This window comes from Lepidochelys kempii, chromosome 11 (genome assembly GCF_965140265.1).
Source record: "Lepidochelys kempii isolate rLepKem1 chromosome 11, rLepKem1.hap2, whole genome shotgun sequence".
NCBI lineage: Eukaryota > Metazoa > Chordata > Testudines > Cheloniidae > Lepidochelys > Lepidochelys kempii.
In genome coordinates, this window is record NC_133266.1 from 3892603 (window position 1) to 4180960 (window position 288358).

Here is a 288358-nt window from a genome sequence, read left to right on the forward strand (position 1 = left end):
CCTTCTCTGCAACAATTCCCAGTTCTCACCCCCAGGTCCTGTTCAGCCCTCTAGGCTGATCAGTTAATGCTCACATTACAGCATTGTCACTAGGCTTCAGGGCTGATACTCCAATCAGATTAATACAAGGCAAGGAAGTTTACTCCTCTGACGAAACGTTCCAGGCTCTCTGCAGACTCAGGCAGACATCAAGATAATCTGAATGTCAATTGAGTGTAATCTGATATCTCAGTAGCCATGAGGCTAGCAACTTACTGTCATTAAAAATGAAAGCTTAGATTCTACACCAACTGAATATGTCATGTGGGTCATATTACACTATGCATGCTGTGTCTGGCCTATGGGCCATATGTTGGATACCTCTATAGGTGTCTAGACTACACTCTTTACCTGGCATGAGGGTCTATAGGGAGAGGTATGGCCATGTGGGGAGCTCTTCCATCTGAATCACTACTGTGTGAACGCCCCACTTAGCACTAGAGGTGCTATCCTTTGGATGAGATATACAACCTAGGCTCCTAGGCACCGCGAACCTCAAGTAGTCAGTGAAGGATCCCACGGGGCTTTCCACAAGCAGTTCAAAGGACCTACTTTGTAAGGTAGGGCTGTTACTCCTCATGTCCCGGACAATCTCCTGTTCGCATAATCTCTCTCTACCTCCCTCCATCTCCCCTCCCTCCCCCCCCCGAAAAAATTATTTTTCACTTTCTCTCCTAACAAGCGTTGCATGGCCTTGCTGGTGTGCGTTGGTTACCGTCTTCGTCCGTAGAAACAGCAGTACTTCCACTGTAGGACCCATGCCAGTATACGCAGGATGGGCCTGGGTGGAAGGTGTCACTCTGTGACGTGCCATTCATTAGTCCTGTCAGTCACAAGATTAATTTGCAGCCGTTTTATGAATTTCAAAATAATGTTCACCACCAGCCATAATAATCCAATCAACATTCCAGACAGTTTTCCAGTCACTGCTGATGAAAGCAGCCTGTCCCCGCTCGTGGTGAAAACACAATGAGGTGCGATTCCTCCCTCCAACTCACCCTCGGCTTGTTCACAAATTAGGCAACAACTGCTGGCTGACCCAGGGGTCTCACTGCAGATTGAACCACTGCCAGAACATCCACGCTGGAGACCAGTCTCAAGGCCTCCTTCCCTGAGCTGGAAGGATGGCTGTACTCCATCTGAGACTGAAATAACCCGGACGGATTTGGGAGGCAGCATGGTGCAGTCTCTCTCAGCCAGTAGGGTGGATTGATCCAAACCAGTGCCCATGGAGGAGTCAGTGAAGGAGATAAACAAGGGAGATCCTTGAAGCCCCCCAGCACTGAAGAAAAGGAAACATTTGCACCGCATGCCCAGTTTGTCGTCCTTAATCACCGGAGCTGTTCCAGGCTGATGCTGTTATGTTGGTTGTCTCAATACAGTGCTGGCCTGCTGTCTAAGGGCCAGCCAGTCTGCACCGCTGCAGCCCCTGCTTACCAGCTCATCTTCCAGTGAGAAAAAAACCTTGTCTTATGGCAATGGTTGCGGATTGTACTCCAAATCCTCTCACTCTCTGCTCCACCTAGTGGCCCTGGCCCAAAATGAATCAAGGTTCCAAACCTCCCCTGATCTGAGGGAAACCTGGATCCAGACTTTGTAGCTTGGGCCCGTCTGTGAAAAGAGAGAGCCAAATCTGCGTGTGTGGCCAAATTCTGCTCTCAGAGCTGTGCAAGCAGCTTCCATCGACTTCAGCCAGCGTCACAGACATGGGCTCTGAGGGCGGAACTGGGCAGCATCCCTTCAGCCACACCTCCGAGAGTTAACACCTTGTGAGTTAACACCTGGCCTTTGAAACGATGAGTGGAACCAAGTGAATAAGTCCCAAACCACGGGGAAAAGAATGTCTAGCTATGGCAAAGAATGATGCTAGGTTGGTAACTCCTATTAGGCTGTGTCTATACTATGATCCAAGTGATGATATACCTGAGCTAGCTTTCCATGAGGATATACCTGCGTTAGCCCGTGTCACCTCATCTACACTGCCATTTTAAAAAAAGGCTAGAGCAGGTATCCCAAGCTGCCATCACAGCTTGGACTGTAATGTAGAGATACCCTTAGATGCAAAGGGGATAGTCCAAGGTGCCCTTCACTGTATGTGACACTCCATAAACACCAGCCGGATGGCATTCCCTAGCTGAAGGGTGAGTTGTTGCCTTTTGTAGGTCATCTTGATAACCTGCCCAACATGAGGAAGTGACAAAGATAGATCTCTCAGCTTAAAAAACCCCTCGCTCTTTATCTGCACTAAGTGCTGATATTTTGCCTTTACTGATGTAATCAAACTGCAATTCAACAGCTTGTGGAAAAGCCTAAAATAAAATCTCCCTTTATCTGGAAATCAGCTCCTAAAAAACTGTTGGATCAGGGATAGCTGAAGGGGAGAAGAGCAGGGTGTGTATCAAACATACCAGTGCAATAGCTGGGGGCCTAAACTTTGTGACCCCCAATAGCAAGCTATTCTTCCCACAGGCGCCAGCCACTAGGGGGAGACATGATCTCTCTCTCTCTCTCTCTCTCATGCATATACCTGAGGACCCGGATCCCGAAGTCCGTGGATGTCAAGAGAAAGACTTTTTATTTACTTCAGTGGGCTTCGGATCAGGCCCTGTGCCAGCATATTACATAATCTCACTGCTGGACAAGCTGGGCCCCGGAGTCCTAGGGCCACTGCAGTTCAGGTTGGTGACAGGGTGTACCTGGCCCTGCAAGGTCCTCTGCTGGAGGCCCTGTGGTCCTATCACACCCAGCCCCAGAAAGAAGCAGTGAAGGTGATGCCCAGAGAGGCCGCATGGAAACAGCCAATCAGAGCCCAGCAGGCTCAGATAAAAGGCCCTGCAAAGGCTGAGCAGGTCATGTCCTGGCTGGGCCTAGGGAGTTCCTCTTTGGCCAGAGGAGCTTAATGGGCTGCATTTGCTAAACGTGGGAGCAAGAGGCCCTGAGAACTGTAACCCTGAAGTAAAGAGACCAGGCGGGAAGAGGCCCAGGGGATGCAGCAGTAACTAATTAAAGGGAGCAATGTCCAGTTTGCAAATTAATTTCAGTTCTGCAGGTTTTTTTGTTGAAGTCTGTTTTTGAAGTTTTTTTGGCCTGAAGAAAGACTGGGAGTGGCTGGGTCACTACAAAAAGTAATTTTCCCTCTGTTGATACTCACGCTTTCTTATCAACTGTTGAGAATAGGCCACTTCCACCTTGACTGAATTGGCCTTGTTAGCACTGATCCCCCAACTTGGTAAGGCAACTCCCATCTTTTCATGTGCTGTAATATATATATTGCTTACTGTATTTTTCACTCCACGCATCTGATGAAGTGGGTTTTAGCCCATAAAAGCTTATGCCCAAATAAATATGTTAGTCTCTAAGGTGCCACAAGGACTTCTCGTTCTTTCTGTTTCTAAGAGTTACACTCATCCAGTCAGGAAGTAAAACCCTACCAAAGAGATGGGAAAACTGAGTCCAAGAGATGACATGAAGGCCCCTGCCAACAATCAACAAGCAAGATGGTAGCAGAGTGCCTTTTGTATCCAGTCAAAACAGCTCAACTTTTGAATGTTGAATACACATATGAACTGCTCCCAAATGAAGCTAGAGACCTGTAATTATTTATTGTAATTCTTGGTGAGCAATTGAATAGTGAATCATTTTGACAAATTCAGAATCTGCTCGCAGCAAATTACACAACAGCAAAGTGGCAAAAGTGGTCAAATTATGAATTATTTCTCCTGATCTAATATTCAGTATAAAAAACTCAACTTTAATTATGGAGCCATGACCAGTGCCTCCTAATATATGACACTACACCTTTTGGATGTAAAAGGATGCTCAGAAATCTGGTCGTGTTTTGGATACCACTAAAAATAACATTGAACTGAAAGCCATGGTGTCCCTGTAATGTTTGTATAGGGGCTAAATTGTTCTGTACACACAGGATCTTGTTTAGATTGTCTGCTGCCATCCTCAAGAGAAGAGATTGTTGTAAAAGGGGATTGCTCCAAACTGTTCCTTCGCCTCTTAGCTTCATGTCATGGTGAGTAATGACTTTGCTCCTACATCATGGCAATGTTATGACAGAAAGCTAAGCCCAGCTGACCTCAGATTAATCCTCTGTCCTCCAAGCTTTGTTTCTAGCTTTATCTGGGATGTGTGTAGCATTAGACTATTTCTGAGTGTATTTCAGCTGTAAGCCAAAATGTGCTTTATATTGACACTGCATTTTGTTGATTCTTGTCATCCAAAACAATTCCTGGGGGTGAGGGAGAGCCTCAGGTGGAAGATCCCCATGCTGAGTTGAGTTGCCCTCCACAGCAAGCCTAAAACAATCAGCAAAATGCCACTGCTACACTAATTGCAATTGCTGAAGCTTGTGCAGCTGTGTTAGTGCATTGCACTTACACTGGAGACAGAGAGGCCAGACAATTGCAAGGAGCAGGAACAAAGCTGGAAGGAAATCTAAGGGAAAAAAGGAGGTCAGAAGACCTGGCCATTTGTCAAGGAGACAGTATTAAAGGCACAACTGCAAACTGTCCCGAGGCAAAGAAAAGTTAGAAAGACTAGTAAGAGGTCAATGTGGCTCCATCAGGAGCTCTTTAATGGCCTGAAAATCAAAAACAAATCCTACAAAAAGTGGAAACATGGACAAATTGCGACGGAGGACTACAAAAGAATAGGTCAAGCATGTAGGGACAAAATGAGAAAGGTTAAGGCACAAAATGAGTTACACATAGCAATAGACATAAAAGGCCATCAGAAGAGGTTCTTTAAATATGTATACAAGAGAAAGATTAAGGAAAGTGTAGGTCCTCTACTTAATGGGGAAGGAGAGCTAATAACTGATGACATACATCCAGAAGGCTGAAGTGTTCAATACCTATGTTGTTTCAGTCATTACTAAAAAGATTAATGGTGTCAAGACATTCAACACAATTAATATTAACAACAAGGGGGAGGAATACAAGCCAAAATAGGGAAAGAACTGGTTAAAGAATAGTTAGGTAAGTTAGGGTATGTCTATACTACCCGCCGGATTGGCAGGCAGCGATCGATTCAGTGGGGGTCGATTTATCGCGTCTAGTCTAGACGCGATAAACCGACCCCTGAGCACTCTCCCGTCAACTCCTGTACTCCACCACCGCAAGAGGTGCAGGTGGAGTTGGCGGGGGAGTGGCAGCAGTCAACTCACAGCAGTGAAGACACCGCGGTGAGTAGATCTAAATACATCAACTTCAGCTATGGTATTCACATAGCTGAAGTTGCATAACTTAGATCGATTCCCCCCTCTCCCAGTGTAGACCAGGCCTTAGATGTATTCAAGCTGCTAGGGCCTGATTAAATTCATCCTAGGGTACTTAAGGAACTAGCTGAAGCAATCCTGGAACCATTAGCAATTATCTTCAAGAACTCCTCGAGAATGAGTGAGGTCCAGAGGATTGAAAAAAGACAATCATATTACCTATCCTTAAAAAGGGGAACAAAGAGGACCTGGAGAATTATAGACTTGTCAGCCGAACTTTGATATCTGGAAAGATACTGGAACAAATCATTAAACAATCAATTTATAAGCACCTGGTTGATAATAGTGTTATAGAGAGTAGCTAGCATGGATATATCAAGAACAAATCATGCAAACCATCTAATGTCCTTCTTTGACAGGGTTACTGGCCTAGTGGGTAGGAAGAAAGGAGCTGCTGTGATATATCTGAATATTAGTAGGTTTTTGACAGTCCCACATGGCATTCTCATAAGCAAACCAGGGAAATGTGGTCTAAATTACATTACTATAAGGTGGATGCACAACTGATTGAAAGTCTGTACTCCAAGTGTAGTTATCAGTGCTGTCAAACTGGGAGGGCATATCTGGTGGGGCCCCACAGGGGTTAGACCTGGGTCTAGTACTAGTCAATATTTTCATTAGTGACTTGGATAATAGTGTGGAGAGTATGCTCATAAAATATGCAGACGACATCAAGCTGGGAGGAGTTACATGGACTTTGCAGGACAGGATTAGAATTTAAAATGACCTTGACATACCGGAGAATTGGTCTGAATTCAACAAGATGAAATTAAATAAAGACAAGTGCAAAATCCTTCACTTAGAAGGAAAAATGAAATGCATAACTGTAAAATGGGGAATAACTGGGTCGGTGTGAGTCCTGCTGAAAATGATCTGGGAGTTATAGTGGATAACAAATTGAATATGAGTCAGTAATATGATACAGTTGCAAATATGATACAGTTGCAAAAAAATATCATTCTAGCATATATTAACTGGAGTGTTGTAAGTAAGACACAGGAAGTAGTTGTCCCACTCTGCGTGGCAATGCTGAGGCCTCGGATGGAGCAATGTGTCCAGTGTTGGGCACCACACCTTAAAAAAGACTTGGAGAAGTCCCGAGGAGAGCAACAAAAATGATAAGGGATTTAGAAAACATGACCTATGAGTAGCAGTTAAAAGAAATCGACATGTTTAGTCTAGAGATCGCTGAGGGAAGACATAAGTTTTCAAATATGTAAAAGATTGTTATAAAGAGGACGGTGTCAGTTGTTTTCTATGTCCACCAACGGAAGGGCAAGAAGGAATCGAGTTAATCTGCAGCCAGGGAAACTTAGGTTAGATATGAGGAAAAATTTGCTAACTGTAAAATTAGCTAAGCACTGGAACAGGTTACCTAGGGGGCTGTGGAATCCCCCATCACACAAGAAGGGGTTACACAGAGTTTAAGTGTTTAGGTATATGTAAACCTGCTTCAGGGGGGCTGGATTACATGACCTGTTGAGCTCCCTTTCAGTCCTAAATTTCTATGGTTCTATGGCCTCTTGTTTGCGAGAATAGGGGAATTTTGTGCTCCTACCTCGGCTGTGCCTGTTCTTCCATTAAATGCTGGTTTCCATCTGTGGGGTGGTTCTCAAGTTTGCGTCTTCCACCAGGAATTAAATACCCTCAAAAGAAATGTTAACTTCAGTGGTGAATAGTTTGATCCAACTTTCCCAAGCAAACCATCTAACTTTCCCAGATGTTTTTGTGATCCGCTTGAAGAATCAAGAGTAGCCAATGTCCGGAAAGTCTCCCAACATCACAGTAACGTGGTTTCAGCAACTGGTGACATTCCAGAGCGTGGGTGTCCAACGTCTTCCCTGTATCTAAGCAGAAAAGCAAAGAGAAGCAGCCAGCAAGATAATCAGCGCAGCATCTTGGGAAGATAGAAATAATTATTTAAACCTGACTTGGATTACTCATTGGAGTGCATCTAATGAACAAATTCCATTTATTTCTGTAACTATTGTGCAACAACCAGTGGGCGTTAAATGGAGCTCATCTGCCTAGGATTTCAATGGCATATTTTTGCCAAGATGCCTTTCTCTTTCCTACAATGCCCAATGCCAATGAGCACAGAGTACAGCTGGTTGCAACATTTTTGACAACATGTATTTTTCTTGAAATATTCTGTTTAATTGAAGCTGAAACATCTTTGCGGCGACACATCAATTTCAAAGACGTTTGCGCCGAGCAGGCTTCTGAGATTCAGCGCTCTCTGGGCACTTCTGATGACACAGACAGACAGACAGTAGAATCGAAATCCTGAACTTTCCAAGCAGAAAACGGACGTTTTGTCACAAGTCCATTTCACAAAAACATTCAGCAGGCTGATTTACATTCTCTTGTTGATTGAAACAAATTTCGAAACCTCAAAAGCTGTCGCAAAACCGAAGTCTTGCTCCATAATTTCCCCCCTAACTCTTACATAATGCACTTTATCAGTAGATCTCACAGCGCTTTACAGGGGAGGTCAGTATGATTATCCACATTTTACTAATGGGGAAACTGAGTCACAGGGCAATGGCATGACTTGCAAAAGGCCCCCCCCCCCACATACAGACACACACACTGGGATTTTAGGGGGTGAATTACCACCTTTCTAGGAAGACTAGGTAAAAAGCAGGGCTCTTCTCTGTTAGCACATCCTGTACCAGATGGGAAATTCAGGCCCCCTGTGAAAATTAGTACAGGTCCAGGTTGAATTCTCTTTGCATGTGCTCTCTTCAGCTGTGTGTGTAAATGTTAAGACTCTGACTCCAGTGTTTGTGCCCTGCTGTAGGAAAGTTGCACTCAGTTCCCAGATGCCACCTTCATTCTGCAGGTCACTGGGATGGGAATGTTGCAGGCATTGACCCCGTTGCCTGATAAATATGTGTTTACATTGCACCTCTCACTGGACTTGTGTGAGCACATTACTGAAATTAAAGTGGAGAACTGTTGCTAGCTTTTGGGCAAATCCCACTAACATCATCCCATGGATAAGCACCTGCCCCAACTGAGACAATCTCTTGTCTCTGGTTTTTGTCCCACCCTCGTTGCTGTGCTAGCTGAGTGAACAAAGGGTGGCTAATCAGGGCCCCAGAAATTGGCAAACTCAGGTTCTAATGGGTCACACGAGAGAGAGAGAAGGAGCGCAGGCATGAGTAACATTTTTGGATCAAGGGCATCCACTGAAAATGCCCTGTCACCCACCTCCAAGATCCCAACAGGGGACAGAGCATAGCCACTGGCATGGAACTTGGATGGAGGGCCACAGCTTACAGGAGGAAAGTGGTTTACCCAGTTTGCAGTACATTAAGTGGAGAGCAAAAGCATTCTGGAGGATCACGCCTTCAGCTTAAGGAGAGAAACAGTGTGTGAGTTAGCCAGGCCCTAGGACATTCACAGCTGTGGGAATGTTTGTGGCCCAAGAACCCCTTAAAGCCACTTGACCAGGGGTTTACAGGAATGTCCTGATTCTGGTATGTACATTCTGGTGCACCAAAGAATGTTTTGCAAGGGCTTAAATGAAAGCCAGTGTCCACTGTTGTTGTGAAATGTACGTGCAGATACTACGTAAGCAGTTATGTGTAGATATTGAAACTATGTTCTCATATCACGGTATGAGTCACCAGCAGAGGAGAAAAAACAGGTCTTCTGTTAAAGAAGAGATGTTTTTTCACCTCCCTCAAGGTGTAAATTAAGCATTGTAAACTAACACAATGGATGGCCATGTACATGCAAAGTCAATAGAGAGGCAGGAAGCAACACACAGGAAAAACAAGCCCTGGTGCCTTGCCTGTCTGTGAGTACAGACTATGAGCTTTTTCGGGGCATGGGAAGTATAAGGGAAAGAAGACACCCCTTCATCCTGCACCTAAGAATTGAAAAGGCAGTGTGTTAACATTCATGAACATGGGATCTCAGCCAGCCTTGACTGAAAAACTGCAGAAGACTTGAGTGAGAAAGAACACCTTTAGACAGGCTGAGCTAAGTAGTTAAGTGTAGTCTCTAGAAAGCGTGTTATGATTTTATATGTAACCATTTGTTTCCAATGTTCTTGCTCATGATCTCTTGAATCTTTGATGATAAACGTATTCTGGTTTTCACTATAAATACATCTCAGTGCTGTGATATGAAGCATGGTGCTGATTCTGAGCTGAATCATACAAACTGGTGTGTATTCTGTTTCTTTGGGGACAGCAAACCAGGTATTTCTGAGAGAGTTTAGTGGATAAGGGGCCGAATCCCATTGGGGGAACACTTCAAAGGGACTCAGGGACTGGGGCAAAATAAGGGCTAGCATATCCCAGAGGAGAGCGCTAACAGGCTGGTGGTGTTAGGGATCTTACACCCAATTAAACATAAGCTGGAGACTGTGGGTAACAAGGTGACTCTCAGTCCTGGGTATCCCAAGAACATTCACAGTGATAATACCCACAGTCGATTGCACTTGAAGCAGAACAGAAAGCCATTGCAGAGTACAACCACTACAATGCTCAGGTCTTCCCTTTCTGCTTCAGAGGCAGAGATAGCGGGAGTCTGCACTAGTTGAAGCTTTTAAGTGATCCTCAACGGTGGACTGAAGTGGAGGGACGTTGCAATAGTCCATCTTGGAGGTGACCTGTCAGACGAGAAAGGTCATAATCTGAGGGACAGCTATTGCCCTCTCTGGGAATCCAGGAGCAGCGATGGACCCAAAAAGTCCCTGATATTTTGAACATCTGAGGAAAATGGTGACCAAAGGCATCCCCAACAGCAGGGAACACCCACAATAGCCATCGTTTTCTTCAGATGTTTCCCCCGTACACCAGTGTCGCCTCCACCTAGGTGGACTGAGTGGAACCCAGCGTTCACTGTCACTTTTACTCCTTGAGTGCTAACTATTGCTAAGAGATGTTTACCATTGTGGGACCTTGTCATGTAAGCCTCAGGTGCACCACTGAGCTTGATGGGAGTTCTATGAGCAGAGGGATTTGATGGGCTTTGCACGTTTTTTCCCTTGGAGCCTGACCATCCACTTCCTCTCCATTTTTGAGGCTGAGTCTATAAATAGAAAGCCAATCAGGTTTCCAGACTGACGGTGTTGCTGCTTTCAAGGAAGGGTGGGAGAATGTTTGGGGTGGGTGGGAATGTATCTTGATAGAAAAGACCAGATGGCACACACACACACCCCAGCACAATACAATGGGAGCTGTGATGAGGCTGAAAAAGTCAGCACAGGAGACATAAATTAAAGCTTTGAAGCCAAGGTTGTAGAAAGTCCTTCTTAATGCTGGATAATTTATTGCTGTGAATACCTCCACCCCACTCCTCAGAGCCCAGCTGAGTCCCACTTTGCTCCTTCAGCACTTGGGTAGCTTATTTATATTTAGTGAGATGTATCCTGGGAATTAAACGTTCTGTCTTCTCACCCCAGCTGTGCCAGAGGCTTCCTGTCGGTAACCTGGGGCAAGGCCAGTTCCACATTGTTGGGGATAATAATACCAGCCTACCTCACAGGGTATTGTAAAGATAAGCCGGTTAATATTTGTGAGGCAATGCTGAGAATCATAGAAAAGCCTATAAATAAACAGTAAGTGCACTCCCTCTGTTACCTTGAGCATGTTACCTGTTTTATCACTGTGGCTCAGTTTCCCATCTGTGAAATGGGTGTTATAATCATATTTATCCCTGGAGCTTGTGAAGCATAATTTGGGAATGTCTGTACAATTCTTTGCGATACTTCCATGGGGGAAACTATTATTATTATTCACTATTCATCCTGAAGAATACCGAAATAGCTCTCACACTTCTGCCATTCACAAAGATCACTTTGCCCACCACTGAAATGCAGCCACCTCTTACATGGAAAAAAAGCAGCTGTTTTATAGACATCCTGCAATAATAAACAACAGTTCGGGACAGGATGCAGGCAGGCACTCTAAATGCAGCTGAGACTACTGAAGAGATTTAGATAATCAGAATATGATTACCCTAGGTGGACACAATATAACACCTTATTTGTGCAAAAAAGTGACCCGGGAGTTTTAATGAAAACCGAAGGTGGTCAAGCTCATCGTGCTTTTTATGACTTCTCTGAAAGTCAGGCCCGACCACCTCACTGGAGCACTGAATTAGAACCAAATTAGAAGGAAGACCACCACCCACTACTTTGGTTTTCTTTAAAAGGCTCAAGTCCTGACATAGAATCAGAGAATCTCAGGGTTGGAAGGGACCTCAGGAGGTCATCGAGTCCAACCCCTGCTCGTGCATGGAGCCTGTGGGATCTGACAGGTTTACAGCACAAAGTGGTGTTGCTCCAGGCTATAGAATTAAGCCGCAGAGTTAAGCACCCTGTTCTTTAACCCATTTCTTAATCCATTTACTTAAACTGGAGAGCCGGTTTAAAGCCCCAGTGACAAAGGCAACCGCCCTTCAGAGTTTTCCTTCTGAGCTCCGAGCTCTGACCTCTCCTAACGTTCTGGCTGCCTTCAAAAGCGCAGCAGCATAAAAACACAGTTTGTGACAAAGCATCTGGAAGGATTAAGACCTTCTAGGATGGAACATGCTGCTTTCAAGAGCCACTCTCCCCTCTAAGGTCGGTTGCCAGAAAGATGTTTGCACAGAGAGCTGCTAGCCAGCCTCCGGGCTATGTCTACACTATGAGCACTACAGAAGCACAGCCCCTGTAATGTTAGAAGCTTCCTCCATCAAATGAAGGGACTTCTTGCATCAGCTTAGCCGCGTCTACACCCGGGTCTAGGTCTGCTGAACTTTGGAGCTCTGGGCTGTGCATTTTTCACACCCCTGAGTGACACAGCTAGATCAATCTAAATGTTTCGTGTAGACTAGGCCTAAGAGGAGAAGTGGTGAGGAGGACATACTATTGGAAGGTGGGAGAACTTTAAAAAGAAAAGAACCAGAGAACTAGGAAGTAACAGAACTGAACAATGCAGAAAATGAAGTGTTGTGCAAAAGAGGTTCTTGCTGGGATCCAGACGGGCTGGGAATGGAGCCCGGGAGGCAGCAAAGCATGGTTGGGGGCTAGACTTCTGTCATGCTTGGAGCACGGCATTCTAGGTGACAGGCACCGTCCAAAGAGAGAAAGCCCGGTCCTCCTCAGCGTATTTAATCTGATCACACTGCAGTTATCAAGTATGGGAGGAAGGGGGAAAGAAATCAGCAGCAATGGTTTAAGGAAAGCTCCAGTGTTTGTTATTTTAACAGTCTGCCTGTTTCTTTCCTCCTTGGGAAACTGTTACCTGATCCCTTCCACCTTTTTTTACATCTGCAATCTGGGATGATTTAATCCCTGCTTGGTTTTCTCCTCGCTCTGTCTGGGTTGTCTCAGTGATGTAAGTGGTAACCAATCGCCCAGCACATGGAGCCAGTCTGTCGTCATATTTCCTTATTCATTCAGGCAGGCATCTTAGAAAGGCCGGAAAATATTACCAGAGCCCGAGAGACTTGATCTTCAGTATAAGGAACCAGTCTTTCAGCCTTTGAGGCAACGTGAGTCTGGGACATGAACTGTCACTGGGCATGAAAACAGGCCCTTCCGCTGAGGAACAAACAGTTACCAGACACCCTACTGATTTCTTGATTTGTTTGTGAGGAGATTTGTGGGGGGACTGTTTGTTTTTGAGAGAAGAATTTTCATTGCAAACTAATTTTGAATGGAGAAGCAGCTTCCAGCAATAGTTTCTTCCCACTCAGCGCCCCCCTAAAGGCCATGTTGTGTTGCTTTCTTACACAAGCGGTGGTGGTAGGAGCCTCAACTGCTGCTGCCCCACGATGGCCTAGTATGCCACCTGTCTGCCATTCACAACTAAGTTCAGAAGAAGGCAAAGGGGTGGAAGCCTCACACTTCTGCTGGGGCCAGTAAGTCTTGTATGGGCTGCTCAGGTGGAGGTGGTGGGGCAGGGCAAGAGGCCTACCCAGTAGATTAGCTGAAAGTCCTTGGGCCAGTACCAGTTCCCCCAGTTTGTGATTAGCAGCTCTAAGGCAGCGTAGACCCCAGGGTGGCTAAATGATATCCACAGGGGACGAGACACCACCCACAAAAGTTTGGAGGGTGTGAACCCAAAGGAGGGAGAAGAATTGTGTAGGGGATGCAAGGGGTAGAATGTGGAGCATTGGGAAGTTTCAGTTGACCATTAGGAAAATCTTCCTTATGCTGAGATTTATTCAGCTGTGGAAAGAGTCTCCCGTAGGAAGTGGTGGAAACACCTTCACTTCTGCATTTTCAAAGTGCATTGGACAAAGCGCAAGAGCAGCTACCATATGCAACTGTCCGCCGTTGGCCTCTGGGAACAGACTGGTTGTGGCCTAGCAGGTGGTCTCTGTTTCTTATTCCTATGATTATTATTAGTACGTCCCTCTCCAAAGCACCCATCGCTATAGCATCTGGTCATTCTTTACAAACCGCTCTGACACTGAAGGAATATACACACTAAGAGCCTTGACCTCGATGATCTAGCTTCGAGCAGCCGCAGGGCGATCCTTCCTGGTCGTTAAGGTGACTCTGCCTGAAGAAACGGATCTTACATCATGTTTAGATGGTTGCAAGACTTGGTGCTCAGCCAGATCTCTGGCAGAAACAAGTTCCACAGCTGAGGGACCTTCACTGAGCGAGCACCAACCAAGCAAGATCAGAGAATCCTAGAAACACAAGACTGGAACAGACCTTGATAGGTCATCTAGGCCAGCCCCCTGCACAGAGGCAGGACTAAGTATTATCTAGACCAGCCCTGACAGGTGTTTGTTTAATGTGTTCTTAAAAACCTCCAGTCATGTAGATTCCACAACCTCACCAAGTAATTTACTCCAGTGCTTATCTACCCTTACAGTTAGGACGTTTTCCCTAACGTCTCCCTAAATCTCATTTCCTGCAATTTAAGCCCATTATTTCTTGTGCTGTCCTCTGTGGATAAAGAGAACAATTTATCACCCTCCTCTTTATAACAACCTTTTATGTACTTGCAGACCATTATCATGTCCCCCCTCAATACTCTCTTCTTCAGAGTAAACAAAACCAGTTTTCAACCTTTCCTCGTAGGTCATGTTTTCTAGACTTTTAATCATTTTTGTTGCTCTCCTCTGAACTTTCTCCAACTTGTCCACACCTTTCCCTACAGCCTGGTGCCCAGAACTGAATACAATACTCTAGTATTATCCATGCTGTGTAGAAGAATTACTTCTCATGTCCTGCTTGCAATGCTACTACTAATATATCCCAGAATGATGTTTGCTTTTTTTTTTTGTGCAACAGGATTAAATTGTTTACTCATCTTTAGAGTAGCAGCCGTGTTAGTCTGTATCTGCAAAAAGAAAAGGAGGACTTGTGGCACCTTAGAGACTAACAAATTTATTTGAGCAGAAGCTTTTGTGAGCTCTCACGAAAGCTTATGCTCAAATAAATTTGTTGGTTTCTAAGGTGCCACAAGTCCTCCTTTTCTTTTTACTCATCTTTGGTTTGTGATCCTCTCTAACATCTAGATCCTTTTCTCCAGTACTCCTTCCTAGGCAGTCATTTCCCATTTTGTATTTGTGCAACTGATTATTCGTTCTGAAGTGTAGTACTTGGCATTGGTCCTTATTGAATTGATCTTATTTATTTCATGTCATTTCTCCAGTATGTCAGGATCATCTTGAATTCTAATCCTGTCGTCCAAAGTGCTTGCAACCCTTCCCAGCGTGGTATCGTCCACAAACTTTGAAACTGTGTTCTCTATGCCATTATCCAAATCATTTATGAAGATATTGAATAGAACTGGACCCAGGACAGATCCCTTAGGGGCCCCAAACGATACTTTCAGTACTCTCTGACTATGCTTTTCCAATCAGTTGTGCACCCACCTTATAATAGGTTAATCTAGGCTATATTTCTTTAGTTTGCTTATGAGAATGGCATGTGAGACAGTATCAAAAGCCTTGCTAAAGTTGAGATGTGCTCTAGGCTCGATCAGTATACAAGCTGGATAAGTTCTAGCTGTCACAGCAGGTTACTTGTTCCTGGTGAGCCACATTCATCTTTGGTGGAACTCCATTATCTTTGGTGACATTATACCAGTGGTGATTTGGTGCCATGTGGCCATCTGCTGAGAATAAGCAAATGTCTTCACGCCCTGGTGTTTCTAGGGTGCATATCACTGTTGTATCTGGGCACTGCCTGGCAGGTGCTTTCATTCAAGCACCAGTCTTGCAATCGTTCCACAAGCAATTGACTTCAGTTGGAGTTCTGCGCAGAGGAGGATTGTAGGATAGGGGTATAATAATAATTAAAGGTATATTTGGCTACATTTATCTTTTTGGGGGGATAAATGGGCCCTTTATGCCACCACTTGTCCAAAATAATAATTAGAAATAGGCCTGAGGCTGATCCAGGCTTCCCCAAAGCTTTGGGTTGCTCAGGACAAGGATGTTGGTAGAGGCCCTTCTGTAACAACGACTACTAATTACAAGTAGACCTGCTTGTTTGTTTCACCTCTCTCCCTTGAAAGAAAGGCAAGGCAAGCACTATGTATTTGGGCTGAAGGCAAGTCTGGTACAATAGACGCCAGCCCAGGCAGAATGAAATGAAACCATGCAGGTGTCATTGTAAACGGTTTTAGAAAATAGAATCTGTTGTGAAAAATTTCCAGCTTTGCAAGCTCTGACACTGCTGTGTTCATTCACTGGTTCCCACGCATACTCGGAACAGAGATAAGCAAGCCAAGAAGAGATCGCTTACTAGTCGGCCCTCCCCTCTTCACCCCTTTCAGCACGTTAGCTGACGTAGCTGACTTGCCTCTTTTGTTTGTCTGCTGGTTGGCTAATTCGCCTATGGAAAATGGGACAGATCAGATGCTGGTCAATGGAAACCTGAAACTGAGCATAAGCACAGGCTGGGAATCATATCTCCTTGCCACTTACAGAGACAAAAGCCGAGTCCTTCCCTCTCTATCGCCCCTGGCTGGGCGACAGTTTGCAAGATTAACCGTGAACAATCAGCAACTTAGGGGTAGCTGGTTCGTAGGGTGCTGGGGGCTCTGTGTTCAGTGTTCTCCGAGCCTTCAGGAGTGTCTCAAGAGCTGTGCAAGTCAATTCCTCTCCCCGTCCAAGCCACCCCAGCTACATTCTCTCCCCTCCCCTCCTCTGCCCACTCTCCTCCCATTTAACATGAATGTAGTAATTAGTCTAATGTAGCTCCTTGTGGCTTCTCTGCTTCTTACAGCTTAGGCACCCGGACAGTGCTCAACAAGAAATGCCACCTGGCCCTCGCTCACTGCAGTGAGAGTGCTTCCACGCTCTGCCCTAGGAGCCTACTCCACTGGTCTGATCACTCCTACCGTCTCGATCTCTTCGGCTGGCAAAAAAAAATCTGTCGTCTGCACAGTGCTACAACAAGTGCTAATTGTTAGTGCTGCTTTTGTTGTGGTCCTACGGCAGGTCACCAGCATTTCAGCCTAGGAAGGTGGTGGGCCCTGTGTCTATACTTGCGGGTGGGAAAATGCAGTGGCTGGCATATTTTTTTATGCCAGGACTGCTATTGAGCTTGCCACCAGAGGCCAGGTTCCCCCTAAGCCCTGTCCCCTAGAGAGCAGCCTGGCTAGATCCCCAAACCCAACAGAGTTGGCAGCTGTTTGGCAGCTTCAGAAGTGGATCCAATCTGGTATGAGTTTGCTACACTTCCATTTGTGTCTCCATCTTCCAAACAAATAACTGAGTCCAGAAGTCCAAGCTGTGTTTTGCAATGAAAATGCTTCAACGTCTGGGAATTAGTTCTGCCGAAGGGAAGATATGGAGCATTGTTAACTGTTTAAAGGGTCACGAGAGACTTCTGAAAAGAGAGACACTTTCAAGTTTGATGGGCCAAACAAGTGCCATATGGACATTGATCCTGATGACACTGAAAAAGCCTTGAGAGATCTGTCTGTCCATCTAGGTTCTTATTCCCTGCTCAGACCACAGTACCTGGTTTGAAGTCCAGCAGCAATGAAAACTGAGCAGCATTCAAGCAAGACAAGATCTCTTAGTGACATACACAGAAATCACTCTGTGTGTGGAGGGTCGTTTCCGAACAAGGTCAGGCAAATGGGTTTGGCTCAAATAAAAAGCGATCCAAACCTTCACCTAAAACCAGCACTGAATATTTGGCAGGGGCATAGGTTCTTCATTTTCAGCTCTGCAAGTCCACATGGAGGGAGAAGTGGGAGAGGATCCCTAATATAATTATATTTTGCCTTCCTTGAGCACTTTCCAGGATCCCAAGGCATTTTACAATCTTCTATCCAAGTCGTATGACCCCCAATGAACTAGGGGTCACCAAATGAAATTATCAGGAAGCAGGTTTAAAACAAACAAAAGGAAGTATTTTTTCACACAATGCACAGTCAACCTGTGGAACTCCTTGCCAGAGGATGTTGTGAAGGCCAAGACTATAACAGGGTTCAAAAAAGAACTAGATAAATTCATGGAGAATAGGTCCATCAATGGCTATCAGCCAAGATGGGCAGGGATGGTGTCCCAAGTCTCTGTGTGCCAGAAGCTGGGAATGGGCGACAGGTGATGGATCACTTGATGATTACCTGTTCTATTCATTCTCTCTGAAGCAGCTGGCATTGGCCACTGACAGAAGACAGGATACTGGGCTAGATGGACCTTTGGTCTGACCCAGTATGGCCATTCTTACGTTCACTGCCATAACAGCTGAGCTCCAAACATTATTGAATTGGAGTTTCACAGCCTCACCCTTAAACGGCAAATAGTATTGTCCCAGTTTTACAGATGGAGAATTTTGAATCACAGAGAGGGTAAGTAGCTTGCCCAAGTTCACATAAGGAATTGGTGACAAAGCCAGAAATGGAATCAAAAGAGTCCTGGTTCTGTTTTCTGCTTTATTCACCCTATTCCCCCCCCCAACCCCCCCATCTTTTGCCCTTATGGAATAGTTCTCTATAGAATTTAATAAAAAATAATAACTTTTCTATGGACTTTTTGGATATTCCTATGGAATTTAATGGTTATTTCCCTGTTATAGAATGTTATAGGTTGATTTTTTTTTTTAAAAAACCCTATGCTCTGTTAAATTCTACGTGTTTTAAGTGTGATTTCCATAGAACCTGCTTTCCACGCCTATTAATTGCTTCTTACATTTAAAGTTTAGAGGTGCCTATCCAAACCCATCAAACCTTCTGAGATCTGCCTATCAGTTTAGCACGTGTACCTTCAAACCACAGTTTGCCCAAATACAGAAGGAGGAAAGATCAGTAGCATTTTTATTTTCCCTGCCAAACTGTGTTTTACTTAAACTTTCCAGCGGCGCTGGCTGAGGTCAAGTGACTTGCTGAAGGCCACTTGCCAAGTCAGGTGTTCCAAGAACTCACCATCCGGCCGGGTGCTTATCCAACAAGACCACGTGACCCCCATAAGTCAAGCCCTGCCTTCGTTGCATGCATCTTTTCCTCTCTGAATTGAAGGTGTAGGGTTTTTTCTTGGTAATGGATAACAACATTTCCCAACTTCTAGAAAGCAGCATGGGAATAGCTGGAGTGGAGAAGATCAATGGTCCACTGAGCCTGTTATCTTGCACGCCTCTGGTGAGTGGCTGATGCCAGATGCCTCAGAAGAAGGCATAGCCCTATCATGTCATACCACCCCTTAGAGCCACACAGGAAACAAATAGTTGTTCATTACTAAAGCATGATCCCAGCTGGAGCCCAAGGATTGAGATATGTTCTTATGTTTATTGTTATGTGGCAATATACGTGCTTCTCATTCAAAATACTCTGCTCTCCTGCAGCCTTCTCTCTGTGCATTCAGGGTCCCACCACCGTTGGCCTAACAGCCCTCTTCTCTGCAGCTCTTGACCTCTGGGGCAGCTCCATCTATTATCAAATTTCATCTGACAACTGCTATTAATTATTTGTTTAATGGTGACACTCAACGGCCCCCATGCTGATCAGGACTCCAATATGCTAGGTATACAAACACATCAGTACACACTCTCTGCCCCCAGAGAGCCTACCGTCTAATTAGAAACAGCAATACAGAAAGTGACAGAAGTAAATGATAGGAGAGAGAACAAGGGGAACTAAAAAGTCACACCATCAGGTAGGTAACAGTGGTGCAAACTAATGGCACCAAACCATCAGCAAGGTTGTTGTTTTGTTGGTTTTTTTAAATCACCTTTGCTCGGCTTGTTCTCATCCATCCTTCCACAAACACAAGACGACACTATACCATTCTGTTTTGTTGTGAGCACGTTCTTTCCATTTCTGGCCAAAGAGTTTTGCCATGGGATCAGCCCAGAGTGTTTACGGTCTTCCCAGCAGTCACTTGTGGTCTCTGGGGATCCAGTCACTGATGCTGGTTGTCCACCTATTGTCTTACCTGCGGACTACGTGACCCGACATCTCTGCTTTGTGTCGTACATCGCCTGCACTACATCAGTCACCTCTGTACTCCTTCTGAACTCATTTGGTGTGTGATCACAGAGCGATATCTTGCACATTCGCCTTTCCGTTGCTCTCTGGGTGACAGTGAATTTTTCTTCATCTGCTTTCATTGCTGACCAGCTTTCCACTCCATATATCATTGTATTAAATAAATACATAAAATTAGCTCTCCCTGAGTGGATCATCACCTACCCAACATTGGTTAGATGATTTCTTGTAGAGATTACAGCAGGGAGTTGGTCCTTGAGGAAGGAATTGCATGAGGAAAGGCTGGTGCCCACGACAGCTGGACCCCTTCCTGGTGACTGTCCAAATTTTACATTGCATACTGTGCTCCTTTTATCATGTGGGCATGGACTGAATCCCAGTGGCCATGCCACTATATAAGGACATGTTGTCTCTGAACAGACTCCATCCAGTAGAGTTTGTAAATGTTACTTTTATTGTACAAAACTCTGGTGCTGGACACCTTTGTGTTGTGATTGCCTCCACATTTATTGCAAACAAACTGGGGTTCTTGCCTTTTTTATTCTTGTTGTCTTCCCTAATATGTATTTTAATTGAATGTACTTCAGTTCTTTCATGGCATGCTAATGCTTTCATTTGGGAAGCACGTTTTTTAACAGCCCCACAACTGATCACCGTTCTATGCAAAGCCAAGTCTATTGTTTGGGATAACCTTGCTTTGACCTGCTTATCAGACATGATGTATAAATTGGTGTCTAACAAAAATAATTTGGTCTCTACTAACAGTTCACATTAGTTAGCCTTATTTCATACAATTGTAATGTAGCTGTCAATACTGTAGAGGGTACGCCCATTCATGGCTATTAGCCAGGATGGGCAGGGATGCAACCCCATGATGTGAGTGTCCCTAGCTTCTGTTTGCCAGAAGCTGAGGGTGGATGACAGGAGATGAATCACTCGATGATCACCTGTTCTGTTCTTTCCCTCTGAAGCACCTGGCTTTGGGCACTGTCAGACAGGATACTGGGCTGGGTGGACCATTGGTCTGACCCAATATGGCCATTCTTATGACACACCTGGCAGCTGGCTTCTTGTAAAGAAAATGTGCTTTCCTTAGGGACATTCTTCCATGGATCCCAGTATTATTGAAATTTTGGAATGACTTTGACTCGTGCTTTGCAGGGCCTTTCATGCTCCCACTGGAATGTACTGCAGATCGCTAATGCCTCGGAGCCTACACCTTGTATCCATATTGAGGATTTCACCCTCTTCTGTAAAGTGACCCACCAAACTCATTTCATATCAGCTACTAAATGGAACCTATCATGACAACTGTTATTTCCACCAGCCTGGGCTGTATTCAATCAAGCATCCTAAAGAGGAAATTCTCTGGAGCTTACTTACAATCAGTCAAGCCATCCATTCCCTCTTGGAGAGGACTTTCATACCTTCTTCCTTACTGCATACTGAGCTAGAGACACTCAATCACATCGTCCTTTAGCTGTGAAACACCCACACAATTCTGAACACAGATGGGCCTAAGCTGTAAAGTTCAGCCCTAGATCGGGGTCTGAACCGGCCAAAGTTCTGGAGTGTTTTCATGTGGGGCGTTTGGTTTGAGTTGGCCCTTTACAGAGCAACCGGCTTGTCAAGAGTCATAGAATCATAGAATCATAGAATATCAGGGTTGGAAGGGACCCCAGAAGGTCATCTAGTCCAACCCCCTGCTCAAAGCAGGACCAATTCCCAGTTAAATCATCCCAGCCAGGGCTTTGTCAAGCCTGACCTTAAAAACCTCTAAGGAAGGAGATTCTACCACCTCCCTAGGTAACGCATTCCAGTGTTTCACCACCCTCTTAGTGAAAAAGTTTTTCCTAATATCCAATCTAAACCTCCCCCACTGCAACTTGAGACCATTACTCCTCGTTCTGTCATCTGCTACCATTGACAACAGTCTAGAGCCATCCTCTTTGGAACCCCCTTTCAGGTAGTTGAAAGCAGCTATCAAATCCCCCCTCATTCTTCTCTTCTGCAGGCTAAACAATCCCAGCTCCCTCAGCCTCTCCTCATAACTCATGTGTTCCAGTCCCCTAATCATTTTTGTTGCCCTTCGCTGGACTCTCTCCAATTTATCCACATCCTTCTTGAAGTGTGGGGCCCAAAACTGGACACAGTACTCCAGATGAGGCCTCACCAATGTCGAATAGAGGGGAACGATCACGTCCCTCGATCTGCTCACTATGCCCCTACTTATACATCCCAAAATGCCATTGGCCTTCTTGGCAACAAGGGCACACTGCTGACTCATATCCAGCTTCTCGTCCACTGTCACCCCTAGGTCCTTTTCTGCAGAACTGCTGCCTAGCCATTCGGTCCCTAGTCTGTAGCTGTGCATTGGGTTCTTCCGTCCTAAGTGCAGGACCCTGCACTTATCCTTATTGAACCTCATCAGATTCCTTTTGGCCCAATCTTCCAATTGGTCTAGGTCCTTCTGTATCCTATCCCTCCCCTCCAGCGTATCTACCACTCCTCCCAGTTTAGTATCATCCGCAAATTTGCTGAGAGTGCAATCCACACCATCCTCCAGATCATTTATGAAGATATTGAATAAAACCGGCCCCAGGACCGACCCTTGGGGCACTCCACTTGATACCGGCTGCCAACTAGACATGGAGCCATTGATCACTACCCGTTGAGCCCGACAATTTAGCCAGCTTTCTACCCACCTTATAGTGCATTCATCCAGCCCATACTTCCTTAACTTGCTGACAAGAATACTATGGGAGACCGTGTCAAAAGCTTTGCTAAAGTCAAGAAACAATACATCCACTGCTTTCCCTTCATCCACAGAACCAGTAATCTCATCATAAAAGGCGATTAGATTAGTCAGGCATGACCTTCCCTTGGTGAATCCATGCTGGCTGTTCCTGATCACTTTCCTCTCATGCAAGTGCTTCAGGATTGATTCTTTGAGGACCTGCTCCATGATTTTTCCAGGGACTGAGGTGAGGCTGACTGGCCTGTAGTTCCCAGGATCTTCCTTCTTCCCTTTTTTAAAGATTGGCACTACATTAGCCTTTTTCCAGTCATCCGGGACTTCCCCGGTTCGCCACGAGTTTTCAAAGATAATGGCCAGTGGCTCTGCAATCACAGCCGCCAATTCCTTCAGCACTCTCGGATGCAACTCGTCCGGCCCCATGGACTTGTGCACGTCCAGCTTTTCTAAATAGTCCCTAACCGCCTCTATCTCCACAGAGGGCTGGCCATCTCTTCCGCATTTTGTGATGCCCAGCGCAGCAGTCTGGGAGCTGACATTGGACTCCCTCACACTTCAGAGAGTTCTGAGGTTCTAGTTTGGGCCTGTGATGTATTCAACACGGTCCCCGCAGTGATTTAAGGAGACCCTGTGTGATGACACGAGGGAGCCAGAGAGAACCACAGGGTCAGTCTGTGACTATCAGTCTCTGTTCCCTGGATATTCATCACAGCTGAGACTTGTGTCTTCTCTACTGCTAGGGGACATTACAGGAACCACGACTAATTACGATAAGTTGGGATTTTCTGTTTGAAAGCCAAGCAGTTAAAGGCCTTAGTAACCTCGCCCTGCTTGACAGTAAAAATGTCTATCGGATCAGTAAAAACTGGTTGCCATGACACCAGAAACCATGTTTCTTTGGCTGAACTGTGCCAAAATTTCAAACAGATGTGGCACCATAAACAGAGGTCCCCTTGGGAGCCCGCCAGGAGGGCCGGAAAATGCCACAGCAGCCAAGTGCGTTCAGAGCCCGCTCGCAGCCAGCGTAAAAATCATGCCCTGTGTGCACGCTCGCCAGCCCTGTCTCACAGCTGAGGCCGGAGGAGCTGAGCAAACAGCCCTGTTGGAGAAGTCTGAAAGAAAACTGCTGAGTCGGGCTTTCTCCTCAAATAGCACCTGCCTTTTTTCATCCGCCTGCTTCTTTCTTTCTTGTTTCTCCCTCCCCCTAACACTCCCCAAGGGCTGAGCTTATGGCTTTTCCTTTTGGAAGGGCAAACTCCCGGCTTTTCTGGAGTTTGTTCTTGGCCTGAGCCCTTCATGAGAAGACCCTCTGCCAAGAGGGCTACTGCCACCTTCATTTCCACCCTGGAAGCGGGAAGAGAGCCTTCTGCATCGGTGACCCTTTCCCCTCTCTGCTGGTGACACAGCAGGGGTGCTTCCAGCAACTGCAAACTGGTAAATGGTTGAGCAAGATGGTGGCTTTAAGCCACCGCCTGCATTGCAGGGGCAACCAAACCATTGTGTCTGAGGAAAGCACAGGGACGCTGCCACAGGACGGATGTGCCAGAAGGCTTCCCCAAGTTGTACCCTTTCTCCCACCATGGCTGGTATTGTCCAGGTGACAGCTGGAAACGCACTGACTATGTCTCCTCCCTCCCTTGGGCCACCTCTTGCAGCTGCTTTGTTGGGCGGGGCAAGGAGGACTCTGGCTCAATGTCTCTAGGATAATCGGGAGCCCTCAGAGAGGGCTGGCCCCGTTCTGCTGTTAGACTTGCACAGGGGCTAGGCAAGTGCTGGGCCCAGCACAGGGCAGTGCAAGAGAAGGAAGGATGTTTCTGGCCCTAATCATTTGCGTTCCCACGCCAAGCTAGGCTCGATCCTCAAAGCCAAGCCCCTGCCTGGATCCCACGAGATGGGGAGGGGATGGATCAAACCCAGAACAAAAAGACAGTGCCTGCCCTGAGGAGCTGACAGCCAGACAGGAGACAATGGGCAGGGAAGCACAAGGAAACAATGAGACAATATTGGTCAGCGTGAGAGGCTGCAGTTTTCGCACACCAGCTGTCAAACCATCGTCAGGTGTTGGGTTTTTTTGTAGGCCTCACAGCAAAGGAGAGCATTGAGGAGGGTTTCGAAGGAGGATAACAAGGGAGCTTTGCAGATGTTTGTTGGGGGGGGGCTCCTCCCAAGCGTATGGGGGGGTGGCAGCACGGGAGAAAGCATGAAGGGGCTTGTTTGGGAAATTTAACCAATGAGCTGCTGTCGCTGCTGAAGCACAGGCAGGAGCTGACCTGGTTCCAGTTCAGCAGCAGCTCTAGGTGGGGAAAATCCCAGGTGATTGTATTTCTGCCACCTGCGGACCAAAAAGGAGGTTTCTGAGTCATCAGACTCAAACCTAGGCCTGATCCGGATGGGAATGCTGCCCCCTGCGCCCACCCAGCTGATCTCAGGCACCGGAGCTAGGGAGAGGGCACGGGGTGTTAATAAAAGGGCCCACAAAGAGCAAACAGAGTTGACCCCAGGACATTAACATTGTGCCCAGGGCATGGGCAGCCAAACCCCAGCCTCTGTGGCATGACAACTGCTCATGGTCAGCAGGTGACTTAGCATTGAATGTGGTTCAGGCTCATCTCTCTGGCTATCAGGCAGAGCGAGGTAGGAGGGTCTCTCGTTTTTTCTTGCCTTTTTATAAATTAAACTTTTGCCTGCCTGGCAGGGTTTCAACAAGCAGAATGAGTAGAAGGAAAGGCCTTTGAATGGTTGCACAATATTATTCCTCCCCCCACCCTCCAAGTTGCTTAAAAAAGCTTTCCCAGCACTGGAGTTTAAATCTTGCAGGGAGGAGAGGTGGGGTTTGGCATGCTCTGTCTGATCTAATCTAACAATCGAATGTGTCTGTCACTGTGATATATAGGCACTGGGTATCCTAAACCAAAGCCCATTTTGATGGTCCTGAGCAGGGTGGGTGTGATTTCCCCTCTTTCCGCTTATCCTGCACTAGCTCGGGTAGGGCTGTTGTCCATGCTGGGGCTCACCTTTTCTTTCCTTTTGATCCCAGCTGGAGGGCATGACCGCCTTTATTCTCTTGCTAGGCTCAAGTCCTGGAGGATTTATAGTTCAATGGATTAAGGTCATGCTGCATCTGACTCAAACTAAGAGAGACCTCCCATCCCATCGGCCCATTGCTGTCACCAAGATGCCACCAAGAGTCGGGTGAGGAGAGGAAGGGGGACTAAAGGAGGGGTCGATGACAGACGCTGGGGCGTGCAGAGCTGTCAGGAGGATGCACATGTCGGAAAAAGCTGTTTGAACCAAACCAGAAGTCCAGTCAGTCACCAGTGATTAAAGATTGGCATGAGCTGCAGCGTTCAGATTCGGAGCTGGATCTGAATGCTCCCGAAGACACTTCCTTTCCTCCCCGCCCGCCTGAGCACATATGTATTTCCATGCCCAAACGCCTAGCTGTGATGGGCCAGGTCACATTCTGAGTGGTTCCCACCCCCAGGAAGCCTTTCAGAAATCATGTTTTTCTTCCTTTGAGATCAAGAGATTAGGAAGCAAAGAAAGAGCCAATTCCATTAAAATCTTATAATTCTCCACATCCCTCTTGTTTTTTCATTGCAGCCGCCAGGCTCTCACAATTTTGCTCAGACTGAGAAAAGCCACTGCACCAGCAGAGATAGGAGAGTGGGAGCAACCAGGCTGCAGTATGCGGGCTGGTTTTTCTTTTTCCTCTCCTGGTTCATCTAGATCTCTTAGAATCCCTCATTTTCTCCTTCTTTAACCTCGTCACCCTCCAGGCAGTTCACTGCATGCATCTACCATATCTAGCCTCTGGCTTTAGAGGGCTCGATAGGAGTCCATTCAGAACATGTCAACACTGCTCCCCAACCAGCCAGAGAAAGTAGCAAGAGGCTTTTCCACAGTTCCCCATGCTGTCATAGGCCGGTGGAGTGAAAGATCAGACCTGGGTAGCTGACCCAAGTGTCCTGCACTCTCGCTATACCCCTGCATTGCATGGCACATACACACGTAGCCCTACTGATCATTTTTGGGAACTAATGACCCTGCCAAGCACCTAAGAACATGGTGATCTCATATATGTACCCTGCCCCTATGCAGTTACCCAAGAGAACAGATTGACCTTCAGAATAGCAAATTGGCAGATACTCCAGGTTAAAAGTGGAAGAGGGAATCTGAGAGAGAGCAGAGTAAGGCATCCAAACTAGGAGTGGCCTAGATGCACTAGAGAATGATTGCATTCTATATGCAAGCCCACCACAGATCATCCACTCTCGTATCCTGCCTCCAGAAGTACCCTCTATGTGATGCTTCAGAAAGCAAGATACCATCCTAATACAAAAGTTGTACAATGCTATCAATGCTATCCATGGTGATGATTAGCCCATGCCCCTGACCATGAGGATTGAGAGTCCCTGTAATTACTGCTACTATCTAGTGTCACTGTAGATTATAGCCATAGTCCTACACATATCTAATCCCTTTTCTGAAGTTTTTTTCAATATTAACCTGCAGCAGTGAGTTCCCCAGGTTGATTATAAATGGGAAGAAAACCTATTTCCTCTCCTGTTGCCGTCCACCCCCATTCCTATGATGGAGGATGTGCCTTCATTGGACCACTAGTTATTTTAGAGATCTGTGTTATAGCTCTGCCTGTTGTTTCTCTCCTTCTGTGGAAGCTCTTGCTTGCAGGTGCCCGTTTCATTGTCAGCCTGGTCGAGGTGGTTGAGGGCCATCCTTTGTTCTCCTGTTCATTTGGTCGGTTGGTTTTTGACCAATAACATCAGCTGATCCAAGCCAGGGCATCATATTGCTGCCGTTTAGAAAGTTTGGTGACTGCTGGTCTGCTCTCAGCTGTTGGCAAAGCAGAGTTTTCTGCCTGTAGCTCTCTCTCTTTACTTCCGCCTCAGTTTCTACTGTCTTTGTCTGTGCCTCAGTTAGTCTCCCTAGGTCTCTCTCTGTGCCGCTGCCTGTGTATTTCTCTCTCTGTCTCGGTCTCTCTCACTAAGCTGGATTTTTGCTAGACACGAGAGACCTTGTCAAAATACTCTCATAAAATACGATAGCTGCTTTACAAAGTGCACGAACATGAACGAGTCAAAAGCCATAAACATGTCCCCAGCTGACATGGCTCTGCTCTGAGAGAGGTTTCTGTGAATAGATGGGATGTGAGGGAGTGGATGGAGGGGCACTGTACCAAATTCCTTTACACGGCCCCCAACTTCAAGGGGAATCGTAAAACAAGCAGCTCAGGGGGGACTCCTACATAGGTAGCACCTGTCTGCAGTAACCAGGAAACCACCCCCGTTGGGCTGTCCCAGCTCAGGTCTCTTCCATTGCTTCCTTTCTAGTCTGGGCTGTGCACCTAGTGCAGATCATTTCACTGCTGTCAACCATGCCCTGTTCCAGTATTGTTTTATGGGACAGGAGACTAATAGGTTCTTAAAAGTTCCCACCAGTCTTCATGGATTTCTCTGCATGTGTATCTCATTTTGATCCCAAAGTCGTTTTCTTTTATTTAAAAGAAAATTGTTGTTTATTATTATTTATTTGTCTTTTATCTCTTTGTGGCTGTGGTCAGTCAATTGTTTCACTGGAATCGGAGGCATCCCGAAGAGAATGATCTGGTGAGTGTTAAACCCGCTACAGGCCTGTGAGAAACATGGGGACAGGCAGCTGGGGCACAGACAATGTTGAGAAATAGCGGAGGGATGCTGTCTCCTCATCTGGAAATGCAACCGAGAAGGGCTTTAAAATCACAGAAATATGAGCACATCCCTAATTCCCAACCCCCAGTCATTCTCCCACGAAAGACCCAGCAGCCTCCGCTCACATCTCAGCAAACGTTTAACAGCAGAGGCAGAGCTGGAATGAAGGCTGCTATTACCAAGACTTCATTAGTTTTACAAATATGCACTCATCACTGTTCACTGGAGTACGATCGTCACGGAAACTAACAATGGGGCCAGAGTGAAACATCAGATCCAGCGCTACGTGGATTTAGCGGGAGTTCAAATCTGGATCCCATGGGCTATGAGAAGTGGAGCTAGGACGCCAACTTTGGGAACGCTGGCGTTCAGATTTGAACCCAGGTCCGACCCAGCTGACTCTGGCATATCCCTAATTATAGAACCATAGGGCTGGAAGGGACCGCAAGGTTCATCTAGTCTCACCCCCTGACACGATGCAGGATTTGTTATGTCTAAACCTTCCAAGACAGACGGATCCAGCCTCCTTTGGAAAGCCTCCAGTGAAGGAGCTTCCACTACCTTGCTGAGCAGTCTGTTCCTTTTCACCTAAAGTTTACTTGTCTACATAAGTGCATGTCATGCCTTTGGTGATGTAGGATCTATTGATTGTTTCAGAGCATTTGTTCACTTACCTACTCGTTTCCCAAGTTCCTTATTCTACAATGGGTCTTCCAGATATTGGTATGGTCTGACGGTAATTTCTCCCTTTGTGATCAAGGATCTTCATGCAAAGTTCTCCCAATATGTAACCATGGTGATCCATGGAAAGGTTCATTCTGAATTTTATGCCGATCAAATGGGTCAGGTGGGACTGGAGACAAAAGTCCTCTCTTTATACCTACAACCAAGACAGAAAGGTATGCTTTTCCCTCTCTCACCCCCATAATTCTCCAACGTTCATCAGTTTTTGTTTTTCTGGAAAGACCAACTCTGTGGGTGATGGGGAGATGACTTTCCATGATCCATTTAGTCCTTGTCTGCTCTACTCAAGCTGGCCAGTTTCTGCTGCCCCCGAGGTCTATATCACAACCACCTCCACGTCCACTGTTGGCACTAAGACCTGATCATTCCTGCTTTCAGATGCTACTAGATATGGGCTTGACTCCAACCATTGACCTAAAGGTGAAAGCCTGTGTTTTCTGTTCTTGGTCCCCTCAGATATCTATTCCTCATGACATATTCCCATTGAGCACAAGAGAAACAATTGAAGAGTCAGTCCCCAAGGACTAGGGGATGTGCAGGGACTTGGCATTTATTTCCAGGATTTATGCACATCTCCACCAACCAAACATATACTGAGAATAACTACTCCAGTTGTGGATCATTTCTGAGGTGAAAGCTCTGGAAAACAATTGGGACATCTCTAAGCACCAAAAATATCAAAGTCACCAAAATTGCTGCAGTCAGGCCAAATAATCCACACAAGATGTTTGCAGCTGGTGTTCATTCTTCAAGGAACCAAGAAAAATACCCATGTTGTAAGCACCAGGAAATGTAACAAAAGGACATTTATAAGGTTATTACTGGAACTTTGAGCCAGGAAAGTTGGCATTAACTGCTTGTGCTATATCAGTCCTAGAGAACTTAGGTCTCTGTGGCATGCAGTCCTCTACTTTTCACCCACAGAAAAATCACTTTAACAGAAATTGTCACCAACAAAAATGCTCATTGTTCATAGAATCATAGAAATGTAAGGCTGGAAGGGACCTTAAGAAATCATCAGGTCCAGTCCCCTACACCAAGGCAGGACCAAGTAAACTTCGACCATCCCTGACAGGTGTTTGTCCAACCTGTACTTAAAAACCTCCAATGATTGGGGATTCCACAACCTCCCTTGACATCTATTCCAGACCTTCACTATCCTTATAGTTAGAAAGTATTTCCCAATATCTAACCTAGATTTCTTCTGCTGCAGATTAAGCCGATTGCTTCTTGTCCTACCTTCAGTGGACATGAAGAACAACTGATCACAGTCTTCTTTATAACAGTCCTTAACATGGTTGAAGATTGTTATCAGGTGTCCCTCGGTGTTTATTTCTCAAGACTAAATGCATCAGGGTTTTTTAACCTGTCCTCATTGGTCAGTTTTACTATACCATTTTTCATGTTTGTTGCTCTCCTCTCGACTTTCTCCAAGTTGTCCACATCTTTTCCTAAAGTGTGAGGCCTCAGCAGAGCCAACTAGAATGAGACAATTACCTCCCCTGTCTTACATACAACACCCCTGTTAATACACCCTGGAATGATATTAGCCTTTTTTGCAACTGCATCACATTGGTGACTCATATTCAATTTGTGATCCTGTATAACCTCCGGATCTTTTTCAACGGTACTAACACCTAGCCAGCTATTCCCCTTTTTGTAGTTGCGCGTTTCATTTTTCTTTACTTAGTGAAGTACTTTGCACTTCTCTTTACTGAATTTGAGCTTGTTGATTTCATACCAATTCTCCAATTTGTCAGGATCATTTTGAATTCTAGTCCGGTCCTCCAAAGTGCTTACAAACCCTCCCATCTTGGTGTTATCCATAAATTTTATAAGCATTGTGACAGGGTCAGGCCAGATGGCTATAGGAGAGTAATAGAAGGTAGATATATTAGCCCCAGGCTAAGTAGATCCCTTTTCCCTGGGTAAGGTAACAGGGAAGGTTCCAGAACAATCAGGAACTTTCTGAAGACAATTAAGACAGACAGGCTGATTGGCTGCAGGTGTTCTAATCAAGAATAGTATAGAATCAATTAAGGCAGGCTAATCAGGGCACGTGGCTTTAAAAAGGAGCTCACTTCAATTTGTGGTGAGTGTGAGGAGCTGGGAGTAAGAGGCGCTAGGAGCTGAGAGTGAGAATGCAGACTGTTGGAGGACTGAGGTGTACAAGCATTATCAGACACCAGGAGGAAGGTCCTGTGGTGACAATAAAGAAGGTGTTGGGAGGAGGCCATGGGGAAGTAGCCCAGGGAGTTGTAGCTGTCACACAGCTGTTCCAGGAGGCACTCTAGACAGCTGCAGTCCACAGGGCCCTGGGCTGGAACCCGGAGTAGAGGGCAGGCCCAGGTTCCCCCCAAATCCTCCCAACTCCTGGTCAGACACAGGAGGAGTCGGCCTGGACTGTGGGTTCAGAAAAACGGCCAAGCTGAGGGCTGCCGTGAAGCTCCAAGGCGAGCAAATCCACCAATAAGAACAAGACCCACCAAGGCAGAGCAGGAACTTTGTCACAGCATTCTCTGCACTCCATTATTCAAGTCATTAATGAAATTATTGAATAGTACCAGACCTGCAGGACCCCACTAAATACATCCTCTCAGTTTGTCAGCAAACTATCGATAACTACTCTGAGTACAGTCTTTCAACCAGTTGTCCACGCACCTTGCAATAATTTCACCTAGACCACATAAAGGGGAGGAATAGCTCGGTGGTTTGAGTATTGGCCTGCTAAACCCAGGGTTGTGAGTTCAATCCCTGAAGGGACCATTTAGGGATCTGGGTAAAAAACTGGTGATTGGTCCTGCTTTGAGCAGGGGGTTGGACTAGATGACCTCCTGAGGTCCCTTCCAACCCTGATAGTCTATGATTCTATGAACATTTCCCTGATTTGCTTATGAGAATATCATGTGAGGTTGTATCAAAAGTCTTACTAAAATGAAGATATATCACATCTACTGCTTTCCCACAATCCACTAGGCCAGTAACTCTGTCAAAGAAGGCAATTAGGTTGGTTTGGGTACGATTTGTTCTTGATAAATCTATGCAGGCTCCTCATTATGACTATTATCCTCCAAGTGCTTACAGACTCATTGTTTAATAATTTGTTCCAGTATCTTTCTAGATATCAAAGTTCAGCTGACTGGTCTATAATTCCCTGGGTCCTCTTTGCTCCCCTTTTTAAAGATCAGTACCATGTTTGCACTTCTCCAGTCCTCTGGACCTCACCCGTCCTCCAGGAGTTCTCAAAGATAATTGCTAATGGTTCCAAGATTGCTTCAGCAAGTTCTTTCAAGTCATTAAAGAGCTCCTGATGGAGCCATTTTGGCCTCTTACTATTCTTTCCCTCTTTCTTTCACATCGGTGTAGTTTTCAGTTCTGCAATTAACATTGGCAGCACCACAAACTATCATTGCATGGTGATGCTGCACCTCAGCTTGGTTATATCTTGCTTCCCCACAGGGTGGTGTTCAGGCCGGCATCCCCATGCAAGAACCTCCCCACTACAGCCCTTCCACTTGACAGCCCTGTTTGTCTCCTTCCCATCGCTGCCAATCATTTGACATATGTAAGAAACATCTGCTTCAGAACAACAACTAAATAAAGAACAGAAAAGCAAACTGGGAGGTCCCCATTGTACGGAGGGAGGGTTAAGATAAGACTGGCCCCACATACCAAAGGTGACCTTGCATCTCCGGAAGGGACTCTGAAACTTTGGAAACCCACCAACTCTGGAAAATGTGCAAGCAAGACATGGCCCCAACCCCAAACTTTATCCCTCTGCCTCCCCGCACCCTGAAAACACAAGCAAGTTTGGGACTCCTTCCCCCTCCTCCCAGGAGTTACACTTGTGGGGAGAGCATTTAGCTTTATACTGTCACCCTTGTATGTGAGGAGTTCAGCAATGGGCTAACACTGGTGCACTGTAGCTTTTCAGAGAGGTCAGGAAAGACAGACAGGTGGAAACCCTAAGAGATGGAAGCAAAGCTGATTTACACGTAGCTGAAACGAAGCTGCAGCCCCCCCCCCCCCTCCGCCAAGTCATATTGATGTAGTGGCAACACAAATAGAGACGGGCAGAACAGCTTGTGCAAATATAAACATTGGCACATGTGACCGGGTTCACTAAGTTCATGCAAACACACACAAAAACCACAGGAGGCAAGTGCAAAGCCCATGTCAGGCTTAGGAGTCCAGTTAAATAAAGCAATTTTAAAAAAGCCCCTTCAGTGTGGCTTCAGGCAGAACTTCCTAGATCACTTTAATTCAGGGCAGTTTTAATAGGCCACATGCTCCTGTCAGTGTGTTCAGAAGACAGTGTTAATGCTTAGATACATAACTCTTATCATCAGTAATCTCTAGTTCCTGTCTGGGCTGTACGTTAGGAGGCTGGTAGTTCATGGAATCATAGATGTTAGATATGGGAAAGGCATATAATATCATCCAGTCCCTTTCCCTGCTGGTGCAGAAGGATTGTTCCCTACAGTACAGGGGTGCTTGGTGGAAAGCGGGGTCAGTGGATTGGCATGTCTCCTCCAGGTCAGCAGGGAATGAAAGCGGTTACCCCGTTAGAATGGCCTGACCTGACATGAAGCAGTAGGTCTCTGAGAGGACAAGAATTGGATGGCAAAAACACAATTCCTGCTGACTGGCATCTTGGCAGAGAGAGGCCATAGAAACTAAACTCTGCTCTCAACCCTCGTGGCGGTTGGTTCCTCCAGGTCCCACCTGAGTCCTGCTGGCAGAAGGAAGAGGAGGGAAGCTAGCCCCGCTGCTGCCCGTGCAGTATCCATTCCAGGGATGCCAAAACAGCGTCTTTCATCAGCACCAAATTGCTGAAATCACTGGCTTCTTGGTTAACTTGTTTTCCAACATGTTACATTTTCATTTCTTGCAAGAGCAACCTCAGTCTTCCCCCTTCGCAGATCTACTCTTTCCATCCCTTGCTCTTCACCTGTCCTCTGCGTCTCTGCTGTCACCTTTGGACAGGTCTGAGCCACCTCTCCGTGCCAGAGATTGGGAAGGTCTCTGTTAGGTGACTGCTGCCATCTGCAAAACCTTCACAGGTTCAAAGCAAAAGCTAAGTTCTAAACAAGCAATGCTGTGCCGTCCCCTGTGGGGATGGCACAATCGCCTGCAACCAGAGCTACTACTGGCTAGAGCACAGGTCTGGAAGCCAGGATGATCCCATCCAAGCCCAGCCGCTGACTCAAAGTCCAGAACTACCTACCCCCATCTCCACAAAAGCTCCTGTTTCTTGGCATGTCTTTCATGCTCCCCCTAACAGATTTTATGCTATATGCCCATGAGGAAGCCCTACTTTGTTCTTGGTGTTGTACTCTTAGGGAGCAGCAGAAATACAGATCTCTGGTGTCTCCTGTGTTCCCCAAAGCAATATGTCCACAGTACTTGGGGTTAGATACACACGGCTGATTTGTCTGTCCTGTGCCAACCACATCGGTCTAGGCTGGGATCTGTCATGTGACAATCTGTCATGTGTAATAATGAACCCCACTCAAGCAGTTGTACCTTTGTAGAACCCCAGGATTGCAATCTATTACTGACTTTGCAATGCTGACATCTTAGGGCATCTGTCCTTTCCCTTGAGTGTCTCAGGGTGTGAATCTACGTCACACCTGCTTGCTGTTCAGTAATCTCCTGTGTGGACATTGTTACAGCACACTGAAAGTCCTGAAAGTCCGGCATACTGTGCTTTCACATAACTGGCATTCTTGTGGGCAGTCCCATCTGGGATGAACCAAATGAGCCTGCAAATATATTTAGAAAGCAGTGAAGTGTTTATGGATTTCAACTGGAAACTAGCCTCCATCACCCACTTCAAACAAGAACCTTCACACTTACTTTCTCCCATCCTGCCCCTCATGCTTGGGAGGAGCTACTCATAAACATCTGCAAAGCTACCTCAGTATCCCCTGTGTCATGATGCCTACAAAAAACTTCTGTTGTGGTCTGCAGTGTTGGTGTAGCTGTGTTGTTCCCAGGATATTAGAAAGACACAATGCAGGAGGCGATATCTTTGATCGGACCAACTCCTGTTGGTGAGCGAGACAAGCTTCCGAGCTTACACAGAGCTCTTCTTCGGGTACTCAGAGTACCACAGCTAAATAGAAGGCAGAACAGATTATTTAGCATAAGCCGTTCACACACATTGTAAGAGACCCTGCAAGGTGAGGTGGCCAGGTAATGCTTCTGCAGTCACAGGACCAAAAAAGGAGGGGTTAGTGAGTTACAGAGTGTTGCAATAAGCCATAAATCCAGTGTCTTTCTTAACTGCATGATTTTTAGCAAAGTTATGAATTTAAGCTCCTAGGCTCATCTTTTGAAGGTGTCATGCAGGTTTCCTTTGGGGGTGAGGACTGAGGGGGCCAGACATTGAGTGATGACTTTGTGAAAAGTGTTCACCCATTGGTGTTTTAGGGTTCTATCATTTTTCTGCGTGAGTCCAGTCGAAAGAATGATTATTGTCTGGTTTCACCCACATCATTGCTAGCAGGGCATTTAGTGCACTGGATGAGGCACATGTAGGACCCATGCATCCTGAAAGGTGTGTTGTGGGTGGGGGGGTTGATCATCGTAGTAGGTGGAGGTACATCTGCGGGTTTTGCATCTGTTGTTCTGGCAGGGTCTGGTGCCATTTGAGTTGGTGTGTCCTGGTCTGTGGGAAGCTTCCTTCTGACAATGAGTGCCTCCTCTTCTGGCCTTCAAACAAACCTCTCAACCTCCCCAAGCTCTCCACCTGTTGCCTTGTGTCTTACATTACTCAGACTGTGAACTCATAGAATCATAGAATATCAGGGTTGGAGGGACCCCAGAAGGTCATCTAGTCCAACCCCCTGCTCGAAGCAGGACCAAAACTCTTTGGGGAAGGGACTGTCTTTTTTGTTCTGTGTTTGCACAGTGCATGTTACAGTGGGGTTCTGGTCCGTAACTGGGACACCTAGGCATGACGATCATAGAATCATAGAATCATAGAATATCAGGGTTGGAAGGGACCCCAGAAGGTCATCTAGTCCAACCCCCTGCTCAAAGCAGGACCAATTCCCAGTTAAATCATCCCAGCCAGGGCTTTGTCAAGCCTGACCTTAAAAACCTCTAAGGAAGGAGATTCTACCACCTCCCTAGGCAATGCATTCCAGTGTTTCACCACCCTCCTAGTGAAAAAGTTTTTCCTAATATCCAATCTAAACCTCCCCCACTGCAACTTGAGACCATTACTCCTCGTTCTGTCATCTGCTACCATTGACAACAGTCTAGAGCCATCCTCTTTGGAACCCCCTTTCAGGTAGTTGAAAGCAGCTATCAAATCCCCCCTCATTCTTCTCTTCTGCAGGCTAAACAATCCCAGCTCCCTCAGCCTCTCCTCATAACTCATGTGTTCCAGTCCCCTAATCATTTTTGTTGCCCTTCGCTGGACTCTCTCCAATTTATCCAGGACCCTGCACTTATCCTTATTGAATCTCATCAGATTTCTTTTGGCCCAATCCTCCAATTTGTCTAGGTCCTTCTGTATCCTATCCCTCCCCTCCAGCGTATCTACCACTCCTCCCAGTTTAGTATCATCCGCAAATTTGCTGAGAGTGCAATCCACACCCTCCTCCAGATCATTTATGAAGATATTGAACAAAACCGGCCCCAGGACGATAATACAAATAACAGATAACAACAATAAATAATGTTGCCTCTGCCATCTTAAACATTCCCTAAGCAGCAAGGTGAGTTTCCATGAGCCAAGAATAGAATGAACATGGCTTCTGAGCAACGCTTTCTCTCCTCTAAGCCATGCTTGCAGAGCAGGGTTCGAGAGGAGACGTGCACATTGCCATTGCTACGGCCTGTGGGGCTTTGCAGATAAAGAGAGGATGTCTGTCTTCAAGTGCCTGTGTGCCACTGGTACTAAAAGCACGTTAGTAAAGTGTCAGGTTTCAGAGTAACAGCTGTGTTAGTCTGTATTCGCAAAAAGAAAAGGAGGACTTGTGGCACCTTAGAGACTAACCAATTTATTTGAGCATGAGCTTTCGTGAGCTACAGCTCACTTCATCAGATGCATGCCGTGGAAACTGCAGCAGACTTTATATATACACAGAGAATATGAAAAAATACCTCCTCCCACCCCACTGTCCTGCTGGTAATAGCTTATCTAAAGTGATCATCAGGTGGGCCATTTCCAGCACAAATCCAGGTTTTCTCACCCTCCACCCCCCCACACACAAATTCACTCTCCTGCTGGTGATAGCCCATCCAAAGTGACAACTCTTTACACAATGTGCATGATAATAAAGTTGGGCCATTTCCTGCACAAATCCAGGTTCTCTCACCCCCTCACCCCCCTCCCAAAAACCACACACACAAACTCACTATCCTGCTGGTAATAGCTCATCCAAAGTGACCATTCTCCCTACAATGTGCATAATTAAGGTGGGCCATTTCCAGCACAAATCCAGGTTTTCTCACATCCCCCCACCCCCATACACACACAAACTCACTCTCCTGCTGGTAATAGCTCATCCAAACTGACCACTCTCCAAGTTTAAATCCAAGTTAAACCAGAACATCTGGGGGGGGGGGGTAGGAAAAAACAAGAGGAAATAGGCTACCTTGCATAATGACTTAGCCACTCCCAGTCTCTATTTAAGCCTAAATTAATAGTATCCAATTTGCAAATGAATTCCAATTCAACAGTTTCTCGCTGGAGTCTGGATTTGAAGTTTTTTTGTTTTAAGATAGCGACCTTCATGTCTGTGATTGCGTGACCAGAGAGATTGAAGTGTTCTCCGACTGGTTTATGTATGTTATAATTCTTGACATCTGATTTGTGTCCATTTATTCTTTTACGTAGAGACTGTCCAGTTTGACCAATGTACATGGCAGAGGGGCATTGCTGGCACATGATGGCATATATCACATTGGTGGATGTGCAGGTATACGACCTGGATTTGTGCAGGAAATGGCCCAACTTTATTATCATGCACATTGTGTAAAGAGTTGTCACTTTGGATGGGCTATCACCAGCAGGAGAGTGAATTTGTGGGGGGGGTGGAGGGTGAGAAAACCTGGATTTGTGCTGGAAATGGCCCACCTGATGATCACTTTAGATAAGCTATTACCAGCTGGACAATGGGGTGGGAGGAGGTATTTTTTCATATTCTCTGTGTATATATAAAGTCTGCTGCAGTTTCCACGGCATGCATCTGATGAAGTGAGCTGTAGCTCACGAAAGCTCATGCTCAAAAAAATTGGTTAGTCTCTAAGGTGCCACAAGTACTCCTTTTCTTTTAGTAAAGTGTGTAGGGGTGAAATCTGAGAGGGGAACGTTGAGAGTATTTCAGAGGCATCCTCACGTTGTATCAGTTCTGGCCAGTTTTGCCTAGGTTTAGTGGCCGAAACGGCACTATAGATAACAACAACAAAAACCCTGAGAAGTGCATAATATAACTGAGCAGGGCAGAGGGAGGACTATAGCAGGGTGTTTACGGCTGCTTGCAATTTCATGAGCTGTTGTAAACACTCCTGCCACTTAAAGATCATTAAACATATTCAGCCAATTGACCCTATACTGACAGGGTCAGTGTTTTTTGATGGAAAATGAAAATGTCTGTAAAAGCCCATGGCGGGGAGTCATGGATCAGTTTCCATCATAAAAACCGATAGAGTTTAATGAGCACTTGCTTTATGAGCATAGTTGTTGGCAAAAGGACATGTCATCATGCTGTAACCTTCCAACTCTTTCCCTCTAGGGTGCATCAAAGGCGGCTGGATGCTTTACTTATTACAAAGACAGGTGCCGCAGACAGCAATGAAGAGAAATAAAAAAAAAAAAGAACCTTCCAGCCAAGAACGGAAAGAAGAGAGAAAAAAAGAGACTAAAAATGAAAGATGCAATTTGGCTGACTTGTGCGTCAATTACGCACCAGATTGTCCGGATGGTGCAGAGTAAGTGCTGACGATATTCCAGATTGGGGAGAGGGGATTCAACGCTAGCCCAAACCAGTGTTGAAATCCACTGTGAAAAGAACAAAATTCACTTTGTTTTTCTCTTTCCCCTTTTGCCAGTAAAAATCTGCTCTTCTGATGACAAAGCTGACCACACCGTGCATTAAGAATTTCCCTTGCGTACAGACTTTTGGAGAAGTTCTCAGTTTTTGGCCAGGCCAGCTGAAAACTGATTTTAATTAAATTATAAGGCTGAGGGAGTAGTAAAATGTGTCTTTTTAATTAGTTTATCAGTTTGGGAGCAAAAGACATGGGCAAAAGAATTTAATGATGTCACATCTGTGAGGTTCGGACAGTTTTATTTACATTCCCCACTTTTGCAGTGTTTTCCCTTCCACCCTTGTAGCTTTTTTCCCCTGCCCATCCCTGTTTCTTCTCGCTTCGTGCCAAGTCAGTTGCGTACCTGGGATCAACCTTCCCTTAAGTTCGGGAAGCAGAAGTATGAGTCATTGTGAGATGTTCCTTCAGAGGCTGAGAAGGGATCTCTTCTGGGACTACATATGGGGGATTCATAAACACAGATATACCCAGCCCCCGTTGCTGGAGTGGCTGTTTTTCTGCTGGAAAGCTGAAATCTTCCCTAGGCAACATGATGAGTTTCCATATACTAAGGGATGCTTATGGTCCTTATAAAAATGCATATGTTTGCAGACACAATAAAAATGAAAAGGCCATTTCTTTTCTCTCTCTCTCGTGTTGTGGATGGTTGAAAAAAGTTCAGGCTGCATTGGGATGCTCTTTGGGTATTAACAGGCTTTGCCAGTTGGACGTGCATGAGTTCTGAATAATGCTTGTTGTCTTAAGTCATATAGTCTGATTGAATTTAAAACGTTCTGCGTCAATATCTTCTGTTACGGACAATACCTCATCCCAGCTCCTCGGAGACACCATAACTTAATCTGCCTGAGTCAGAGCGCAGTGTTCCTGAAAGACTTGTATATATCCCTATAAAAACTGAGCAATGAAAAAAGCTGCCACTCCCCACCAGCCTCACTCCTACCCCAGGCAGGACTGAAAGAAGATCTAGGGAGGGAAAAACACCAAAGTGAAGGACATCTTCTGCCTCTCTGTTCTGGGGGTAGAAGCAAATGTGCAGCAAGAATCCTCTTCGCACTGGGATCCCAACTGAAAGCCCAAGACATCCTTTTCTGACAGAGGCGAAAACCCCAAAGAGATTCCTTCATCAGACCTCACCTCTGTAGGGTCTGATCTCAGAAACCAACCAGGATTAGACAGACCAAGAAATGATGCAGTTGATAGAATAGACTTTTCTCTCTTATCTACTGTTCCATCAATGCCCTGGTGAAGTGATAGGGAGTGCTATGCTACAGCAGATGCCATTTGAAGGTGAGATATTAAACTGACATCATGTCCACTTGAGATCACGAAAGATCCCCTGCTACATTTGCAGATACAGTATTCTTCTTTTCCCGCCCTAAACGGTTGTGTAGCTTTACTCTGATTCACATTCTGCTGCAGAGGTGGCGACATTTGTTGTTCAATGTGTACGTAAAGCAGGAGAGGAGTTTGTGAGAAGTCTTGGACTAAGTGAAAGCTGACCTGATTAAGACAGATGTGAGGCTTGCTGGGAATGGGAAACTGTTACAGGGAGAGTCAGAGGTGCTGTCCTGCACCATTTATTAAATCTTATGCCAAACTAGTTTGTAGCCTCAAGGTCTTTGTGGCCAACAACAGCTTCATAACTGTATCAAGAAAATAGTAGAGAACTGGACTGAAAACAGTATAAAGGCTTTGTGTAAACTTGTGTTACTCCCTTTCCTGGAATACTGTGCAAAGTCACCAGTTCTCAAAGAACAGTGCAGAAATAGAAAAGATCCAGAGAGGAGACATGGAAAGGTTGCCATATAGGAGAGATTGAAAAGATGAGGACTATAATTTAGACAGTTGACAAACAAGATACCAACAAAAAAATATAGAACAATGAAGTTTAGAAATGGTGATTTGGGAGCTTCCTATACACTTTCACATAATCTAAGGAATCTAGGGGATTGCTGTCCCCCTTTCATCCAGATGTTTAAGCACGTGCCTAATTTTAACAATATGCTTAGTTCCATCAAAGTCTCATGGGACTATCCAGGTGCTTTTAAATTAGGCACTTGGTTCAGAACCTTACCGAATCAGCCTTAAACGGACTGATAGTCTATACACTGGGATGCCCCGTTAAATGTGGGTCAGTGGGAAGGGCTTGAGACATAGAGTGGATTCTGTTTCCAGATTGATTGATGACTCATATGCTACCTTAATTCGTTGAGCCTTAGTTTCCTTATGTCAGATTCTAATCTTACTTCACTAGAGTTAAAATCATAGAATAGAATCATAGAAGATCAGGGTTGGAAGAGACCTCAGGAGGTCATCTAGTCCAATCCCCTGCTCAAAGCAGGACCAATCCCCAACTAAATCATCCCAGCCAGGGCTTTGTCAAGCCGGGCCTTAAAAACCTCTAAGGATGGAGATTCCACCACCTCCCTAGGGAACCCATTCCAGTGCTTCACCACCCTTCTAGTGAAATGTAGGTGTCAACTTAAAAACATCTAACACAGAGTTCCTGCAAATCAGTTTCTCCTTTTGATATTTGCCACGTGCAATGCCCCCCATGCTAAAAATAGCAAAGGGTGCAGGGGAATACTCTGCTTTAGGAGCTGGGAATTCTGTCACTTGAAGTATGGCTGAGAGGCCTTGGGATCTTACCCAGTTTCCACAGCATTTTCATTGAATTGATTTTCACACGTAGAGAATGACCTTGATGTTTTCCCAAACCTGGTTAAAGAGAAAAAGACACGTAGCTCATAAGGCCAGAAGAGACTATTGTGATCCTCTATCCCAGTGGTACTCGGACTGAGGCTCGGGAGCCACAAGTGGCTCTTCCATGTGTCTCCTGCGTCTCTTTGCATCACATGATATTAAAACTCAGTGTGATTTAATTATTAACCAATCTAAATTATTAACCCATCAGGAGGCTTTTACTATGTTATTAACCAATTGTAGTTAATAAAATAATAATTTTAGTCAGTCATTTTGCTGTGAGAATAATATATATAAATATTTCCCCAACATACTCAATATATAATACTATAGTAAATGAAACAATAAATTCACACTCCTGTGGCTCTTTTGAGTAATGTTGATCACTAATTTGGCTCCTGAACCACTGAGGTCTTAGTGACACTGGTCTAGTCTGACCTGCTTAACACAGACCATGGGACTTCCCTGAATTTTAAAAGACAGGTGCTTGATCCTATATCTTGCTGTGTTTGCAGAACATAAAGATGGGCAGGACCCCACTACATACATTAATTTATGGCACATCCAAACATTATTATTATTTATTTGTATTATCGTAGTGTCAAGGAGATCCAGTCCTGGACCAGGACCACACCATGCTAGGTGCTGTCCAAACACAGAAGAAAAGGACAGTTCCTGCTCCAAAGTCTTGCCAGTGTGCTGCGTCACATCTGCCACTGTCACTTCCCTTCAGAGATTGTTCCCCAGACGAAGAGCTCTCACTGTCAGCAAACTTTTAAGCCTAAATTTTCCCTTTCTTAAACTGGTTCCACTCCTCCTCACTATACCCACTTTTATTAGGCCAAATAAATTCTCAGTATTTACCCCTTTGAAATATTAGCAGATTTGTTATTCCTCCATAGTTGTCACATAGCCACACTACAGGTACTCAGATGTTACAGTTATGGACACCAATGTCAGAACCTGGATAAAGAGATACATAATTAGTTCTTTAAAACTTTCCTTGTAAATCAATTTCTTCAACCCTCTGATCGTTTTTATTCCTCTTCCCTAAACTCCTTTGTCAATATCTCAAGGACAAGGAGATGCCTAGAAATGAACATGTTGAAACACAAAGACCAAGATTTTCAAAGGAGGTAGACCAGTCTTGGAAGCTTTGATTGTTGAGCAGGCAGTGTGAGACATTCTAAAGGGGTCTAATTTGCAGAGGGCAGGTGCTTGGCGCTTTCTGAAGTTCAGGGCCCTTTTCAACCTTTGCCTCAGGTTGGACACCCCAAAATGGAAGGACCCACAATCACAAGAAAATCTTAGCCATAAAGCGTTGGCAGGTAGCATATCTAGCTGGAAAAAATCCCAAACAACCTATTATAACAATACATGGCACTAATACATCTATATAATTACTTTAATCCTTGGATCTCGGAGCACTTTACAAACATTGATTAATTAAGCCTCATACAACTTTGTAGGTATTATTATACGCTTTTTATAGAAGGGGCAATTGAGGCACAGAAGATACAATATTCAAAGGCCCATGATCACACAGTGAACCAGTGGCCATGCTGGTAATAGAATGCAGAAGTCTTGACTCCCAGTCAGACTACCTTCTTCTATAAGCTATTCTATAATGCTATTTTTGTGATAATGAACTGGCTTTATGTTTATTTGCTGAACATGCAAGGTACAGCCAAGATATAACGTGCTGCAGAATGTCCCAGGTGTGCCCGAGTATAACGCGGCCACTGAGTTGCCAAACATTCCAGCTTTGTCTCAAAGTTCCAATTTCAATACGGCATTAAGGAAGAAAGGTAGCACGGCAGAGCAGAGAAAGAGTTAAAGCCCGGTGCCTCTACCATATCCCCCAGTAGCATCGTCCCTCTTCACAGGATTAATACTCCGCCTGTGATCTGTACTAGACACGTATGGGAGACATGATAGCGATCAACTGACGTACTTTTCCAAAGTTGCAAATGAACGGGGAGCGATTGTCCTTAATAATTCTCCACACACAGCCTTAGGAGGGAAGCTGCAGTAGATCAAGGATGTAGACAGCTGAACATGTAAGAACATGATGCCTGGGTTGTGATTCTTCTCCTGTTGTGCATTAGTGGGTATGTTCTTTGGCCTCTTTAAAAAGAAAGGGTGTGAATAGCTTAGATACTTGAAAGTGGTTGTTTTTTGCAGTATCTCTCTGTGCAACAGACATGTTGACTAAGCCATGTGCTGAGTCACAGAGAAATGAATTAAAACCAATAGGAAACCTATTGTCTTCCTCCGTGACTGGAATCCACAGAGTACAGACCAGCAGAGGGAGTGTGTCACGCTGACAATGTTGACAAAGGTCTCCAGAAAGGATCTCGCGGACCTTTTTACATAACTGCTGCATCGTAAGCTCTAACCATTCCATTCGTAGCACACCAACAACAAACCCTTAAGGGTGTAGGGCTTGTTCCTCTGGGCTGCTCAGCACCTTCAATTGCCATTTAAATCATGAGAGTAGAGGGACCTCAGCACCTTCCAGGTTCAGGCTCTTTGGTTGCTGGAAGGAATATTCCACTTTGCATCCTGAAACCAGAGACAACCACGGAAGCTCCTGTCCTGGAACTGCATTGGAACTGGGCTGCTGTAAGATCTGCCTCGTCCATTTTTGATCATGGAGCCACTATCCATCAACAGGCTGGCAGGCATAGCTTTTCTTTTTCTGAGTTCTGCCCCGTGCTGGCAGATGTTCGCAAAGGGGTGGAGGGAGGTGTTACGTTGCACTCTATATGATTTTATAAAAATATGCTAATTAGTGTGCATATAATGTAACTGATATATGCTTCATGCAAAAGGTCTCTTGTAAGGTATCATTACAAAGCTCATAATCTACTGAGTGTGGTCATCCTATTTGTATGTATGTATCATTCTTGAATCTGAAACTAGAAATATGAAATATAACTCTGAGGACCTATTGTAATTATGCAAAGTGTGGGCCATTAATGGTGGTTTGGAATCTTGATGGCTCCCATTAACCAGGACAATTGTCTGTAGGTGGCTGCTGCCTGTAAAAACTGAGTCATGCATGGACATGTGACTTGTCCATGTGACTCCAAAACTCCATTTTGTAGCTGGATTCTACACAGGGGGAGGGAGGGGTGTCCACCCACAAGAGAAAGTCTATTTAAGCCCATGGGAGACCACTCTATTTTGTCTTCAGCTGGCACAAGAGATAGCCTCTCCACCCCCAAGGATACCTGAAAGAAACTGGAACAAAGGACAGTAACTACAGGGGGTGTGAGTGATTGCTGGACCCAGACTAGAAGGAGACTAGTCTGTAAAAGGAAGCTTACTGTAATTCCTCTGGGGGTGAGATTTTTATCTGTATTCAGTTTTATTACTGTACTAGACTTAGACTTGCGTGTTTTATTTTATTTTGCTTGGTAATTCACTTTGTTCTGTCTGTTACTACTTGGAACCACTTAAGTCCTACTTTCTGTATTTAATAAAATCACTTTTTATTTATTAATTAACCCAGAGTATGTATTAATACCTGGGGGGGGGCAAACAGGTGTGCATATCTCTCTAGCAGTGTTACAGAGGGCGAACAATTTATTACTTTACCCTGTATAAGCTTTATACAGGGTAAAACGGATTTATTTGGGGTTTGGACCCCATTGGGAGTTGGGCATCTGAGTGTTAAAGACAGGAACACTTCTTAAGCTGCTTTCAATTTAAGCCTACAGCTGTTAGGGATGTGGTTCAGACCTGGGTCTGGGTTTGCAGCAGGCTAGCAGGTCTGGCTCAAACCAGGCAGGGCACTGAAGTCCCAAGCTGGGAGGGCAGGGAAAGCAGGGGCAGAAGTAGCCATGGCACATCGGTTGGCAGTTCCCAAGGGGGTTTCTGTGATCCAACCCGTCACAGTAGGGTGTGGGACATCTTGTCCATTTTTGCTTTTGCCAGCATTCCTTTGGGTTGCAAGTTTGACAGATTGGCAGGAGAAGGAGATTTTTATCAAGTATGTAGCTGGAAGGATTCGTCAGGTGTTTTTAAAAAAAACAAAATGAAAGTTTCCAAAGAGTCACCAAGAAAAAGTCGGTGCAAGCAATTCAGGAGTTTTAGTGTGTGGTACCGTTATACAAAGCGTGTTGCAAAAATTACATGTTTCAAAATGTCCTTCAGCAACTCTGGTAGCCTTGTTTAGTTAAAAAAGTGGCCTCTGTGTTACTGGTAGCTTAATGAACATACTACAAGAGATGGATAAGAGGGAACTGAATGGGTCAGGTGATTCTCATAGCAAGGCTTTCTAGGTTGCCAGTTAGGAAGGAGTTGGACGAGTGTGCACATCCCAAAATATGCATCACCAGTCTCAGCAGATTATTATTATGGCACTACCCAAAGGCCCCAACTGGGCTCATGGCTAGACAAACACAACAGAAAGAACTAGAACTAAGTAAGCAATGGAAACCAAAATTCCCCTTCTACCCCTCTAGCGCAGAGGCATGCTAGCTGGGTGGTCTGAAGGACATCTGACTTGCCAAAGTGTGCACTGCACCTCTTTGATGGACAGAGAACTTCAGTCTCTAGGGCTTCTCAGTCCAGCACCTTTCATAAGCACTCAAAAAAACAAACAAGAAAACTGCAGAGCCAATCCCCAGCTCAGAGGACAGTCTGGGTGCCCCAGTCTTTGCTGAACATTGGATTTAGCCAGTGGCTTCTGGCAAGTGGAAACACACCCTGAGGGCTGTCCCTGGACTGTACGTCTCCCTCTTTGAATTTAGCGTGATGCCTTTTGGTCTCTGCAATTCCCTCAGCTCCTTTCAAAGATGAATGGATTTGATTTTGGCAGATATTCCGTAGGCCACATGTTTGGTTTATCTGGATGATGTGTTTGTTTTGGAGAGGACTTTCCACGAACACTGAAATTGCCCGGAGGATGTGTTTAACTGGCTGCAGCAGTCTGGCTTGAATACTTAAAGCCATCCAACTGGGACTTTTTGAGGTCCCAGGTGCAGTACTTTGGCCATATTATTTCTTCAGAAGGGTGTGCCCACCGATCCAGCCAGAGCAGATACCATTAACACATGGCCCACCCCGCAAATGGCAACAAAAGGGAGGAGTTTTCTGGGCCATACACCAGGAATCTGATTCCATTGCTGCATTTATTTACCATCTGGCAAAACAAAAGTATTGGGTGGGGGATGAACATGGGGTGGAGGATGACGTGCACAAGTCCATGGGGCCGGATTTAATGCATCCAAGGGTGCTGAGGGAGTTGGCTGATGTGATTTCAGAGCCGTTGGCCATTATCTTTGAAAATTCATGGCGATTGGGGGAGGTCCCAGACGATTGGAAAAAGGCAAATATAGTGCCCATCATTAAAAAAGGGAAGAAAAAGAACCCGGGGAACTACAGACTGGTCAGCCTCACCTCAGTCCCCAGAAAAATCATGGAGCAGGTTCTCAAGGAATCCATTTTGAAGCAGTTGGAGGAGAGGAAGGTGATCAGGAACAGTCAACATGGATTCACCAAGGGCAAGTCTAGTCTAGTCAATGTCAATGTCAATGTCTAGTTGGCAGCCGGTGTCAAGTGGAGTGCCCCAGGGGTCGGTCCTGGGGCCGGTTTTGTTCAATATCTTCATAAATGATCTGGAGGATGGTGTGGATTGCACTCTCAGCAAATTTGCGGATGATACTAAACTAGGAGGAGTGGTAGATACGCTGGAGGGCAGGGATAGGATACAGAGGGACCTAGACAAATTGGAGGATTGGGCCAAAAGAAATCTGATGAGGTTCAATAAGGATAAGTGCAGGGTCCTGCACTTAGGACGGAAGAACCCAATGCACAGCTACAGACTAAGGACCGAATGGCTAGGCAGCAGTTCTGCGGAAAAGGACCTAGGGGTGACAGTGGATGAGAAGCTGGATATGAGTCAGCAGTGTGCCCTTGTTGCCAAGAAGGACAATGGCATTTTGAGATGTATAAGTAGGGGCAAAGCGAGCAGATCGAGGGACGTGATCGTTCCCCTCTATTCGACATTGGTGAGGCCTCATCTGGAGTACTGTGTCCAGTTTTGGGCCCCACACTACAAGAAGGATGTGGATAAATTGGAGAGAGTCCAGTGAAGGGCAACAAAAATGATTAGGGGTCTGGAACACATGACTTATGAGAAGAGGCTGAGGGAACTGGGATTGTTTAGTCTGCAGAAGAGAAGAATGAGGGGGGATTTGATAGCTGCTTTCAACTACCTGAAAGGTGGTTCCAGAGAGGATGGTTCTAGACTATTCTCAGTGGTAGAAGAGGACAGGACAAGGAGTAATGGTCTCAAGTTGCAGTGGGGGAGGTTTAGGTTGGATATTAGGAAAAACTTCTTCACTAGGAGGGTGGTGAAACACTGGAATGCATTCCCTAGGGAGGTGGTAGAATCTCCTTCCTTAGAAGTTTTTAAGGTCAAGCTTGCCAAAGCCCTGGCTGGCATGATTTAGTTGGGGATTGGTCCTGCTTTGAGCAGGGGGTTGGACTAGATGACCTCCTGAGGTCCCGTCCAACCCTGATATTCTATGATTCTAAGTCATGCCTGACCAACCTGATTGCCTTCTATGATGAGATAACTGGCCCTGTGGATATGGGGAAAGTGGTGGACATGATATATCTTGACTTTAGCAAAGCTTTTCAATTGGTCTCCTACAGTATTCTTGCCAGCAAGTTAAAAAAGAATGGATTGGATGAATGGACCATAAGGTGGATAGAAAGCTGGCTAGATTGTCAGGCTCAACGGGTAGTGATCAATGGCTTGATGTCTAGCTGGCACCTAGTATCAAGCGGAGTGCCCCATGGGTCACTCCTGAAGCCGGTTTTGTTCAACATCTTTATCAGTGATCTGGATGATGGGATTAATTGCACCCTCAGCAAGTTCGCAGATGATGCTAAACTGGGGGGAGAGGTAGATACACTGGAGGGTAGGGATAGGGTCCAGAGTGACCTAGAGAAATTGGAGGATTGGGCAAAAAGAAATCTGATGAGGTTCAACAAAGATAAGTGCAGAGTCCTGCACTTAGGACGGAAGAATCCCATGCACCGCTACAGACGAATGGGACCGAATGGCCAAGCAGCAGTTCTACAGAAAAGGACCTGGGGATTACAGTGGACGAGAAGCTGGATATGAGTCAGCAGTGTGCCCTCGTTGCCAAGAAGGCCAACGGCATGTTGGGCTTTATTAGTAGGAGCACTGCCAGCAGATTGAGGGAAGTGATTATTCCCCTCTATTCGGCACTGGTGAGGCCACACCTGGAGTATTGCGTCCAGTTTTGGTCCCTCCACTACAGAAGGGATGTGGACAAATTGGAGAGAGCCCAGCGGAGGGCAACGAAAATGATTAGGGGACTGAGGCACATGACTTATGAGGAGAGGTTGAGGGAACTGGGCTTATTTAGTCTGCAGAAGAGAAGAGTGAAGGGGGGGTTGATAGCAGCCTTCAACGACCTGAATGGGGGTTCCAAAGAGGATGGAGCTCAGCTATTCTCAGTCGTAGCAGATGACAGAGCCAGGAGCAAAGGTCTCAAGTTGCAGTGGGGGAGGTCTAGGTTGGATATTAGGAAAAACTATTTCACAAGGAAGGTGGTGAAGCACTGGAATGGGTTACCTAGGGAGGTGGTGGAATCTCCATCCTAAGAGGTTTTTAAGGCCCGGCTTGACAAAGCCCTGGCTGGGATGATTTAGTTGGTGTTGGTCCTGCTTTGAGCAGGGGGTTGGACTAGATGACCTCCTGAGGTCCCTTCCAACCCTAATATTCTATGATTTTATGATTCTATGACTAGAATGGACAATGGCTAGTCAGCAAAATTTTGCTGCTCTTAATAACCTGTCTCACAATTCCTAAGCCCTCCAAAGTGCTTAGGCATCTGGTAGTACTAACTAATATCTTCTCTTCAAATAGTTTCTTTCCTCCTGAACACCTTGCAAAGTGGCATACAATTATACCTAGAGGTTAATTTAAATGCGGCCACCTCTGAGGTGACATTCGTAGCTGGTAAACATCACACAAGAATACCTCACATGAAGTGAAATGCAAAAAATACATCCCACATCCAATTGAATCTATGGAATAAATTTATGGTAGGCAGGATGGTGATATCTTAATTGGAATTTGGCCAGAGGTCTAAGACTCACGCCCCTGCTCTGGCAAAATGACCATTACCCCAAACCTCTGATCAAGGCATCTTAATAACCATGAGTGGTTAGGACCTTCATTTGGAATTTCTGAAATTCAGTATCTCCAGCTATAGTGTTCCTTGTTACAGTGCTGGGTCTTTGGTACAATACTGACTCAGATTTCCCCATTTCACATGTAACAATGTCATTTATAATCTCCTAGTTTTTTCCAAAATTTGGGAGTGTTTGTAGTCTAGTTATTTGACTAGCGTCCCTTAGAGCCAAAGTCTCCTGTGTGGCATTGTTACAATGCCATTGATTAATGTCTGTAAACTGCACTGAGACCCTCAGGGGGATGGAGGTGTTATTATTAATTATTACATCATGTCAAAATAAGTGGATGAAGGGAAAGTAGTTGTAGCAGGTTCTGATTATAATAAAGCATATGATGCTGTGTCTCATATGAAAATTCATAGATTCCAAGGCCAGAAGGTACCATTGTAATCATTTACTTCAGGGGTCGGCAACCTTCGGCATGTGGCCCATCAGGGTAATCCGTTGGTGGGCCACGAGACATTTTGTTTACATTGACTGTCTGCAGGCACATCCCCTCACAGCTCCCATTGGCCAGGAACGGTGAACTGCGGCCACTGGAAGCTGCGGGAAGTGGCACGGGCTGCAGGGATATGCTGGCCACTACTTTCCGCAGCTCCCTTTGGCCGGGAACAGCAAACCACAGCCACTAAGAGCTTGGAGGGGCCATGCCTGCGGACGGTCAACATAATCAAAATGTCTCGCAGCCCGCCAACAGATTACCCTGATGGGCCGCGTGCCAAAGGTTGCTGACCCCGATTTAGTTCTATATAACACAGGCCAGAGAACTATCCCCAAATAATTCCTAGAGCTGATCTTTTAGAAAAACATCCAATCTTGATTTAAAAATTGTCAGTGATGGAGAATCCACCACCACCCTTAGTAAATTCTTCGATTATTAATTACCCTACCTGTTAAAAATTATGCCTTATTTCCAGTCTGGATTTGTCTAGCTTCACTTTCCAGCCATTGGATCATGTCATATCTTTCTCTGCCACATTGAAGAGACCATTATTAAATATTTTCCCCATGTAGATACTTATAGATTATAATCAAGTTACCCCTTAACCTTCTCTTGGTTAAGCTAAATAGATTGAGCTCCTGGAGTCTGTCACTATAAGACAGGTTTTCTAATCCTTTAATCATTCTCATGGCTTTTCTCTGAACCCTCTTCAGTTTATCAACGTCCGGTTTGAATTGTGGGCACCAGAACTGGACACAGGATTCCAGCAGTGGTTACACCAGTGCCAAATACAGACGTAAAATAACCTCGCTGCTCCTACTCGAGATTCCCCTGTTTATGCCTCCCAGCATGCCATTCGCTTGTTTGGACGCACAGTCACCCTGGGAGCTCATGTTCAGCTGATTATCCACCACAACCCCTGAATCTTTTTCAGAGTCACTGCTTCCCAGAATAGAGTCCCCATGGTGGAAGTGTGGCCTGCATCCTTTGTTCCTAGATACATACATTTACGATTTAGCTGTATTGTAATGCATATTGTGTGCTTGCTCCCAGTTTACCAGATTGATTCAATTCCGTTTGGAGATGTATTGACAAGGACTGATAACTGACGGAATGATTGTAAACAGACTATAGTACAATGGTTATGTATTCATCTGTTACTTCTTCCCATTGCCCAGCTTGAGAAAGGCACATCACACACTAAGGTAGGGTCTTCTTCTGGCCCCTGACTGACAATCAATCATTCAATGCATGTCCTTGATCGCAAAACTGAATGACCCAAAACTCTGCCTACGCCATATGACGGGGGATACACACTCAGGACGCTGTCAAAGAGAAATGGAAATGTAGCCATATTGCACTGCACAGACTAACTCTCAATGAAAGGCCACTGCCCTTCCCTTCATGAGTCAGCAGTGTGCCCTTGTTGCCAAGAAGGACAATGGCATTTTGAGATGTATAAGTAGGGGCACAGCGAGCAGATCGAGGGACATGATCGTTCCCCTCTATTCGACATTGGTGAGGCCTCATCTGGAGTACTTCACTAGGAGGGTGGTGAAACACTGGAATGCATTCCCTAGGGAGGTGGTAGAATCTCCTTCCTTAGAGGTTTTTAAGGTCAGGCTTGACAAAGCCCTGGCTGGGATGATTTAACTGGGAATTGGTCCTGCTTCAAGCAGGGGGTTGGACTAGATACCTCCTGAGGTCCCTCCCAACCCTGATATTTTATGATTCTATGAATCAATGCCTGTCCCAGGGCAGCACTGGCCCTTTATGAAGGCAGAGGCCAGGGCTCATGTGACTGGTCAGCTGACCTTCACTTCGGCTTAAAAGAGGGCCCAAGAGGGAGGAGATTGGCAGGTGCTGTCTGAAACCAGGAGAGGCAGAGACCTGGAGAGTCAGACTCTGAGAGAGCGAGAGAGGCAGGGGGGAGCTGGCAGGTGTTGCTTGGGCATGAGCTGAGTTTGGAAGGAGTTCGGAAGTAAATGTGAGTTGCCAGTGAGGAGCTAGGAGGAAAGTTATGGGGGCAGTTCTCTGACCTGTGTCATACAGGACGTCAGACTAGATGATCAAAATGAGCCCTTCCGGCCTTGGAATCTATGAATAAACAGCAGCTGGGGAGACTGGTCTGATGAATGGAAGGCTTGGGCAGCAACCTCTGGGAAAAGTGGAAGATCCTGCTTGGTCAGGGGAAGCTAAGCCCGGAAGCAAGAGGTTGGATCCTGGTGGGACCTGCCCTGAGCAGCTGTAGACTCATAGGCAGGGAGGCCGGGGGAGTGGACCACTCTAAGGGCTCCTGCAAGAATGCTCCCCACTTGGGAGCTGAGATAAGAGTCAGGAGGGTCCTGGCCAGTGATGAGCTGCCAAAATCTTAACAACTTGTTCCCTATTAAGAGTTCTGATGTAAGGGATGTGCCACAGTATGGCGCAGGGCTGGCTGGAAACAGGGCGCAGGGCTGGCTGGAGACGGGCTGGCTGCGGGCAGGGCAGGGGGTGCGGCAGGGGCTGGAGACCGGGCAAGAGGTGCGGGGGGTGGCTGGAGACGGGCTGGCTGGGGGCAGGGCAGGGGGTGCGTGCAGCAAGGGCTGGCAGGGGTGGCTGTAGATGGGCTGGCTGAGGGCAGGGTGTGCGGGGGTGGCTGGAGACGGGCTGGCTGCAGGCAGGGTAGGGGGTGCATGTGGCAGAGGCTGGCTGCAGGCAGGGTAGGGGGTGCATGTGGCAGAGGCTGGCTGCAGGCAGGGTAGGGGGTGCGGCAGGGGCTGGAGACGGGGCAAGAGGTGCGAGGGTGGCTGGTGACGGGCTGGCTGCGGGCAGGGCAGGGGGTGCGGCAGGGGCTGGAGACCGGGCAAGAGGTGCGGGGGGTGGCTGGAGACGGGCTGGCTGGGGGCAGGGCAGGGGGGTGCGTGCAGCAAGGGCTGGCAGGGGTGGCTGTAGATGGGCAGGGTGTGCGGGGGTGGCTGGAGACAGGCTGGCTGCAGGCAGGGTAGGGGGTGCATGTGGCAGAGGCTGGCTGCAGGCAGGGCAGGGTAGGGGGTACGCCAGGGGCTGGAGACGGGGCAAGAGGTGCGGGGGTGGCTGGTGACGGGCTGGCTGCGGGCAGGGCAGGGGGTGCGGCAGGGGCTGGAGACCAGGCAAGAGGTGCGGGGGGTGGCTGGAGACAGGCTGGCTGGGGGCAGGGCAGGGGGTGCGTGTGGCAAGGGCTGGCAGGGGTGGCTGTAGATGGGCTGGCTGAGGGCAGGGTGTGCGGGGGTGGCTGGAGACAGGCTGGCTGCAGGCAGGGTAGGAGGTGCGTGTGGCAGAGGCTGGCTGCAGGCGGGGCAGGGGGTGTGGCAGGGGCTGGAGACGGGGCAAGGAGTGCGGGGGTGGCTGGAGGCAGGGCAGGGGGTGGCTGGAGACGGGCTGGCTGCAGGCAGGGCAGGGGATGCATGCGGCAAGGGCTGGCAGGGGGTGCAGGGGTGGCTGGAGAGGGGCTGGCTGCGGGCAGGGTGTGCGAGGGTGGCTGGAGGCAGGGCAGGGGGTGGCTGGAGACGGGGGCTGGACGCAGGGCAGGGAGGTGTGGGGGGTGGCTGGAGGCAGGGGCTGGCTGTGGGCAGGGTGGTGGGTGTTCACAGGGAGAGCAGCAGGATGCAGCCCGAGCAGAGCAGCCGGGGACCCACCAGGCAGCAGCAGGAGCCCCAGGGCCAGGCGGCAGCCCACATGGCTCCCGCACCGCAGCGCCCGGAGGAGGAATTACATCACTGCCCGGCCGGAGCCCATCAAAGCATCAGCGCCCCCTGCAGGGAAGCAGGTTAACAACCGCTTCTAAAACTGGTTCAAAATTTAACAACCGGTTTGCGCAAACTGGTGCGAACCAGCTCCAGCTCACCACTGGTCCTAGCCATTCACAGGTGGAAGATGTGGAGAGTGAGGCCTGGAATGGGGGGGGGGGGAATGGAAATGGAAACCCAGTGCTACTGGGGGTCCTGGAGGGGTTGTCCCTAAAGTAGAGAAGGGAAATGCTGTTGTCGTTGCATTTATTGTGGAAACAGGAAAATGGTTTTATTACAAGGTTTTGGGGAAGTTACTGCAATGGTGGGTGTGAATAAATTATGCTTAGAGATGTGACATTAAGAGACTATCTTCCTTTCATGGGCAGACAAAGGGGGACACTGAGGCAGGTGTCCCTGTCATGCCGCAGCCTGCTGCCAGGGACACCCTGGATGAAGGTTGCTTTTTTCACAACTCCTTAAAAATGTATTGAATTACTCAGTAAGGTGTGATCTAGAACAAGTTCTGCAGCAGTGCAGGTACTAAAGAGCCTATGGCGTTCCGCCAATGCAAATTATATTATTTATTGTGTATTATTGGTTGAGCATCGATCATGTGCTTGGTGCACAGAATGTGCAGAGCAAACAGTCCCGCTCCAAAGGTACCTCCCATCTCAATGGGCAGATAACAAGAATCAGAACTGGATGTGGAGAGACGACGGTCTCTGTCCTACTGCACACACCAGTGTAAATCAGGAGTCACTCCCCTGAACTCAGTGGAGTTACACCGAGAAGAACTGGATCCAATGCATATATGGTGTCAGTGACAATATGCATTGTTGGGGTGGGGGTTAAGGTTTGTGAGCTCTGCAAAAGAAGTTAGGTCGATAGGAGGGATTTAAACAAGGAGAGAGTGAGGACACTGGGATTGGGAAGTCAAGCCGGGCCACAGAGGACAGCATGGAAGAAGGAATGGAGATGAGGATGGGAAAAGAAAGATATAAAGGAAGCAGTGAAGCAAATCTGGTTGCTGGAGAGGTATGGGTTAGGAGGGATGATAGAGCAGAGATATAGACAGGAATGGAGCTGTGTAGGACCCTGAAGAAGTGAATGAGAAGAAACCAGTGGAGCTAGTCAAAATGGAGAGTGACTTGGCCCAAGTAGCAGATGAGGAGGTGGATTTTAGCCACTTCAGTCAAGATCAGTGCTTCATTGGTGCTGGGGCTCATCCCCAGCACCTCTTTCATTACAAATTAGGCACTGGTCCAGATAGACTGGAGCAGAATGAGATGGGAATGGAAGGTAGTTGTGGCAGTACCTAACGAAAGACAGGATGGAGTCTTGAGATGTTATGGAGGAACAATTGGCAGGGTTTAATGATGGGCCTCTATTTTTGGGGTGAAGAGGGAGAGGAGTCCAAAATGCCACTGAGGCTACAAGTCTGGCTGAGTGGGATGAGTGGGCTACTGTCTAACACAATAGAGAAAGGCGAAAGGGAGGAGGACGACCTCAGAGGAAAGATGACAAGCTCAGGTTTTGCCAGGTTTCACCAGGCATGTAGATCCTCCACTTAATCAAGGAACTACATCTCAAAAATTCCTCAGCCTGGCAGGAAAGAAGTTGCTGGGGATATCCTTTAACAGAGTATGGATCATAGAATATCAGGGTTGAAAGGGACCTCAGGAGGTCATCTAGTCCAACCCCCTGCTCAAAGCAGGACCAATCCCCAATTTTTGCCCTGATCCCTAAATGGCCCCCTCAAGGATTGAACTCACAACCCTGGGTTTAGCAGGCCAATGCTCAAACCACTGAGCTATCCCTCCCCCCGATCACCACCCTGAAAGTAATCTCTGTGGCTGGATTAAGAGTCTGGCTCCTGGGAAGTCTAAGATGGCTGTGGTGCTGCTTTCCTTATCCTCCCGGGCCACTCACAGAGAAACCAAACCCCTGCCGGAGGCAGCCACCACCCCGTAACCATACAGAAGTCACTGCTGTACAAAGACTGCTGTCTGTTCTCGCTGGGACATCCCCTTACAGCTACGTGTCGAAACAATGACCTCCTGTGCCACGAACTCGGTGCATGTGGCCCAGTGGTGATCATTCCGAGCACAGCGGTTGCTTGCAGAGGAAAGTAATTGTCTAATTGCAATAGCCTGCACTAGCATGTCTGACCTCGGCAGAGGGGAAACTCATGCCAATCAGGAGCGAGTGCATTTAGTGTCTTCCGCTGATCCTGTAAATATCTCGGTGGGAGAGCATCCTGCGCATTTTCTCCATAGATATTTTTTTTGTCATTATCAAGGAGCAACATAACAGGGAAAAAATGACGGTAACCCAGTGTAGACTGAGGTCTGATGAGTCCTCTTATTCAAACACAGAGCAACACAGCTGATCAGACTCAAGCTTCTAAATTGCTTCTCCTTGCCTCATTCCCGCCATATGCATTAACAGCTAGAGGTGTCTAATGTTGCCTCTAAGAGGTCCGCAAAGGTTTCCTTGGAGGGAAAAAGTGAAAAAGGAGAAGAGTAAATAAGACTGAGGCCAAGACCCTTAGTTGGTGTAAACTGAAGTCGCACTGTTGACTTCAGTGGAGTTATGCCTGTTTGCCGCAGCTGGGAAGCTGGTCCTTAGTATTATACTTATTAGCTCATTAATCCTCACAACTCCCAGTGCAGTAGGGGGAGAGTTAATTCTCCCCATTTTACAGATGGGGTCACCAAGGTCAAGAGGCTCATGTGACTTGCCCAAGAACAGAGATGAGATTAGAACTCTGGCATTTCCCAGCCACACCTCTTTCTTTCTTCTGTTCCAGGGGACAGAAAACCGTGCTGCAGGTAAGAAATGTCCCTTATTTGGTGCCTAATGTTCTCTAATTCCCTACTGATGGCATCAAGAGGCTGCTTTCAAGCAGTAAACATGCAAATGACCAGATACTGATTTTCTATTCTGAAGAAAACACAGTGGGCTGATGTCCCTTAAAAGCAAGCTTTGCCGTAGATTTTTTTTTTTTAGACAGTTGATATTTATTTCCTTGACAGGTGGTCGCCCTAATCTAGAGTGAAGACTCCTAATGAGATTTCCAATGCCCTTTTCTGCAGGTAGACCAACTGAATATCCTCTCTGGCACTTTGGAGCAACCATTGCAGACGACTCATCCCAATTCCCACACAAAGACCTCCCGGGACAGCACGCTTTGGGAGGAGTCAGTTCACTGAGTTCAACATGTTCAATCCAAGCTGCTTGTTCTTTACCTTAAAAATGAGTCTTCGTGCACTAATACCAGACCCCTCCCCCAGGATATACAACAGTGGGCTGCTGGTGACCCTGGGGAAAGCTGTCAAAGCTACAGAACTGCACTGGCAGAAAGTTTGGCAGATGTCTCCTGTCAGGCCTGATGTTCTGCCATTCCCACTGTCTTTCAGTGAAAAGCTAGAGGCCTGCACTGTGTGTGGTGTAATGTACCAGCTAATGGGTGTATTTGCCATGTGTTTTACCAGCATAGCACAACCATTTGTGGTTGTGTGGCCCTCTAGCCAAAGACAAAATGATAAAAGCCTTAGCACTTGCAGCAGCTAGCAGTGAATGTACTTTAGCTCATATGTTTTGGGTTGCTAATCCTAACTAATTCCTCCCATGGAGAGTAGGACTCTGCCGCCTGTGTCCATTTGTAGCCACAGATTTGTTGCGTTGTCTCTCTGTGCAGCTGTAACTTTGGCACTAAACTGCACAGAAAACAGGGCTTACAAACACCCAACTTTCCATCACTGCTCAGAGAGAGGAAGAGAGGTTGGGATGTTATTTTATTTTTTTGGATGATATAAAGTGAGTGGTGGAGGGAGAGGAAAGGCTACTGGCTTGATGTCAGGTCTCAGAAGAAAGTATAATGCAAAGTCCGTATAAAGTTTCCTTTTAAAATAAATATATATGTAACGGGTTCTGTCACAGAGCCCCTCTTGGGACTGTCACCTGATGTGCTCAAATTACCTCTGAGCCCATTTTCCCTGCCAGCCTGGGACTTCCAGAACCCTGTTTTGTTGAGCCAGACATGCTAGCCTGCTGCAACATAGACCCAGGGTCTGGACCATGCCCCCAGAGCTGCCGGCTTTAAGTGAAAACAGCTCAGCAGGTTACCTGCCTCCAGCACCCTGACATCCAGCCCCCCAATGGGATCCAAACCCCAAATAAATCCGTTTTACTCTGTATAAAGCTTATACAGAGTAAATTCACAAATTGTCCGCCCTCTATAACACTGATAGAGAGATATGTACAGCTGTTTGATCCCCCAGGTATTAATCACTTACTCTGGGTTTACTAATAAACAAAGGTAAAGTTATTAAGTGTAAAAAGTGGAATTTAAGTGGTTTCAAGTAATAACAGCCAGAACAAAGTAAGTCACCAAGCAAGATAAAACAAAACACGCAAGTCTAAGCCTAATACATTAAGAAACTGATTACAGGTAATATCTCACCCTCAGAGATGTTCCAATAAGCTTCTTTCACAGACTAGACTCCTTCTTAGTCTGGGCCCAATCCTTTCCCCTGGTACAGTCCTTGTTAGCTCCAGCAGACATCTTAGGTGGTAAGCAGGGGTTTTCTCATGGCTGGGACCCATTTGTCCTGCTCCACCCCCTTTTATAGCTTTGGAACAAGGCAGGAATCTTTTGTCTTTCTGAGTCCCCACTCTTCCTTCTAAATGGAAAAGAACCAGATTGAAGATGGATTCCAGTATCAGGTGACCTGATCACATGTCCTGTGAGACCCCAGCCTCCATTCTTCCCCGGTTGGTCCACTCGTACCCAGGAAGGTTTAAAAGTTAACAGAGCCATTGACAGGTCATTGACTCTGAAGCACCCTTAATGGCTTCCACTTAATATGTTCACATCAGTAATACGAGTTTATATCTTATTCTCCTAACTCCGGACCTGGAAATAACACATGCAAACAAATCGGATGAACACACTCAGTAGATTATAAGCTTTGTAACGATACCTTACAAGAGGCCTTTTGCATAAAGCATATTCCAGTTACATCATATTCATAAGCATATTTTCATAAAGCATATGGAGTACACCATCACAATATATCTTTGTTCTCTGACCAGAAAAGGCCCTAAAAACCTGTTCCTGCAAAGCTCAGGCAGATTTCACAGCCAAAGCAAGGTCATTCGGAGACCGCTGCCAGGTCAAGCTTTTTACTTTGAACATTTTCACTATTTAAACTAGCCCTCGCTTCAACTATGAGACGCAAAGAAGAGAGAGAGAGGTTTGGGAGAGGGGAGGGGCATTCCCTCTTTTTGGTAATTTGTTTACCCAGGAAAACTCAGCTTCTGGGGTTTTGGTAAGGATCCTATTTCTTTCCCCAAATCTCCAGCTCTGCAGATCTCAGGTGAGTCAAGTGACTTGTCCAAGATCCTAGAATGAGTCGGCTCTGGAGAGATTAGAACCAGGATCCTCTTGTCTGCTCGTTCTTTGTACTCACCCTGGCTAAACTGCACAGTGTCCTCTCATTTTAAAATACATTTCAACCCACGGCTCAAGACCCAGGTGAAACAGAATAGTTTCCAGGCTAAAACTTTGGTGGAGCTTTAAGATGGACGTGGTCAAAATGCAACTTACAATAGTTCTTATTGGATTTTTTTTTTAATTTCTTCTCACTGTTGTTCATAACAGCCACCTGGGACTCACGAGACTGAAATCTATTTAATTACCAAAGTTGTCATCTCCATTGTGTGTACACAGCTAGTTTGTTGTTATTACAAGGATGCTTGTGAGAAGTGGGTCCTGTGCATTGGTTGTCATTTTAGGGATGCTCATGGCTGCACTGGGGGGAGGAGTTACTCCACGCAGGCAATGGAAGGGTTAAGGTAGACCCGAGAGGTCGGTTATGTTACTTGGCTGCTGTTACCTGGAGGGTGGGCCAGACTTAATTAAAAATGAAGCCCAGCAGGGGAAGGGAAATGCACATTAGAAGGCTTCTAGAGAAAGGGAGCGCACATTAGAAGGCTGCTGGGAACAGAGAGTGGAGACACTAGGAACAAGAGTTGGCCCTTGTGGGTGGAGAAGTCTGGCAGGGGGCCAGGGGAAACACAGAGCAACCACTGGGGGTGGAACAGGTGCTGGTGGTGAACCCTGGTAGAGGGGCAGGATCTGGCTGTACAGGGAGAGAGCTCTGGGAGAGATGGAAAGTCAAACCCAACAAAAGCAGAAGGTTGTTGAAGTCTATAGATTTGGTATAGGATTTCTGATTCCAGGGCAGGCCCTGAGAGAAGGGTGGACATAGACAGGCTATGGGAGGGGTCTGCTGGCGGGCTAGGGTAGGAAGAAGTCCAGGAAGGCAGCAGCGAGGGGTCTGAAGGAGCAGCGCTTGGCAGTTGGTTATAGCATCTGTCAGGGTACATCCGCCCAAACCTGAACTCTGGGGTACAGATGTGGGGACCCACATGAAGGACCCCCTAAGCTTATCTTCTACCAGCTTAGGGTAAAAGTCTTCCAAGGCACAGTCTTCTGCCTTGGACAGATATTCCTGCCACCACTAAGAGGTTTTCACAAATATTCAGGGAAGGGTCACTTGGAATCCCTATCCCCCCAAAATATCCCCCCAAACCTCTTCACCCCCTTTCCTGGGGAGGCTTGAGAATAAATTACCAACCGGTTGCCTTAGCAATGTGAGCACAGACCAACCCCTTGTCTAAGGACTTTGGAATCAAAAGGTTCTTTAAAAGAAAAGTAAATTTTATTTAAAAAGAAAGAAACACGTCTGAGAACTCAGGCTTTAGGGATTAAACACCAAAAATAACTTTATTGGGGTTCAGCTTAAAGCTTACAAGCAAAACAAAAGCACCTGGGGTTAGCACAGAGGAATCCACAAACCAAAACAACCAAAAGAGTTCCTAATCGCATCTGTCTGAACTTTTCCTGTGCTACTTACAAATCTGGGGTTCCAAATGAGGAGTTTCTAGGTATGATGCTGATGATTTCCCAAACCTGGCTTAAAGTTTTCAGCTTGTTGCTGCCTTTCCCTCTCTCCAGCCCGAGAGAGAAAGCGAAAAAAAAACCCCACACCTGGCAGTTTTTCCGATTTGAAAGGGTACAGCCTTCCTATTGGTTCCCTGGGCAGGTGCCTGTCTGGATACAGCCTGCAATACTTACTGATTTGTTCATCCTTCCAAATGGTTCAACGGCTGTTTCATAGACCGACTTCTCAGCCGACGTTACGCTCAGGTGTTTCCGCTGAGTCATCCTCAAGTAGTCACTATTCAGTATTTGCTATGTGAGCTGTCATCACTCACCTGAGTTCCTGGCTCCTGCTTCTGCCTCCAACTGGGTGACCCGACCTTTCTAGAATGATCTCCACCTCCCCTCTAAATTAATTCCATGCAGTGATTATATCACTCTCGCTTCTGGGCATGAGATTCCTTCCACAAACAACACCCCCACTCGCACGGTTTTTCAGGAGAAGGAAATACAAATGGCTGTGAACATGATCAAAGCAAGATTCTGTTTAGAAACTGCTTTACATGTTTGCAAAATATTTTTCTCACTATCTAGAGACATAGATTTTAAGGCCATAAGGTACCACTGTGATCACCTAGTCTGAGCTCCTGCATAACACAGACCACAGGATTTATCTATATTAATTCCTGCTTCAGGTCCAATAGCTATGCTTGTACTAAACCATATCTATCAGAAAAACAACCACTCTGTCCAGGTATGTATTTTGGTTTATTTTGGTAGGGTCGCTCATGAGCACTGGGCTGCGTGCACTGGTCGGTTGTTGCAAAGTTATTCATGGATGGTGAGGTCTTTGCAGTCATTTATTAGAAGTTTCAGAGTAGCAGCCGTGTTAGTCTGTATTCGCAAAAAGAAAAGGAGGACTTGTGGCACCTTAGAGACTAACCAATTTATTTGAGCATAAGCTTTCGTGAGCTAGTGAGCTGTAGCTCACGAAAGCTTATGCTCAAATAAATTGGTTAGTCTCTAAGGTGCCACAAGTACTCCTTTTCTTTTTATTTATTAGAAGGTTGCTCATGAATGCGGGTCTGAACAGAATGAATTATTATTGTAGGGTTTCTTATTAGCACTAAGTAGCTCTTTCTAGTTAGACACTGTAGCATTGTTTGTAAATGGTGGGTTTTGTGTGCTGACTCGTACAGGATATTCATGGGCACTCGGATACATACATAATGGTTTGTTGTTGGACTGGAGTTTGCTGAGCTGTTAATATTTATGTGTGTGTTTGGGTGGGTGGATTTAGTTTATTGAGAAAAAAAGAGAATGAAGCTTTTGGTTTGGGGGGCAAAATATCACACACAAAAGAAAGAGACCAACCATGCAAATGCTTCTGTTAGAGCAAACAAGAAGGAGATCCCATTTTGGTTCTCACCAACCTTTTAAATAATAAACCAAAGGAAGCAAAATGATCAGCAGGGCTGTTCTCGCCAGAGTCCAAGGAGCCACGTTCTGTAAAACAGCAGAAGCCTGTTAAAGAAATAATCTCAGTGTCCTGACCTCTTATCCTTTCACGGGAGTTGTTTTGGAGAACTCTGCCATATCATAGAATCATAGAATATCAGGGTTGGAAGGGACCCCAGAAGGTCATCTAGTCCAACCCCCTGCTTGAAGCAGGACCAATTCCCAGTTAAATCATCCCAGCCAGGGCTTTGTCAAGCCTGACCTTAAAAACCTCTAAGGAAAGAGATTCTACCACCTCCCTAGGTAACGCATTCCAGTGTTTCACCACCCTCATAGTGAAAAAGTTTTTCCTAATATCCAATCTAAACCTCCCCCACTGCAACTTGAGACCATTACTCCTTGTTCTGTCATCTGCTACCATTGAGAACAGTCTAGAGCCATCCTCTTTGGAACCCCCTTTCAGGTAGTTGAAAGCAGCTATCAAATCCCTCCTCATTCTTCTCTTCTGCAGGCTAAACAATCCCAGCTCCCTCAGCCTCTCCTCATAAGTCATGTGTTCTAGACCCCTAATCAATATGACCCAGTGTAACCCACACACTTCCTGAGTGTGTGTGTGTGTGCGGGGAGAGAGAGAGAGGCCGATAACCGGGGTCTGTCGGTGTTACAAGTAGGGGCTCATCCGAGATTTCAACTGGGAAGTCTAGCCTCTGTTTGCCAGAAGCTGGGAATGAGCGACAGGGGATGGATGATCACTTGAGGGGGGAAGGGATAGTTCATTGGTTTGAGCATTGGCCTGCTAAACCCAGGGTTGTGAGTTCAATCCTTGAGGGGGCCATTTAGGGATCTGGGGCAAAAATTGGGGATTGGTCCTTCTTTGAGCAGGGGGTGGGACTAGATGACCTCCTAAGGTCCCTTCCAACCCTGATATTCTATGATTACCTGTTCTGTTCATTCCCTCTGAAGCACCTGGCACTGGCGACTGTCAGAAGACAGGAGACTGGGCTAGATAGACCCTAGGTCTGACCCAGTAGGGCCATTCTTATATCTCTGAAGCTTGAGACGTTCTTCCTCAGCTAGGGGACGTATGTAACCCATATAGCTTCTGGATGTGGTGTTCTGTCCCATCTAGCGGCACTAAGACCACTTAGAGAGAGAGAGAGAGATTAATGAGTTTGCTCTACAGCCTTAGCTAGCAGCCAGTTGGCTTTTATCTCATCTGGGAGAGGCTCATGCACTGAGGTCCCAGGTTTGATCCTGCCCGCCAACGACTGGGATCTGTCTGTGTTACACTGGTATTCTGGAAATGTCTTCGTCAAACAGATCTAAGGCCCGCTCTCAGTTCCACTGATACAATCCCATTGACTTCAGTGGAACTGCACTCACAGAACTAAGAGTAGAGTGTGAACCCCTTCCTCTCACATCTGGTCCCACTTCTATTGTATTTCACGTCGTGGTGCACATTGGAATTTTATTCTTTTAATAGTTTGTGCCGTTATGTGGAGTTTCTTTAGAAGGGGTCAGGCCTCTGGGGAATCAGTATGTGTGAGCTGTTTGATCTCTTAACTCGTCTATTTCCTTAAATGAGGTTCTCAGTTAGCCTCAGTGTGCTCATGGAAATTGCTCCTGCTGGAGGAGAAAGAAGCTATGAATTTTAACTCTGCAGCCGGATGTGCGGTGAATATCTTAAACCACATAAAGTTTTTGTCTCTGTCACCAGCAGAAGTTGGTCCAATAAAATATATTACCTCATACACCTTGTGTTTCTAAACCACGTGCAGGCAGCCTCGGGAATATAGCTAATGAGTCATGAGTCACCAAAACCACAGCCCAGCTACCCCCGGGGCTAACGAAGAAATCTTTCTTACTACAGCCGATCGGGGATTTTTCAACCAAACGTTATTCCATCAAAAATGCTGATTTGTCGAAACTGAATCTTTTTACAGGAAAGGGTCGTTTGGGTGACTTTCCCATTTTGAAAAAGTTTTGGGGAAAAAGATCAAAATTGTTGAAGCAAAGTTCCATTTCTCCGTTCAAAGTGTCTTTACATTTCAAAATGTAATTGACAGTATTTTTTAATTTTAAGAGGTCACAAACAAAACATTTCAAAATTATCTAAACAAAATGTTTTGACTGACCTCAGCTGCATTATTTTTAGGATTTTTGATTTGGAAAATATTTTGAGATTTTGACTTTTTGTCCCAGTTCTTCAGGACTGGAAAACGTTTTGCAATCTTGAAAATTTTCCCACGATAGAAAACGCATTCCCCTGCCTGCTTTATTTCTGAGTCTCCTACTAGAGGGAACTAATATTTCCACGAGCAAGTCTAAGACATTTTACTCAGCAGAGGCACGCATTCCCCTGAAGCACTGGAGGAACTCAGGGATCATCTAGATGACTGGATGAGCAGATGAAGCATGTAGACATATTGGTATGTGATTTAATTAATCTGAGAGGAAGGATCCTAGCTCAGGAGCATGTGATGAAAGAAATGATCGCCATCCAGCGACACTGCCCAAGGAAAGAAAATGGGTGAGATAGGGAAGAAAACACTGAAACCTTCGCTCAGTGCACACCTTCAGTAAAATAAGGCAAACAAGGCACCAGGTTGTGTTGGAAGAGGGGCTGAATTCAGAACAAAAGATGAGATGTTGTGACTTTACAGTACAAGGCACTTGTTGGGCACTGTCTGGACTTCTGGGTGCAGTCCCACAAGAAGGACGTTTCTGATTTGGAAAAGGTTCCCTGGAGAGCAAAATACACAATACCAGGTCTGAAGAATCTATGTTCTGTGATGTTCAGAAGGTTTTGCTCATTGTTCGAAAAGATGAGACTTGTCGAGACTTTTCAGATTAAGGCAAGAAATGGAATAAGTGAACAGAAGTGTTGTTATCATTGAACGTGCCACAAACTAAGGGACATCGTTTAAAAACTGAGATGCTAGCAGTAAATGGAAACTGCGGGCAGACCTATATCATAGAGAGTACAGACAGGAACCTGTTACCTTGGAAGCCAGTTGAAACAGAATATAAATTAGATCAGGATGGCTTGAGGGATTTCTGTAGAAGGAGGAGTGAAGGGGGGCTGGTGAAAAATCAGGAAGGGGGAATTAAAATGAACCATAGAAATGAAGGCAGATTGGGGTGTATGAACGTGCTCTTTGCCTAAAATTGCGTACGGCCTTATGATCAGCAAGAAAGCTTCATTCTCAATTATATAAATTACAGGAAAGCAGCATAGTCCTGAAGATCTCCTGGGGTACTTGCTCAGTCTGCAATGTTCCCAAAGTGCAGTTTCACTACAGAGTAGGGCCCAGCTTTCTCCTTCCACAAGCCATTTTGAAAGAAAAAGATCATCTCATGAACATGCTTCCCCTCCCAGCACTGAAATCTTGCACTGCCTGGTTCTCAGTGTATTTCATTCTAAGGATTCCTGGTGACCGGGGGTCAGTGTATGAGAACCATTGCTCTAGAGAAGCTCTCTTGAAATCCCTTTCCTGGAGAAGGGTTTAATGTCGTAAACCCTAGTCATCCCTTCTCTTCTCTGATCAAATCAGTCAAAGAGAAACCTCCAGAGACACAGACCTCCCTTACCAGTTGAGCAAACTCACAGTTAATTTTTCCCCAAATGCTGTGAATCACAAATCTGGGATGGCCACCTGCCCTGATCTTCTTGGGGTGAGACTCACTTTTCATGGGTAGATTGTGAATGCTGCAAGGCTATTTTGCTGGGCATAAAAACAAATACATGGTTAATTTAGTTCGTCTAGGGAGGAAAACACCTCTGCTTTCTTCCCAGCATTGTAATGTTGCATCGTATTGGGATGCTCATGCAATATCTTTATGTTGTGGCATCACTTTTGTTATGTGCTGCGGGAGAAATCTCCACAGTAGCAGGCTTCATAAAAGTTTTGTGTCAACAGAAGTGAGAACTCCATTTTTGTCAAACCTTTTGGGGTCCCTTAGTAATAACAATACAATAATAACTCTGGCAGAGCAGTTTTCTTGAGTAGCTGTTAAAGTGCTTTACAAAGGAAGTCAATATCATTATCCCTGTTTTACAGATGGGGAAACTGAGGCACAGAGAGGGGACATGACTTGCCCAAGGTCACCTAGCAGGCACGTGGGGGAACCTGTTAAAGAACCTAGGGCTCCAGAGTTCCAGTCCAGTGCACTAGCCTCTAAGCAACACTGCCTCCTTGGGAAATGCACCCTTTGTGAACCGTCCCCTGAAAATACCGTCACAGCCTGTACTGAAGTGCTCTCAGTCTCTCTGGCATCCTGCAGGACCAGCTTGGTGGGAAGGTAAAGAATCCTGAATTAATTTCAGCTGTTGGTATATTGCATCCCTACATGCACAGTGCCATGAGGATGCAAAGCTGCCCTGCACTGGCCCAGCTCAGGGACACAACATCGCAAGAATTGCAGTGGTCTCTTGATGCAACTGCACAAAGCTGACGGCCTTGCCTGAAAGCACCATGTGCTCCCTTCACCCCACCGGTGGCTTCAGCAAAGTCAGTACTGTTAACACCAGGCATCAACTTGTCCCACTCCCTCACCATGAGTTTCTCTCTCAGGGCCCATCATGGCTCTGAAAGCAAAGGAGAAAAGTTGAGAGAGAGCAAAGCGCCTGCCCCCAGGTTGTGAAACTTTTCTCATGGGCCTAGGGAAAAAAACAAACAAAAAACCATGGCTTGGACCCAATTCGGGCCTTTGATGTGCGCTCTGAGTCTTGGAAGCTTAGAGACGATTGTATGTTTAATGCCCCACTGTTTCGGTGCTTGGAACAGGCTCCTTCTTCCCTCCCTGCCTCTTGGATTGCCTTTCAGTTCATTACTTCTCCGGGGAGGGGGCGCGTATTTGGTTTTATTTTATTTTATCAAATGAAGCAATGAGATATTTTAGGGGCCAATCTCAATTTTTTTCCAGACTGGTGCACTCCGGGGCTTGCTTGGATCAGGGTCTCTATAGTCTCAGTGCTGCGGAAGCTGCAAGGCATTAGCTGGTGCCCCGATGAACAATGCAACCCACCACAGTGTGCTGTTGGAGCACTCCTCCTACACACCACCGTACATGGCTTCAGAGAGGGACCAGGCTCAAGCTAAGGAGAGAAGGGAGACTTCACAGCAAGAGCAGGCAAGTCCCTGGGGAGGAAGCGGAGAATTCTGTGTACATGGGGTAGCACAGGTGAAACAATGACTTATTCAGCTCCACGAATGAGTCCTGCCTCCTGCTCCCCCCCCCCCCACACACACACACACATTTTGCACACTTACTGTACCTGGAGAAAGGGCCAAATTCTGTCCTGACTTAACACCCCCATGAAATTGTCATTGAAGTCAGTGGGATTGTACAGGGTGTAAAACAGGGGTTTGATGCAGGTCACTCCTCTGACCCTACTCGCACCCTCCCACGCACACACCTACCTCATCTCATCCCAACGGTTGAGTCCCCTGAGCTTGCCCAGTCTGGAGATCATGGTTTCCCCTGAACCCTGCCCACCCTTCCAGACATCATTCCTGTCATTTCAATCATGTCCCTTTGCTCACCTGAATGTCAAATCCACAGACTCCTTGAGAAGCGCAAGACCTCGGACATATCTATTAACTTGCAAAAGGATCCAGCTGTGGCAGAAGTTATGGCCGGATGGCAGAGACCTTGTGGTAGGCTTAGAGTAAAGAAAAATTGTGACTGTAAAAGGTTTTGCAACAGGTTGATAAGACAAGTTTCTGACTCCTTATTTAATCTTCCCAAGGCCCATATGAACCCACAATGCAACACAGGGTCAAACCGAGCAAGCACAGCATAAAAATCAAACGTTGAACCTGCCATAGGGTCACACAAATCCTCCCTCACTAAGACCCTGGCTGTGTTGCAACTTTTAACTGAGTTTGTAACCAGTTAGCAAGACACTGATAGGCTCTAAAGTTGGCTTGTGCCTACATACAATGCAGTTAATACTCACCATGGCAGCCAGCTATGTCATGCCTAACACCAGCCTGGGCGTGTGAAGAACCTGAGAGCTATTTGCATTATTTTCGTTAATATTATGTGTGCCTCTGTTTATTTGTTGTTATGCTGTTTGCTACCTGGTTGCAAAGGGTTAACTCCTGCAGGAGCTCACCTCACAACCACAGGAAGGCAGACGATGGCTTTAGATATCCCAGTCACCAGTACAAAACTGACAACGCATGTGTCAACGCCTTCGAAATGTTGCTTCTGACCATGCTGGGCCCAAAGCCCCTGGCTTGGGACAGGGGAGGAGGCCTTCAGAAGGGAAACATGAAACAAAGAACCCTAAAGGAGATAAAAACCTGGGTCTTGAACCCGGGCAGAGAGAGTAGGTTGTCAGGGACCTGCTCAAGGAGGAGAGAAGACTATGCACAGAGACAGACTCTGAAAACTGGATCTTAAATAGCTGTCCCTGCCTAGGCTTTGAGGGAAATGCTAAATGTTCAGTAGGATGTATGCATGTAGGCGATTTATTGTTTGACACCTTTTCTCTGAATGACATGTTCCTATGGTTAAATAAACACTACTTTGTTTGGAAGAAGCCATTCAGAGTCACCGTATCACGGGCTGGTCACTGCTTCCACACAGAATCCGTGCAGATGGCCAAACACCATCAGGCGTGAGGAGCAATCACAGTCGAAACACTGGGGTGCTGCAGGCCCAGTCTAACAGTAGGGTGAATTGTGGGATTCCACCAAGGTAGAAATGAAAGCATGGGGCTTGTCACCTGAAACGATGCACTTGAGAGAAATCTGAGAGGGGTCAAAGGGAAAGCTAGCCCAGTAACTATGACAGAGTGTTTTCCTGTCACCCATTCAGCACTCTGTTTTTTTGTTGTTGTTCATAGAATCATAGAATATCAGGGTAGGAAGGGACCTCAGGAGGTCATCTAGTCCAACCCCCTGCTCAAAGCAGGACCAATCCCCAATTTTTGCCCCAGATCCCTAAATGGCCCCCTCAAGGATTGAACTCACAGCCCTGGGTTTAGCAGGCCAATGCTCAAACCACTGTTTTTTTGTAGCGTGGGAAATCTTCCCGCCTATGCCTGTGGAACGTTTTTGGCCTGTCCTCGTTCCATCCAGCTCCCTGGACACCCCAGAATACATTGCTGGTGCTCTTTTTGAATATTCTCCAGGCACTGTATTCCCTTGCTGAAGCACTATAGGATAGCAGCCCAGAATGCAGTGTGACAAATACCATCAAGCAGTGTGGAAGATGCAGACACGCACAAGTGGTCATGTTAGGGGTGGACCGCTGCTACATGGGTACATCTAAATAGCATTTGCTTTAACCCAGTCAGGTGAGGGTGTCATGAACAGGTTAATGAAATGTGGCACCATGTATAGCGGACAAGGAAAAGAAAATGCATAGTTTAGAGTATATAGCTAGGGCCTATCTGTACTTCCTAGTCATGATGCATATTAGGTGATAACATTCTCCCGCCCCGGGACATCTGCATTATTGATTCCAGGGAGGCTGCAGAAGCAGATGGAGAAATGGTAGCAACCCCTCCCAAGTGTAGTGTCAACTGTGTGTTCTGAGATTTTAATCTTTGAAACAAAGGAAAAGCAGAGCTACAAAAGGCAGATTTCTAGGCATGGGTGAACCCTCCAAATTGTCAACCTCCCAGCTGGCTGGAAAACTGTGACTATTATAAATTTAATTCATAGTAATCTTGGAAAATTATAACTTTTTTTTTTGGTTTAGCTTTTTTGGCAACCAAGAAAGGTAACTCAGTGAAAACGCTGGCCAGAAATCCAGCAGAGCTTGAAATGCTTCAAATGAGGAGGGGGAAAGAAGGGGCGTGGGGTAATTGCTTAACAACGGCTCTTGGAAAAATACCATAGTCATATTTTCATTACTCGGGAGAGGAAGGAAACAAGAAAGAAAATAAGTGGCAGGATTGTCGTTAGAAAATAATTGTGATGAATGTTAGAGATGTGGGGCGTGGAGGTTTCTGGGAAATAGCTAAAGGGCCCGCACCCAGCCTGTGTTAGTAGGGACTGAAAGTTGCTCCATATCCCATTTGGAATGAGTTGGTAGGTCTCAATCTAGTTCCAAGTGGGCATGTGTCCACATCACAGAAGCCAGCATTAAGGTTGGTGCTAACTGGACCCGTGATGACAGTCTCAGCAGACCGGCCAGGATCTGAATGGGCCATGAGGACTAACTAATGGGCCACCGTTCTTTCTCTTTGTTGGTAAACGTAGGTGGACATTCCATGCCCACTGCCAATGTTGTACTTGAGAGACAAGATGGGTGAGGTAATATTTTTTATTGGACCAACGTCTGTTGGTAAAAGAAACGAGCTTTTGAAATTACACAAGGCTCTTCTTCAGGACGTGAAGCTCTGTGTAGCTCAAAACCCTTGTCTCTTTCACCAACAGACGTTGGTCCAATAAAAGATATTACCACACCCACATTGTCTTGCTAATATCTTGGGACCAACACGGTGAAGGCATTCTGTACTTGTACAAAGGACTTTTCCCTTTCGGGCTTTCAAGCCATGTCATTCACCATGGCAACATTCATTTCTAATCACAAAGTGCTCTACAAATAATTAAGCCTCACAGCTGCTTTTTGAGGTGGGGAAACATTATTCCCACTTTAGAGACAGGGAAACTGAGGGTCACAAAGTGGATCCATGACACAGGCTGGAACAGAACCCTGCTTTCCTGATTTCCACTCATGTGCTTTAACCACTAGACAGCACTCCTCCTCTTTTACACTTACTAAAGGAAGGATTAAGAGATGCTATGAAGCAGCACTTAGATCCTATAGAAAACTCTAAGGGAAAGTGATTAAATAGAGCAATAGATAAGAAAGAAAGGAAATAAGCATATTTGCTTGCAGGACAAAATTGTAACCTAACTTAATGTTTCTCCTAATGGACATTTTTATTTTAAAAAGTCAAATCCACTGTCACGCTGTTGCAGAATATTTCAAAGCAGATTGACCACTGGTTACCATGGACCCACAGTATTTAGGAACCGGTGCTACACAGCCAGGCAGGTGGCTATCAAAGGAAGCATAAATTAACTAGCAAAACCTGGCCCCAGAATTATGCTGACATCTCTGAGAACTTCAGCAGCCATGCTAAAAAATTGACTGGCTCGATTTCAAGCACGGTTGCTCTTCTGCAGTCACATACCGCAATGGACATGTCTCCTACTCAGTGCAACCTCCTTATTCATGCCTCTCCTCAGTGCACACAGAAACCCACGCACCTTTCTTCTGTAGGGAGATCTCTATTCTCAGTGACCTGAAGTACTGCTCCGATACGCTCCGGAGAGTGGAGGCCGGCGGTGGGGTTGACACTTCAAAGTTGTGCCCAGCCAGGTCTTTGACATGACCAATGGGAATGCTCTCCGCACCCCACTCACACAAAGCCAGTCCACCCCAACCATGCTACAAGCAACAAGGAAGTAAAGCAGGCAAAGCCATGTCAGCTGATACGCCACGATAACCCAAGATGGCAGAGGAAGGATCCATGTTTGTTAAATGGTAAATGACCAAATCAGTAAGGGAAGAGAAATTATTTTCAAACTTCTCAGGGGTTATGAAATGACATTGCACAACAGTCTGGCATATGGGATGGTATATGAAATTCATGGCCAGAATCAGCAAATGGACATAAAAAGGAGCCATCACTTAGAGAGAGAGCTGGATGCTTATTAGTGAGACAAGGGAGACTCAGTACGGTGCAGGTGTATTCCCTGGATTCAGGAGATCAGCACTCTTCTTCTCTCTTGACTCCTAATGTGCCCTCTCTTGCTTACATTACTACGACACATCTCAGAATCTGTAAAAATGTATAGGAATGGTAAGGAAAACCCAGAAGGTGCCAAGATCCTTTAAGGAAGCTTGCTTATCCAGAAGCTGCTCTCTGATTCCATCTACTGTAACTATCCGGCGTATTTCTGGTGCACCCATCGCCATGGTATCTAGAAGCTGCAAAGGCACCATGCTTTGTAACAGTTGGCACGACAAACCCTCTGTATTTCATTGCTCCACAAGGTAAATAATTGCATAACACCTATAGAATGCAGCAGGCTGGGGCATCTGTTCAAGTTTCCCAGAGACAGCTTGAATTTATACTCCTTTTATTTATACTCTTTGCTGGATGTTGATGATGTTTCTCTTTGTTTTTATTAAACGCAGGTGTTTTCTACACTTCAGCTGGGAGCACTTTCACTTTGCAGCCAACTCCAGCCTTGCGTTTGTGTCTTGGTCACCTTTTGAATGTGATACTGAGAGAGCAACCGATCTTTTTTTTTTTTCTTTTTGCTGCCTCAGCAGATGCTTGCACCCCCACCTTTTCACCATTAAACTTCAGGAGAGAGACAGTCCGTGCCTCTGGCTGGGGCCAAAGAGGCATTGTTTGAATCTAAAACGAACCGCAGTGAGAAGCTGGCCTGCAGGGAGGGAGGGAGAGGGAGAAGAGAGAGAATATTAAAAAAAAAAAATTTAAATTCCCTGAGCACACTGTTTGAGGCACTCCGAGCACTTTCGAAGACGTTCGTTAGTTAAGCCTCACGGCTCCCTATGATGTAGGTCAGTTTCGTTAGCCCTGTTTTGCCGATAAGGAAACTGATACCCGGAGCAGTGAGATGACATGGCCAAAGTTGTACAGCGAGTTCTGGGAAGAGCAGGTAACCCGTGGTCTTGTTCTCCACCACGTGACTCCCACTCGGGTCTGATGGGGTGTTGCCTCATGTCCTACCAAGAGAGAATTGGCTCCTGCTTCTCAGTCCCATGCACTAAGCAAAGGAAAGAAAATCTCTATAGCCCTTTAATTATGAAATAACTGTCTGTCAATCCAAGAAACTTGGGCCAAGTTCTCTGGTCACCAATCAACTTAGATTGTGGAATGTTGCCCCTTAGCGGTTTCTGCCCATGGAATTTAAGCACCCTTGTTAGACTTAAATTTGGGCAAGATTTTCAAGTGACTAGTGATTTTGGATGCCTCTGTTTTTTGGGGTGCCCCATTAGAGACTGCTTACATGGGCCTGATTTTCAGAGGCTGGGTACTTGGCATTTTCTGAAAATCATTCCTTTTTACTAAAACCGAGGCACCCATAACCGCCAGGCACTTGAAAATCTGAGCCAAAGATCTTACATAATACAAAACTCAGGCAGCGTAGCGCCTCCAACGACTAATGCCTTGAGCTGGTGTGGTTTAAAATTAATACTCCCAAGAATCATGTTAGGAACCAAAACACTGATGCTGTCTTCACTTAAAGCACTGAGTATTTAGGTTTTTTAGTGAGAGAGAAAACTTCTTGCAAAGAGATCATTTCATTCATCATTGCCCAAACTGTGTGTGAAAGGATGTCCCTGGAGGTAAACATCCAATGTATCCACTATGCCACCTAGTCCTCACAACCGCTATAACACTCACCACTCCAAGAATGCTCTGCCATTGTGTTTTGTGTATTGGTATATAGCTGGTTTTAAAGTTGCTCCGTGCACAGAACTGCAGTGGTTTCTTACATTATTGTTATGATTACAAATCAGAATGCTGTTTAAAGGGACACTGTCGAGAGAAAAATAACGTATTTGGAAAGAAAAAAAAAAGAATGTTTTACACAAGATACAAAAAATACCTTACAGTCAATTGGAAAATAACTTGGAAATCAAAATCCCCTTTTGTTGCCTGTTTATTTTTTGCACTTCTCTCTGACTTCACTTGTTATTGGTCAGTTTTCTGTCTCTGGTTCTTGTGCCCTAGCATCATGCTCTTGAACCCTGTGAAGAGATGCTCAGATTCCAACATAGCTGTTGTCACTGGCTTTTCTTTAATTGCATGAGAACATGTCTTTTCATGTTTATAAAACTGTATTCTCCTTCACAAAGCCTACATTTTGGGCTGAAACTAATTTGACAGTGTTCCCTGAGGAAAAAAAAAAACAAAACATCCATATTTGTGAGTCACCTCTGAACTTGCTGGATATTCCAAGTGGCACCAAAATACACTGATGAGGCCAGACTAAAGCATACGCTCCATCTCTTTTATCACATCCTTGAAAGCCAGGGCTTTTACACATTACAGAGAGGATTATAATGAAGTGTAACATAGCTGAAAAGTAAAGAACAGTAACCATTTTCCAAAGAGATCTTTTGTAGCAAAGAGCCATGTATAAAATGTGCAGTGTATAGAATTAAAGTATATTAGAAGAGGCTAACAGAAACATGGATGCTTTCTGTTCACTCCCCAAATAAGAAACAGGTTTATATAAATTTCAAATATTCTCCTGCTACCCCCTTGCAATGTACAGGAATGGAGAGATATGATCTTTGCTAGTCACAGGTTCTCTTATGCTGCTAACTGGCTGGTTTCTTTTTTTCCATTCTTTTAAAGTGAAATGGTTTCTTTCTGGCTGGTGAAAGATGCCCGACTGACAGCCTTGGAGAGGAGTTCAGACTCCATTCACTGGCAACTCTGTCAAGACTACAGACAAGGGGACTGTTTAATACCCACTCTTGCACTGTAGCATACAGGACAGAGGCTGCTCTTATCATTTTGAAGAGTCCTCAGTCGAGAGGCTACAGACAGGATCAGCTTATGGCTAAAAGTTTAAGGCCTATTGGCTTAAGACTTCAGACTGCCTCTTGCCATGGTCTTGTGGTTAGAGGACACAGCTGAGAATAAGGAGAGTGTGCTAGGTCTTGGAGGGGGGGCACAGCATACAACTTGCAGCCCAGTAGGAAGGAATGTAGGGTATCTTTAAGACAGCTTTGCTCTCGCCCCTGATCCCCCAGTGTAACTTAGCTCTAGGGAACTGTCTAAATTAGGGCAGCCTCCCCAGCCTCTCCACAGTACTGTTGGGAACCTCCACCCTCATACACACCACCCACTCTCAGTCCGGCTCCGGCCCCCTGTGGCCAGGCTTGCGGAAGCGTCCTCTGAAGGCAGGCCTTACACCTGTCTTCCACAGTGCTCGCATCAAGGGAGTCCTCCCATGAGTGGAACTGGGGCTTTATTCATCACACTGGCCATTTTTATACATTGTGCAGGGGCTGGAGTGGGGTGAAATCTCACTCCTGTATTGTATGGCTGTTTCTGCCCATGTCTTGCTGTCTACAAGCCATTTAACTTCTCTATGCCTCGGTTTCCCTGGCTTTAACCATGAGGGGGGAGGAATGATCAACCACCTTAATCACTCCTGCAAAGTACTTGAAGATCTTCAGGTGCCAAGTGCTATATAATCACACAGCATTGCTGTTATGACATGCAAAACACCCCTTAAAATCAATGGGAGAGTATCATGAAAATCAACGGCAGAATATTTGCAGTGTTGGTGTAGACTCGTTGGTCCTAGGACATTACAGAGACAAGGTGGATGAGCTGACCAGAAGGAGAGCTCTGTGTAGCTAAAAAAGCTTGTCCCTTTCACCAGCAGAAGTTGGTCCAATAAAAGAAATTACCTCCCCCACCTTTCAGAGTAACAGCCGTGTTAGTCTGTATTCGCAAAAAGAAAAGGAGTACTTGTGGCACCTTAGAGACTAACCAATTTATTTGAGCATAAGCTTTCGTGAGCTACAGCTCACTTCATCGGCTCCCCCACCTTGTCCATCTAAAAGCAGGATATGACTAATATTCCATAAAAACTATCAGTGTCCAATGTAGAATTTATATTTAAATATGTCGTCTTAACCCTATCTATCTATCTATCTATCTATCAGCTACCAAAGGGACAGCCACTTGGAAATAACTAAGTGTGATCTAAACAGATAGTTTACAAGAAAACCTATGAAAACCCTCCTTGTAGAAAAACAATCATCAACATTGTAAACTTTGGCATCATTGTTCAGAAAAAAAAAAGGGAATCTCACATTTAGTACAAAATCCATGTATATGGTGAAAACATGAGCAATGCATTAAAACAATGAACCCCAGAGATGACTAAGGCAGGCTTAAGGCTAGGCAATGTTGGCAGAAAAAGAGTTAACCTTTTTAAGCAGCAGACCCAATGTCTTATCATAGATAAGGGTGCATTCTAGTGGCAAAATCCATGCAATGCAGGCAGTCACATTCTTCGTGAGCTGAGAAGCAACCTAAGAAATATGGAACTAGGAGGGGCAAGGGGGGGCTCTGATATTTAATTTAAATCTCATGAAGAAATGGTCGATCCCTTTCTATTTCTTCCTTTGCCTGAAGGCAGCATCACTTAGTTGACTTAGAGAACACACAGCCAAGCCCCCCAAACCTGCTTTTTGTTGCCACTGTTGCTCAAGGTGTACTGTGTCTGCTAACAGCGGTTCTGGAGTGTCAGGGGATCGGGTGACGTATTTATTAGTGGAGATTTAGTGCTACAAAAGTTAATCTTTACAAATAATTAATAAGCATGAAGGACTTTGTTGTATGCTAGTGTGAAGGGATGTGGCCTGACCATTTGTGTTTAGGAATGCTGTGTCCCTACCAGAAGTCTGGCTCTTTTCAATGAGGGGGTGGGCCGGGGAATTTATGGGGTAGAACAGGATTGAGATAAAATATACAAATTGTGCTTCGCGTGGCAAAATTCCCCTTGCTTTCTGGCATCCTGCAAGGCACAGCTCACTTTTCCAGAGAGGAATCTAACACAGTTCTTGCAGTTGGCCTATCCCTGCCTTATGTCATGCTCATCCTTCAGTTTTATTAACTCTGTGTGTTTTCCGTGCAAGGAACTTGTGTCAGCGGCACAGGTGTGCATGCAAAGGAGAACGTATTTTTATCAGGCGTACAGCTGTGTACTGCACCAATGCAGAGTTAGGAATGTTCTCTGCTCATTCTGTAGCTACAGTCCTGAATAAGTGACTGCGTTAACACGTGGTACATACATGTCATACTTACAACTGATGGGTTCCTATGCACATTATCTCCCCCATTTAGGGCCTAATCCGGGGGGGAGGGGGGTGTTCATGACGTCTGAGTGCTAAGTACTATGCCTGATAGCCAATGTTTGCACGATTGGGCCCTGCGTGATTTAAAAAGTCATTAGAACTTCAGTGGGAAATCAAAACGACAGAGCACTCTGCGATATCTCACAGACAGACATGCCAAACCCGCGAAAAAAACACAGAAATTGGGCTTGGTTTTGGCTTAATTGGCTTGTGAGTTGCTTGTTGGCTAGTTTTTGTAGCTTGTTTGGCTTGTAGCTTGTTGCTTCTTTTTTGTGATCGGCTCCCAGCAAGGGGGGAGGCAAGTGGGGATAAGGTGGGGGAAGAGAGTCAGGGGTGCACAGCGGACCCACCACAGTCCCAGGCTGCATGCCGGGGGGATCTAGTCACATAGAGCGTTGGGGTTCTTGTTCTGAAATGGGATTAGCTAGATTTTTGGCTCATTGTGAAAGTCGGGGTGCTTATTTACCACATGAAAGTTGGCAACTGTGCTCACAGAGCTTCCCAGACAAATCCTCTCTGTGTCTCTCTCTCAAGCCTAGCCAGGGCTGCCCTCCTAACTGTCCAGTGTTATTGGGAAAATCGGAGCAATTTGTTTTCAAGACCCTCCCTTCTTCCCCACCCCCCAATCATATATTATCCTTGATCGTTGCCCGGGGTTTGAAACCTAGAAGTCAAAAGCTGCAGCTCCCACCCCCACTCACTCTGAGTGTGCACTGACATTGCTGCAGTTCTGGCACCCCTCCAAGCTGAGGTGTCATTGGGATCTCAAATTGCAGCTAAGGGCTGGCAGGCAGCCAGGGCAGTCTATTTAAAAGACAAGCCTGCTCGGCAGTATTCAGTCTCTTTAGAAACTTCTCCGGGGGGAAAGTGTGGAGAGATCTACAAAGTGGAATTTTTTTCCTCCTTTCCCCCCCCCCTTCAATTTTCTTTTTCTTTTTTTAACTCTTCTCCTGCAGCCTTTGCACACACACACACACAAATCCAAACTTTTGCAGAAAACTTTTCTTGACAGCGCTGGAAGAGGAGGGGGGAGGCAAAGCGACCCAATCAAAACACAATGTGCTTTCAACCAGCCTCTCCAGCCGCCTAGCACTCCCTGCTCTGCTGGGTTTCCTGATTCTTTGCAGCCCTCCTGCCAGGAGCCCCTTCCGCAAATAACTTTGCTCCCCACTTGCCCTCCTCGCCAAGCGTTGGAAACCTGCTGGGGGCAGGGCGGGGGTGGGATATTTGCTGCCGGTTTAGGGAGCCTTCACAACCCAGCTCTTTGCTGGCTTGTGATTTATTTAACACCCCCCCTCCCACCCCCTCAACCTGTTGCAGCCAGGCTGTGCACGCTGGTTATTTTGAGGCCAAAATCATCATCACCATCATCATCATCATTCCCGGGACTTTTTTTGGAATTTAGAGGGGGGGATTTTTTTTTCCCCCTCTCCCACCCCTCCCCCTCTTTAAAAGCCAGCTTTGCATCCTCGCTCCGGCCTGGAAGATGCTCCTGCCCCTCTGCCTGCTGCTGGGCACGTGCCTCGGCTGCTCCCGGGGCCTGGGCTCCTTCGTGCACTGCGAGCCGTGCGACGAGAAAGCCCTGTCCATGTGCCCGCCCAGCCCGGCGGGCTGCGAGCTCGTGAAGGAGCCGGGCTGCGGCTGCTGCCTGACCTGCGCCCTGGCCGAGGGGCAGCCCTGCGGGGTGTACACCGAGCGCTGCGCCCAGGGGCTGCGCTGCCTGCCCCGCCAGGGCGAGGAGAAGCCGCTGCACGCCCTGCTCCACGGCCGGGGCCTCTGCCGCAACGAGAAGAGCTACCGGGAGCAAGCCAAGCTGGGTGAGTGGCTGCGGCGGGCCCCCCCCCCCCCAGTCCTGCTGCAGCCCCTGCGGGGGGGCATTGCACCGTAGGGCATTGCACCTTCCCCCCCCCCGGGTCACCCCCGCCCCCCATGGCATTGCACCTTCCCCCCCCCCGGGTCACCCCCGCCCCCCATGGCATTGCACCTTCCCCCCCCGGCTCACCCCCGCCCCCCATGGCATTGCACCTTCCCCCCCCGGCTCACCCCCGCCCCCCATGGCATTGCACCTTTCCCCCTTTGCTTGCCCCACGGCTCACCCCCCTATGGCATTGCACCTTTCCCCCTTTGCTTGCCCCCCGGCTCACCCCCCTATGGCATTGCACCTCCCCCCCCGGCTCACCCCCCACCCCCCATGGCATTGCACCTTTCCCCCTTTGCTTGCCCCCCGGCTCACCCCCCTATGGCATTGCACCTCCCCCCCCGGCTCACCCCCGCCCCCCATGGCATTGCACCTTTCCCCCTTTGCTTGCCCCCCGGCTCACCCCCGCCCCATGGCATTGCACCTTTCCCCCTTTGCTTCCCCCCCGGTTCACCCCCCCATGGCATTGCACCTTCCACCCCGGCTCACCCCCGCCCCATAGCATTGCACCTTTCCCCCTTTGCTTGCCCCCCGGCTCACCCCCGCCCCCCATGGCATTGCACCTTTCCCCCTTTGCTTGCCCCCCGCTCACCCCCCTATGGCATTGCACCTCCCCCCCTGGCTCACCCCCACCCCCCATGGCATTGCACCTTTCCCCCTTTGCTTGCCCCCCGGCTCACCCCCCTATGGCATTGCACCTCCCCTCCTGGCTCACCCCCACCCCCCATGGCATTGCACCTTTCCCCCTTTGCTTGCCCCCCGGCTCACCCCCCTATGGCATTGCACCTCCCCCCCCCCCGGCTCACCCCCGCCCCCCATGGCATTGCACCTTTCCCCCTTTGCTTGCCCCCCGGCTCACCCCCTATGGCATTGCACCTTCCCCTCCCCGGCTCACCCCCGCCCCCCATGGCATTGCACCTTTCCCCCTTTGCTTGCCCCCCGGCTCACCCCCCTATGGCATTGCACCTCCCCCCCCGGCTCACCCCCACCCCCCATGGCATTGCACCTTTCCCCCTTTGCTTGCCCCCCGGCTCACCCCCCTATGGCATTGCACCTCCCCCCCCGGCTCACCCCCACCCCCCATGGCATTGCACCTTTCCCCCTTTGCTTGCCCCCCGGCTCACCCCCGCCCCATGGCATTGCACCTTTCCCCCTTTGCTTCCCCCCCGGTTCACCCCCCCATGGCATTGCACCTTCCACCCCGGCTCACCCCCGCCCCATGGCATTGCACCTTTCCCCCTTTGCTTCCCCCCCGGCTCACCCCCGCCCCCCATGGCATTGCACCTTTCCCCCTTTGCTTGCCCCCCGGCTCACCCCCGCCCCCCATGGCATTGCACCTTTCCCCCTTTGCTTGCCCCCCGGCTCACCCCCGCCCCCCATGGCATTGCACCTTTCCCCCTTTGCTTGCCCCCCGGCTCACCCCCGCCCCCCATGGCATTGCACCTTTCCCCCTTTGCTTGCCCCCTGGCTCACCCCCGCCCCCCATGGCATTGCACCTTTCCCCCTTTGCTTGCCCCCCGGCTCACCCCCGCCCCATGGCATTGCACCTTTCCCCCTTTGCTTCCTGCCCTGGCTCACCCCCACCCCCCATGGCATTGCACCTTTCCCTCGTTGCTTCCTCTCCACCCCCCGGCTCCAGCCGGGCTCACCTCCCCACCCCTTAGGGCATTGCACCTTTCCCACTGCTCCCGCCGCACTCACGCTCCCTCCTCCTGCAGCCCTTGCTGTATCCCCCCACCCCCTTATGGCATTGCATCTTCCCCCCCTTGACTCCCCCTGCTCCAGCCGCACTCACACCCCCTCCTGTGCTCCCCTGCTGCAGCCTCTGCCGTGTCTCTCCCCCCATGGCATTACACCTTTCCCCCTGGCCTCCCCCCAGCTCCAGCCGGGCTCACACCCCTCCTGCTGCAGCCTCTGCCGTGTCGTCCCCCCTCCCCCATGGCATTGCACCTTTCCCCCTTCGCTTCCCCCTTCTGCTCCAGCCAGGCTCAGTCCCCCCCCTTAGGGCATTGCATCTTTCCCCCTGCCCCAGCCGGGCTCACACCCCCTCCTGTGCTCCCCTGCTGTGTCCCGTCCCCCTTTAGGACATTGCACCTTTCCCACTGCTCTCGCCGCACTCACGCTCCCTCCTCCTGCAGCCCTTGCTGTATCCCCCCACCCCCTTATGGCATTGCATCTTCCCCCCCTTGACTCCCCCTGCTCCAGCCGCACTCACACCCCCTCCTGTGCTCCCCTGCTGCAGCCTCTGCTGTGTCCCGCCCCCCCATAGCATGACACCTTTCCCCCGGCCTCCCCCCCAGCTCCAGCCGGGCTCACACCCCTCCTGCTGCAGCCTCTGCCGTGTCCCCCACTCCCCCATGGCATTGCACCTTTCCCCCTACTCTCCCACCCCCCGCTCCAGCTGCGCTCACACACACCCTTCTCCGTGCTCCCCTGCTGTAGGGCGTCGCCTCCCCAGCCCCCTGCAACATCTCCCCTTCCTCCCCCCCACGAGGGATCCTCCCTTATCCCCTCTCTGTTCCTCTCCTCCTGCTCATCTTGCTGCACCCTCTTCCCCTCCTATTGTACCCCCTACCCAGCTTGTCTTCTCCCCCAGGGAATCCTGCCGTCGGCCCCTCTCCCCTGACCTTCCACCTCAACCCATCCCCTGAAAGCTGCTGGTTCCCTGGCCCCTCCGTCCATCCTCCCCGAGCCCTCTGCTCCTGCGCCCTTCTCCCCTTTTCGTATCTACCTACCTCCCTAACCCCTCTCCCTTGGCTTGGCAGCTAACTTGCGCTTTGGAAGTGAAGCAATACAAGCCAGAGCCTTCCATGCCAAATCCCCACCCATCCAACCCTTCAGTTCAGCCCCCAACGCCCCCGCAACACATACCCCTCCGCCCCCGCCACTTCAAGACCAGCTTTTCCAGCTTGGCTACTGGAGGTCTTTGCTGGGCAAGGAGCGGGAGCAGGTGCATCGGGGAAAGGAAAACCCAGATGCAAAATGAATGCAAAAAAAAAAATTAAAAGAAAGCCAAGGTGGTTTCGCCTTTGTACACTGCAGTTTGCAAAGACAAAAAGGGAGCTACATTTCCTTTCATTATCTCCAACTTTGGGATCCTCTTTAGAGTGACCACCTGGCCCTTAGTTCATTGATTTCTCCCTTAGGGTGACAACCCATCCCTTGTTTTAAGATGTATTGAAATGTATCAAAACTGATCATGAGAACCGTTTTAAAGGTGACACTGGAGCTTATGATAATTACACTGTATATCTGAGGGCAGTCGCAATGTACACCTGATAGAAAAAATACATGATATGCTAAGGGGAACGCTATTTCCCTAAAATGTCCCTTTACATAAAGCATTGTCCCTTACTGTTCGTAGGGTTTTCCCTTATTTCCATTATCCCTGTCTAAGATCCAGTAGGATCCTGTTGTTCTGTTTGTCCCGTTTGTTCACCTTCAACCACCAAAGGGAAGGGGAGGGTGGGAGGAGACCCTTATAAAAACCCCAAACTTCGTATGCAAAAGAAAAAAAAATCCTTTTTTTTTTTTTTTTTTTGCCAAGCCGCTCTTGCATCCGTGCATCGGCGATTTGCTCCTTATCCCTTCTAACGCCCAATAAATCTTGCCACTTTTATTATTTTTCTCCCCTTCTGCTGCTGCAAGCGTGTGCTGCTTTTTATTTGTCTTCCTTCATAGCAAAGCCAAATATATGTATTGGCAAAAAAAAAAAAACAGTCAGGCTCTCTTTGGAGCAGTTTAAAGGCACAGGCCACTTTCTGGATCATGCAGAAATGTGGATTGGGTCTGTTAAAGTGGAAGATGGTAAAAGAAGAGCTGATTTCCTGTCTTGGAACCCAATAAACTGAGTAATAATCCGGTAACACTGAAACCACGTGAAATGTCCCCGTGCGCCACGCATGTCACCCATAGCATTATTTACTCTGTGTGTGTGTACGCCCAGCGCAAGAGGCAGGTGGTGTGGTCAGGGCAACAAGTAATGTGGCTAAAATGCAACAGACAACGCGCTGAGCTCGGCTCCCTACCTGCAGTTCAGTGTAACAACAGTGCCCCTTGCAGACAGATGGCACCAGCCACACTTCAGCTTTCCACTTATTTCTCAGAGAGGCTGATTATTCTCTTTCTCTCTCCACCCTTCCCAAGGAATCCAGTCCTATAGCAGGTGCATAGATATGAAGAAGCACTTGGCCAGGCTTCCTTTAATCGGCTTGGTTTTTCGTCCTGTAAGGCACTTTCTGGCTCAGTCAGGAATCCAGCGGATGAATGGGGTGAGAGAGGTTGGGTTGAGGAGTTGTTTTACTGGTCCCCTACTGGCCTTCCACTCAAATCTTGCAGGTGGGCCCATCGGGAGCTCTGTTGGTTTCTCAGATTAAGTGAACAATTCTGAACGTCTGAACTGAAATTTAGAATAAAACAACCTTCTTGAGCCAAGAAATGTCTGGATTGTATTGGAAGGGAGCAGCAGAGTTAGCTTTAGACTTGCGAGGTTGTAAAAATCAGGAATTTCTGAGGACAAGGAGAAACAAAACAAAACAAAAAACTCCTCGTGGCTTTTGAGTGGTAGAGGGTGAGAACAGCGAAGTATATTTTCATAGGCATGTTACTAAGCAACTGGGGAGGAAAGAAAATGAAGTTTGACTTGAACTTGCTGGCCTCTGCCAGCTTGGCCAGAAATCCAGGGACAATATGTCAGGGAAGCTGGCCTGGGTTACAGTCTCTGGATGTCCAAACTTGGCCCTGAGCTGAGAACTGCTGCGAAAGAATCAACCGTGTATAACTAAGTGACAGTCGAGAGGGATGGATTCAGCTGCATATTTATTTATTCATGTTCTTGCAGCAGGTCTGTTTAAATCCACTTCTCAGAAATATTTTTTTCCTCGTTGTTATGGTGGATAGACAGCTAATGCGGTGCAGATTGTAGCATAGGACTGGAAGGCAAGGGACCTGGAGTTCTAATGCCAGGTCAGCTATAGACCCGCTGTTCTACTAGGGGGGTAGGTTCACTGGCTCTCTCTGTGCCTCAGTTTCTCCAACTGTAAATTGGGAATACTGATATTGAGAAATTAATCTACCTATGTACAGGCTACATTCATTAATGTTTATAGAGAACTCTTAAGTGTCTTGAATGAAAACCGCCACGAATTGCAAAGGAATATTATGGTGTTCGTTATTAATATTACTAGTGCTTAGATACCCGTGTGATGAGTACCCGGTAAAAATACTCTGTTATCAGCGGGATCGTGTCCTTACCTTCAAAGCTGTAACTTACCCCAGTGAAATTTACAGGCCTGTAAAAACACAAGCAGCATCATTTGTGTAGCTCGGTTTTTAAAATGTGCCTGCTCTTTCCGTTTTTCTTTCACGGTTTGCCACATCACACCACCGCCTGTTGACCTCAGAGACAGAGAGGTCGGAGACAAGAACCAGAGTGGAGTTTACTGGCCAAATACAAGTCTACTGACTTGAAAAAGTTCATGGAAAAACAAATGTGGCCAAAAATTTCTCTCTCTCATTCCTTCTTTCTTTCAAGAAAGAAAAAATAATCTCTGGCAAGTTTCCTTATGAAACTCTGAGCCAATGATAACTGTAGCTGCGAGGGAGAAATTCAGAGCTAGCTTTAAGAAAATGCTTATTGCTGTGTCAGCTTAAACAAGACAGGAGAAGCAGTGGGTGTACCTAAATTCCCTGCAGCTAGTACCAGGTTTAATTCTTTATCATTCCCTTGACAGATTTTCCTCTCCCTCTTCCATGCTCTCAGTTTAAGTGTGCTTTACCATGCGGCTGGGTTTAACAGACACACAACAGCTGTAAATGAGTGACTGGGATATAAGATGGGCAGGTGTGCCTCTATAGACTGGAGAGCTGGGGTGAACTGGGGTTAGATCTAAGGGTCAGGGTTAGGGCAAGGGTCATGGGAGCAGGGAACTATGTACACACTACAGTTACGAACATGTGCTGTCCAGGGGAAAACCGGCATAGTGATCTGTGCTGAGTGGTGAGTTCTTTGTGTGAAGCTGAGACCATTAAAACCCTTGAGATCTGAAAGCTAAAGCTAGTAGCAACAGGCTCTCGGAGCAGAAACAGGAAAAACTCCATTTTTCTTTTTGAGCTAAAGTTTAAAAAAATGGTGAAATCCATCAGGTGCAAGCAAGAAAGTTGGTTTTTGTGGTATGGATCAAACAGGAAGGGCTGGGGGCCTCTTGACGGGCAGATTCTGCCACAGCTTTGTTTTTAGAGCAGGAACAAGTTTGAGGAGTTGATCCAAAATAAATGTCTGCCTAATCCCACCAGTGAAAAGATGCGTGGCTGTGTGTGTATTATATAGGGCCAAATTCTGATCTGTCTTGCACCACCGTTAATCTGGTATAACTCCACTGACGGCAATGGAGTTACTCCAGATTTATGCGACTGTAACTGAGAGCAGAATCTGACCCTATAAAAGTGAGCCTAAGCAAGTTTGAGGGAATCTAGAGGAAAGTCAAGGGCCCTGGTCATGCAAAGACTTAAGCACACGCAGACTTTAACCACATGCGTAGTCTTACTGTCATGTCAATCACGTGAATAAAGTCAGTTATATGCTTTAAGTGTTTGTAGGATCAAGGCACAAGAAAACATACATGGGGACCGGAAGAAGGGGGAATAGACACTGTTGTAGGTTCTTTGCTGACTTAGGATAGGCTCCCTTCTGAACCTTTCCTAAGTATATTGTAGATTTAGTTTAGCTATAGATATACATCCCCTGTCTGCACTGATAAAGAGAAAAGAAGCCCCAAGATGGCCTAATCTGCTCCATGGAAGCCAGGCATCTGTCTCACAATACTCAGCATTCTGGTTTCTCCTTATGAATGTTTTGCCTGACGGCAGCGACAGGGTGTATTTGTGGGGCTTCCCATTTTCCTCGAGGGTCTCTGTCAGGGGCAGAAGAGCAGGTGAAGAGGCCCATTCTGGGGCGGCAGTTCCTATGTTCTTAAGTAGGATTTCCAAGGCTCCCTGTTCTGTTAAGGAGTAAAGAGGAAGAAAGGAGTCACAAGAGCCTGACGGTCGTTTCTGCTTTTGCTGAGCAGGACAACTGGTGAGCTGCAGTGCCTCGTTGCCTGAGGGTACCAACCTGCACAGCACAGCCGATAAAAATGCCAGATTCGGCCCTCGCTTACCAAACACCTTACACCCCTGTTGAAGTCAACAGGCAGCTACAGAGGTGTAAAGGAAGCCAGAATTCACCCAGAATGCTCACATACGTATGTGTCTACCTATATCTTATTAGATTATTACATACGTAAAATGTGTGTTGACATGCCCCCACGTATGTATAGCTACTCAGATATGTATGGGACTATATAATATACTGTAATATACACTCACTCATATATGCAATAAGAGGTAAATAGAGAAGCACTGTGTGCATTACTATTAACATTTAATACGTGTACTTAGGGTAGCCCCCGGAAGCCCCTGTTGAGTTGGGGCCCTGTTGTGCTAGACGCCAGGTGCTGTGCAAATGCATAGGAAGAAGCACTCCCAGCCCAAAGTGCTTCCAGTCTAGTTCAAGGCAAGACACAAGGGAGGGCAACGAGCAACAGAAGGGCAGGGGGAGAGGGGCTAAAGGCGGCAACAGCAGCAAAGACCTTGTGGTGATGTCCTCAAGCTGTGTGCACAACTGGATGGAGCTGAAATCATGTCAGATTTTTTCCTTAGCTAAATAAATAGCACTGATCCCCTGTTGGCCTCTCTCGCTAGCCGCTGCGAGGTTGGAGGTCTGACAGGAAGGGGGTAGGCCGAGGAGAGGGATTCGTGGAAATGAGTGCAGGTGTCTCTCCGGGGAAGTTGTTCCGCCCAGAAGGGGTGGCAGGCAGAAAACATGGAGACAGCTGTGGTGAGGGAATCTCGACCTCAGTCGGGGAGCTGAGGGGGCCGGGTGCTGCAGCAAGAGACAAGTGTGGGGAAGGAAGGGAAGGGAAGGCTGTCGGGCTAGGAAGTGAAGCCACGGAGCTTGAACTCAGCATGGGGAAGCCAGCTGAGGGATTTCACGACTGGAGCAGATGCATTTGTGTACGGGCCAGAGGGCAGCAATGGGGGTGCTGAGGAGGAGGATGTCAGCATCGCGGCAGGAAATGCTGAGGGCCGGGATGGGGCTTTTAGCCGTGAGAACAGGGAGCTTAGAGATGCTGAGGAGGAAGAAGCGAAGGTGGCCCGGAGGAACCAATTATACATTTGCCAGCCAGAATAATCTGCGGCTGGATACGCAGTAATAATCTGCAAGGGAACGTAATGCAGGTAAAAGATGTCACCGAGAGACTGAAATTGTCTCTTTAGCCTCGGGTCAGGTCCTGTGCGGGCAGCAACAAAGCAGGCATCCGCTGCCCCCTCAGCTACGGAGACCATGTCTAGCTAGGAGACGGGGAGGGTCTAATCCCAGGCCTCTGAGCTCGAGTGCCAGCAAGGGGGGGCAGCTGATGTCAATACCGGTCCTTTGAGACCACCAAGCTCATTGAACATTGGCCAGGAGATGGAAAGGATTTTCAGTCTCTCTCATCATGGCCTTCCTTCCCTCCAGCGACATGGAGGTGAAGTGCACCGAGGCTTGGAACCATCCGGGGCCGTAGACCTTCAGCAGGCATCAGTGGCCAGGGCAAATCTCAGCCAATGTTACTTTTTAGGTGGCTCTTCAATGCTAGTGATCTAAGGGGGCGCTGGTGTTTATTTCAGTTCAGCCGCTTGTAATTTGTTCCTGCAGGTGCAGGATAATATGCTCGCTGAAATCCAGGGCCCTCTAGAGTTCTGCATGGTCAAATTCACCTGTAGAGAGACTGATCTTTCAGAAAATGTCTCTGAGTTCGTTGTTGCTTTATGTTTTCATCAGTGCCTGCTACAGACTAGTTCCGCCGGTTATGCAGTCACCAGCTTCCTGCTGAGACAGCTCTACAGACTCAAGCTGAAGCAAATAGTGAACTTTGAACCTCAGCTGCACGTATTGCAAGAATCTGGCCGTCAGGTGACAGATGCTGCCCGTGACGGGTTAAGTTCACTGCTTGGCCTCCAAAATTTGCATAGGTAGAATTTGCAGGCCTACCTGTTTGTTCGTGCAAATCCCTGCTCTGTGCACACAGACACAGAGGTCGGCAATTTATTAAATTGAGCCTGGGTGTGTTCCTGAAAGATCTGCCCAAGGAATTAGTCTGAGAAAGTTCTCTGGGCTGTGTTATGCAGCAGGTCAGTTCTGGTCTTCGAATTAGGGGCTCTGGAACAATTTGTATAGCGCAGGTGCAGAGAGCCATTGAACCAAACTGTAAATCCTGTATATAATGGAAACTGCTTCAAGCCGGGGGGGGCGGGAGCTCCCCTAGTTCCAGCACCTATGCTTGGAATCTATGAATCTATATGCAAACAGGCACAGCCATAACATTTTTAAAGGTAGGGGCCCTCTTGGAAAATAGAGCCCTTTAATGGCTGGATGCCAGTAGATAACGTTCAAAACTTAATTCCCTTCCTTTGGTGCCCCCTCTAGGTGACTCCTGGGGAAGTCAGTGGGAATTCCACATGCAGAGGGCTTAAAGGATCAACCCTATTTGCAAACAATACTCTAATAGTGATACTTAGCTTTTCCCTAACACTTTTGTGCTTCCAAGGATTTCAACTGGCCGTTCAAACATTAATTAAGGCTTACAACACCCGGTGAGGGGTGAAACTTCTATCCCAAGAGAACTGTGCACTGTGTGATTGCTTTAGCTTTGCTGATGGGGATGACCAGTCTGGGTGGTGTTTAAGGTGGAGAAGGCCAGTCTGATAGGTATTTAATGCAGTAATTGCTGAGCTAGTATCCTAGATTGAGCTTACAGGGCACTTTTTGGTCAAATTTGGTCCAAAAAATTAATTTTATAAAACCAGCACAAATGTTTCCTTTTGTTTTTTATCATTTGTTTGTTTAATTCAAGTGGAATCTGTTTTTTTTTTTAAACAATCCTTCTGCTCACTCTTAATAACCCAAACACCAGGGCCTTGCCTTGCCTTAGGACATGAGAACCAGACAGTGAAACTGAAAATGTCTAGAAGCAAAAGTGAAACTGACTAGTTGGTTTTCTTGTTTACTTTTTGCATTTTGTGGGGCTTAAAAAATGAATCTTAGTGAAAAAAATTTTGTTTTACATTTTCTAAAAATGGTTTTAACAAATTTAGGTGTTGCTGGTAAAATCTGTTGTTGTCGTATGATTTTCAATCTCCTTTAGAGACAGTGCACATGGATAAGCTCTTTGTACACAATTGTGTAGCACAGATGCAATCATACAAACTGGTTCGTGGCCTCTAAGGTCATAGAAAGAGGCACAGTTTGAACATAAAACACTTTGTTAATTCCAAGAATTTATGCAGATTTTTCTGGAGGAGCAGTATAGAAAAAAAAATGTCCTTTCCAATCATTCTGTTGGATAATTTTATGACCAATGAGGGCCTGGTAATAATATATTTCCGTTCTCAGGCTTCAGGGTATAAGATGCTCTCCTCTGGACACCAAGAAAGAGTTCTGTTTCTTACTATACAGCCTGGTACAGACAGCTAAGTGCATTGTGGATTGTTGGGGTGCTGGGGTTTAGGGGGGACAGGGGTTGCATTGCTGCAAAGTATCAGACATGAGTCGCTACTGGAGGCAGGCAGCTGACCTGATGGACCAAAAATTTCAGCTAGTATTACTTCTCCTTTGTTCTAATTGGCCAAACAATGTGTCTTGTTACACAGCGGTAGCCTAGTGAGACATTTTCCTACCTGGTGTAACAGATGACTGCGTGTGCTTAAGGCAAATTATGGCCCTTTCTGCGTGGGTTCACTAGCCAGGAGCCCATAGCAGTACTTTATGGATTGGCCAGTGCCCGGCATAGTAAGGGGAATGCATTTTGCCACAGCATGGGAGCCACTCGCAATCTTTGATCTCCCAGGGAAGTCTCCATCCCTGGCAGTTTTTAATCAAGGTTGGCTGTTTTTCTAGAAGACCTGCTCTAGTTCAAACAGGAGGTATTTTGGGGAAGTCCTATGGCCTGTGCTATGCAGGAGGTCAGACTAGATGGTCACAGTGGTCCCATCTGGTTTTAGACTCTATCTCTGTATTCATCCTCACAACACCCCTGGAAGGGAGGCCCGTGCTGTTGTCACGGGGGAACGGAAGGATGGAGAGGGTAAGTGACATGCCAAGGTCACACAGGGAGTCTTTGTCAGAGGAAGGGATTGAATCCATGTCTCTTACATTTTGGGGGGTTGTAGCACAGAGAGGGAAAGTGCTAGGAAGGTTTGGGGGTGCAGGTTCAAATCCAGCTTGGGAAGCAGGGGTTTCAGTCTGCCATGCAGGAAGGGGGGAAGCATCAAGCTGGGAGAGGAATTGCCTAGTTTGGCAGCCAGGAGCATAGTGAGTAGTGAAAGGATTAAATTGGCTGATCGATTTCCTGCTGATGAGATCTATTAGAGAGTAGAATAGTTTCTCAAAGGAAGTGGCAGAAAACCGATTGCTTGCAACGTTTAATGCTGAGCCGCACACTGTGTTGTAGGAAACAATCTCACGCTAGTGCAGAGACAGGATCAGATGGTCCAACAGATCTTTTCCACCCGACTCCAGGGACATCCTTAAGAATCAGGCTGGAGTCATAGATCATCAGGGTGGGAAGGGACCTCAGAAGGTCATCTAGTCCAACCCCCTGCTCAAAGCAAGGCCAATCCCCAATTTTTGCCCCAGATCCCTAAATGGCCCCCTCAAGGATTGACCTCACAACCCTGGGTTTAGCAGACTAATGCTCAAACCACTGAGCTATCCCTCCCTGTCCTAGCGTTGAGTGGTTTAGATGTGTGATTTAGATGCTGAAGGCACAAGTCACTAGGTTAAGTTTCCTGTTGGGTTTTACTTTGTCTCTTCCAGCGCATGCAACCGCGTGTTTCTTCTGCGGGTTGATAATGATTTTGCTCTCTCTTCTGTTTTCCCTTTTTCTTGATAGTGCTGGCGAAAGGTGACAGATTGACAGTGCGAAAGACTGAAATCCTCCCTGTATTTGTCCCCAAACCAGCACAAGAGGGGAGGGATAGCTCAGCGGTTTGAGCTTTGGCCTGCTAAACCCAGGGTTGTGAGTTCAATCCTTGAGGGGGCCATTTAGGGATCTGGGGCAAGAATTGGGGATTGGTCCTGCTTTGAGCCGGGGGTTGGACTAGATGACCTCCTGAGGTCCCTTCCAACCCTGATATTCTATGATTCTATGAAGACTCCTCCACGCAGTCCCCTCCTAACCCACCTCACCCCTTTAGGGATGACACAAGAGTTCAGTCTCCATGGCCCATTGAGTGCTTGGCTTCTCTGCTTAGGCTGGCTACAAGGGCCCCAATGTATTAGAAATGGTGGATTTTGTGATGTAGAGACCTGTCCACCAGGAACAGGCCGGTGATTCCCCACCCACCCCCTCCTCCACCTCCCCTGCTCATTTCTACTAGGCCACTAAACAGCTGTCAGATTATAACAGCTTTCACTCACTACTTGCCTGCCTTGAAGTCAAACCAGTGTCCTGGTGGTGAAAGGCTCCCTATCCTGTTACCAATCCCCAGAGCTTTTTCTAGACCAGGGGTTCTCAAACTTCATTGCTCCACGACCCCCTTCCAACAACAAAAATTTCTACGCGCCCTCAGGATGCGGGGACCGAAGCCTGAACCCGTTCGAGCCCTGCCACCCCCAGTCGGGGGACCCAAAGTCAAAGCCCCAGGGCTTCAGCCCCGGGGGGGGGGGCGGGGCGGGGCTGCAATCTGAGCCCCATCGCCCAGAACTGAAGCCGAAGCCTGAGTCCTGCTGCCCAGGGCTGGGGCTTCAGCCCCGGCCCCCGGCAAGTCTAACGCCAGCCCTGGTGACCCCATTAAAACCATTTGAGAACCACTGTTCCAGAGTTTTGTGGCTACCTCTCATGCTGCTGTCTTTAAAAGGGAGCTTGGCATCTGTAATGGGGCAGATCCCCTCCTCTAGAGTCCCCTGCTCTAACCACTTGGAAAATAAGAAAGATCTCCCCTTTATCTGAACATTGCCCTGAAGCAAAAACACTCCCCTATTCTACAACAATAGCCAAAATTACTCTAATCTCACCCCTGGAATCTCCTCACTCCTGAATACTATTGTATTTACCAGACCTTTACCAGAAAATACCATTGTATTTTCCCCTTAGCTTCCAGGCCTGTCCTTGTTATGCTCCGTCAGGCCTGGCTAGGTTTTGTTTAGTTAACTCTGATTTATGTTCTAACAGTGCTGTCATTTCGGCAGAACATACATGCACGTTTTTTGCAGGCTGCAGCAAACTGAGCCGGGTTCCAGCTGAGCTTTAGGGAAGGCTCCTGCTAGCCAGAGAGAGCAAAGTTACTAACTGTCCCAAATTGACAGCTCCTCCCTGTGCCTCTCCTGTTGAGTCATCTGACACCAGGGCCTGAGGAATGATTTCTGACCCTTGCTGTGTGATATTCGTTAGGGTCCTGTTCCAACCTGCCGTACCTCCTTCATAGCAATGCAGCTGAGATTTCTTAGGGGAGCTCATTTCCGCTTTGGGGTTGTCTCCTGGGGCCAGACCTCTGGCAGCTCAGGGCCTGGAGTGCCAGGACATCCTCAGGGAAGAGAGTCTCATGTTCCCATTTGTCACATAAAGTTTTGCAACATTTTTGTTACCAGTAAACACGGCCGTGACGAGATGTTGGCACCTCTGATTCCGGCCTTCTGGCGCCCCGTTAGCACCAAGCAATTCATGGGGCTGTTTACAAATCATTTTCTAGAAGGGTGTTTCTCTCTCTTTCCCCATCTCCCTCCTTGCTGCTTGGAATTCCTTGGGGGATGGGTAAGGGAAGGACTTGTTACTTTCTCCACCTGTGGTCTATGTCTGGTGGAAGGGGGTGCAGAGAGTTTTAACCATTGTAACCTCTGATCATGGCAACAAAAATACGGGTCCTGACAATATTGAATTGAACTGCCTCTCTATTCTCCCTTTGTTCATCCCTCTGCATCTTCTGTAGTTCCAGAGGTCATGGAGAAATCCCCACCATCTGGAGAAATGCTAATCTCTCCATCATCAAGACTGAAGCTACTGCAGCTTCCCATTGTAAGCCTGATTTTGAAACAGCTCCTCCCCCCACAGCCCACTGTAGCCTCACCAAATCCAATCCAACCCACCTGCCGTTCCCTTGTGTGGTCTGGTGCCTGAGTCAAATTGCTTTTAGAAACCCATGCGAATGAACCAAGGCAATTCAGAGAGAGGATTATTTGCATTAGAGGCCAGATCCTCAGCCAGTGTAAATCCGCACAGTGTGACTGAAGTCAATGGACCTTCATCACATTACAGCAGAGGGAATTCTTGCCCTCGGAGTTTTCATTCCTTGGAAAGTTTCCTAATTGTTTTATTTGTTTGATATTTGTGGCTCACCCTAGCTCAAAAATGGCTTGCACTAGGGACGCCACATGGGTTTTTATTTTGTTGGCCTCACTGAGGACTAGCACCTGTGACAGTTTTAGGAGCATTCTGTGGCCAATACTGCAAACACTTACTCATGAAGTCAGTGGGACTGTTTGAGTAAGTGCACGGATTTTTCACCTGCATAAGCATTTGTGGGACTTCTAAGTTATTACAGGCAGTTTAAGTAGTTGTGTGATTAAATAAAGGGAATTACAGCACTCTCTACCACTGCATCCCTATGCCTCCTATAGCAAAAGTATATTGCAGGGACTGTTTTACCTCTCCCGGTGACGGAAACACTTCAGCATCACAGACAGATCATGCTAAGCTAGCGATCTGACCCTCTGCCCACACCGATCATTTAGACCTGCATTTTTCAGCCTGCACAAGTGCAGGCCTGAAGTCGTTCCCCTGGGTGCGCTTTTCCCAGGCACTAAACTAAGCTTTTTTCTTCTCCAGCTCAGACCAGGTGCAACAAGGTCATTGGGTTAACGCACTCCCAGGCCTGCATTTCAAATCAGTGCCACTTGTTTTAGAACTGCCCAGGTGGTGTAAAACACCTTCCTGTTCCTTGTCCCAAATAGTCACTCCCTACAGGCAAGCAGCAGCTGACTCAGCAGAGTCTTCTCCTGCATGTTGGTGCAGAGGAGACGCGGATCCGGTGAGAAGGCCCCAGTGCGCCACTGGCCCAAATAGCTCCTCGGGAAGGGGAAGGGGAAGCCTTTTGAGTCACCGCTTCATCCAGCTAGACTTGACAGATGGCTCAGCCTGGTTTTCCCCAACTGGGTGCAGTGTGCTAGAATGTTGGTGCCCAATTCTCAGCTTGTGGGCTCATCGGACTGAGAGATGGAGAAGAGCTAGTAGATCCTCCAGCCTTTCTCCAAACCATCGCAGGGTCATTCCCTACAGTACCTGCTCCAGTGCGTGACTCTAGTCTAGTTTTAATAGTCCGAAATGATGACTTGGGAGACGAGGTCACACATCACACTGTCCGAGAAGTATCTGTGATATCTAGCCTAAATATTACCTCTTCATCACACCTAGTTAGACCCCCGAGAGCCACCTGAAATCATCCTTCAGCTGTTTACGCTGTGGATATTTGTAGGCTGCTACGGTGTGTACTGTTGATTCACCGCTTGGCTAAAGTAGGCAAAACGTTGGCCCATAGTTCAATGAGTCATAGAATATCAGGGTTGGAAGGGACCTCGAGAGGTCACCTAGTCCAACCCCCTGCTCAAAGCAGGACCAATCCCCAACTAAATCAGTCCAATAGTTCAGTCCTTCCAGTCCCCTGACCACTTTTGCTGCTCTTCTCTGAGCATCGCCCTGTTGAGCGATATCCTTCTCTTAAGGGGATGCGCCAAACAAAGCAAAACATCGCCGGGGGAAGGGACCGTCGTCTTCCTGCTCCAGGATGCGCAGCCTAAAATTGAATTAGCCTTTTCTGCAGCCACATGTCACGTTGCAAACTTGCATCGGATGTGTGCACCGTTCGCACCCTGGGCCACATTCAGCATCACTGTTTCTCAGCTTGCTCCCTCCCAGCAGGGACTTATGTTTCAGACTGTATTCCCTAGGTGGCTTTGCGTCAGTAGTTCCAGCTGAATCTGCCCGTTTCTAATCCGTTCCCCCCCACACACCCCTTTTGGGGGGGATTCTGTCTGCATCGCTGCGTGCGACTCCTCCCAATTTAGTCTCATCTGCAAACGAACATCACCCATGTGCTCTACACGCAGTGCGGCAGATCCTGCCCCGACCCTTGGCTGTCCCCCCAAGTGCCCCCTACAGCCCAGAACTCTGCCACTAATTTTTACCAAGCCCAAAGCGCGTGGCAGCTGATCACGTCCGACTCGAGCCATCACTCTTGCTTAGAAGGACGAGGTCCCTGAAAGCTGGCTTGAGCTCAGGCCCTGGCCACTTCCACGCCTGCTTGTGCCAAAGGATGCTGAAGCTGAGCTCAGTGTGCCTGGCTGGAGATCTGTGGGGGGGTACTGGGGAACTGAGATCACCAGCTGACCTCAGCGGGGCGTTGGATCTGAGCGGGAACCCTAAGGCGCGAGGCCTCATGCTGACCAGCCTCCCTGTCTGCCACCTGCCTGCCTCTCTCCTGCAGCTCCCTGATGAACGGGGTCATTTGTTCACACAACTGCTGGCATTAGAGGGCCTGTCCCTCCTGCCAGGGTTTTCCTAAGCAGCCCGTTATTGTTGAGGCGTTATTATCTGGGTGTAAAAGTTCCCTCTCTCGAACCAGATTCCAGCAGGCTCTGTGCAGTCCCTCACGCCCTTCGCTTTCACAGCAAAAGGGAAAACCCTGCCAGGCGGTTGGATCAATATGTAACCCGCACGCCTCCTGGGTGTGGTGTTCTGTCCCCTCTGGGGGCACCGAGACCACTTAGAGATTAATGAGTCTGCTACAGCCTCTGCTAAGGGCCATGTGGCTTTTAGCTCATGTAGTAGAGGTCCATGCGTTTAGCTCCAGAGGTCACAGGTTTGATCCCGCCTGCCGCCGACTGGAGTCTGTCAGTGTTATACTGAGATAGGGCCCCGTGCCCCTGTACCTCAAACACAGGGTCAGTTCCTGCAGCTGGGTTAGACCAAATGGCTCAGGGATGTGGTGATGGGCTGCAGAGCCTTCCTCTCCCCCTCCCCCCCCCCCCCCTGCCAATCATGAGCATGGGTTCAAATCCGGCCTGGGTTGGAAGCGACAGAAAGTTTGTCAGCTGTGACAGGTAGCTATTAAAGTCACAGCTGCATTGCTCTGGGTGGGGGTGAATGGGCAGGGCTGTTTACCACCATCCACTGCAGCTAAGCCATGTACCCGGCCAAGCAGGACCCACAAAAGTAGTAAATACAGAGGAGGGTGGGAGCCCCTCCTCCCCCAGGGAAGGGTCAGCAGAGGTCCCAATACACTGGATGAGACACAGCCAATAGTCATTGTTAGTGGGGGAGACAGGAGGGCTGAAGTCAGGGCAGGATCGAAGCAAACCCGGTCTCGGCAGTTAGTCTATCTCCTGTCTGGGCTGTGCTCCGTGGAAGAGTGCGCACCTCAAACACAGGCCAGCAGGGGGGAGCGAGAGGCCACCGTGGGGCTGCCTGAGGGGAGACTGTGCAGCTGCCCTGCGCTTGGGAGTTACTAGTACAGAGGAGCCCAGGAGGGCTGGAATCTGAAGGGGTTTGGGTTCAAGGCCAGGTTTGGCCCGTGTATAATGACAGGAAATTGTTTACATGCCGCCGTAAGGCGTACGTCGATCCTGGGTGCTGGGCACAGGACGGGATCCCTGCCCCCAGGTGCTTGCAGAGTAAGGGGACGATCCTGCACGCTGCTGAGCTCCCTTCACTCTGACTGAGTCCCGGGTGCGCTCAGTGCCTCGCCGGGTCAGCACCAAACAGCCCAGACACACGCCCCAATTGCACGGGCCACCCTGGTGGGCCCAGCAGGTGGAGTGCAAGAAGGAGCTGGCCCTAGGCGGATCTGGGGGAAACGGTCCTGGGTCTGGAGGCACTGCAGAATCAAAGCCTCCGCTTTGGTCGCTAGCCCAGTCCAGCTGGGTGCTGCCCACCCTCCAGCCCCACTGAATTCACTGGCGCGGGGGGTGGGTCACAGCACTCAGGATCAGACCCCACGTGCTTGAGGGGCCTCCCTCCCGGTCCCCTATTGTGTGTAGAAAAATCCCAGCTCCCCTGCCTCTTTATTCCATGATTCCAGGGTGACATGAACTGTGAGCCCGGCATAGCCAGTGCCTCTATTTTGTCCCCCATGAGAAGGGTCGCAAAACACGACAGAGCCTGGAAAACATTGTGGTTTTGTGAGCACTGCCTCCGGCAGTTCTGGGGAATCGGTCCCAGCTGGGCAGCTCCTGCCACTGCCGGTACTGTAGCCTCGCTGTCTCGAGCAAGGGTCCCGTCCCACGAGTTGGGAACGCTTAGACGCTTTGAAGGGGCGGCAGGGAATGGTGCTGGAAACCAGTAGGTGGCGCTCATCCCTTTGAGTCAGTCCTGGACCAATGCAGTTACAATAAACTGCGTGTTCCTGCCTTAAAATTCCTACATCGGTTTCAGCTTGATACATGAGTCTACTTCATTGCCAGCCCTAAAATGTAATGTCTGATTGCTGTGTGCTGGTAAACAGCTGCCACATTCCACGCCAGAGGTGGCTGCCTTTCAGTGCTGGGTAACGTGATCCTTACCTTTTTCCCTGCCTGACCAGCTGGTTGGGAGGCTGAATCAAGTAAACCAGTCTGTCCTCCTCCAGCACCTTTCACCTGAGAAGCTCAAAGGATTCCTTATTCTTATTAGTTAGTACTTACTAGAGGATTGCACGTGTTACTGTTTACGCAAGCTGAACTGTGTCTTATCCAACTTTTTAGGTGCAAAGGGCTTGTTGAGTTTTCCAAAACACCATAAACAGTGAGTTTCTATGGCTCGACAACAATGCAGTCGCATGTTATAGCCCCTATTTCCTGGCCTCCAGCCAGCAGAAAGCAAGAGACCGTCAGAGAAGTTAAAGAACTGCCTCGTGATCAGGAATAAACTCACGATGGCCAGTGCAGGGAGACCATCAGAAGCTAGTACACTCCAGTAGGGGCCTGATGCACATCCCAAAAATCAGCATCGCTGTAGTTGCCCAGAAGCAATGAAAAGAGAGCTTTGCCCTGTGCTTAGGAAGATGCATGTGTAGTGGTAGGTGCTAGAGGGCAGCAGATCTTGTTAGGGTTGCTGTAACTTTCACTTGCATGATTTGTTTCTCCCCAGAAACTGGGTTTGATTCTTAGCTACTCCAAGGCTCCTTTACATTGGTCGTGTGGAGGGGGGGAAAGGCCCCCCCGAGAAACTCCCTTATGAAGAGATCCCACCCAACACCATGTTCTATTCCCAGCACTGCCTCCGGCCCTACTCGGTGATTTTGGGCAAGTCACTTCCCGTCCCATGCCTCAGTTTCCCCATCTGGAAAATGGGGACAATGATGCTGACCTCCTTTGTAAAGTGCTTTGAGACCTACTGATGCAAAGCACTATAGGAGAGCTAGGGATTATTACTGTTGTTAAACTGGTCCTGCTCTCAGCCCACTGCATAGGGGGCAGGCTGGCGTACGGCTGGCGCATGGTTATTCTCTGCTTACCAGGGCCCATGGGAGATTAAGGGAAGCAGAGCACAGTTTAGAGCAGCCCTGAGGCTGTTCTAACTTGTGTCAGTCACCACACAGCCCCAGAATTCAAGCTGCACAAAGGTTGCTTAAAGCAACTTTTGCCCCCCACCTTTCCTGCCCCAAGGAGTAACTAAGACTGGGGCCCACTGAGTGCATTAGGGGCCCAGTGGAGATGGGGCATAGTAGGTGATGCCCTGCTCAAACTCCACCCACCATCCCAAGCTCCACCCACATTTCAGAAGAGTTGGCTCTCTCCGCAGTAGTCCACAATGTTTGTGAATAATTAAGCTGCCACCCTGCACTGGCAACCTCTCAAGGAGCCCCAACGAGGAGCGAAGAGGCCAGTCCTTGCCCCCAGCAGCGACTTCCTCCCCTGGGTCCCGACGGCTCTCTCGAAGGGTAAAACGGTGGAAAGGGTTAGCGGTTCCTGCTTCTGCGAAAAGCAATCCGACTGTAACTGCTTAGAGGTTCGCCCGGGCTGCTGCACTGCGAGTGGGGCGGATCCTGATGGAGTAGGAGGCAAACTTCAGTCTCCTTCCTGAGCCACTAGGGCCCTGCATGCCCAGCTGCAGACGCTGACCCGGGAGGTTCCCCCCCGCCCCCATCTGTATTCTGCAAACCCCCTGGGTCTTGTTCAGCCCCAGCAGCCCTGACCTGGCCTGTCTGGGGGTTAACGGAGCAGGTTTGGGGGGCGGAGGCTTTCGGCAGGCGTTAATGTGTCGCTGACGTGGGCGTCTTACCCGATTGCAAAGCCCGGCTCAGGTTCTCTCAGCCAGAGCGAGGAGGGGGATTGGGTGACAGTGAGAGGCTGTATCGGTGACGCGGCCTGGGCCGGGAGTGTGCACGCCGCCGGATACAAGTTGCTCCCTAATGTTCCAGCCAAGGAATACATGATCCCTGGCAGGATCCCACCGAGCTGCTGTTTGGGGAGGAGAGGAGAGGGGGGTCTGGCAGCTATCCTTGCCACCCTCCCCCAACCCTGGGCACCGCTTGGCCCTTCCTTCCCAACTGGGACGCCAGCCTCATGAGTAACTCTAGGAAAGCAGGAGCAAGGGAACCATGGTTGGATTTCTGGAGCTGGGGAGCCCCCTGCCGTAGGCCCTGAGAGGTGGATCAGTGGATTGAAAACACAACCAGCTCTCCCCATCCAGCCCCCTCCCTCTCCCTCTGGCAGACAAGGACTCAGCTAAAGTGAGACCTGGTGTCTTTTGTAAAAGCTTCGTCAGCTGGGCTGTGGTTTTGCACAAACTAAACCATGTCCGGTTTTCCCCTGATCCCTCATTTCACATGGTGGGAAGATGCGGGGATAGGAAGGCGAGGCCGATGGAGGAGTAGGCTGTCGTCACTGTGACCACTTCAGACCCAGATTCGGGTGCAGTGGAGATCAGAAGACACGCCAGGGTGTTGATCGGAGCAAGATAATGCTCTGGCGAATACGGAATAACAACTCTAGGGGTAGCGGGAGCTAGACAGGTGTAAATCAGTTTGGGAAATACCAGCCCCCTAGCCACGCACCCCTCAAATCCATTCACTTTACAGGGCGTCTGCTCACACATTTTCTGTCTCTCCTACCTCCCGAAAGGGATCGGAACTGGGCCATCCACTCGCTACTCATGATTCTGGCTCGCAGATAAATTCCAGGTTTGCAAAATTACAAATGACAGCAAGCGGGAACAAAGAGCTCTGTTTGCATCCTTATTATATGCCTTCTCCCTGGCCATACCTGTGCCGCTGGTGGCCCCTTCAGAAAAGAGGAACTGCTGCATTCAAGCTGGACCAGGCCATTTTCTTGAGTGCCCAGCAGACCCCCAAAAAACAAAATACACACAACAGAGTTTGAGAAGATCCAGGACCCAGGCTCCCAGTTCATGATAATCTCTGTAGCCGACACTGTACAGACAATAGGGGAGGCTGGCCTGCGTGCTGGGCTGCACATCCTGGTTTGTTATTGTAGGGTTGCACAGGAATGCCAGGCTGCATGCTCTCGTTTGCTATTGCAGGGTCGCACAGGAATGCCAGGCTGCATACCCTTGTTTGTTATTGTAGGGTTACACAAGAGCAGTGGGCTGCACATCCTGGTTTGTTATTGTAGGGTTATTTATTAGGGTTATATGTTTTTAAAGGAAAAATTCAATCTAAACTATTCATTCTAAAACCAGCCGCAGACCAGGAGAGATGTTAGTGCTCAGCTGGCTCTTCCGCCCGTAGAGCTTGTCCCCTTACTGTTAGAGCTGAGGATTCAGTGGGCATGGGATCTTGGCACTCTCTCATTATTCCAGCAGGAGCTGAGCACCAGTGCCTGGGCCCAATGTCCAAACCAAGTTTTTAAAGCTGACGATGCTGGAAGAGCAAGAACAGAGACGGCAATAATGCTCTTCAGCCAGGGGCATTGTGGGGGTTTCCTTCTGTCCTCTGGAGTATCAGGGCTTGGGCACTGCCGGAGATAGGATGCTGCACCAAGTGGATCTGGCATTGTACCGCCTCGCTTCTTACCTGCCTTCCAAGGCTGATGTTCTGTGGTCTATGGGCCCGATCCAGCGCCTAATGCAGTCAGTGGGGGTGGCGTGAGGTTGAAGACGGGAGAGTTATGCTGGGGTACATGCTGCTTTTCTGCCCGGCTTTTCAGTTGGCCTGGCGAGGGGTTCACTTTATATAAAAGGGGCATCACTCATTTATGCCCAGGGTGTAGGTTTGGTTAATACAGCTTGGCAGAATAGGGGATTCATTTCAACGATCTGGTGAATGAGAAGATTTCAGGGTAAAACCGCGCCACTTCCAAACACCAACGCCTTGCATAGTGACTGGTGGCTGCTGGCTGGTCATTGTAACTGACAAGACACACACCATGCGACTGACCGGCTCCTGATTCCCAACTGGTTCATTCTTCCAGGCCTGATCTTTTCCTGTTTTATTTAATGAATACATTTGTTTCCTCCAGCAAACAAAGAAAGCCCTAAAACACACATCGTCAGCACCTGAGAAAACCCGAGTGCACAGATAAGCCTGGGTCCTCATGAGATGAGAGAAAGGGAGAATGGCTCAGTGGTTAGGGTGCAAATCTGGGACTTGGAAGACTTTGCATCAATCCCCTGTTCTGCCAGAGACTTCCTGTCTGAGCATGGGTAGATTTCTGTGCCTCAGTTCCCCCATCTGTACAATGGGCGTAACAGCACTGTCCTGCCTCCCGGGTGTTGTGAGAATAAATACTTTAAAGGTTGTGAGGATGTGAGGTACATCAGGCTCTGTTGAACCCAGTGGGTTTGAGTAAGATCCTGAGAGGCTGTAGTAGGATTTGTTCAGCAGTGATCAGGTTCACTGCATGGCTTTGGATAATACACGTGAGTAGCTGCTAGGCTGGGACACTTGACTTTGGCAAGTAGCGTATTTGGGTTTTCTCAGGGCTGGGAGAGGAAAAGTTCGACTTGGCGTTGATTGAAATTGTGAATTGGGGTTGGGTGCGGGGGGCTGGACTGACAGCTGTAGGGACCACAGGGCCTGAGCTTCCACCCTCCAGCACACCAATTCTGAGACCCTCCTGCCCTTATGAAACCCCCTGTGATGATTTTGCAGTGTTTTGCCTGGTGTTAAGTGGGAACTAAAGGCATGTGCTGCCACCTGCTGATCCACAGGTGAAATGCTTTCTTTCTGTAAGTGCAAGTACCCAGGGGCAGCGATTGCAGGACTGTTATTTAGCTGTCTGGCTTGACACATTCCTGGGGGCCTGTGAATGACACTCTAAAAGATAATATAACAACTTCCATTACATTCTGCCTCCTGTAAAACTTCCCCTCCTATCCTACATGCCGTTGCAGTGTTCCCCTGTGCTGTTAAACACAATGTTCCACCCCAGAGATGGCTGCATTAGGTCCTGGTGAAAATCCCTTGTTGGCCTTTTCCTAGCCTACACCTGGGCTAGGTCAGAAAATAATTTTCTTTACATTGATGGATGTCTCTGCTTGTCACAGAATCGTCTTCTGTGGGGCTGGTGTCCCATCTCCCCCAAGATCATCTGCAGGCTTATTCCTTGCCCGAGGATCATCCTTTGCACATGTTGGGTTCATTGTGACCAAATTCGAATCAGGTGCTCTCATGATGGCGTGGGGGGGGATAAGTAGGTGGATGTATTTGTATTCCTGATTCCGTTCCACTCTTCCCCCTGTTCTCCTCCTCCCCAGTGTTGTGCATTTGCCATCTCTTTCTGTTGCTTCTGCCAGAGGGGGCCCCTACAATAGAAGAGGCCTGGTAGGAATATGACCCAGGGCTCCACTGTCTCTGGAGGGGAAAGCTATATTCACATCTAGAACCGAAAATAACCCTCTTTCACGCCAGTGGCTGTATTAAAGGTCACAAGTCAGCTAAGTATAGGCTGTCACCGGCTCACTCCTATATATAAGCACTCAGGAGCCCTGCTGACATCCCAGCTGTTAAAATCATATTGGCTGGGAGCAAAGTGTTCAAAAGGTCTCCCAGCATATATGGGGGTAACTACAATGGATGAAACAGCAGATGACTTAGGCACAGACACACACACAGAGCTTGAGGCTGATCATACCAATAATAACTCATCCAGAAGGATCCCCCCAGCACTGCAGAGACTAGATACATACTGTACAGGGATGACTTAGCCACCACAAACATGCATTCCCCTCCTGGTGGACTGGGACACCCATTCTTGCAATGAGACACAGCAATGTGACACACGAGGTTTTAATGTGGACCCTGCGTTCAGCTACCGAAAAGGAACCTTGCAGCTCTGCCAAAGCTCCCAAATCCTGATGCAAAGCATCTCCTGCTATTCCCCTCCTGAGCCCTGTATATCCCTGCCAGCTGCCCCCAGACATGACCTGCAGGGACATGGTCTCTCTCAAGCTAAGCCTGCCAAACCCTGAGGTGATTTTGCCCTGGGGGCAAATGAAAACCAGCAGGAGAGAAGCAGGCCACCCCACCGCCATCTCCTCCGCAGTGGGATTGGCCCTCTGAGCCCCACACCCCAAAGAGACGACGGTTTTTCCACCCAGCCTGAGCCGATTGAGGTGCTGTGCAGAAACCGTTCGTGGCATGGCGTTGCCCTACAGACACCCGGTCTCGTGCGCGTCCCAGCGTCGATCTGGGCGTGTGTGTGACCAAGTGTGCGCATTCAGTAACATACCTGCGCCTCTCTTGGCTCGATGTAACGATACACAGTGGTCTGTGTCTGTGGGGGCCACTCCTTGGCCCAGTGCGACTTAGTCTTGTGAGAGTCGCAGAGGGGTGCCCTCGTGGGGAATGGCACTGGAAGGAAAGGTCTCTCCTTTATGGGGAGATGCTGCCCAAGGCACTGCGATGCTTGGCATGGCTCTCATTAGGTTATTCAGCCCTCCCTCCCTCCCTCCATGCCTGCTGGAGAGGTGCCAGGCAGTCAGAAAGAGGCGTACATAGGGCTGGCCCCGCAGGTTACACGGGTTGCTCACGGAGAAGTCACTCTGCTTTGTCCCTTCCTCCTCCAGAGCGGGAATCCCGCGAGCACGAGGAGCCGACCACCTCGGAGATGGCGGAGGAGACCTACTCGCCCAAGGTGTACCGGCCCAAGCATGGACGCCTCTCCGAGCTCAAGGCCGAGGCCCTGAAGAAGGATCGCAGGAAGAAGCTGACCTTGTCCAAGTTCGTCGGCGGGGCGGAGAACACGGCGCATCCCCGGGTCGCCGTCCCCGAGCTGAGGCAGGAGTTTGAGCTGGTGAGTGCTGGGTTCCCCTCGCCTGCCCCTTTTCTCCTGCCTGCCCCCTAGTGCCCCCAGCAGCAGGTGCTGAGAGAAATGGGCATGGTTGCCCGGGGGGGCCATATTGCCACGCAGGAGATGAGGCTTTGCCCTGCTCTCTCCTGGCCCCGCGCTGGGGAAATCCATCCCTTCCAGGAGCCCAGCGGGTCACTGACTTGTGGGGCGTGTGGGATTCCCGGCTCTCGGTTGGTGATGGGGCCAGGGCTTGCTGGGCACCACCTCCTCGCGGCGCCTCTCGCTGATCCTCTCGCTCCTCTGGCAGGGCCCTTGCCGCAGGCAGATGGAGGCTTCGCTGCAGGAGATCAAAACCAGCGAACGAATGACTCCCCGAGCCGTTCACCTTCCCAACTGCGACCGGAAGGGATTCTACAAGAGGAAACAGGTGAGCTCCCCCACGGGAAACCAGCATGGCCCCTCCCCACGGCAAGGGTCTGATTCTGTCAGGGCCGCTCTCCCCCGTAGCTCTGTGTTGAACCAATATGGTGCAAGGGGACGTTAATGATGACCCCTAGCTCTTACACAGCACTTCCCGTCCTTAACTCTCAAAGCGCTTCACCAAGCATCGCGCCTCGGTTTCCCCATCTGTAAAACGAGGGTAGAGCATTGACGCGACCTGCCCACGCTCACCGACAGAGCCAGGAACAGAAACTGACCTAGAGCCCCGGTAGCCGCTAGGCAACACTGCTGTCAGGCCACTGGGGCTGCCCTCTTTCAGCTGAGATGTAAAACTGCGACCAGAAGTGGCACGAGTCAGGGCGTGGGTTCCAGGGCTCACCAGTCGTGTGCGCAAACCGTGCCGTCGGTTCGCCGGTTCTCTCCCACAGTGCTCTGCCCTAGACATGCCCTGCAGGGTTCCTCTGGTCGTCTTAGTGGCGGGCAGTCTTATTACCCACCCTCCTGGGGGGTCGACCAAGTCAAGTGGCATGAGGCACCCCATGCAGCAGCTAGCAGGAAGCTGCATCTTCCCTGAATCATTTATGAGCAGAAGCACCCGGAGGCCCTGGCCTTGGGAATCGGGGGCCTGGGGTCCACTGTGCTAGGCATGCTGCACACCGGGAGCAAGAGACAGAGCTCATGGTCCACCTGGAGAAGCCGGGCATAGGGTGGGAGAAAGGGAGGATTACTGACCCCATTTCACAGAGTGGGAACTGAGGCCCAGAAGGTTGAGCTGACTTGCCCAAGGTCGCACGGAGCCAGGAACTGAGCCCGGTTCTCTCCTGAGTCCTGCACAGCACCTGAGCCCTGGGGCTAGCCTTTGGCGAGGTCGAGGGCTGGTGCCAGGTTGCGCCCCATTAGACCTGGCGGCCGCGTCTCGTCCCCGGCTCGGAGCCACGCGGCACTGCGACCTGGGCTCTGCTCCAGGCACCGTTACTTCCCCGTGACGCGCCCGCCGCTGAGCTCCCTTTGCGTCTCTCCTCGCTTCCCCAGTGCAAGCCGTCCCGGGGGCGGAAGCGCGGGCTATGCTGGTGTGTGGACAAGTACGGACTGAAGCTGCCGGGGACCAATTACGTGGCCGGCGACCTGCAATGTCACAGCTTCGACAGCGGCGTCACCGAGTGAAGGGCCTGCCCCGTCCCCTGCCCCCCGCCCCCACGCCTCCCCACGCCCCGGGACTCCGAACCCTTTCATCTCATTTCGAAAAACGGAAGAAACTGAGGACCTCGGAATCTGCAGCCCGTCCTCGCCTGCTCGGCGACGGCGACTAAAGGAGAAGAGGGAAGCAGAAGTCAAACCGGCGCCGCCTTCCCAGTACAGACCCCCCCCCAAGATGCCCCCAAACTGCTCTCGACTCCCCATGCAGGGACGCAGCCAGCGCCAACGTAGGAATCGACTTGGGGGCTTTTCTATTGTGGGTTTGGTTTGGTTTGTTGATATGGGAGGGGGGGTGTCTTTTTTTGTTTGTTTTGGTTTTTAGACTAGCCAGCAACTTTCTAAACGGTCTCCAGCGAAACCAGACAAAGCCCTGCGACGGGGTACACGTCCACCGCTCAGCCCTTGCGTTTGAGTGGCTTGCTTGGCTCTGCCAGAGCTAACAATGCCCCCCACTGGCACCAAAAGTCCTTTGATTGATATCTCTGTGGAGATAGGGCACAGCTTTCTGGGCAATCGGCGTCTAGAACATTGTTGTAAATGGGATTGCATTTTGTTAGGAAATGAGGCCGGGGATGCCAGCTCCTGCCAGCAAAAAATGGTTATGGTTCCTTTAAAAAAAACCCCCAAACTAGCCAAAAGATAACCAATCACCTTTCAGTTCCATCGGGGATCGTTGTCCCTGAGCAGCGTCAGGAATCTGATTTCCTGTCGCGTGAGATTATTTTAAATGTTGTTGGCCATCGGTGTGTGGCAATTTATGTTCTGTACGGCAGACAGGATATTGGGCTAGATGGACCTTTGGTCTGACCCAGTCTGGCCGCTCTTGTGTCCTGTAGACATTAACGGGCCTTTTCCCATGCTTAAAATCCTGCACTAGGTCAAGTGTTTGGAAAATCAGCGCCCAAATTCAGGCAGAAGGACCCCCCCCCCCCCCCACACACACACACAATCCTGCAAACAATTTAGCATGTGTATAACTTTACTCACGGGTGCAGTCCCACAGACAGCTTTGCTTAAATGGCTGTGGGATCGGGCTCCAAAATCTTTACCACCCTCTGCCATGATGGGAAAACGAATGATATTGTCCTTGCCCATCATAAGAATCGTTTGCCCGGGGGGTGTGCGCAAACCTCTCTCTTCTTCTGTTGCAATGGTAAATTACAAATGTCAAGTCTCTCCCCCTGCAATGAGCTCCATAGACACTTAGGCCTGGCAGAGCTTATTGTGTTATCGGTGCCCTAATTTGGCCAGGGCCGTTTGGCCAGCTTGTCGGCTGTTGTGACTGATACACGGAAGCCACTGATCTGACCAACTCAAGCGGCATCTTCAGGTGTGGCCAGATCGCTGCAGCCTTTGGACTTGTGTATTTTTTAACTCTTGGGACCGTTTTTTCCCCCCCTACTTTCACCACGACAAGGGTCTTTGTTAAGGTCGCTTCCGACGAGACTCCGCAGCAAAGAGGACGGGGCGTTCGGCTGACTCCCTGCTTTGGCCAGCTAACGGCGCTCAAGCTGTTGCTGTCCATTGCTTTGTCGCTGAGTGCGCGGACGCGCCCACCGAAAGAACTAGCCCCCACCCGCATCCTGGCAGAGGCTCCGACTGGCGCAGCTCGTTGCAAGCACGCCCAGGCAGCGTGCTAATTAGAGACACGAAGAGCGTGCCGGTTTCTTCCCCGTACCAGCCAGGACGGGCCCTGCTGCGGGCTGATCCTCAGGAAAGCCGGAGCGACACCCGCGACACACTAGTGCAGATCAAAGGGAACCAAGGAATCTCCCCAAGCTAGACCGGCTACTGCATGACCGGGACTTGTGGGGTTTCTTCCTCGACCTTCCCAGAGGAGCATGGGTCTGGCATTGCGGGGGCTGGGCAGTGCCTCCCTCCCCCGCCGGGCTTTGGGCAGCCAGTGGGGGGAGTGGTCGCCCCGCTGGTTTTGCTGAGCGGAGCAGGGGGTTTTGCCCCGTGGGAGATGGGTAGGGAGTCTGTGTGTGCCAGCAGCCCCTGTCGGTGCTATGACGCTGTCCTCCCAATACCGGAGCGTGCTGTGCTCACGGAGCCTGATTCTCCGTTCCCCAGGCCCCTGCTCAGGGCAGAGGGCGTCTTGTAGTCTAGGGCTGGGCAGCCCCCAGCATCAGTAGGGCAGCCTCAGGGCTGCTCTGGCTTGCGCTCTGGCCACCCTTCCTCCCACGGCCAGCCGGAGACGCAGCACCTAGCGTTGTGCAGAGGGGCCGCAGTGTAACCGGGAACCAGGCCCTGGAGAGGGAAGCGGAGACCTAGGCTCGGAGAAGGGCAGTGATTTGAGAGGGGAAGCTGCCCCAAATGCCCTTCTCCCATCACCAGGTGGCGCCATTTCCCAGGGCAAGGCTGGCCGTGCAGGTCCCTGGGCCTCGCCATATGCGATGTGTCCCCGGTCCACGGACCCCGCCCCGCCCACACACAAACACCCAGCCCGGGCTTTGGTGCAGGGAGGTGCAGAAAGCTCGCGACACTTTTCCCTCGCCCCGCTCGCGTCTTCCAGGCTGCCAGCCAAATGCGTGTGGGGGACGCAGGGTCACCCCCAGGTACTCAGTGGAGTTACAGGAGGCATTTATTCTATGCATGTCCACAGATAGCACATCCATTGGGACCTGGCCCCCCCCCCCCCCCGCCCACTCTAACCCCGTGAACCATGAAAAATGGGCCACCCTGCCGCCCTGGGCATCTCTCCAACTTGTCCTGGAAGCTCTGGGCTACTTGAAGGGAGAGGTGAGCACACGCTGCTGCGGCCGGGGAGCCCGCACAGTTCAAAGGCGTTTGACGTTGGTGGGCTGGGTCAGTCCACCGGAAATGGAAAGAAGAGGGGACGTTTGCCAAAGTCACAGCTATATCCTGGTCCGGCTCTGCTCCCCGCTCCCAGGGGACAGACCCGGGGTGATCCCACCTGGCTTCGGAGGTCACTGGGTGCATTATAGGGGAGCCACAGCCTTGAAGATCGGGGTAGGTGGCAGAGAAGAGAGCACGGGGGCCATGTACACCCCAAAGGGGGACGGACTGCGCTAGCAAAGCTCTCGCCTGGGGAGGCAGTGCCCCCATCCGCCTGGCTTGGCCAGTCCCTGTGCCGCGCTCCCTCCCCAAGTGACCCCGAGTCCTGATTCTTTTAGGCCAGTACCCATTGTCTTCCCTTCTCGTGCTTTTTCGCCCTTGCTTGTTCATTTGTTTTGCTTTTGCTTTAGTCCCCGAAACTTGAAAGCTGCGAAAGCCTGGCTGGGCAGGTGATGTGCCCCGGGGCCGGGCTGGGGTCTCACCGTGTCTGCACTCAGCTAGGGATGGCAACTACTGGCTGGGGGGGGAAGGGTCACTTCCAAGCTGTGTCTTATAGCTTGCACCCTGAGCCCTTTTATTGAAAAGTTGATGGGGCAAAGATGAGTCTAAATTTGCCTCTCGGCTACCCCAGGGTCAAGCCCCAAGCCATTGCAGTCAGGAGCACGGCTCCCATTGCTTTTACTGGGGGGAGAACTTAGTCCTCGCTTCTCTGCTCTCAGAGGTTTTTATGGGGGGGAGTGGGAGAGAAAAGGACTGTCTCTGTGGCTCCAGTGGGATCCCCCCGCACGGTACACACCAGGGCCGGGGGGAGAGGGGGGCACTAGACAAATGCTGGGCCTGGGTCAGCAGCCTAGAAAAAGCCCTGACTCTCCACGTTAAAGAGCTGAGCGTCGCCCCCATCTCACTGGCTGCTGCCCCAACCCCAAATGACGCCCCCCCCCCCTTTGTACTGGGTGGCCAACGCAGTTCTGCCGGGAGGAACAACCCTGTGCCCCCGTGGGCCTGTTTCCCCCAGCCTGAGTGGCTCTAGAGGTTGGCGCTAGCTGATGGTGCTACAGCCGGCCGAAAGCTAATGCTCTTCTGCCTCAGTTTCCCCCCCTGCTGAAGTGATCTCCTGTGTGCCTGTGAGCTCAGCCCAGGGGGGAGGCACAGCCAGCCGTGGCCCCGTGTTACGGCTGCCAGTGGGATCCCCCCCCCCTTGAAGCATTAAAGCCGCCCATCGGCCTGCCGTCACTCATGGAAGGCCTGGAAAGGGGACGGCGGCTGGTGCAGATTCAGGCTGTCCCAAGGCCTTCTGCTTCCTGGGACCCCAGCAAGCACGCAGTGATTGGGGTGCGGGGCTGTGCATTCCCCCCCTCCCCCCCTGTGGATCAGCATAGGGGTCCCTTGCCTGACAACGAGAGACTGAGTGGGCCAACCCAGGGAAAGGGAACCCAGTGGAGACACAGCCCCTTAGGTGCCTCGCCCACACAGAGCTGTGGGTCTCTGCCGTCATTGCTCCCTCCATGGTCCCCTTCGGAGGAGCCCGGGGCTGAGCCCGGAGAGAAGCGGATGCCTGGCTGCACAGAAGGGCTGTCAATACTCCCTAGGGCCGTGACTGTTTGAAAACTGCACTAAGATTCGCTAAGCAGGATTGAGCCATGTCCCGGGAAGTGGCTCACCAGGACTATGTGACCCTCCCACCTTGCCCCAGGCCAGGAGTTTGTTTTGGGGGAGTGGTTTGGGTTTTTTTAATGGTGGATCGAGCAAACCCAGACGGGAAGACTCCCTCCAATAACGGCTTAATCCCCGGGGAGGTGCCGGTGATCTCTGAGGCACATTTCACCTCTCGGTGTCCTTCTCACCTGAGTCTGTGGCAATGAAACAAGCGGGGCGGGGGGGGCAAAGGAGGATCTAATGGGGTTCAGATTGAAAGCAAGGCCAGGGCGTGGTGGTGAGCAAATAGCTCCTCTCCGGCGGGGTTATTCCGTGTCTGTGCTGCGGCAGGCAGTCTTATTTTAAAACCACTAGTACAAGAGCATTTTGCACTATTTCTCCACTCTCTTCTCTCGCACGGTTGTTTTTTTCCCGAACGGAGTGTGTCGATTTCAACAAGCAACAGTTCACCTTGAGTCCAGCCCTCCCCGGATGAGCCCCTTGGCTTCTAGTCCAGTGCACGGCACTGCCTTTTGCCCCCGCCCCGCCGGCCTCGGTGCGGCCTGTCCACAGTGCAGTTATCGACCATTGTACTACCGCCGTTAACACCCCAGATTCCGAGATCCCTGCCTGGTTTTTAATCTTTAAGCAATACTCACTACACATTTTACGGTAGCTTTTTATAGCTTTACATACATACAGTAGCTCTGTTTTGTTTTGTTGTTTGTTTTTTTTTGTTTTTTTCCGTGTGTGTGTTATTGTTTTTCCAGTAAAGAAGAAATATACATAATCGTACTGGTGGGGAAAAAAGAAAAAAAAAGCAGTTTGTGAAAAACTGACAACGGATGAGGAGCTTAATGCTCTGTTTTGTACTTTTAAAAACAAATCTCACGTTTTATTAAAAAGTGAAGATTGCTGTATGCTATTTATTCAACTTATAATTTATGTTACTCTTTGATCTTTGTCTTTTCTCATGGCAAAGCATTTATTTAATAAAGTTATGCATTCAGTTAGCGCGGGTCTACGCCCTGGTGGATGTCTGCATGTGAGGGGGGGGCTGAGCATGAACAGAGCTCGCGACAATGTTTTGGAAGCAGCGTCACTATGGTAAAGGATGAGAGGCGCTTATAAAGCTTCATGCTTCCAGTTTTAGCCATTCTAACTATTTAAGGGGTTAGGCCAGGCCCTTCCTTCCATAGTTGCAGGGTTTTCTGTGTCTTGCTCTGAAGCTTTTGTTAGTGGCTTCTGTCAAAGATAGGACACGGGGCACCTCGAGTCTGCTCCATGCTGGCAATTCCTATGACACCGCTGGACGTTGCTAAAAGCTCTCACAAGGCTGATTCCTGGTTAGTTTGGATACCCCACATGTGACCAGTGCACGATTCCTGACTCTCCCACCGGCTTGCTGGGTGCCTCCCACAGGCCAAAATGTTCCAACTTAGGGTCCTCATGGGAGGCATCCAAGTGGAAAGCCGGCCGCTGCCTAACTTTAAGCAGCCAATTTGACCTTTGGTGGCTCTGTGCCCTGCCTTCCCCATTTGTAAAGTAGGCAGGAAATATTGACCTTCCATCATGGAGGGGTGGGGAGGGGCTTTGCATTCATGGCTGTGCCACGTTGGGCCTTTAGGCAGCTCCTCGTAACAATCTCTGCTCATCCTGATAAGGCCCCCTGAGCCTTTATGTCTCCACAGCCCTTCACAAACTGCAAGGACCAAATCCTCTGGCGAGGACGGGCAGAATCACACGCCCCAGTTTACCAAAGGAGAAACTCAGGCACAGCGTGGCTAATGGAGCTAGCCAAAGTCTGTGTTAGGGCTTAGATCCCAGGAGTTCTGGGCCTGTGGCCGAGTCCAAGGGAACTGAGGGGAGTGCAGGATTGTACTCCGCTCCAGTGCTTGGGCCAGGCCAGTTTTAACGTACTCCAGTGATGAGGCTGAGAGGAGAGACACCTTATCCTAACAGGATGAAAAACATGGCATCAGATCAGGCCAGTGTCACCGAAGGTCAATGTGTCTGGCCACACACGGAAGGGACTAAAGTCCTTGTGCACTGCCGCCAGACCGCTTAGATAAGGCACAGCCTTGCCTCACCGAGTTAGGCAGAGTTTTGTGAGGTCCCACACACACCCCGCAGCCCCAGCCCGATGCCCTGACTATATGTGCAGGCTAAAGGACCAGCCCCTCCTCCCATGGTTTGCAGCTGCAGCCCGGCTCAGGGAGGACACCCAAGCAAGAGCATATTCTAAAGATCCAAAAGGGTGAGTCCTTACTGAAAGTGCCATTTAAAACAGACTACGTCACACTGCACACATGCAGGGAATAATCATGCCTTTCCAAGGACGCGGTTGCTGTGACAGTCTGGTCTTTACACAGCTTTTGGGGGTGGTGTGGGCTGCAAACCATATTTATGGCCCGCCGGCTGGATTGCCCGTGGGGGGGGTCAAACCGCACCACCTGTTCGTGCTGTGTGCTCGCTGAAAGGGCGTCGCCGCAGCGGCCGCAGAATGCAGCCCTTCCAGCAGCCACGCGTGGCCAGACAAGAACAAGACATGGCCAGACGCAAAGAAGAAACAGCAGCCCGAGTTGTTCGTTTCCCCTCCGCGATGGGGATGGGAGGCTGCAGTACTGAATCTCTGCCACCGGGGGGTGGTGGTGTGGCGCTGTAACTCGGCCGCACGCCCAGGCCCGTGGGCACTAGTCCCAAGGCCCATGGACACTAGTCCCAAGGTAGCATTGCACAGCAGCGAGCAGGCCCACCGGGCGCCCCTGCAGCAGGATGTATGCCCCCCCCCCCCCCCGGGGCAGGGTGGTGCCCCCTTGGTGCAGCAGGATGGAGGGGAGCAGGGTGCAGCCGGCAACTGGCTTTGTCTCTCCCTCTCCCTTGGGCTTCAGGGATGAGGCCAGCTCTCGGGGCTGACCCGTCAAGCACATGCCCCTTGGCCATTGGCTTGCTCCTCATCAGCCCTCCAGCACAGGGTGGTCTCGCTCACTCCCGTGTGGCGCTGGCCCTGGTCTGTGGCTCAGCAGACTCGCTGGGCCAGGCTCCTTTCGCCGGTATTGCTTTTCTCCTTAAAAGAAGTCGTGTGACAACCCAATTTCCAGCCCCTCTCCTCCCTTCCCCTGTCCACCACACCTGGGCAGAGGGGTGCTGAACCCACCTGCACAAAGCAAAGGCGGGCCGGTAAGGTTTATAGGTGCTGAAGGGTGACAATGACCCGTACGGCCACGCTTCATACAGCCCTGACTAGCCGGCTCTGGCTTTTTGGGTCCTTAAAGCCATCAGGGACCCACCCAGGTCTCGTCCCACCACTGACCCTGCAGATGTCGCCAGCCCATTCCCCCCGCAGCTGCCTGATGACCCCCAGCCACACACACCTCTCCTTTGTTTAGGGGGCCTCCATAACACAGGCAGCCCAGAGTGGAGCCAATGTGCAATGGCCCAGACAGGGAGCGGGGCGGCTGTGCCCCGCAGCATCCCACCACGGCCCTTGGCAACCAGAGCCAGCTGGGCTATTAGCACATTAGGGACTGATGCAGCCGCAGAGGTCAAAGAAAGGCTGGGGCTGATGCTCAGAGCGAGCTTCGTTCCTTTTTCCTCAGGTCTGGGAGGGCTCGTGTTTTCCATGCCCTCCTCCCTCCCTTGGTTATTGGGCCAGGCTGTATTTCCATTTGTAAATGCCCTATAGAGAGCTGATACATGTGTGCATGGGGGGGGGGGGGGAGTGTGTACATGCACGTGTGTGTGCGTACGTTTATGTGTGCAGTGTCACCAGGCCTGAGCAGTCAAAACTCATGCGTCAGGACTCCCCCAAATCATGAGATTTTTTCACTCTCACTGCTCTTTGACACTTCCTCATTCCTTAACACCTTGTGGGGAAGCCACTGCCCCCATCCCTGTGGTGGGGGTGAGGGGTGGCTGCCCTGCCAGCCATTGCTATACCCATCCCTAGCAACTGCCCCACTCTCTCCATGTTTCCCACAGTCTCCTGCCCCCTACATTCCCTGCTCATTGCCCCTCCTCGGATCGGTGCCAGGAGTCGAATTCTGGCTGGACTCCCTGGCTCTTCGCTGTACAGGAACAGGCCCCCCGGGTGCCAGGGCCCAGCATGGTTTGGCCTGGCCACACATTTCAAAGGCGTTGGGACCCACCAGCCGGAGCGATGCTCGGGCCCACGCCGGTAGCTGCTATACGGATTTAGTGCGGGACCCCTGCTTAAAAGTGGTCAGGCCACAGCCCCCTGCCTGGCTATGTGGCCTAGGGACCTTTGCACAAGGGGCATTCATCCCCCACACCCCACTAATTGGTGCCACTGGCTCCATCTCTGCCTCCCCCCACCGTCCCCTGCACCCCCTCAGTCGGCCTGCTTCCTGTCCCCCACATTCCCTGACACCTTCCCTGTCCTGCTCCCAAGCTCCCACCCCCAAACCTGCTGGCCCACAGGCTCATTCCTGGCCTCTTTACATTCCCCTGGCCTCTGCCTGCCCCTCACGGGGAGCCGCTATTATTTTCCTTCAGGGCAGGCCAGCTTCAGCCCCCTGGAAAACAAGGGGAGGCAGTGGCCATCTTTGCTCAAGGCAGGCTGGCTGGCACTTGCAAATATATGGGACCCATTACTGAAGTAGCTGAGCACGCACCACCTTTATGCATTTAGCGTCCCACCACCCCGGTGAGCGACAGGCTGGCTCGTAGCCCCATTTCACAGATGGCACACTGAGGCACAGAGAGACTATGTCTTGCCAGGATGTGTGCGACAGAACAGGGATTGAACCCATGCCTGGCGCCCTAGCCACTGACCCGCTCTGCTGAAGTCCAGAAGACAATGAGGAACAAAACGATAGGTTAAGCCCCGTCTATGCCGTGGGTGATCCCACCAAACGGAATGAGAAATTACCAGTGGCTGACAGCCCTGCGCAGGCACCAGCCATATACTGGCAGGGCTGAGGCTGATTTGCAAAAATCTGTACTCGGGCATCACTGAATAAGTAACATCTCCGGTGAGTGTACGCCACCCACTGGATTGTGGCCTCACTCCATCAGGGTTCAGAGAGTATCTCTGACCCAAGCATTAAGGCAGAGTCCTGTTGCAACGCCCTTTATCTGAGTCTGCTCCCACTCCCTCTGACGTCAGTGGGACAGCTCCCAGAATCAGCCTTTAAGAGTCACATATTATTGACCAAACCCCACCTTCCCCACGTTGTCAAACGTTGCCTGAGCTGGAAACGAGTGGGTCACCTACACTCACCTGCTTTGCCAACCACCGTAAATTTGGGAGTGGGGATAAACTGTCTTTGACCCTCTTCTAGCGCATATCCCAGCCTCGCCTGGAACACACTGTGAAACCTCAGTCAGCACACAGAATCATAGGGCTGGAAGGGATCTCACTAGGTCATCTAGTCCAGTCCCCTGCACGCAAGGCGGGACTAAGTAGTGTAATAACTAGTTGGTTCCTGACATGGCATGGTACCATCTGGCAAAATCCCTGTTAAACCGGGACTATTTGTTATTTCAGATTGCCAGTGTCTGCTTTGTTCTACAAACTCTCCAGTACAATGCATTGGTTCAGGGCAGTTTGTTCTCAGCCTGCGGCCCGTGGGCCTCTTGCAGCCCAATCAGCACGCAGCTGCGACCCATGTGACATCCTCAGGGCCATGCATGTAGTATTGGATGCGGCCCACATAACACATTGTGGGCTGCCTGTGCGGCCCACAATGGTAAATAGGTTGAGAACCACTGGTTTAGGGTCTGCATCACAGACCCTGCAATTGGCCAGCCACAATGAGGCTACCAATCTGCTCCTTACTTAGCTGTGCCGGAGCTACTGTGCTCATTAGAGGCTTGTTCTAAAGGGCCAAAGTTTGATCCCCGCTGATGACTCTGGTGTGGGCCTGGATAGTCATGGTGTCTTATGTAAGCAGAACTGGGGTGCTCGGCAAATAATATGTAGTGGCCCTGATCCTGAGGCGCTGAACACCCAAAACTCCCTTGGACATCAAAGACAATTAATAACCAAAGAGATGGTTTCAGGGGCAAAAGAGTCTCTCTTTTAAGCGGGATTGCTCCTTTAAAGCAGCAGAGGACAGGGCAGCTTCCATTTCTAATGATATGGGAGACGCTTAGGCCTCCATGAATGGCAGCGGATAGCCCACTGATGTTCAACAGGAGGCTGGCACATAGCAACCCCTGGGAGCACGGGGCCTTCACGGAGCAAACGAACTTTAGGCTGGTATCACTATTATTTGTTCAGCATCTTGGTTGTCACATTCCGCATCGTTCATTAGAAAACAGGCCAGCACTGTGACGGACAGCCAATATCCTGTAATACGCAGCGGCATTGTAGTCGTGTTATCCTGGATATTGGAGAGACAAGGTGGGTGAGGTAATATCCTTTATTGGACCAACTTTTGCTGGTAAGAGAGACAAGCTTTTGAGCTCACACAGAGCTCTTCTTCAGGCCTGTAATATCCTTGGGGAATGAAGATCAACTTTACTGGGAATTAAGCTAAACCTTATTGAATTAGGGTTAATACCTTTGGGGGTTTTTTGCATTAAAATTGCAATTGGATGTGTGTTATTGGGGTCATGTACGTACTTCCTCTAGTAGGGAGGGAGAATGCTCATATAGTTCTTCCGTTACCAACCCTTTGAACCCAACCCCCTCGAGAGGTGGACACGCTAGTTCAAACTGGATTCACCAGGGACCAATAGACAAAGAAAGGGCTTTTGGGCAAATAGCCTGGTTTTAAACTAGCTCAGGGTCTTCTTCCCGATCCAACAATTGGACAAGAACCATGAGCCATGGAGCGCTCCTCCAACTATTAGGGTAGGGTTGGAAAGACTGGACCTACTGAGCCCCCATAAGACTGGGGCTTGCTCTGAGCTGAAGCTGTGATAGAATCAGAGAAGTGCAGGACTGGAAGGGACCTCGAGAAGTCTTCTAGTCCAGTCCCCTGCTGAACATATAACCACAAGGAATCTCCCCCGGGGTAGGGGTCTGAAGGACTGCTCCTGCCAGAATCCATGCCAGGGTTGGGGTTAACTCTGGTTAGCTCATTAGCATGTGTGTAAGTTCTTTTATTGTTTTAAGATGTTTCCTCTCTAATGCTTTTCCCATAAGAATAAAGTAGGCTTGCATAGGAAGTGCTGTGTGGGAACCAATAACCGTAGCAATCACACTTGTTAACCAGCTCTGAAGAGAAAGCAAACAGGTGTCCTTGGGCATTTGGGCTTTGCTAGGAATAACACAACGAAGGCAGGGAACTGTGCAGACAGGCAATGCTGGGGAGCTGGAAGCATGAATGGGTGTTCGTGCTGGGCCACTGAGGGGAAATACAGGTGGTTGTCCTTAGCTGTGACCAAGACAATCTCAGCTTCTGCCCTGTTCTCTTCCTTCCCCAGCCTCCTCTATTTTTCCTGTATTTCTTTCTTCCTTCCTTTGGGTCTGTATTTCCGTCCCTGCAACTCCCATCCCTCCTAGCCTTCACACCTCCTTTCCTCCCCAGTCTGTCTGCTACAATGATCACTGAACAAATGCTGCCATTTAAAATTCCACCCGCCCACTTCGGAGTTAACCTCTCAGTGAAAGCTGGGGTGGCAGGAGGGCTCACACTGCTCAGAGCTATCGTTTCAGGCCCTCAACAGCCTCCCTGCTTTGGGTTATACGTGGCTCATACATGGAAGATCTTCTTTGCAACTAGGCGGGCCAAAGACTTATCTTTATTCAAAATGAGAGCATAACTGGTATAAGCCATGAGCACTGAATAAATGCAGTGGGCAGGCTGGCTAACGTATCGCTCTGTTCTCACCCTATACAAATGGGACCAATAATAATAATAAATGGCCACTGTCTCCTTGCTGCCCGTTGCCTCGTGTTTACGGGCCAGCATTTGTGTGTGATGCACCAGGCACACACATGTGATCTATGAACGGATGGGGAAAAAAAGATGACACTTTTCTGGCATCCCATTTAATTTATTCCAACTTTACGCAGTTCAGCTTTTCCAAAAGAGAAAGAAAAAAGCATCATGATTTCTAAACAAACCAAAAGGTACAAACTGCAGACGAGACCAGATGCTCCCGAGGTTTATGTGAAAAGCAGAACCACCTCCCCTTTGATGTTAACAGAAATCAGGTAGCACCGATTTTTACAATGACTAGGTTTTGCGCGAGTGCGCACACGCACCCACACACACACACCCACACAACATACACAAGAGATGACTCCTACCCCACCCTTTTTAATCTCCTTCACACTTCATCTCACAGATGGGTGAGCTGGGGGTTTAATTTCAGAGAGCAGCGCCCATGCTGTTTCCATGTGACATTTTGATCCCTTCCAGAATTTTTTTTCTGTTCATATTAACAACGCTAAACCTGGGTGTGATTTCGCCCTCCCCCTTGATGCTTCTTTTGTCCGTTACAGCTCAGCATCTGCATTTAAGAAGAGTCTGCAGTTGTTATTGGTAACTAAGATCATCTTTGTGTGTGTGTGTGTTCAAGTGCAGGTGATATTTACCAACTGAAGGCACTGGTAACTAACTACAAACTAGATCACAAGAAAGTACATTAAATGGAGCAGCAAATATTCACAGAGCAAAAGAACAAATGTTAAGCCTGGTCTCACTTCCTACCCCAGGATGGTGTTCTTGGATTTACCAAGTACGGTTTCAGTTCAACTACTATACAGCAAGGAAGTGGACAGAAAGCCTAAGCCCAGAGGTGTGTTACATGGTTCGGCACAGTGAAGGTCAGTTCACACGCCCTCCTTTCATTTCAGCTGGTCACAATTTTGTGCAGCTTTAACCCCTCTCCCACTTCTATGGGCAGCACATGATGCACACAAGATAACGCAGCAGCTCCTCAAAATGACTCAGATGCATCAGTGGATGGTGGCTCTTTTACGCCTTAGGCTGCTTCCCCATTGAGCTGCTCCACGTTTCCCCATGAGCAGACATTCTGCCACCTGAAAGCTCTTCCAAAGCACTTGTCCATCTTCAGCATGCCTGTCCGGCAGAGCCATTGTTGGCTCCAAACTCCCCATGGGCAGTCCACGTGCTTTGCCCTATCTTTTAAATCCCATTCCTTTCCTTTCAACTAATCACCACCTTAGAAATGAACCAACTTCCACATGCAAGCTGCTGTACAAGTTACTCAGAGGAGTTCGACACAAGGAAGCGGTGGAGATGTCTGATCTTCCTCTTTGAATATATTTTTTTTTAAATCCAACGATTACTCTAAGTGTAAGGACCTAGTAATTGTCCTGCAAATGTCACAGGTATGAAAAGAAAATCTCATGGCTTATTCTCAGCTTGTGTGTGTTTCATACAGAAACAAATCAATGTGTAAAGTAACGGTAGAGAGACATCATCTGTTCCTGGGAACTGATCTTCCAGTACAACATCACCAACAGTTCCTGGAATTGTGTTTATTAAATCTATGAGAGAGACAGAGAGAGAGACAGACACAGAGTGTGAGCGTGTGCGTGCGCACGCAGGGAAGGGAGTGTGGCGGGGCTTTCCAAAGCACTCTCTATATACTGCACTTTACTTACAAAAGGTGTGTGCTGAATGGCTGATGCCCCCGGCAACATATGAGGGACGTTGGCAGCCACTTGGAAGTGTGGGTTTTAGATGGGTTTTTGCTATTTAGAAAAAGAGGGGGAGAGAGACAGACACTCCCTGGATTGTTACCCTAAATCTGCAAGAGCCCTCCTCTCTCTGCAATTTAATTCTTGCTCCTTCAATTAAAAAAATGTAGGGCCCGATCCTGTGAAATACTGAGCACCTGCAATTAAATTAAATTGCAGGTGGTCAGCGTCTCTCAGGATCAGGCCCTTAATTACCACCTTATCAGCAAGGCTCCTATTGCCCAGGAGATTGCGGGACTGGATTGTTAAGATTTAGGTTATAGAGATACTGAGAACTATCCACTCTCAGGGAAGTCTATGAGAACTGAAAGTGCTCAGCATCTCTGGGGAGGTGGCCTCAAGTGCAATGCATGGGGCTGGCTGTACAGTCTCAATTCCTTTCTCTCTCCATTGCCTCCCTGGAGGAGGGGGATGGGAGCTGCACACTGGCGTGATCCAGCTGGGAATTCCCCTCCTTTCCTACCCCACCACCACAACCCGCTTCATGACAAACCGAAAGAGCAGCTTGGCAATAGGGACAGGTTGACAGGACTTGAGCAGGAGGTGATGCGTATTATTTACATTCTTTGGTCTTGGGGGGGCAAAGATTTTCATTCATCTTGTTTTGAGCATTATCACTTAGGCTCTTTGGAGACACCCGGGGGGCTCAGGACTCTACATTCAACAGGGCTGCTTGGTTTTCACCTGGGCCTCCCGCGTAAGCTGTGTTTTCCTTGCACTATGCTATCGCTTTGCAGTGGTGGGGCTAAGTGGGCCGAGGGGGACTCTGGAAGCACGTGGATGCTTAGTACGCTGCCATAGGGCAGAGCTGACAGAAGACAAAGCTTTGTCTCTCATTGACTTTACACGAAAGACCAAAGAAAAGCAATTTCTGCTCCTTCCCCCCTTGCAAACCACCCTGCACCCCGGTCCTTCCCCAGCAGGCTGAAGGCAAGAGAAGAGGGCCACAGGCAAAACACAAAGCCAGTCTTTTCCAGGACATAAATAGACTTGCTGAAACCCATGTAAAATCCAGCACCGGGGCCAGGCTGAGCTGTCTCCAGTGAGCAGGAACACATCCATCTACTGCGTGCGCAGGGCATGTGCTCCCTGCTCCTCCTGTTCATGGGCCGTGTAGAAGAGGTGGCACTCAGGGTCTCCGCGGATGGTAGGCGCTCCCTGGATCACTTTCCCAGTGATGGGATTCACACACCAGCACTCTCCTCGCTGACCATTCACAGACATCTTGCACTGGGGAGAGGGGGGGGAAGAGGGGCGAGATGGACATGGTTACCGGGTGGAAAAGACACTGAACAGCAAATAGCTTCAGAGCCCACATGTCGGAGAACTGGCCTCCAGCTGAAGAATGAAATCAGAAGCCTGGTAAGAAACGGATACAGACTCCTTCGCTTCTTACACTAATAATAATTAACACTGAGGTTTGCAGCCTGGATCCCGACTCCTCCCAGTGAGGAGAAGCTTGGAACCAATCTGACACGTTGACCCATGACCGAGCTGCTACAGGGCCATGCTTGGAGCCTGGGGTGTGCTTGGAGAGGGGAGTGTTTTGTTCAGGCCCATCTCTGTCTTTACTATAATATCTTTCCTTCTGAAAGAGCCCAAGATGCTTTGGGCCTGAACACACACACACATACTGCAACGCAACCACCTCGGGGGTGGAGAACGGCAGCCATAACACTGCACACTGGTGAATAAGCACCGGCCAAGGGCACCAAGCAAACCCTGCTCTTACTAAAAGGAGCATGAGATCTTTAGCGTCTACACAGAGCAGACAGGGCAAAACATCCCTGTCTGGATCCTTTCTCAGTGTGAGCCACTGCCACCCACATCCCCCTGAGACTTCTGGAGGGCCAAGCAGTAGGGTGACACCCTGCAAAGGGACACTCCCTCTCCTGGTTGCAACAGCTTAGTGCCAATTCTCCTGCAGCAGCGAGTAGCACCCTGTGGGGCCCAATGCCCTTAGCAGCTGCACTAGGCCTCATGGGGAGCTTACAGCCCCAGCGTCTTAGTGCAGAAGAGGGAATATTTCTCTGCTCCTGCAACTCTCTGGCTCCCTGCCCCTGCCTGGAGAGGGCCCTGGGCAGCAGGCCCAGGCCCAGGCCCTGCCCTGCATGGCAGCACCCCCGCAGCACGAGGCGCCTATGGTGACCGGCGCTGTCAATATATACGGCAGAGGTTCAGTCAGAAAGACTTGGAGCCTGTGTACACTTTAAAGTTGAACCGGAGCCACTTTCTGCAGCTGGACTGAGGGACAAAGCACGAGCCATTCAGGAAAACAAAGGGAGTCCCTCATGCGAGACCCCTTCCAGGCACCCCGGTCCTGAGTGCTGGGACACAGGAGGGACTGGAACTGCTTTTGTTGGCAATTAGGTTTCCAGACTCAGGGCAGCAAACAAAAAGGAGCTGACCCCAGGGCACTTGGCTCTGGAAACACAGATGGAAGGAAAGTGCAAGGTGACCTTGGACTGCTGGGCCAGATGGAACCCAAGGACAGCCATGAGCAGTGCTCCAGGCTCGGGGACGAAAAGCTCCCAGCGAGAGCTAAAGTCTCCCAGACAAGCTCTGCAACAGCAGTAACAACAACATGCTGTCCTTCCCCACCAAAGATCTCAAAGCACTTAACAAACAATAATTAAAAGAGCCTTTTGTTGTCCCCGGGAGTTAGGTCTACTGATGGGGAAACTGAGGCCCAGAGAGAGGTAGGGACTTACCGAGGGCCACACAGCTCATCTGTGGCAGATCCAGGATTGGAACTTAAGTGTCCTGAGACCAGGCCTAACCACAAGACTAACCCTTCGCCATTGAAAGGGCATGGGCTGGGGTTTTGTGCCTACTCTTTGGATGGTATTGCGCATGCCCTCCTCGCCACACAGCAGCAAGAGGGCTTATGGGCATTTACAGTGAACATCCTGCAGGGACTCAGGGCCCAATCCAGCAGCCCTTACTCTCATGATAGGACCCTTCCTGGAGTCCATGGGGCTGCAATGTTCAGATGAGGAAGGGCTGCCCAGGTAGGTCTTAGGATAACATGGAGTGCGATTGAAAACCGCACTCCAACCAAACTCTGCTTTCATTGAAGTCAGTGGAACTGCACTAAGAGCTATGTTAGGCCAATGCTGAGTGCAGATGAAAAATCGCACCCTTAGGCCTTGTTAAAATGCCCATGGTGATGGACAGCACATGCAGAAGCTTCGTTAATTATCCTCCCCTGTCTATATTGTGCCCTCTCTTTTCGGAAGTTACAGCTCTCACACTGCCCCTACCCTTCCCATCTCCAGCCAGTCCCCAGGAGTATCAGTGGGAGATGCACTCAGTCAGGAAATAGGAAGAATAGGTTACTTGGGCCAGTACTTTGTTCAGACGATGGGAAAGTTCCAAGCAGGGCCGGGGGCCATGAGCCTGGGGTATCATCACCCTTTTGCCTCCGAGAGCAGGCTCAGAGGCCCACAGCTCAGCTGAGGACCTTTCTACAGGTTGCTCCAGCACCCACTGACACCAAGAGCAAAGCCCCCATTGACTTTACTGAGGTAGGATCAGACCTAATTAGGGCTCCGTCCTGCAAGGAGCGGAGAGTCTCCAACCAGGGCTGAGTGCTCTCAACTCCCATTAAAAATCAATGACAGCAGGATCAGCCCAGATTGGACGAGAAGTGAAACGTTCCCCAGCGGGCTGGTCCCCTGGCAGCTCCAAGCACAGAGGAGGCCAGAATGCAGCAGCTGGCCTGTCTCACAGTTCTCTCTTCACTAGGGAGTTCTGGGGAAGGATTCGCTGCTATTTCCAGTATCTAGCTGTTTGTCCTTTAGTGCAAAGCCCCCCTCCCCCCCCCGCCATTTCTCGGGCATGGTCTCCTCTCAGAAATCCACTTTTTAGAGAGGCTTTTTCTTCCCAATGCAAGTGAAACCTGTACTGCATAGGGCTTATTCCAGCCTAGATTCCTTCAGACAGATAATCCGTTTCAGGCGAATTAGCCAGGTCGATGGGGTGTGGTCATTCCAAGATAATTACAGCCCTGGAAATCCAGCTGGGCCATGTGCCGCTTCATAGCCCCAAGGGCAAGGAGTTGAGATTACCTCAGAGCCACCACACCCTTCTGTCATGTTCATATCCACAGTGGTCAGTCCAGACCCCAGCTCAGCAAGGGAGTGCCTAAGGGAAAGTGAATGATCAAGCACTGGGACATGTCTCCTTAAGGCATCTCCTAGGTATTGATAATACAGAGGCCACTGAGGGAATGGCATGCACATCCAGGTGCAGTCCAAAGTCCTATATGATCTGGATCCTGACGGCATGAGAGACACCGCTCTTCCCAATGCGCCATCATGGCAGTTGAGATTAGATGGGATGCTCTCTCAGTTGCCAACTTTCCCGCAGTAAATAAGCCCCCCGACTTTCAGAATAAGCCAAAAATCAAGTTAATCCCATTTCAAAACAAGGCCAAAACAAGCCAATCTCCAACGCTCTATGTGACTAGATCCCCCCGGCATGCAGTCTGGGACTGTGGTGGGCCCACTGGGCACCCCTGACTCTCTCTCTCCCCCCATTGCCCCTGCTTGCCGGGAGCCAATCCAAAAAAAAAAAAAAAAAGCTACAAGCTACAAGCCAAAAACAAGCCAACAAGCAACTCACAAGCCAATTAAGCCAAAAACAAGCCAAATTTCACCATTTTTTCATGGGTTTGGCATGTCTGGATGCTCTCCCGAACAGTGGCTAGATCTGACCTTGTGGGGACAAGGCATTCTCTACAGAGGGTGTCTGGCTATGGAATTTGCTTTGCCTGTTGGTATGATAGTGCTGACAGTTTATTGACCTACAGGCTAGGGTGTAAAGCTCACTTGTTCACTTCAGTTTTTGGCAGGGATTGGAGGGAAGATTGTCCTGTTATTCTAGTTACAAAGAAGATATTGCATGGATAGGAAGGAGTAGAGAGAAAAACAATAGATATGATGAGGAGGTGGAAGGATAGATTGATGAGTGGCAGTGTGGCCTAGTAGCTAGAAGAGTGGACTGGGATTTAAGAGACTAGGGTTCTAATCCTAGCTATGCCACTGGCCTGCTGAGTGACCTCGGACAACTCACTTTACTGCTCTGTGCCTCAGTTTCCCCACCTGTAAAATGGGGATAATGATATTGACCTCCTTTGTAAAGTGCTTTGAGATCTGCTGATAAAAAGTGTTATAAAAGATCTCGGTATTACAGAGAGATTAAGAGAATCTTATCTGCCCAGCTAGTGAGACACTGAGGAAGAGGAATTATTTGGGGTGATACACATGGGTAATGGAACAAAATAACTAAAGGAAAATATAAACTGAATGACAGGATATGCTTCTTATCAATGAGGTCTAAGGAAAGAAATGGAAGCCTCTTTGGGAATTTTAAAACTAGACTGCGTGCTGGTTACACTCCCCAACTACTGAGTCAACAAGACTGCTTTTCCCTATCTTCGGGTTGTCTACTGCCACCTATCACCATAGCCCATAATCCCCCAACACTGTACTGGGAGGCAACACCTGTTCTTTCCTGTGGAGACCTTTCACCTGAGCCTGCTAGATTACGGCTAGCTTACAAGATCACGGAAATCCCGTTAGTGGGGAGGTTGGTTTTCAAAGTAGCAGACTTATCCTCGGACAACATTCAAATGAAACGATTTGGGTTACACCACACAACAGATGCAGCTATTTTGTCTAGTGGATGGTGCTTGACTACTAGTCCGCACTCCTGCCTGACCTGTTCCCTGATTCTTCCTTCATATTATAATTATTAGCATATATACAGATTCCGCTCTCTTCGCTCATCCCCACAAAATAAATACAATGCAATATCCCAGCACTTGATCAAATGCATATGTAATAAAACATCTCTAAATCTCTTCCTGTCCTAACCCTTGTCCTCCTGCTATCTATCTCCTCTTTGTTCATTATCCCGTTATTTGCTATTACATCATGTCTCCTTGGGACAACCCCGTGAAATGCTTTAAGTGGGCACTAGCAGGTGACTAACAAGGCAGAATAAAGCTAGCCATTGGGGATCTGATGGGCTGGGGGGTGTGAAGTAGCAGTGAGGGTTCAGGCCACTCCATTCGTGTTACAAAGGACAGGGAGACACACGCATGCAGTGTTGTTGTAGCTGTTTTGGTCCCAGGATATTAGTGAGACAAGGTAAATTTAGATTAAAGGAGGAGATGTGGGCATTTAACATGGATTACTCCACTGCACCGAATGCCCCCCTCTCAAGAGCACCCGATGTTGGTGGAGAGAGCCTGTTCTTGATCCCTGTTGATAAATGCTTCTTTGAAGCCTGTAGTAAGAATTTGGCTGCATGGAGAACTGGCCTTTATAACACTTTCCCATATCCAGATTGATTTACCTTCTAAAGGACTGCACTGATCGATGGTCAATTGCATTCACTTTGACAGCTATGCATGGCAGGGGTTTGCAGAGAAAGAGGCAGTTAGAAAATTATTTTTTAAATATTCCTTTTGCAGTAGCACCCAAATGGTAGCATGTGTTTTCCAAATACAGAAGACGACACACTCCCATCCCAATCAGCTCTCTGTGGAGCCAGAGACTAAACATTGCTGAGGCTAACATGCACTGCCCTCTATTGAATGGACTCAGAACTGCTCAGCTGTGTGTCAGAAGCCCTATACTGATAAAATCTAATGGAACTCATATGCTAGGGACTCATCCTTCTGGAGCATGGTAGATGCAAGTTCTATCCCCCGCTGCTTTTGTGAAGCTCCACATGGCCATGGTGTACTGCACAGTAACAGTCACGATACTCCTAAGTGACTATGGATCCAGTACAGTATTCAGGGTGGGGAGGGGGAAAATGTGCATTTTTATCAGTTTTGATAGTTATTAACATTCAGTTCCACATTGTTGGTTTTTTTAAAGTGTATAAACTTCCATTTTTGCACTAGCAGAAATTTTAAAATCCCCTGTAATACTAATTATGTATTAACCGCGTAATGATGGCAGAAGTCAAGATTCATGAGCAATTCAGAAACAGTCATATCTCAGGTAGCATAATCATTTCTTAATCTTTTGTTTTTAAGCACCGCCGAGCAGACTGTGCTGCAAAACACGCGCAATGATTCTATGTATCCCACTGAACTGGCACTGATGGAATTACAATGCATGTTTAGGCCCCAACTCTTCAGCTGGGACCCCAATGCGTGTTTATTCACAATGCAGTACATGTACCCAGGAGCAAAAAGATAATGGGCTTCACAGTTGCCACAGCTCCCCTACAGAGGGAGGGTATGCAGAGTGATTCATAACCCCGCTGCATGGCACAGCTGGACTCGGGTCTAGCTCTTCAGTCGCAAAGCCAAAGGGAACCGATACCCATTTTGTCAGAAGTCCTACTCCTCGTCAGGTGTTGAAAAGCACGGCACAGTGTCTGCCGCTACCTTTGCTAACTGCTGCACACCACCATGTTACTCATGCCTGGAAGTCTTGTAATGCAGCCTTCAATTATTATTATTGCCAAAGAGGCTGCGTTTGTGGTTAAAGCATTGTATCTAAAACACCCAGACACCGTAAAGCCACAGGTTCAAGGCATGGAAGGGCCAGCTCAGTCCTCCCTCTTTCTGAGGCTTATTCACGGAGTCTGGTGCTGTGTGCAGGAATGGGCTGTCTGTCTGTTCTGCCTGCACATTAAAGATCCCAGAACACTTCTGGTAAAAGTTGAGGTTTTTCCTGGTGTCCTTGGCCAATGTTTTCTTTCCCTGTGCAGCGGTGTGAGAACACTGGGTGCTGGGCTCCCCATCAAAGGTGCTGTATGTAGGTAGGTTATGAAGGGCTTTGGGATGAAAGCTGCTGTATAAATGCTAAAAGCAGAGGGCCTATCAGGCCAAAGTCATCCTTTTCCTGTGTGGCCCATCCACCTTTCTTACTACAACTCACTAGCCAAGGGGTCAAACCCATCTACTGACTTAGCGGACTCTGGGCCCAATAGATGTCTTCAGAAAGGTGACAGATCTCAGCCATGATCTTCTTGGAAGGATGTACCCCAGGACTCCAATTCAACATCCTTCACAGAATCCTGGTAACTTGGAATCGGCATCACTCTTGTAGTAGAAAACTACTGAACTTTGGCATAAATCCTTATACCCCAAACTTCCTGTCATTCTTTCAGGGTTTCCACAGGCTAGGGCATCTGTAGGGTTGTACAACACACCACAGAGCTGTCCTCCTCCCCCCCCACGCACAGTTTAGTGGGACCCAATCAGACCAAAGGTCTGAACGTTTCATTTTTCTCCAATTTTGGGGAGAATGGGAGACTAAAACCCTTCCTCTTTCCTGTGCCAAGTCACAAGTATGTAAGTGTGGAACTCTGCACTGAAAGAGCTGCACAAACACGTTTAAGTAATTATCAAACAATCCTGCTATGATTAAGCAGCTAGAGAAATTGATTTATGGGGGAGAGCAAAAGGAGTTAATGCATGGTGTCTGACAACCTTTACACAAGTGTGGGAAGGGCTTGTAAGAGAGAGTAATGATTGGACACCCAAAGTTATAAACCAAAGGGTCTCGGATGAGAAGAAAGAGAAAGTTAAGGCTCAATATCCGGAGAAACTTTCAAGCAGCGAGAGCTAGAAGGCTGTGGGATAATCTCCTAAAGGAAGGGGTGGAAGCCCAATTGCTCTGCATGTTAAAGAGTAGCCTGCACAGAGCACTAGGGAATAATCCTGCACTGGCCCCTGGGGAAAGATTACCTGTGACCAGCTAGGACTCTTCTGGCTCATATAAATGCCAAGTAAAATGACAGTTAATGTCCCTAGCTCCTGTCTAGACCTGTGGCCTGGCTCCTGGGGTTATGATGAAGCATTGCATGCTAGGACCCATGTTCTCTGAGGGCAGTACCTACGTACACAAGTTGAGGGCTGGTGTGAGCTGCCATTTTGTTCGCCCACGTCCTCCAATGGAGGAATGGCTGAACACTGACCTCAAAGTAACACCGAACGGTCAAACCCCAAGCGAAGGCGCACGCTTGCGGCGACATGCGCACAGGGTAGCCCAGCCGCTCTCCGCACTTGCCTGTTTGAGATTGTAAAAGCCTCGCTTGTCACAGTTGGGGATGTGCAGGGAGTAGAGGTGCTCCAACGGGCCACGCTCATCTGGCAGACGCATGGTGGAGATACGTTCCAAGACCTGATCCAATTCCTGCTGGCAGGGGGTCTGAAAAAAGGCCAAGAAAGCGAGGGGAAAAAAATTAAAATCAGGGAAACAGCAGGTTTCAGCCAAAACAAAAGAGAGGACAAATCCTTTCCCCTTTCTCTGACGTATGCAGGGGAAGGTCAAGGCCCCTGACAGCCACCTAGCAGGAAGAGGTATTGTTTCACTATTCTCACTCAGCACAGCCTTCAGGTTGCTCTCAACAAGCAAAGAGAAAAAAAAAATCCCTTCAGAAGCACTTGGAGCATTTACCAGCACAGCTAGTTTTTCCTATAAGGGGCCCTCTGTCAAGGTTGTTCAACCTTCGAAGAGGGTCCCTCAAACATTATGACACATTGGCAAGTTGCCCAGAGACCCTGGCACTATATTAGCATGTGTACTTACATACAGCAATCAAGCCTTCATACACAATCATTTTAACATTAGCTTTACTTGTATTTCCCCTGATAGATTAACAGAAACTGCCTGTGGGTTGAATTCACTAGCAATAAAATACCCACAGCAACAGCTTTGTCTTTAAGCCAATTTTACTGGGGGGAGGGTTGGGGGGGAGGGCTTCACATTGACAGAAGGCACAGCTCTTTACGAACACTACTGCAGCAGGCTGGGATTTTCAGTGGAATTTAAGGAAGTTAAATGCCTAACTCCTATTAAATTTCAATAGGATTTAGAGGCCTAACACTCTTAGACACCTTTAACAATTCCAGCCTTAGGCCTCTATTAGGTAGAATTAAAAAGATTGCACTGCCCAAGGTAATCCAGACTGAATCTATGGGGTGGATCTCAATGCAGTCTCCTGCAATTTTATGGAACTCAGTGGGATAAAATCTGGGAAAACACCGTAACAGAGAAATCGTAGCCTGCAGGCCAAATGTTCAAAAAGAGCACCAGCAATATATTCTGGGATGTCCAGGGAGCTGGATGGAACGAGGACTGGCCAAAAAGGTTCCACAGGCATAGGCGGGAAGATTTCCCACGCTACAAAAAAACAGTGGTTTGAGCATTGGCCCGCTAAACCCAGGGTTGTGAGTTCAATCCTTGAGGGGGCCATTTAGGGATCTGGGGCAAAAATTGAGGATTGGTCCTGCTTTGAGCAGGAGGTTGGACTAGATGACCTCCTGAGGTCCCTTCCAACCCTGACATTCTATGATTCTATGAACAAAATGTCTGTGAGTTGCATCACAGCATAGAAATAAAAACACTATGTGCACCTAACAGCTACAGAAATTGACTTTTTTTTTTTTTTTGGAAGTTGTGTATACACTCAATATTGCGGCTGCTGAAATAAGTGGTTATATGCTACAACTAAATTTTTTATCTTGTTGTCAATATAATATCCAGGTGAGACTATGTGAAAGCAGAATCATAGAATATCAGGGTTGGAAGGGACCTCAGGAGGTCATCTAGTCCAACCCCCTGCTCAAAGCAGGACCAATCCCCAATTAAATCATCCCAGCCAGGGCTTTGTCAAGCCTGATTTTGTCAAGAAGATTTTTGATAGTCAAATGTCCCAATCCCTGTACTTATTTTATTTAAATATATATATTTTAGGATTTAGGCCCTGTGTTATATTGTTCATTTTCAAGGAAAATAACAAATCTCTAGTTAGTGATGTTAGTTTAGCTAGCTGTGCTGTAATGGTTTATCTTTGGGTAATTTTCCCTCTGATATTCACCCCTTCTTGTTGACGGCTGAGAATAGGCCACTTCCACCTTCACTGAATTGGCCTCGCTAGGGACCCCCCCACTTGGTAAGGCAACTCCCATCTTTTCCTACGCTGTAATATATATATACTGTTTGCTGTATTTTTCACGCCATGCATCTGATGAAGTGGGTTTTAGCCCACAAAAGCTTATGCCCAAATAAACTGGTTAGTCTCTAAGGTGCCACAGGGACTCCTTGTTGTTTTATCTTTGGAATGTTACTCAGTAAAAAGAAACCTGTAACTGCTAGTTCTGTGTGTGTAGAGCTGTCTTATGGGAAAGACTCATACTTGATTCTTAAAAGGAGCGAAGAAAGTGAACCCTATTTTTTCATATTGAGAGTGTTCCTATAGAAAGTCCAGCTGTTGTGTCTTACAGGGATATGAATTCATGGTCTGTGCAGACACCTTAAGTCAGCCAGAGGAGTTCTGTAGCACAGAAGGGTAAGTAACTCGATTTACCTCCCATCTATGTAGGTTACATGGCACTGGAGGAGAATCACATCGGACTGTATTTCTTTTAAGATGCTCCAGTGATTCTTCCCTATGGCCTCCTCCCTTTTTGGATTTTGGGTAGTTCCAAGGCCCATTATACAAGGAATGTCTGACTGCACAATTTCCCACAGCCCCTACTAATCAGCTACCTTTTCCCATTACTTGGCACAGCCTACAACTTGCTGCCACCCTTTCCCTTTTCTACCTCCCCTTCGATTTGGAAAATGCAAGGCCACCTGTGAGGAGCGAGCTCCCCAGGCCCCTCACACACTCCCAGAGCACAAACGCTTTGGAGCGAGTCTTAAAATCATTTTAATACTCTACTTCGCCAGTCTGTGTCAAAAACTTTCAGGGACTCAAACTTTGCTTGGCAAAAGGCCAGGCAGAGCAGGCAGAAGCCAACTAGATCAGTGTTTCTAGCAATTATAAACAGACAGAGTGGGAGGAAAGCCCCTTGTAACATGGCTGCTCCAGGGTGATCCAAAAGATGTGAGCACAGGAGTGGCCTGTGTTTCCTCAACTCAGCAAACCGGAGAAGATCAAAACCTGAATTAGAAAAGTCACTACAGGAGGGACCAGAGACTGCCTGGGTTCTCACTTCTGCTGGGTGAACTAAACCAGTAAGTGAGTTGACTGATATCCAGGATCATTAAGGGGCCAATCCTCTTTCCTGTGCCCAGCCAGCATACCCAGTTTGGGGCAGGGGAACTTGCTGAGGATCAGGGGGTTGAAAGATTCTGCACTCTCCAGCCTCAGGGCTATGGTACACACACACACAGGGGCAAACCCTGCCATGGGGGTGGGAGATTAATAAAGAATTTGAATATCAGTGGATCTGCTGGCTTTGTCTTCCCTCCTCCTTAAGACCATCTATTCCTCAAGCTCCCTGCAGGGCAGTGGAAAGAGTCCCAGAGGATCTGGGCTTCCCAATGCACAGGGGATGTATAAAAAACTGCGCCCGTTCCACCAGGCTCAGAGCCTTTCCAACGCCCCTGTGGTGAGCAGGATTTACCCCCCACAAAGAATGTGTGTCGCTTGCAGAGTGTAGGCAGCGCAAGTTAGGGTTTGATTAGTAAGAGAGGGAGCATTCACAGACCTTACAAGGAGTAGGGATGTTTTCATCATCCTTCCCCCTGCACCCCAAACGAAGGGCCCGATTCCAGGCTTTACTGCAGTCCCTTTGTGGCCTCTGAGCCACCATAAAGAGGACACAAAACTGTCATAACTGGCACCTGGCTAACATCGCCAGCACCAGGGCAGGGAAAGGGTGTAAAAAAATAAATAAATAAAACAAATAAAGCCCTGTAGAGAGGTGCGCTGAAGGAGTCTCCTAGGCCAGGTGAGAGGGGGACTGGATGGTGCTTTGCGCGTGGAACTGTTCTAGTTTACACTGTAGGCCATGCTGGCGCCCGACACCGAGACGGAAAGGCAGCAGTAAGTCACCTTTGCCCCCCTCCAGGAGTTGTGTATTCTGTGCTGCACCCCTCAACCTCACCCGGGTCTGGATTTAAACAAACATTCTCCTGTAGCGCTAGATGCCCAAACCCAATGCCCTTAGTCTAATACTGTGGGTGCCAGTCAAGTCTCCGCACTGCAGCTGTTAGGGCAGTTAAATATTTTTAATAAAATCTTCAGTTCTGCAGGCATCAGCCCCTGCTTGGCAGGGATTTTAAACCCCTTCTCTCGGTGTGTTTATGCCACACCCACCACTGTAGTGTCTAAGCACCACTGACAAGTAACAAAGCCACGCACATTGCAGCAGGGTTTTCTGCCATACACAAGTCGAAGGCTATGTCTAGACTAGACACCTTTCAATGCAGCTGCACCACTGTAAGGTCTCCCGTGTAGCCGCTCTATGCTGATAGGAGAGAGCGCTCCCACTAGCATGCTTATATCAACCCCAATTGAGCGGCAGGACAGCATCTCCCGGCGACATAGCACTGTCCACACGGGGGCTTCTGGGATGTTTTCCACGGCCCTGAGTGACGTATGTTTTACAGACAGAAGTGGTAGTGTAGTGTGAATCAGGGTCTCTGGCAACAAAGCCTGTTGGGCTGATAAACCACGAGGGACAGGTGACAGACCGAATCCCTTTGCCCTGCTTCTCCTGTTTTGCGTTGATTTCCCTTTGAGAAGATGACAGCTCACCCAATGGTAAGCTTGCTCTATGCTCCCTCAAGCGCCCCACAATTTACATAGCCAGCCAACAAGGTGCATGGTGGATTAGAAAAGATTTTCATGACAATGCTGTACAGAAGCTATGCCTAAATTGTCCACTACAGGGATGAAGTGGCCACTTATCGAGATCCTTAGAGACACATCCCCACACATGGGAAAGGGGACTAGGGAGGAATCCTCTCCTGCCAGGCTGCAGAAGATAGGCAGAGCTGTTTATCAGAGGCTACTTCAGCCAAGCCTATACATTCCATTCAAGCCAGCAAAATGTGGGATGGAGGACTGATGGATCCATACAGCTGCAGATTCATAGGCTCATCCTCCCTCCCCTGGCCCACTCCTATCTGCCTTCTATGCCAGTGCAGGTATACACTCCCTACAGGACTTCCCTAAGCCCAGATCCAGTGCCTTGCACAGAATCATTGTACTGGCTCTTCTAAGGCCATGGACACTGGGGACAGGACTTTTACCAAATGTAGCAGGTTACAGTGCTCTTCCTCTGTCATTCAGAAATTGCAGTCTGCAGAAATAAGGAGGACCGTGGCCTGTTGGGATCTGTGGTCTCCGTGGGTCATGCCTCTACAGGGAAGATGACCATCCACTGCCCACTTTACAGACTGCCATCATTGCCTGTAGTATTTATTTATTATTCTGCGTATGCAATCTGGTCAAGCCAAGCCACAGCATTCTTATCCACCATGTTCAAAGCATGAAGGCCTCCAGGAAGTTGAGTCATTTTGCAGTCCTCAACAGTATGCGTCATGATTTATGGCTGCCCACACTGACATAGTGGACTGTCTCTAACACATCAGCGAAATTCTGCTGCAGCACAAATTCCATGCCCAGTACGAAACCGGTTCAGAAGGCTCCTTTGCCTTTGTGGTCAATCAAACCCAGGTTGACGTTAAGTGGGGTCCGAGACAAGATAATTAGTTGTCACTTTCTCTGAAGACCATGAAGCTCGCCACGTGTCCTCTACCATAAATCCCTCACCCAGTAAATGCATTCACATTGGGTGCTGTGAGGGCAGACAACCATGTGGTGGGCTACAGTGGTCTTCAGTGAACTGAAGTGAACCTGTACTGTACAAGAATTAATCAAAGATTCCCACAGGGATGTTCACTGGAGTCATCTAGAGAAAAGGGTGTGGAGACACCACTGTCACCTACTGCTGTTTAGTAGGAACAGGTCCTGTTCCTACAAAGGTGGATGCTCTGCGTCTCTTTTAGTACTTTGCTGCATAACCCTGTAGGTACAAGGAAAGCAAGGCCTTCTCACTAGCACACAAAGTTCATTATTTGTGTGTTTGAGCCCAGTTTCAGGCCAAAACAAATGTTTGCTTCATTTGTTTGCCCTTTTTAAAAAATGCTTGTTGCAAATACGACTGACATTTTCCCCTGGGAGTCTGCAGCTGGAACTAGGATAATGATGATTCTCTCCCAGCCCCAGCCCCCACCCCCCCCCACCCCCGCATAAACACACAGGTTTTGCCAACTGACCCTCATGGACGATGGCCGTAATTTCTTCAACTCTTCATGGTTGTGGTGGTGCTTGACGATTTTGCCCATCTGTCTCTGCTGTTCATTCACTTTCTCTCGCATAACAGCAAGCTCCTTCATGCCAGGCTTCATGGGCTTTCTCCCGCCACCTCCACTCACCACCCCGGGGGTGCCATCCACATAATTCCCCGTAAGGACTTCTTCAGGCTCATCATCACCATTTTCTGCGTAAGACAGAAGGAAGGAAAAGAAAAATTCCAATCATTCACACAATTCCTTCCTTGATTGTTTCAAGGCTGGCACATTACCAAGCCACAAATGTTTAATGCAAAATTTAAAATCACATTAGCCCTTTAATCTGGAAAGTAAGGATGGCTCCTTTCATTAGCGTGTAATTACCTCTCTAAAAGATAGTTTAGAGCAGAGGAGGAAATCATTTTTGAGATATTCTTTCTGGTTTTATTTGCCCTTCTAAATTACTTACTTAGGCATGTACTTTTCCCATCAGAAGTCCAGTTGGGTTTACGGTGCCAATTATATTTTAGCTTCAAAGTTTAAAACTGAAGCGATTAGTAACGATACTTTGGTTCTATCTATCATCACCCAGTGTATCTACAGGAATACTTACTCCATATGTGTTAAAGTAAACGTTCAAGACTGTTCTCTGAAATAGCCGGCACTGTTTTATTTTTGCCATAATTTTTTGGTAGAACCTGCCATTTCAATGATACTTCTTGACAGGTCCAACTTCAACCAAATATGCTACATTTGGCTACTTCTCTCGACTCCAGCACAAGTGCAGGTGATCTGGGCTAAACATGCCACTGTTTTCAGCTTCAAGACCTAAAATATAATTTAGCATCATCAGACTCAAGCAACAGGAAAACTCAAGGTTACAGTTGGGCTTACTCCAAAACTCTGCACACCTTTTGTTTCTCCTACAATAGAATGTGTAACATTGCGATCAATCTATTGCCACCTAGGTCATGGTTGTCACTCTGCTGCAAACCACAGGCATTATGCGGTAGCAATGGGTTCTCCAGCTTGCTTCAAAAGCACAAGCCCTGACAACTCTCACTGCTAAAAGAGAACCTTCACTAGCTGTTGGCAGTACAGTGCCGAGGAGACACAGAGGAGCAGTTCAGTTGACAGTAGTGGAATGCACACACATGAACCAGTCATTACAACAGTGTAATATTTGGTAGATTTTTCTCCATTCTTTAGGAGCCTGGAGCTCATATTAGCTACCACTGTGACAAAAGCTAGGCCTTATTCATCTCTCAAAAGAGACATGCGTACAGTATCTTTCAACGTGTATAGAACTGTGTGTCATGGAATATAGATGCATGGGCTATACCACAGTTCACAAAACAGTCCTAATTTTATGGTTCTGTCCTGCTTCCTAGGAGACTAAGCTTGTAAAACATTTACGTATTTCTACAACATGATGTTACGTCAGGACATAAGTGTGCTCTCAAGACAGAGAGAAAATACTTAAGGCTCTCCGTGTCATCCTAGGAGCTGGGCAAGGATTACTTTCCAATAAGAATCTTAATTGTTTACATATCACAGTCTCCAATTTAATCAGAAACAGATGATGGTGTGGGGGGACGATGACAAATTAAATTGCCTTTAAAATGAATAGAATTAAAAAACAAATATTGTGCCAAGCCTCAGCTTTCTGAAAGTCATTTGAGGATTTAGAATCATAGAATCATAGAATATCAGGGTTGGAAGGGACCTCAGAAGGTCATCTAGTCCAACCCCCTGCTCGAAGCAGGACCAATTCCCAGTTAAATCATCCCAGCCAGGGCTTTGTCAAGCCTGACCTTAAAAACCTCTAAGGAAGGAGATTCTACCACCTCCCTAGGTAACGCATTCCAGTGTTTCACCACCCTCTTTTTAGCCTTTTAGTGTTATAAAGCAGAACTCAAAAACACGACCAAGTTTTACCCATTTCCTAGACATACTCAACTCTAGATGCTGGTAAATTACAGTTGCAAATGAGTGGTGTGCCTGCCAATAAGGTCAGGATTTACGACCAACAGAGAAAATGAAATGGTGCTATTTTTTCACTCAAGCTTCTCCACGGCTTCGTTCAGAAAAAACCCATGAGCACGAGCTAATGGAAAGCAAGTAAATCTGCAGGGGCAGCCAGTCCTTTCCTGATCAACTCCTGTTGCTTCCTGCTTCTCACTGAAATATATATATATATATATATATATATATATATAAATTTGCCCAAGTAAGCATTGTTCTAGTAAAACAAGGCCAGATGGTAAACATCTCGTCAGCTAGTTCATTCACAAAAATCTGCTTCTGATATTTTCATACCATTTTCCCCCCAAAGCTAACAAATATAAAACCAAAGAAAACATTGGATGTGAGCACAGACGCTGGAGATGGGAGAGAATGGTTTTGGAAACAATATGATCGTAAGAGTTAAACTACAGCAGGAGCCAGAAATCTCCAGCTGGTAGAGACTGCATCCCTTCCTTTCTGACGCAGATCTGTCCATGGTGATCCTTGCTTTCATCACCTTTGGACTGGCCTCCTAGAACATGCCCTACCTGGGGCTGATTGCAAGGGCTACGTGCAAGCTGTAGCAATTTTTCTTAGGGCAGGGCTGCAGACTCTGTACGGCTCCATGTCCAGTTCCAGTTCTTCTTGTCAAAGTCTTGTAAGTGGGCTGACAGACGTTAGAATAAAGCTCTTATGAGGTGGGGACCTGCAGCTGGGTAATGGGGGGGAGGAAGGATCACCATCATCAAAGTTCAGATCTTGATTCTTTCAGAGCACCATGTGGGACATATTTCTTTGCATAGGTTGTTCCTCAGTAGGGGAGGCGACAAAGTGGCCAGCCTGTTTTTTTCCATTCCCTAGATCAGTGGTTCTAAAACTATATTTGGTAGACCCCAATGGTCCATGGAGTATTTGCTGGTGGCCTCCGAAGAGCTGGCTGGACATATCGAGCTGACTTTCCTTGTTTCCAGCTGCTGCGCTGCGTTAAAATCAGCTACAAGGACTTCCGCTCTACAATGAGCGAAGAAATAAGAGCTAAATGAGGAAGCAGAGAAGACGGCCCATGCTTGGAAAGCAATGCGAGTCCTTTAATACTTGTAATGTGTTCAAGCTGTGTGTGTGTATGTGCGTGGGGCAGACTGGCCTGGATGAGGATTACATTTGACAGAATCCATTTCAAAGAGAAAGCAAGCATCCCTAGTGCAGGAATCGGTATGCAGCAGCAAAAGCTAAGAGAGAAAAAGGACTCAAGGCTGGAAGAGCACACAGAAGACTGAGATAAACAGTGACTTTTTACAGCCAAATGTTTTTTTAATGTTGCCTGAGAGAAGCGATTCATTTTGAAAACCACTATGAATCTATCCAGGAACCAAGTATGCCACCCATTGACCCTGAGGTATTGGGTGGGGCAAGCACTGGTTTGCCTTTGTGATACATCTCTAACCCATCTGTCATATACCCTTCTGCCAACCAATTTCAATGTACAGGGTGAGAAAACCTGGATTTGTGCTGGAAATGGCCCACCTGATGATCACTTTAGATAAGCTATTACCAGCAGGACAGTGGGGTGGGAGGAGGTATTTTTTCATATTCTCTGTGTATAAATAAAGTCTGCTGCAGTTTCCACGGCATGCATCCGATGAAGTGAGCTGTAGCTCACGAAAGCTCATGCTCAAATAAATTGGTTAGTCTCTAAGGTGCCACAAGTACTCCTTTTCAATGTACACTAAATATATCTACTAAAAAAGCAGTGCTAATATTCAAAACTATTATGTTTTATAGTTCTTCATTTTTCATATGGCATGTGGAAAACATCTCCTGTTCTCTTTTGGACCAAAAGGGAGAGTGTTTCACACAGGGCAGGGTCACTTGTTGTAGAAGTCAAAGCAGATAGCAGAAGTGCTACCTAATATGCATTGATGGGGAGTCCATGGAATACCTCCGGGAGCGCCAAGAAAATGAGTTCTCACAACTTTCTCTGTAGAAACTTCCCATTAGCTTCAATAAGGTTAAGGTTAAGATTTGGCTGCAATTAAAGCCCATTTAAAAAGTACATCAGCTAATGTCTGTAATGCATTACACAGTCTGACCAAAATTTCCAAAAGCGGGCACCAATTTCCATTGCTTCTGTCTTTGGGAGGCCAATTCGTGCTCTCTAGGGGGCTCAGGTAGAATACCTATATAACATTGAGGCCCTCAGAATCAGTCTCACTATAACAAAAACCGTTATTATTATGACAACGAGGATGAATTGTATCAGCTCCCGAACACATCTGAATTGCAGGTTGGACTTCTGCTAATAGCATTCCTTTAGGGCAACAGCTCCAACCTGAACCACGAGCTGCATGGGCAGCATGCAATGTGTTCCTGTCCTTCCTTTGAGCACCATTCTGTGTCTATTTGTTTTTCTTTAGCAACAGCTCACATGCACTGTGACAAATTCAACGACTTTGTCTATCTCACATGTTTACAGAATGCCTAAGTGCTGATGTAGGCCCCAGTCCTGCAATGAACTCCACTCACATGGACCCCAGCACTCACCCAGAGACCCTTTGACTTCAGTGGGGTTCTGCACTTGCACAGGGAGCTGCTTACAGTGAACTCACTGGAGGATCAGGGCCTTAGAGGCCCAAAAGTATACATTATTTTCTCTCTTGAATAATGGCACTCTGCTTGCTACAGCAAATTTCATCTGAGGACATCAAAACATTTTACAATTAATTAACTAGGCCTCACAACATCCCTGAGAGAGAGGTATTGTCCCCATGTTGCACATCAGTAAACTAAGGCACAGAGCGGTTAAGCATATTGCCCCAGGACAAAGAGCAAATCAGTGACAGAGGAAGAGAACCCAGGAGTCCTGAATCCTCATTCCCTGCTCTAATCACTAGACCACACTCCCACCCACAAAAACACAAGAGAGTCATTATAAATATGAAATCAAGGTGGAGCAAAACACCAAAAAAGCCAGTATTCATTAAAGCAAAGCTGTCTTTTTGACACTGTTTTTGAATGAAAGCCATAGGGATGGCTGCAGAAAGATTACACGGAAAAGGGTGGGGAGGGAGCACATAAACATCACACCCACCCGTCCAGCTGTCCCCTGTGACTCTTCTGAAGTCATCTTAGCGTTTTCAGGAGCAACTTGGGCAAAGGTTCCTGTGCAGTGGCTCCAGAGAAAGATTTTGCTCACGTGGAATTCAGATAGCCGAGAAAGAGGTTGGCAGCAGCAGTCATATCAGTGTTCCGATTTCCTTGAAACAGGCGCTTCAAAGAACAAAAGTTCCCATGTGATCTCTCCACCCACACACACACCCACACAAAATCCCCAGCTTGTTTGCTCACTGACATTGCTCACAAACACAGGGCTTTGGGTTGATGCATGTCACCTTTTATATGCCACCTGGTCTTCTCTGGAAGCACTTTCTTACAGTTCAGCTGCAGAAGCAAGCAGGATTTGTTATATCTCCCTGAACGGGTTACAGCTCAGCATTTACTATCACCCCACAACTACTCACTCCAAAGAAACACGGGGGGATTGATGTGGATGGTGGGAAAGGCCGTAGAGAGAAGAACAGAACCAGCAAGGAGGAGGGCAAGGTGAATGGGGTGGCTGTGAGAGTGAGGGGAAGTTGGGGGGAGTTGTGAGGAAAGGAGAGAATTGGAAGAGGAGAGAGAGAGGATCTGGGTGAACTCCAATGCCCACTGAAGTCAATGGAAGTGTCGCCTTTGCCTTTTTAGTTCTGTTCATTCAGAAAGCAGCCCAGAGGCTTCCTAGCAGGGAAGAACTGGTGTCACCTGGACCACGGTCTCTCATTTGCTGCAGGAAATGTGATAAGGCCCCCTTCCCTTGGGGCCAGATTCTGGAAATGCAAAAGGAGAGAGACTTGCCCCTCTCTCTACATGTTTTTATTGATTAGCCACTCAAACTTTTCCACTGGGGCTCCTACTCTTGTTCAGTTTCTCCAGCTAGGGTGAGTGAGGCGCTAGGAACTCTACTGGGTTCTCCTACTGTCACACAGTGAGTTAGTGGCTCAGAAAGGGTTGGTTAACTCTCAGATAGTTAATTAACCCCAGTGCCTTGGACACATTCCAGTGTGTTCAATTTTATTTTCCCTACCTAAAATTTCTTGGCAGTTTTAATTGGATACAGTATTCTCCCTTCCTGTCCTAAAGTATCGTGCAGTGTTGCTGTGTGATGGTGCCATGTGCCACCTGAGGCTACTGCTGTAATTTCATCTCTCATCCTCTTCTGGGTGCTGATTTTCACATAGTCACCACCTCCTGTTCCATGCAATCTCCTGTCTTGGCTTCGACAGTTCTGTCCTCTCTTGATTCTCCACGTACCTGTCAGACTGCTGCCTCAGAGTCTCCTTGAGCTCCTATCAAAAATGGTCCAGCTAGATCCCTCAGGACTCCATTCTCCAAGCCTCCCCTTTTCCCTTTATATTCTCTTTTGGATCAGCCCCAAACTCCTGTGGTTTTGGCTACCATTTTTCTGCCACTAACTCAAATCTAGTGCCCCTCATTGTGTTATCTATCTTGGACCCCCTCTGTCCAGTCTCCACCATCTCCCCCTGGATGTCTTGCTGCCCTCTCAAATTTAATATGGCAAAAAATTAGTTTCCTGTTTCCTCCCTTCCCACTATCTTCCCTACCATGCAGGCTCCAGATTCAAGTATCCCTACTCCTCTGCTTCCACATTCTGGCTCTTACCAGACACTGTCACATTTTCCTCTACAATCCACCATCTCCTCTCTGTTTCCATTGCAAAACCCCTGACCCATACCTTGACAAACTCTGGCCTTGACCACTGCGCCCTCCTCCTGTGTGGCCTATACAAAATGCAGTTGGTAAATCTGTCTTCCTTGCCCACCACCCACACAATGTTACTCCTCTTTTTGACTCCTCTTGTCCTCCCCATCAAACTCAAGATCCTCATTCTGACCATCAAGGTTGGGCAGTGCTCTGACTGCCCTCCACAGCTCAGCTCTCACTTCCACCTGTTCCCCCAAGCTGGACTCTGAAATGTCCCTCCTGTATCCTTCTCCCATTCAAGTCTTCCATGCACTCCCTGGAACGCCCTCCCCTTTCTTGTGCCCCACACAGCCACTCTCTCTTCATTCAAATCGCTCCTTAAAAGCACACTTGTCCCATGATGATCCACAGAAGAAACCCTATTATACATAACCTGCACTGATTTCAGAGAAGGGTTTTAATCCACCATTGATGTATCTGAACTGTACTGTTTGTCTAGTTTAGTTTGTGAGCTCCTTGGGGCAGGTTCCATAATGTTCTCTAGGATTGCAGAGTCCTTGTGTGATTTAGTTGATAGAACTCATTAAACAATCATTCATTACATGTGTAAACTCACTCACACAGCCTGATGTTGCAGTCTTGGCATCCATAAAACTCCCATTTAAGTCAAAAGGTGTTTAAAAGCTGCCCGTGTGAGAACTGGTGAACAACCCATAATTTGTAAGTGCTTTGAGATCCTTTTGTCTGAAAGGCACTGCATAAAAACACACAATTTCTACTGTCCACTCTTTTCAGCCTATCTATGCAAGCAGGGAGTAAATGATTAAGCAGGAGAACGGTATGTTCTGGCTGGTTGTTGCTTAGCAAGTTCCTCTTCTTGTCCCGGGCTGCTGGCACGGGGGTGATCCAAAGGGTGCCCAGTGCTCTCCTTTGGCTGTAGCATTCCACAGGAAACAGTTTAAAATCCTTCAAAGCTCACGGACTTGACAATCACTGTTCGGCAACGGCAGTGTGGGTGCTAGCAGTTCAATATAAAATAATGAGCTTTTGGAACAAAGGCGATGGAGAGGGGAGGTCATCCCAGGCCCTCATCTTCCCTCTCCAGTTATTGGATCTCTTTTTCGGGATCAGATACGTGCTCTCCCCATACCAAAGAAGGAACCGATGTGTGACGATGCATAACCGATGCCACCTTATGAATCTGAAGAGGCTCTGCGCATGGACTACATCGCATATGCTAGATCCAGGTCTAGATTAATCGCTAGGATGAAAGGTGCAACACCACACCAGCCAGGAAATGGATCTGAAAGAACAGTTGCTTGATCATCCCAATATACACCTTCAGTGAAGTAAAGAAAACAAAACTGGCAACTTAGCATGTGTTGCCTCGATTGCTATTTGAGCCGTTTAACCCAAAGTAATTCAGAAATTGTCTTGTGGACACTTCTCCCATTCATGGGCACATAGTATCCCTATGGCAACTACAACAATTGCTTACATGGAAAAACAACATTAGGGAAGGATTTAAGTATCGTTCGCTTCCTTTTAATAGGATTTACAGGTGGACATATGGAAGATAAGCCAGTATCATGTGACCATCCAGCTCTCCATGGACCAACAGTGGTCCACAGACCACCATTTGGGAACTTCTGATCTAACCCTTTTATATCCAACTGCAAACCTGACAATCCTGCTTGCAGTACCTCATTATCCACAACATTACCTCTGGACAGAGAACGACAAAGTAAGAACCCCATTCAAATCCCTGGAGCATCCAGCAAATTATTCTCATATCCCCTCATTTAAAAAAATTATCACTGTAGTTGCTCTTTTTCTTCTTCATTGTCCCTTCTCTTCTAACCCGTCTGCTGAATTTCCACCCTAGCACATAACTGCAGAGGTAAGATCTTAACCCTCAAGTGATCCTTTGACTGCAAATCTAAATCCCTGGTAAAGGCTGCACGATCTAGTGCACTGAGCTCACAGCTGAGAAGCAGCAACTCCCAGGTTTCATTCCTAGCTCTGCCACATTGTATGGGGCTGCGGGCAAGCTACTCTGCCCCAGTTTCCCCACCTGTAAAATGAGTTGAGTGCCACTTCCCTCTCTTACAGTACACTGTGAGGAGTGCTCTGAAGATGTGAAGGGCGACCGAAAAGCCAAGTCCTGATGCTGTGAACTCTCAAAGGCTCCAGTTCAGCAAAGCACTTAAGCATGTGCTTCTTTTTAAGCATGTGCTTAAATGCTTTGCTGAATTGGGCCTAAATCCCCGCTGAGCTCCCTGGCCGTGACACCATAAAAGATTTCTACCTCAGTGTTGAAGCATATCCTGCGCTTTCTTGACACTGTTCTGAAAAGCCTTAAAGAAGCTGCAATCTCCCCAGACCAAAAGAAACTAATTACTTTTAAGACTGTTGCCACAGCCCAGCTTAATATAACTGGACTGCAACTTCCCCATTTGACCCTTGACCCCAAATTTAAAATAACTTTTTGTTTCAGAAAGTGGAGGAAGTAACCAGGAGGACAGCCATTTTAGACTTGATTCTGACCAATGTGTATCTGAAAGTGGAAGGCAATTTGGGTGAAAGGGATCATGAAGTGACCGCTTTCATGATTCCAAGCGAAGGAAGGAGAGCAGCAGAATAAGGACAATGTATCTCAAGAAAGCAGACTTTAATAAACTCAGAGAAATGGTAAGTAAGGTCCCATGGGAAGAAAATCTAATGGATAAAGTCAGGGGTTCTCAAACTTTTGTACTGGTGACCCCTTTCACATAGCAAGCCTCTGAGTGTGACCACCTTTATAAATGAAAAACATTTTTTAACATATTTGACACCATTATAAATGCTGGAGGCAAAGTGAGATTGGGGAGGAGGCTGACAGTTCACGACCCCCCATGTAATAAGCTCACGACCCCCTGATAACCATTAGCAGTTATCTTTGAGAACTCATGGAGGACAGGTGAGGTCCCAGAGGACAAGAATGGCAAACCATAGTACCTGTCTTTAAAAAGGGAAACAAAGAGGACCAGGGAAATTATAGACCAATCAGCCTAACTCTGATATCTGGAAAGATACTGGAACAAATGATTAAACAATTTGTAAGCACCTAGAGGACAACAGGAATATAAGGAATAGCCAGCCTGGATTTGTTAAGAACAAATCCTTTGTGACAGGGTTACTGGCCTACGGGACGGGGAGAAGCAGTAGATGTGATCCATCTTGATGTTAATAAAGCTGTTGACATAGTCCCACGTGACATTCTCATAAGCAAACTAGGGAAGTGTGGTCTAGGTGAAATTTACTACAAGGTGGGTGCGCAACTCGTTGAAAGACCTCACTCAAAGAGTGATCAATAGTTCACGGTCATACTGGGAGGGCAGATCTAGTAGAGCTCTGCAGGAGTCAGGCCTGGGTCTGGTATTACTCAGTATTTTCATTAATAACCTGGACAACGTGCGCTGATAAAATTTGTAGATGACACCAAGCTGGGAGGGGTTTAGGCACTTTGGAGGCCAGGATTAGAATTCAAAATGACCTTGGAAAATTGGAGAACTGGTCTGAAATCAACAAGAAGAAATTCAATAAAGACAAGTGCAGAGTACTGCTCTTAGGAATGAAAAATCAAATGCACCACCAGAAAACGGGGAATAACCGTGTGGGTGGTAGTACGGCTGAAAAGCAGCTGGGGCTCACAGTAGATCATAAATTGAATACGAGTCAACAATATGATGCAGTTGTGAAAAATGCTAATACCATTCTGGATGTATTAATAGGAGTGCGGCAGGGAGGACTAGGTCCGGAGGCCCCCTGTGGGAGGCCTCGTGGCCCTGCATCACCCTACTCCAGAAGAGAGCAGAGAGAAGTCCTCCAGTCTAGAGTGGCTGCAGAGGGGCGGCCAATCCGGGGCCAGAAGAACCCTATATAAGACGAGCAGCAGAGCAGAGAGGTCAGTTGCTATGTGGAGTGTGACAAGGGAGGACTGGGTGCCGGCTGGCTAGACGAACAGCAGGCCACGGGCAGCTCACTGCAGAGAGCTCACCAGGCAGAACTGAGCCCAGGGAAGGCTGCCCGAGACCAAGTGCTGGGTGGCTGGATAGAGTAGCAGCAGGACCATGAAAAGGTCAGTGTGGGCAGGCTGAGCCCAAGGGACTGAGCCCAGGACCTGTCCAGACCAGGCGAGGGTACTGAGATAGGCCCTGCTGGTCTGGTTGCAGACTGAGCCCAGGGAGGGCTGCTGAAAAGGACACCCGCGGAGGGTACCGAGATGGGCCCCGGTTGGGTGATTGAAGAAGGCAGTGCTTCGGGGAAGACGCCTTAGAGCTACAGCCCTATACCAATGCCGAGAAAGAACTTGGCCTGTATACCCCAGAAGGGGGGGACAGCGTATGCGGCTCAGTTGGAGGGCTGAGCTGCCAAAGACCAGCGGAGAGAACCAGCGGCCGGGAAGGGTGCTTGCGAGAGGTGGGTGCCACCCTGATGTAAGGCCAAAAAAGAAAAGCAGGCTCACACCTAACAGAGAGGGGACCATCCACGAAAGGTGGGTGCCTCCTTCCCCCACGAGAAAGAACTGTGTTTGCAGGCACTATCGGCCAGAGAAAAGGGGGCGCTCACGAGAGGTGGGTGCTGACCCCGTTACAAGGAGTGTCGTATGTAACACATGGGAGGTAATTGTCCCACACTACTTGGCACTGGGCACCACACTTAGGAAAGATGTGGATAAACTGGACAGAGTTCAGAGGAGAGCAACAAAAATGACAGAAGATTTAGAAAACCTGGGCTGTGAGGAAAGGTTAAAAAGCTGGGAATGTTTAGTCTTGGGAGAAGACTGAGGGGAGACCTCATAACAGTCTTCAAACATGCAAAGGGCTGTTATAAAGAAAACAGTGATTAATTGTTCTCCATGTCCACTGAAGGTAGGACAAGAAGTAATGGGCTTAATCTGTAGCAAGGGAGATTTAGGTTAGATATTAGGAAAAACTCTCTCACTATAAGGGTAGTAAATTCTGGAATAGGCTTACAAAGGAGGTTGTGGAATCCCCATCGTTGGAGGCTTTTAAGAACAGGTTGGACAAACACCTGTCTGGGATGGTCTAGGTTTACTTGGTCCTATCTCAGTGCAGGGGATGGACTTGATGACCTCTGAAGGTCCCTTCCAGCCCTACATTTCTATGATTCTATGTGGAGTCTGAAGCTGTTTGCAGCCAGACCTTTATGAAGAGCAGACAGCTCAGACACAATTTAGGTATTTCTTAATAACAGGAAGAGCTCTGATTTGAAAGGCCCCGATGAAGGCTCCCTTGTGCAAAGGGAAGAGTTGCATAATAGGGGGCTTGATTTTTCCTTCTCCCTTGTGAACTTTCTAGGGATTAAGGGCCCAATTCGGCAAAGTATTTATGCACATGAGTAATCCAACTGAAGGTAATGAGATTACTCATGTGAACTGCCTTACTGAATCAGAGTCTCATACAGATAACCCCTAATTCCCGTAAACAGGAGTTACATGTTTTCTCATGCTTTGACAGGTGAATCACTTTCTCTGCCTTACTCTTAAACTTGTGCAGTTTTCCAGTATCACCCCAAGACTAGGAATCTGCAAGCTCATATGTGAAATCCATATTGTAACCCCTGCAAAGTCAGACAGCCCATATAGGCTGTATATTAGAAAAGTCTTCTGTGGAGAGACTGACTACTCTAGAGTCTAACAGGCTTCACTATGAGAATGTGATGATACTCCATCGACAGTCACTTGGTAAATTAGGCCCATTCAAACAGAAGGCAAGGTCACTAATGAACAAAGAATGGAAGCCATACCTACAGAACGGGGGACCGTACCCTGGAAAGGAGTGACTCTGAAAACGATCTAGGTGTCATAGTAGACAAGCAAGTCGCAATGTGATGTTGTGGCAAAAATGGCCAATGCAATCCTTGGATGTATACACAGGGGAGTTGTGCATTGTTGAGACTTATTCTGGAATACTGCCTCCAGTTCTGGTGTCCACATTTTTAAAAGGATGTTGAAAACCAGAAGAAGGTGCAGAGAGGAGGCAAAAAATTATTTGAAGGCTGGAGAAAATGTCTTGCAGGGAGAGACTTAAAGAGCTCAATCTGCTTAGCTTATCAAAAAGACTAAGAAGTGACTTGATTGTGTGTGTCAGTACCTTTATGGGGAGAAAATACCGGGTGCTAAAGGGCTTTTTAATCTAGCAGAAAAGGTCAGAACAAAAACCTATGGCTGGAAGCTAAAGCCAGACACATTTAAATGAGAAAGAAGGCACAAATGTTTAACAGTGAGGGTGATGAACCATTGGAACAAGCAACAAAGGGAAGTGGTGGACTCTCCATCTCTTGATATCTTCAAATCAAGCCTGGATGCCTTCTGGAAGAGATGCTTTAGTCACACCCAGTCATTGGGCTTACTGCAGGGGTAGCTGGGTGAAATTCTCTGGCCTGTGTTATGCAGAAGGTCAGATTAGGTGGTCTAATGGTCCCTTCTGGCCTTAAATGCCATGAGTCTATTAATCATTCCTGCACTGATTCATTGGAGATGGGGTAGCTGACCAAATAAGTCTTCTCCATCTCTAACTTCTAGAGGCTGGATTCTTCCCTGAGACACACAAACAAACTCTGACTGAAGTCAAGGGCTGCTGCACGCAGGTGCCTAAGGACAGAATTTGACCCTCAGAATCTATGACAGAATATTTTTGCATGCATTTGGAAAAGGATGCTGTCTAGCCCTGCCAAAGGTCTGACCTTCCACTCAAAGATCTGCAAAGAAGCATGAAGATTGAAAAATAGGAGGAAAATACTATGAGTAAAGTTTTTTTTTAAAAAAAAAGTCAGAGCAACACCTCACCTTGCATTTTAGAGCTGTCTAATCATCCATCTTTCAGATTGCTTCATTTTCCCTTTTCAGCCATATTGGCTTCTATTGTTGTTATGATTATTGCATGCAAATGGAATGGACTTCAGCCATTGGTATTATTAGTCTTAAAATAACATCTCACTTTTCCACAGTCAACTTTCCAGACAGACTAACAAATTTATTTGAGCATAAGCTTTCCGATGAAGTGAGCTGTAGCTCACGAAAGCTTATGCTCAGATAAATTTGTTAGTTTTTAAGGTGCCACAAGCACTCCTTTTCTTTTTGCGAATACAGACTAACACGGCTGCTACTCTGAAACCTTTCCAGACAGTGGTTTAATCCAGGGTTTTTCCCCCCGTCCCCACCCAAATCTCATTGTGCATTTCCTCATAGTCTGCCTTTTAAAAATGCAACATTATTATAATTCCTTTCTACCTTCTCCTCAGGAACAACTCCAGACCCCAATTTCAATGACCATTAGTATGATTTATAGGGCTGGATTAGCTGGGAAACTAAAATATCCTTTGATTCAGGCTGAGCACCAGACCTCAAACTAATCTCTTATCTGCTTTCTCCCCAGAAACACACTTCCCCCTCAGCCATGCCACAAGTGTTTAAATAAAATGAGTTGACAACTTAATTTACATCTCTATTATCAGCACTACTGACTACTGAAAGGAGGTAATCAACCTTTTTATTTGACTTTTGGCACTTCATTCCACCTACCTACATCCCCTGACAGTTTCAAATGGCTAGAGACATTCTTCTTCACTTCTTCTCCAACTAGTGCTGTTAAACAATGGCCATGTGCAACCCTAGAGGTGGCTGTTCTGGCTGATGCCCAAGGTCCTTATTCAGGCTAACCTGCCACCGAAATCAACAGGAAGTTTGCCCAAGTAAGGGTTTCCAGATTTATCCCATAGTATAAGGGCTTGTCTACATCAGAGTTTCACTAGTTTAACTAAACGGCTGATTTACAACTGGTTTCATTAAACCAATGCAAACCCCTGTGTGAAGACTCTTATTTCAGTTACAACCAGATTTATTTCAATTTATCTTAAGTCAGTTAGGAATTGGTTTAAGCTGAACTAAAATAAACCACTCTTAAACTGACATAAGTATGTCCACATGTGGTTTGCACTAATTTTAACCAGTTTAAAAATGATTTAAGTTAAACTAGTGCAACTCTCTCCAACAGACAAGGCCTAAGACTGCAAAATTCTTTGGAGTCCCTTGAGATGAAAGGTGCTCTATAAATGAAGATATTATCAGACAATCTGGCTAAAACCTGAGGATTACTTTATCCCCACTCAAGCAGTTCAAAGCGTAAGTAATTTAAGAGGAGGAAGCACTCACTAAGTATCAGCTAGAGAGAAAAGACTGACCAGGCAGAAGAAGTTATTCACCTCAAAGCCTTAAGAACAGCCATACCAGGTCAGATCAATGGCCCATCTAGTTCAGCATCCTGTCTCTGCAAGGTAACCTATTTCCCCTTGTTTTTTCCTATCCCCCCTCCCCTCCTCAGACGTTCTTGTTAAACCCTGGATTTGTGCTGGAAATGGCCCACCTTGATTATCATACACATTGTAAGGAGAGTGGTCACTTTAGATAAGCTATTACCAGCAGGAGAGTGGGGTCGGGGGAGGTATTTTTTCATGCTGTGTGTGTATAAAAAGATCTTCTACACTTTCCACAGTATGCATCCGATGAAGCGAGCTGTAGCTCACGAAAGCTTATGCTCAAATAAATTGGTTAGTCTCTAAGGTGCCACAAGTACTCCTTTTCTTTCTGTCTCTGACAGCGGCCAGTGCCTGACGCTTCAGAGGGAATGAACAAAACAGGGCAATTCTGAGTGATCCATCCTGTCATCCAGTCCCAACTTCTGGCAGTTGGAGGTTTAGTGACACCCAGAGCACGATGTTGCATTCCTGACCATCGTGGCGAATATCCTTCATGAGAGCCTTCTCTCTGAGACATTAACTTTCATGTTGCTTCTTTCATGCTGCAGTCCTGGAGTTCTGAAATCCTACCTGTCCTGCAGCCTGGAATTGTCCATGTCATTCACCCTCTATGGGGAGAAACTTCCTCTCAAACAGGCAGCAGTGCAAGAAAGACTTCAGGACAACGTGCAGCTACAGTTTCATACAGTGTTTTTACTTGTCTCTTGCATTTGTACAGAAACAGGCTGGATTTCACTATGTCTTTGTTAGACTGTTTCCAATTTTCCTGCTTTTTGGGTCACCCATGGAGTCACCCATGGCTCCACGTTAAGTGGCATGTATCCTCCTGCTGAGTGGGGAGCAGGCAGGGAGAATCACAAAACCAGAAAGGTGAGGAAGGGAGGAAAGTGGGAGAAAAACCAGGGAGGAAAACCAGAAAGGAAAAGGAAAGATGAGGGGGAAAGTGGGAGACCAAAAACAGAGGCAGAAAAAGAGACAGAGAAAATGGATAGGAAAAAAAGATGGAGCCGTGATGTGCACGGTCTATCTGCCAATCCACCATAAGAGAAGGCTCCAGAAGAAAGAAGTTGGGGACAACTGCTCCAACTTTATCCCCTGAGGTGAGCAGCATTCACATTACAGCTATTATCACGTCTGTCTAACACTCAGCCATATACAAATCCTACACCAGCAGCTACTTCACAGGCATCCAGGTTTCCCAACTGACACACCCTTTCTTTACATACCTGGTAAGCACACATACTCAGAGAACCAGCTTTTCCTTTGCATTATGACACAGCCAGTACATCTACACTTCAGGTGAAAGGTGTGATTGTAGCACGGGTAGGCATACCCATTCTCTCTCTCATCTGGCTAGCATGGGTAACAAGACCTGCAGTGTAGATGTGGTGTCATCACAGGCTAGCAACCAGAGTACAAGCCCCTCAGGGAATCTGGGCACGTGCTCGGGTTGCTAGCCCATGCCCCCAAGCCTACACTGCTACTGTGACCCACGACAGAGTGAAGCTCACATGTGTACGCCTGCTCATGCTACAGTCATACCTTTACTTGCAGTATAGACGTCTCCCGGATGGCATGTCCTTGGGTTGCTAGCCCATGCCAAAGCCCATGCCACCATGTTTACATTGTTAGATTAAAGCAAGCAGGGGGTAGGGCTACCCGTGCTACAATCACACCTTCATTTGCACTGCAGACCTACCCTTGGAGTCCCCTCAATTCTCCATGGTCTAGAGTTGTAGATGGAAGGATTATGGTGTTATGTAAAGAAAGACAGGGCCATGAGGTACAATGCCCACAGTGGCAGACTGATTGTTAGGCGTTGCCACAAAGAAGAGGAAAGAAAGCTGGCCGTAAAGGCCTATAAATTCTGAAGATAAACAGATTGGCAATGTGTACAGGTGCACATGTGATCTTACATGACATTTATGCTGTACCTTCCAACCTGAAGCATCTCAAAACTCTTTACAACAGATATACAGCCGGCCATTTCACCTACCACTGAACTGCAGCCATTTCTAGGGTGAAACAGGGCAGTTATTTAACTGCACGTAACACCACTGTACAATAGTTTGGGACAGGAACGGAAGAAGAATCCAACTGAGCCACCTGGGGCAATTTAAGATGTCAGACTGTAAGTAGCCAAATTGAAACTGGACTAGAGCATTGTAACTAGTGCCCCTCATTCCTCTGAACACCACCGTGAGATCTTTAATGACCACAGATGGACGACATTGGCTGAAACACAGCACATCTTCAGCTCCACTGTGACCCCCCCACACCGAAAAGGTTGGCAAACACTGTCCCAGAGAATGGAAGAAAAGATGAACTACAAGCACCTGCTATATTAAATTTCATTGTTCCTAAAATAAATCCTTGCTCCAACCCGTTACCAAGCACATACACATGCCTCCATTACCTTCAGTTAATAAAACTCTACTTCATTACGGCTCCTGCTGCCACCGCCACCACATCTGCTAGTATTTTAAAAACAGATATGTCTGGTTCAATTGAACTCTTGGTTTTACTCCTGCTTTACCTCTGTCTCCTGAACAGGGGTTTTTGTTTTGTTTTTTTTTTTCCTTTTTTCACAGGGGCCCCACCCCAGCCAGGAATGAAAGCTCCCACCACAGGCCACTCATGTGAGCAGAGCCGGCTGTTAAGAAAGCCTCCCTTCTAGTCTCTGAAGCCGATCCTAAGTGTTCTGGCAGTGCGTGCTCTGAATCTGCAGAGCATTAACACGCTAACTCCCCCGCCTCCCACTCTCCCTCCGTCCCCCTGGGAAAAAAATCAGAGTTGTTGGCTAAAGCCATCTCAGCCAACGCCAGGAAAAAAAAAAAAAAAAAAAGCTCGCTGCCCCTGCAGCGTCTGAAACTTCAAGTTTGCCAAGATACAACAAACAGGAAACGCAAAAGCAAAACACAGCCCCCACACTCCCCTCCATCAGCCCACTTAGTCCTGTGCTAATGCCAGCTACAGCTCACAAACAATTACATTGAGAGACTCCTCTGGCACATCCTTCCAGGTGGTCAGAACAAAAACCCAGGAAGTCTACATCCGATGCATGGGGCGTTTTAAATCCCTTCCAGTAAGTGCAAAGGTTCTTCATGCAGTGGCCGGAAAAAGGGTTAACAGCAAATCTGTTTGTCAACTTCCAGCCCTAAGAAGCCTTTACATGAGGTTCACAACTGCCTTAAGCCTGAAACTGCTTGTGCCCTTCATATTAAAGATCACAAACAGGCAAAGAAGGGGTGAGTCTGGGGTGGAGAAGAGTGCCAATAGCTGGAAACTGTATTGTCTTCCCATTCCCAAGCCACACCAGTGGGTCCCCATCATTGGGGGACGGATAATACTAGTGCAATCCATCTAGGTTCCCCCTCACTACAGTAACAGTCTGCTGGGCCCCCACCATCCCATTCTGTTCAACTCCAGGTGTGCTAACTTGCAATGGAGCTTGGGCCACTCACAACTGTGGGACTGGGGTTTCAACCATCCCAAATCCCGTTGCTGGTAGAGTGCTCACAGCTCAAAAGCAGGAAGCTGGGACTGGAAGTTACAGCTGAGGCTCTAGTCTGGTAAACTAGTATTGCTGCCCAAAAAGGCTGGAAAACCTGGTGTTCTGCCAATGACAGTGCTCATCCTCACCCCTTTCACCAGCAAAGCGCGAGGTTGTCAGGTAACAGTAGCACCTGTGAAGATCCTATCTATAACACTGGCTCTGCCAGTAACCTGTAGGTCAGTTCTTTCTCAGACACAGCAGACTGAGAGCCATTCCCAACACTTGGGACCAAAGTCACTCAGGGAAAGGTGTCGCACTTCTCAGACACCATCTTCCGCATGGCCATTTTCTGGACCGTGCATTTTTGAGCCTGATAAGTCATTCCCCACGAGGGCGCACTGCCTGCCCACAAGGGAATCCTGCTAGACTGGCATATGTGAGAATTCGCCCTTGTAAGCTGCTGGCTTTTGGCTCTTCCAATAGGAAGCTGAAGCAGATAGCTCCCTCCACAGCCTATGCCAGAAAACCAAGATGTTCAAAAGGCATCAGCTTTATCGGTGCCGTGTTACAACTGAATTTCATGCTGTGGTGCTTGGTTTGACAATTTGGTACACCTGCTGCCAAGCATCTTCTCTCAGGTGGCTGATGAGTTATGTGCACTTAACACCACAGCAGCTCCCCTTCAGACGCAGCTGGAAAGCCAAAGCAACTCCTATCCTCAACAACAACAACAAAATTACTGGGGTGGACGTCCTGACTCCAAAAGAGTACACGGTTTTCAGATTCTGTAAATGGTAAATTTAAATGACACATTGAAAAGTGGCCAAATTTGAACTCCTGTGATCACATTCTACATACCAAAAAGAAAAGGAGAACTTGTGGCTCACGAAAGCTCATGCTCAAATAAATTGGTTAGTCTCTAAGGTGCCACAAGTCCTCCTTTTCTTTTTGCGAATACAGACTAGCACGGCTGTTACTCTGAAACCATTCTACATACCGATATTCTCCACGCAGTCTCATCTGGACTCAAGATCCTTCACTTCCTCTTCTAAACTGTTATGCAATGTTACTGTGCTCCGTTTATTTCAGTGGTGGACAAGCAACCCCTATAACTACAGCAGGGGTCTCAAACACGTGGCCCGCGGGCCGCATGCAACCCACAGGGTTCTTCCCTGCAGCTCGCCAAGCTTCCTTCGCCCCCCGTAGTGCACCGCGTCCCCAGCCTACCTCCAGGCCAGGGGTGGGCAAACTACGGCCCCGGGCCGAATCCGGCCAGCGGATGTGCCAACCCCATGGTGCTGAGGGCCCCACGAACGGGGAAGCGCGCCAATGGGAGCTTCGGGGAGCGCGCCAATGGGAGCTCACCGAGTTCTCTGCTCCCCCTCCCGCCGGGGCCACAGGGAAGTGATGCCCGCCACTTCCTGGAGCGAAGCGGCACGGGGCCGGGGCCAGGGCAGTTAGGGAGTCTACCCTGGCCCCGGTGAGCGCCCCTGCCACCCCAGAGCCGCTCAAGGTAAGCGGTGCCGGGCCGGAACCCGAACCCCTCCTGCACCCCGCACCCCAACTCTCTGCCATGAGCCCCCTGCCTGAACCCCAACCCCCTGCCCTGAGCCCCCTGCCTCACCCCGCACTCCCTCCTGCCCCCCAACTCCCTGCCCTGAGCCGACGGGAGGGGGGGGGTTCAAAGGGAGCAGCTGCCCTGGGGCGGGTGATTTAAAAGGGCCCAGTGCTCCAGACACCTACCACAGCAGCAGCGTCTGGAGCCCTAGGCCCTTTACATCAACACGGGAGCCCAGGGCAGTGCAGGCCAGGCTCCCTGGAAGGGCTGGCTGGGGGATGCTGACCCCTACCAGCCCTGCCCCTTCTGCCCGAGACCCTGCCCCTCCTGGGGGCCGGAGCCGCCCTGGCCCCGTACCAGGTAACTGCCCTCAGTTACTTTCACACCTGGATGCAGGCCTCTTATTACCTTCCTGTACTAAACTGTCATGCCCTGTGCTGTATGCCTTTAAACACTGGCTGAATTTCAGGGGTGAGTGACATGGTTCCCGTATATTTCAGTTTGCGCAAAGCCATCAGCAGAGGAAGAGCCACATCAGATTGTAACTAAACCACAGACAGCTATGACTGGACTTCACGGCTGCGCACAACAATGCCACAACAACAACAGGAACAGAACCCAGACCCTGCTGCCTCAAGAACTTGCGAATCAGAGAACCGTAGGACTGGAAGGGAACTCGAGAGGCCGTCTAGTCCAGTCCCCTGCACTCATCGGCAGGACCAAGTATTTTCTAGTCCATCCCTGGCAGGTGTTTGTCTAACCTGCTCTTGAAAACCTCCAATGATGGAGATTCCACAACCTCCGCAGGCAGTTTATTCTAGTGCTTAACCACGCTGACAGTTAGGAAGTTTTTCCTAATGTCCAACCTAAACCTCCCTTCCTGCAATTAAAGCCCATGGCTTCTTGTCCTATCCTCAGAGGTTAGGGAGAACAGTTTTTCCTCCCTCCTCCTTATAACAACCTTTTACATATTTGAATGGGGAATCTCCATTACCTGTGAGCAGTATAGGGCCCGTGACACACAGTTGAACAGTTGTGATTCCACCCAGTAGAGGGCACTGATGACACATACACACATCTGATTCATGACAATAATGTTAGTGTCAAATATAGGTGAAAGACAAGGTTTTAAAATAAAGATTAAAAAGAAGAAAGTGCTGCAATGACTTGGAGAGAAGTCCAATGCACAGAAGGGCATCACCAGTGCAACAGTGTCACGTGGAGGATAGGTCTATCAATGGCTATTAGCCAAGATGGGCAGGGATGTAAAACCATGCTCTGAAAGGTCTCTAGCCTCTGTTCGCCAGAAGCTGGGAATGGACGACAGGGGGTTGGATCACTTGATGATTTCCTGTTCTGTTCATTCCCTCTGGGGCACCTGGCACTGGCTACTGTCAGAAGACCGAATACTGGGCTAGATGGGCCATTGGTCTGACCCAGTATGGCCACCCCCGGAGAAAGAGAGAGAGAGGTAGATCTAAAGCATAGTGCTGGGATGTGTAGCTGGTTGGAGCCAGTTCATGTAGAGGTCTGAATACCAGAGGTGAAACCTTGGTACTCTGTTCAAACACGTTTAAAGGCCTTTCCCCCGATCCGTATATGCATCACCCAAAACAAATGTTTAAAGAGTGGTGTGCACCCGCACTACAGGATTACGGTGAAATGAGTTTTACACATGTCTCCATCAGGCCTCTGAAAATTACGGCAACCCAATTTCTGGGCTTTAAGCCGGGACCCCTTTTCTTTCAAGGCAAGGAATTCTTCTGTTTCCAGACCTTTCATAAATACGGTAGGGCCTTGGAACAATCAGCGGGCATAGGAAAGATGCCAGAGCACATGGAAAACAGCAATAGCAGAAGTGTGGCCTTATTACTATTAGCCTAATTCTTACTGAAATGACTCCTCAGCAGTCCAGTCAGTCCCACCAGTCAAGCGCGGGCAAGCCTGGTGCAGGAGAAGGAATCTCTGGTCAGCATTCAGTTTACTTTGAAATTACAGGGGTGGAACCCCCAAAGTAGCAGGCTACATGTTTTGATTTACTCATTTTTACTTGTGCTTTAAGAGGCAGTGGAACCATCAACAGAGGCAGAGTTGCAGTCTGCTTTTCATTCCCCTCTAGAGTGAGACAGTGGGGGCCACACAGAGCAGTTTGTTTATGTTCACCAGGATGTTCTGTGAATCCTCTGTAGAGATTCCCTTGAAACATTCATGGAGGCGTCTGCAATCCTCTGTCAAAGGTTTCCGAGGAGGGCTGCCTTATTTTTCCCACCGTGATAGGACCCCTTTCCCATGCCACTCAGCGATTATTTCAGCAGGCATCACTGCAGTAGACAGGCTAGCAGCACATGGGCCCTGCGTGGCATCAGGACGTCAGCAGCGGTGGTGTTCTCTCTGCCTCTGTTTCCCTCAGGAGCGAGATATCCGCTACAATCACTGTCGCCTGTGGAAACAGTGCCATTGCCCTATACAACTAGACTCATGCAGCTGAGCTATGACCTCCTCCTTCCCCCCACCCCCGAGGCCCATACTCTCCACAGCTGGTGCTGCGACTGGCACCATGCTCAATCAGTCTGAAGCAGGAGTGAGAACGTCGTGCTTACAACTTTTGGAGAGCAAGGAAAGTAAGTTCAGCATCTTAAAGTTTTGGTTTCTGTGGTGAATATACTGGCAATGGTACCTCTGTGTGCTGTACCTGCAGCTGCTGCCATTGTGGCCTTCAGGGTCTCCCCCTCCACACCCACAGAACGCCTGAGCCAGAGAAGAAGGAGAAAGACGAGAATTTGGGATGATGTTCCGAATCCTGCACGCCAATGCTGCATCAGAGAACAAGCACAGGGCCTGGAGGATCACCCTTGCAGACAGCCTGGAGAAGGACAGAGTGGAGAGGAGAAAGGCACAGGCAAAGGAGAGGGAGATGAAACAGGAGATGTTTACGCTTCACAGACAGGGAAAAAAAAGATGCTGAGAACTGTGGTGGATCTGCAGGTTCAACAATCCTGTGCTCACCTCCCTCTGCAGCCCACAGAGAACTCAGTCTCAGGACCTCCCTATATCCTCCCTTAGCATTCCACACAGCATCCGGGGTCAGTGAACTACCCTTACCACTTCACTTTAAAAGGGGGACATGAAAGACAGTCACAGCCTCACAAACACTGACCTATAAAAGCCATGGTTTGTGGATGTGTAGCTGAAATGGAAATGACTGTTCCTTCCCCGTCATAAGTTCTGTTCCCTTACTTCACCCAAGATCACTGTTGGCATTTCAACATTCCCCATGGTGATCTGCCGGTCAGGAAAGGAAGTCCCTGCTTGCAGCTTTCTAAACAGTCCTGTGTTCTTAAAGATATGTGCATTATGCACCTTCTCTGGCCAGCCCACACAGATGTTGGTAAAGCGTCCCCAGTGATACTGTAAGGATAAGGCCTCTTCTTGTAGCCATATTGTAAGGTCTGAGGCCTTTGTCTGCAGCCATGTTAGGAGAGCAGCAGCCATTAGCTAAGAGGCGGGAAGTCACATCCTCACATTCCATCTAAATGACATTAAAACACTGTAATATCAGGCTGTTAGAAGATCCTGTCCTAATAGCACCCACTATCACCAGATAAAGAAACAGATCTTAAGATGGTTAAAGAAAACTTAGCTCGATAGCATCCTGTCTGTCCAGAAATCACTTATCAATAGTTGTGGTTGTAAAATCCTAATTTCTTTATTGTTTTATCTGCATGGTCCCCACTTCCCTATTGTTTGTCTGTGTGATCTATCTGGTTCTTTGATTGTTTCTGTCTGTTACATAATTAATTTTGCGAGGTGTAAATTAATTAAGGTGGTGGGGTATGATCGCTTAGAGAATTTTGTTACAATATGTTAGGATTGGTTAGTAAAATTTTAGTAGAATGATTGGTTAAAGTATAACTAACCATAGTTGACTCAAGTTTCACTGTATAAACTGGGGTCCAAAAGAAAGTTCTTTGGGAACCAACTCCATGACAGAGCGCCAAAGAGCAGAGCTGCCAGACCTCAACACTCTGCCAATGACACCGTGCAGAAACGAGACTCCCAGATGGACCTGATCCTGACATCAAGAAAAGTTCATCTGTCTTATTGGGTGTGGTGAGCACTGTACGTGTAGCGTGTGTGGTCTGTTTTTGGTGATCGGTAGTAAAGAGAGGTTAAGTAGGACATTACTGGGTAAAGTATCAGAAGGGTAGCCGTGTTAGTCTGGATCTGTAAAAGCGGCAAAGAGTCCAGTGGCACCTTATAAACTAACAGATATATTGGAGCATAAGCGTCCGTGGGTGAATACCCACTTCGTCGGATGCGTGTGATGCATTACTGGGTAAGGCTCTTTCATTGGTAAAAGACCCTGCAAACCCACAGAGCGTCAGGTTACGCCTGAGCCCTAGGAACAGTGTAAGGATGGGGGCCCCTAGAGTGAGTAACAGAGAATTTTGTGCAGGTAACAATACACCAGTGCTTGCATAGCCATAGAAAAGTAGCCCTTTCTGTTGATGTACTCCTTGGCAAGCTGGTGTGGTGCCAAAATAGGACTATGCATGCAATCTATTGGCCCACCGCAGTTCAGGAACGCCATTGATGCAAAACCATCCACTATGTCCTCCACATTGCCAAGAGTCACCGTCCTGAATAGCAGGAGGCAATTAATGGCCCCACACACTTGTATGACAACGGCTCCCGCAGTGGATTTCCCGATTCCAAATTGATTCCCGACTGACCAATAGCAACCTGGCTTTGTAGGTTTCCACAATGCAATCGCGACTTGCTTCTCAGCTGTCAGCTCAGTTCTCATTTTGGTGTCCCGGCGCTGGAGGGCTGGGGCGAGTTCAGCACAGATCCAGGAATGTGGCCTCGTGCATCCGAAAGTTCTGCAACCACGCCTCGTCATCTCAAACCTGCATGACAACGCGATCCCAGTAGTCAGTGCTCGTGTCTCGGACCCAGAACTAGTGCTTCTCCATCTCCAGCTGCTCCACGAATGCCACCAACAACCTTGAATTGTTTCTTTCTACGTCCCACAGCAACCTAGCCTCCAAGGAATCGTCATGTTCCCCACAGCTGCTCTTGCGGCTCTGCAAATCCTGCAGGATCATGTGCCCTGGGCTTGCAAAGCTCGTGACAATAGCGCAAAGCTGTGCAGGGTCCACGCGTCTGTCACAGATGGCAGACAGCAAGGAGGGATGTGTGGGTTTGTGGGATTTTGAAAAGAAGGCATGAAAATTATGGGATGCAGAGGAAATTATAGGATGGAGAACACTGTATTATGGGACGTCAACTCCATGCTCCCAGCCATCCCTGCGTGACTAATTTCAGCCCCCTCAGGCATGGCAAAAACTTCCCAAAATACACCTCGCTGGACGGTGGAGAGTTTCACTGAAGGATACCTACCTGGGGTGCACTGCACACTGCATCGATACAAGCACCCCTGGTGAGGACGTGCACCACCGACACAAGAAGCCAAGTATGCACACACACAAGCAATGTAATAACTGCAGCAGCTGCATGGCAACACAACTTAGGTCGACATAAATTTGTAGTGTCGACGTGGCACTTGAGGCACACCTCACTCCTTCAACTCAAAGGCAACGTGCCCTTGTAGACTGCGTTTGGGGGCGGAAGCCACCAATGCTTGAGTTCTGACCCCAGCTCTGCCACTGACTTACCAAGTCATAATAATCAAGTCACTTTAAAGTCGCCTGCAAAGAATTTTTTAAAAATTGGAGTGAACCTTGATGATGTATGAAGGAGGCCTGAAAAGGATTTTTTTCTATTAAAGGTGGATTTTTTTTCTGCTTTGTTCTGTTTTGTTTTAGATTAAATTAGATTACAACTATCAAGAATGTCAACACTAATCTTTGCTTGCTTGTGCTTGGGAGGACATAGGACGTATATGGATAGCTCCCAAACCTCAGCTGAATGATGGGGTGTTGAATCTATAAATTACTTCCTTCCTCCAAAACGTTAGTCTTTGAAATTTAACAGGGATTGAGAACAAACAAACAAACAAACAAACAAACAAACAAACAAACAAACAAGACACCCTTCCTCGTTCAACAGCAAATCTTTCACTCTCTTGGCTCTTGCGCTGTCACCATTTCGCTAGTTCTACTGTCACCAGAGAATCTTCAAGGCTACAAAGTTCAAATTTCCAAATTCAAATGTCCCTGAAGTATGGGAGTGTTCAAATCTTTGGTTTTGTTTTACTCTAGCTCCAACAACAAAATGAAGGGAATTTTTATTACCCTGAAAAGCTCAATCAGTGTAACATTGAAAGCTGGGTACTCAAATCTCAAGAATAAATCTACAATTGCTTTAGGAAAAGGTATGTCATACTCTTTGATTTGTTGCAATAAAAACGGCGAAGAGTCCTGTGGCACCTTACAGACTAACAGACGTATTGGTGCATAAGCTTTCCTGGGTGAATACCCACTTCATCAGATAGTCCATAAGATGCCACAGGACTCTTTGCCGCTTTTACAGATCCAGACTAACATGGCTACCACTCTGACACTTGCAATAAAAGGGCCTTTTAAACAATCAGAAATGGGGGAAATGAAGTATCCTATTGCTGAATGGGATTCTATAACTATAAAAAAGGATTAACAATATAGGCAGCAAACTTGAAAATCTTTGCAACTGTATTTTCTTTTTTAAATCAGTACAGTAACCCTATTGCAAAACATAAACAGTGCTTCACCTTACGTGTGAAGACTGCACTTCGAACTAGTCTCCAAACACTGACAACACATTTTTTTTAATTTAATTGACAAATATTAATCATTGGACTTTAATCTTATGAGCCAAAATTTATTTTTGCAAAGTCGAGCTGATGTAAGAATTACAGGGCCCACACTGGGTTCACCAACAAGTTAGACACACATCTTAAAAAGAAAAGGAGTACTTGTGGCACCTTAGAGACTAACCAATTTATTTGAGCATAAGCTGTAGCTCACGAAAGCTTATGCTCAAATAAATTGGTTAGTCTCTACGGTGCCACAAGTACTCCTTTTCTTTTTGCGAATATAGACTAACACGGCTGTTACTCTGAAACACATCTTAAAGAGGCACAGCCAAGATTTAAAAAAATAGATCTTGTATTTACAAAATTCTTATTTGTGTTGCTAATAACTGATGGGTAACATCATTTGTGTTGCTCATTACTCTCCTGCAATACAGCCTGTTTGACACTGATACTAGATGACTCAATTTCGTTTTCTGATTCCCCGGCACGAAGTACAGAGCTGATGTCTATAATCACAGTGCTGACAGAAAACCATATTCAAAAGCTATTTTCAACAAGATATTTTAAAAATAATGAAACAACAATTATCTTCTGGTGTCAGTGAGTTTCTCCGTCTCTTGGCAGCACCATTTACTTCTACAGAAGGTACTCCAGAAACACTTGATTATGTTTTGTGAAATACACATATCCTTCACAAGTAGCATCAAAAAATAAAGCACAGTGAAATCACTGCAAGACTGAAGGGAAAGGGAAGCTTTAACGGCAAGACTGAAAAAGGAACTGACCCAGAGGAAAGGTCTAGAGATGAAGCAACTGAATTGAATCAGTGACCATCAGCCCCAGCAACTGTGGGGGGCAGACAAAAAGGGTGCAATGGAAAAAGGCTCTGATTCAGCACTACACTTAAGGATGTGCCCAACTTTAAACATCTAAGCAGTCTCACTGTAGTCCCATAATTAAAGTTAGACACATGCCTTAGTTCTTAGTTTAATTAAAGCCTAATAATCAAAAAATGGGAAAATGTGGAAGAATAGCTGGCTGTGGGCAAGACTTACGCCAAGAGAAAGTTGCACCCTTGCATCCCGAAGAATGACCTGTACCAATCTCCCTACCTCAAGGAACTATTAAGACCATGTGCCAAACGTCATGGCTCAAATATTTTGCTTCTTGTTGCTTCCTTTCCCCCTTATCCCACACTACCACTCCCTTTCCGGGGCAGTTTGTCTATTTCAGAGTGTAACATCTTCAGACCAGGGGCCCTGGACCTGATGTTGATCTTACTTAAACCGGTTTACACTCGTCTAACTTCATGGACATCACTCCTGATTTACAGTAGTATAAGTGAGATCAAAGGTGAATAACAATAGTCTCAAAAAGAAAAGGAGGACTTGTGGCACCTTAGAGACTAACCAATTTATTTGAGCATGAGCTTTATTGGTTAGTCTCTAAGGTGCCACAAGGACTCCTTTTCTTTTTGCGAATACAGACTAACACGGCTGCTACTCTGAAACAATAGTCCCGTAGCTGAGGCACTGGACAAGGCTTCAGGAGAGGTGGTGGTTCAAATACCAGACTACCCCAGACTCCGTGTGTGTCCTTCGGCAATCATTTAATCTCTCCATGCCTCAGCCCCCCATCTGTAAATAAAACAGGGATAGGACTATTTCCCTACCTGACAGTGTGATTGTAAGAATAAAGCCATAAATACTTAGGGTAGTTGGTTACTATGGTGATGGAGGCCATATAAAGAGAGAGATAGGATCAAGTCCTCTTGGTCTTTGTATCTGCCCCTAAGGCACTGAGCACAGGTTTGGTGATATACAGATGATACCATTTTACTTCAGTGATGCATGCTGCTATCCCTGCAGTAAAACCTAAAGGGTAACTGGTCAGAGCATTCCCCCCTTAGACAGCAAAACAAAGAAATCTACAGATGGACAAAAAGAGCAGGTTTCTTATCTCCATCTTTCCATGACTGCAGCTGATAAGCAAATTAGAAAGGAAAGGCATTGTGCTAATTACCTCACCAGCCTCACTCAAGACAATAAGCCTGCAATAACTGGAAGAATGCAAAGTCAACAGACACAGCCAGTGCAAGGCAGTAACCTGAGCCACAGGTTATCCTACAGGCCTAATCACTTTGTTAAGTGTCGCTAATCTCTGCGGCTTGTTCGGCATCTGGCACATAATTACAGAACACAAGCGGGCAAAAGATCCCTGGCTCAGGAGATTCAACAGAATGTTGGGGGTCATTTTTTTTTAAGTGGCAAGAATCTACATTCCAGCACAAGCAATCTGCATTTTAACACTGTGGTTTTTCATGTCAAAGGCATCAATATGACACAAGGTGCCTGTCACCAAACATCCGACTAATTGTAATACCCAAAAGGAAAAAAAAAAAGTGAGCAGGGCATTGAGTTGCTAATTCACAGAAGGATAAATCTTGGACCCAGTTAACTCAGTGAGAGTTTTGCTACTGACTCTAGAGAGACCAGGGTTTGGCCCCGAAAAAATAACTCTTAGGAAACTGAGAACTTGAACCAAAAATTTTAATTTTTAAATTTTTGCTGCCTCAACGTAGGTACCTATATCCATATTTGGGCACCTAACTAGAAGTGTTACCGTTATGACTTAGCTTTGCTGTAGAAGCCCCAACCAGTATGGGGGTCCCATTGTACTAGGTGCTATGCAAACATATTTGAAGAGGATCCCAGCCCCAAAGAGCACACAATCAAAGAAAAAAACTGGTCTCATTTTCGGAGGTGTTGAACACGCCCAACTCCCACTGCCTTCAGGTTGGATGGATTTAAATATCAAATTTTAGGTATCCAACTTGATATAGCAATTTGCAGGTATAGGCCCAAAGGCCAAAACTTTCAAAGTGCTGAGCTGTCACAACTTCAACTCCTCCTTCTGAACCTCCCTAGCAGTGTCTCGTTAAACATTTGCAGTGACTGGTGGTATCACAGGGTAGCCCTCTAGCACCACCCAAGACAGAGAGCCCTACACCCTCCTTGAATGGATTCATAATATTTTTCATGTTTTATATCATCTTCCAACAAGGTTCTCAAAGTGTTTTGCAGTCATCATAGAGATACCACATACCCCTTGAGGCAGACACCGAAGCTAATTAAGGTGAACTCAGTTGCCCAGCATCATGCAGGGAGTTAGTGGCAGAGCTGGGATTAGAAGCCAGTGCTCCTTACTCCTGTTCCCGGGCTTTAGTCACAAGAGTGTTCTTCCATAATGAAAAGTGTGATTTTGGGACTTGGCAACTTGTTTCATGCGAGCTCAGATCTCAATCTGGTGTGTTGCTGCATGTGTTCATTCAGAGCTCGTGAATGTGGAATTCTCTCACCTTATGTCCAGATTACCAGCCTTGACTGCAACAGGGTTGAAAGACAGATAAAGCAGAATTAGCAACACAGCCCACCTCTGTAAGGATGGCAGACAGTTGTTACCAGTCTCACAAGATCTTGTCATTCCTTCACTAAGTAGCCACAGTGGAGAGCAGCCCTGTTCCTCCCCTCATAGAGCATGAAGATTAGATGTGCTGAAGGGCATCTCAAATTTAGGTGAGTTGCTCCTAGTCCAGTTGCACTTAATGGGTTCAGCCAGGACAATGCTTGTCTACTGCAGACAGACACTCTCCACCAGTTAAATCTAGTGTTATTTCACCTTGAGCTACAAGCAACCATAACCCGCATTTTGGGCACAAGGTTCCTCCTCCTTTTCATCACTTCTCTTACCAGTCCTGCCTTCCCCCAAAACCTCAAGGTGACACATCATGCCAAAAATGGATAGAGAGGAATCCCTATGGAGCCAGGAAGTGCCCCCCCTTAATCTGCCAGAAGGGATGCCATTAAGTGACATGAAGCATTCCCCACGAACCCGCCAGGCCTTAAGCATGCTGCGTTTGCATAGTCCCTGCCTTAGGCGAGAGAGACACAAGGAGCACCTCCAGCACAGCGCTGAGAGCCGAGTCCCGACTTACTACTCTTTGTATTACCGACAACGATCCAGGGCCCCCTTGTGATAGGTGCTGTACTAACATGGAACAAAGAGGTGATCTCTACCTGTGAGAGCTAGCAGAGAACACCATCCATACATCTGAAAGACGTAGATGTTAACACAGTTCCACCTCACAAAATGAAACTAGACAAAGATGATGCAAAGCAACTTGTTCAGACAACAATTAACTTCTGGTCAGGGAGTTTCTCACTTCCCTTTCCAGTACCTATACTAGTCATTCCACCCTCTCTTTGTTTCAGTGCCAGATAAACTCCAGTACAAACTCATTTGCTAATCAGGATGTCCACTTGAAAGAACAAATGGGATTATGACATGGATGCTGCACTATCCCTCATCAGTCATCGGCCCCTAGCTTTGGGGTGCACTGTATTCAAAAAGATCAAGGGACTGGAGGACTGGATGGAGGAGAGAAGGAGACTTAAGTATGCATAGCATGGAAAGGAGACCACCTGATAAAGGTCTAGAAACCCCAAGATAGAGTGGTTATCAAAAGAAGAAAAGTGGCCCTGAGGGGTGCGGGGGAGGGGGAATTAAAAGCCCTAATTTGAAAATGCAGACCGAAACACGTAAATTCAATACCAAGCCTTTTAAAAAAACAAATACCATCAGATAGTTTTATGAGGCCAGTATTCATAGCTCCTTCACTGGATATAGTAAAAAAAAAAGTCAGATAAAATAATCACGTACACATTCCTAACACAACACTTATCTCTTCTATAGTACCTTCCAGAACAGGTTCTCAAGACCACTCTAGAAAAATTAATAATGAATCAAGCAAACCTCACTATATCCCTCTAAGATAGGGAAGTATTATCCCCATTTCATAGCTGGGGAGCTAAGGTTCAGAGACGAAGCAACTTGCCTAAGGTTACATGGGAAGTCTGTTGAAGAGTCAGGTCTGGAGACCAGACCTCCCAGTCCCAGGCCTTAAACATTCTTCAGTAGGGACAACTGTATATTGTAGGAGTTAGACTAGAACATACTATATGTTTTATGTATAATCCAAACTATACATATAAAATGATGGGGTCTACATTGGCTGATAAGACTCAAGAAAGAGATCTTGGAGTCATTGTGGATAGTTCTCTGAAGACATCCACTCAATGTGCAGCACCAGTCAACAAAACTAACAGAATGTTGGAAATCATTAGGAAAAGGATAGCTAATAAAACAGAAAATATCATATTGCCTCTATATAAATCCATGGCATGCCTACATCTTGAATATTTAGTGGAGATGTGGTCACGCCATCTCAAAAAAAATATACTGGAACTGGAAAAGGTAGAGGCAACAAAAATGATTACGGGGTTGGAACAGCCTCCATAATAGGAGAGATTAATAAGATTGGGACTTTTCAATCTTATTAATCAAATAAGAGACGACTAAGGAGGGATATGATTGAGATCTATAAAATCATGACTGGTGTGGAGAAAGTAAATAAGGAAGTGTTATTTACTCCTCATAACATAAGAACTAGGGGTCACCAAATTAAATTAATAGCCGGCAGGTTTAAAACAAACAAAAGGAAGTATTTTTTCATACAACGCAGAGTCAACCTGTGGAACTCTTTGCCAGAGGATGTTGTGAAGGCCAGGAGTATAACAGGGTTAAAACAAGAACTAGATAAGTTCATGGAGGATAGGTCCATCAATGGCTATTAGCCAGGATGGGTAGGGATGGTGTCCCTAGCCTCTGTTTGCCAAAAGCTGGGAATAGATGACAGGGATCACTTGATGATTCCCTGTTCTGTTCATTCCCTCTGGGGCACCTGGCATTGGCCACAGTCGGAAGACAGAACACTGGGCGAGATGGACCTTTGGTCTGACCCAGTCTGGCTGTTCTTATATTCTAGAAGCTGTGCTACTAAGTCAGACCATGCAGTCTGAGATCCTGCCACCTGTGGAAGTGGGCTATGGCAGGAACATCAGACCAGGTCGTCTCCACTCCTCAATAAAGATACTGATGGACAAGCACCTTTCCTGTCCCCTCTATAAAGAACAGTCATTCTATTTTCAAAATGAGCATCATATTTTTCAAAAGCTTTCTGTGAATGTGTTGCCCGTGCGAATGAGGAACCAACCACGCTGGCTAGATGCAGCGTAATATTGCAGGAGTCTCACATACAGAGACCAACAAATCCACAGTTAATAGAATCCAGGTCTTGAGAAGGGAAAAGTCATCAAGTCACCAGCCAGAGAGACCCCGACATTAGGGAGGCTACTCTCAACAGTCTGTTTGGCAGGACAAGCCCATGGCAACATGACGACAGGCTGACCCCCAACTAACTGAAGACACATTTATAAGACACGGGAAGTCCTCTCAGCACAGACTATTCTGTAAAAGGAAGACAGGTAGCAGGTGGCAATCCTATTCCATGTGCACTGCCAGCCGTACGAACAGAACCCACTGCTTTAGCCTTGATGTTCTTCTGAGAAAGAGAGAGTCACTTACAGCTGTTTCTTTCATTCTTATGTCAGTTACCCCAATTTCCCATCCCCCAAATTCACCCTAATGTAGAAACTCAAACTAACAAATACCCCCAGTGATGCTGGGACAATAGAGCAGTTTACATCCTACTGACACCACAGGAAATGTAACTGTGGGATAGAGAGGCTGGACAGCTCAGGGAGCTGCAGTATCCAGCTGATCGGCTGGTTCTTATAAAAGGAGTGGTCAATTCTCACTGTTTTTCAGTGAAGATCCGGCCACGGAGCAGAAGGACAATTTACTGGGTAATCTTAACACTTTGCTTGTCGTCTTTTCCACGGGAACTTATCATGGGATGGCTTGTGGTAAGTAACCCAATCAGAAGTCAAGCAACACGGGTTCTTATTCCAGTCTCTATCACCAATCTGCTCTGTGCCCTTCAGCAAGTCATTTCCCCACTTTCCCTATCTGCAAAATGGGGATTATACAACCTACCTAAAGAAAAGATCGTCCAGCGGTTAAGGCACTAACCTGGACCATGGTTCAGTTCCCTGCTCTGCCACAGACTTCCTGCCTGACCTTGGGCAAGTCACTTAGCGTTTCTGTGTCCCAGTTCCCCATCTACAGAAAGGGGATAATAGCACTGACTTCCCTCACAGGGAAAGTGAGGGTAAATACTCAGATACTACTGAAATGGGGGCCATATAAGTGTCTACAACAGACCTCTCTCTAAGGATTTACACTGAACTCCTCACCATGGAATCTGCCTCATAGAGGGGCTGGGAGACTGAAACTATTACTATTTATGAAGCACTTTAAAGTCCTCAGGTACAAGGGGCTAGAGAAAGCCAAGGCGTAGTATTTGCTGTGTCTTCCTAAATGCTGCTAAAACCGAACATGCTAACTGACGTCTGGGGGCAATGCATGCCTGCCATTACTTTACACCTACTAATGCTGTAACAACAATGCATAGCGCTTCTCATCCCACCTGTAAAATGGGTAACTTAACTGAGTAATCTTACAGCCGCAAAATCATCCTTTAAATTACAGAAGAATGTGGAGCCTTTGGAGGTGGTATAGTTAGTCCACTTCACTGATACATGTGAGTAATTGGGTCTGGTTCCCTCTATCCAGGGTTTTGGACTGTGCCTCTCTGCGTGGTACCTAAGTAGCTAATGAGTGTTTTGTATAGATATACAGCGAATACTGAAATGTACTTTAAATCTTGAAAAAAAATGGTTAACCACCAGTTCCGGTTTTCACCTGACATACGAACAATTACTGACTGCCACCGTAAAAACATCTCTGTTTCCCCTCTATCGTGTGCATTTGCTTCCTCCTTATATTTTGGTAGACGTTTGTTTTTTCATGGCACTGCTAGGCCATCAGAGATTAGTGGCCATTGTAGAGGTTTTAGAGGAGAAGGAAACACTGAAGAGCTCAAGTGCCTAAGATGCTGGCAGTGGAATGAACAAGCCCCTGTGGGAAAATAAAATGTTCTTTTTGTAAAGGACTCTGTCTTCAGTTGCATGCCAACGCTGCCAAGAGCATTTTGAGAAATGAAGCGTATGAGGGGGAGGGATGGGGGAGAAAGAGGCACATAGTAAAGGATCTAAATGTGAAATTAAGTGATTTTAAAGTGGGGGGGGGGGCTTGGTGAAGCTGGATTCCCAAAACAGACCTCAAACATGCTTGCCTGTGCTCACCAGAGCATCCCAGTGATTCTGAGTCAAGCCCTCGAGCAGCAAAGGAAATAAATGCCTCTGAGAGCTCACTCAGGATGTGAATGGGCAGAGGCAGATGTGCAGCTGAAGGTTTAGGGCATTCTAAAGAGGCCTGTTTAGAATCAAAGCTGACTGGTAGGTCATGCAAAAACGACAGCAGAGGCCTGTCTGCCACCTGCCCCCAGCTGTTGCCTTTGCCTGTGAAACAAGGAGGCATTGTCTGTGCATGTATATATCCTTAAAGCTGCATCAGGGAAAGGAAATAGCATTGGTCCAGATCATCCGCTGCATGGGAAAACCCCACACAAGGGGGTAAGAAATTCCACTGAGATCTACATTCTCCCCTGGGGGCAGCGGGGGGAAGGGGGAAGTTGCCTTTTCCGCCCCCAGAAGAAACATGTTCAGCCTCCAAAACCCTCAGATTCCCCCAAAGAGTCACTTGAGACCAGAACCATCCATTGAAGCCCTCTTCCACCACACATCTCCTGGCCTCTCTTGGCCCGCTCCAAGCTCCTTGGCAATGCATGTGCCACTAACCACTGCTCTCAGAACCCCCTGTCCCGTCAAGGGGGTTTCCACATTCCCAGACCTCCATCCATATCCAGACGGGGGAGAAAGGGAGGAGATGATGTGAAGCGAAATAAGCTTGAATAAACTTTAAGTGATTTTATTAACAAAACAAAAAAGTAAAATCTAATTCAGAGTGAGTGGAGCACTAAGGAGATACAGCCTGACCCCACAGACTGACTGATACATTCGTTTGCTGTCTTGCAAACTATGTATGCTGGGGATAGTTTCCCCGTGCAAGGACTGCTGTCTCCAATCAAGCCCTGTCTGGAAAGAGCGATATTTGCCATTGTCACATTTACCCAGGAGGCAATCAAACCAGTTGGCAATTCAAATGCTCCAACAAGTTTTCAATTCTCCTACTGCTAGGGTAATTTCCAAAGGACACTGTCAAGGTTGATGGGCCCAAAATTTGTCACGCCCCCCAGCCTGACCCTTAAAAAAAAAAAAAAAAAAAAAAAAAAGAGAGAAAGAGTAAAGAAAGAAAAGAACTGTGTCAGGATGGAGGGCAAGCACAAAAGACACAAGCATAGACACGTCAACAGCCCCTGTGAAGGGGAGCAGGGTTGAAACACAGCCCAAGGCTGCTGCCTAGCAGCTGGGATTTTAACTCTTATTACAACCTTCATTTTAGAGGGGCAGCAAAACATCATGTAGAGGGATGGATGTCAGATTTGGGGCCTGCTGCTTCCCAGGCCAGGCGATCTCAGCAAAGGTTACATTTTTCTTTTTAATTCAGAAAGCTACACAAGATTACATGAAACCGGAGCTGGATTTCACACCTTGCAGATGATTTCACATTCAGCTCTTTCCACCTGGCTGCAAAAGCCTGATTGCAATATAATAGGAGGAATGAACGCTTGCACGTGATTAGACCCTGAAGTTACAAAACCTCTGTGCATCACCAAAGCAGGAGAACCATGGAAACAGGAATGGGCAAGTTTCAGAGTAGCAGCTGTGTTAGTCTCTATCCGCAAAAAGAACAGGAGTACTTGTGGCACCTTAGAGACTAACAAATTTATTTGAGCAGAAGCTTTCGTTAGTCTCTAAGGTGCCACAAGTACTCCTTTTCTTTTTGAGGAATGGGCAAGTGGATTTTTTTCTGTTGAACATTTTTGGGGTGTTTTTAACTAACACTTTAGTGAATGACAACTGGTATTTTTTAACAACTTATAATTCTTCAGTTAACCTCCGACTCTGCATTCAAATCTCCCCTTAAAACACATTCCTGCTGCAAAGCCTTCCATAGATTTTCACCATGTACTGACTGTATTGTTTATAATGAATAAGAGCATGTGCACAAATAAACACTATCTCATGAATGTTCAATCTTCAGCCTACATACCACATGTGTCTAATCCTGCAGTGAATTAGCTCGTGTGCATGTAGGGTGACCAGATAGCAAGTGTGAAAAATTGGGACGGGGTGGGGGGTAATAGGAGCCCATATAAAAAAAAACCCACATATCGGGACTGTCCCTATAAAATCGAGACATCTGGTCACCCTATGCGCATGCATCACCATTGCCTTCTGTGGGTCAGAATCAGCTCAACTGTGTTTCATAGGCCATATGCCGATCACAGCTAATAAAGATCCTTTAGCTTAGGTAGGAATCTGTGCTTTTGGACAGTAGGTAGCCTCTAACATCAAAAAGAAAGTAAAGCAGCCAAGGAAAATGCTACTCCCAACCCAGATCAACACAGGCTGAATGAAATTAAAAAGAAAAAGAAAAAGTCAGCACTCCAACTAACCAGGCCCTCCATTTCCAAATACTGAGCCCCCTGTTCTGTGGGCCCAGCAGAGAAGGGAGGCCACAAGATAGACAGACTAGAATTAATGTAAATGGCTTGATATTGGAACCTAATGTGGCAGATGCCTGCCATGAGACTTCCCTACAGCAGGAAATATACATGTTGCTGGCAAAGGGTGTCAGCAACATGTACAGTGGACAGTGCTGGAAACAGGTTAGCCTTGTCTACAGTACGGGATTTTATCCCTAAATTTTCTCCAGTGCTAACATTAGACAGTGTTAGGAACCCTAGTGTAGACAACATATGACGTGCCAGCATGGTTTTCAGCACCCGATAGTGTTAGGTAACAATGCTGAAACCCTCTAGGGTTCCTAACTATTGTGTTAGCCCCATAGGAAACTTTTGATAAAAATTCCTTGCACAGACATGGTCTTTAAGGTTCAACAAGAGTTTCCAGAATGATGCCAAAACCAGTTGGTCCAAACGTGCAATTAAACCATTTTCCACACTGACTCAGCTGCACCAACTGCTGACACCCATTGCCAGCAATGGGTAAGTTCCGTAGTGTAAACAAAGCTTTAAAAACATTTTGCCTAGATAGACAGAGGACTTCCAACCAGTAGACCAGATTCTGATCTCACTTACAGTGGTGTAAATAAGGAGCAACTCCACACCTGGTATGAAGTTCTAAATACAATACCTGCGCATTGCCAGTTAAAGCCAACATTATTACTGGAGGGAAGGGAAGGGAAGACGCCTAAGCTTTATCTAATGTCCTTTTGCCTTGGAACATGATTGATTTTGGTTCTAGAGAACGGCATGGTTCTCATTTTCTTCTCAAAGGGAGCAAGACCCACTTATAAATGCTAGGTTTCAGAGTAGCAGCCGTGTTAGGCTGTATTCGCAAAAAGAAAAGGAGGACTTGTGGCACCTTAGAGACTAACCAATTTATTTGAGCATAAGCTTTCGTGAGCTACAGCATCCGATGAAGTGTATGCATCCGATGAAGTGAGCTGTAGCTCACGAAAGCTTATGCTCAAATAAATTTGTTAGTCTCTAAGGTGCCACAAGTCCTCCTTTTCTTTTTGTAAATGCTAGTGGCTTCCACACGCAGATCCAGAGAAAGAAGCCGAGACACCGGGCAACCGCCTGCTTTAGGGAAAGAATTCACCATGAAAAATGATTTCTCTCTCTTAGTGTGGCTAACATTAACTTTCTGAAAGACTTCATGCCTGCTTCTGCATTGCAGCCATTACTCACATGAGTAGTCCTAGGAAGGGCTGCAGGAGAAGGCTCTTAAGATTATTACTGTTTCTAAACCATGTCAGTCAATGAAGTGACTCACTAGAAGCTTAGTCAAGCTGGTGAACAAAAGGGCGGGGGGGAACCTGTGACAAATTGAAAATTCAGCATGGATTGCATAACTGCATGAATACTTCTTTTCAAACCAAAGGGATTCCTGCAACATAGTTGAGGTTTGCTGCAGTTCCTCAGTGCTAGTTAAGGAAAGGGCTTCTAGATTATTTTTTTCTTAAAGAAACTGCTTATATGCCTGTTGCAATCTTCAAGATGCAACTGAGTTTCCATTGTTTGCCTCCCACTGCTCTTTCCTGCCAACCACATGGCAGTAGAGACAAAGATGTCTTCAATAGGGCAGAGGGGGGACTTCGTTATAAATGGCTGAGGTGCCCATTTTCTTTTATTTGAGTCAATTTTACACCTTTGCAATTAAAAAAAATGAGAAATTCACTGGGAAAAAATCTGATTACAAATATTTTCTTTCAAATAGTTAAATTAGATTTATTAGAATGTGGGATAATCTCACAACAGGAAAAACAGATGGAGAAATGTAAGTTGAAAGCAAAAATAAAAAAAGGGGGAGGGGGAGGAAGTCCCCACAGTAAGCCCCAGGCTGTGGAACAGTTTCCAGAAGGAAGGGGTGGGAAGCTCTCCCCCCCTCTCAGGCCATTTAAAAGCAAATATGATAAGCTCTAGAAATCTAGGAAAGAACTCTGCATTTGGTGGCGTAAGTGGGATTCCATATTGTGACCCTATGAATAATAATTCAACACAACTTCAGGTCAGCAACATCTCGATTTGTACTTTTCCATGCGTGTTGACCCCAACTCACAGGCATATATTTATGCTCACCAGTGACATACCCAGAAACAATTCTCTTAGGATTATTTGTAAAATCTTTCCAATGTTAGCCAGTATCGGTGGGACCACAGAGACCATTTGTTAGCATGCTCATATCCTTTCGTGAAATCTTGGGGAAGCACCTGCGCTTGTCAGAAAGGGGACTGTTTGCGTCTCCAGAAGGCTCTCCAATTCCCTTTTCTCTCATCTGCCTTGTACTAAAACCTATTGTGCTGAGTGCACCTGGATTAAATAAATATTTAGAAGACGCTATACTACTATTTCATTTACAGAATGAGCTGCCAGGCAATAATGGCCAGATATTTATATAGCACCATCCAGCCAGGATGTCCAAGGCTCTTCAGGACTACAACCTCTATTGGGAGCTAGAGCCAGTTCACGCACATCCTAGGCTCCTGCTGGCCCACTTGACTAAGGCTAGCCCTTAGGGAGGGAGGGTTGCAGAAGTAGGCTCGGGGAGGAAGGGAAGGGAAGAAGTCAGAGTTGTGCAACAGTTTCCAAGCAGACAACTGTCAGGGAAGTGAATCATAGAATCATAGAATATCAGGGTGGAAGGGACCTCAGGAGGTCATCTCGTCCAATCCCCTGCTCAAAGCAGGACCATCATCATCTAAATCATCCCAGCCAGGGCTTTATCAAGCCTGACCTTAAAAACCTCTAAGAAAGGAGATTCCACCACCTCCCTAGGTAACCCATTCCAGTGCCTCACCACGCTCCTAGTGAAAAAGTTTTTCCTAATATCCAACCTAAACCTCCCCTGCTGCAACTTGAGACCATTACTCCTTGTTCTGTCATCTGGTATCACTGAGAACAATTTAGATCCATCCTCTTTGGAACCCCCTTTCAGGTAGTTGAAAGCAGCTATCAAAGCCCCCCCTCGTTCATAGAATCATAGAATATTAGGGTTGGAAGGGACCTCAGGAGGTCATCTAGTCCAACCCCCTGCTCAAAGCAGGACAATCCCCAATTAAATCATCCCAGCCAGGGCTTTGGCAAGCCTGACCTTAAAAACTTCTAAGGAAGGAGATTCTACCACCTCCCTAGGTAACGCATTCCAGTGTTTCACCACCCTCCTAGTGAAAAAGTTTTTCCTAATATCCAACCTAAACCTCCCCCGCTGCAACTTGAGACCATTACTCCTTGTCCTGTCCTCTTCTACCACTGAGAATAGTCTAGAACCATCCTCTCTGGAACCACCTCTCAGGTAGTTGAAAGCAGCTATCAAATCCCCCCTCATTCTTCTCTTCTGCAGAGTAAACAATCCCAGTTCCCTCAGCCTCTTCTCATAAGTCATGTGTTCCAGACCCCTAATCATTTTTGTTGCCCTTCGCTGGACTCTCTCCAATTTATCCACATCCTTCTTGTAGTGTGGGGCCCAAAACTGGACACAGTACTCCAGATGAGGCCTCACCAATGTCGAATAGAGGGGGACGATCACGTCCCTCGATCTGCTCGTTATGCCCCTACTTATACATCCCAAAATGCCATTGGCCTTCTTGGCAACAAGGGCACACTGCTGACTCATATCCAGCTTCTCGTCCACTGTCACCCCTAGGTCCTTTTCCGCAGAACTGCTGCCTAGCCACTCGGTCCCTAGCCTGTAGCTGTGCATTGGGTTCTTCCGTCCTAAGTGCAGAACCCTGCACTTATCCTTATTGAACCTCATCAGATTTCTTTTGGCCCAATCCTCCAATTTGTCTAGGGCCCTCTGTATCCTATCCCTGTCCTCCAGCGTATCTACCACTCCTCCCAGTTTAGTATCATCCGCAAATTTGCTGAGAGTGCAATCCACACCATCCTCCAGATCATTTATGAAGATATTGAACAAAACCGGCCCCAGGACTGACCCCTGGGGCACTCCACTTGACACCGGCTGCCAACTAGGCATGGAGCCATTTATCACTACCCGTTGAGCCCGATAATAATCTAGCCAACTTTCTACCCACCTTGTAGTGCAACCATCCAGCCCATACTTCTTTAACTTGCTGACAAGAATACTGTGGGAGACCGTGTCAAAAGTTTTGCTAAAGTCAAGGAATAACACGTCCACTGCTTTCCCTTCATCCACAGAACCAGTAATCTCACCATAGAAGGCGATTAGATTAGTCAGGCATGACCTTCCCTTGGTGAATCCATGCTGACTGTTCCTGATCACTTTCCTCTCATGTAAGTGCTTCAGGATTGATTCCTTGAGGACCTGCTCCATGATTTTTCCAGGGACTGAGGTGAGGTTGACTGGCCTGTAGTTCCCAGGATCCTCCTTCTTCCCTTTTTTAAAGATTGGCACTACATAAGCCTTTTGCCAGTCATGTGGGACTTCCCCCGTTCGCCATGAGTTTTCAAAGATAATGGCCAATGGCTCTGCAATCACAGCTGCCAATTCCTTCAGCACTCTCGGATGCAACTCGTCCGGCCCCATGGACTTGTGCACTATTTCTAAATAGTCCCTAACCACCTCTTTCTCCACAGAGGGCTGGCCATCTCTTCCCCATGTTGTGATGCCCAGCGCAGCAGTCTGGGAGCTGTCCTTGTTAGTGAAGACAGAGGCAAAAACAGCATTGAGCACATTAGCTTTTTCCACATCCTCGTTCTTCTCTTCCACAGACTAAACAATCCCAGTTCCCTCAGCCTCTCCTCATAAGTCATGTGCTCCAGCCCCCTGACCATGAGAATGGTTCTGGGACAGCCCCTAGCGTGTGGAGCAGGTAGCATCCTGTCGGTAACTGCGTCCTGGAGAAACCCTCAGCAGTGGGAGTGACAGGGAAGGTGAGAGGAGAGACAATGCTAAGTATCTCACCAGGGCCAGGCAATTGCTGGTGATACGGTTAACTGTGGCTCACTAGATATTTCTACAAAGCTTTAGCTGCCAAGCGAGACATGGGGCACTCTGGCCTTGGGGTCTCCCATCTCCACCAAGCTAATGCAGCACACCTCGCTCACTCACGGCTTACATGGTCATGTAGCAGCAGAGCAGACTAACGGGTCAAACTCATCCAGACAATATCATTTCACCAGCCCACTAAATAGGACCTAATCCTATGAGGTGCTGAGTGCCTCCTTCACTCAGTCAACGCTGACAGCAATGACAACGGAGGGTGTCCAGTGCTTTTTTTTTTTTTTTTTTTTAAACAAAACAGAGGGTGTTCAGCAGTTGGCCAAACGGGTTCTTCACTGAATAACGTGTAAGCATAAGGAGAAGGGGGCACGAGGACTGCAGGGGCATTAGCCGATGAGATGGTGAAAGCTTTTGTGTAGGAGACCTCATGGTAACGCTCCCTGAAGAATGTTTTGGGCCAAAGGAAAAAAAATATTCTCTTCAGAAGTATCTTTATGAGCCCGGTTCTCCCCACACACAATGTCCATCGCTTCCCCTACACGAGGCATTTCAGCACTTCCAAAATTCTATGTCACATCTTACGCCCTCATGCAAACCACCTCCACGCCCAGACATAGTAACCGTTCCAAGTCAACGCTTGATCCCATTCCAGCTGGACAATTCCTTCTCTCGTCCCTCCGCTCTCTCCTCTCTGGCCACAACCCCAAAAATTTAAGCCCACCACCGCTACAACCCCCTGATTGCTATTTTCATCTCTATGCCCCGCTCCACTCTTTCATCACTTACTCCCCACATTTATGTAATGTATACAGCCCCCTCTCCCTCAGCAAACCCCAGCACCCTTTTCACTTTTGGTTGCTCACCCCAAAGTTTCCCTTCCTTGGACTAGATCTGGAAGGGTGGGATGGTAGCTTGGCTAGTTTGGAAGCTGGGGCAGATGCCTACAGTTGGGTTGGGAGAGGGTCCAGCATCCCTCCTCCGGCTCACCACGCCTGGCTGCTGGGCTGAGGGACAAGAGAAAGCTATTAGCTGACTGGTCTCTTTTCCTGTTTCCTCTGGAGCCACGGGAATCTCCCCTACACTGGGAAGGATCTGGGTGAACCCAATGGGCCGCAGCTGAAGCTGGGTCGGGGTCCTGCCTGTATAGTGCAGCACTATACCCCAGGTGGTGCTGTTGTGCATTTTCTGCTTAGATGCAGACTGAGTCCACTACCGGTAACCTATCTCCATGTGTTCCCAGCCAAACCAGCACATTCAGGGGCACATGTGCTGGGATGGGTGGCTGACCCCAGAGCCAGCCTACATCCCTTCAGCAGCCTCCTATCCCTAGTGGCCTAGTCTGAGCCTGGAAAGAGGAGTGAGGAGCCAATATTCTGCCCATCACTTTGGTATCTGGGAGCCTCCTTATGAAAAGTCCAAAAAACCAGCCGCTTGCACATGACCAGTTTCCTGCTGCTCCAGAAGGCCCTGTAAAATGATAACAAAAGCACGGCTCATCTTCCATTTACCCTCCCACCTGCCCCATTAAGCAAAGAGCTTAAGCAAGTGCTTAATGTTAAGCATACGAGTAGCCCCACTGACTTACGTGCTTTGCTGAATCAGGACCTAAATATGTCTGATTAATCCCTACCATCAGCCTCCAAATCCCAGCCAAATGCCTCTCCTCTCTGGTTTCACGGAGAACCTGATCAGCCACCATGAATCATACAACACATCTTGCAAGTCTTTTCAAGACTCGTCAGTCTGTCAGCAGAGAGGGGGGGAAATTACAGACACACACACTAATTAGAGGTATAACCATCTGCCCTGTTCGCATGCTTAGCAGCACTCTGATTGTCTGGACATGTTTACCTCAGTAAGTCAAGCCTCAGGACAGCTTTCGTGACAGAAAACAAACGTTAATTTTACAAAAGAAACCCTCATGAAAGCGGCCACCCGCCCTGCACTCTCTGGTACACTGCTCCCTAACAGACAGGTCACTCTTCCTGGAATTCTAGCACTGACCCATGGACAAGGAGCCACCTTTTCTTTTAAGCTATCAGACAGGCAATCAAAACAAACCCATTCATTCTCTCCGGCCAACAGAGAGGGGGAGGAAAAAAGGCCAAGGAGACTGAACTGATAAATATCAAAGTGGCAAACACAACTATTATCATACATGTCTTTCGCCGAAATCCCAGCCTTATTAATGTTTCATTATTGGTTAAAATAAAACTCTCCCCTAGTAAAACAGTTGCCACGTGCCTTGTGACCTACTGTAACTTGCCCTGCCTCCTCATGACTTACCGTGTTTTGGAACCCAATGTAGTAAATGTTACATTAAATATCTATGGCCTGCCATTTCTCAGCTAGGCAACTGTATTCCCAATTAGTCCTTGCATTCCATTTCCAGTTTATCCCCCTGCATGCAATGTGTGGAATCAAATGCCTCAACTAAACAATGGAAATCTCTTATTAAAACATAGTAATGCCTAATATAAACAAAACACAGTTTTGTCTTGCAGTATAGGATGTGTCTCCATCAGTTGATAGTCATACAGGGTCTATGAAACACAGGCAGTTCTGATTCTGTCCAATAGAGAGCAGTGACATACATACTAGCCAATTCATTAAAATATAATGAAAATTAGACAACCTTCAGAGGAAATTTTGAGCAGTATATACGGTGCTTATTTAGGATGATATGCAGTAGCTAGAGATGCATCTTCTTCATTTCTCTGAACATCAGTGTCATTTACTTATAATTACAAGAAATAATAATTACAACTCTCTATAATAAATGAAATATGAAACACAGACTCTAATAGAAGCTTATGGAGCTGCTTTATGTAGGCACTAACCAAGTGGCAATGGAATTTAATCAAAACCCTGCTGCCTTGATGCAAACGCCAAAGTGGTGACACAGGGAAAGAACAGACACGGCACTGAACTCCACAAAATCCAGTATCAGGCAGTACGGAAGCTGCAACTCCCACCGCTGGAAACTGAAACTCACACACCATTGATTCCTAAAGCCCCTATGCCTGGCAGATCAGAGGCACAAGGTAATAGAACCACTTCACCTCTTCCAAAAGTCATGAAAAGTCCAATACACACAAAGGAGAAAGCAAATCCAGTAAAGGTTTCGTCTACTCCCAATATCCTGCCTCCCTAATCATTAAGTCACATTCTGAACTTCAAGGCTCCACCCTCTGAATAAGACCCATAACCAAGAATACCAAAAAATTATCCCAAAATTTTGAAACGTGATTGTCTAAAATTATGTATGTACTCCATATTAAACACACACACACACACACACACACACAGCCTAATTTTCAAAGGAGTAAAGGACCCAGAGCTCCCACTTAAATCAATGAGACTTTGAAAATCAGACAAGTTATTTAAGCACTCGTGTTTGGAAATTACAGCTTCAGAGTGCATAGAACTAATTGCGATTTACCTGCGCACTACTGGAGATTACAAAACAGCACACACACATGAACATTGATAACTGGAGATTCTGAATATCTGAATGGTAGGAAATTAACATCTTCAATATAAGGAATTCAAGCTTGTGCCCTAGGTCACTAGAAAGGTCGTTTTCCTTGGCTTTGCAGCACCGTGTTGGATTTGACCTCTCTCCTCAATGTGTCAGAGTACCAATAATCTCTATATGGGCAGCCGAACAACGATCTCACCCACTGTTCCTATTTGAAAAATTCCACTCACTTTATATGTTATATGCAGAGAACGTGCAGCTCTGTATCACCTTCACAGCAGACAAACAGCACCATCTCTGAGCTCTCCAATGGAATGGCTGAGATCAGCAGCTGAATGAAGAACAGAGGTGTTGCTGATGGGGAGAAGAACTTGCCACTTCTGTAACAGTGCCCTCCCCTAGGAGATTTTACTCTCTAATCGTCAGGAGAATCTGCAGCTTCAGCGTCCCCTGGACTTCTCACTGCTTCTGGAACCCAAATGGCTGCAGCCAGGAAAATTGCCCTTTTTTGTGTATAGGTGTCAAGAGTACCACAAATCCTCTGTCAGATCCACATTCAGCCATGGCAATTGACACTTTCAGGACCTTCAGGCTTGGTTGTCACAATTCTCTGCACAAGGTACAAAACCACCAACAATGAAAGAGCTATAGATTGCTCAGAACGCAGCAGCCCCATCTGCTCAGCAACACAGGTCACTAAGAGCATTTCATCCCCCCATCTTCACATTGAGTACCGGGTCAAATTCAAGATTTCGATCCTCATCTTCAAGGCCCTTCATGGGACTGGCCCTAGTTATCAGAGAGACTAGACTGTCATACTTTGTCCTTGAAGACAACCGTCCAGAACAGGTACACTCTAGTGGAACAACAGAACGGTCAGCCTCAAGAGTGGGCAGGAGATGGAGCGGTCTTGGAAACTGGCCTGCCAATATGGAGCTTTGCTGCCCAAAGAGAACAGGATGAGCACGCACAGAGCAGTCTTCAGAGCCAAACCCAAAACCCACTTCTCTGACCAAGCCTGACCACAGTTGCATCACACTTAAAACCAACTAAACAAAATAAAAACCATACTACATAAACAAAGCTCAGCCCTGACTGACTGACTGCAGACACACCTTTTTATACTTTTAGGAGACACTCAGTTACCACAGTATTGCGGGCCACAGAAGAATACAGATAGGATACATTTGAAAATTGCATACCAGCATACATATGTAGAAAATTTCCCTCATCCTTCGGGCGTAATCCAGCTCCTACTGAAGACAATGGAAAGACTCCCATTAACTTCACTGGGAGTTGGATATGGCCCTACTATAGATGCACTGTGCGTGCATGTGAGCGCTATGTTGGTATGTTCAATGAACTGGCAGGCATGGCTAAGGAGGTCAGAGGGCTTGTAATTCCCATAAATCAAGTCGCTCCAGACTTTTTTTTCCTTTTTCTCCATTGCTCTCTTAGTTCCTTAAAAAAAATCTAAGAAATTCAATACAAAACTCCTCTACAATAACTTAACATTTAAAAAAAAAAAACAGGAAATGCAAAGGTTTAATGTTATAACAATATTAATTCAGCGGCACTGCACATAGGCAGTATTTGCCAAGCCTCTGTAGTTTAATGTGTAGCTTATGATATTATTGTTTACATTGTAAAATGCATTCCCTAAATCAGAGCGTCATTGACTTTTTTTTGCTGAGCCCCTCTTTGAAGATTCAAGTCCCATACACACCACCCGTCTCTTTCTAAGAAACATGGGAGAACATGCCCTGTATTCGTAGGAGCCAGGGGATGGGGAAAGGGGTTACCTGCACTCATGGGGACCAGATATGCCCTGTCCTCACAGGGGCTGCAAAGGGATGGGGTGCCCAGTACATGTGGCAGATGAGGAAGCCTTCCACTGCTGCTCAGCTGCTGGGACCCAGCTCCCTGCCTGTCTCGCTCCTCCACTGCACAGAGGAAGCAAACAGGGCTTGGGTGAGGAGGCAAGAGGAAGGCTGCACCTTGTGAGTACCCGGCTAGACACAGCCCCCTCTTGAACCCAGCCTTTCAGCACTGCCCCATCCACTTCCCCTGTGCAGGCTCTGTCTGGCAGGGGAAGTGGATGGGGCTCTGTGCCCTGAGGCCATGCTGAAGGGCCAGCGTCAAAAGGGGGCTCTGTCCAGTAGCACGGTCAGTACCCACAGGGTGCAGCCTTAGGCTCCCCTCTGGCACAGTCCCTGCTGTCCTCCCCTGCACAGGGAGGATAACGGCCATTGGTGGCTACTGCAGCTGCACCAGTGAGGGAACAAGACAGGCAGTAGTCCGGCCATTTGTCCGGCTTTAGGCTGGACGCTCCTCTCTTTCTAAGGTTTCTTCCCTGTCCAGTACTGAGACAAAAACAGATGTGTCTTGTCCAGTATCAGGCAGGGGATGCCGTTTTGAAGAGAGCCCTGCCCCCAGGACCTCACATGCACGGTGGGTGCAAAGTCACGCCAGCGAGGACGGGGTGGTGCTCTCTTCCAAATGGCGCCCTCCATGCAGCATGACCTCACACACAGTGTGTGTGCAAGGTCATGCTGGTCAGGGCGGGTCACACCAGCAAGGGTGGGGTCACACTGTTCCCGGAAGTACCAGAATGGCTGGTATTCTGGGGATGGGAGAGTGACCTCCCTAAGGGGCAGGTAGAGTTACCAACTTTGTAATATTTAAAATCTGGACACTCCAGCAGGAGTGCCAGAACCTTCCCTGCCCCACCTCTTCCCCAAGAGACCCTGCCCCTTCCTCCAGAAGCCTCGCCCTTGCCCCACCTCTACCCCAGAGGGCCCACCCAGACCCCATGCCCGAGGCCCTGCCCCGCCTCTTCCCCTCAAGCCCCACCCCCATTTGCTCCTCTTCCCCCCATTGCACGCTGCTTTTCCCCTCTCCTCCGCCCCTGCCCTGGGTCGGGAGGAGCTCACCTGCAGAACCGGGGCTGGGAGCTGCAACCACCTGTTGCAGGTAGGAGGTGGCCCAGGCTGAGGAGCAGCTGGCACAGGTGATGACCCAGCACCTCCCCGCCTGCAGTAACCAGACTTTGGGTGTCCAGTCAGTAGATCTGACCGGACTCTGGCAGGTCCCCTTTGCCACCAGACTTTCTGGTGGAAAAGTGGGCACCTGGCAACATTATGGGCAGGGAGCCTGGTCCGAGCAGACAAGACCACTCACACAGAGCCCCATCTTTCTCCGGCAGGACAGACCCCTCTACTGACTGTGGCCCCATCAGGTCCTCGTGCTCCCCTGCTAACCTCGTCACACACCCCCAGAGGGGCACACCCCGGACTTTGAAAACCTCAGCCCTAAAATATACAGAATGGGGAATGTAGCTACTTAACGTTACTGGACATAGATACCTTAACGTTGCTTTTCTTGCTTTATGATTTTAACAGTGTAATCTTAACATTAAACAAAAAATTGTTTCCATTTAATAAAAATAATAAAATAACTATAGTATCTGTACGGCTGTATACGTAAAGGCCTGCAGGGGCAGCTGTAAAATGGGATGAAAGCACCATATTAATTGCGTCTTTCATTACAAGTTTCAGAGTAACAGCCGTGTTAGTCTGTATTCGCAAAAAGAAAAGAGCTGTCGCTCACGAAAGCTCATGCTCAAATAAATTGGTTAGTCTCTAAGGTGCCACAAGTCCTCCTTTTCATTACAAGAGCACATAGTACTTGGCACTATGATAAATAGTCAATAAACGATACCATGGAGCTGTACTTTTCCTCTCTCTCTCTCTCTCTCTCTAATTCCTTTATACATTTTGTGATAATACAATGCGAGACCTTTTTGTCCTGCACAGGGCTCAAGGCTAGTGGTCACACTTTTTAGTCATTTTTGCCTTTTGGTTATCAAGCTAAACGATGCACGAATGAAAAACAAACAGGGATATGTAAAAATTCTGTCATGGTGCATCCAAGGAGATTTGGGAGCATAACCCCAAAGCCAACTTTAATAGCAAAGGAGCTTCTGAGAAAAAAATATCTCACCAAAAAATAAAACCAAAAAAAAAACCACTTAGATTTATTCTGAGTAATGTAAAATAGTCATACAAGCCTTCTACTTACTGTCCTGTAGAATATTTAAACTATAGAAGAACAAACTTACAAAAATTAAGAGTAACAACAACTTTTTACAGAGAGAGAGAGAGAGAGAGAGAGAGAGAGAGGCAGGCTTCTTGAATATAAATAAGAGGCTGAAATAGGTCAGCGTGTTTTTTTTTTCTTGGCCACTGAAGTTTGATACTTTTCACTTGAAATTAGCCTGGACGGTGGCTGCACACGCACTGTACCAACAAACGCTGCAGCCAAGGAAATGAGGCGATCAGCAACATTTACTTTTTGTTGGAGATCCAGTCCCGACACAAAATAAACTGGTAATGGTTTGTAATTAACACATGGAGCGCCAGAGCGATGGGCTCTCTCAGCTGCTGCATGCTGCTGAACAATAGCTGAGTTTCGTCCCAGATGTAGCTCAACCAGGCCTGCTCGATCCCCTACTCATGTCCTGGTAAAGACTCCGTTACTAGCTCTGAGATCAAGTGAAAAGCAGGACTGAAATGCGAAAACATTGTATGCGCTGGTGAAAAGCGCCTACTGAGAACTAAAGGACCAAAGTACTCCATTTATCCACACAACAAATGCAGTAGGGGGTGAAACCTTGAAGTATGTTAGGAACTAGTAGGGAAAGGAGAGAAAATAAGACAGAAAATATCATAATGCCATTATGTAATCCACAGTGCGTCCACACCTTGAATACTGTGTCCAGTTCTGGTCACTCCATCTCAATGGCGTGGAACTGGAAAAAGTCTGGAGACGGGCACACGGAACGGCTTCCACACAGGAAAGATAAAGGACGGATAAAGAGAGGGGCTATCATGCACATTGTAAGGGGAGTGGTCAGTTTGGATGAGCTATTGCCAGCAGGAGAGTGAGTTTTTGTGTGTGTGTTTTTTTGAAAAAAAAAAAAAGGGGGGGGGTGCGGGGGGTGAGAAAACCTGTATTTGTGCTGGAAATGGCCCACCTTGATTATCATGCACATTGTACAGAGAGTGGTCACTTTGGATAAGCTATTACCAGCAGGAGAGTGAGTTTTTGTGTGTGTGTTTTTTTGAAAAAAAAAAAAAAAGGGGGGGGTGCGGGGGGTGAGAAAACCTGGATTTGTGCTGGAAATGGCCCACCTTGATTTTCATACACATTGTGAGGAGAGTGGTCACTTTGGATAAGCTATTACCAGCAGGAGAGTGAGTTTGTGTGTGTGGTTTTTGGAGGGGGGTGGGGGGGTGAGAAAACCTGGATTTGTGCTGGAAATGGCCCACCTTGATTATCATACACATTTTAAAGAGAGTGGTCACTTTGGATGGGCTATTACCAGCAGGAGAGTGAGTTTGTGGGGGGGGAGGGGGAGGGGTGGCAGAGGGTGAGAAAACCTGGATTTGTGCTGGAAATGGCCCAACTTGATGATCACTTTAGATAAGCTATTACCAACAGGAGAGTGGGGTGGGAGGAGGTATAGTTTCATGGTCTCTGTGTATATAATGTCTTCTGCAGTTTCCACAGTATGCATCCGATGAAGTGAGCTGTAGCTCACGAAAGCTCATGCTCAAATAAATTGGTTAGCCTCTAAGGTGCCACAAGTACTCCTTTTCTTTCAGCTTAGAAAAGAGACTATGAAGGGGGGATATGATAGAGATCTATAAAATCATGACTGGTGTGGAGAAAGTGAATACAGAAGTGTTATTTACCTTTTCACACAATACAAAAACCAGAGGACATCCTATGAAATCAATAGATAGCAGATTTAATATAAACAAAAGGAAGTACTTTTTCACACAACTAATCTGTGGAATTCATAGCCGTGGGATGCTGAGAGGGCCAAAAGTATAACTGGCCCATCAACAGCTATTAGCCAATACAGTCAGGGATGCAATTCCCTGCTCAGGGTGACCCTAAACCTCTGATTACCAGAAGCCAGGAATGGAAGACTGGGGTGGAGAACTCCATAACTGTCCTGTTCTGTACACTCCCCTTGAAGCTCAGGTACTGGCCACTCGCGGAGACAGGATACTAGGCAAAATTGACCATGGTCTGTTTCAGTATGGCATTGCTTATGTCCTAACATATTCTCAGGCTCCCTTAGGCTCAATAGAGGGGTAACTGAGAAACTTAATGGCCAATGATATACAGGAGGTTCGACTAGATGATCTAATGGTCCCTTCTGACTTAAACTCTATGAAGCCATTGAAGTCTCACAGTGTTCCCTGAAGTGCACCTCTGCATCCACTGGGATCAACATAGAGGTTGCAGGGAAATTCTATCTCCATGGCTCATTTAGCCTTTACCTCCCTCCTGAGACTGTCTACAAAGAGAGCAACTGTGATGCTAGATTTGTGTGAGAGATGCAGACACGTTTCCGCAAGGAACTAGAATGGAGAAAACAGCTCATTTCGCAGTCCCAAGACGACAAGGCAGGTAGTAACATCTGATCACTATACAACCTGGGACGAATTCAGTCTTCCACTATTGGAGCCACCCAGGCCCCTCACAGCATATCCTCTTACCCAGCTACTTTTACCCTTCTCAGGGAGCTAAGCAAAGGGCCTAATTGTTATTAAGGCTGTAAGAAAATTGTGGGCTGTAATTTTGTTGCAAAACCCACAACTTTTAACACCCACCGCAACCTTTCATAGTTGCCACAAATTTAAGTAGCATTGCAACCCACGTGCCAGGTCACAAAGCCACCCCTGCATCATGCTTGCCTTCAGGAGTCAAGTAGGATACATGGCATCCCTTCTGCACTGCTGCCCTGCTTTGGAAGGTAGGCTGCATGCCTTGAACCTCAACTTTCACAAACTGTGGCTGCGATTTTAACCAACCGTGGCTGCAACTTTTCAACCAAAAAAAAAAAAAATCACAACTTTCTCATAGCCTTAATCATTATGCAATTTGGCCATTAACAAAACTAACTCACAAAAGTCATCAATGCCAAGTTAATAAAACTCCAGGATATTTAGATGCATAACAATCTGTTGCTATGGAAATTGAAAAGGATTAGTAAATTTACTGTAAGAAACTGTCACCAGGGAGGGTGAGCGCTTATGTTTCTATTTCTGTATCACTATCCTAATACACATTTTACATTTGCATAGCACTATACACAGAGGTGGATTAACACATGGGCCCCAAGCCAATTTGGGGCACCCGGAAAAATCTTTCCTCACCGTGGCCCCAGGGCTGGAAGAGCTGTCACTCCCTGCCACGGGGCTGGAAGAGCTCTTGCTCCCCACTGCAGTCGGCACGTACATAGAGCTTCTCCAGGATGCAGCGGCAGAAGACGAAAGGATTGAGCGAGGGGCAGGGCCGTGGGGGGAAGGGGCAGAACAGGGTGGGGCTGTAGGCTGAATGGGGCCACCGGGGGAACAGGAGTGGGGTCGCAGGGGAAGGGGTGGAACAGGGTGGGGTCGTGGGCTGGCCATGGGCAAAAGGGGTAGGATGGGGGCAGGGCCCTGGGTCCAGCACCAGGCCCCCCACTTGCTCTGGCCCAGGGCCCCAGGAGACCTTAATCCGCCTCTCACTGTACAAACTTTCACCAAACAATGATCCTTGGATTTCTGATTAAGGAAATCCACTTTATAAATTAAGCCTATTTGGCTCAAATCACCCTGGTTTATGCTAGCTTTTGGCAGCAGGAATCGAGATATAAGGTCTCCCACAGAGAAAAGTCAACTAGGGGAGAAGTATTGGGATTCTGCAACATCACACCCACCCATTAAAGTCTGATTTGTGGGCAGCAATGGCTGCTAATTCAGCACACCCCCTCAGTGGCCAGCCACAGATTTCCCTTTGGAAAGTGAATTATTTTCCCCAGTATAACACCCAAGAGAGGATATGGTATGAAACAACACTGCCCTCCCTAAAGAGGCCTCTCACCCTTCACCAGACTACAATGGGCATCATTGGTATAGGAAGGGGTCATTTGTCCCTCCTGTGTATTCATGTCTCTTTCCCAAGTTTGCACAAACAAAAGAAAAAATAGTTACCAGTCATTCAACATGCAAATCATTACCTACAACTAGTTAACACATGGCTAGCCTGTTCAGGCCTCAAAGACATGGGGGTTGGGTTTCTCTCACATCCACAGACTCTTTGGACTGTTTGAACCATTATCATTGGCTCAAAAGTTGTTACTTTACCAAAACCAACTGAGACGATTGCTCCCAAACTGACCCAACAGGTCAGTAGTCCACGATCAGAGAACAATCCCTGAGAGGTGACGGGTGCGTGTTTTCCTTGCTTTCCACAATATTTTTCAAGTGCACAGCCAGCTCTGAGAAAAATCCAAAGAGCTAACTGAATAAATATTGACCAGGTTCAAGAAAAATAGCAATAAAACATTGTCTTCTGGGTTAAAGACAAAATAACTTGAGATTGTGCAATCGTGTCCTCCTCTAAATACTGCACAATCCCAGGAACTGTTATAAACCCAAAGGCAATACTGCTATTGCCCTTGAACCCAGTGAGCTTTTGTGTAATACACACACCAGGCGAGAGGTCTGAATTTCTAGGATTTTATAAGACCCCATCATTAACCAGTTAGAAAAGCCAAAAGATGTTGCTTTGGTGAGGAACAATCTACTATAATTCTAGGTTTCAGAGTAACAGCCGTGTTAGTCTGTATTCGCAAAAAGAAAAGGAGGACTTGTGGCACCTTAGAGACTAACCAATTTATTTGAGCATGAGCTTTCGTGAGCTACAGCTCACTTCCGATGAAGTAAGCTGTAGCTCACGAAAGCTCATGCTCAAATAAATTGGTTAGTCTCTAAGGTGCCACAAGTCCTCCTTTTCTTTTTACTATAATTCTGTTTGCCATCTTTCCCCAAGATAGCAAAGGTTCTGTAACTCTTCAGCAATTAGGCAGATGCTGCCTACCCTCAATATGCCCTCCTTCCCCTACCTATTAATACACACACCCCGACAAGCCTTCTAGAGAAAGTCTGCATGGAAATATTGAAAGCAGAGCTACATGATGAAAAAATAACAGTCACCTAATTAGATGAGATCTCACTCAGCAATCCCTCACAAGGTGCTAAGAAGTGTAGTTAGTGCAAACGACTGAGTTAGCCATGTAAACTGTATCCCTTTTTCACAAAGGAAACTCTCTCTCCCCATCTCCTTATAGGTGAATGACAATATATTTTTATACACATACAAAACCCTCTGGGCTTGTTAAAACAAACAAAAGCCCTGGAAATTCAAGATTCCAGCAGGTCATTAGGGACTGTGAGTAAAATTTTATGACTTGATGAAAAGCATGAACCCTGAACATAATAAAAATGGCACCTATTATATCCCTTCCCCCAAAGAGTACACAATGCCTGGACTATTCCTAATAATAAGAACTTACATTTCAATGGTGCCTTTCATACTCAATGATCCCAACGAGCTTTACAACCCTGATCTAAGAATCATTTCACATGCCTCTGGTTTGAAAGGTGACAGCTGGTAAGTAACATACAGTAAAACTACACAAAATTACAGGACAGAAAGTGAAGGAGAATACTGTAACCAGTTAAAACTGTCAGAAGAATGCTAGGAAGGAAGGAAGGAAGGAAGGAAGGGTCCTCCATACCTAACTAACGTGAAATTTTACTATTAGAAATTCTCTCTACGGTGCCATAAACAGGCATAGCACTTTACAGACAAAAGCTCAAAGGCCAAACTCTGCTCTCCATTTTGCCAGTGTAAAGCCAATAAAATTACTCTGGAGATACACGTGCATAACAGAGCAAAATGCGGTCAGCATCCTGGCCACAGAGAGTTTACAACCTAAATTGAGACACGACTTGATGGGAGATGGTAACAAACACTGGGGAGAGAGAGGACAAGAGTTACAGTAGGATTGTGCCATTGCTTTAATGTACATGTTTTGAGGGTACACAATTATTACTGAAAACAGAAAAAGCAGAAGTGTTCAATAAATATTTCTATGTCTCATCATTTGATCATACAATCACAGACTATCAGGGTCGGGAGGGACCTCAGGCGGTCATCTCGTCCAACCCCCTGCTCAAAGCAGGGCCAATCCCCAACTAAATCATCCCAGCCAGGGCTTTGTCAAGCCTGACCTTAAAAACTTCTAAGGAAGGAGCATCATATGATGCTGATAACACTCTTTTCCTTCCACTAGTATCTCAGGAGGATGCTAAACAGCAGCTACCAAAGTTAGACACTTTTAAATCGGCAAGTAGGTCCAGATAACTTGCATCCAAAAGTTTTAATAGTGCTGGTGGAGAAACTCGCTGGACTGTTAATGCTGATTTTGAGTAAGTCTTGGAACGCTAAGGAAATTCCAGAAGACTAAAAGAAAGCGAATGTTGTGCCAGTATTTAAAAAGGGTACACATTATGACCCAGGTAATTAAAGGCCTGTCAGCCTAACAAGGACCCTGGGCAAGACAATAGATCAACGGATACAGGACTTGATTAATAAAGAAATAAAGAGGGGTAATATAATTAATGCCAATCAGCCTGAGTTTATGGAAAATAGATCTTTTTTACATGTTTGGTTGATAAAGGTAATAGTGTTGATATAACACTCTTCTCTAAGGCATTTGACTTGGTACCCCATGACATTTTAATTAAAAAACTAGAACTATATAAAATTAACATGGCACACATTAAATGGTTTAAAAACTGGCTAACATATACGTCTCATCATTGAGTAAGAGTGTTTCTAGTGAGGTCCCACACAGATCTGTTGTTGGCCCTTCACTATTTGACATTTTTATCAATGACCTGGAAGAAAACAAAAATCATCACTGATAAAGTTTACAGATGACACAAAAATTGTGGGAGTGTTAAATAACGAAGATGACAGATCACTGATATACAGCAATCTGGATTACTTGGTAAATAAACTGGGCTCAAGAAAACAAAATACATTTTAAAACAGCTAAACATTAATGTTATACATCTGGGGAGGGATAGCTCAGTGGTTTGAGCATTGGCCTGCTAAACCCAGGGCTGTAAGTCCAATCCTTGAGGGGGCCATTTACGGATCTGGGGCAAAAACTGGGGATTGGTCCTGCTTTGAGCAGGGGGTTGGACTAGATGACCTCCTGAGGTCGCTTCCAACCCTGACATTCTATGATTCTATGACCTAGAAAAAAAGAATGTAGGCCATACTTACCCGATGGGAGACTCTATTCTGGAAAAGTGACTCAAACAGATCTGGGGATCATGGTGACGAATCAGCTGAATGAGAGTTGCCAGTGCTACACTGTGGCCAAAAGGGCGAATACACTCCTCCTGTGCATAAACAGGAAGAATCTCGAGTAGGAGCAGAGAGGTTATTTCACCTCTGTAACTGGCCCCGGTGCAACCGCTGCTGGAATCCTGTGTCCAGTTCTGGTGTCCACAATTCAACAAGACAGTTGAAAAATTAGAGAGGGCTCAAAGAAAAGCCACGAGAATGATTAAAGGATTGGAAAACCTGCCTTATAGTGATAGACTCAAGGAACTCAGTCTATTTAGCTTAATAAAGAGAAGGTTATAGGGTGACTTGATTACAGTCTGTAAGTACCTACATGGGGAACAAATGTTTAATAGGGAGAGGTTACTCACTTTGTGTAGTAACTGGAGTTCGTTGAGATGTGTCTCCCTATGGATGTTCCACATCAGATGCACATGTGCCTTTGATCAGAGATTTTGGCAGTAGTGCCCATTTGTCCCATGCATACACCCCAGCGTCCCTATGCCCTGCACTGAGGCTATGTGGGGCTGCGTGGGCAAACCACCCTCAGGTCCTTCTCCACCACAGAGACCCACAAGAGATATTCTGAAGCGGAGGAGAAGGGGAGCAGGTAGGGGAGCACCCACAGGGGGACACATCTGAAGAACTCCAGTTACAGAACAAGGTGAGTAACCTCTCCTTCTTTGAGCAGTGTCCATGAGGGTGCTCTACTTCCGGGGACTCCTTATCAGTAACACCATTAAGGCGATGGAAGGTTTGGAGCAGAGTCTAATAGAGAGGAGAGAATTGCATTTCTTACAGCAGCATCTGATCTTGCCGTAGGTACTAAAGCATTATGTTTAGAAAAAGTATAAACAGATGAGCAAGTTGCCACTCTACAGATGTCTGCAACTGGTACATCCTAAGGCTATCGACATAGACAGTGCTCTTGTGAAATGTGTTGTCACTCTCAAAAGAGATTGAACATGAGTTCTCTCATGACAAATCTTAACACAACCAGAGATCCATTTTGAGAACCTCCGTTTTGAAATTTCCGAACCCTTGTTTCTGTCTGCAATGGATACACATAGTCTAGGAGATGTTCTACATGGTTTGGTCCTATCTAAGTAGAATGATGTCTTCCTGATATGTAGGGTATTTAATAGGGCTTCTGGAGTAGTCCGATGCAGTTTTGGGGAAAAAGGTGGGAGATAGATGGTTTAATATGAAATTCTGAGGACACCTTAAGTAAAAATCTTGGATGTGCCTATAGGGACACTTGCCCTCTGGTGAATACCATAAATGGGGGGGAAGGTCTGCCATTAAGGCCCCCAATTCTCCCACCCTTCAGGCAGAAGTGATTGCTACCAGGAAGACTGCCTTCAATAATACATCTAATAAAAAACATGTAGCTAGTGGCTCAAAAGGGTGTTTCACAAGGCAATTAAGTACTAGATTCAAGTCCTAGCTCAGAGTAGGATCTTTGATTTGTAGGAAGATATTTGATAAACCTCCTGAAGTATCTTACTGTACTTGGGTGAGCGAAGAGTGAAAAACCCCCTATGGGTGTGTGAAAAGCTGCTATTGATGCTCGGTTTCAGAGTAGCAGCTGTGTTCGTCTGTATCTGCAAAAAGAAAAGGAGGACTTGTGGCACCTTAGAGACTAACAAATTTGTTAGTCTCTAAGGTGCCACAAGTCCTCCTTTTCTTATTGCTGCTCAGTGAATCCTAATGGAATTCATAGTAAGACCCAATGTTTTCAGTTCCAATAGGTAATCCAATACCCTGGGAAAAGGAGCAAGTCAGCAAAATTGGACCACTGTTACACCAAAGATGTCATTTCCATTTCTGGAGGTAAGTATTTATTATAGATTCTTTTCTACTATTTAATAAAACACATTGTACCTCTGATGAACAGGATCTCTCTATTTTTGAGAGCCATCGAAGAACCAGGCTTGGAGCCTCAGAATCTGCAGGTTGGGGTGAAGTGTTCGACCAGCATCCTGGGTCAGTAGATGAGGACAAAACCTCCACAAAGGGCAAGAGTGAGTCTGATCATATAGGGACACTAGATGTGTCTTGGCCACATTGGTGCAATCAGTATGACTCTGGCTGGATATCTTTTTTGGAGCCTTTAACAGTAATGGTCTCAGTGGCTACACATAGAGAAGTCCCTTCATCCGTGAGACGAGGAATGCATCTCCTACAGATTGGGAATCGAGCACCCCGCTGGAGCAATACCAGATGCATTTTGCGTTGGCTGTCGTCGCAAACAGATCAACCACTGGGCACTCCCAGGCTAAGAATATCTTGTAGAGGACTCTGGAATTCAATTCCCATTCGTAATTTAGAAAGAAACATCTGCTGCGGTCGTCCACCATGGTGTTCTGAATACCTGGGAGGTAAGAAGCTGAGATAACTACGTGGTTGGCCATGCACCAATTCAGAGTTTTATCGCGTAGGCACAGACGGATGGGGAATGTGTGCCTCCCTGATGATTGATATAATATATGTATGTATGTCTCATTATCTTAATGGACTTCAATTTGTGTAGCAGTAAGAAGTGCAGGCAAGCATTTTTGATGGTCCACAATGCCAAAAGATTGATGTGGAGAAGCTACTCTTGTAGTGATCGTTTTCCTGCACCTTGTGAGGTCACAGACGTGCCCCCCAACCCAAAAATGAAGCATTTGATGTTACCACTATGGTAGGGGGAATCTGTAAGAATGGAACAGCTGTGCATGTTTTGATTGGATCCTTCCACCAGCTGAGTGATTGTAGAACCCACTGGTGAACAGACTGTTACCTGCCTAGACTGGGTTTGCTTGATTTGCAAACTGTTCGAAGTCATCTCTGTAGACCTCAGAGGTACAATCTGGCATGCTGCATAACAGACACAAGCGGACATGTGTCACAGCAGTTGATGACAGTCTCTTACTGTGACTTGAGGATTGTACTGAATTTTTGAGAAGAGATTCCGTAGTGTGAGAAATCTGCTCAGCGGTGGGTATGCTCTGCCTGTCACTATATCCAGGAAAATTCCTATGAAATCTAGACACTGTAGTGGAGTCAAAATGAACTTTCTGAGGTTGATTTGATGGCCCTGGCTGTGAAACAGGGAACATGTGATCTTTACTGATGTCCACACTTCCTGCCCCGATCAACCAATCGTCTAGCTATGGGAAAACAAACAACACAGGTGAGAGAAAACTACTGCCAGAGACCTTGAAAATACCCTCAGTGCTAAAGATAGGCCAAAAGGGAGCATCTTGTATTGGTAGTGCTCATTGTTTATCAGAAAACGAAGAAACCTCTTGTGTGAAGAGCGAATAGTGACATGAAAATATGCGTCTTGTAGGTCAAGAGTCGCAAGCCGATCTCTTACTTCGAATGAAGGAATTATTGCTGCAAGGGTCACCATCGTGAATTTTTATTGCTTTACATATTTGTTGAGAGACCTGAAGTCTCCACCTCCATTCTTTTTTGGGAATCAGGAAGTATTTTGAATAGAATCCCCTTCTCCTCTGTTGCACAGAACCGGTTCTGTTGCTGCTAAATGTGGAAAAGAGGTCACCCTCTTGCTCCAGCAACTGACTGAGAAAGGGGTTCCTGAAGAGGAACAGGGAGGGGGCATGGGTAGGAGGGCTAGATTTGAAATGAACAGCATAACCAGATGTTATGGCTTCCAAAACCCTTTTGTCCAATGTTATATGCTCTCATGCATCCTGAAAACGGGAGAGGCAGCAGCAGAAAGGAGGGGGAAGAGGTAAGATGTTGCAGCTGTAAGACCTTGTTGGTTGGATGGTTGAGACTCTTGACCAAGTTATCAAAACTCACTTGGAGGACACGGACGGCTGAGAAAACATAGCTGAAGGAGGTTTTTGGTTTTTGGGGGGGGTTTTTTGAGTATCTTGGTGTTTTGGGTCTACAAAATGCTAAATATGGGGCTGGGCATACTCTTTGTGCAGTATGAAACCTACTAAATCTCCTCATATTTACACGAGCATAAATCCCTAGGAATCACAGTGTGGCTCGAGTCCTTTAAAGTGTGGAGAGATGTACCCATTGAGTCACCAAAGGCATTGAGTCACCAAAGGTGAGGTCTTCAACATGAGAACAGTCTCATGGACAGGAGAGGCACCTTTTGAATCCTAGGGAACCCGGCATTCCCAAGCAAAAGAATGAAATTTTAACCCCTATCTCTCTACAAATAAAATGGTTTTGGTTTTTTTAAGAAAGAAATGAAAAACAAAGGGAATAACTGTTCCAATGACTATAGCACTATAAGGTAAGTACCTATAACTATCTGAGAAAGAGCTAAATGTTAGAGAACGGGCACACAACAGACTCCAGCTTGGGCTCACGGAGGTTGAGAAAAAAAAATGACGGAAGTTTGCCAGCACAACCGTGCATAGCCCCTGCGCAGGCTGAACGGGCATGGCTACCAAAAATTCCCGATCAAAGGCACAGGCGCACCTGAAGTGGAGCACTCACCCCAAATCAAAATGGGGTCTTCAATCTAGCAGTGAAAGGTATAACATGATCCCATGGCTAGACAAGTTCAGACTGGAAACAAGGACTGAATTTTTAAACAGACAGTAATTAATCATTTGAACAATTTACCAAGGGTTGTGGTGGATTCTCCATCACTGACAATTGGATGTTACACTAAATGTTTTGCTCTAGGAAATATTTTGGAGCAGTCCTATGGCCTGTGTTATACAAGAAATCAGGTACATGATCACAATGGTTCATTCTGGCCTTGGAATCTATGAATTGATTAAACTGCTGTTAGGGTTTATCTACACAAGGAAATCCGCCAGAGTAGCTCCCTGTGTGGATGCTCTTATTAAAGATATAATTACTCTGGATAAAATGGTCACTTTTGACGTAATTATTCCGGAATAAGAGCATCCATGTGTGAAGCTATTCCTGTCCACTTCCTCACGTGCATGCTCTTATTCTGGGATAATTACTTCAAAACTGGCATAATTACTCTGGAATAAAGGTGGCTTTAAATCCAGAATAGAGAGTCTACACCAGGAAGTTAATCCGCCACAGACGGAGTGGAATAGTCTATTCTGCTACAGCTAAGCCGGTCAATTTCCTGGGGTAGAAAAGCACCTCAGGGTGGCGGGGGTGGGGTATCTTTGCAGTCCTGATAGCCCTCAATAAAGACGATCTGTGTAAGTGGCAAGGGAGGGTTCTCTCGGGAACAAGCCCCTTCACTTCCCTCCAGATGTTGCGGAGCCAGTGCTTATATGGAGGTGGGGAGGCCTCTTTAAAAAAAAGGGGAGGGGGTGAGAAACAGCAAACTATATCCTGGTTTTGTTCAGAGCACAAGAGAGTCATTCATCATTTTTCTCTAAGCACAAGGAGTGTTCTCACCTCCCCCTCAACCCTAAATCTCTCGCCACCAGAAAAAGGCTCACATTAGCGAAACAAAACAGACTCACAGCAAGGAAGTAAAAACTCACAAGATACTGCAAATAGCTTGAACACAAAGGGCCAAATCCTGAGCCAGTGTAAGTGGGTGCCAGCCCCGTGGAAGTGTATGAGCCAGACTCAGTGGTGGCATAAGTGGTAAGTCAGAAAACCAGCACGAGGAGTACATTAGCCTAATTTCACCAACTTGAATTCTTTGAGATGCAAAACAACTGTAATTTACATGCTGACGAGATAGAAAATGGGGGAGAATGTAGCAGAAAAAGACACTAACAGGAAGGTATAAGATAAACAGTCTTGGCAGAATATGATTTTTATAATTTCAGCTGTATAATTTATTTGTAAACATTGTTTTGATTTTTATCGATTTAAATAGTCACTGTTGCATGAAATTATGGGTTTTAAGCATTTTTTTCATTTTTATCCATTTACATTTTCAGTTGTAAGAAACTGGGGGGTGGGGGGACAGCATTTTCTGACTTTGCCCATCTGTAAATTTTGTTTATTATTCATGGAAATATTTTTCATCTGTTGGTGCGTGCATATTGAAATTGACGTTTACCGACATACAGCAATAAAAATCCAATCCTTCCAAACCTAAAGATAAAGCATCTTCTCCTTCTTCCCTCTATACAAAGTGCATTTGCAATCAGCTGACTTCCCAGCTTTGGAAACTTTTCCTTCAAAATTCATTACCCATCAAACCTGCTGGGTTTCAGAACAAACAGACGATTCATGGAGAAGTTTCAGAACTTGAACTGATCCATGCGGTTTTGATGCAAATCCACCAAATTCATGCTTCTGTGTGGACTGCATGGAAATCTGTGGGAAACTTAAATGTGCTGAATTAATTTGGGAGTTTGAACCCAATCTCTGAGGGGTGCAAACTCCTACATATCTAAATCATGGAAAAAGTTCAGACAAACTCGTGCAAAATTATGAGGCAGGGCTTTGCTTAGTAGTCTCTGGTATCCATAAATTAAGACATGGGCTCAAAGGCTACCACCCTGTACTACTGCCAAATTTGGAGGGGAGCAAACTGTGGCAAGCCTGGACAAACCCACAGCAGGAGGGGGAAAGCCCTTCTGCCCACCAGCAAAGACTCTTCTCCATGTGGAAAGAACTGAGAGGCTACTATGAAACAGCTGGAGGCTATGGAGCTGCTGCTCGGTTTCGCATTCTCCACTTGATTCCTGTTGGTCAGATCACTAGTAACTTCCTTACATGTCTGTAAACCTTCTGCCCTCACGGTCTGAGTGGAGGTTCTAGAAACACCTGTTTGACAGCAGGGAGCCATGCCACCATGGGGGCCAGGCATCCCAGTGAGCTACACAGAAGCACCAAGCTTCCACACAAATAATCCCGCCCCCTGCAAGTGTCCGGAAATCAGCTGGTTTTAGGAGAAACACGCCCCCACACCTGTTCTGTCTCCTTCTTCCCCACTTTGCCATCACAGTTTGGAAACATGCACATGCATGTGGCCTATAACATTTTGCATCTCCTGCCTCAACTGTATTTGCTCTCTCTGCAGCCGCCTGAAATTCTTTGTCTTGCTCATTCATAAAGGAAGGGAGCTGAGCGTCACTAAAAGATACATGTAGCTGTAGTGAGGCAAAGCAGTTCTCCTCAAAGGCTCTCAAGTGAGCGCTAAAAGCTGTGAACAGTTAAAACACTTTGGACACGTCTTTAAAAACAAGTGCGCATTTGCATGATAACCACCCCGTGTGAAAATCTCTCAGTACATGTGCGGAGCTGGAGTTAGAACTGGTTTTACTAGATGGAAAGAGACGGAGACCTGCCATTTAACCAAGGTCTCAACACAAGAGTTCTACACTCCTCTTATCCACACCTATACTCTCCATCCTTCTGATTCTTTTTCAAGTGAGTGCAAGTTTTTTGGTGTGCAGGGTCACGCCTCAAGCAGACAAGAAGTAGGGAAAGTTAGAAGCTACAGCGCATTGAAATTTTAGAACAAGAAGAGATCAACTTAAACAAGTGCAGAGTCTGGTGATAAGGGTAATGAGGTGACATTTCTCTTGTACAAAGAGCAGCTAAGTTTCTATAATAAAATTATCAAGGGGCCGGCTTCTGCTCCCACTCAGCTCAATGAAATTCACCCCCCTGTGCAGAGGGCCAACACTCAGTGTGTGCAGCATAGGGCCTATGATCACTAACAGGAGCAAATTACACAGAGCATAGGAATCAGAAATGGAAAATATCCTTTAAGAGTGTAATTAAAAACAGGACTCCCATATTATCTGGTGCAAAGACTTATCCTGGGACACACAGCCACTTTGAAAGCACAGGGAAAGGAAGGTAGGACTCCTCACTTAAAAAAATACTGCAGGTTTCTTCTCATCAGAGAGAGATGCAAGGGTCTAGTCCTGCTTTCACTGATGTCAATGGCAAAGCTTTTTATGGGAGTGGGATCAAGCCTTAAATCCGCATAGTCAGACAATCAAGAATCAAATGCTGCTCGCTGTACTCACTTTTGTAATTCCATTAAAGTCAATGGACGGGTGGCATGATTAAAGCAAAGGGGCCTCATGAAAGGTCACCAAAAAAGGGCAAAGTATGCCAGAATTATTTTCATTAAATATCAAAGAGCTTATTGACTTGTATATACTGGCTGATCTGGATGTCCACGGATTCCTCACCTGGGCTACTTTATGCTGAATCCAGGTGTCAGAACACGCAGGCCACCTTCACCATTAACAAATGTGCACACACAGAGCACACTGAACCTGACCCTTCCCCCCTCAGGGTAGCCATGAAGTCCTGCTTTCTCAGAAGGCAAAACAACAGGTTGAGCAGGTCCTCTCTGAGTGAGGCATGTCAGAGATTTACAGAAAACATACAAAGTAATTCTGCATAGACAGAAAGAAAGAAAGAAAGAAAGAAAGAAAGAAAGAAAGAAAGAAAGAAAGAAAGAAAGAAAGAAAGAAAGAAAGAAAGAAAGAAAGAAAGAAAGAAAGAAAGAAAGAAAGAACATACCAAATTGTAAAGAAGAAAACAAACACCATAGACAAAACCAAGTGAAGGGTAAAAGGACAGAGATAAAGGGATATAAAAACCAGCAAAGAATACAGAATACAGTAAGTTCAATGTGCATTAGATCAGGACATACAGTAGAACCTCGGAGTTACAAACACCTCGGCAATAGATTGTCCATAACTCTGAAATGTTTAACTCTGAACGAAACGTTATGGTTGGTCTGTCAAAAGTTTAATACTGAACATTGACTTAATACAGCTTTGAAACTTTACTATGCAGAAGAAAAATACTGCTTTCCCTTTTTTTTATTAGGTTACATTTAACACTGTACTGTACAGTTTTGGGGTTTGTTTGGGTTTTTTTTTGTTTCTGCTGCTGCCTGATTGTGTACTTCCGGTTCCAAATGAGGTCAACCTCTGAATCTCTTATCTAAAGAGTTTTTAAGTTCAGAATAGGAGCCTATTTCAACGAGACAGTTACAATAGCTTATTCCAGCTGTTTGGTGTTGCACATCTGTTATGGTATAATTTAGATAGTAGTGAAAGGACCACTAGGTCACAAACACTACCTAAGGAACAATGGGGTCACTTCGCTTGGTATCAGTCCTACACAAGGATAATTTTGCTGAGAGGAAGCAAGGAAGGTGTATAATTAAAATACAAAAGGGTTACACACAGCTGATATTCTAGAGAGAGATAGAGAGAGAAGTGAAGGTATAAAAAATACAGTCTTGGTTAAACATTTATAGGAGCTCCCTTGCATTTTAACGCTGAGCTGTTTTTGAGGTCAGCTGGAACATTTCAGCTCTGCTAGAAAAGGCTAGTTTCACGGGAAAGAATTCCATAGTTAAACACAAACACACCTTGGAGCTGAGAATTCAAAACTATCCAAGTTGATAACACAGGGGAACAACAGACTGGACTTGTGCTATTTTCCTCCAGATACAGCCCAGCTAATCAGATTTGCCCTTCTCTTGCCACGCCTGCTGCACCCAAAGCACAAACAGGAAGATAGGAGAGCACCGCAGGTGCAGACAGTTTTGTTTGGGAGTCTTAGAACAAAGTCACATGTTGTGGGGGTGAAAGAGCAGAGATGGTCTCATACACAAAGAGTTAGGCTGCTGCACATGCAGAAGGTCAGACTTTCCAGAGGAGACCAATGTCAAGGTAGTTAGTATGCTAAGTTACTATGGGGCCACCTCAGAAGCATTAGGGGGTTTGGTTATGCACAAATCTTTTTGGGAGCTCATCCTGCGGTCAGGAAAACTGGACTGGAAATCTTATAGGAACAGTCTTCTGTCTGGTGTTATGTCTCCAGCTAGTGGGATCTCCCTGAATTGAAGCCCCAAGACCCAGTAGTGAGATACATAATTATGTCTTTTATTGATGACATCTGCACTGCGGGGGCATTCAGACAACATGGGCTAAATTCCCTAAATCCTGTCTCAGCATGCACTGAGCTCCACGTAAAGTGATGTATTCTCTGGACGGCAGTCTCTTTCGTTGTTCTAAAGTCCTTGTAAAGTATTTCCAAGGAGATTCCCTGGAATGATAAAGCTGAGGCCAAGTGATATATTCTTCTAAACATCTAAACAACATTCTTGTCAGCAAGTTAAGGAAGTATGGGCTGGATGAATGCACTATAAGGTGGGTAGAAAGCTGGCTAGATTGTCGGGCTCAACGGGTAGTGATCAATGGCTCCATGTCTAGTTGGCAGCCGGTATCAAGTGGAGTGCCCCAAGGGTCGGTCCTGGGGCCGGTTTTGTTCAATATCTTCATAAATGATCTGGAGGATGGTGTGGATTGCACTCTCAGCAAATTTGCGGATGATACTAAACTGGGAGGAGTGGTAGATACGCTGGAGGGGAGGGATAGGATACAGAAGGACCTAGACAAATTGGAGGATTGGGCCAAAAGAAATCTGATGAGGTTCAATAAGGATAAGTGCAGGGTCCTGCACTTAGGACGGAAGAACCCAATGCACAGCTACAGACTAGGGACCGAATGGCTAGGCAGCAGTTCTGTGGAAAAGGACCTAGGGGTGACAGTGGACGAGAAGCTGGATATGAGTCAGCAGTGTGCCCTTGTTGCCAAGAAGGCCAATGGCATTTTGGGATGTATAAGTAGGGGCAAAGCGAGCAGATCGAGGGACGTGATCGTTCCCCTCTATTCAACATTGGTGAGGCCTCATCTGGAGTACTGTGTCCAGTTTTGGGCCCCACACTACAAGAAGGATGTGGATAAATTGGAGAGAGTCCAGCGAAGGGCAACAAAAATGATTAGGGGTCTGGAACACATGACTTATGAGGAGAGGCTGAGGGAGCTGGGATTGTTTAGCCTGCAGAAGAGAAGAATGAGGGGGGATTTGATAGCTGCTTTCAACTACCTGAAAGGGGGTTCCAAAGAGGATGGCTCTAGACTGTTCACAATGGTAGCAGATGACAGAACGAGGAGTAATGGTCTCAAGTTGCAGTGGGGGAGGTTTAGATTGGATATTAGGAAAAACTTTTTCACTAAGAGGGTGGTGAAACACTGGAATGCTTTACCTAGGGAGGTGGTAGAATCTCCTTCCTTAGAGGTTTTTAAGGTCAGGCTTGACAAAGCCCTGGCTGGGATGATTTAACTGGGAATTGGTCCTGCTTCGAGCAGGGGGTTGGACTAGATGACCTTCTGGGGTCCCTTCCAACCCTGATATTCTATGATTCTATGATCCTGAAGAGAGACAGAGCAGACAAAAACAGAGGAAGGTGAAGGAAATCAAACTAATAGTGACTAAGAGAGACTTTCATACTCTGGGAGAAATTTACAAATGGATTCATCTTAGAACAGACCCATCATTTCACTTTCATTTTTCATTATTTTTCGGGGCACATTTTGCTAATGTTTGAAGATTTACATTTCACCCCTTCCTCAGCTCAGCTGGTCTCTCTTCTAGATCTCACAGTGAGGTCCTGGAACGTAGTTCTGAAAGAGGCTGAGAACACACCACATTCATTAAATTCAACAGGAGCTACAAATGCTCCGCCCCTCCTTGACGCAGGCCCACAATACTGACCTTGGTGCATCACCTTCATTTGCAAAGCAGACAGACATATCACAAACACGGGTTTTAACGTCATTGCTGGATTAGGAAGAAAGGGAAGCTGGGCTCAAATGGAGAAAACTCCTGTCCAAACACAAGTATCCGAAGTAATAATAGCATAGCAAACACATAAATGGATGGGTCAAGCAAGCTGCATTTTGCATAATACCCCTTAATATCATGCAAATTCCAGAAGAAAGTGTTAGACACACAAGGCAGGTGAGAGAATCTCTTTTACTGGATATTACCTCACCCATCTTGTCTCTCGAATATCCTGAGACTGACATGGCTACAATTCCACTACGTAAAAGAAAGTTTTGCCATTTCTAAAAAGAGATTGAAATCTAATCAAACTAAATATGCAAAGAGCATCTGTTCATAATGCTGAGCAACAGCTTACAGGGTAGATGTGCACAGACCTACAATGTAATACAATAGCAAAATTATTGCTTTAGTAGCCCATAGCTATCTATTCAATCTAATGCTATTACTTCAAATGGCTAGTATCAGAGGGGTAGCCGTGTTAGTCTGGATCTCTTTGCTGATTTTGCAAATGGCTAAAGTCTAATGCTCCGGTTTTTATTGCATTTAATTTACTAAGACTAATATACTAAGCACTTACTAGCCTTTCTTCTGAGGATTTCAAAGTACTTTACAAACATTAATGAAGTATCACATAACAACCCTGGAAGATAGGCAAGGGGTTACTGAAATGCTCCATCTCTGGGTTGGAAAGTGGCAGATGTTTTAACAGTACACAGCAACACTGCACAACAGCTAAGGAACTGAATGACATATCAACCTGAAACTGCAGGAGGAATTTAGGAAGGCAGGACAGGATTGCTTGACCTGGGATATGCGCAGGTCACTGAGATCTAAAACCTCTGTGGGACATGCCATGGAATCTTTGAGAGCAACTTCTGGTCAGGACTTTTGATTTAGGTCTTATTTGAAAACATGACTAACATCCAAGGATAGTAGTAGGGAAAGCTTCTGGTTTAATGTGTCTGTGTGCCCTGGATTTCCTTTTACAAACAATTTAGATACCAATCAGTATTTTTAATACCATTTGGATTTTTCTGTGTAATTTGTTCAATGTTTCAGGCAGCACTAGGGCAGCAGCAAGGATGTTCACCATAAAAAAATTAAGCAGTTCATAAGAATTCTTAATTCATAAGAAGATGGGAGGGATTAGCAAGGAAAGCTACCTTATTGAGGTCAGAACATGTAGGGATAAAGTGAGAAAGGCCAAAAGCCATGTAGAGATGGACCTTGCAAAGGGAATTAAAACCAATAGTAAAAGGTTCTAGAGCCATATAAATAAGAAAACAAAGAAAGAAGAAGTGGGACCGCTAAACACTGAGGATGGAGTGGAGGTTAAGGATAACCTAGGCATGGCCCAATATCTAAACAAATACTTTGCCTCAATCTTGAATGAGGCTAACGAGGAGCTTAGGGATAATGGTAGGACGACAAATGGGAAGGAAGATATGGAGGTAGATATTACCACATCCGAGGTAGAAGCCAAACTTGAACATCTTAATGGGACTAAATCAGGGGGCCCAGATAATCTACATCCAAGAATATGAAAGGAGCTGGCACATGAAATTGCAAGACCATTAGCAAAAAAATTTAATGAATCTGTAAACTCAGGGGTTTTACCGTATGACTGGAGAATTGCTAACACAGTTCCTATTTTTAAAAAAGGGGAAAAAAGTGATCCGGGTAACTACAGGCCTGTTAGTTTGACATCTGTAGTATGCAAGGACTTGGAAAAAAATGTGAAGGAGAAAGTAGTTAAGGACATCGAGGTCAATGGTAATTGGGACAAAATACAACATGGTTTTACAAAAGGTAGATCGTATCAAAGCAACCTGATCTCCTTCTTTGAGAAGGTAACAGATTTTTTAGACAAAGGAAATGCAGTGGATCTAATTTACCTCGATTTCAGTAAGGCATTTGATACAGTTCCACATGGGGAATTATTAGCTAAATTGGAAAAGATGGGGATCAATATGAAAACTGAAAGGTGGATAAGGAACTGGTTAAAGGGGAGACTACAACGGGTCACACTGAAAGGTGAACTGTCAGGCTGGAAACAGGTTACTAGTGGAGTTCTTCGGGGATCGGTTTTGGGACCAATCTTATTTAATCTTTTTATTACTGACCTTGGCACAAAAAGCGAGAATGTGCTAATAAAGCCTGCAGATGACACGAAGCTGGGAGGTATTGCCAATTTAGAGAAGGACCGGGATATCATACAGGAAGATCTGGATGACCTTGTAAACTGGAGTAATAGTAATAGGATGAAATTTAATAGTGAAAAGTGCAAGGTCATGCATTTAGGGATTAATAACAAGAATTTTTGTTATAAATTGGGGACACATCGCTTGGAAGTAACAGAGGAGGAGAAGGACCTCGGTGTATTGGCTGATCACAGGATAACCATGAGCCGCCAATGTGATATGGCTGTGAAAAAAGCTAATGCGGTCTTGGGATGCATCAGGAGAGGTATTTCCAGTAGAGATAAGGAGGTGTTAGTACCATTATACAAGGCATTGGTGAGACCTCACCTGGAATACTGTGTGCAGTTCTGATCTCCCATGTTTAAGAAGGATGAATTCAAATTGGAACAGGTACAGAGAAGGGCGACTAGGATGATCCGAGGAATGGAAAAACCTGTCTTATGAAAGGACACTCAAAAAGCTTGGCCTGTTTAGTCTAATCAAACGAAGGCTGAGGGGAGATATGATTGCGCTCTATACATATATCAGAGGGATAAATACCGGAGAGGGAGAGGAATTATTTAAGCTCAGTACCAATGTGGACACAAGAACAAATGGATATAAACTGGCCATCAGGAAGTTTAGACTTGAAATTAGATGAAGGTTTCTAACCATTAGAGGAGTGAAGTTGTGGAATAGCCTTCTAAGGGAAGCAGTGGGGGCAAAAGACATATCTGGCTTCAAGACTAAGCTTGATAAGTTTATGGAAGGAATGATATGATGGAATAGCCTAATTCTGGCAATGAATTGATCTTCAACTATTAGTGGTAGATATGCCCAATGGCCTGTGATGGGATGTTAGATGGGATGGGATCTGAGTTACTACAGAGAATTCTTTCCCGGGTGTCTGGCTGGTGAGTCTTGCCTATGTGCTCAGGGTTCAGCTGATCCCCATATTTGGGGCCGGGAAGGAATTTTCCTCCAGGGCAGACTGGCAGAGGCCCTGGTGGTTTTTCACCTTCCTCTGCAGCATGGGGCACGGGTCACTTGCTGGAGGATTCTCTGCACCTCCAAGTCTTTAAAGCACGATTTGAGGACTTCAGTAGCTCAGACATAGGTTAGGGGTTTGTTACAGGAGGTGGGTGGGTGAGATTCTGTGGCTTGCATTGTGCAGGAGGTCAGACTAGACGATCATAATGGTCCCTTCTGACCTTAAAGTCTATGATTCTATCAAAGTAGCTAAAGCTTTATCACCTGGAAAAACTGCCAGTACTGATCATTAATCTGGCTCTGGTCAATAGCAAATTTCCCACGGATTTCAGTGGTGCAAGAACAGACTCCAAATAGAAAGTGTATGTGCAGTGACCATGCAGACTGTCAGAGGTGCCATTACTTGCTCAACATCAATTAACAAAGCCTTACATCTTTTCAAATGTGTCACTGAGACACCATCATGACTCTTCAGAAAATGTCATCATGAAGCGCCATGTTTATCCAGGTTCTCTCATTGATTCCAGATTAAATGTGCTCAGTTAAAAGAAAAAAAAGATGTTCTTCACTGACTTAGTCCTACCAACTAAGCCAGAGCCAAGCAGAGGTTTTTTTTTCTTTCTCACAAAACATCTCTGGCATTAAAGGTTCTTCAGACCAAACTGTGCCTTCCCCAACGCCTGTGCAATCAGATTGTCTTCCATTTATGCTCTCAGAGACACCATCATTGCCAGGAGACGTGGGAGATGGATTGGCCATGTGCTTCGGATGGAAACTCAGTCCATGACCAGAGTAGCAATAAGATGGACACCTGAAGGCAAGCGAAAACGAGGCCACCCGAAAACAACATGGTAAAGAGCTGTGGAAGCCGAGCTGAAAAACCTGGGGCACAGCTGGGGAACCACTGAAAGACTTGCCAGAAACAGACAGGAGTGGAGGAGCTTCGTCACTGCCCTAAACGCCACAGGCGTAATGGGAACATCATGATGATGACGACATCTGTACAATTCCTTGCCACCAATACATCTGAACATGTGTAACGACTGGCCCTTGAACTGGAATGTGACATATTCTCTTGATAGTGCACCGGAAGGAATAAAATCCATCTTACTCCCTCTTCGCTGTGCAGACTCTGCAGGGCTAAAGGAGTAAAATGCTGTAAACGCTTTATTTTAGTTACTAAAATCACAAAAATGATTCTGAATACACACAGGCAGCAGGTCTGTTAAGTAAGAAAGTGATGTTTTACCCATGATCTATGCAGGGTATTTGTAAGCATGTTGGTCCCAGGATATTAGAGAGACAAGGTGGGTGAGGTAATATCTTTTATTGGACCCGAAGAAGAGCTCTGTGTAAGCTCAAAATCTTGTCTCTCTCTCTCTCTCTCTCACACACACACACCCCCCAACAGAAGGCAAAAGATACTGCCACACCTACCTTGTCTCGCTAATATTTCACACGGTCACTTTTCTGAGATGACCAGCACTTTAACTTCCACTTGGACCGTTTTAGCTTAATGGTTTAGCCTAACGAGCCAACATTACAGCATCTACCTCCATCCTTCGCTGTGAGCACTGGTATGACCCTGTCCTGGTATGGACTAGAAGCCAAGACCTTTCGACCCAAAAGAGGCGAGTACTACCAACAAAGCCACGTGGACACCTGCAACAGTGGCTACTGAACAAAGTAACCCTCCTTTCCCTCGCAATTTTTAAGTCTAAAAATAAACGCAAAGAAAACATAACTGTATTTCTTAACACAACCAGCTGCAAAAGGAATCTAGCCAGGTTTTCTAAGGACAACAGACTGCAGAGAAGGCCCCTGTATAATGAATTAAAGGTACTCCTAAATTCACGTAAATTCCTAAAAAAACGACCACACACCTCAGTGCATTGTTCATTCAGGTCAATAAAAGTGTTTAACTACAATGCTAGTCAATTGTTTTAAGCATCATTTGCTACTCTATCCTTGCCCCACAGCATGTGTGATCTTGGACAATGGTGGATTAATAACTACCCAATTAAAACTGCAATGAAAGCATTATGGCAACAAGGTGGACTAATGCCATCCCAGAAAGCGAGGTGGGGAGAAGTCATCTCCGCATTTAGAGAAGTCATTTCCCCATTTAGTTAGTTGGGTAACATTTATATGGCACTTAGAAGATGGAACATGCTATCTAAGGGGCAAATACTGAAACAAAACCATGGCCAACTAGGAAACAATAGTTGTCACTATGCGTCCCTTGGAACAAAACAGCGATAACAGGGAGAGATGTAAGATCCTTCTTCTACAAAGCAAGAGGTCTATAACACTTGAGCAAAAGGGGAACCACCATTAGCAGTATAGAGCATATGACAAAAAAACAAGTAGTTCCGTTTCCATCCAGTAGAAGGAAATAGTGATTATTTCACGCTATTCAGTATATTGCAGTACAGTATCAGTATTGTTATTTTTATTTCCACTTGTCTGCTTTCATTGCACCTCCAAAGAAACAAAGCATCTCTAAAGTGGCATATGAATGGCTAGTTTGGTGACAGGTTATTCCCTGCAAGTGAGATGACACAGAACATCTCATTAAAAGCGGAAAGGGATATTCAGACAAGTATAACATTGTCTTGGCTGAACGTGCCTAACCTGCTAAAATTTAGGTTGGAGGAAGCCTGGGACCATTCATGCAGTCGAACAGTTTCAAGAGAGACCGACAACTCCTTTATATATATATATATATGTGTGTGTGTATGCATGCACGCCCCATCAAAGTCCATGACACTGGTCAGAGAAGAAAGAACATACTATCCCTTCTCCAAGGAAATTCTAATCTAAGTTAGACAGATAACTTAGCAAAGAATGAAAAAATACGCTAGGGAGTAGCTGGGAGAGAATTGACAGGGAATAGGAGCAGCTAGCAAAAAGAAGGGACCTCAGCTGTTGCTTCATCCTATTTTGCAAGGAAAGGCCACAGTATAAGCGGTTGATACTTGTCCTACTTTTCTTGTTTGTTACTAGGAGATACTTTTTAATTTTCACTTGTTTGTTTTTAAATGGTCCAGTGCCAGGTCTAAGGTAAAAGGCACCAGGTGGAGAGGAAGAGCGGAAAGCTAACTGAAAGGATTGAGGTGTGGGCACATCCATGGGGGAGTGGATGTGTGGGAGAACTGACATCCGTCTGATAAATTTGTCAGTCTCCATTTTCCCTAAGTTAGCACACATTGCCTCTCACACTTCACACACAACCGCCATTCAGCTCTGTACGACTCAAAAGACACCTTCAATTCAATTCAAAAGGAGGGAGACTCTAAAGTAACTCTCTACAGGGTCAAATTTTGGTCGGTTACACTAGTGTAAATTCAGAGTAGCTCCACTGGCCTCAGGAGTTATATTTAGGTCTTAAAAGATATAGGGCATTCCCTGCACACTGTGCAGCAATATTTTCCTATCACATGGTGCAATCAAGGACTTCTACAGAGTTTCAACGGATAACTCAGATCACAATCTAGCCCTACATCTGTGGGTATATCTACACTACGGAATAAGGTCTAATTTATAGAAGTCGGTTTTTTAGAAATCGGTTTTATATATTCGAGTGTGTGTGTCCCCACAGAAAATGCTCTAAGTGCATTAAGTGCATTAACTCGGCGGAGCGCTTCCACAGTACCGAGGCTAGAGTCGACTTCCAAAGCATTGCACTGCGGATAGCTATCCCACAGTTCCCACAGTCTCTGCTGCCCATTGGAATTCTGGGTTGAGATCCCAATGCTTGATGGGGCTAAAACATTGTCGCGGGTGGTTCTGGGTACATATCGTCAGGCCCCCGTTCCCTCCCTCCCTCCATGAAAGCAAGGGCAGACAATCGTTTCGTGCCTTTTTTCCTGAGTTACCTGTGCAGACGCCATACCACGGCAAGCATGGAGCCCGCTCAGGTAACTGTCACCCTATGTCTCCTGGGTGCTGGCAGACGTGGTATGGTATTGCTACACAGTAGCAGCAACCCCTTGCCTTTTGGCAGCAGACGGTGCAATACGACTGGTAGTCATCCTCGTCGTGTCCGAGGTGCTTCTGGCCACGTCGGCTGGGAGTGCCCGGGCAGACATGGGCGCAGGGACTAAATTTGGAGTGACTTGACCAGGTCATTCTCTTTAGTCCTGCAGTCAGTCCTATTGAACCGTCTTATGGTGAGCAGGCAGGCGATACAGATTGCTAGCAGTCGTACCGTACCATCTTCTGCCAGGCAGGCAAGAGATGAGGATTGCTAGCAGTCGTATTGTACCATCTTCTGCCAGGCAGGCATGAGATGTGGATGGCATGCAGTCCTTCTGCACCGTCTGCTGCCAGCCAAAGATGTAAAAGATAGATGGAGTGGATCAAAACAAGAAACAGACCAGATTTGTTTTGTACTCATTTGCCTCCTCCCCTGTCTAGGGGACTCATTCCTCTAGGTCACACTGCAGTCACTCACAGAGAAGGTGCAGCGAGGTAAATCTAGCCATGTATCAATCAGAGGCCAGGCTAACCTCCTTGTTCCAATAAGAACAATAACTTAGGTGCACCATTTCTTATTGGAACCCTCCGTGAAGTCCTGCCTGAAATACTCCTTGATGTAAAGCCATCCCCTTTGTTGATTTTAGCTCTCTGAAGCCAACCCTGTAAGCCGTGTCGTCAGTCGCCCCTCCCTCCATCAGAGCAATGGCAGACAATCATTCCGCGCCTTTTTTCTGTGCGGATGCCATACCAAGGCAAGCATGGAGGCCGCTCAGCTCACTTTGGCAATTAGGAGCACATTAAACACCACACGCATTATCCAGCAGTATATGCAGCACCAGAACCTGGTAAAGCGATACCAGGCGAGGAGGCGACGTCAGCGTGGTCACGTGAGTGATCAGGATATGGACACAGATTTCTCTGAAAGCATGGGCCCTGCCAATGCATGCATCATGGTGCTAATGGGGCAGGTTCATGCTGTGGAACGCCGATTCTGGGCTCGGGAAACAAGCACAGACTGGTGGGACCGCATAGTGTTGCGGGTCTGGGACGATTCCCAGTGGCTGCGAAACTTTTGCATGCGTAAGGGCACTTTCATGGAATTTTGTGACTTGCTTTCCCCTGCCCTGAGGCGCATGAATACCAAGATGAGAGCAGCCCTCACAGTTGAGAAGCGAGTGGCGATAGCCCTGTGGAAGCTTGCAACGCGAGACAGCTACCGGTCAGTTGGGAATCAATTTGGAGTGGGCAAATCTACTGTTGGTGCTACTGTGATGCAAGTAGCCCACGCAATCAAAGATCTGCTGATATCAAGGGTAGTGACCCTGGGAAATGTGCAGGTCATAGTGGATGGCTTTGCTGCAATGGGATTCCCTAACTGTGGTGGGGCTATAGACGGAACCCGTATCCCTATCTTGGCACCGGAGCACCAACCCGCCGAGTACATAAACCGCAAGGGGTACTTTTCGATAGTGCTGCAAGCTCTGGTGGATCACAAGGGACGTTTCACCAACATCAACGTGGGATGGCCGGGAAAGGTACATGACGCTCACATCTTCAGGAACTCTGGTCTGTTTCAAAAGCTGCAGGAAGGGACTTTATTCCCAGACCAGAAAATAACTGTTGGGGATGTTGAAATGCCTATATGTATCCTTGGGGACCCAGCCTACCCCTTAATGCCATGGCTCATGAAGCCATACACAGGCAGCCTGGACAGTGGTCAGGAGCTGTTCAACTACAGGCTGAGCAAGTGCAGAATGGTGGTAGAATGTGCATTTGGACGTTTAAAGGCGCGCTGGCGCAGTTTACTGACTCGCTTAGACCTCAGCGAAACCAATATTCCCGCTGTTATTACTGCTTGCTGTGTGCTCCACAATATCTGTGAGAGTAAGGGGGAAGACGTTTATGGCGGGGTGGGAGGTTGAGGCAAATCGCCTGGCTGCTGGTTACGCGCAGCCAGACACCAGGGCAGTTAGAAGAGCACAGGAGGGCGCGGTACGCATCAGAGAAGTTTTGAAAACCAGTTTCATGACTGGCCAGGCTACGGTGTGAAAGTTCTGTTTGTTTCTCCTTGATGAAACCCCCCGCCCCTTGGTTCACTCTACTTCCCTATAAGCTAACCACCCGCCCCTCCTCCCTTCAATCACCACTTGCAGAGGCAATAAAGTCATTGTTGCTTCACATTCATGCATTCTTTATTCATTCATCACACAAATAGGGGGATGACTACCAAGGTAGCCCAGGAGGGGTGGTGGAGGAGGGAAGGAAAATGCCACACAGTACTTTAAAAGTTTACAACTTTAAAATTTATTGAATGACAGCCTTCTTTTTTTTGGGCAATCCTCTGTGGTGGAGTGGCTGGTTGGCCGGAGGCCCCCCCACCGCGTTCTTGGGCGTTTGGCTGTGGAGGCTATGGAACTTGGGGAGGAGGGTGGTTGGTTACACAGGGGCTGTAGTGGCAGTCTGTGCTCCAGCTGCCTTTGCTGCAGCTCAACCATACACTGGAGCATACTGGTTTGGTCCGCCAGCAGCCTCAGCATTGAATCCTGCCTCCTCTCATCAGGCTGCCGCCACAATTGAGCTTCAGCCCTGTCTTCAGCCCGCCACTTACTCTCTGCAGCCCTCCACTTACTCTCTTCAGCCCGCCACCTCTCCTCCCGGTCATTTTGTGCTTTCCTGCACTCTGACATTATTTGCCTCCACGCATTCGTCTGTGCTCTGTCAATGTGGGAGGACAGCATGAGCTCGGAGAACATTTCATTGCGAGTGCGTTTTTTTTTCTTTCTAAGCTTCACTAGCCTCTGGGAAGGAGAAGATCCTGTGATCATTGAAACACATGCAGCTGGTGGAGAAAAAAAAAGGGACAGCGGTATTTAAAAAGACACATTTTATAAAACAGTGGCTACACTCTTTCAGGGTAAACCTTGCTGTTAACATTACATACATAGCACATGTGCTTTCGTTACAAGGTCGCATTTTGCCTCCCCCCACCGCGTGGCTACCCCCTCAACCTTCCCCCCCTCCCTGTGGCTAACAGCGGGGAACATTTCTGTTTAGCCACAGGCAAACAGCCCAGCAGGAACGGGCTCCTCTGAGTGTCCCCTGAAGAAAAGCACCCTATTTCAACCAGGTGACCATGAATTATATCTCACTCTCCTGAGGATAACACAGAGAGATAAAGAACGGATGTTGTTTGAATGCCAGCAAACATACACTGCAATGGTTTGTTCTACAATGATTCCCAAGTACGTGTTACTGGCCTGGAGTGGTAAAGTGTCCTACCATGAAGGACGCAATAAGGCTGCCCTCCCCAGAAACCTTTTGCAAAGGCTTTGGGAGTACATCCAGGAGAACCGCGAATGCCAGGGCAAAGTAATCCTTTCACATGCTTGCTTTTAAACCATGTATAGTATTTTAAAAGGTACACTCACCAGAGGTCCCTTCTCTGCCTGCTGGGTCCAGGAGGCAGCCTTGGGTGGGTTCGGGGGGTACTGGCTCCAGGTCCAGGGTGAGAAACAGTTCCTGGCTGTCGGGAAAACCGGTTTCTCCACTTGCTTGCTGTGAGCTATCTACAACCTCATCATCATCATCATCATCTTCTTCGTCCCCAAAACCTGCTTCCGTATTGCCTCCATCTCCATTGAAGGAGTCAAACAACACGGCTGGGGTAGTGGTGGCTGAACCCCCTAAAATGGCATGCAGCTCATCATAGAAGCGGCATGTTTGGGGCTCTGACCCGGAGCGGCCGTTCGCCTCTCTGGTTTTCTGGTAGGCTTGCCTCAGCTCCTTCAGTTTCACGCGGCACTGCTTCGGGTCCCTGTTATGGCCTCTGTCCTTCATGCCCTGGGAGATTTTGACAAAGGTTTTGGCATTTCGAAAACTGGAACGGAGTTCTGATAGCACGGATTCCTCTCCCCATACAGCGATCAGATCCCGTACCTCCCGTTCGGTCCATGCTGGAGCTCTTTTGCGATTCTGGGACTCCATCATGGTCACCTCTGCTGATGAGCTCTGCATGGTCACCTGCAGCTTGCCACGCTGGCCAAACAGGAAATGAGATTCAAAAGTTCACGGTTCTTTTCCTGTCTACCTGGCCAGTGCATCTGAGTTGAGAGTGCTGTCCAGAGCGGTCACAACGGAGCACTCTGGGATAGCTCCCGGAGGCCAATACGGCGAATTGTGTCCACAGTACCCCAAATTCAAGCCGGCAAGGCCAATTTAAGCGCTAATCCACTTGTCAGGGGTGGAGTAAGGAAATCGATTTTAAGAGCCCTTTAAGTCGAAATAAAGGGCTTCATCGTGTGGACGGGTGCAGGTTTACATCGATTTAATGCTGCTAAATTCGACCTAAAGTCCTAGTGTAGACCAGGGCTGTGTTCTAAAGGAACAGGTACACGGAACTGAATCCTACTTAGAGGCAATGGGCTTGATTCTCCTCTCACTGACATGAATGCAAATCAGGAGCATCTCCACTAAAATCTGTGACTCAGTAAGTGAGAGGAGAATCAGGCCCAGTGAACCCGATCCTGGTCCCAGTTATACTAGCATAAATCCAGAGTAACTTCACTAATGGGGCAGAGGAGGAAGGAGAGAAAGGTAGTGCGCCTCCCATTACTCAGCAGAGATCCCTTCAGATAATTAAACTGTGGTTATTGTCAGGTAAGCGAGTATGCAGAATGGCATCTTCTTACTCGGTAAGATTCTTCCTATGTGTAATCTGAGTTAAATCTGGTTTCAGAGGAGCAGCCTTGTTAGTCTGTATTCGCAAAAAGAAAAGGAGGACTTGTGGCACCTTAGAGACTAACCAATTTACTTCAGCATAAGCTTTCGTGAGCCACAGCTCACTTCATCAGATGCACTTCATCGATGAAGTGAGCTGTGGCTCACGAAAGCTTATGCTCAAATAAATTGGTTAGTCTCTAAGGTGCCACATGTACTCCTTTTCTTTTTGAGTTAAATCTGCTGATTTTACTGACAAAAATAATTTTTTACTACCTTTACTCTGTTACCCCTAAAGAGTAATCAGAGCTCTGCATTAAAGAGATGGATTCTACTCTGGAAAACACATCAGAAATCTCCAAGTTCCAATTTTTGAATCTTTTATTACTGGTGACAATGCAAAACCCCAGCTCGACACTCATGTCCTAGGTGGAATACGCAGGGCTGGCAATTAGAAAAAAGAAATATTTGTATTTAGAAACAGAGAAAAATCGATCCAGTAAACATGGAGCCCCACCATGCCATTTTTCGAATCACATTCTGAGTTATAATCACACTTCACAGAGCAGCAATGACAGGCTCTGGAGACTCCCCTCCAGACAAAGTGGCTGTGATGCAGTGCCACTAGATTGAAGACGAAGAGGCAACGGGTGAGGAGAGAGGAAATAGAGGCGTGTGCATCACCTTTTAAATTCTGATAAGGGTCTGAAGGACACCCAGAAAATAACAAAAATTAGTTTGATAGCTCACTCTACTGCATATTGCACTGTCCGGCCAGCTTGAGACAAGCATATTGTCAGTGCTTTGGGACTTAAGTGCCTGTCCTGTCTTACTATGAAATGGCAAAAGGAAAATGTAGGATGGTTATCAGGAAAACTCCTCTAACACTGAGGTGAGAGGAATCTGTTAGGATGGACTGGTTGCAAAAGTGCTTTATCACTGGGGCAATTAAAACTAGAATGGACAGAACACTTGAGAATATACTGTAGAGGGACATCCTAGACTGACCCCAGAGAGATGGACTAGTTTGGACCTAGCAGATTTCTCTCTCTCTAGGCTCTGACTATAAATATACAGGTCTGGCATGCAATCTCCCCACAAACCGCACCACGGTTTAACTCCTTACCAACAGAATGAAGTCAAACGTTGCATCCAACACTGCCAATACTGCAGTGATTCTGCTCATAATGGCCATTTTTTACAGCTGCCTAAATCAAAGATGAGTTTAGAAATATGTAAATATACCGCTGGACTGGTGTGTCTGGGAGAGGGGCTGTGAGTGTAGAGGGTTCAGTCTGTCTGTGTGAGACCACTGTTCTCTAATGGATGGAACCAGAACTGCTCAACTGTGCATCACAGATCCAATACTTCTCGTAGCTAAAGGTGATTCTCCTTTATTTAAAGTGGCAGAGGCCTTTGGAGCAGGAGGATATGAGTACTGTCCCCTTGTGAAATTTCTGAGTGGCCAAGACCTGCAACATATTGACAAACATGGTGGTCAAAAATTTGCAACAATATGTAACTGGGCTATATGTGCCATATCTACTGGATGGCCTGAAAAAGCTACAAAATCTCACATAAAATTCTCAAAAAATTGTCTTTGAACACAAATATGATGTGGACACAGTATTAATTTCTAGGAAAAACATTATATTTCTGCTATCCCTCCAGAGATGTTGTATGAACAGAAAACTGCAAGACTAAACAATACTAATTTCAACATAGCCCAATTCCCACATGCACAGTCTACAAAGAGCGTCACTACTGACCAGACTCCAGTTATTGGTTCTGTAATCAAATACAAAGAAAGTGCTCCTCAAAAAAGAATTAATGCCACAAGAATCTTTGACTAGACAGACTAGGCAGCAAATACATAATTTTACCAGCCAAGAGGCACAACGCAGCTTTGCTATGAATAATGGCTGAAATGCTGAAACATTATTGTACCATTTGCAAAAGTGATTTGGGATCATTGTTATTTAGCCCAATATTCCATCTCTTTCCATAAGAAAGTACCTTGATTGCTAACTCTTTTCTTTTAATATAGCTAACTTCCATTGCAATCTCATAAAGGAAGGACCTTGCTTTCTGCTGGTCTCTACACAAGGACTTGCTAGCCTCTGGATTTGATCAAATAATAAATACAATAAAATAACAGATCGTCATTTTCAATTTTTCCTGGATTTTCACACAAACTGAAGCAGTGAGTGTAAAATTCTAAGTAACATTAAAAAGGAACCTTCACCTCACCCTTATTAGATCATGTTACAGCAGCCATTCCACTTTGGCGTGTTACTGTAAGAGAGCTCTGAGGCTAAACAAGGTTAGGCTTGGCCAGTTCCTTGGACAGGAACCCACAAAGGAAAATCTTAATGAGATGCTTGAAGTGGTAGCCCCAGGGCTGGGGATAGTGTAGGGTTGGTGTTTTGCTGCTAGATATGCCATTCCTACAGGAGATATAAATTGTTTGGGGACATTAAGAGATGAGAAATCAACCTTGGCATCCTAGACAAATTCCAGCTCAGGAAGCTCCAGACTGTCTCCCTCAAATCCCCTTTGTAGTTTCAAATGGAGAGATCCTCCTGCTCCTCCAAGCCCAGTCCCAAAAACCTGCCTGTATTATGTGAATCACATAGAATGAGGTATTGTATTTACACAATTCTCTGAGGAGTGAAGAAATTGCCATTAATGCATACTGTAAAGCTCCCTGTGGTGAAAACCAGCCTACCATCAGGTCAAAGGATAAATTCTGGGGAAAAGTTACGGCTCTCACTTTTGCTCATGCCATGAATAACGGGCGAATCACATAGAAAACACCTTCAAGGGAGATTGCCACAATACATATGTGGCAAGAACATACGTGACTGAATATGGAGAGACACTGTACAAGCCTTAGGAGTAGTCATTTGACTTGCTCCTTTCCCAGTTCTAAAGTGCCTGGCAAAGAAGGTGGCGTGAAGGTGACAGGCCTAAAACTGGATATAATTTTGCATTGTGATATGGCAGCAAAAATATGTCAGCGTGAAGCTGAGATGCATACAAAGAAGCATCATTCCCTGGATCGGGGTGGGTGACGGGGAATAGCACCTCTGTACATGGCTCGAGTGAGACTGTACACTTAACTAGAAACGAATTGACAAATTAGAGGGTGTTTAAATAAGAGCAACAGATACACCATAGGCATTGCGAGGCACGCCCTCATACTGCCCAACGCCATGCCATATTACAGTCTGCACTGTTTGGCAAAGTTCTGGCAGCCTTTTTAAGGGGGGGGAGGGGGAGAAAAGGAATGGCTTGGAACCTGTCGCAGTGGAGAGGCAGCAGCCATCTGCTTCTCAAAGCTCTCACCCGCCACATGGGGAAAGGGGAGCAGGTCAAGTGCCGTAATTTTTATTCCCAGGGCCATTCTACAGGTGACCCTCATGTCGTTAGGAGTAACTTGCCCTGTGGTGGTAGTAACATGATCTTTCTCTCTCCCAGCAGTTTAACCCCCTCCAGACTCAGCTGCAGATACACTCTGCTGCCTCCTTCTGTATTGGGACAAGAACATTTGCTAGATCTTCTATATACAAATACTCAAAACAAGGCTCCCCTAGCCTCTGACTTCCTGCTTTTCACAATCAACCTGTGCAAATAAGACTGGTATTTCTGGGCAGCAGTTCGCTGTGTTCTGCCACTACCACAAACAACAGAGTGTGAGGATGACGCTTTCCTGGAACTGACCACCTTCGGGTTGTCCCCTAGTATCTTTCCAGGGACTAATCTTTGAAATCACAGACCTCACTTTACTTCTAGTTTTGCTATAACTGCCTTGTTTACTCATCATGCGTGCTTTTGACCAAACAGTCCAGGCAATTACTATGAGACACTGCTTAATATCATCAATACAACAAGGGGAGGGGTTTGTCCCCTAACCTCTGCACACCCCAGTTATGACAGATATTTCACTCTTTTCACACTGGACCATGCATGTACAAGAACTATTACGTTTTCCTGATACAAACGATTGTTGTGAATTTTGAGAGGGGTGCGAGAGTCCTAGAGCAAATAAGTGCATTTGGCAGACATATGAAACAGCATGTTATTGTTTGGAGTGGGGCAATTAATAGAGCACTTTCCCAGATTACCTGGGCCAGAGACCTGCCATTAATACAGCTAACCCAACAAGAAAAAGCAATATATTTAAAGCCTCAACTGGCAACTGCAAGCCTGAGCACACATCTACAACTATTAACAGATGTGAGCAGCTGGTGATAATGTGTAATAAAAGAGACCAACGGATTCAATTCATACTCTTGGCAGATGCATTAAATACTGTTGTGCATGAGACATGTAACACAGCAGCAACCAAGGAAAAGCCAGGTGAATGTGTGTGAAAACACCTTTGAAAACAGTTCTACCTACACACACACACACACACACACACAATTACTTTGTGCAACTAGGACAAGAAACAAACACATGTAAAGTCTGCTAAACTGCCTATAGATATAGCTTATCTTTCTCAGTCAGAGAAAGAAAACCTAGGTGGTTTTAAATCTTGGATCTAGGTACATAACTGGATCCAATGCTCTTTCTAGTATGAAAGAAAAGCTTTACAATGTCCTCAAACTTTAATTCCATCTGTGCGCGTCTCTCTCTCTCTCTCTTTACCTAACGTGTTCACATAATTTCTCTGAAAGAATCAAAGTGCCAATGGTTTATTTGGCCTTCCTCCTCTTCATGAAGCTAAGATCAACCAGTCAAGAACAGAAAAAATATCATGTGATTTACAAGAGCTAGCATATGACACAAATAGCAAATACTCTGAATATTCATAAACAAGAAGTTCTATCAGCTAAAATGTTTGTACAAAAGAGTCTGTAAACAATTAGAATAAAAAAACAAATTTGTAAAAATCACATTATGTTCACGAATAACTTGTGAGCAAATGCAATGGCTATACTAGTCAGATAAACAAACCACAGCTAATCATTTGACAATCTCTAGTGCAAAGTTTCATAAATAAATACACCCCCTATGCTCCATTTTTCACTGTTCTCCCTTCTCATTGTTTATCCAAGCTCAATTCCTGGATGTGGATAAAACAAATGACATGAAGTTTCTCTCAGCCAGAACTTCTAACTATTCCCTCAGCAAATACCGCTTTTAGTTAGCAACAAACTGGAACCAAGAGGAAAAGAAACAATTGCCTCTTGGGACAAGGAGGAAACAGAACATTTGCCAACGGACAGGACAAAAATAAAACACTTCTTTAGTAAGCGTCCTGAAGTCTTCAAAATCTTCACCCCTTCCTACAAACCACCACTGTCACCTCAGTGAGGAGAAAGTGTGTGGAGACAGGAATTGTTATGTTATATTCAATGAGCTGCTTCATAATTATTTATTATTTGTTGTCCCATTGTGCTAGGTCCTGTACAGACACATCCTGCTCCAAAAAAGCTTACATAGATTAACCAACCCACTACTTGCTCCAAGTGAAGCTGGATCGCACACTAAACCTTCCACGACCATCTGAAGAAGGTAACCGCCAACATGAAAACAGGGGTCAACCTGGTCCAGAAACTGGGAAGCACAAGCTGGGGAGCATCAGCATCAGTGATACGGAGATCAGTGATGGTCCTGATATACTCCGTAGCCGAGTTCTGTGCACCCTTATGGACCAGAACTTGTTGATGTCCAACTGAACACTGCAACGCAGTGAATCACTAGAACCCTCAAGTTGACACCAACACCTTGGCTGCCGCTTCTGTCGCACATTGCTCCCCCATCCATTCGCCGTGATGCCTCAACCCTTCGGGATCGTGGAAAATGAACATCTCCCCATCCAACGGAACCTTAACAATGCCCCTCACCACCACCTGAAGTCATGTAAGCCTTTCTGGACCCATGCATTTAACCTTCGCCAATGCAACTTCACATCTGATGAAGCTTGGAAAGCGAAACTGAGTTCACAAGAAGTCACAAATACACACCTTGAGAAAGACCTGATGCAGTAGACCCCTGGCTTTGATTTCCTGCGAAGCTCCTGGGCAACCCTAAACTGCATCTGCACAAATCGTAGCAGATACGCATACTTGCTGCACAAATGGAAAATTAAAGACTCTCCAGTGTGTGACTGCGATCACCCTGAACAGATCATGGAACTGCTCAATGCCCGATTCACGAATACAAAGGAGACATCACAGTGATACACTCTGGTACTCCTGACACAATTATCTGGCTTAACCATCTGAATGTAAAATTAAAGTAGTTACTCTACATCAGCCATACGAAGAAGATGACCAACCTTCTGGAAGCACCACACAGCAAGGATGAGAGAATGAGCTGTATTCTATTCTGGCTCATGCATCATCAACAGAGTGGTTAAATACATTCCATTTGAAGTTATTTTAATTTCTGGAAACTCATGTGTGGTCCACACAAAGTGTAACCTAACTTTTGTGGCAAGAGCCCTGCGTTCTGCAGCACTTCAGCACAAGACTGGAGATTTTGCAGCATCTTGAGAGAAATTAAAACACAGAGGTCTTCACTGGATCAAAGATGGAAATGAAAGACACCCTCACTACATTGCCCAGTGTTTTTCGAGTTAATAGTACATTCAATTTATTTTATGTTACCTCTATATTTGTAATTGTCAATATGAGATACAAATCTGGATTGAAAATGCTTAACTGTAGTCTAGCAGTTGTTGGGTGGAAGATGGAGTTTTTTTTGGTCTTTGGCCCTCAAGGATGTGAGGCATTTGGAGTTTGTCAAATAAGCACTATAGCTGGATGTTACAATGATCCACGGTGAAAAAGTTAACTATTCTGATGCTGATGTTTGTATTATTAGCTTTCAAAGTTAACACCCTATTGAGGTGAATGGGCCAGTTTCCACCTTTCCAACCTATTGTTTCAGGCTGTCTGATTAGTTAACGTTTGGAAGGATTGCTTTGCAATCGTAAGACCTAGAAACTTATTTTTAAATGAAAGCTGATATTCTGGAGCATAAGTCAGTGGCAAAGGGTGAATTCTGTGACAGTTTCTACGGACTTGGAATTGCAAAGTACACAAGGCCCTGATTACTAGTGATGATACATGAGCCAGAAAAAACAAAGGTTGACTTTTACATCCCATGATCCCAAGCTGATTCTGCTGCTCTGGCAGTTAGAAAAACAGTCTTTTTGCTAAATTTGAGCTAGAATAATTGAGACACAAACAAGGAACCCTACAATGCAGAGTACCATCTTTAAAGCCACTTTTCAGAATTAGAAGCATGGTTTAACCCTAAAGCCTAATCTGCAATAAGGAAAAAAAGATGTTCTCTCCATTTGGGTCAGCTAACTCAAGATCAAATCCCAGTGAAGAAGACAAAGCAATTTGTAGTTTTCACACACGTTAGCTGGTCAAGTTAAAGTCTAGTCTCCCCATAGTCTTTATTTCAACCTGCTAACGTGTGAAAACTACAAACCAGCTAAGATTTTGCCTCAAATTAGCTAACACAGATTAGGAACACACCTTTTGTCCTAGTGAAGACACTGCCTAGGTGTCCCAGTAATAATTTAAATTCAACATGGCAAAACCAGTATTTCTCATTCCCATACTCCTATGCACTGAATTAGTACAGCAAGCTTTCTCTTACACTGCCTCCTACCAGTGAGCCTCACCCCTGCCCTGGAGTGATCACCTCTAAGGGCAAAAATGCAAAAGAACAGTCTCTATGGCCCATTCAGTTCTTGGCCTCTCTAAAACGGTGTAAGAGAAAGACAATTATTTTGACTGGAGTTGTGTGTTTGTAATCTGAACACTTCTTTCCTTTCTCTTTGATTCACACCCATCAGCTCAACAGTGACAATGGGGCCAAATTAAATCTTCCCACCATTTTCTATCTGGTGCCAGATTCACAGCTTCCTCTATTTCTAGTTCTTTGCACACAGGAATGTATTGCCATCTACGGTATCCTTTCTGGGTCCATTCTTGGCACATGTCCTAACCACTGCAGTCATCTTTCTTGAATCTCCTGTAACAGTGTTATTTCTTCCTCTGTTTTCCTATCTCTTCATTTTTATTTCCTACAGTCTTGAAACTCTCAGTATGCCCCAAGTCAGCTTATTTCTGCGGTCAAAATCTTTCGTTCATCTGCTTTCCTCATACTTCCGCATTCCAACCGATACAACGGTTATCAGCATGGCAGTCGTCTCCTGTATGCTGATTTTTGTTTGTAGATTCACGAAATGATATTGACCTCACAGCTTTGACCGAGGAAGATTTATAGATAACAACTGACCAGGTAGACTGGAAAAGCAGAAAATTTGGTTTGAAGATCAGCACAGAGAAGACAAAACTTATGACCACTGGAAGATAAAAGAAAGAGATAAAGGTCAAACTCAGAGACAAAGAACTAGAAGAAATGGAAAAAATTGCGGACCTTGGAGGACTAGTACTGAAGAATGAGAATTGTAAAGATAAGAAGAATCAGACTAGCTGCTACAGCCTCTGGAAAACTGTGAAAGATCTGGAAGGCTAAAGACATTTCAATAAAAACAGCAATCTGGACACTCATCCTCTCAGAAAGAGACTGAAACTCACCAAATCATTTCATATGGTCTTTAGAACAGCGATCAGAGAATAAGAATGGTCTAGCTATATTGGCCTTTGGGAGCCCCAGGTTCAAATCCCTGCTCTGCTACAGGCTTCCTGTGTGACTTTGGGCAACTCAGTCTCTCTGTACCTTGGTTTCCCATCTGTAAAATGGAGATAACAGCATTTTAACTACCTCCCAAGGATGCTGTAAGGATATATGTGTTAAAGATTCTGAGATCCTCAGATATGGTGGGAGCCATATAAGCACTTTAGATAGATGGCAACAAATTTGTTCCCTAGCTTATACAGTTACAGTGAGCAGAGCGTAAAATTTACTATAAAATGATGTAAAATAAACTGTAAAAGAAGAGTACAATTTCAATGGCATCAAAACTATTGCTGCAGACCAGATCCTGCGAGGGGCTGAGCATCTCAGCTTCCAGCTTCTGTGGGAGTTGAGAGCACTCCGCACTCTGTGGCATCAGGCCCCAAGGGTGCATCTATAAATTCTCACACAGGTTTTCACTGACTGCTATTTTCTTCCGACATTCCCAACAGCTTCAAATTACTCCAAACCCCTTGTGCAACGAGCAGCGCTGCACGTTTCCTAGCTGTGTGGTGGTTTATGTTTCTTTCTGCCTACAACCATTTCTGGATTGGCATCGCAGACCTAATTGGAAGACTAAACAATGCTGGATCCCACAGCAGGAGAATTTTCAGAGTCTTATTCCTTGTTTCACTTGGGCAACCTTCCTGCCTCTCATCAGATATAAAATAACTTGCCAACCCTCTAATTTAAAGAGCAACATATGAGTTTCACATTCCAATCCCCAACCAGCAAAAGGAGACTTTTCAAACTGGAAGGGTGAAGACAGGGTGAATTCCTTGAAATGCATAAAAAGGAAGGATCAGCACCTGCCTTTTTGCAAGAGAAAACTGCTCTCACAACACAGCATGCTTCAAACTATTTGACATCAGCGGCTGAAAGAGAATTTGATTCTCCCCAACTCCTCAAACTTGAGAACTGAGCAGAATGAATTTCATGGTTCTCTGTTACTGTTTGAAATGGAAAAACAAACCTCTTCCATCCTTATTTTGGGTGCATGTTGCAGCTAGAAGGTACAGTATGAATTTCAACAAAAGAACATCAGGGGAAGCTGACAGTTTTTTCTGCTGTTAGGAACTCCCCCGCAATGGTTGCAACAACCTGTTAAAACTTATGCAGCTCGAAATGACTGAATCCTTCTCTCTTTGGTGCAAGAGGATGTCCAACTCCTTTTGCAAAGACATGCTCAGCTCTGAGTATTAAAACAGCTTGCTTTATTCTGCTCCATTTGCCATTATTTATCCCTATGGGCATTACAGAGTAACACATACAGAGCACTAAAGTGTTTTTAAAATTTGTTATTGTGTGTGTGTGTGTCTGTATGTATATATATAAAAAATTGCACAAACTGCAAGGAAACAAGAAACTTAAAACCAGACAAAAAACCCCACTGAAGTAACAAAAGCTCTGAGAGAAACCCACAAATGCAAGAAAACAGCATTCAGTAAGGAAACCCCTTACTTACACTTACATTTGTACAGAAGTTATTGTGCTTTTCTCTCCCTCTCCCCCTTCTAACAGCACAAGTAAAAACTGGAAAGTCAACTCGAGATGACAAACCTAAGTGTCCACAATTTTCTGGAGAGTGTAAAATCAGACTATTGACATTTGTTTTCTTTAAGCTGAGCAAGATTTCACATCAACAGTGTTCTCAAGAGTTCTGGCTTTCTAAAGATCTTTACACACTTTATGCTACCTAGAAGCTCCAAACAAGAACAGGCAGCACTGTGACATGGGCAATGTAGACGCGCTTTATCCCCGGGGGAGAGCTCTCCCAGTGATAAAAAATAACCACTCCTAACGAAGGGTGGTAGCTTTATCCCGGCGATAAAGCGCTGTCTATAACAGTGCTTTTCAGCACTAAAGCTTTTTTCGCTTTGGGGGCGGGGGGGGGGTGTTTTTTCACAACCTTGAACGACTAAAGTTTTAGTGCTGAAAGTGGCAGTGTAGACACAGCCATTGTGTTAGCAATGTACCCTCAGGGTATGTCTACACAGCAAAGAAAAACCCACTACTGGCCCATGCCAGCCAACCTGGGGCTGTTTCATTGCTCCCCTCAGCAGTCGCGCCCCCCGGCTCCCCTCATCCACTCCCCAGGCTCCCCATCAGCCCAGCTCCCCTCACTACCCCTCCCTCGGGCTTCCCCTGAGCCACCCCCCTGGACTCCCCCCTCAGCCTAGCTCCCTTCACCACACTGAGATCTCCCTCACCTGCCCCCCCCCAGGGTCCCCTTGCCTCAGCTCCCTTCTCCCCACTGGGGTCCCTCTCACTTGCATCCCCTGGCTCGCCCACAGTGAGCTTTCCTCACTCACCCCCCAAGTTCCCCCTCACCTGGACAGCCTCACCCCACTGGGGTCCCCTTCCTCCTCAGCTCTCCTCACCCAACCCCCAGGTTCCCCCTCAGCCTGTCTCCCCTCCCCCACTGGGGTCCTCCTCGCCCCACTGGAGTGCCCCCGCCCCCTCAGACTCCCCTCACTTGCCCCTCCAGGTTCCCCCTCATCTCAGCTTCCCTCAACCCACTGGGATCCCCTCACATGCACACCCACACCCCCTCACCTCACCCCACCGGGGTCCCACAGCCCGACTCCCCTCACATGCCCCCCCACCATCCCACCCTCCTGGGCTCCGGGCACCTGCGCCCCCCCCGCTGTCGCGCCCCCCCAACTCCGCTCACCTGCACGCCCCCCCACTGTCCCACCCCTGCTCCACTCACCTGCGTGCCCCCCTACTGTCCCGCCCCCCTCACCTGCGCGCCCCCCCACTGTCCCACTCCCCTCACCTGCGCGTCCCAGGCTCCCCTCACCACCCCTCACCTGCGTCCCCCCCGCTGCCCCACCCCCCCGCTCCCCTCACCTGCGCGCCCCCCCCACTGTCCCACTCCCCTCACCTGCGCCCCCCCGGCTCCCCTCACCTGCGCTCCCCCCCCGCTGTCCCGCCCCCCCGGCTCTGCTCACCTGCGCTCCCCCCTCTGTCCCGCTCACCTCACCTGCGCCCCCCCCGGCTCCCCTCACCTGCCCTCCCCCCCCCCCCCCCGCTGTCCCGCCCCCCCGGCTCCGCTCACCTGCGCCCCCCCGGCTCCCCTCACCTGCCCTCCCCCCCCCGCTGTCCCGCCCCCCCGGCTCCGCTCACCTACGCTCCCCCCTCCGTCCCACTCACCTCACCTGCGCCCCCCCCCCGGCTCCCCTCACCTGCGCTCCCCCCTCGCTGTCCCGCCCTCCTCACCTGTGGCCCCCCGCTGTCCCGCCCCCCTCCGGCTCCCCTCACCTGCCCCCCCCCGCTGTCCCGCCCCCCCCGGCTCCGCTCACCTGCGCCCCCCCCCCGCTGTCCCGGCCCCCCCCGGCTCCCCTCACCTGCGCCCCCCCCTCGCTGTCCCGCCCTCCTCACCTGTGGCCCCCCGCTGTCCCGCCCCCCCCGGCTCCCCTCACCTGCCCCCCCCGGCTCCCCTCACCTGCGCTCCCCCCTCGCTGTCCCGCCCTCCTCACCTGTGGCCCCCCGCTGTCCCGCCCCCCCCGGCTCCCCTCACCTGCGCTCCCCCCTCGCTGTCCCGCCCTCCTCACCTGTGGCCCCCCGCTGTCCCGCCCCCCCCGGCTCCCCTCACCTGCGCCCCCCCCGCTGTCCCGCCCCCCCCGGCTCCGCTCACCTGCGCCCCCCCCCCGCTGTCCCGGCCCCCCCCGGCTCCCCTCACCTGCCCCCCTCCGGCTCCCCTCACCTGCGCCCCCCCCGCTGTCCCGCCCCCCCCCCGGCTCCGCTCACCTGCGCCCCCCCCCCGCTGTCCCGGCCCCCCCCGGCTCCCCTCACCTGCCCCCCCCCGGCTCCGCTCACCTGCGCCCGGCTCGGCGCTGGCCCCGTACTCGGCGGCGTCCCGTCTCCGGGCGCAGGTGCCCTGGCCCTGCACCAGCGCCTGCAGCGGCAGCTCGGCGCCGGGGTGCGGGTAGCAGCGCAGGCCGGCGGCGCAGCGCGGCGTGTACACCCCGCACGACTGGCTCTCCAGGCGGGCGCAGACCGGGCAGCAGCCGCAGCCGGGCTCCCGCACCAGCTCCGGGCAGGCGGCGGCCGGGGCGCAGGCGGCCAGGCGCTCGGCGGAGCAGGGCGGGCAGCGGAACAGCACCTCGGGCAGCGCCGGCCGCGCCAGCGCCGCCGCCAGCAGCAGCAGCCGGAGCCAGGCGGCCGGAGCCGGGCGGCAGCGACCGACCCGCGGCAGCATCGTCGCGGGAGTGCGGCGGGGCGGCGGGGCGGGCGGGCGGGCAGGTGGCAGCCTCCTCCCGGCCCCCCGGGGAGCCGGCAGCGCCGCCGGGTCCTAGAGCCGCCCGCTCCGCCCACCCCGGCCCCCGCTACTGGACAGTGCCGGGGGGGGCGGGATGGGGGGCTGCCCCCTCCAGCCCAGTGCCGGGGGGGGCGGGATGGGGGGCTGCCCCCTCCAGCCCAGTGCCGGGGGGGGCGGGCTCGGGGCTGCCCCCTCCAGCCCAGTGCCGGGGGGGGCGGGATCGGGGGCTAACCCCCTCCAGCCCAGTGCCGGGGGGGGCGGGATGGGGGGCTGCCCCCTCCAGCCCAGTGCCAGGGGGGGGCGGGATCGGGGGCTAACCCCCTCCAGCCCAGTGCCGGGGGGGGCGGGATGGGGGGCTGCCCACTCCAGCCCAGTGCCGGGGGGGGCGGGATCGGGGCTGCCCCCTCCAGCCCAGTGCCGGGTGGGGGGGCGATCTCGGGGGCTGCCCACTCCAGCCCAGTGCCGGGGGGGGCGGGATCGGGGCTGCCCCCTCCAGCCCAGTGCCGGGGGGGGGGGGGGCCGAGCTCGGGGGCTGCCCACTCCAGCCCCGTGCCGGGAGGGGCCGGGAACGGGGACTGCTCCCCTCCAGCCCAGTGCCGGGGGGGCCAAGCTCGGGGGCTGCCCCCCTCCAGCCCAGTGCCGTGGGCGGGGGCCGAGCTCGGGGGCTGCCCCCTCCAGCCCAGTGCCGGGGGGGGCGGGATCGGGGGCTGCCCCCTCCAGCCCAGTGCCGGGGGGTGGCGGGCTCGGGGGCTGCCCCCTCCAGCCCAGTGCCGGGGGGAGGGGCGGGATCGGGGACTGCTCCCCTCCAGCCCAGTGCCGGGGGGCGGGGGCCGAGCTCGGGGGCTGCCCCCCTCCAGCCCAGTGCCGGGGGGGGGAGTCGGGATCGGGGCTGCCCCCCTCCAGATCAGTGCCGGGGGCGGGGGCCGCGCTCGGGGGCTGCCCCCCTCCAGCCCAGTGCGGGGGGATCGGGATCGGGGACTGCCCCTCACCGAGTGCGGGGCGGCAGACTAAATTCCTGGACCCTCCTCCGCAGTCCCAGGGCGCTTGGCTCGGGTCTCGCCCAGTGCCGGAGGGCTGAGATACCCCCGCCACCCAGTGCCAGGTTATGGGGCTGCTCCAGGTCCTGTGCCAAGGAATCTGGCTGGTGTTTGCTTCCATGTCAGCCAAGCGACTGGAGTTTTGAAGGGTGAATGAGACTGGGATCAAGGGCTGCCCCTTCTGCGTGCCTGCTGAGATATGCCCAGCTTGTGTACTCCGTGTGGAAGAAGCAAATTGACAGCGGGGCCAGGCAGATTGAAAGAAACCAGGCACTTGGTGTCTACATCCCAGCTATGGAAGGACTGAAAGCGGCTACTAAAGGAGTAGGCAGAATCAGTTTGAGGCTGAAACATACATAAGAAATCTCAGCACCCCTCTGTTTCCCGAAGAAGGTGAACTTCCATACCCATTATTTTAATAGCCCCATCTATTCCAGCGCCTCACACCACCTCTGAGATGTAGGGAAGTGCTATCCTAATTTTATAGAGGTGGAAACAAAGGCACTGAGAAGTTAAGTGACTTCTTCAAGGGCACATCCCAAGTCTTTTGCAGAGCCAGGAATATAAACCTGATCTTCTACTTTCCAGGTTTCTGGCTTAACCACAAAACCGTGCTTCCTCCTTAGTCCATAAGAAGCATTCATTTCTGTTAAAGATCACTGGTCTTAAATAAGTTTCTGGAGAGATGTTCCAATTCAGCAAGTCTTGATGCAGGGAGGTACATTCTGCATATCTACTTTCTCCTTTGCATGGGTCCCTAAGTGTTTGTAATACACTTAATGATTCTCAGATGGAGGGTGCAACAGAAAGGCATAGTTGTATCCAGATGAAACTGGAAGTGCCAAACCACATGACCAAAACCCTCTCCTTGTGATATTTCCCAGATTCCAGAAATTCATAGAGGTATCCAGATATTGATGCTTAAGGAACTAAACCTCAGAACCTTTGGAGGTTGACCTGGTCCCTACTCCTGATGAGTACCCAGCAGATCGAATAATACCTATTTCTTATATAGTGCTTTTCATCAGTAGATCTCAAAGTGTTTCACAATCTTTGATGCATTTATCCTCACAACACTCTGGTGCGGAAGGGAAGTATTAGTACATATAGGGATCTGAGGCACACAAAAGCCAATTGACTTCATAGAATATCAGGGTTGGAAAGGACCTCAGGAGGTCATCTAGTCCAACCCCCTGTCAAAGCAGAACCAATCCCCAATTTTTGCCCCAGATCCCTATAACAGCCCCATCAAGGACTGAATTCATAACCCTGGGTTTAGCAGGCCAATGCTCAAACCACTAAGCCATCCCTCCACCCCTGAGATCATGTCGGGAGTCTGTGGCAGAGCAGAATTCTGTTCTCCCAAGTTCGAGGCTTGTGCCCTAACCCCTGAACAATCCTCTCTGCTCCAAGGAAAGTCAATGCACTGCAATAGGGGAGCCAATTGTAAGTTCAGCCAGATAAAAGAAAAGTTAGTGAGAGAAGGCGTGAGAACTGCAGCTACATTATTACTATTTCTATGGCAGTAGCTACCTAGAGGCTTCAAACAAGATCAGGACCCTATGTTAGGGATGTACCCTTAAGGTCTATGCAGCAAAGAAAAACCCACGCCGGGCCCATGCCAGCCGACTTGGGCTGTGGGGCTGTTTCATGGCTGTGTAGACTTCCAGGCTTGGGCTGGAGCCTGAGCTCTGGGACCCTTGGACTCCAGCTGGCACAGGCCAGCCATGGGCATCTAGTTGCCTTATAGATGTATCTTGAGTGGCTGTGTGATGGATGCCATCCTGGCAATATATCAGGGACTAAGGCCATGACTACGCTACAAACTTTGGTTGACGCAAGTTACATTAGTGTAAGGTCACCGCAGTTAGTAGATCACTTATGTATGTGGATACTTGCGTCGGCACTGCACGTAGACACAGGTGCTCCTGGTGACAATACACAGTGCGGCGCACCATGGTAGGTATCACAGTGTGCAACCTGTCCAGGGCACTGTCTTTTGGGAAGTTTTGACAATGCATAGTAGGGCAGAAATGAGTTGAGTAGGGTTGACTGGGAGCAAGGGTTCAACTTGCCAGCGTGCAACGGTCTCTATCCCATAATGTTATCTATATCCCATAATTTTCACAACTTTTTTTTAAAATGCCACAAACCCACATGGCTCTCCTTGCTGTCTGCCATGTCTTACAGAAGAATGGAGCCTGCACAGCTCTGCACTACTGTCATGAGCATTGCAAGCACAGGATGCACGATCCTCCCGTATTTGCAGTCATATGAAGAACCGAATCAGCGGAAAAGGACAGATTGCTGTGAGACATAGCGAGAACCAATTCCAGGTTGTTGGTGGCAATCATGGAGCAGCTGCAGATGGTGGAGCGCCACTTCTGGGCCCGAGAAACAAGCACGGATTGGTGGGATTACATCATAATGCAGGTTTAGGATGAAGAGAAGTGGCTACAGAACTTTCAGATGTGGAAGGCTGGGGAAACTTGCAACACACTGGGGAGACTTGCAACACCGCACTGCTACTGGTCAGTGGGAAATCATTTTGGAGCTGGAAAACCCACTGTGGGGGACACTGTCATACAAGTGTGCGGGGCCATTAATCGTCTCCAGCTACACAGGACTGTGATTTTCTGCAATGTGCAGGACATAATGGATGGATTGCGGCAGTGGGGTTCCCGAACTGCGGTGGAGCAATAGAAGGAACACACATCCCTATTTTGGCATCACACCACCTCGCTCAAGAGAACAAAAAGGGCTACTTTTCTGTGGCTATGGAAGAGCTGGTGGATCACTGAGGACACTTCGTCATTGTTGGCTGGTCAGGGAAGGTGCGTGACGCTCACATCTTTAAGAACACAGGATTGTTCAGAAAGCTAAAAGAGAGACTTTATTTTGTAGCCAGTTACTTTAGTTTATTGTTCATTTATTGTGTGATGTTATGATTAACAAACATGTTAAGTCATATATAACCATTGTATGCTAAATAGAGTTAAATCGTAGAATGATAGAAATATAAGTTTCATCACTAGTTAGTAGGGATAATTATGTATTACATATCTAAGTAAGGCGAGCTAAAACGCAAGGCCTACAGGCTGAGTCGTACTAGGCCTTAGGCTTAAGAAATGCTTGACATAAATAAGTGATCAAAGAATGACCCAATGCCGCAAGATTACGGGAAAAGATGTGCCAATGGGTGATATTGCGAAAAATTAACAGTACGAGTAATTTTTCGCTTACAAGATACGTGGTAGTCACATTTTTCTAATACATGCCCTAACCGCAGGGTGCATTATGTGCGTAAATGCTAATGAGGTATAGTCAGAATCACATTTTAAAAAGAGGGAACCCAGACTGTGAAAATTGAACTCCCTATGTGAAACTCCAGCAGGAACTACCCCTCTACTGATGATCAATTGGAAAGGCAATCATCAGACCTCAAGAATATCATTAAGAATGTGAGTATAACTATATTTGTAACTTGTGCATAGGTCTTTATAGAATTTCTACATGCTTGGGTAATCATAACTTAACTGCAACGTTAATAAAACTTGTAAAACAGACTAGACCTTGTACTTGTGAAATGTATGTATAGTCACTATCCTTGGTCTTTATTTGTTCACAGGGACTCGCAACCTGAAGCAAGTAGCAGAGGTGACTTTCACTCCGTTGAGCTTGAAACTGTAGCCACCAGAGCCAAACCCACAGTGGTGTAATACCACATTACAAAATTCACTTTAAATAAAATAAAAGGCTACACTTTCCCAACTGGCGGATTACCATTGGCGATGTTGAAATGCCAAGAACAATCCTTGGGGAGCCAGCCTACCCCTTTCTCCCTTGGCTCAGGAAGCCATTCACTGGCCAGCTTGACAGCACTAAGGAATGATTCAACTACTGGCTCAGCAGGGGCAGAATTACAGTTGAATGAGCTTTTGGTACAATGAAGGGACACTGACGTTGTTTACCCACAAGAGTGGATCTCTGTGAGAGAAACATCCCTATGGTGTGTCCTGCATAATATCTGCTCACTGGCATGCAGGATTTCATTGAACATGTTCTCTTCTTTCTCCTTCTTGCCTGGCTCAGGCATTCAGGGAACCCCTCAAGGCTGCTATGGCAGCAGTTGCAGATAAAACACACAGCAGTACCATTGTTGGTATAGTCACAACAGAAAGCGAAAGTTAAGATTCAGAACTCCTTTCCCTGGTTCCCCTAAAGTTTTAAACAAGACATGCTTATTGACACTTCTGCTTTGGGGTGCTTGTGCACAGTACCACTCACAGCCGGGGTGAGGAAAATAAGGAGAGAATTGCTTGGTTGCATGAATCTATAAATATCGGGCAATGGGACTGAATACTGGCATCATTTTCCATAGGTGGTGGTGATTTTAGCTGATATCTCACTCCTGAGGGTAAGAAAGGTACAGAGAACACAATTGCTGCTGGTGTCCTGAAGCCACCCAGGCCCATATGCTTCTAGCCTGTGTACTGCACCTGCCAAAGTTATTGCTGACTGGCATGGGAAAGTGGCCTACCACAGAGGAAGAAATAAGGCTGCCATCCCTAGAAACCTTTGGGAGAAGACTGCAGAGTACCTCCATGAAAGTTTCATTGAGATCTCAGGAGGATTCAAAGCACATCTCTGTGAACATAAACAACCTGCTCTGCATGGTCGTTGTCCCCCTCACACACACCCAACTTACAGAGGAATGAAAAACAGATAGAAACACTACTTCTCTTTATTGTGCTGCTATCTCTTCTAGCACAAGTAAATTAATGAAAAGTCGATAGCTGGGTCTGGTTAAGTTGGGGGTGCCATCAGTATATTACTGTAATGGGAAATACAATTACACACTTACCTTAGGTTTCTTCCCCTACATCAGGCTCATCCATACTTGAATTCTGGGCCTGACGGGACTGCATTGGAGTCTCAATGAGATCCTGGCTTGCAACATAGCTGGACCCCCCCATTGTATGTCCACCATCCTCCTCCTGACTGTTCACATTCGGGGCCTGTGACTCAGGCTCCTCAGAGGTATCCATGGTAGTCTATGGGCTGGAAGTGGGGTCTCCACCAAATATGACATGCAGCTCTTTGTAAAAGCGGCAGGTCGTCAGCTCAGCATCAGATTAACTGTTCAGATCCCTGGCCTTTTGATATGCCTGACGCAGTTCCTTCCCTTTCATGCAACTCTGCTACTAATCCCTAGGCATACACCTTCTCCCGCATCTCCTGTGCAAAATGCTCAGAGGTGTCCACATTTCTATGTCCATAACCTATTTGCCCACAGGCCCAGGAGATCCAATATCTTCTGTCTATTCCAAGCCAGAACACATCTCAAATGTGTTGTCGGCGTCATCAGCTGGGCAGTTGCACACAACAATGGAGAACTGCCAGGTGTGCTCGCCAAACTGGGCAATCAGAAAATGGCATTTCAAAAATTCACAAGGCTTTAAACGGGTAGGGAACAATCCAGTCTCCATGCCCTCTGGGCAGTGGAGTTCCCAGTTGTGACCCAAGTGGTCAGGGTCAGGCATTGTGGGACAGCTGCTGGAGGACTGTTAGGGTTAACGTAAGTACCGCAGCATCTATAGTCATGCAACATCAACCTCAGCACATCAACCCTGGCTCATTGCTTCAGGGAGGTGATGTCACTGCGTCACAGTAACAGTGTGCTTACATCAAAGTGGGAGGCAAATTTAAGCGTAGAGACATGCACAAGTAGGTCGGTGCAAGGTGGCTTACATTGACCTAACGTTGTCATGTAGACCAGATCTAAATCAGGGACCTCTGGAGCTGAAAGCATAAATCACTGCAGCCTGAGCAACAGAGCCTTGTCTTACGCTAAACACTCACATCTTCTGTGGCCTAGGCACAGAAAAGGACACACAACCTACCCTGACCAATGAGTTACAGTTTCACTTGAACCTCTGATCCCTTCCTATGGAATTCAGTCAGTCAGATGCTGTTGCTGCTTTTCTTCATGTATGGTACTGTCACAGGTGAATGAAAGCAGAGTGAGTCTCTCTGACAACAGAGGAAAAGACACACTGTGTCATTTTCCCCTTTGAGTTAAGGATCTTGGTGCTTCCCCAGTGGGTTTAAATCAAGATCTTTAATTAGCTCGTGCTCCCCATGGACAACCAAAACAAAGCTCCTGTCAATGAGATCTCAGTGCTCCAACTGTCAGAAAGGAAGTATAGTGTGCCCATGAAAGAGCCCACGTGTTAATTCCCTGTCCCACTTTAAGGCCTTTCCTTATCCAGCCAGTCTGCACTGGTGTCTGAAAACCCAGATCAAACAAACAAAGCAGGCACTGCTTCCCAGGTTGCACAGAGAGAAAACAGTACATCTTGGTTTAAAATATGAAGGACAAACAGACATTTTGTCCAGGACTTTAGTCATAAAAACTGATTTGATGCTGAAAAAAAACAGCGTTCATGAACATTTGTGTGAATTACAAACGGCTCTTCAGTTTGACCAAGTGTTACTCGTGAGTCACAAATATTCACATGACAGGTTGGAACAGGCTCAGGCAGAAAGACTTTCAGCAGGGACCAGGGCTTCCGCTGGGACAATTTTTCCATTTTGAAGATTCTGCCATAAAAATGTAAAACAGCAGAAAAATCCCCATTATGCTCACTCAGTGATGTATAAACATCATAGTTTACATGGGACCTTTTAAATAGTAAAATTCTTAAGCAAAGGCAATTTATTTTTTCCACTTATTTAATAAAACACTAAGAAATTTAATGTAAACGAATACCCCTGATCCCCCCCCCGACCCCCATTAATACAATATTAAGGTTATACGGTTAAAATTAAAGTCAGGAAATGAAATTTTAGTTCCAACAGCAACATTAAGGAGCTGTGTTGTACTTATGTAATATTTGTTATTTTTTCAAATTAAATAGGTTGCTTAATACAGTGTTCTATTATTTATGAGTCTGGTCCTCCAAATGCTTACCCACCTGCACAACATTAGGCATAGGACTACTCATGGGCAATGTCTGCAAGATCTGGGCCTCTGACATTAGATATATTCCATAAAACACATGCAGTGTGCAGAGGGACGAAGAGAGCATTCCTGTTGAAACCTTAACTTTTGTTTTCCATGATTCTTCCTGTGATTTTAACTGTGTTTGTTGCATTTATATAGTGCTATAAATCAAATTCCCTTGATACTAATAACACCTCAGATAATTAAAAATGGAAGATGTTTCAAGGTCTGCTTTCTTTTCCAAATTTATGCAGTTCATTTACTTTTTCCACTTCACTCAACACAGACAATGCATCCAGACTTTTCACTTTCACCTTGGAGAGTCAATTTCATTTTCTAGTTCTCTTGCACTAGCCTTGCACTGCAACATCTGGTTTGCAGGAAGTGCTGGGGGTTCTCCTAAAATCCAAGCCAACAATAACGTTTCCACTGACATTAAAAACAAATAATATTTCTATTAAGTTTCATTTTACAGAAACCCGTTTTAATTACAAAACCTGAATTCTGGGCCTAAGATACTTAAGAATGTCTCTTTAAGAAGAAAAAACAAAAACAACACCCCCAAATCACAGTTTTTGCCTCGTGATTCTCATAAATCATGGGGGGGGGTGAACATTCAGATGCAACCTATTCAAAATCCCCATTTAAAGTTCATATTTAAGCAGATGTTCAATAGAAAATGTAGCAAATAAATGTAACTGCCCACACACCATTCCCCAGGAATGGTGAAAGAGTCTTTTTGTATATTTTTTACAAACTGCAGTTGGTTTCACTAATTATTGACATTTGGGTCAAATGAAATATTTTCACTTGTCTAATGAAGCCGTATTTTGCGGCTTCAACGTTTTCAAAGGTGGTATCCCTTTAGTTATAGATGTTATGCTGCTGTGATATATGGTAGGTATTTTAGAGGCAGTATGGCCCTTTAACTTGTAACTAGATAGCATCTGTCTCTGTGTGTCTGTAAAAGAGATGGCCTGAACTTAATTATACAGCGAACAAATCCTGCATTTTTTGGTGGGCAAAAGGTCATTACCCAGGGGACAATTTAAAACCAATTTTTCAACACACGCTTAATTTTTGCAACAGTTCATTTTGCCGTGGGTATTTACGAGCAAGCCATTAATAACCCCTGGCAGTGACAAATTCCTGTGGCGAGCGATTGTTTAGGTAGAGAGTGCACAAATCATTTTTCCACAGAGTGCTTCTTAAATCTGTTAGAAGGAGCAAGGGGAACTAAAGTGTAGGTACAGCTGCCTGTGTTGCAGGATGATATTAAACATAATGATACTGAAGGGACAAAACCAGTACACAGATCAGATGTGGGAATGCACCAGAATTTCCTGTTCCTATGCCTCTTTTAGTAGGTGCTCGGGCCACTGTCCTCCTTTTATTTATGTTGTTTTCCTTGGCTCCAGCCAAAGAATAATGGTGCAAACACAATAGATTCTGATGTTTCTTGTACTGCTGATGTTGCTGTTCATTGATCCAGTCAGGCAAAGTTAAAATAGGAGACCTCTTTTTAAATCTCTTGGGCTCTAGAAGAACAATGAAGATTTTACAGCTGTTCTGATTTGGTGGGGGAAGCGTGGAGGGACAGGAGACCAGAATCAGTGCCAGTGCCTGGCTATAATTTCTCCAGTGGGCCTTTGCTGACAGTTTTAGGATTAACAAGTGAGCTCTGTTCCCAGGCGTTTACCCTCCGTATAAGCTAGGTTGTTTGTTCTCAAGGGTTTATTTTACGCTACAAAATATGGCATTGCCAAACAGATGCAGGCTTGTTCCTAGAAAGAAAACTTATAACTGAGACTGCATCTCACTGAGGCATTAGCCACTGGAATTGTTTGCGAATGCTACAGTATTTCTAGGACCCTTTTCAAGGCCGGTTTTTCCCACAGACATTGTCAGTTGATTCTTTTATGGCTCTGTGGTTTGTCAATGACGAATTAAGAAAAATGAACTAGCAGACAAAAAGTGGAGGCCAAGTGCTGAGGTTCTCCTGGTCAAAATGAATAAAAAAGACTCTGAACTGCTGCAGGAAAGGAAATGTATTTATTCCTCTTTTCTTTCCTGAACTTGAGGAATTCTTATTATTGGTTATTTCTATACCCCCATATTCTAGGCGCACAAGATATTTTGCAGGCAACATGGAGCTTACAAGCACATCAAGGATGACATGCAAAGGGTAGCAGGGATGGGAAGGACAAAGGTGACAAGAAAAAAGGTCGTGGGATCTACGTGGGGACCAATCCTACACAGTGCTCAGTACCTCCTGACCACAAGGCTGTCGAAAGAAAGCAAGAAAGAAAGCAAGCTTTGCAGGCTATAATCATGAGAGAAAAGGGGTTTATAACTAACGCTGCACTCAAATGACATCAACATAACAAGAGGGACAGGCACTTCCACAGGACACAGTGATGCGTAGAAGCCAAAGGAAAGCTTCTCAAATATGAATTCCTGGAGACACGGAAAGAAGTACTAATGTTCTTTCGGATCTGTGCACCATGTTGCTTTTGGAAAGCTTTCTACCCCTGCCCTCCCCTCTGCCTCCTGACTTACTTGGAAGCGACTTGCCCAAGGTCACAAACTGTATCAGTGCGAGAGCTGGGATGAGACGATTTGAGGCTCCCAGTTTCATGCTCAGTTGACTAGACCAGGCTCTCTCACACAAGGAAAGAAATGGGCTTGAAATCCAATTACAGAGCCCCCCCCCCTTCCCCTCCCCCCCCCCGCCCATGAAGACACAAAGGGGCTGGTTCAAATAAAGCTGCAATTGAACCTTCATGATAAGTGCATTGCTTCACGTGGTTGCTGTGGGGGGGGGGGAGGAGAGAGAAGCCACTTGCTGTGAATTTGAGGAAAGGGGGGGATACGGTTATTTCCTTGAGTGAAAATACACCTTTCCTTTCCATAACATTTTGAAATCAAATACTAACAGAGCGCTGGGACCTGGCTACTCCCTCCTGAGCTTACATCAGAGCTAAATATCCAGGTTCTATAACAAGAGGGGAGCTTCAGTATGATGGAAATCAAGGCGTTGCTAACTGCCCTCCAGATGCTGAGTTGGGCACTCCTCTGCCACATGAGCAGGGCCGGATTTACATCTTACACGCCTCTAGGTGCAGCATCTTCAGCACACCCCACACCCCCCGTCTACAGCCGACCTTCATGATTTCTGTAAAAAATGAAATGAAAAGAAATACAAACACAGCCTCCCTGGGAAGGCACAAGACCCTGCACCACGCCTGGTGCTCCCAGCCCAAACTGGGGTGCAGCCCACCCGCCCCAGGTGTGGCACAAGGAGGGGGCTGTACCTCTCCCCATTGCAAGCAGTCCCCAGGTGTCTTCCGTCCCTCCCACGGCCCGGCGCTCAGCAGCCTCGCTCCGGCTCTACCCGTGCAGGTGCAAGTGAATGGGGTACCGGCCACAATTCTCCCTCTCCCTGCCCGGCATGGGGTGGAGGCATGGCCAAGGTTGGGAAGAGGCTGGGACGCTCCCAGTACTTTCAGCTGCTGCCCTTCCTGGCTGTGGCTCACAGCCCCCTAGGTGGGCTGACACGGACGATCACCCTGCTCCAGCCCCACATGCTGGCCGGCCACCAACCCACACCAGGAGCCTGCCCACCCGCAGAGGAGGTGTATGTGTTAACTTTTTAAACTTTAATACACTTTTCACTTTTTATCTCCCCTAGAATGTCAGCACCCATAGGCATGTGCCTAATTGGAAATCCGGCCCTGCACATGAGTTATTGTCTGCAACGCTGCCCCCCGGTCACTGTGGAGAGGAACCAGGCCAAGACGATGCATAGTTGTGGCACCTCTGGGCTACCTACCAAGTACTCTGTTGAGCCTGGTCCAGGATCTGCAATCAAGTGGACAAGGAGGCAGGTGCAGTGAAAGACTCCTGAATTTACTTAGCGTGTTAGACTGTTTCCCCCCCGATACTTCCACTCTGTAAGAACATAGTTTTCAGCCCTCTAATGGCGCTGATGATCTGTGCGTAGTAAAGGGCCAGGAACACTCTTGTCCAGGAGTGTGTGAGCTGCTGTAGCAAAGGCATATCAAGAGATCAGCCTTAGTATCAGACCCTAGTCCGCAGAAGGGGATTCCTCCCCTGAATATAAGGAGACCTTTTGAGTTGGCACTATGCGTTGTTTTCTGTCTGAAAGTGGGGCATCAGTCAATCAGAGATGTAATATGTTGGTTTCATCTGTCACAGCTCTTGAGGCAGACGACACAGTAATGGCATCTCATCAAAGGTCTGGTGGAGCTCTGTGCGTTAGCACATACAGACTGGGGGCTGGTGTATAATTCAAGCAGCCACGAATACAAGTGGCCAAATTTAGCTCTTTGGTAAGAAGCTGAGTGTGGCAATTGTGCCTTCAGACCACAAGGCAGTATTCCACTAGCGCAAACACCAGGGACAATACAGATGTACGAGGAACCAAGGCTCTGCTACCTATGAGGTTCCCAATAGTTTTCATATCCAGGAAATACAGGAAGAGATCTTCATTTTCAGGTGTTCTATGTGAGACCAATATGTCAGGCTACAGTCCAAGTTTTACTCCCAAATACGTGACCCCTGGTTGGAATGGCAGTAACCGGCCTGGTACATGAATCAACATGGAGCAATTGAAAAGACAATTGTTTAGATGGAAAAGAGTTGCCACTCTCTTGGTTTCACTGAGAATTAGTCTCCATTGCTGGAAGAAAATAGCCAAGATGTCCATGCTTTGACTGAGATTCCCTTCAGCCCTATGGAGATCGTTTCCAGTGGCAGCAGCATAGATGTCACCCGCATACACCTACTTCTCGGCTTCCGTTTCAGGAAGTATGTGGATGCTGTGTATGTGTACAAATTGAACAAGAGGGGGAGCCAAAACTGAGCCTTGAGGAAGGCTATTAAAGAGACGCTTGAGGTGACTGATTTTCTCCCCAACTTCCAAGGTGAAGCTTCAGTAACGGATAACTTCTTGGACGAGCCGCACTTCTTGGGAAGTGGCGCGGGCAGAGGGATGTGCTGGCCGCCCTTCCTGCAGCCCCCATTGGCCTAGAGCGGCGAACCACAGCCAGTAGGAGCCACAATCGGCCAAACCTGTGGACGCGGCAGGTAAACAAACCGGCCTGGCCCGCCAGGGGCTTTCCCTGAACAAACGGCGGCCCTAGTTTGAGAACCACTGGTCTAGGTGATTCGTACGGTAGTTATTAAAAACAAATAGAGTTGTCCAGGATAGATCATTATTTAGATTTCTTTAGCATCAATTAGCTATTATCAGGGTAAAAAGAAAGTGTATCACTTGGGATGAGTGAACACAAGAGGCCTGATTTCCCAACTATCTTGTACCTTGTGTGGCCAAGTTGGTGTCAGATGTAACCAAGCCTGAATACCAGCAATTTTCAGCCACTTTGCACAGCACTTTGTAAATATCTACACAGGGTGCCAGGCAGTGGAGAATCAGGCCTCGAGGTTGGATGCCTCCAGCCGCCACTTATTTAGCAATGAAGCCTTTCCAGGGGAGGTTGGAGGTCCCTGTCAGTCAGGAGGTTGTGCAGTAAATAGCAATGGTTGCGAATTTGAACTCTTATTAGTAACAAAAGTCTAGCATCTATTTCTAAAACCTTTTCAAAAATATCTTAATTGGTGCCAGAAATGTAAAGAACACGTCTCAACAAAACAGTGCACTGGGGGGCAGGGGGGAGGTCAAACAAGCTGGGTTCCAAAAACTCAGGCAGAGTGATGTTGCTTATAAGGGAAATAAACATGTGGCATATGTTACCCATGGAGGCTTCTCAAAGCGAGCATAAATGACTTCCAGAGACTCCCGGATGTCTTTCGATTGAAGGAGGGAATAGGAGGGCACTGAGAGGAGTTGTACAAGGGAGTGGAAGGAAAACTCTTGGCTCTGGTCCGAGGCCCTAGAGTGTCTTTGCAAGGATATTCTTGCTTTAAAAAAATCTCTACTTGAAGTGATTCTTGAATTGAAATATGTGAGCTGACAGCTGAAGGACTGGATGGCTAAAGGGATTGGTAATGAGATGCAGACCTTTTTCCATCTCATTTGCTGATTCCAATCCACAGTGTATCAGTAGAGACCAAAATCATCTGCTGGTTGTCAAATGGCCTATATGAAATGAGTTGGTAGATTCTCAGTCCAGTCCCTAGTGGACAGCTGAACAGATCACAAAACCCGGGCTACCTTGGGTACTATCTAGACCTTTGTTGACAGTCTAAGCAGAAAGGTCAAAGACTGAAAAGACTAAATGGGCTATGGGGACTGAACAATAGTATCCTCTCACCTTGAGACCGGTCACTCTGAGTTTTCACTGCCATTGCCCAGGCTGCAGCTATATAGAGGCCTTCAGGCTCCAGGCCAGTCAATCCAGCACCTTTCAACAAGATTAGAGGATTTTTTTTAATGTGGAAAAACTGCTAAAAGACATCTACCGTAATTAGGTGTTTATCTTTTATCATAAGAGGAAGTGCATGACTTCACAAACTCACAGGTTTTGGTGTCTAGATACTACAGTGCTTGGCTCCATGTAAGGCAGTCTCCCAAATTCCCCTGTGCAATAACAGTAAGAAACTGGCAAGATCACTTGGTCACCATCTGACAAATTTGGGAAACTGAAGCCACTCTTGACTTTTATGCTCATTAGCTTCCCATTGGTGTCTGGGAGTCCTGGATCGAGTGAGCAGGATGAGTGCATTTACAGTCAGAGGCATAAGAATTTGGCAATAAGGATTGCCCTCTTTCCTAGGCAATAGAAATTCAAGCTATGATACTGCCTTGAGTAACAATGCAACACCTAAAAAGTTTAAAAAGTCACTGAATGTCTGAAAGGAGCAGAAAATCACAATAGGGAATGGAATTGTTTGTGCAATCCAGCAGAGTGTGATTCAATGGAATGGAATGAAGTTCAGAAAAGGAAACTATAGGATGAATATATGTCAAGAAAAGCTTCCAACTGGTGGGATCTAGGAGGTTGTGGAATAATAGCCCTGGGGCAGTGGTAGAAGCCTCATCTCTTGGAACAAGTAAGACAAGACTGGACAAAGCACTAGAAAAAATGTAGGGATCAGTCTTGCATTGGGCAGGGTAGGGGAAGAAGGAATGGACAACCTGACCCTCTGAGTTCTTTAATTATTTAATCTATAACTCAGGGTACAAATTCTTAAAAAGTCAGCATACATTTTTAGACAATTGTTACTACTTCACATAGTGCAACTATACCAAAATTAAATCCCCAAGCAAGAAAACTCACGCCTCCTTGGGCCTCCCAGCTGTTAGGTAACAGTAGGAAATACTCCATAAACAGGAAACTTGTAGAACAATTCTGTCCCTTCCCCACCGCCCATAACCAAAGTGGAATTTCACAAATCCTCTTTCCCAGATCCCAGAGTGACTGTAACTCTTGATGGGCCTGATTCCATGAGTGTGTGAGATGCAGAGTGCTCTCTATGGGTGGCTGAGAGCCCTACTGTCCTGCTACCTTCACCGAGAGATGAAGGTGCTGTCCCGAGGTCCCTCACCTTCTGGCCGTTTTGGGAATTCGCTCTGGTCAGCAGGTATGCCCTCTGGTGGGGGTGGCTCTTCTGTCCTTGGGTCCACCTGCAGACCCGCTCCAGACTCACTGCCTCTGCTTCATGGCACAGCCCTCTGGCCATGTCACAGTCCAGGTTCCCCCCTTCCATCGCCCGGCCACTTCTTCAGCGTTGAGTTGTGGTGGGGTAGAGGGGGACCAGGCCCGCCCACTGCTCTAGGTCCCAGCCCAGGGACCCTGTAAGCAACAGCTTCCCGCTGCCCTTCCTTTCTGTCTCCACCAGTCTGTCTCAGTTCCCCTGGGCCACTTCCCTGCAGCCCTGGCACCTTCAGCTCCTGCCTCTTCCCAGGGCCTTGGGCCTGCAAGTCCTAGCAGCCCTCTTCACACTGCTAGTTCTGTAGGGCTCTAGGAAGCCAGTCCCCTCCCTTAGGCTTCCTGCGGCAGACTCCCTTGCTCTAGCCTGCAGCTTCCTTTTATATGGGCCGGCTGGGCCCCGATTGGCTAGTCCAGCCACCACCCTAATTGGCTGCACCCACTGCCCTAATTGGCTGTTTTCCTGTAGCCCTCCAGGCTGGGTTTTAACCCTATCAGGGCCAGTGCGGGGCAGACGCCCTGTCACAGGTGCCCTCCAGAATCGGGCCCTTGGTTTTCTCTCCTTTGTGGACTCAGATGAGCACCAGTCACATTCCTCCCCATTCTTGCCCCAATGGTTGAGTTCATAGGAAAGAGTGCAGATTCTTGATGGAGTTCTCATATCCAGGGATAGGAGAGTGCACAGGGTTTTATCTACCCAGGCACAATCCCCTCTGTTCATCAGCAGTATTGATAAGAAAAATATTTAGATGCAAATGTGAATGTTGAAAACTCTCCTTTTATTTTTCTATTTCTGTTACTTGCACTAGTTGAATTCTCTCTTCTGAGTATTATAATCACTATACTTATAACAGTGCTTTAGCTAAAGACTATCCAGACAGCCACAAGGTCTCAACACAGGATATTTAATCATATGCTTTAAAGCACACTACCTGTCATGGCAGGAGATGATACATACAATCTCATTCACTATTATATATTATCACCCCAATGCTGAGCTGATTTGGGGGCATGACAAGGTTGCTTCCAATTGGAGGAGAGATAAGTTATGTGAAATTTGAGTGTTTTCTTGGTGTAACATGTATATTTGCATTGTATGCCCCCAATCTTTTTGCAGGCAAATCCCTCTTTCAGAAATCTCAGCACAAACCCCAATGCCCAGTTTCCAGAGAGCAACTCTGCACCAAGAGCTGATTCTAGTTAGAGAGAATAAGGCAGAGATCAAACTCTGCTGCTGTTGGCAACAGTTCCCCCACCCCACCCCCAAAAGGCATCAGAAAACTAACAGTGCAGTTTGCACACCAAGGAAAAGAACCTGCATAACCACACACAACAGTGCTATCTAGCTACTCCTGTCTCAACAATCTATATCTATATAAAATAATCCAAAGTTAATGTACAATGGAGGCTATAACCCCTATAACACAAGTAATAAACAGAGCATGAAATATTTCACAAGCAAAGTGCCATGGGACATATAGTGTCTAGCAACCCTTTTGCTATTTTATTTAAGGTTCTAGTGTCCTACTGGGAATGGTGATGTGACTTCACATTTTTAGAGACTTTCCAGACTATACACAGGAATCACGTCAATACTAAAAGGCAGCCACTTTTGCTTTGGAACCTGGCTTGCTGGTTAACAGTGCACAGAAATGCTACGTAATAGCTGAGGATACAAAGTGAAGAAAAACAATGTATCCAGTTGAAACAGCCGTGGGAATGTAGTTAGGTGAAATGGCATTACACCAAATGAAATTTGGCCAGGACTTTTGAGCCACGTTTATAGTAGGCCAAATTCTATCATGTTACTCTGAGGACAAACATAAACCTTAGAAATCCAGCAGCAAGCAGCAGGAACGGGGCTCAAGAACTACATATGGATTTGCAGTGCAGTGCCACTCTGAAAAGTGACTGTAAAACTGTAACTGTGGGGTTGGTTCCCTGTTTATCATCTCTCTGAGGATAACTTCTGAGGATAGGACAAGAGGCAATGGGCTTAAATTGCAGCAAGGGCAGTTTAGGTTGGACATTAGGAAAAATTTCCTAACTGTCATGGTGGTTAAGCACTGGAATAAATTGCCTAGGGAGGTGGTGGAATCTCCATCGTTGGGGATTTTTAAGAACAGGTTAGACAAACACCTGTCAGGGATGGTCTAGATAATACTTATTCCTGCCATGGGTGCAGGGGACTGGACTAGCTGACCTCTCTAGGTCCCTTCCAGTTCTATGATCTCTCAGTGATTCCAGATCAAATGTGCTTTTTCTAACAGCCCATCATGAAAACTCTGAATCACTCTGGTCTCTTTCTTTCTCACCCTCCCCTACCACAAAGAAAGGTTCTACAGGCTTTGGTGACACCTGTGCAAACCCATTGCTTTCTATATGTTTTCACAGGCATAAATTAGCAGAACTTAGCAAACAATTCTTTTGAGGTGCAAGGGAAAATGAAATCAAGCTGCCTCTTCTGCAGGACTAACAGGAGTAAAAAGCTGTATAAACTTAGCTTGGCCGCTAAGGCTGGGGTTTTTAGGAGTCTAAAGAATGTAGGGTCCTAAATACTATTGAAATTTGGTGGAAATTGGGCACTTAATTTCCTTAGGCTGCTATGAAAATCGCAGTTCACAGTGAGCAAGATCTGATTCTGAACACCCACCGGGAGCAGAATGGCTAATAAGGAGCTGTTATTTTTTGCATAATGACTTCTGAGAGTAGAACCACATAATGCCAATAACACACCCCAAGGATTTTATTCAGAGAATAAAGATGTTGTACCATAAATGAGACAAGAGCACTCGCTTTAGTTAAAGTCCCCTTTTCTTTATTCACAGCTTAAATCCAATGAATTCAGGCTGCCTGGTTATGAAAATAGCTGTTTTGTATAAGTGCTGCCTGTAAGACAGACAATATATCACCTGCGCTGGGATTTATTTCCTGGTGTCAAATGCAGATGTGTAGTGTACATTACTGAGACTCGTGCAGCCAGGAGAAGAGGGAGAGTTTGCAAAGAGAAAAACTGTATATCCTACAGCCAGTCATCAGTAACCTCAGTGGATGAAAGATAACGTGGCTGTGTACATGCACTGTGGCTTTGAATACCAGCAATTACAATTTTTGAAGTTTATTTGCACACCATGGGCTGCATTCAACATGACCATATTTGCTACCAGTGTATGTCAGTGTAAACAGCAGCAGATGTCCTTGGAAGTAGAATCTTTGCCAGGGGACCTGGTTTATAAGATCCAATATCTTATGACCCACCAGGGCTAGAAAAAAGAGCTGTGTCCCTTAAAAAAAAACCCAGCTCATTCCCACAGAATAAAGTTTTTGTATCCACCTGTGGTAGATATCAAGCTGAGGAAGGAGAAATTTAGACTAGCTAGAAGCTAAAAGCTGTTTGAGTAAGATCGGTTGGGTACCACGACAGCAGAGATTCGAGACCAGGTTTGGGAAGCCGATCATGGGCATGATAAAGGATGATGTCTAGTAAAATGTAGTGGCTCAGTTTTCTCCAGGGACCTTTTATGGCCTAACTAACTGTGAATCTATATTATGTACATTTCGTTAATAGTGTGGAATTGGATAGCAGACCGAGGCTTTGTCAGCTAACTTGTTTGCCCTCTGCTGGATGGCAAGAGCACAGCACTATTTCAAGGTAAATTTTCAGAGGGCCTTGCTTTCCACATGCTCATTTAAAGGGTAACGCTACTTTGCTAATAGCTGCTTGCCCTAATAACTGGGGAGCAGGGGGATTACAAAAAGAAAATTAAACGAAGGGTGCAGATGAAATGGGGAATATTTGCCCATATGTGGAACGTACGTTGAATTAAAAAGCCCTTACCGTACATAAAATTATATCAGAGGATTACAAAAAAGAACGTCAATGTGTAAATTCTCCTGGATTGTTTTCCCCTTACACAATAATTATCACTGGTGAAGCTTCTAGAACCGACATGAAACCAGTGTTTGGTCTGAATATCCCAGCTCATCATGTGCAAAATTTCCCAGCAAAACCATAAATAGTGAGGCCCTATTTGTTCTTCATCATGGTGATGATCCCAGGGCACTTTCTGTAAGAGAAGGAGCTTGCCCCAGGGCATTTGGCTACATTTCCCCTTGTCCCACTGTTGTGCAATATCTTGCGTGTTGTGTGATTGCTGCTGATCTCTGACCCCAGAGGTACCTGCAGCAGCTCTGCCAAAGAGACAGGGGAGGGGACAGACAGTGGAGCCAGGAACCATCCGTTTCCTGCCCCATGGAACCGTGAAGCCTGTGGGCGTTGAGCAAGGGTGTGGTGGTCTCAACTCCACAGCCCACGCCATACTCCTCCTACCAAGGGGCCTCAGCACAGGGGAGCCTCAGAGTTCTCCTTCCTCACTGGCATTTTCTGTGGTAGGGCTTGATCTGGTCCATACACTGGAATGTGGGCAGGACGCCAGGGTTAACTCCTCAACTCTGGTGATGGGGGTTTTAGACGAGACGACCCTGGAGGTCCCTTCTAACCTTATCGTTCTATGGTGAGCTTCCTGGGATCTTTAATGATCAAGGATTGCCAGGATCTGTCTCATGGGGTGAAAACACCCATTTCCTCTTCTCCTCCGCTCGGAGGAGAATTCTTGCTGTGCTCTGCTGAACACCCTCCGCTTGGGTAAATGAAGCTCAGAGCCATTCTGGAATCCCAGGCGCGTCCCCACGGACTTGGGCTTGGATTGAAACTGACTTCTTGAGGCTTTCCCCTCCTATCCCTGCCCCTGCTAAAACAAAAACAAAACCTTTGGCTCTTTGTTAGCCTGCCCCACTCAACCCTGCAACAAGACAAAAGGTCCCCTAATAAATAGCTTCTGTGTCCCCTAATTTCAGCGGACAGACCAGGGTGGAGGTCACCGTTCCCAGCATGAAGCCGCATAGGAGATAACAAGGGTCTCTGTGTACATATAATAGAGGCAGCCTGCACAAGGGCCCCATTAGATTTAAATCAAGGCCCGAGGGAAACACTGGCTTCTCTGGCTGAGCTATTCAGAGCCACAACAATACTGCTGAGAAGCAGCCGGAAAGGTCTGCTTGCAAGGCAGGCACATTCCACGCAGAGAGCAATTAGTTAGACTCCATCTTCCTGCAGTCTCCTTGGGGCCTGCAATCAGAGAGGTCCCAGCATCCTCTGGATCCACTGCAACTTTCCTTCCTTTCCTCCCTACCCCGCAATGTGCCAGCCAAACCAAAACCCCGAGTGTGAACTTTGGGGAGTCCGAGATCAGAATCCAGCTCCGCTGCAGAGTCTCAGGCCCAGCTCTAGACATGTAGGCGAATGGTTCAGGACAGAGGATCATAGGGCATCTGTAATGACTGTTTTCAGAGTAACAGCCGTGTTAGTCTGTATTCGCAAAAAGAAAAGGAGGACTTGTGGCACCTTAGAGACTAACCAATTTATTTGAGCATGAGCTTTCGTGAGCTACAGCTCACTTCATCGGATGCAGACTGTACTTCAATTATTCATGAGGGTCTAGTATGGCCTTGGCAGGTCACCTAACCTCCATGTGAGCTTCAGTTTCCCCATCTGTAACACTCAGCTTCCTTGCAGGAGTGTCGTGAAAATGAACCCATGTCTCTAAGGTCCTCATGATGCTTCCAGTAAAAAAAATTGATGTCGTTCATGTGTTGGTAGCTAATTCTCAAGCATCCTGGAGGCTAGAATCCTGGCTGGTCACATCGCACCCATATCGAACGGTTCCATGTGGTGCAATCCAGCCTTAAGAATCAATGAGAAATCCTTGGTCTGGCATGGATGGCATCACCACCTTAGGAGCATGCTGGAGTGGGAGGGGAGCAAAATCATTCCAAAGCTTATGGTAGATGATGGCATTCGCCCTGAGTAGAGTGGGAAGTACATGTGGCTGAAGAGGTGATGAAGAAACCCAAAGGTATGCCTATGAATCACCCTGGCTGGAAGCACAGGCTCGCCAGAGATAACGCAAAACCTGCTGCATCAAGCCTACAAAAATTGCGGAACAGGCAGAGAAATCCAGGCATTAGCCCGAGGGCAGGAGGGAGCAAGACAGCAGATGGAACCTTCCATCCCAGAAGTGAGAGTTGGTCCTGAAGGGTTCAGAAGACCCAGAAGCCCTGTGCAGCAAGGCAATACAGTTTAAGGCTGTGGGAGTTCAAGGATACGGAAGAGTCCAGATGATTGCCCAGGATGTAACAACTGTACCGTCGATCCTTGCTCAGAGCCAGTCTGCACGACATGGTGACATAAGCTGGTGGCCACAGGAGCCTGGTCTACACTAGTGTTCCCAACACCGCTAATGCCGGTGGATGTGAACCAGTGTTAGCCAGAGTTGGGAATTTTTTCAGAGAGAGGGTTAGTATGCACAAGGCCTAGGGATTCTACCCAGGAGACACTGAACATGCCCCGGGTCCTAAAGAATGAAACTGGCATCCCCTGCTCAGTGCTGGGAATGCAAGTGAGCGCAAGGGGAGTGTGCCAAGGTGCACACTCTCGGGGTGAAGGAATGTGGTGGACCAACCTTATTTCACACACTGAAACTGAACTGAACTTCGCTCTGTCACCTTAGAGATAACAGTTGGTCAGGGGAAGTGCTGGTTCTTAGATTTTAGCTCAAAATGTCATTCTTGTTCCCTTTCTCCAGAGGCCTGGGTCATCCCCATGACATCTTACCTGATTCTGATTCTCATTTCCATGGGACTTTGATGGAATTACTCTGGTGTCAATGAGAGATCAAGCCTACTGTCACTAGACAGGTTTCAGAGTAGCAGCCGTGTTAGTCTGTATTCGCAAAAAGAAAAGGAGTACTTGTGGCACCTTAGAGACTAATAAATTTATTTGCGCATAAGCAATAAGTGAGCAGTAGCTCACGAAAGCTTATGCTAAAATAAATTTGTTAGTCTCTAAGGTGCCACAAGTCCTCCTTTTCTTTTTGTCACTAGTCAGAATATCTTGAAGTAGGAACACTCCAACGGAAAAGTGCACACTGGCATACTCTGAAGTGAACAATGTGTATATTCTCAGCTTCCGAATCAGCAGAGAGTGAGGAATTTGCACTGGAACCGGGTTGTTTGTGCTTTCACCCATGCCATCAATTACAGAGACTCTTTACTATTCCCGGAGCATGTTGCCAATTACCCATTTTGCATGTCCATTACCGGCAGCACCCGGAAAGGAGCAGCATGCTCTGCAGGGGACTGGAGCCAGCATGTGATCCCTCAAGAACAATAGTCACACAAGGACGTGCAAGAGCAACAAAAAATGTGAAAATGTGTTTAACACAGTCAGACTGGTGCAAACTAGCCAGCAGTGGGGAGAGCTCAAAAGCTACAGGGTGCTGGTATGGAGAAGCTTCCACTTCTCCACTGGTTTGGAGACGTATCCAGGTTGTCTCCAAAACATCTGGCTCTGCATTGCTGGACTTCCAGGAAGCACAGAGGGATGCAGCTGTGTGATCCGTGTGTGCTAAGTGTCCCTTTTAGTGTCTGAGCCACAGATGCTATGGGTGAGTTACACAGAGTGTGGTGTCGACTCAGGAGTGCTTTGCCAGCATGGTTCTACCCATATCCTATACCAACCAAATGCTGCTCGTCTGGATGCAATTTATTCTGGCAGAACTGCACTTTTCCCAGCATAGTTTATTCCAGCTCCCCTCCTCCCCCTCTCTCCCCTCCCAAGTGAAATACGCTATGCTGGCAAAAGCACAGTTAGGAGGGTGCCTACACTAGGAGGGTGTGCTGGCCCAGCTCGGTCGGTCAGGGATCACACCATCACACCCCTTTCCAACACAGCTAGACCTGGTCGGAAAGGGGAGCAAATGAAAACCATATTTTTTAAAATAAGACAGAGGAATTTTTTCAAACCTCAAAAAAAAAAAAAAAAAAAAAGGAAAAAGGTGGTTTGAATTCCAGGCAAAAGTCAGAGTTGAGACTTACTGTATCCAAACGGGCTCACCCACATTTCACGGTAACAATACTTAACAGTGCTCGCTATTTTGCCCTGCTCTAGCACCTTCCATCTGAGTCTCTCCGATCACCGGACGAGCTGCAGCGTGCCACGTACATCTGTGGTGCTACATAAATTACCAAAAAGTGACCTTTCTCTAGTGCCTTTCATCTTCACAGAATTGGATGAACGTTGGCCAGGATCCAGGGGTGGGGCATGGCAGCTCTCTCTGTGCTACACCCCTGGTGGCTTCCGAATGGCATGTCCTTGTAGCTCTCAGGAGATCACCCCAGGGTAGGACGATTCCCTGGGGGCACAGAGCCAGCGCAGCAACTCCTACATCACCCCACTTCCGTGTTGCTGGTGTCGGGAACCTAGTCAGGGCTTCCCTACGCCCTGCTGATCCCGGGTTGCCCCCTGGCAGCTATTTTTACTTGGCGGGGAGGGGGCACATGCTCTCACGTTTTGGGGACTGCAAACTATTACATTCTTGGGGAAATGCCCTCACTTTTAGGGCACAGAACATAGAATCATAGAAATGTCAGGCTGGAAAGGGCCTTGAGAGGTCATCTCGACCAGCCCCCTGTGCTGAGGCAGGACCAGGTAAACCTAGACCATCCCTGACAGGTGTGTGTACAACCTGTTCTGAAAAATCTCCAGTGACGGGGATTCCACAACCTCCCTTCGTAACCTGTCCCAGTGCTTAACTATTCTCACAGTTAGAAATTTTTCCTAATATCTAACCTAAATCTCCCTTGTTGCAGATTAAGCCCATTGCTTCTTATCCTATCTTCAGTGGACATGGAGAGCAATTGATCACTGTCCTCTTTAGAACAGCCCTTCACATATCTGAAGACTGTTATCATGTCCCCTTCAGTCTTTTCTCAAGATGAAACATGCCCAGATTTTTTAACCTTTCCTCATAGGTCAGGTTTTCTAAACCTTTTCTCATTTTTGTTTCTATCCTCTGGACTCTCCAATTTGTCCACATCTTTCCCAAAGTGTGGCACCCAAAATTAGACACAATACTCCAGCTAAGACCTCACCAGTGCCAAGTAGAATGGGACATTTACCTCCCATGTCTTACATACGACACTCCTGTTAATAAACCCCAGAATGACGTTAGCCTTTTTCACAACTTTTTCCATTTCAGTAGTACTACCATCTAGACAGTTATTCCTCATTTTGTAATTGTGCATTTGATTTTTCCTTCCTCAGTGTAGTACTTTGCATTTGTCTTTATTGAATTCTATCTTGTTGATTTCAGACCAATTCTCTAATTTGCCAAGGTCATTTTGAATTTTAATCCTGTCCTCCAAAGTGTTTGCGGCCCTTTCCATCTTGGTGTCATCCACAAATTTTATAAGCATACTCTCCACTCCATTATCCAAGTCATTAATTAAAATATTGAATAGTACTGGACCCAGGACTGATCCCTGACAGACCCCACTAGATTTGCCCTCCCAGTTTGACAGCGAAAAATTGATCACTCTTTGAGTGAGGTCTTGCCAGCAGTTTTGCCCCATTTTATAGTAATTTCATCTAGACCACATTTCCCTATTTTGCTTATGAGAGTGTCATGTGGAACTGTGCTAAAAGCCTTACTTCAAAGCCATACTTACAAAAGCCATACGGTTATGGGACACATCACCAGGTGGCGCTGTTACATAAAGTCTTCCAAGTTCTTTTTCTTAGCATGCAAGCAAATGTTCAGTCTTGGAAAGACATGCTGTGTGGTGTTACTATGCAAAGTTCAGGAGCAAAGGGAGTGGTGTGAGTGGCAGGAGAATTTGCTCTCTGCCTTGGTCTCTGATTAGAATCAGTTCTTGCGGCAGAGTAGCTCCCTGGGCACTGGTGTTGGGCTGTGATTCCTGAAAGAAGGGATCCCTGCATGATGTTTGTGACCACCTCTGTTCCAGGACTGGTGCATATATGTAAATAAATAAGTTGCTCTTAGAATGTACTCTGACTTTGCATCACTGATTTCTCTTCCACTGAGAAACCAGCCTACAAAGCCCTAGATATTTACTATAGCATAGGGGCAACTGTGTGATGCCTTTTTTCCAGTATGAGCATTTCCTGAAGCCTTCTTATGCTACGAATATTCTTATGCAGCTAAAAGGCACATTGTTGACTTCAAAACTAGTCAGTTTACAAAAGAGCGAGTTAAAGGGAGTTTGAGGTCCTATCCTGAGTCCTGGCTGTCAATTGTTGTGGTTTTACAACCAAATTTTCCTTTTTCTTTCAAATGTTTCTCTCTCCCTGTTGCTGTGCAAAAAAACAAACAAGAGGGGAAAATGACTATGCAGGGGGAAACAATAAAACTGACTATGCACAAAGTGCTGTCCAATGGAGAAAGTAAACACTGGAGTAAACAAAGAGAAATATTAATCTCTTTCCCTTTTCTCCATCTTAGGTGCCACTTGTAACAAGTCTGTAAAAACTGTTCAAGTCAAAGTGTGATTTTTATGCTGAAATTATCTTTTTAAATATATTTAGCTAAGTATTTGGTGAGTAATTTTTTCTGCAATAATGCAACAATATGTTATGGATACACTATTCCACCTCTCCCAAGAGATGCCCCTTGGCTTACAGCAGATTTATCTCTGCCTCCACAGACCTGGTATTTTTTTACTTTTATTATTGTAATTATTTACAGAAAAAATGCTGAATCAGGAAACTGACTATGCTAAGGAAATGAATCTTGCAAGGTTTAAAGCTGTCAGCATGGCCTTTTTTCTCATGTCCCCATTTTTGGCTCTTTGTTCCAGGTGGGAATTTTGGCAAGCTGAGAAAGGTATATAATAGAGATCGTGCACTTTCACTCTGAGGTGTTTACTTGCCCTTCGAGTCAGTTAAACCCTGCACGGAATGGTTCCGTCATAAGCCTGCCTAAAAACAGTCAGCCATTCAAAAGTTTATTCCCTCAGCTTGCTATTGTATACTATTCTATATTATGAATGGCTTCTTACATTTCTATCACACCTCTCGTCCCAAAGGTGCCCAAAGCGTTTCTCAGATTACATATACCAGAATCATTTTACTGCTACTGAAGTGCAGCCACTTCTGGGGTGGAATGCAGCAGCGGTTTCACAGCGCTGAGCAACACTTCACAGCAGTTTAGAATGGGATATGAAGACTATTCATATCCCACTGAAACACTCCGTCAACAACACACAGGGCCAGAATCAAGACTCACTTTGACCTTACGACGAGAGGCAGAAAATCCTCTCTGACATGCACCTCAACAAAGTCATCCGTGACCTTGTCACATCTAGGTGAAATGACGGTAACGCATTCCTAATTGGGCTTCCCTTGAAACTAGTCCAGAGGCAGCAATGTTTGTAGAACATGGCTGCTAACTTGCTCCTTCAAATAGGAGTGATGGGGGTCTGTGACATTCACCCTACCTGATCTGCACCAGCTGCCAATCTGCAAAAGATACTCAAGACCTTAGTGAAAAGAAAAGGAGGACTTGTGGCACCTTAGAGACTAACCAATTTATTTGAGCATAAGCTTTCGTGAGCTACAGCTCACTTCATCGGATGCAAGTGAGCTGTAGCTCACGAAAGCTTATGCTCAAATAAATTGGTTAGTCTCTAAGGTGCCACAAGTACTCCTTTTCTTTTTGCGAATACAGACTAACACGGCTGTTACTCTAAGACCTTAGTGCCAGCACATAAAACCCTTAGAGCCCTTAGGGCCTAAGCAATCACCTCTTACCCTACTTGTCATCCCAGCAATTAGAGTCAGCCAGCCTAGGCAACTCCGAGTCTCCAGATGCAATCAGGATCAGATTAGGAAGAGGACTCGACTGTCTCAGAGGAGGTTCTATGTTTGTGGAACTCCCACCTGGACAGAATCTGCGGGTCAGAATCCAACCTCAGCTGTCTTTAGGGCACCATATAGGGTCCATTTATTCTCTCTGGTTTGTTATGGGCTACACTGCACACATACTGTTTTTGGCCTCTGCTACTCCCTCTCCTTCTATCCCATCGTATCTGTGTGGAATGGATTCCTCTGCTCAGGGATGGCTTGCCAGTGCAGAATGATCCTTCTGGAGGTGGGTAGCTGGCCAGATGGTAAATGGGTTCCTCCGGGTGCCAGATTTTGATGAGGCTGGCTGGGTGTGCCCTGGGGCTGGCTGGCTTTCTGGCCAGATTTTTAAAATATTTTGTGCTGTGGTTTGAGCAGCGCTTGGATACTTTGCAAAAGACACCTTATACATTGATTAAATAAATACACATAAACCACTATTTTAAATCCTTCTTTCATGTTGTCCTTTTCATGAGTACAACGTCCCATCCATCAGCTCCATCATCATGCTGCACTAGGGCCAGCCCAGTTCAACTACAAATACTTTGGCATCTGCACAACGGCTGGGAAATAAATATTTTATTTAAAGGAGACTTGGTTTGGAATAGGGATTGTGTCTTCTGTTATGTTTCCCACAATGCCTGGTAGATTCTGGGTGCTAGCAGAAACAAATACTTAAATTAATAATTATGATGATGGTGTCATCCACTTGCCCAAAGTCTCCCTAAACGCTAGTGACTTTATATACCTCTAATTAGGGAAGGGTGAACCTCAAAACATTTGGATTTTCCTATCTGCTACAACCTCCAAAGTTCAGATGATTTCCAAACTTTATCCAAAACCCAGGGACTCCAGTCCTGCCCTTACTGAACACACTAGAAGTTTTGCTATTGACTTCAATGAGAGCAGAATTAGGCTTAGAAATAGCTTTGGAGAATGAGAAGCTGACTCACAAGCTGACTCTCCCTGGGTTTCCCACTGATTTGAGGGGTGGGGGGGGGGAGATCACTCTATGGAGGTACCTGCCCTTGTAGTCAAGAGTTGCAAACCCATCTTGTGAGCACAGGGAAGGGCTTATGGAATTCAATATCACCTGGGAGTTCAGTCTGAGGGTCTGTCTACCCTAGAAATGCCACAGCGGCCCAGCTGCAGCGCTGTAGTGTGGACACTTACTACAGCGATGGAAGAGGTTATCATAGAATCATAGAATATCAGGGTTGGAAGGGACCTCAGGAGGTCATCTAGCCCAACCCCCTGCTCAAAGCAGGACCAACCCCAACTAAATCATCCCAGCCAGGGCTTTGGCAAGCCTGACCTTAAAAACTTCTAAGGAAGGAGATTCCACCACCTCCCTAGGTAATGCATTCCATTGTTTCACCACCCTCCTAGTGAACAAGTTTTTCCTAATATCCAACCTAAATCTCCCCCACTGCAACTTGCGACCATTACTCCATGTTCTGACATCTGGTACCACTGAGAATAGTCTAGATCCATCCTCTTTGGAACCCCCTTTCAGGTAGTTGAAAGCAGCTATCAAATCCCCCCTCATTCTTCTCTTCTGTAGACTAAACAATCCCAGTTCCCTCAGCCTCTCCTCGTAAGTCATGTGTTCCAGACCCCTAATCATTTTTGTTGCCCTCTGCTGGACGCTTTCCAATTTTTTCACATCCTTCTTGTAATGTGGGGCCCAAAACTGGACACAGTACTCCAGATGAGGCCTCACCAATGTCGAATAGAGGGGAACGATCACATCTCTCGATCTGCTGGCGATGCCCCTACTTATACATTCCAAAATACCATTGGCCTTCTTGGCAACAAGGGCACACTGTTGACTCATATCCAGCCTTTCGTCCACTGTAACCCCTAGGTCCTTTTCTGCAGAACTGCTGCCAAGCCATTCGGTCCCTAGTCTGTAGCGGTGCATGGGATTCTTCCATCCTAAGTGCAGGATTCTGCACTTGTCCTTGTTGAACCTCATCAGATTTCTTTTGGCCCAATCCTCTAATTTGTCTAGGGCCCTCTGTATCCTATCCCTACCCTCCAGCGTATCTACCTCTCCTCCCAGTTTAGTGTCATCTGCAAAGTTGCTGAGGGTGAAATCCATACCATCCTCCAGATCATTAATGAAGATATTGAACAAAACCAGCCCCAGGACCGACCCTTAGGGCACTCCGCTTGATACCAGCTGCCATCTAGACATGAAGCTATTGATCACTACCAGTTCAGCCCGACAATCTAGCCAGCTTTCTATCCACCTTATAGTCCATTCATCCAGCCCATACTTCTTTAACTTGCTGGCAAGAATACTGTGGGAGACCGTATCAAAAGCTTTGCTAAAGTCAAGGAATAACACGTCCACTGCTTTCCCCTCATCCACAGAGCCAATTATCTCATCAGAAGGCAATTAGATTAGTCAGGCATGACTTGCCCTTGGAGAATCCATGCTGACTGTTCCTGATCACTTTCCTCTCATCTAAGTGCTTCAGAATTGATTTCTTGAGGATCTGCTCCATGATTTTTCCAGGGACTGAGGTGAGGCTGACTGGCCTGTAGTTTCCAGGATCCTCCTTCTTCCCTTTTTTAAAGATGCGCGCTACATTAGCCGTTTTCCAGTCGTCCAGGACCTCCCCCAATCACCATGAGTTTTCAAAGATAATGGCCAATGGATCTGCAATCACAGCTGCCAATTCCTTTAGCACCCTCGGATGCAGTGTTCTTCCGTTGCTGTAATAAATCCACCTCTCCAAGAGACATTGGTTGGTCGCCAGAAGAATTCTTCCATCAACCTAGCAGGGCCTACATCTGGGTTTAGGTCAGCTTACATTTTTCGCAGCCCTGAGCGATGTCATTAGATGAATCTCATTTTGTAGTGTAGACCAGCCCTGAGATCCATTTAGGGGCATAAACCTCTTTCCCTTTGGGAGCATGGTGAGTAGAAAGGCCCCTCTCCCTCCTCCCTCCCCCACACAGATGTACTGCCACAAATCTCTGACAAGGGATGGGGAAGGACATAGGGCAGCATGGAGTGGAACTGAATGGAACAGCCCTGGTCTCCAAGCATACATTTAAACTTGGAGCTGGGGGTGCAATTCCCAGCTTGAGGAGATGTACCCACACCAGCTCTGACCAAGCTAGCATGCTAAAAATAGAGCCTAGCCATGGCAGTGTGAGTGGTGGGCAGGCTAGCTGCCCAGTGTATGCACCGACCATCCTGGATACATGCTTGCAGCAGCGAGCCACTCCTGCTGCTTGCCCTGCCACAGCTCCACTCGATTTTTAGCGCTCTAACTAAATCAGAGTTAGCATGAGTAGGTCTCCTTGAGCTGGGAGTCACACCCCAGGTTGAACTGTGGCTGCACCTTAAGGCTCCCTGAGCTGAGGTCATCCTGCTCCCTGCAGCACGGGGAAAGGAGAGGCAATTGCCAGGAGGGCAGGAAGTGGAGTAACGGGGATTTTGGTTTGAGGCTTTGGAGAAACCTGTCACTGTCTGCAGAGGAAGTTTCCTCTCACCTGGGTTGTCTGTCTGGGTAGGTATTTATATTGCATTCATCACCCTGTTGTCTGGTGAGGAAGTGGCCCCCAGCCCATCAGGATCACTCCCAGAGAAGACTAGGGGTTTTCCCCACAGTCAGCTGTCTTCAGCCTCCATTGCTTTTTTTCTTACATACCCCTGGCCCCATCCCACTCCCTTGTGGTTCTTTCTTTTCTTAGAGAGTCGACTCGGCTCAGCACCGAGGGCCTCTATCTGCAGCCTGGTCACTCTCCGACATTTCCTATAAAGCAAACACGCTCGGCACTTTCATCTCCTGTTAATTATCACTCCGGGGCAGTTCAACCTGGAGGACAGAGACCCTCTCACCTTTCTGCCCCAAGTCCCAGTCTGCACCAAGGCATGGACGGGAGCAGTGGCTGGTGATGTGGATTGGTTAGGCACCCAGCCCTCTGCCCACATCCCTTCCCCTTTTGTGTGTCAAAGAAACAAATAAACAGAGAAACAGGCAGAAAAAAAAAAGCAAAGGTCACAAGTTCCATTTATGCAGCAACTCCATGCTCTTTAGTGGGCCCAAACAATGCGCGTCCTTTAATGATTTATTGCTACAATGCTTTGCCTTTCAGCCACAGCTCTGGAAGGAAGGAAGGAAGTGCAACCTCCCCGGCACTTGTAATTTCTGACAGGTGTCAGAAAGGCTTGAGAAAAGAATGACACTTGGGATTTAGCCTCTTCAAGTCTGCAATTACACTCTTGTGCTCACATGTGAACTACTGCTCGGTGGGGTGGGACCCCGACACCAGCAGCCAATGACACTTGTTTGGCCTGTACGGCCCCTCCTTATGCGTTATGGGATACGAGTTGATAGATCCTATCACTCAGAAGTAAACATCCAGGAAAGTAAGGGAAACAATTCCAGTAGTGTTATGTAGTGTCTAGTGTATATGTGACATCACTTCCTTTCAACAGTCTACCAACTGATTGGTAGAAAGAACTCCAGTACTTCCTATGCCACCAGCATAGGCCAATGCCACCTGAGCTAAAAGAGAATCTCTATTAGCTGCTAGCAGTATAGGGCCTATGACACATTTGAACAGTCTCATTCCGCTCATTGGTACACGTGCATGCTACCCTAGTCTCTAAATAGTTTTACAATACTAGCCATAGGGTATCAATGATTATAAGGTAGTATATATGCTCTTTAAGTGGTATGGGACTCCCAAATATGGTACCATTGGCTGACAGATCAAAAACAGCTAACAGAAGACATTGGCTCCTGGACTTTGCTCCTAATGGCTTATAGCCCTCACCATGTGGTTTACCTTTTTTACAGGTTACTTTAAGGATCACAGTGTTCTGAACAGGAGACCTTTGGGACCACTTTGGTAAACCTGGGCATTTCTTTTATTCATTACCAGCCCCTGGCTGAATTAATACCTTAGCTATTTCAGCCCAGCACTTGCGTGCCTGTTAATATGTCTTTGGATTAATATCAACACGCAGTTCCTCCTTATTCCACAGTTTTGCTGAATAGCTTTGTCCTTTTGCAGTGGGTGCTGTGCACCGTGGTCTAGGGGTTAAAGCCCCAGGGACTGGGAGTCAGGACCTTTGAATGCTATTCCTGATGCTGACACTGATTCTCTGTCTGGCCCTGGGCATGCTACTTCTCCTTTCTGTGCCAGTAGGCCCAGTTCCACTTCACATGAAGGTCTAACTGCAGCACGGGGAGGCGTGCCCATCCTAGCATCAATCTAGCTAGCACGGGTAAGAATAGTAGTGAATATATGGAAGCACGGGCTTCAGCCCAGGCCAGCTGCCCCAGGCTATTGTTACCCGCTCCAGCGAGGATGGGTTTGACTACCGGCACGACCATCCCATCTTCATCCGTGATGCAGACATACCCTTAGTGTATCCATCGGTAAAAGGTGGAGCCCAGTGGAGTTCTGCCAGGAATGAACCTGGCCCAGCGTGAGTGTGTGTGTGTGTGTGTGTGTGTGTCATTTGTCCTTCTACTTTCTCCACATATAACATAAAACACCATTATCAGAACAGTGAGGGGTCGGGGCTGGGAAAAGCACCAGAAACAGTTCAGTCAACCTACTTCTACACTTCCAAAGTTCAAGTTCAAAACCTTAAAGGCCACGAGGTCAAGCTCTTTAGTGCAACTAGTAATGGAATAAACTTGACCATGACAGTAACAAGACTCTATTATTTCAAGATCGGTTTAGACCTCAAATGAAGGTTTTGTTAAAATATTTAAAAGGAGGCAATGAAACCTTTTATTAATACAATGTTTTCAGGGGCTTTCTTTTTAGTTTCTTTCTGTGACAATAGTCTTCTGTTTGGACTTAACCCTTCTCCTGCAGCTTTTGCAGTGCAAACTTTGCAGTGCCATGCTAGTGGAGAAACTCACTAGAAACTGAAGTGTAGCAGGCTAGTTTTAATTGTCATTGCCCAGCCTGAGCGAAGATGAAAGCATAAGCAAACAGAGCTATGGACAATTAATACTCCGGAGGCATTCAAAAGAAAGAGAAAGTACAGGGTGGATGTAAAGACAAGAGATCCTATTGCCCTACATTTCAAAGGATGCAGGGGAAATATCGAATTAATGTTCAGCTTTGCCACTGTTAAAAAATGTCCATTTTAGGGTGTGCTGAGATTAACTCTCTGATACTGAATATTAAACAGCCTTAAGAGCAAGCAATACAGGTCAGTCACCCCTTAATAATTAGAAATTCTGAAATTATTATATGACTTTTTATCAGCTTTGTTGGGTGTGCCAAATTCAATATAGATAGCACAGAGGATTGTGATATTAAACATGCAGAGTGGCTCACCTTTAAAAATACGTGTTAGTTTGCCTTCCTACTTAACTTTTGTAGAAATTTTACATTATGCATCAGTCCAGTAGCTGTGCAATACACTATTCTGCCTAAAGTCCAAACAACAGACGCAGGGCCTAATTCTGCTCCCAGTCACACCGGCAAACAGTGAGTAATGGTGACATCTCCTTTTCTGCTCAACTCTGTTCATTTTGTTGGCACTTCCTCCTCTCAGCACAGCCCTGCACCATCTGGGTCTCAACCACCTGTTGCAGCCAAGCTGACATGCAGAGTGTGAGCTCTGCAGGGACTGTCTGATTTTTTACTTGTCTGTACAACACCTAATACTATGGGGCCGGGATCCTGTACTGCAGTTCCTAGGTGCTATTGTAGAAATGAATTAATAATAATAAATTCAGTCACAAACTGGCTTTAGTTCTAATATCTCACTGACATTAGTATAACACAGTAAGGAAATGATTGTGTTGAAATGTCCATCTTTAAACGGGACCTCATCTCTTTAATTTATTACATAAGATGCTGCTGTATTGTCGTCATTATTTTAGTGATACCTCAGGCTCCAGCTCAGATTAGGGCCCCGTTGTGCTTGGTGTTATATAAATACATCAGATGATACACTCCCTACCCCCAACCGCTTGCAGTCTAAATAGACAAGGTGAAGCGTGGAACAAAGGAAGAACTGCTATCCCCCTTTTACAGACACAGAATTGAGGCCCACAGGGGGAACTAATGGCCACATTTTCAAAAGAGTCCAAAACCCAAAAGCTTTCATGTAGGCACTTAAAGAGATGGCCTTATTTTCAAAAGCATTCAGCACCAGCAGTTCCTATTGGGCTCCACTGGGAGAGATGCTGGGGGCTGAACTTTTGACAATTTCGGTGCTTAAATGAACCCTAAGCTCTTTTGAAAAGTCTGACCCTATGTCACTTAACCAAGGCCAAACAGGGAACCTGTGCTGAAGGTGGGGCCTGGACCCAGACCTGCAGTCCAGTAACTTGACTACAAGGCCCGTCTTCCTACTGGGTGAGATATTGCTCCCAGTCAGGCACGATGAGCTACCAGTGTCATACGCACAAAAATCAGTTTAGCATTCCCAGGGCTGGGAAGGGCCCGTATTTCTCTCACCTTTGGGTTTGCAAAGCTCCTTCGGATTTTGTTTTTCTAAGAACAAATATTCCAGGGCAATTTTTTTCTGAAATCAGCAACAGCGGCTCCGTTCTCAGGCGCAACCCTACAATTACATTCCAACGCCTAGAGCCAGGGCCCGTGAACAACCCTACGACAACGCACTGTGCAGGAGAAAAAGTCATCCGTCAAGCAAACTGATTTCAGCGTGAAGCTTCTGGAGGTTTGAAATAACAGTCAGAAAAATATCTGACTCTAAAAATGATTTAGAACACCATGAGAGTCCCCTGCTAAGTCAGGGGCGCTCCGTTCTGTCTCATGGGCATCTCCGCTCCCATTCATGACTGTGCGTCTCACGGACCCTCCCACCGGGGATCACAGAACATGCCTGTGATACACGTACTGCTGTTGTTGGAGTGGAAAGGGCAGAGGATTTGCATATTCTTAGACGTCTTGACTGGGGTTAGGGTTTTGTTCATCACACTGGCCAAGAGTTTGGTAAGTTGGGCAGGGCTCTTTTCGGAAATACATTCTATCAACATAAGCACCTTTGTACTGGTGTAACTACTACCGCCACCCAAGGGGGTTTAGGCACCGATATAATTAAAGCAGTAGAAAGATTGAGTGTAGACCAGCCCCACACTGTCATTTTGGCCCCATTTCAACAAACACTTAGCACATGCTTAAATCCATCCCTTAATTCCCATTGACACCAATGGGACTAAAGCATGTGCTTAAGTGCTGTGCTGAATCAAGGCCTCAAGCAGCAGGAGCTGTTGGGTGCTCAGCATTTCTGAACACCAGGACACTTATTTTAAGTGACTCCACACCACTTCAAAGCCGAAGGCCATGTCTACACTACCGGCACTATAGAGCAGCCCGTAGCAAGAGCAGGCAGGTTCCATCACTGCAGGCGGTCTTCCTCCTCGAGCGACGACAGCTAGGGCAACAGAAGCATTCTTCCATTGACCTAGTTGTGTGTATACGGGGGGTTACGGCGGCATAGCTATGGTGCTCGGGGGTACGGATTTGAAGTGCAGACTGGGCCTGAATGTAGACACCCGTTTTTGAAAATTTTGGCCAATGTTCATTTTTGCTCTTCATTTCTTTTCTGTTCCTCACTAGAAACAAATGGGGAACCAGATCTCTGCAGACCAGCCATGCTCCATGAACCACATTTGGGGGACCTTTGTTCTAAGTCAGAACAATACAAAACACTCTGGTTTATCACTGATCCACTTCAGCCACTTTCAGCCCACTGCAGAACGAAGGCCTCGTCCATATCAGCTTCTCTCAGCTCTCAACCTCCCTTCAGCATTGCGTCTGTCATGCTGGAGGGTTTGGCTAGAACCTTCAGTTTTGCCAACCCCAACATTTCAAAAATCCAGAGCCAGATCCCCAAAATCATGAGATTGGCCCTAAAATTGTGAGGTTTTTTTTTTATAAACAATTATATTGAGTTTTTGGTCTGTCTTCTCATTTCTGAACTCCCCACCAATGTCAGGAGGTGTGTGTGACACTCACAGTGTGTGAAGTCCCCTCGTACATCCCCAGCATGTGTGTGTGAGAGACAAACACAGATGCGTGAACTCCGCCTGCATACCCCCTTTGTGTGTGTGTGTGTGTGTGAGAGAGAGAGAGAGAGAGAGAGAGAGAGAGAGCATCACAGGTACCTAAACTCCCCCTGCACACCCCCAGTGTGTGTGTGTGTGTGTGAGAGAGAGAGAGAGAGACAATCATAGGCGTGTGAACTCCCCCTGCATGCCCTTGTGTGTGTGTGACAATCACAGGTACGTGAACTCCCCCTGCATGCCCCCAGTGTGTGTGTGTGTGTGTGAGAGAGAGAGAATCATAGGTGTGTGAACTCTCCCTGCATACTCCCTGTGTGTGTGTGAGAGAGAGAGGGAGACAATCATAGGCCTGTGAACTCTCCCTGCATGCCCCCAGTGTGTGTGTCCGACAATCACAGCACTGCCAACAATGGCCCCGCTGCAGCGGATAGGGCTTGAAGACCCAATGGAGATCAAATGACAGAGATTTCTGTAAAGTGCCACCTGGTGATGCAGAGAGCTCACAGCCCCTGCCCAATACTCAACATTGCAACTAATTAATCTTTGCCCCCTCAGCCCCACGTCTGCCCATCCCCCAGCCCAGCACTTTGTTTTGCACTCCCAAGCCCCATGTAAATTCTGGGCCCCTCATCCCTACATCAATTAATTTTGTGTCCCCAGCCCTTACGTCTTCTCCAGCACCCAGTCAACACTGCCTCCTCACATCGGCAGTACTTCTAACTCCAAAGGCTGAAAAACCATGAGTCAGACTCCCCAAAAATCCTGAGGGTTGTTTTGTAAATAATGTACGGTGAGGTTTTTGGCCTGGGGATTTTGGCTCCTGCTGCAGCATGTCTCACCCCACATGTGCCCATCTCCTGCCCAGCAATTAATTCTGCCTCCCAGTCACTCCATCAATTCTGCATGTCCACACTCCCGTCTTCTCCTTCTGCAGCTCTCATGACTCTTCAATTCCTTCCCAGGCTTGTGGGGGAGGGACGGACTGCTGTGGCCTCCCCTCTCCCACTTTCCAGACTGGGTGCTGCAAGGAGGGAGAAGGGCAGGGGAAGGAGCAGAGCAGCCATCCTCTTGCCCACAGAAGGCGAGAGGGATGGAGGGATTGAGCCACCCTGAGCGGCTGGGGTCTTTCTGCTCCCCGACCCCTGCGGTGAGAATGGTGTGGAGCAGCTGTCCTGACTGGCTGCTCTTCCCCAGGAGGCGGTGCAGTGGGAAAAGCAGCCGATCAGAGCTTCTGGGCAGGGTTGGAAATCAGGGGAAGGCTGGAGCTTCTTGCATTTTTACCAGACTTGCTCCAGCAGAGGCCAAAATCCTGACGCTCTCTCGGGAGAGTTGGCAACACCATTACCATGACTGGCCAAATGGGATTAGTGACGCTGTGACTATGTCCTCCAGGGGGAACCTGCCAAACAGTGCTGTTCATTGACAGCATAGATTGGGGGTATCGGTCACGCGATTAACAGTGGTGAATTAACTATCAGCAGGACTGGTTGGAAAATTGGAGTGGGAGGGGAAAGGTTCACACACACAAAAAAATCATTTTTCTTGAAATTTATCTACAACTTTTCTGATGAAAACCCAAACATTTTTCAGTTTTGGAGATCCAAAGCTGAAGATTTGCTGAACACTGAAAATTTTTCCGTTCGGTGAAAAAACAGAACATTTTCATCAAAAAGAGACATGTCCTGCAGAAATTTCTGATTTCGTAAAAACACTACTTTTCATCTAAAAACATTTCAAATTAAAAATGTTGACCAGCTCTAAAAATGAGGTAGTGTCTTGAACTTCTTGTGGTCACAATGTCACTGCCAATGCCACACTCCAGACTGTTTCTTTTTCCGAGGCAGCAGGTAAAGTGAACATAACACTGCTCCTGAAAACAAGATAACGCATGCTTTGCGCTGTTTGCTTTGGCCAGGAATTTGCTGTTGACTTTGAAGGGATTAATTTGGTGTGTTGTACAGCTTAGCAGTTTCCCCAAGTCCTCCCCACACTAAATAAACCCCTGAAAGGAAAACAGTCAATGCAAACTCATCTTTGTAGAGTGCAGGGTCACTGACACTCTTTTAAAGGAATAGCAGATCAAACAACAACAGAAAAGTCATACTGTTTTACTAAGCAACAATAAACTAATCCTCAGATGGGGAAATCTGCAAGTTTGTGGAGTAGGGACTGGTAAACTGCTTCAGAGACCATTCCTATTGGCACCAACCTGGACACTGCTGCCTCACCAAATCTAGCTCTCCCAGTGATACTCAGACTGAGGCTCGCGAGTTGCAGTGGCTCTTTAATGTGTCTCCCACAGCTCTTTTATTAAAATACTCTATGACTTAATTATTAACCAAGCTAAGTTATTAACCAATCAGGATGCTTTTACTACAGTAGGACCTCAGAGTTACGGACACTTCGGGAATGGAGGGTGTCCGTAACTCTGAAACGTTCGTAACTCTGAACAAAGCACAGTTTGGGCTCCAGATCCAGCAGCTGACACTCCAGGCCAGGTTTCAGCAGCAGCTGAGCTCCCTCCTCAGCAGATTGCAAGCTTATCCCCCTCCTGGCACATGTCCCCATCCCAGGAGGTGGGGGGGGGAGGGGGAGCGAAACAGCACATCTCCCTCCTGGCCGTGGAATAAAGAGGAAGAGGGGTGCTCCTGCTCTGCTGGCTCCGGCTGCCTTGGGCTGGCAGCCCCAGTGTCTTGCTGTAAATGCGGGTGGGAGTGGGGGTGGGGACAGGCAGCCCAGATGTGCCTACCTTTAAGATGAAATACAGGCACACCACAATATTTGCCTTTTTTTTTTTGTCTTTTTTTTTTTTTTTGGTCTCTGCTGCTGCCGCCTGATTGGTTACTTCTGGTTTCACATGGTGTCCCGCTGATCGGTCGGCCCCTAACCCTGGTGTTCGTATCTTTGAGGTTTATTATTTTATACACATATATACACACACACACAATCGTTCCCCTGTCATACTGTTTAAATATGAATATGCAGTACCATAGCAAATGAAACAGTGAATTCACACAACTGTGGCTCTTTTGAGTAATGCTGATCGCTAATTTGGCTCCTGAACGTCTGAGTATCACTGATCTATCCCAAAGATTCAAATTGGTTAGGAAAAGCACTGAAATATACACGCAAGTCATTTCCCCACCTTCCCAGTGCTCCAGCTTGTGACTCAAACCTCCTTCTCCATCACAACTACTTCATTCAATGGTTTGGACCCCACCCAAAGGATAATCTTCCTTCCTTCCACCCAGTTGCCCTTCCCTTCCTTGGATCTTCCTGTGTAGCCAAACCCATTTCTAGTACAAACAGCTGATGACTTCGATGGGAGACAGACACTGGTATTTGGGGCGAGCCAGTGGGGGAATGTGATACAAACAACAGAAAAACACCTTCATGGACTCATCAAAACTTTCCAGAACCCCAGAACATTCAAAGATTTGCCCATGCCTAACCAAAGTCTGAGTTATTTATCCCAATATGGGGTCCAAGTTATTGCTAAGTAAATAACGTACCAGTGCACACAGATATCTGAGGAAGGGACTGGAGGTGATCTTTAACTCTTTGGATGCCCCTTTGGAGCATGGTGGCCAATTCAAATGATTCATTTGATCAGGCATTAATCTGCCAGCAAACTGTCCAGGTCTTTCTTTGTTTAATTTCTTTATATGAGCCTGGTAAATGCAAAAAGTTCTGGAATGACAGCTTTGAAGACTTAAGCTGTCTATCTACTGACCCAGGGGACAGGCCACCATGGGCTGGGCCAGTAAAAGCTTCCCTGTCCCCACCCAAATTCTTCACCCCTGCCCTGGGGTGGCAGCCTCTGAGGGTGGGAGAGGAGGTCAGCCTCCATAGCTCATTCACTCCCTGTACTTTCTACAGAGACAGTGAATGGAAGCCATCTCTAGTGGTGTTAGCAGAGCCGCTTCTCGGGGCGGGTGAGCAGGGTGGTTGCCCTGGGAGCCAGTTTCCAGCAGGCACCGCTGTGCTGCTGGGCGTTTTGTATTTTTCTTCCTCTGCTCTGATAGGCTGTCCATTGTTGCTCCACTCTGATTGGCTGGCTGTGTTACTGGTTTTATGGTGGTTTTGCTCAGTTGCTGTGTGTGTGCGTGTGGTGGGGGAGGGTGCCTAGTACCATGTCTGCCCTGGGCAGCAAAACGGCGAGGGCTGCTCCTGGGTGGACATATTTGTGCTGTGGACATGTCCACCGGCAAATGGATCGAGAGCATCAACTCATTCCATGCAGGCTGCCACTCAGCCTAGCCCATCCCTGACAGGTGTTTGTCCCACGTGTTCTTACACCCTCCAGTGACAGGGATTCCACAGCCTCCCTTGGAAGCCTGTTCCAGAGCTTAACTACCCTTCACAACACCCCATCCAAATTGTCTCTTCCTCTGTCTCTCCCACCATTCCAGAACCTCGCCAGAAGGGACTAATGTCATCATACAGTCTGACCTCCTGCATAACACAGGTCGGAGAACCTCCCCCGCAATCCCCCCAAGTAGCTCATGGTTCAATGCCCTTTGCTGAGAATACTCCCTGAATTGATGGAAACAATGTATCCATCTGCAAGAACAAATCTCAGATTTAAGAGAAAGTCATAAATGGCACACTGAGTCAGGGACAAAATTACGCACAACAGGGTTTCTCTGGCTTGAGATCAATAAAATCCTTGATGATGCATCAACCCCAGAGATGAGCGTGATAAAGCACTTCATTCCAAAGGGAGTTAGTAATCTCCAGGTGGGAGAGAAAATTGAGGGAAGAGACAAGAATTTGATGAGGCTGGCCCTCATTCAGACGAGCCAGGAGTTGAGAGGGAAGCTCATGAGTCAGGACGTGTGTGAAAGCTGGTGGCTCACCATGCAGCCTAAGAAGAGACTTCTTAATCAAACAGTCATTAAACAAATACATTAAAGGTAAAAATTAATCCCTTTTAAATTAAACAGCAGTGCGCGAACAAGCCCTTGTCTTGAATGCAAATAACCCATCACCAAGAAGCTAGTAGCTGTTTTCCATCACTTTATTTACAGAGATTCATAGTGGTGAGGAAAAGACCTGGGTACTGAAATGTACATGCCCATAAATGGCAATCCTCATGTCTCATGTAGACTTAGTAATAAAGTGGAGGGAGTGTATCTACATCTAGTATTTAAATGGAGGGTGTGGCAGGAGGTCAGGTCTCCTGGGTTCTGTTCCCAGCTCTGCTGCTGATCTGGTGTGAGACTCTACGTGGTATCACGAGCCCCTTTAAAAACAAACCCTAAACTGTCCCCAAAACTTCCAGAAGTTGGCCCACACTCTGTTCCTAGTGTGCTTTCTCCATGTGGAACATGGAGCCACTGGGTCCCCTAGAGTTCTCCCATTCTCTCTGCTGCCATACAGGAAGCTGGGCTGGGTTCCTGCAGGTGTCAGGCTCAAAGGGGCAGAAAGCTCACTGATCTGTTGTTGAGCGTACGTATACTGATGACCCTACAGTTCAGGGCTTGGAAGGTGCCAGCAGGACCCGTCTATTACCTAGACCTCTGCCTAGTCATTCCCTTTCTCCCACCTCTCCCAACCCCACCAAGAGCTCACAGCAATCGAGAGGTGTGATTGCAACACATGTAGACATACCCAAGCTAGCTTTGCGCTACCTAGTTCAAATTTTAATCTCAGCTGCAAGCACACCTCCTGACTGCAATGTAGACATACCATACGTGACTTGCCCAAAGGCACACAAGAGGTTTGTGGCAGAGCTAGGAATTGTACCAAGGTCTTCTAAGTCTTTGATTCTCAACAAGAGGTACACGAACCTGGGGGTACGCAGAAGTCTTCCAGGGGTACGTCAACTTATCTAGTTATTTGCCTAGTTTTACAACAGGCTACATGAAAAGCACTAGCGAAGTCAGTACAGACTAAAATTTCAGACAGACAATGACTTGTTTATATTGCTCTATGTACTATATCATTGTTTCTCAAACTGGGGGCCATGATTTATTGTATAATTATATGGTAAAAATGAAAAAGTCGGCGATTTTTCAACAGTAGTGAGCTGTGACACTTTTGTATTTTTATGTCTGATTTTATAAGCAAGAAACTTGGGGTAGGCAAGACAAATCATCCTCCTGAATGGGGTACAGTAGTCTGGAAAGGTTGAGAACCACTGTTTTAAGTCTCAGTCGCGAACATCTTTCCCAGAAGACAGTCTTTCCACATAGTAAATTTTTTAAAAATCTAATAAAAGCGTTTGTTTTCAAAAGATGTCATAAACCAGCTTGTTTGATTTTCTTCAAATTCTCTGAACCGCTCAATCCGTTTCTAGCCTGAGAAATTTCAGTCCAACAGCAGCTGTGCTAGAAGCCCAGAAGGGATCCGTGGGCAGGTTTTGAATGGCAAAGGTTGTGCCACTTTAACCCAGAGTTGCCAAGCAATGAACATAGGGTGACCAGATAGCAAGTGTAAAAAATTGGGACGGGGGAGGAGGGTAATAGGTGCCTATATAAAAAACACCCCCAAAATTGGGACCGTCCCTATAAAATTGGGACATCTGGTCACCTTAAATGAATAGCACAGCACAATTGAACAGAAAGGAATTTTAACCTCACCCAGTGAACTTTTCTAGAACTTTAAACCTCTTTTATTGTTGTTGTCGCTTTTGCACCCTCTCTCTCTCTCTCTCTCTTCAATTTTCCATTTGGCCAATGTACTGAGCTGAAGCAAGGAGATAGCTACTGGTTAACAGCAAATTAATAATTAGATTCCAGAAGGTATGTGCAGGAATGCACATGGGGTGAGAGGTTCTGTGTACTACATTACAAAATCAATGAACCAGCTCTGGAATTGGTTTTCTGCCCAGAGGGATCATTTAGTGGAATTCGCCATTTGCTCCCAAAGTGATTGCTAACAGGTAAAGAAGTACTCACACAAACAGTGACAAAGCTCTTGCTATTGATGCTCTTGCTGTCTAAGGCCTTGTCTACCCTGGCCACGGTGCGTAAGGCAGGTGTAGCTACATGCCGCAGTGAAAAGTAGGGTGTGACCGCACTACTGGTGTGTAGTTCCACCCCGCAGGGAATTGCTTTGCCTGCAGGGTGGCAGCAGAACACTACACTGCTAAAACCAGCCATGTAGACAGGAGCAGGGGAGGCGGTGTTTGGGTGCTCAGAGAGCTGTGTAGGGTGTAGACCTACTCGCTGTCTACACTGCTATTTATACCCACGTTAGGGGGTGGGCAGCGTATGTACTCTACAAGCTGTCATAAGTGCAGACATCACTCAAGTGGCCCAGACTTATTAAAATAATGCTAGTCCTTGTCAGGATAGCACATTAGGGGTTGAGGACAGAGCTGGGGTTGGAGCTGGCCAGCAATTTCTCGATGGGACTTTTTTCTGTCGGGAAACGCAGATTCATTTAAATCAAAAAAATGTCTCTGGGCTGCCAGACTCCCCGGATGTGGAATTTTTTCAATCTTTCCCTCCCACAGAAGATTTTGAATGTTTGATCTTCCATCCCCATTCCGGACAAAAATGCTTTCCAAAATTTGAAACCTTCCACACAAACAACACATAGAATATCAAGGTTGGAAGGGACCTCAGGAGGTCATCTAGTCCAACCCACTGCTCAAAGCAGGACCAATCACCAATTTTTGCCCCAGATCCCTAAATGGCCCCCTCAAGGATTGAACTCACAACCCTGGGTTTAGCAGGCTAATGCTCAAACCACTGAACTATCCCTCCACAGGAGGGAAAGAATATTTCCAGCCACCCCAAGCTGTGGCACCTCTTCTGCAACAGATCAGATTTATGAAACTGGGATCGTCCCATTCTGGCAGCCGAGGTGCACAGTGTGCGTCTAGAAATAGAATATTTGCAGTGTGTCGTAGCCGTGTTGGTCCCAAGATACGAGAGAGAAGGTAAGTGAGGTAATATCTTTTATTGGGCTAAGTTCTGTTGGTGAAAGGAACAAGCTTTCACGCCAGGTCTACATGACAGATCTATATTGGTATAACTACATCGCTCAGGGGCGTGAATTTTTCCCGTAGCTACTGCCTCTTGGGGAGGAGGTCTCCCATTGGCATAGGAGCGTCTTCACTTAAGCACTACAGCGGCGCAGTTGCATCGGATGCAGCATTTAAAGTGTAGACCTTCCCTCAGTCTTCACAGACCTTTGCCTCTGGTCTGGAGAAGGTAACTAGGCTGCCCAAGCTAAATACAAGGTGTGGGACAGATTAAGTATAAGGGGTTCACGCATGTTGCAGGAGACCATTTAAAATGAAGTGAGTAATTAATACTTCTGCGCCCATAAAACTATGGAGGGTTAGCAGGCAGTAGGATTTGTGGCAAATTGTTGTAGTCAGACATAAAACCAGTGTCTCTGTTAAGGCCATGGTTCTTAGTTTCCAGGCTCATCTTTTGAAGTTGATGTGCAGGTTTCCTTTGAGGATAAGGACTAAGAGGTCAGATATGAAGTGATCATTTTGTAAAAAGTGTTTGTCCATGGGTGAAAGTGTGTTTTTAGCTTTCATCATTTTTCTGAGAATTCACTCAAGAGCATAGTGATTGTCTGGTTTCACCCACATAGTTGTTGCCGGAGCATTTGATGGACTGGATGAGGTACACCACATATTGTGAAAAGCATGTGTAGGACCCATCGAGTTTGAAAAGTGTGTTGTGGGTGACATTGATCATAGGAGCAGTAGAGGTTTTGTATCTGTTGTTCTGGCAAAGTCAGGTGCCATTTGTGTTGGTGTGTCCTGGTCTGTAGGGAGTTTGCTTCTGGTGATGAGCTTGGAGAGGTTGTTGGATTCTTTGAAGGCCAGAAGAGGGAGTTCGGGAAAGATATTTTTCAGTATGGGTTATAACAATTTGATGATACCTTGTGTGGGTTCTAGTGTGAGGTGGTAGGTGACAACTAGGGGTGTGCAGTCAGTGGGCAGGGGAGGGTGTTTCTGTATTGAAACAGTTTCTCCTGGGGTATTTGTGTGGCCCGTTCCATGATGCAATCTACTTCCCTGGGGAATCTAATGGTTAATTACCCTCACTGGTAAAACTAAATAATAAAACAATTATAACAGTAGGCAGCTGTGCTTTGCATGCCTTGTGTAGCAACAGTCCTGCAGCACTGTAAGGGACATTATTCTTGCTTTACAAATACTTTTTGTTCTATGTCCATTATTTGTTTTTCCATGTTCTTACCCCCACTTGCTGGACTCCATCCACTGGCTGGGAAGCATTTTGCAACTTCCACTGCACTAGAGTCAAACAAAACAAAACAAAACAAAGCACAGCCCTTGCGTGGACGGGGCTAGTTAGATCTCAGCATTCCCTTGCGTTTTGGGTTATGGAAAGAGTTGTTTGAGCCAGGCCCATAGCAACCTTTTAGAAAGAGTTCTCAGAGTTATGTAAAATATTTTCCCTACTTTGGTAGCTGGCAAACTTCATTTTATAAGAAAAATGGAATTTGTTAACACAAAATATCTATCAAGCTTTTGTAGGGTTTTTTCTCCCAAGAGTGGAGGACTCAACCAAGGAGTCTTTCATCTTCATTTGTCTTTTGGATGTTAAAAACCCAGTCAATTTAGAATACAATAGGAGCCAGATTCCTTCCCTCTCCGCTTTAAATAGAACCCCCTTTTCCCCAAGCAGAGATTTGTTCCCCTTTTTATGAATGGACACATCTTCCTGCACTCGCAACATCTTACATTTAATGAGGATATGTCATGCCAAAAAAGTTGTTATTACTTTGCATTGTGGTATCATCCAGAGGCTCCAATCAGGGATCAGAGCCTTGTTGTACAAGGTGCAATACAAACAAATACAATATAGCGCCTGCCTCCCAGGGCTCACAGCATCCAAGGTGATAAAGCAAGGTGGATAAAGGGAAAAGGCGGGAGGGGACAAGGTAGCCGTACGCAGAGGTATGGTTGCCAAAGTAAGTACTGTTAGGGTGTGTCTACCCTGCAGCTAAGAGCTGGCGTCCGAGCCCAGCTCAAGTGAGCGTGGTAAAAATGGCAGGGTGGACATTGTGGTGGCGGCAGAGGCATGGGCTAGCTGTCCAAGGAGCAAGCCTGCCCAACCACCTGGGCCCATACTCAAGCGGCTAGCCTGTGCTGCCAAGTATTTTTAGCGCGCTAGCTCACACAGGGCTATGTCTGTGTACCCCCCTTGGGAAGCACGCTCCCAGTTGCAGCAAAGACGTGCCCCAAGTGGTCAGAGTAGTTCCCCACCAGCTTAGCCAATGCTATGCTAGCAACCACCCTGTGACTACGTTGACCGCGAGGACGACTTTCTTACGCTTTGGGCTGCGGGCTGGACTAGACGGCTTGGAGGATTGGTAACGTACACTCCGCTACAGTTAGGCAGGTGGAGTGCTGGACCACCGCCCCGTATGCTGATTCTGATAGAGGGCTGGGTGGACCAGACAGTCTTGTGGTTAGCACACCCACTTCTGGCCCCTTGCTCCTCTGTCAGGGTAGTAGAGGTGCCTGTTCCTGACCTGAACTGGGAAACTTTTGCTCTCCACCTGCATCTGGGCCTCATCCCTTAAAAGGGTATGCTAGGGGGACCTGGGCCCTCCCTTTCCATCGGATCCCAGCCCAGGGCCCTGTGGGAAGCAACACCGGCAGGGTTCTCCCTGCAGCAGGTCCAAGTACACTTCCCTGGGCTACTTCCTACCAAAAGGTTCCTTCAGTTTGGGGCATGGCCACTATAGTTCAAACAGTAAGCCTCTCAACCAAAAAAGAGTCCAAAAGAGTGGGGCCCTGCAGGACCTGCTGGTTCTCAAAGGGGACGGTTAGGGTGGTGGTGGGAGAAGGTTCTGCCTGAGGGCCTTACCCACTCTGTGAGCCCTTCTCAGGCTGGACCTTTTGACTAGCTTCCTGGAGAAGGTTTCCTTTCTCGTGCAATCTGTCCACCCCCCTTGCCTGAGCTTCTGAGTGCTCTTTTAACCCACTCCTCCAGTTGCAGCTTACTCAGCAGGTCTGGGAGGCAAGGCTCCCGTATTGCCTTTTAACCCCTTCAGACCCATTGTGGGGTTTGTATAGCCCATGACAGAGACCAATACGGTTTCCTTGTACTCCCCCCTTTGTCCACACCTGTTGCCTCCTTTCTTATACTTAGGTTATAAACCAGTGGTGGGAAACCTGCGGCCCATCAGGGTAATCCACTGGCGGGCCACCTGCAGCTCCCAGCGGCCACAGTTCACCGTTCTTGGCCAATGGGAGCTGCGGGAAGCTGTGTGAGTCACAGGGACGTGCTGGCTGCTGCTTCCCGCAGCTCCCATTTGCCAGGAACAGCGAACCGCAGCCACTGGCGGCCATGCAAATAAAACAAATTGTCTGGCAGCCCGCAAGTGGATTACCCTGATGGACTGCAGGTTGCCCACCACTGTTATAAGCTCTTTGGGGCAGGGACCATCTTATTCCATGTTTGTACAGCACCTTGCACAATAGGGCCACGGTCCATGACGGGGGCCAGTAGGCACTACCACAATATAAATTATAAAATGGTTGATGAGGATGACACACTTAAAAATCTCAATTTGTGAGGACGAGTTGAATTATTTCTTTATTGTTGTTTCACCAGGTTTTCTATGCCTGTGATATGATTCTTTGTGGACCAGGAATAATACGTTTTCAGCTGTTTAAGATCCGTGAATTCTCTGTTGTTGATGCCTACAATGTTTTTTCCCCCTAACTGGGATCCAGCCTACATGTGTGGTTTTTCTTTTTTCTGACCATTTGCTTAAGAGGTTTATTCCTTATATCCCAAATTCAAAACCTGCTCATGCAAAATCATCACAACCAGCAGCCTCAGTGAAGATCGAATGGGTCACGGAGACCAATCTCCCTTTCTCTACAAATGACCTAAGTTCACACCCATTGCCAGGGTATCTGAGCACCAATCTGCCCCATAACTAATCTTTCTAGGTCCAGGGTGAGGCATATCAGCGAGAGGTGGTTTGGAAGATAGTTATGCCTTGGAAAAATGGAGGCCTCTCTTTCTCCAGGGCTGGCAGCATAGCGTTTTTGTCTGACACTTCTTTAACGTACTGTTTGTTTTGGGGACAGAGGTTCCCCTTTAATATAGTACATTCTCCTGAGTCCGCAGCCCTGAAATTGTTCCAATTCCGAATTGGAGCGCAAGAAGCAGGTCGCTTGTCTTGGGAAGGGCAAGAGGTACAGAATAAAATGTTCTTCTCCTAATAATATTAGATTTAATCAAAGGAATGGAGAAGGGTCATGGAGCAAATTCCTGAAATCAAAGTCATGTGTTATATATAAATATTCCTTGGTGAGGCTGGAGGCTCCTTTGGAAAAGTCCAGAGTGAAAATATTTCATTTCATTGGACACAATAAAAATCCTTCCTGTTAACACAAAGGATATGAGAACAAGCCTCGCCACACTATGGGTTCCACCATCTGGGGTGATGCATTCTTTTTCTACTGCATGCAAAGCACCAACAAGAGAGGACACGGCCGACGTGAATGTCCCAAAGAGGGGAGACATTACCTAACATGGGCTACAATCTATTCTTTGGCTCGTTTTCTGTCTTGTTCTATTTCTGTACAGAAGAGCTGCCTCCTGGGTGTTTTCACACCCCTTCCTCTTGCCTCAATTCTGCTAACTTGGTGAATAACTGAGCATGGGCTCCACTCTGCCAACCAGTTTAGTTACATCAATTAATGCTGCGCCCATAGCCCCAGTGCTTAATTTGTGCCAGGGCTTGCCAGGGCTGAGCCCTGGCACCTCTAAGCTTGGCAGTTCCTAGCCCTTCATAGACGGGCACTTCTGGGCTTGCCACGTCAATTATGAAAGTAAAAATACTGCTTGAGCCCTGGAACCTCTTTCATTACAAATTAAGTACTGCATGGCCCCCACCTGCCCTTTTGTTCATAAAGATCAAGTAGGTATTTAGATCCAGCAGAAAGAGGATTGTGCTTTGCCACAGGTCCTGGGGATTATTTGGTTCCTCATTGGACACATTTTTCAAATGTTTGATCTCACATGGGATAAAACAGGGTGAATGTGTGTGCGCGCAGAACACACACACAATATATAAGGCCTGGTCTACACTACGGGGTTAGGTCGAATTTAGCCACGTTAGGTCGATTTAAAAATGACTGCATCCACACAACCAACCCCATTCCGTCAACCTAAAGGGCTCTTAAAATCAACTTCTGTACTCCTCCCTGACAAGGGGAGCAGCTCTAAAATCGACCTTGCTGGGTCAAATTTGGGATAGTGAGGACGCAAATCGACGGTATTGGCCTCCAGGAGCGATCCCAGAGTGCTCCATTGTGACCGCTCTGGACAGCACTTTGAACTCTGATGCACTAGCCAGGTACACAGGAAAAGCCCCAGGAACTTTTGAATTTAATTTCGTGTTTGGTCAGCTTGGCGAACTCAGCAGCACTCAACATCACAGGTGACCATGCAGTTCCCCCAGAATTGTAGAGCGTAGAATGTTTCTATGCTCCCCGTATCATCTCCGTCCCTGAGGTTATCACAGATTAGAAGGCGAAAAAAACGCACTCGCGATGCCATGTTTTCCGAGCTCATGCAGTCCTCCTGCACTGATAGGGCACAGCTTAATGCATGGAGGCATTCAGTGGCAGAGGCCAGGAAAGAATTAAGTGAGCGCGAAGAGCGGAGGCAGGACACAATGCTGAGGCTAATGGGGGAGCAAACGGTCATGATAAAGCATCTGTTGGAGCTGCAGAAAGCCAACAAGAGCACAGACCCCCCGCTGCATCCACTGTATCACCGCCTACCCTCCTGCCCATGTTCCATAGCCTCCTCACCCAGACGCCCAAGAACGTGGAGGGGGAGGCTCCTGGCACCCAGCCACTCCACTCCAGAGGATGGCCCAAGCAACAGAAGGCTGGCATTCAAACAGTTTGATTTTTAGTGTGGCTGCAATAAGCAATGTGGCCTTGTCCTTCCCCCTCCCCCACCCCACCCGAGCTACCTTGTCCGTTATCTCATTTTTTTTTTAATTAATAAAGAAAGAATGCATGGTTTCAAAACAATAATTACTTTATTTCAAAGGGGGGGAGGGTGGTTGGCTTACAGGGAATTAAAATCAACAAAGGGGACGGGTTTGCATCAAGGAGAAACACACACAACTGTCCCACCGAAGCCTGACCAGTCATGAAACTGGTTTTCAAAGCCTCTCTGTTGCACAGCACGCCTTGCTGTGCTCTTCTAATTGTCCTGGTGTCTGGCTGCTCAAAATCGGATGCCAGGCGATTTGCCTCAACCTCCCACCCTACCATAGATGTCTCCCCCTTACTCTCACAGATATTATGGAGCACACAGCAAGGAGCAATAACAATGGGAATGCTGGTTGCGCTGAGGTCTGACCTAGTCAGCAAACAGCGCCAGCGAGCTTTTAAATGTCCAAAAGCACATTCTACCACCATTCTGCACTTGCTCAGCCTGTAGTTGAACTGCTCCTTACTACTGTCCAGGCTTCATGAGCCATGGGAGCAAGGGGTAGGCTGGGGTAGGTGCGACCGCGCGGTGCTGCTGGCCGGGAGAGCAGCCTGAGGCAGAAGCCTCCAGCTCGCATGATATTCCAGGCAGGACTGAATCTCCATGAGACAAAACTTAAAGAAGAGAATGACCTGGAGTCTCTGGCTCCCATTCACTGCTCTAAGAGGAGAATAGCCATGACTGTCCTGGCACCCCTGCTCGACCTCACCGAGGTCTGCGAGGAGCACCCAGGAGATGTACGACGGCTATCAGTCCTACTGCACCGTTTTCCACGAAGGCAAAGAGCTGCTGCTTTGTAGCAATGCAGTACTGCGTCTGTCAGCAGCACCCAGGAGACGTACGGTGACGGTGAGCTGAGAGGGCTCCATGCTTGTCGTGGTATGGCGTCTGCATGGGTACCCCAGGAAAAAAGGTGCGAAATGACTGTCTGCCGTTGCTTTCACGGGGGGAGGAAGAGGGCCTGACGACATGTACCCAAAACCACCCGCGACAATGTTTTTGCCTCATCAGGCTTTGGGAGCTTAACCAAGAATTCCAATGGGCAGCGGAGACTGTAGGAACTGTGGGATAGCTACCCACAGTGCACCGCTCTGTAAGTTGATGTTAGCCACGGTAGTGAGGATGTACTCCACCAACTTAATGCACTTAGTGTGGACATACGCAATCGACTGTATAAAATCGGTTTCTAAAAATCGACTTCTATAAAATCGACCTAATTTCGTAGTGTAGACATACCCTAAATTATAGGGCTCTTACATAAAAATTGTGGGCCAGATCCTCAGCTGTTGTCAATCAGCTTAGCTCCAGCTCAGGTTCTGGTCCTGTTTTGGTATAAAAATAATAAAGCAAGTCCAGCCCTGACCCTTAATGGCACTCTAGTGAAGGGGACCCAAGATGAGATCCAAAGTGCTTTAGACCAGGCCTCCTGTTAACAGCAGAGCTGTCAAAGATGAGGGCAGCTCCAATCTGCTCCTCTGCCTGAAAATTAGATGCATCCCTCAGGTCTTTGGCAAGTTGCCAGTCAAACCCTGAGCACATGTCAGAGTGAGGTGCATTGGCAGAGCTGGGTCAGGCTCAGGGTTAGAATAGCAGGAGGTGCAGCAGGCCAAGGTCGAGGGGCACCAGCAGAGCTGGGGAAGGGCTATGGGGAGAATTGCAGTTCACTCATCAAAACTTTTTCCACCTCAAAAAAAGCGTCATTTTGAGCATGAGTCAAGTTCTGAGTAATGGCTGAGGTTGGTTGGAAAATCACTTGTATGCTGCTGAGAAACACTCTGCTCCCAAAAGCAAGCTACTCTTGCCTAGGGTTTCAGCACTGGAAAAAGGGTGGCCTGAGAGTACCAGATGCAAGATTGTGGCTTCCCCCTGACTGCTCTAGCTCGCCGTTTGTGCAGCTGGAGGATCGCCAGCACAGTTCCATTTTCCTGCTGCAATTGTATTCAGTATCACGCAGAACGGGAGAAAGCTATGACTGATGTTGGAGCTGTTGAGATGTAAACTTGGATTAAGCGGCAATACTTATGGCTTCTTCGTGGCCAATAATTAACCCAGAAGAGAAAAACGAAGCACATCAACTTTATTCACTTGCTAACTGACCCTCCAATGGGGAGGACAGGATCTGCCATTCCCAAATGCAGGTGTTGGGATCGTACACCTCACCAGTGGCAGAGAGAAGGGAAGGTCAGAGTGAGTGATGAAAAGAAAAAAATTGGGGCTTTCAGAAGTGTTGAACACCCACAGTTCCAGCTGAAGTCAATGGGAGCAACAGGTGCTCAGCACCTCTGAAAGTGAGTCCCATGAAACTGCTGCGAATAACTTTCTCAGCCCCTAAAAGAGAAACCTGGCTTCCTCCTTGGATGTGCTCAGAGTTCATATCAACACGGAACTGAAGTGGAGGGAGGCCAGTGCGGGTTCTTTGGATGTGGAAGAAGGCGAACACAGACTCTGTGCTGGGAAAGCCACACCAATGAGCTTGTTAACATTTAAAGAGACAGTTTGGCATGAGACCACACACTGATTCCTGCCAAGCATTCACAAGAGGAAAGTATATTTAGCAACCAGTGAAATGCCAAAGCCTTGTCAAGGGAAAACACTTTGAATACGTGGAATAGCAATCAGACATTTTTGGAAAAGCAATTTTCATAATGCATCCATCCATCCAACCACTTGGGCACCTGAAGTCTATCAGCAACTTAACTATACTTAAATCTTAAAGGACATGAGTTAATGATCAAACATATGGAGCAAGAATACATTACTGATGGTGACTGCCCATTTTCAAAGAGTTGTGGCCAGTTTTAGGTGTGTGATTCCCAGAAAAGTCAATGGTGCTAATGTCTCCACAGGACACTTGAAGACCTGGCATAGGTAATCCTGTGCCACAGAGCAAGCTCCCAGGAAATGCCACCTTCCAACATGCCTTCAGGCTCTCTCTCTCCCTAGTGAAACATCCAGGCATCCTGAAAAGTGGGGAAGCCAGAAGGGAACACATACTGCAGCAAACCATATCTAGTGGAAGTTAGACGCCTTCTCCTACAATTTATTGTTAAACCATTCCCCAGTGGGGACTAGATAGTTCAGGAGACTAGGAATGGAATACAGAGCATTTCACTGCAAGGGCATGGGTGTACATCCAGACCAGACTGGTAGTGGCTGGAAGCTATTTCTATCTGAAGCCTGTTTGGTAACATATGTGAAATCAGAAGGTGGATGATAGCCTAGTAATTACCACATCTGACTTTGAATGACTTCCCCACTGGCCAATAATCTTAGCAGAAAAGCCAAGGCTTCACTAGGCCCTGGGGGCACAGTTCTTTCCTCCTTAGAAAGGGGTCTATAAGTTTCCCAGGAGAGGGGAATCTTCCCCAGCCCTTCTGGTGTGCAGGGAGGGAAGATTATTTTAAATGATCATCACTAGTGGTATCTTTGCCTCAGGTGCCACTCACCACCACGCGACACTGGGGACACAGCATGAAAACCCTGGGCACAAGAAGGATCCCCTGTCCTTAGTGGGCTGCTCTGTGCCTGTGTGATCTGCTCAAACTTTTTTAATAGGTCTGAGGAAGCGGCAGAAAGGATCCATCCACCAAAGGAGTGGCTGCACACTGGAAGGATGGAGCAGGCAAGCAGCGGGTGGACAGTTGGTCATGCAGCAGGAAGATCGCACTAGAAGGCTTCAGCCATGGAATCAGGATGCTTGTTGTTTATGTAAATAAGGAATCACATATTAAAATATGCCAGTTAGGGCATTACACCATTTGCATAAACTCTCCAGATTTCCCCAGCCTTCTCAGGTAAGAATAAGTTAGCACAAAACAAGCTCCCCAACTTGGGACTCAGCTTAGTCCTCCCTCACCTAAAGGTACTCTCTTGCCCTCTGTCTTCTAAGCAGACACCTCGGTAGCCTTCCCCTGATTGCTGGTACAGCAGAGCTGGCGTTAACCCCTTGTTTACCAGGCAGTACCCCTGCACTCTTCTGGTCAGGACAGAGACCTGTTGGCTGAGCAATGTTGGGAAGTTTGCCCTGCTAGTGCCCCTGCTCTACCTGTTCTGGGGTTTCCATCTCCAGGGCTGTTCATCCAGCACCTGAAATATTTGAAAACAAAAACTGGCCTACCCAACTCCTACACACTTAAAGATGCAAGGATGTGTGATTCACTGCCCCAGACATGTGACCCACCAGGGCTCTTGTCCTGGACGTGTATGCCTGCAAGGGATTGTGTGGGCAAGGGTGTCTGCCATGTCACTGTGAGGTTGCTAGGAGTGCAACGTGCATGGTAACAAGTGCCTGGTATAAACAGTGCCCTGAGGCTGTACCAAGAACAGTCAAGAATGGATGAGCTGGAACAGGCAGAGCCCATCTCATTTCACTCAATGAAGCAAATGCCTGAGTGCTGAAAATCAGAATCCTGACAGATTGTGATGGGACATGCCCCCATCCCTCTGGTGGAAAGGCTAACAAGCATTCCCAATTAGGCACGCCTGCAGAACAAACGCCACCTGGAGAAGTAGAGTTTGAAAGGATGAAACTGGCCACAGAGGGGGAAAGTATTTCTAGGAACAGAAAGACTGCCAGGGCCTGTGAGCGAGCTCCAGTAACAAGAGCTCAGCCTGAGGCAGTTGCTAACCTTTTCCTTCATACCCCTCACTTGAGGCAGACACACTATAAGCTTGGTATAAGCGAAGGCCATGGAGGACTGCTTCCAGCCATTGGTCTATGGTGGGTCCTGGAAAGTGCTGGCGGGGCTAGAGACAAGGGGACTGTAATTCAGGCTCTAAAAAGACCCCTGGAGTGAGCTGACTTCCCGCTGGGAACAGCATGATTGCCTATGACTGGGAGTTTCTATAAGGGACTTAGGGGCAAGAGACTCAAAGATACTATGGCTCGAGCCCAAGCTGAGGGTCGGTCAACTACAAAGCCCCCGCGAGCTGGTTCCACCTTCAGCTTCACAGCACCACTATCCTGACACCAAATTCACCTATTTGCACACACACCACTGTCAATCACTGCACCTTGATGTTAGTTAATTGCTGCCCCTTGGGTTAGCATAGCTGGTGCACAATGCATTGTGGGAGGCAAAGGATCACTACCTGACAGGTGTCCTGCTCTAACTCGTTCTCTTTCAAAGCAGTTCCAATGTGCTGCTGTTATTTAGCCAGATCTGCAGAATCATGACATGCAAAGTCTGATTCTTTTCCCCCAGTGACACCAACTGATGCCATTATTTCAAAAGCTGCACCAGTGCAACAAGGAGGTAAGACTCCACTTACTTGAACGTAAGCTCTTGGGGCAGGACCTGTCTTTGTGTCTGCATATGTACAGCAGTCAGCTCAGGGGGCTCTTGCTCCATGATTAGGGCTCCTAGGAGCTACAGCAATACAAATAATAAAGCACTTTCCATCGGAAGTTCTTGTTGCCCTTTTAAACATCAATGTATTAACCCTTGCATGGCCTTTTGGGAACCCAAGTGAATGGAGCTTAGAGCTGTGGCAGAGTTTAGCAAAGTACAACCCCTAATTCCTTCCAGTGTAATCCCTCAGATGGGTGCTAAGAAGATTCATCTTTATAAAGGACTTTGAGATCCCTGGATGAAATAAAGCTCTGGGGTGGTCAATTAGCCAAATCCTGCAGTCCTTAAGGAGGCAAATCTTCCACCGAAGTCAGTGGATGTTTTGTTGGTGCAAAGAATGTTGGGTTAGCTTCTTAACATGTAAGCAGAACTCTGCAAGGATTGCAAGTCAGAATATGCTCAGGCTCCTAGGCTTCCAAACCTCTTTTAAAAGGGAAACATACTGAGCTAAGAAACTAAATGGTAGACGTCCAGGCAAACAAAGTGCTACCACTATACAGAAGGGAAGTTTAAAGATGTGGACTGAAAAAAAGACTGTGTTTAAACGCTGGATTTCAGTGGAGCTGCAGTGCTCCCAAAGAGGCCGTTTGTAGTAGTGCAGACTAAAATTAATGCTCTAGCAGCAGTAAGGATGAGAACGTTCACAGAGTATACACACACTTATCCTTCATTTAAAAAAAAAAAAAAATTTTTTTTGCATTCATAAAATGAGCCGGATTAGTGCACCTGCAGACTGAATACAATTAGCACAAATACCAAACTTTTCCCCTTCAAAACGCTTAACAAACAGGACTAGACTCCTCTAACCACAAAAATAAATAAATAAATAAATAATGCAGCCCAGCAAGTCTCCCCCCTCTGCTTACCACCTCCCTTGGCCTCAACACTGCCCTGGAGAGAACCTTGTAAGGAGGCAGAGTTTAGTCTTCATTGCCCATTCAGTTTGGGCCACTCTGCTGGGGCTACCGATAACAGGCTCATTAGGGATATTTGGATGGACCCAAGAGCACACCAGGCAGGAAGTAGGTACCGGGAAGGACAGGAACTGGACTGTAAAGCACATTAAGGTGGGCACTGCTGCTCTACCAGGGGAAAGGACACAGTCATTCATTTCAATTAAACCAAAAACCAAAGCTCGTTCTGTACTTTATTACTTTCCCACTCGTCCCTATCCCCAACAAGTAAAATATGCCATCTTCAAATAATCAGGTTTACAAGAGAATGGAAGTCACATTAAGTACAGTAGGATCAGTGCAATCTCCCCACATCATTAAGTAAACAAACCAAGGTTTCTTCCCTCCTATTAATATCAGAGGATAGTTCAAGTTGGGTTTTTATCAAAAACCCATAACTGATTCCACCTTATCTACATTCCCAGTGTTATTTATGAAATTATAGAAGTCTGCAGCATAATTTCCAATACCTACAGCTAACATACCAATAATGCCATTTCTCACAACTTTATCACAAGGCTCATAATATATGTGTTACTTAAAAGCCCCAGGTCTTGGAGACCAGTGATTAGATGAGAATCTCAGCTTTCATTTGAAACAAAAATAAGTACATTTCTAGCCCTCAAGATTTAAAAGAAAAGTTTGAAAATGTGAAAAAGTGCACTTGGAAGGCTCAAAATCTGGATGGTGAAGGGGAAACCGCCCCAGAATTTAGCATCTCATGATTGTGAGGGATCTGGCATGATTTCTGAACAGTCCATCATCTATTTATGTCCAGCTGCACCCACAGCTTAGGGGACAGTTGATTACTTTACAGGCACGCTCTGCAGCCATCCCACCTCTGGCTGTGATTTAATCAAGTCTCACACTTAACGCAGGGTTGGGGCTGGGTTAGCAGTTGTATAGCTAGGGAAAAATCCATGTATTTCAAGGAGTGAGTGGTATCCTCTTCTTGGAGTTACAATGTTGGGTCAATACTCAAGAATATTATTGGGGGAGGGGGGACTTGGAACTGTGTATTATATGAGAGAGAGAACCACAGTCCTGACCACAACTGGTCATTACAGATCCCATGGCAGTTTCTACTACAGCAGGGACACAAAATTCATGTAAGCTCCCTGGGGCAGGACCATCTTTTTGTTCTGTGTTTGTACAGCACCTAGCACACTGTGCTCCTAGTCTAGGACTGTGGCTTATAGGCTCTACAATAATACAAAGAATAAGGCCAGGCCAATTCTTAATGTGAGCAATTACATTGTGCTTGCCTAAAGATTACCTTGTAGCTTCACTGAAAATAGTAATTTCACTTCCTGTCTATAAACCTGTTGTACAGTATTCCTGGCTACTGTTAAACTGCTACCACATTCCATAGGGTGGCTGCTGTGATCCCTGTATAAAATTACATGAAGTGATCCGAGGTCCAATAGATGCTGATGCCTTTATATAGCATCCTCAGTGCACGGCATCAGTCACCTTACTGAGCATCACCCATGCTGCTTACTCATGACAGGATAAAAGTCATTGGCATGCAGGGCTTTTGAGCACTTTCAGGCAACAAAAGGGACTGAATTAAAAAGAAGCTGCTTACGTAAGAAAGTTGACTTTATTTTGAAGTTATGCAAAAACATGTCTCTGTTCAGAGCATTCTAGAAATCTAGCCACACTGCATTACAATTACAGCTAGCCACAATTTTGTACATAGCCTCCCATGAGCTGGCCAGCTTCCAGATCAGTAAATGGCTTCTGTCTCCAGTTCTGTGTCCCATACACCTGATGATCTTCACAGATTTCCTAGAGATATTCCACTGTCGATATGGAGAAACTTCAAGGCAACCCAGTCCAAAGAATGGTAATAGGTCCATGTGAAGTGGAATGAGACAGCAATAGAAGTGCATCGGCGCAGTGGATATGGCCTATCTAAACAGGGAAATTAGACTACTAGCTGGAAAGGGAAATCTTTTGTTGGGTGGGAAACACCAACACAAACCAGGGTGCACTGACATGGAAATGGCTGATGCCAGGAGAGTTTAGCTGAAATTGGACCGTCTTAAATCACTGGTTTCCTTTAGTTTCTGCATCCCTGACACCAATGACAAAACAATGGACTAGTCTCAATATTTATGAAAATGAAACCCTGCATACATGAAACAGAGTAGCAGAATTCATCATACAGCAGGTTTTGCTTCATGTCCCCCAAGCTGCACCCAGAGAAGATGAGATTGGGGAAGAACAAAAATTATTTTGCTGCTATGTCTTGGTGGACAGCTGAAAGGTGAATGAAATAAAATGAAATCAAACTGGGGAGCTGTCAGGCTGCTTAACCCAGTACAGCTATGCTCAAGGTGGTGTCTCTTCCCATGCCTCCTACAACAGGTGCTCTGTGTACTGGTGGCCACACACTTCCTACTTGCCTACGTCTTCTCCAAGTGGAATTTGGAACTTCAGGTCTACTAACACATCCCCTGCTGGAGACAGAAAGTTCACTTTTTCCTAGCGAGGAGGTTTAACACTCCCAGCTGTCTGATGCAGGCATCCAGCTGTCTGTCAGCTTCATTATCCCCCAGAGACTTCACATTAGCTTGCTCAGTACATTCCTTCTGCAAGCGAAGCAGCTCCTGATCAGCTGTGGAGACGAAAGTCAGTCATTAGGTTCTTCCTCATTCAGACAAATTGGTAGGGGT

General features: G+C 47.2%; 4 protein-coding genes and 1 long non-coding RNA gene across 7 annotated transcripts in view; 1 reads left to right on the forward strand and 4 right to left on the reverse strand.

The window, feature by feature from the left end:
• The first annotated feature begins 78306 nt into the window (after positions 1-78306).
• IGFBP5 (insulin like growth factor binding protein 5) lies at positions 78307-111659 on the forward strand. Its single transcript, XM_073304994.1, has 4 exons — positions 78307-79266; positions 104444-104670; positions 104975-105094; positions 106141-111659. Exons 1-4 carry the CDS (start codon positions 78936-78938, stop codon positions 106270-106272), a joined length of 810 nt encoding a protein of 269 aa, XP_073161095.1. The 5' UTR covers positions 78307-78935; the 3' UTR covers positions 106273-111659.
• Positions 111660-118686: 7027 nt separating this feature from the next.
• Positions 118687-228888, reverse strand: IGFBP2 (insulin like growth factor binding protein 2). Of its 2 annotated transcripts, none has more exons than XM_073304996.1 (4): positions 228492-228888; positions 135433-135656; positions 129424-129564; positions 118687-121612 (listed from the first exon to the last, which is right to left on the reverse strand). In XM_073304996.1, the coding sequence occupies exons 1-4, from the start codon at positions 228871-228873 to the stop codon at positions 121445-121447; spliced, it is 915 nt and encodes a 304-aa protein (XP_073161097.1). In that variant the 5' UTR covers positions 228874-228888; the 3' UTR covers positions 118687-121444. The 2 variants fall into 2 exon arrangements, with proteins under 2 accessions (XP_073161097.1, XP_073161098.1); XM_073304997.1 differs by lacking the exon at positions 118687-121612 and adding an exon at positions 121619-124528.
• LOC140895406 (uncharacterized) lies at positions 213476-216072 on the reverse strand. The gene is made up of 2 exons (XM_073304995.1): positions 214709-216072; positions 213476-214119 (listed from the first exon to the last, which is right to left on the reverse strand). The coding sequence occupies exons 1-2, from the start codon at positions 215292-215294 to the stop codon at positions 213578-213580; spliced, it is 1128 nt and encodes a 375-aa protein (XP_073161096.1). The 5' UTR covers positions 215295-216072; the 3' UTR covers positions 213476-213577.
• Positions 228889-232912: 4024 nt separating the features above from the next.
• On the reverse strand, positions 232913-244949 carry LOC140895408 (uncharacterized). Its single transcript, XR_012154181.1, has 3 exons — positions 244507-244949; positions 243273-243362; positions 232913-236573 (listed from the first exon to the last, which is right to left on the reverse strand). It is a non-coding gene; the product is annotated as an uncharacterized lncRNA (long non-coding RNA).
• Positions 244950-287241: 42292 nt separating this feature from the next.
• LOC140895247 (uncharacterized) overlaps positions 287242-288358 on the reverse strand; it is a 10066-nt gene continuing 8949 nt past the window's right edge. For both annotated transcript variants that reach the window (XM_073304684.1, XM_073304685.1), the window contains exon 6: positions 287242-288300. In XM_073304684.1, the coding sequence (XP_073160785.1) occupies positions 288158-288300 (143 nt within the window). In that variant the 3' untranslated portion in view covers positions 287242-288157. The remainder of the gene's footprint in view (positions 288301-288358) is intronic.

Excerpts from the sequence above, each read along its gene's own strand:
- LOC140895406 (XM_073304995.1), bottom strand. The coding sequence starts at position 215,294 with ATGCAGAGCTCATCAGCAGAGGTGACCATGATGGAGTCCCAGAATCGC. Across the intron at positions 214,120-214,708 it reads AGGCAGAGAAGGGACCTCTG|CTGCATGTGTTTCAATGATC; the intron begins GTGAGTGTACCT and ends TTTCTCCACCAG.
- IGFBP2 (XM_073304996.1), bottom strand. The coding sequence starts at position 228,873 with ATGCTGCCGCGGGTCGGTCGCTGCCGCCCGGCTCCGGCCGCCTGGCTC. Across the intron at positions 135,657-228,491 it reads CAGCGCCGAGCCGGGCGCAG|AAAATGGTGATGATGAGCCT; the intron begins GTGAGCGGAGCC and ends TGTCTTACGCAG. Across the intron at positions 129,565-135,432 it reads TACGGCCATCGTCCATGAGG|ACCCCCTGCCAGCAGGAATT; the intron begins GTCAGTTGGCAA and ends GCCTTTTTTCAG.
- IGFBP5 (XM_073304994.1), top strand. The coding sequence starts at position 78,936 with ATGCTCCTGCCCCTCTGCCTGCTGCTGGGCACGTGCCTCGGCTGCTCC. Across the intron at positions 79,267-104,443 it reads CCGGGAGCAAGCCAAGCTGG|AGCGGGAATCCCGCGAGCAC; the intron begins GTGAGTGGCTGC and ends TTCCTCCTCCAG. Across the intron at positions 105,095-106,140 it reads GATTCTACAAGAGGAAACAG|TGCAAGCCGTCCCGGGGGCG; the intron begins GTGAGCTCCCCC and ends TCGCTTCCCCAG.